A 227,427-nucleotide genomic window follows, 5' to 3' on the forward strand; every position below is an offset into this window, starting at 1 on the left:
TAGGGTTGCAGAGTTGTTTACTTATAACATAATTTTAGTATATGATTAAAATCTTACATGTACTACATATACATATTCATATTCAAGTGAATTTATATTTAATTATATATTAATATTGTATTACACAGATATATATATATATAATGAGACTAATTAAAAATGTAACAAATGAGAATTAGAACCAGTAGTATTTGTAGCATTTGTGATGACTAGTGGCATCCTCTGTCTTCAAATCATTATTAGTTGATTAACCATAATAACTATTTTTCCCCCAACTTATACTGCAATGATATATATTTGTTGAGCACATTTGCCCTAACAAGTAGCACTTAACGTTTCCTGTGAATTATCTAATTCAAGACACAGGGCTTTGAATTAATTATTTATCCAATTCCAAACAATATACACTAAGTCATCACTCGAAAGCCAAAAGTGTGCTTGTCCACCTGTTGGTTATAATTATCTGTATGTGACACCCCTTTGAAAAATAAACAAACAGCACCAGAAAAAGATATCAGCCTTATGTGATAGAAGGGTATGCAAATGAGCTTAAAACTTGTTTTGTGTCTGTGTGTGTTGTGTTTGATTAGCTCTACTGAATCAGCAAGTTGGTGATAAACAAAGGCAAGAATTGTTTTAATTACTCTGTTAATTGATATGAAACAAAAAGGCACTAATTGGGTGTAATAAGACAATTAATTCTTAGCCACTGTAGACCTAATGATTTAGCAGACTTGCACTAGTTTTGATAATTGATTGTTCTCATGGTGATTTACATATGAAAAAGGAGAAGAAGATATATATGGGGACCCTTTTAGCTTAAAGGATTAAAATTCCCTTTCTCGTATTCTAGAATACAAGACATAATTCTTTTTTTTCTAGAAAAACAAAACTATGATAAATGAAATGCTTAGACGCTACATCTCCTCCTTAGTTTAATAAGCAATTGCCTTAAGAGGATTTATCTGCTGAACTGCTCAAACCCCACTCTGCTCCGCGATGCCATGTTACCTGTGACATGAGTTTCTTGCTGTGTTCCTCCGTTTTCAGAGGTTCAGGAAAACATGCTTAGAGATGTTTTAAATCATCTGCAAGTCTGTTTATTATTCCTGCTTACCGTTTCTGGCATTTTTTTTTCCTAAAGCATTTATTAACCAGTGAATGAGCCCTAAATTGCTCATTTTTCATGGTATTTGTTCCAAAATGTAACCAAGACCAAATCAGCGTGGGGAAGTTGGGAGGAGCATCAGAATGTGTCCTGGAAGCAGAAAATGTTTATTTGCATCTTTGTTTCCAAGATGGATTTTATCCACAGAGCTGAATTATTTCTTTTCTTTGGTTGATACTGACTGTATCCAGATCTAACACAAGAAACTTTGATCTGTCCTGTTTTATATGTTGATTTACACCTTCTTATAATGTGTGATCCCTGTGATGGACTGGTGTCCCATCCAGGGTGTATCCCACCTTGTGCCTGTTCCTTGCCAGGATAGGCTCCAGCTACCCCACATGACCCTGTATTGCTAAAGTTTTAGTGTTAGAAAATGGATGGATGGAATAAATAAGTGATATGTTAGTGAATCATTTTACTTTTGTAACCCATTTGAAATTCTTACTTCACTTGATTTCTCACCTGTGTTTTGTTCATGTCACTGCTAGCTCTGTAATAGTTTAAATCTTTACACTCCACAGTGTGGAAATCATGCTACAGGTTCTTTACAGCTGTAGACACTGGAGGCAGAAGATTGACCACCATGCTAGTGGTAGCAAAAGGTCAATGTATTTTACACTGTGAAAGAGCATTTATTACTGACTGTTATAAAAGATAATAAAATATAGGCTTTACAGAAGCTATACTCTTCCTGTGCTGAGTGTTACACCACTCAGCATAATACTGAGTGGTGTAACACCACTCAGTATTATGCTGCATCCTTGCATCTATATACAAATGGAAAGGAACAGATATAAACACTTATTCAGATCCTCTGCTATTTTACCATTTAGCTGTCTGTTGTAGAAGTGGGTATCAAAGGTTAGACAAGTTAATCGCTTACACTACACAAAACACTCTGTAAGGGATTGAAAAATAATAATAAACTCCCACAGAAATTTGTGATTTCATTATGCTGGATGATTACGTTTCTGAAACATCCAGCTAAGTAGACAAATAAAGGTTTAGCGATTCCTCTGAGATATTGCAAAGACAAATAGATCCCAAAAATTACATGAGAAAAGTGGCTCGTTGATTGTTCAGGGTTTGAACTTTTTGTATACTCCTCATCCTATGCAATATTGTTTCACCAAAGTGATATAAAAAATTGCCAAAGAAAAACTTGAAAAAAGCAAGTCTTTTCCAATTTCATTAAAGATGAATTTTTGTGAAGTTTCATAGGTTCACAACGGATTCTCAGAGCTCTAAATCTTGTTGGAGGGGGAGGGGGAAATCCAGGAAAGAGAAGGCCAAGGGGGTTAGAAGAGAGATTTGGGGATTAGGACTGAGTTGAGAAGAGAGGAGGACTGCACACTCACACAGGGGGCTTATCGCACAGTCCAGAACTGGCCAACAGGTTCCTGGTGTTTGGCTCTCTGGATGTGGAGATGTTGAGAGATTAGAGAGAGACCAGGCAGTCTAAGCACATAGTGATGATCAAGCAGGAGAGAGAGAGAGACAGAGAGTGAGAGGAGGAAAGGAAGCTGTAACACAAAAGGGTAGCAGGAGGTGTTCCATTGCTAAATTAGTTTTTCCTTACAGAAATTACAGTAAATGTGGATTAGATTGTTTTGGCATGCATTCGATTGAAGAAGTACAAACAAGCAATTCCCAACTTTTTATTTTGAGAATGGAGCGTTATCGTTGCCTCTACTAGAATAGGCTTTACCATTGTAAGATGAATCCACATTGAAAGAAAAAAGAAATCTGTCGGTATCTTCCTCACTACAAACAGCTCAGAAAGAAGAAAGGAGCATTGGATAAACAAATTCACATTCCAGTGAACAAAAAACAAGTGTGAAGCTAGGGAACCACAGAATTGAACTGCCTTTATATAAAAAAGTAACATTCCTTTGCAAGGAACCCTAAGATATTTAAACATAAATATGATCACCCTTACAAGAAATTTGAGTTTGAATTTATTATTTATAGTTTGATCTCTGCAGTGGTGCAAGACATTAATTCAGTACTTTTCCTGCAGGCTCATCGATTGTATTTTCTTTTGAGTAACGTTTTTCTTTAAAAAGAAGGCCCATTTAAAATGGTTAAAACTGAAACTCCAGCGTAGCGTAAAATCCAGAGTGACAATGTGGTATCACAAATGGAGGTGCTGCTGACCAAACAGTACTCTGGCAGCATCTTAATGCCATCTTGTTTGTTCGTGTGAATCACATCAAAGCGTTTGTCAGTTTAATGCACTGGTTTGTCCCACTGGTATTAAAAAGGTATTTTTTAGGTAGGTAAAAAGGGGGCAAATATCTTAGTCTGTTGCAAAGACTAGTAAAAGAAAAATATTCAAAGGTATCCTTTGTTCAGTTTGACTTGATCACACAGTGAATAAAATGTCATATATTCAGTAGTTGGTTTACATTTCACCAAGTTGTAGCATAGGAGAAATAATTAACAAAAACATCACACTTAAAATATGACTACATCTGTTAAGTGATTCATTTATTTGTACCATTGTATAGGAGATAATGTGCAATGTAAAGGCAATGCACACATTACTGTGGAAAACAGAAATACCACTTTTTAAATTATAAATCTATTTCAATATTTGTATAATAATATATAACATCAATGTATAAAAAATAAATTTCCTCCCAGATTTTTGTCTTTCCCTTTTTTGTTAATTTGTGATTTATTTTTTAATTTCAGAAGCCTATCTGTTGTCTTTGACCTCCAGTTCCCTCCAGCCTGCTTTTCACTCCTTGGGTAATTTCATTCTGAAATTGCACCTTTTTTCTCAGCATTCTTCTTCGATTTCCTGTCTTCCAGACTCCCATCGCTCTGCGTCATGTCCTTCACCATGACCTTGATCTACCAGTTCTGCAGATCCATTCTGCCTCTGACCTTTCCTCTTCGCATAAAGGGTCATTTATAGAGGAAATCCATTGGAAAGGAAATGAAAAATGGAATCACCACTCTCCCAGCTGCTGCAACAGAAAGCTTCCAAACCTTTCCCCTTTCCCGTTTTCCAATATATGCAGACATTGAGCTCTCTGATAGTCAGCATTAACAAAGTATTTGGTTTCTGCGTTTTGGTTACAAACAAGCATCCCAGGGACTGTTGAAGCTAATGCCTAGCTTAAGCATTCCTTCTGTTTGTCTGGAGCTTCTGTTTGGAGCCTGGCCTTTTGTGTATTGCTTAAAAATGCATTTTAGAATCCTTGGCTTGTCTTTTCTTTGTTTATTAGAGGAAACAGCCAAAAATATTAGCAACAGATTTCATTTAAAGACATTAAAGTAAAGAGCACTCAGGAGGAATGGCCTTTGAAATGGACTTACGTGGAATAAATGGACAGCGTGCACACTGTCGTACCATTTATTTTTCATAATTCAAGGGTGCCTAGGAGTCTCGAAGTATAACAATGACATATTTGGAGAAAGATGCATGGAGCTATCTCTAAAACAGGAAGTACAATTTTACTTTGAAATGCAGAACTCCAGCAGTTAGATGATCTTATGCCCAAATTACTAACTGATAGAATTCATTAGAATTGCTGTCTTTCTAAACAAAGCTATCTCCTGAGACGGAGAATGAGATATATTGGTACTTAGACTACGTGAAATATTCACAGAGCACACAATGGATTTGGAGATATCAGTCTGTTCTCCTGGACTGCAGTTACAGTTGAAGTAGGTAATATTTTCTGAAATTCATTAAATGCATTTTATGTTTCTTTGTTTTGAAAATGTCTTCAACATAATAACATTAAAAAAGAAGACATTTAAATATTGGGAAGAAACTAATCACTTTAACTATTTTCTGCGCTCTGCATTAGGCTGTTTATTAATTTATAAATAGGATCAATTGAGTCATATATTTTATCTTAAAGAATTTGATTTAAATATACACCCCCCAAGACTCCAACTGCACTAAATCCAGAATTTCAAGCCTAGCACAAGTACATTGAATTCAAATTAAGCTTTTAAAAATCACCTCCTACTTCTTTTGCCACAGAGTGATCATAGAACAAGCCTTAAATAGAGGAGAGGCCATCAGAAAGAGAGAGGGGGGTGGCATTTTGACTAGCGTGCATAACGCAGTGTTTGCAGTTTGTGGTGCAAACTACAAAAGAGGGACACTTTCTCTTTTTTTCCTATTGCTGCCTTTTTTTCTGTTTGGTTGCATTAGAGCACCCAGAAGCACTCCAAATAATAACAACCGTAGTCATGAAAAATCATAGTAATAATCATAATCATAAAGGCAATAATAACGATAATGAAAAGGTGCATAATCACAGCAGTGCTTGGAGATGGCACATGAGAGGTGACATGTATCTGGCTGTCATGTACTGAATGCTTTTGCTTCAGTTTCCCTTATCTTCAGAGAACAATAAAAATAGGCATTGTTTTGGCTCCTGTTATAGCCAGTGCATTATCTAAAATGCCTGCAGCGCGCGTGTCATAAATAGAGGTTATCATAAGTTGCAGGCGCTGCTTTCCCCAGGGAGTAAAATGCCGCTTTTTTTATAACGAGATGCCTGAAGGCAAAGCAAGGCTAAGCCAACTGAATGGTCCCCAGAGGATAAGGTGACTGAATGGAGCTAGGACTATGATTTACTTTTCTGTTTCTGCTCTCTTTGATAGTTTCATACATAAAAAGGAACAATACGCTTTTTAGGTTTCGAAAGAGGACATGATTTGCTGACGTTTCTCTTGTGCGCAGCTGAGAGGTTTTTTTTCTTTATTTTTTATGATTTAAGGAAGCAGGAAAAAAAACAAGCATGGCTGCTATTTGTAGACGATGGGGTTGATAGAAGAAGCTAATAGATTTCCAAGTGAATGACCTCAAAGTTATCTATCATCCTCACTCCATATAACCGTGTGCTTAATTCATACAAAAGGTTATGGTATTTGCTTAAAAATTAATGTTGTGTCGTTACCTGCACTATAATTCTCTGTGTGCTGAGTATTCACTGTATGACTTTCACATATTTAATTTAAAAACCAAACAGTGAAATTGTGTGTTAGTGTGCCATACTGAGCACACGTATACATTTTTAATTATCTGTTTTTAATTTGTGCTTTCCTTACTCATCTAGTGCAGATTAATTCCATTCGGAATTTGCACACATTCCCAGCTGATAAATACAGTCAGGCAAAGGGAAAAAGAATTTAGGGAGTCAAGTCTTGAGATGGAAGCCACAAAAGGGTGTGTATGGACATTGCCCAGAATAACTGTAATCTCTGACACTTGTTCAAAGCCTGACAAATAAGAAATAACAACCCCCTTTGTCATCTACAAGTCCTGTTTTGTTAATGGGCACACGTCTGGATTTGGAAGTCCTTTCATTTCACCAGATTCCACAGTAAATCCAAGAAAAATGAACAAAAGCCTCAAACCCATTTAGAGGTGCCAGTTGTGGGCATTGCATATGCAAATTCCCCCTGTCTCAGTGGTTGCTGTGTAAACAGCGGAATCTGGCAGTAGCATGGGGGCCATGCGCAGAATAACATCATTTGTTTAAATCATTAAAACAAAAGCCAGAATAAACTGGCACATAATTTGTAAAATATGCTTATCGACTAGCCACTTGTGGTGTTTAGGAGAGGATCATTGACAGAATAATGATTACTGCATTACCTTTATGTGCAAACTAGTGTGCTATCTTTGGCTTTAAATGTTGTTGCAAGATTGAACAAATAGTACACATATGCATGTGTATACTGTGTACATATGCATGTATATACTTATCAATAAATAAAATATATATTTTGACCTTACACCTCCCAAGACATTAAAATTAAAAAATAAGTAAATTTGCATCCTGATACACAGATAGGTCTTTTACAGCATCGGGAAACAATTTTGTGGAAATTGAGCTTTTGCATTTTTTTCAGTTATTCTCCCAGTTGCAATTTATATTATTTAATTTATAATTTATATTAACAACAATAATACAATTACAGACATGTTTAAAACCAATTTTTAGACTAGACCATAAGACGCCATCTCTCAGATTGCATCCTAAAATTTCCAGAATTAAATGTAATAGTTGATACTTCCTTTAGAAGAAGAGAGAAGACTTGAGGTGTGCTTTGGCCTTCTGTAGAAATTATTGTTAGCCTGCATTTCTGTAAACATGTCTAAAATGGTATAGGTTTCATCCTCATTATACTTAAGATGTGGAAATCAAAAAACATCCCCCTTTTCCCATCTATAGATGAGTAAATCAGAGATAAGTCTGTGCGGTATGGCATACTCTCCTCACTCTTAGCGTCTGTTTACTCCTGTGTGTTACATGTACAAATAATTAAAAAAATCAAAGATATGAGCACATGTATACCATTACATTTGTTCTGGCTTTTTGTTTTTAGTGTTTGCTCCTTGATCTTTTCCCCTTTACTTGCAAAAAGATTGACATTATCATAGCCAACCCACCCCCCTCCCTATCCCCCACCAAATCTCTATGGTGCCTTTGCCGTCAAACTCTGATTGTGCCATTCATGGTGATGGCTCTGTAATTACAAGCAATCCTCCATTACCAAGTGGCCCTATTGCTGATCCCGGTTCCTCCTAATTATCCTCTATATCTGAGATAAATTGCAGTAGCATCATTTTTCCCCTTTTTATTGAAGGAGACTGTTTTTAATAAGTGGTGACACCCCCATGTGGGAACTGTAGTTTTTTGTGTGTTTGTTTCTGTTTCCTTTTAGAATTCTGTATTTTCCCCTTTAGCCACCTGACTGTTCAAAAGACAGAAACAAGAATGAGCAGGCAGAGGCACTGAAGCACCGACTGTAGGATCTTTTGTATTATTTATCTGTAATGCTCCCTCTTCCCATAATTTGTTCTGTGTGTTTGCTCGAGTTTATGAAAATGTTCAATCCAGCTGCACTTTAATGAAATCGCTGCAGCTAGTGTTAACCTGAGAATAGCACTTGCAATGTATTGCATAATATATAAGAACCCAGTTTAAGTGTGACACAAAATGCAGTCTGTGAGAATAGTATGAGAACTATCTAAGACCCCAATTGACTTGTGTGTAATTTACCAAAATACAGCTATTTTGATTTGTCCTATCCAGTACTGTCTACTGCAACTGGGCATTTTACACAAGCAGTGTTGTTGAAATATGCATGAAGCTCAGCAGAGTGACATTGATTCATACAGTACATCTACCAACTCCTAACGTTGGTTTTTGCTTGTATATTTCTGTATATTTAATCACTGTGACCTCAGTTCAGTTGAATAGTCTAATATTACCAATTGACAATTATTTATTAGCAATCTGAGTGTGAAATTCAAAATGAATATGCAGAACTTTTGCAAAACATCTCAATATAACTACAATGGTAGACAGCAGTAAAAACAATATATGCTGAAGACAAACGAAAGCTCATTCCCAGAGTTGAAAATGTAATGTAATTACAAATACCATAATATGGACTCCAGCACAGAAATCCAGTATTAATTTTTGCTCTTACAGAAAAGTTTGCCTAAAATTAAAGGGAAGGTAGTCTCCAACAGTTCATTTCATAAAATAATTTAGGTGTTTCCAACAAGGGCTCCAGAGTAAAATATTGTAGGAAACAGATATGTTTGTGGATGTACAGCTTTGATGTTCCCATTCATGCCTAGAATTCTCAGGTCTGATTTTAGCCGATTTGCAGCTGTTTCTGAATTTGCATCAATAGAACATCTGCCCCAGGCTTAGCTGTACAGGGATGGTAAATAAGAAATGAAACTCAGATTAGAAATGCAACTGTATAAAGAAACCACTGTCTCGCAATCCAAAAATGTTTGTTAGTGCAGTTAAATTTAGAATAGTATTTTAATGTCCCCAAGTAAAAAAATATATATAAAAAATTGAGACTTGAGAAATAATGAGCTAGAGAGATCATAATTAGTGTATTAGAAACAAATGGTCCAGTACATACTGCTAAGTGAATCTTAAGTGGGTGATAACACCACATTTTTTCCTGCTTTCTGTAGTGTCAAGCAAACAGTACAGGATTCCCCACAGATGGGGTCTTTTACAGGTTAATTCTTAAGCAATGTTTATTCCCATCAATAAATCACAACAGCATCAACTAAGCCATCAGGGTAAGGTACCTTCATCCAATGAACTGCAGAACTGTCCACTCTGAACCCTTACAATCAAGAAACTCTGCTGAGGTTTCTTTGGCCTAGGATGCTTCTCCACACTGACTCTCACATTTTTGATTCTTCTGTTCATGTGGTGCGTCAGCTCATGCATTTCTTTCAATCAACATGCTGACAGTGTCGTTGGGATTCCACAACATTATATGATGTTTGCACTGATATTTCTGTTTGAGAGGTACAGTCCTCTGAGCTTTGGAGTGCCCGTGGGAATTCCTTCGTTCCTTTAGTTCCTTTTGTGGCTGTTGCTATTGTTGTTCTCACCTACTGCGCTTCTTTCAAAAGGACTTTGTCTTCTCTAAAAAAAGAAAAAGAATCTATAAAAAATTCAGATGATTTGAAAGGCCCATTTATGCAGTGACATCATTTAAATGTTAGGTTTACAGTTTATTTGGATGTCTTTCACCAGCCAGAAATTGCCTGTTGTTCTATGAAAAAATAAATTGGTGCTTTTTAGGTTGATATCTTCTGTGATTTTGTGCACCTTTGAGTTGTTGTTATATGTGTCTGTGATGATATGGAGAGACAGCTATGTTGTGATTGCAAATTGTGAAGTGCTTTTAAGACTCTCAAATATGAGTTTTAAAATGTGTGAGAACCTTAATTGTGTACTGAATAGAAGCTTAAGGCAACAAACATTTTAATGGCACTGTTGTGTATAAAAATAAAACACTTACAAGTGAGATAGCATCTTTACAGTGTTTTTTATTTATTAAACTTTAATTTGAAGTTGAAGAAGTCTATTTTGCAACTAACCTAATATGTAGATGAGGCCTACTAGTAATTAGTATAATTAATTACTATGACACCCTCGGATGCATGAAGAATAAGCCCTCAAGGTTTTATAAAGATTAGAACTGCAGTTTGTTGTTAATGAAAATGCCTTTTTCCAAATAAATGAATCATCTTTTGCATATATGCCAATTTTCTAAAATGAACTAATTACACATATTCAAATGTTCCTCACTAAGTACAATACGTTACTTCCATGTTTGTTTAAATGCTAGTCCCTTCCTTTCAGTTTACGAGGCAATTTTATTATGCACTTAATTGAAATGGGAAAGTGACTTATTAGCAATAAATTTAAATAGCATTTCTGCACTGGAGTGGAATGGTGGAAAGTGAGCCAGTTATGAAGTCACAAGCATTTAAGCATTTATTAACACATTGTTTGAGGCGCTAGAGCTTCTCAGCTAACACATATACACATAGTCACAGAGAAGCACACAAAGTAACCAATGAGATAGCAGTAGCTTATGTTTTATTGGAGCTATGAATTCATTCTGAGCTAACTTAAGGAAAAGAAAGCTGAGGTGACACTGCTGTCAAATCTGAATTGCCAGTGTTGAGATGACCTGCATTTTTGTCAAAATAGGATCACAGACTTCATGAGTCAAGCTGAACATTTATTTTGAAAATACACATATAAAAAACTATAGAAAAACTAAAGATTTTCTCTGTTTCTTATAGATGTTCACACCTGAAGTATAGAATTTGGTGATGTTCAAATTAAAATAAAAATGTTTTGTCCATTATTTTAATATGATAATGTTTTATTGTTGTAGTAAATACATAATAATATATTATTTTTACAGAACTACATATATCAGGCAGACATTTCTTAACTCATTCTTTAGAGCATTATGCTGTATGTTTTGTAGCTTTTTCATTTTTTCTCAAAATTTTCTAGCCTAAAGCAATGAGTGCACACTACAGCAACCTTTCTGATCATTATTGCTGTGCTATAGTGCATTATCACAAAAGAATCTTCAGTGTGCTTCTTAATCCTTTCAGCTATGTATTTTTTGTGTGTAAAGTGAATGGTTCCATATTCAAATCCAAAGCTCTCCTTTAAAAGTCAGACAGGCTTAGATAATTAGCCAAATTTCTCACTTTGCTACATGGGGAAAGTAAATTCTTTCTTCGCATGAAATGCATCTTGATCTGTTAATGACACGGCCAATTCAATTGCTGTGATCTTGCCAAGACTGAACTTTCATTTAGCTGTCACCGCAAATTTTGTTGTTTATTATTAACCCAATAAAACCAATTGAGGTCATTTTTAAAGATCTAAATTTTAGATTAAAAAATCTGACCTTGACCTTGTCAGGTATTGAAAAGGACCTCCTTCAAATTCATAAGGCTTCTATTTGGTTAGAAAACTGTTCTCATGTACATTACTTTTTCCTGGTAAGAATATTTTTTTAATAGAGAGAAGGGCTGTCCTATCCTCATCCATGTGTGCAGGTTTCCAGTCCAACATAGCTATTAATGATCTAAAATAGCTCATAACTACCTTAGTTTGACCAATTTTACAGCTCCGCTCACCTCTTCAGGTCTGAAGCTTTAAAGAAACATAGAAAACCTACAGATTCTTCAGGACCAGAATTGGAATATATAGAGAATATTGCTTGTTTGTAACATTAAAAGATTTACTGGCTGAAATTACTCTTCTTACTTATTATATATATATACACACTTTAAAAACAATATGAAAGAGAAACACTTGACCTAGGAATTCTTTTGCTCGCTATTGTGTTTTAACAATGGGATTCATCAAAAGGAAAAACTGCTAAGCTAGGCAACACAAATTATCTTGAAGTAGCATGTTCACAAGCACCATCACATGTGCAACCTTTTTTTATCTAGCTCCCTCTTCGTCATTTACCTTCAACAGAATATGTTCTGCATAGTCATGGGTTCTGGGCATGGAGAAAATTGAAATTTAAAAACCTTTTGTTTCAAAATATTTTGAAAACCTTTTGTTGTGTTTGACTAGAGATCAGGACCTGTATTTGTAGCACTTGGTTTTAATTCAAGTTTAATTTAGAAAGACAGTTTGAAGCTGATTGTTCACATACACATTTTTTTTATTTTACCTAGACCTGAATGACAAACTCCCCTGAACAAATCAAAACAGGGCAGTAGTGGGTTCTCTGCAATTCTCCTTTGGTAAACAGAAAGTGTCATCCATTTGATTGACAGAGATGCTCTATTAAAAGGCCTGTCAGAACATCAATAGGAGCAGCACTGAAGTCAGCCTGTCATGCCGAGAGATGTGATGAACATCTAAGGAGTAATTTTTGATTTAATTCTTTCATTACAATGTGAAATCTGAGTTATGCAGGCTTTTTGCATCTGGCTGTTAATTTTCAATTAACTAATGAGGTTACTGCCACGGTAATTTGTTCATTGGTAAAGTACAACTTCCCCCTGGCTGGTTTCCTTCATTCTTACCATTTGTCCCCTTCGGTCTAGTTCAAGGCTCAAAGTCATTCAGGCTTGTTAAATCCATTAATTCTTTAATAGATAACCACTATTCTGACCACCTCACATTATCAGTCTCCATCCTCTTCCACCTTGGAGTTTGTACTTGTCAAGTCTTACCAGCACTGTCTTGTTAGAAGCTGAAAGAGGACTGCAGCCAGAGGAATCTGGATACGCTGGGAAACATAGTTTAAATCAGTCACTCATGGTTGCCAGTATTTTTTAGCTCTACCTTGTCAGGACATTCTACACTTTTTATTGTCTCTCACTGATACTCTGAAAACTCAGTTAAAATGTTTGTGACGAAGCAAAAAATGAAAAGACGAACATCATCTATAACAAGAAAATGCAATATTGGTCTGCAGTCGAAAAACACTTATTGCCTTGGGTTTCCACATTTACTAATAATAGAAAATGCATGCAAAAAGCTGGAATTCATTGATCAAACTATTATAATGATTTCAAAGTCACTCTATTAAAATTCTCATTTTCCCTACAAAATTGAAAAAATGAGTTGGCAGATTGTGTGGAATTAATTGTTCTTGACGTTTCTAAGCCTTCTGTTTGTCTTTCAGTGGGGATGCAGACCTACTAATGCACATGAGCATTTAATGAATACAAGACATTGCAGGGAATCTCAGCGCCATTCTGTCTTTGATTACAAACGTATCTCTACTAGACCAGCTTAAATGACATTCAAGGTTTTCTATCCTCTGATCAAGAAAGAACCGATACACAGGATCTGAGAGGTCTGGGAAGATGAGTTGGATCATCAGGCTACGCTAAGTAAAATAAGAAAATGAGCAAACTCCGTCACTTCTGCGTGCTGCTGTGTTGCAATGCAGAGAGGTGAAGTAATCCTTCTGAGTGCCGCATTCAGTCTTTGCTGGAAATGCAGCAGGGCTGGTGTGCGTGCCTCTACATGTTTTGCTGTTTTAGTGGGCCATATCGATTAATGTGCAACACTTCCCAGAGGTCAACAAGTGACTAAGACAGAGGAGGGGAATAATATCCTAGATGTGGCTGTAATACAACAAACCATCCAGTGATATTTCAGAAAGATAATCACTAAAAAGAAAATATTTTCTAACCTCTCACTAATATAATAGAATCTCAACAAGAATCGGGGTGTCATTCAGTTATAATTAGAGGGCTTTATTCTCCAAGCTTTTACAAAAAATAGTGCTACCAACATGTTTTTAAAAGAACAATGCTAACATAGAATTTATGCAGAATACAAAAAAAGAAGAGTAAAAACGACCTCCATAAACAGCTGTTTTTTGCTTGTCTTTGCTTGTAATAGCAATAGATCTGTTCAAAGTGAAAGGGGAGCAAAGTTTACTTAAACGTAAGTGACTTAAAACTAGTCAACACCTTATTAAAGCAGGCCATGAATTGACGGGGTTACCGGTTACCCTAAGAAATCTGTAGGCCTGCGTTTTGACATGAGATCGACAGGCCGAAGCGTAGTTCAGGATCCTATGCAGACGGTATAATCCGGAAGTAAGCGGGGAAGGACATCCGGGGAAGCTACAGCAGGATAGCACGGGTCGACAGACAGGGGGGCGTGACGACGGTGATCCGGTGCTCGGGGGGCGTGGCAAGGGCAAACAAGTCCAGACAGTCCAAAAGGGGGAATCTGGGGGGCAGTCCAAACTCCAAAACCGCGGGATCCATCCAAGACGAAACAATTACAGTTAAAATCCGGAACGGGAGCCGGAACAGAGACGGGCGCTCCGAGCCCCGGACTCAGACGGTCAGGACGCCATGATGAAGCCTATGCCATTGGGTCTCTCCTGGACCCACTGGTAGGCGGGCTTCCGGGCGTCCATCCCCCAATGCTGAGCCAGGAATAACGAGAACACCAGGCTTAAATAATGGGACACAAAACAGGTGGCAGGTGCACATAATTAAAATACGAAAGGGTCGTTGTGCCCTTAAGAGGAGGGATCCCGATCGTAACACAGGTGGGCAGCTGCGTCAGCATGCGTAGGCTGCAAAGGAACAAGTAATAGGTTTATTCTATGCTGAAAAAAAGAAGAAAGAAAACACAACGTTTCGGCCGTGGAGCCTCACACCTGAAGAAGGCTCCACGGCTGAAACATTGTGTTTTCTTTCTTCTTTTTTTCAGCATGGAATAAACCTATTACTTTTTCAGTTGTATAAATGTGTTGTGCTTCACGAGCCTAGATTGCACTTTGATCTGTATCTTGATATAAGACACTTTGTACTGCAGTGTTCTAGGAAGAAGGCTATGTGCCTTTTTCCTCTAAAAGAAAAACGCGGGTTTCACTAGGACATGAAAGGACATAAGAGAGTGTCCTTTTATCATATCTCTTAGCATCCTGAATGATGCCTTAATAGGCCCTTCCTGTGTTTTTCCTTAATTCAGGTGCATAGTCAAGTCTTCGTTGAACATGAAGCACAATAGAAATGCTGACTTGCATGTTAGGCAGTACAGTAATCCTGTAATCTATTTTGCTCTGTGTGACATCAGTGCAAGAGTGTGAATAGCAGTAGGGTTCACACACTAATACATACGAGAAGCCTCTCTAGTTATCACTATCAAACACACCACTGTGGATGCGTGCAAGCTTTGTTTAAAATTGTATGTTTAATGAAGCCAGTATACTGCAATGCATGACATCTCTTTGTGTTGGGAAAGGGATACAGGCTGAGCTGCAAAAAAATTATTTACTTTTTCTTCTTTAAATAATTATATATATTTTTACTAAGATAATTAACCCACATTTGAATGCCTAATTTCAGATAAAGTAAAAAGCTGTTTCCATTGGATTTGCCAATACATTTGAGAACATTCTGTGAATTAATGTGTTACATAGTAATTGGTTAATTATTAAATATTCAAGCAGCGTTTTTTCAGTCTAGATACTTTTTTTTCCCAGAAAGAATCATGCTAACTTTTATTATTCTACTTTATATGAAAAACAATACTTTGCTCTATTTGTATGAAGTAGTTACTGGTATGTGACACTAAGTATAGTAAAACAATGACTCGCCTATTTGCACACAAGCTCCTGACAGTTTCTGCTCACTGTGTATCTTAATGAGAAGTTTCTACAAGGGACACAGTTCAAGTACAGAATTGTATGAAACAACTTAATTGGTTTGTGAAAGGTTGCAGTACAGTGTCACTTACCTACTCCACTGAATACAAGAGATTTTACACATCCTGTCCTGTACACTTCCATCTGTTACAGCTTAAAAAATTAAGACATTATGTAGTTAATATCGTGTTTTTTATCCTTTTGTGCCAACATCTAGGATATGATTTGAAAATCTTTAATAAAATCTAATTTTAGATATGACGAAATAAAGCTTCATTATCCCTTCAAATTGTAGATCTATTAAAGCTTAGACTCTTCCTTTTTTAATTCTTGTTTTGCACTAAAATAATAGGCATCCAGAAAAAATGCAGACTTTAGAAAGCTCATACAAAAATTTTAATACATACTGTCACACAGGACTGAGGCCTTAGTAGTAGCTTTCCTGTATTTCACTTAAACTATCGTAGACCTCAAAGGAGATACCTCAAAATTATTCATTGTTTTAGACAATATCAGTCATATGATAAAGTAAGTCAGTACTGTAAAATAAAAATGTCTAAATGACGAATAGCTTAGTGAAAACCAAATCTGCAGCTGATATAAAAAAATACGTCTAGACAAGTTTGAACCTAGACTCTTAAGCTAGGCTGAATTGACCTTGTAATCAAAGAGAGCTAAAAAGCAATTAATAGAGCAATTATCATGGAGAAGTGAAGTTGAATGGTTGACTAAGTAAAGCAATATGTCATTGAATAGAGATTAATTTGCTGTAGGGGTATTTCAAGGTCTTTATTTGATTTATTCAGACATTTGAAAAAAATATTACAAAGCAAAGCCATAACAATATGCTTTTGATACAGGTATCTCCTCAGCACCTGAATTTTAGTATTATTTTACTACTCTCAAATAGCTTTAACCAAGCTCTTTACATTTCACAGAAATCACATCTTCCTGAACATATTAGACATATTATGTAGTCAACCATTAGCCTTTACTGAATAGTCCCAGTGTTTTATACTTCATTGTGTCAGACTTAAACAGTAACAGGTCTTTGACAGCAAATTGATGTTACATACCTAGGAGAAGCAATAAGCAGAAGGAAAGCAATAGCCCACAATGTCTCATATAGAAAAATACAGTCGTTATTCTATATCTTTTAGATATACAAGCATGCACTGCTCTGCCAATGTCTTTTATATTACATTTTATATTGTTCTGTTCTTTTCACCAATTGTTTTCCTCTTTATGGGGAACTACAACAAAACAGTTTACCATGAGATTTTGAAGATTATGATCAATGTGAATTACAGATTGAAATAATGTGAAATAATGAGCTTGGCTTCTTCTCCCCCAAGCTAAGCTGTATACAGTATCTAATAGTCAACTGACATGACAGTAGAAGCACTGTGACAGTAGAAGGCTTTGAGTGTATTGGTGTTCATAACATAGACGTATTGTAACTCCTGATTGTGCCTGACTTTTGCACAGCAGTGTATATCCAAACACATTTGAAAATTGTAAGAGAAAAAGTACAGGAGGGTTTCAATTGTGAAAGGTTGCAGTACAATGACATTTTCTTACTCAAGAATGTCTGTCTGTTGAATTACCATTTTTATACTTTTGTTAAATTAAAACCGACAGAAGTAAAATAAATAGTTCAAGACAACTATAAAAAAGTGTTTTGGTAGTTTTATCTTGTATTTGTGCTTCTTTTTGTAGCTATAGCCATTGATTGTTTTATACAGACAAAGCAATCTAAGGAGACACATGTACCACTGTATTTTCAGTTCAGCTAGTGGCATTCCGCTTCAGTGACAATCAGAACAATGTAATTGTATATATTTTGTTTTTCCATATTGTAGATCTACTGTGTGAATTTCACCCAAAAAAATCAATTTGTGTACATGGGCATCATGATATAATCATTAATTTCTGGTGTCCTGTGCATTGGTCATATCAGCACAGTGAGAGGTTATGGACTTCCCTCAGTCTTATCTATCACTGCTGTTTGCCAAGTGTTTTTTTAACAGTTCTGGTATTGTTCCTGCAGAGACATGCTGTAGCATGGCTGTAGGCTGTGCAGAAGTGCAAAGACCTTTAGTGCCTCCTTAACTTCAAACTGTCTGGCTCTGATGTGCTTTTGTTTTATCTCTGATTTGTGGCTTTCCTAAGCAGGAAGAATGATTCCTGAATTCTTATTTCTATGATTGATTTTCAAGAGGAACTGCAGTTCCAATTTCTTTTGTTACCAGTTATAAAATCTCGGTAGCAAAATTAATTAATCAGTGACAACAAGAAATTTAACAAATTTCTAATTCCGCACAAAATCGGGAGCTTTGTGAAAGTACTGTATGGTTACAAACACCTGGCCTCACCACGGGTGAGTTCACGCGAATTGCGACATGAAACGGCCCTTCCTGCTCACTAGTCACTGTAATTACTAATGTAATGCAATTTACGACCGAATAAGTACAGGTTGTGCAGCAGACATTTCAACACGGAAATGTTCCAGGATGATCTGCATGCAAAATTAAAAATTCTCAAAGTCAAGAGCAATATTTCTACTGGATTTAAAGAGATATATTCACTAGCCTGCTTGTTTACAAAGTAATATGGCAGCTTCACGTTACTGGAAGTTTGGTTGCCTTGTTCTAAATCTCCTAATATGGTGCTCCACATATTTGTAAATCTTATCTATTTTGTGATGTAAATTGGAAGTTTAACACATTACAGTGTCTGTTTTACTTTCATTGTGGTTTGAAATGCACTCGCTTTCTGACCCTGAAATAGCGTTGCAGTTCCCCTTTAAGAAAATGGCTGCCATTGAGCGAGTTGATTTGTGAAATATTACTTCATGTACTATATGAATTCATGTACAGATCTTTTTTTCTTTTAAGCTCGTTATTGGAGCTAATTTAGTATATATTCTTAAACTATCTGGTACGTTAGTTTGTTGGGACCGAAGGTAAATGGTGATGCAAAGAGAAAATATCAGTGCTGTTGAAGAATGTTTTAGTAGTATTTGTGATATCTGTGTAAAACATTTGGTTTATCCTTCTGGACAGAATGAAAGCATAACATGTATGTGTGCACATGAGGAAAGAATTGAAATGTGTCAAATAATTTATTTTCACGCAGGCATTGTGATGACTGTGTTATTTGCAAATGTAAGTTTGTGAGAATCGTGCAGTGCTTCTTTACCGCTTAGCTTTCAATAGATGCAGTTTCAAAAATGTGAACTTTGAAGTGTAGTCATCCACAGAGTAGGAGCTGCGATGGTGAATTTGCTCAAGATTCAGACTTCAACAGCCTATTTGCATTGAATAGGCTATTAAATTGAAGCAATAGTTTATTTGCTTGAGGCTACCAGATTTCCTGTGTAACCATTAATTTCTGCAAGAGGAATGTAGAACAGTCTGCAATAAATCATTATTAGGTCTTTGGTATAATGAGTACCTTCACAGTCAGCATGGTGACCTCCACTGAACAAACTCACCATCTCCTATGGTTACCTTGTTAGATCTACTATCAATATAAATAAAAATGTGCTTTAAATCTGTATTTAAAATGCATATACTGTAATATACCGAATGTAGATGAGGGCAAGTTGACTTAATTCTTATCTTTTTTGGCTGTCATAGAGAATCATGTGCCAGTGAAAAATGAGAGAGGAGGCCATTCAGCCCAGTCAGCCCCTTTGGTATTTAGTAGTAAATTGATCCATGGATGTCATCCAGCCATTTCTTAAAAGAAAGCAGTATATCTCCTTCAACAACATGGCTGGGTAGCTTGTCCCTTACTCTTATAACTCTTTGGGTAAAAATGTTTCCCCTGTTCTCGATTTTAAATGTATTTTTTCAGTTTCTGCTTGTGTCCTGTGTTTCGTGTTTCAGTGTTCATTTGGGAGAACTCTGCTGTGTTGACATTGTCAGTGTCCTCAAGGATTTTTAATACTTATTTCAGGTCCCCTCCTAGTCCTCTCTGTTCAAGGCCGAAAAGATTCAGTGTTCCATAAAAATCGCAAAAATAAGATTAGGAGTAAAATAGCACAAGCATTTCTTCGGTTTCACTGTTTCTCCAGCTTAGTGGAAAGCTAAGAGGTAAACACATCTTTCAGGACTAATTGGAAATGAAGTAATGAACTGCTGAGACGCTAACAACCAGAGTGTATAAAAGCAGCCAAGGGGACTAAATTAGACACTGCTGCAGTATTGCTGTGCAGATCTGAAATAAAGAAGTGCTGAGAGTTCAGACAGCAACAGGTCAACAGTTGGAGTTACACACACACACATTATACAATACAGAATTGTGCACTGGGTTACATTGATCTTTATTTTCCTCTAGAACCTACAAGTGGTCACAATCATTTTTTTTTATCCACAAAAAGTAATGTGTGCAATGGTCTTGCCAGGCGTTTATGACTGAAACTGTTTCTAAACATAACACTTTCTTTGTTCTTAAACAGTCACTAAACATGTCACATTCCTTTTCATACAGAATTGAACATCCTTCATAAAGTTAAGTGTTTCTTCCCCACATTTTATTTACCCTGTTAACAGTAATTTAGCAGGTCTTAAGAATACGACTTCCAGGCAGGGTTATGTAAGGCTAAAAGAGGATATGAAGCCCTCTTTGGTAATCTTAGGACTATTAAGAAGTAAGCCAATCTAATTTAATGAGCTTTTCTGCACAGATGGATGAGTTGAATTGTGTTGCCATTAAATAAAAAGTTAACCAAATAGAATTTTTGAAATAATATTATAATATAGTGTGTTAGTGTAACAGTGGAAGACAAAACCTAGACAACATTGTCTGTAACGGCAGTAGCTTGCCAACAGTGTGGCTTGGAACACTGCAGATATGTAATGCCTTCTTGTTCTTCCTGTGGAAATCAACTGGGAGCTTTGTTGAAATAAGTGTACTGTGCAAGAGCTCTTCCAAGGCCCTTTCACGAACCTACCCTGAGGAACTTTGTGGTATTTTTGGGAGAAGAAACAAGAACTTCAAGTCGTGTACTGGGCCTTCACTGCTGCCCTGTCACATTTGTTATGTATCAGTGTCTGCCTCGTGGAGCACTAAAATAAATCAGACTGGCTGTTGTCACTCGTTAATCAACCTACAAATATAACAAGTTCAGAAAACAATCTGTACTGCAGTAAGCAGCATTCTGTTAATGGCTTGTCATTGTCATTGCTGTTTATTCTGAACTTCAACATCAACACTAACGAGCTTTAATTTACATGATTCCATAATACTGTGTAAGTGTCCTAAAGAAGTATACAGACCAGAGGAATAAGCACGTTGAGGCTAATTTAAATTTGGACTGCATTTTTGCATTTCCCCATGACTTAACCATAATTCAGACTTAGCCACTACTTGCTTTCTCTTGTATCAGCCTTTACACATCATTCCACTCTGTGCTATACCAAGCTGTTCTCAAGCTATTTTGAGTTCTTTAATGCACTACTCTCCCTTCACTGGTATGCCACAGCCAACGTTTATAACTGGGGCCATGCGAAAGTGCGCCCCATAGGCAAAGGGGAAAGCTTCATGGCTGAGGGTATGGGACTGTATGTTTATGTCACCTTAACGATTGCATATTTGAATGAATTGATATTTACTTATACTATTAACAAATAGCTGTCACTCAAAAAGTACAAACCTAATTCTGAATTCTTTGTAGTTGGTGTGTAGTAGATAAATGGGGTTTGAAACACAACCATGTTAACTGTTTTCCAATAGGTTATTTTGAAGGGGGCATGTTCTGTGAAAGAACAGGTATCTTTTGCAGTTTTTCAACCATTACATTGAAAAAGTAAGGACTTAGGTTATATTCCACCTAGTCTTCTCCCTTCCGGGCAGTGGACAAAATGTGTCATGTTCAGAAATTCACCTCTGGCTGAAGTATGGCACCTGAGCTCCAAGCAACAGAACCAGGGTGCTTTCCAATGTGTTGTCAAGGTCACACTCAGTCAGCACAGTCCTAGCCTGCAGTTCTTACTTAGTCCCTGTTTCTCTGATGGCGTGGTGCGTGATCCAGCACAGAAATCCAATAAGAGACGTGAACCTGGAAACTGCGGATTTGACACTAACCCTTGTCAGATGAAGTTAGGGTTGTTGAGAGGTTGTGTGCAGGAAGCTGTGTTGATCCTATTATACTGTAGCACACTAAGCTTTGGGGACACTTACTTTGAAAAGATTGGAGTGCATCTATGTTGTGATACTGATTGCAGGTTAAATAATAAATACTTTTTTATTTTGGGTATATTGGGTATTGTTTAATAATGTTTATAGTGCATAGAAATCTATAAAATGTATGGTTGTGAAAACATTTTTTTGTTCGCCCTGTATTTGTGTATAGCTGTACACATGCCTTAGACATCTTAGAAACAGGACTTACAATATACAGGGCCCTACAGATTTATTCACAACCATGAAGTTAGTATTTTGTAAATATACTTTGTTGGCAGAAATAGAACTTTTTATATATTAACATTCCATGTTATTTACAGCATTTTATATGTCAAAGACGGGGCTGCTTACATTAGGGTGCGCTGGAGTGATAAGCTAGTTATAATATTAGCTTAGTGATTTTCAATAGGCTCTCTTAAATTGCTATCAACTTTTATGAAAGCAGCATTCAATTTTGCATGTCTGACAAGGTAACATACATGGTATCTAAAAATTGCAATCAATAAATAAATGAGTAAATATCCGTTCTAAAATAATTAGCTTCTCTTCAGGTGTTTTCCATTGTAATGCTTAAAAAAGAGGTGCAAAAGCAGATGTGACCTGAAAAATGTGTTAGAATAAGCATGTCTTTTAGCCAATGTATCAGTCGTCTACTCAGCAGGGGACTTTGCAGCCTGAGTCTGGACAGATCCCTCCACTTCCTCTGTGCTCGAGCAGATAGGAAATGGAAATCAAAGGTTTGCTCATAGAAGACCAGTCAAATCTACCACAAGGATATATTTGCACATCAGTTTGCACTAAAACAGGACCATGATTACAGTAAAGTTCCAAAATGTCTGGTAAAACAAAACTGCACAAAGGAAAGAATTGTTTTACATTAGTGCTTTCAAATCCAATCCATCTAACAAACAATTAAAAAGATGGATAGATAGATGTCAGATCTAGCAACATTTTTTAAAGTAGCTTTCCCTTTTATTGAACTTGCCTTAATCTATTAATAATGCAACATGCAAGAGAAAAAAAAAGTTTCATTTTTTCAGTTTGAAAGACAGTTCATCCAATTAAATCCAAGCTCACTGTATTCTTTCTTTTATTATTAATTAAATCATGTTTGAATGGGCTCATACTCTGCCTTTTGGTGTGCTAGTTATCAGTGTATTGCAGACACTGTCAGGTTTCACTTGGGTACACATTTAGTCAACAGTGAACAAACATATCATATTGAATTGGAAAAAGAAGCTCAATCATGTTAGTAGGGATCTTTAGGAAATCTTGAGAAGAGCTGGAATAAGAAGCAAAGATGGAAATGTAGAGTTTGAATGTGACAAAAGACAAAAAGAAAATGTCTTCTAGGTCTTCAAAGATGTAGTATGTAATTTAATGCTTTTTATGGCATTATTGGGAATCCTACATCTTTAATTTAAAAAAAGTAAAATGCTTTATAGTACTTTAACACCACTTTCAATACACTAGGGATTTTTCAGCATTGAGAAAGAAGTTGGCACATACTCTGAGAGTTAAGTGAGCTGTGATCCTTCAGTAGAATTGAAGCTTTTTTTTTTTACTGAAACACTGAATGTTTAGGCTTGTAAGCCTTTGTGCTTGAGGTACCCCAATGACTTTCAGAACCTGCATATTTTCTCCTGGATTCACAGATTAATCCCACAAGAAAGTAGATGCTCCCTTTTGTAAACACAGAGAAACTAAGCAATATATGTGAAAAGGATGGAGCTTGATGTGTGTCAAGAACCATTCAAATTTCGAAAAGCTTTTGCCCCCTTTAGATGTATGAACTTGCTTTAAATGTAGACGAGTAAGGGACCTGGGACTCTCTCATGGTGCCTCAGGAAGTGCAGAACATCAGGAAGGCAACTACAAACAATGACTGTGAGGTGTTGCTATAAAAACAATTGATGAAGTAGTTTGCAGAGCCTTTTAACTGCTTGTTTTTACCTTCCTCAGGCAAAAGCTGTGCATAACTAAGAACCTTATGTAGCATTTTCATTTTTGCAAACCTGAATTTTGCAAGGCAGTTTTTGTAAATTAATATTTACAAGCATTCTTCTTTAGGTTTGGGTTTTGTCTGCCTCTTCTTGTACCCTGTCAGACTTCACTCTATGAGATCTCTGTGAAAACTTTGCTGGAAAATCCTGTTTTTATTGAAAGACCATGACTGACAACTGTTCCAAAGGTGCCAAATTGTGTCTGAAAATGTTGCTTGAACTCATGCATTTTACAGAAATACACATGAAGCACTTGTGAGTTGTGAAATGGGATTAAGCAATGTTTCAAGTTCATAAATTCATTAATTTAAAGTAATTAATGTCCTGAGTGATTGTAGAAGCAATCATGACAGCTCTTCCAAATGAGAACCACTTGCTGATACCACTGAAACTATGACCAGTGAAAACATAGGATAAATACTATAAAATAAATTATGGAAGTCAGATTAAAATGAAATATTATTATACTTATAGTCAACAGTTTGCTTTCCCACACTTTTATAGAAGTGGACAAGAGTGATATTCTTTTTAAAATCACTGTCATTCATTTAAAAGAATTTCTTTTTGTGGGTGTGTTGTAAACAGATCTGAAGCATTGTCAGAAACAGTATTTCAGTACTTGATAAGGATTTCAGCTTGTATTAAACAGTGTCCTTAAATATATTTCAGCATTACATACAGTACATATGGATGTATGTGTGTAATACAGATAAAAAATAAAAAAATGTTTGATAATTTTCACTGCTTTTTTTTCCTTTTTGAATTTTAAATATACGCTCCCCTCAATTCTTGCCTTTTTAGCATCTCTTTGTTCTTGCAGGGATATGTGGAGAATATCATTTTTGCTTATAGGGTTGAGATTTGCATGTATTAGTAATAATTCAATTAAACATTGAGCTTTCAGATCAATAGTGAAACAGTCATATATAATTTAAGCAACTGTGGAGTAGATTTATCATAATTTTAATTTTCATATGTGTTTTTATTATCTCCAGTTATAAAGAAAAAATAGCTTCCAAAGACACTGCTTTTTGACAGCAGCAATAATAAGGGATATTATATTCAGCTGGGCACATAGGTGAAATGAAATAGTAAAAATCTTTCTCCAGATTCATTCACAGATACATTAAAAGGCAAATATTGTTTAATATCATTAGCATAAACAAATTAGGGCATTACACTCTCATTAACTAAAATGTTGCTCGTTATTACTCCAGCTAAATAAATTGCTTGATTACATTCCAATATTTTCCTTTGAAGCCATAAAGGAAAGTCTATTTTTAATTAAGCTCATTTGCATTTACAAATTAAGTCTAATTAATACAACTCATTTACAGGATTTCTTTTATGACAAGAACAGTGTAGCAAATGTTAAATCTTGAAACGGTGTGTACTATTCAAAAACTTATAATTCTCTTTGTGCAGGTCTTCCAGTGTACTCACAAATCATGATTAAGCTGCCAGTAAAGAGAACTTGAATTCCACTCACTGTAAAAAGTATTATGCTCTTATACTGTTACTATTACTATATTAGTGTTGGTCAACAGTTTGTTCATATAAAAATATGTGGTCTTTTTCTAAAAAGTTGATAAAAATTGACTAAGTTATCAATTCATTTATACACATTAGTTCATATTAATGATCCTGTTCTGGGTTCCCAAAGCTAGATGAGTTATGATTATATTTCCTTCCTGTTTCCATTTTATTATAGCAATACTATATTTAGATAAAAAAAAGATCTGTCATCACTCTGTCCCAGTATAAAATAAAATGACTGAATTTATTTATTCTGTAAAGAAAATTTCAGGATCTCTGTGTTTCTAAAGTCCAGCAGGTGAGTTACATGTTTCATTACATCAAATGTCAAAATAGAAGTATTAGAAATATCAAATTTGAAATTTTGATCCTATTAAGAAAAAGACATACCTTGATTACAACATACACTGGCTGCCCAATATACTGATGCCCACAAGCTTACAGAAAAGTCAGTGGTGGAAAGATATAACAAAGTGTTTGTCCAAGCTTCAATGTTATGCACTCAAGAGCTTGTTGTCTTTGGAAAACCATATGTACTGCTGCCTTGTCCATCAAATTTCAATAGAGTAAGGATATTGGATTGTCTGATGATGACTTGCACCATCAGGTCATAGTAACCTTGAGTGACCAGAGGCTTTTGTTAAGTATTAGAGGTTCACTAATCTTAATTTCAACAATTATTTATAATACTGTTATTAAACATCAAGTCCCTGCTAAATTTATTGTCTTTCCTGTTGTCCTAGAAAACAAAAAAAATATCATTGTGACTTCAGTCTTAATTTATGTCATTTGAATCTGATTTTTAGAAATGATTTGCATGCATTTTCTTTGCAGACCCAACAAAGAGGATCACAGAATTGTGCAGATTTGTATGGATCTACCATGGGTTACAAAAAAAAATAGGATGCTAGATGATGTACATTTCCCATCTCATTGTAAATCACCTCTTTTGCATATATTTTTCTCCAAACAAATCCAGGGAATGACGCTACTCACACATCACGATCCCATGGGAGAATGCATGCAGTCAGCTGGATAAGGCAAAAAAAATGCAAAGTGACAAGTCAAGGCTATTCCAGGACAATGGAGGATAGTGGCAGTGAGGGACTCTGGATAAAGGTGTGATTTCTTCAATACGAAAACAAGGCTTTTCGACTCTGAAGCTCTCCCTTTCCCTCTGCCTCTCTCTCGTCTGCAGCACAGAATTCTGTTGGCCACTTTGTTCCAGTCCGAGAAGCTCCAGTGAATCAGAGGGAGAAAGAAATGACTGTCTAGTAGTGTGAGGCGGAGGGAGAGGGAGAAAGAGAAAGGAGAGACAGACAGAGAAAGAAAGAGAGATAGAGAGGCAGCCCTGTGGAAGGTCTATTGGGATCACAATGACCACAAGGTAATCAGCAGATGCGCTTATTCTCATTATGCTGCTAATTAATTCCCAACTCATTACACTTCCACTGGCTAATTTGTACTCGCTGCTTGATTTGATTAAACTTGTCTCTATGCTAATGAATGTGTTTTCTCTTCATTTTACAGTTAGTCTGATGCATGCTGGGTGTACAGTTTGCGTGTGTGAGTGCATTGTTGGAGGGGTAAGTGTGTGTGCGTGTGCAATTGGTGTGTGTATATGTTTCTTGTTGTCCAAACACTAAAAGCATATTAGAGCTCTTTAAATGTCTTTATAAATGGACATTTTATTTCAGGATGTACAGTATGTGCATGTTTCCTTTTCTAAAAAGCAGCACACAGTTGCTTAAAGACCTCTTTGAATCTACTAAATGTAGCTGCAGGAGTATATATTATTACATCTAATGGAGGTTGTTTCTTGCACAGAAAGAAACCATCTACAATAGATTTCAGTTTTCTTAGCTTTTCTCGATATTAAATAGGTTATTTTGTGTTAGGCCTTGGAGAAAAAATAAAGCTAAATAAAAATAGTAATATTTGAAAAACGTTTTCTTAATACAGTGTTTTTTGTAGGGCTTGTAAACACATTTTATAAATAAATAAACATACTTATTCAATATTAGGTATAGAATTAAAAATATAAATTGTCTTGAACAATGTTTATTTGCTAGTTGTTTAGTTATCTACACATCGAATGTGTCAGAAAAATATGTTTTAAAGACAATATTGTTTTCCAAAGAATAGGTCCACATTACTAAATTTTTAGTTTTAAACCTTTAATATAATATATATTATATATATGTCTGACATATAACTAAAACTTACTGAATGATTATAAATAAAACTCATAAGGTTTCAGTGTTAAAGCAAATGTTAATACCAATGAAACACACTGTATATGCTGTATAAACATCCATTTTTCTCCATCTATTGATTCGTTTTATTAATAGCTTAATCTCATTAATTAATTATTAAGGCATTTTCTTGCACATAGTATGTTGTGGTCTGTGTTTAATGCAAAAGACAAAATTTAAGTTAATAAACTTGTATTTATACACCATCTGCTGATAGCAGCAACTTGGGGTTTTATTTTTTTGCATGAAAAAACTAAACTATGATAATAGAATAATCCAATATTTCTTGTCATAATTAAGTCCCATTTTGTTTCATGATAGAATGAAATGTTCTGATGCTTGAAGTGATTTTTGAAACCAGAAATATTTATTAGAAATGTAATAACAGTGTAATAAAGTAAATAACTTACAGAAAACCGTGACAATTGAGTAAAAATTATGTGTACATTCTAAATGGAACAAAAAGCTTTTCAAGCATAAAATCCTACAGCTATATCCAAGATTCATATATTAGCATACCAATAATTTTTTTTGCCATACCAGTAAAATCAGTCAATGGGAAGGAATCAGCAGTTCCTATTTTCACTGGAAACTGGACGTTCTCTGGGATTAAGGAGCCTTATTTGAATCGAGATCAGAAAAGACACACTTTGATGAAAATGGTGATTCCTTGATGTTCTTACATTTCCTGTGATGTAACATTTTTCAGTACACTCTGACACCTCTGTGAAATGAAAGGCGATGCTCTTGCTTAGTGTGATATACAATAAAATACACTAGCTGGAATTCACCCAAACTGGTCCCAACTACTGTCAACCAGACTACTAAACACATAAGAAGTGGAGATTTACAGATTTTGTCTTCACGACAGCCACCCTTATCTTCTACCCAAAGTGATATTGGTCCAGTTTTTCATCTTATCTAACTTTCTCAGCCTGCATTATTAAAGGGGATCAAATCTGTCTGATAGGAGCCTTAACCAGTGTTTGTTATTGCACTGTATATTCACACCTACAGTATGTCGATGCTGTATTCTGTGCTGTGCTTCACTTTTCTCAGATATTCAATTTAGAACTCCGTTTGTGACAAATAAAATTGATGGGGAAAAAATCCCTCAGCCTACCCCTCACACACACGCCCCACACACCACACAAAAAAATCACAAGCAAAACACTGATTTAAATAAACAATGCGAGAAAACTGTCTCTAATGGGTAGAGACAAAATCATAGGGCTGCCATTTTCGTTTTGATTTAGAGTTTGAAGAAAAGCATCTGTGGGCTTGTAACTGAATAACCATGCACTGTATAAATCAGACGCTACATTTGTGTTTTTTACTGAATTGGTGCGTCAACTCGGATGCTGTGTTTTGAAAGATATCCAAGTGATTATTCCACAGATAAAGGGAAAAACTGGGAACAGAAAGGTTATCCTAACAATGAAAATCACTGGGTGCTGTGAACTTTTTTATGTTCTGCTTTTTTGAAGGTTCTCTCTCCCCTTTGGTATTAAGTATGTCAAGTGTTTTCTAGACCACATTGATAGTTCCCAAATTCCATGATGTTTTATCTGGACATCTTTTAGAAGGTCTAATGAGTTAATTGTTAACATACCTCCTTTTTATTTTATTTGTAAACTTGTTGAGTAAGGTTTGTTTCTTTACTCTTTGATACCCAATACATTAACAACTGCTGAGTTCGTTTTTTTTAATTAGTGTTTTTACTCATTTTAAAAACACCGACACTTTCAGCAGAAGTAAGGGACTATTGTCAGTTTCCAGAGCTATTACGATTCTTTAATGCTGGTTGTTAATTGTATATTTGCTTAGTGTAGGATAAATTATATGAGGCAATTTAACAATTTTTGATGTAACGAAACATAAAATTTCCTAATACCTTAAGTTGGTACACGAGTTGAATAAACTTTGGATAATGCAAAGCAAAGTGGTAAGTTCGAGGTGTGCGTGGGGTGGGGGTGGGGTCAGTTGTTGGAAGGGTTGCACAAAATGCAGATTTTGGCTTTAAGCCTTCACTTAGGAAAGCATTTTTGCATTGCACTGGGGTCTTTCCTGGGTTACAACCTAATGAGAGCTGACAACATGAAGTCTCAGAAGGAGCTGAAAGTGGACAGTTTTGTGTTTTCTAGTGATTCAATTCACTATTTTAAACATAGTGCTCGGAAAGGTTTCTGATTTGAGCAAGATTATTTAGAAAGGGTTCAATTAAACATGGGCATCTTGTTTATGAATGCTCTAGAAGAATTGCATTCTGCTTGCCTTGAAAGAGAATTCAGTGTCACCTTCTAGAAAGCAAAACAGATGGTTTCAGTGATATTCATCACATAGATACAGGTCCCAGGCTCATCTGCAATTATTATAGAATGATGGAGAGGCAGAGAGAGGGCAGGGGGTTAGATGGAAAAGCATTCTGGTTACTCTTCACTTAATACTGAACAAAACCTGAGTAGCTGCGACATGACCACTCTTAAGGTTAGAACTAGGGCTAGCTTTGAATTACACATACAGTATGTAGCCATGCATTGCAAAGCAAAGGTGCATCAGAGAAAAAATTGTCAATTTAATAATGCTCCATCTCATATAATAAGAATACATTTGGCATAGTATATTAAAATATCCTGCATGAAACTATTATAAATATTGTTTGAAAGGACATTTTTTATTATCTACGTTTTGATTACACTTTGATTCGGAATATTTTCAATTGTGAGTACGTGATCCAGCCATTCGATTATTTTCAGTCATCTTTATGAACACAAGCTGAATTCATGAATTTAAAAATCTGTGTTGAAGTATAGAAAGCACTTCACCTCATACGGATGTAAGGGAAAAAGGAAAAAAAATGTTTATAATTAAAGTGGAAATACAGAAAGTGGAGTATCTATAAATTAATGTCTTCATTTAATGAATAAAATAGCCTCAGTCAGTCCACTTGTGTCCTTCATGATTTATAAATGTCCATGTGTGTGTAAATGCAGCATATATCTATGTATATTAAATTATGTAATTGCATCCATAGAGAAATGGGAAAATCTTTTTTACATAGTAGCAGCTATACGGAATAAATTTATTTTGGCTTCATTGACCTTTCTTTTCACTGCAGGTGAGAAAAGCCATAGATCACTGTCGAAATCGACAACCATCATCAATCCAGGGATTGGCAGTTAATTTAATTCCTTTCAGCAAAATAAGGAAGGGAGAAGACTGCGGAAATTACAAAAAATAAAGATAAACACCAGGACTAACAGTAATAATAAGGTATTCTCTTAATAATGTCAAGTAGCCATTATTTTGAGACCTATCTGATCCACAGATAAATAATTTAATGGATAAAGTGAACAATTACAATATACAGTAGTGCAATCTTGTGTAACTTTTGAACTGAGGTGAGTAGAATTATATAAATTTCCTTAAATTAAGTGTACGGCAGGGTTGACACACACCTTTATGTTTCATTTGATACGATACCAGAATCTGTCTTGGTCTGAAGGAATAACAAATTGTATTACTTGATTAATATATTCCCATAGTACAGCAATCTGCTTTCCTTCTCACGTTTTGTGTGGTAGGCATCATCTAAAAAGAGACAACAAAAAGTGTTGGAATAAACATTTTCTATAGGAATAAGAATACAAACCAAAACAAATTGCAATGAGTAAGTAGTAGTAACAGTGATTTAAGAAATCTTTTTTTTCTCCAAGATTTTTAGAAACTTTAATGCAAACCCTCCGATTTAAAATGGAGGTATTGTCACAAATGCTGTGTTTCCCCGCAATTTTTTTTCCCCCAGTGGTCTTGAGAGTGTGCTGTATAAAAAGAGGAGAAGCTGTGCTTCAGATCCCAGCTATCACAGCTATAAAAGCTTTGGGTGCAGATACTGAAGACAAGCAGGTAGATACAAATCACAAGGCTGATCATTGCCTGCCCTAAAAAAGAAGGAATTGTATTCAGGAATGGTTACATTACTGCCCAAATTGGCTCTGAAGATATCTAAAGAAGGCAGCAGCTAAAAATATAATATACTTATTTTTGTAAGATTATTAACATAGTTATTATTCATACATGTATATACATGTTATTTTTTAAACCAAAAATATAAAAGTCACGACAGGGACTGAGCATCTCCATTCAGAGAGACACAGAGAAAATGGCTGCAGCTCCTTTAAGAAGAATGGAGCTACAAATTGGGTCAGATTAAAAATATCTTCAACAATTATTTATACTCCATTTAAAATATGCACCAAACTGCAGCAACGCCCTGGGTTAGGAGCAGTGTCTTTGTTAGTCTACATGATGAAATGGCTTGCAATATGAGATTGTACCCTTGACTAACAATTTTAAAAGCATTTTCCAGCTTTGTCCATGTCATGTTTTTTTTTTTGGTTTATGTTGTGTTGTGTGGTCATCTCAACCACTGTAACCATGGAGAGGTGCCTATGCAGTCCCATCATGTTCACTTTTAAGTCATCAACCTTTAATTTTATCTAGAGATAACAATCACTGGGAAAATTATTTTAAGACAGCCCATGGATGCAGACATTTTCTGTTTTTTTTAACTTCAAGGTGACAATATATAATCCTTTAGGAATGATACAGTTTTAGGTGTTTTCTTAAAGCATTTAAAGAACAAGCAAAAGTGTTCTCACATTTTATTTCCAGCATGATTATTATATTAATGGGTATATTTTAAATTATATCATACTTCCCAGAAGCCTTAGAGCTATTCCAATCTGGTTTCCTGCAGAAGAGAAAAATACAAATACAAAAAGCAATTATTTTTCTTCAAAAAAGAAGTGTTTAATAGTAAATTCCTCCATAGGTTTCTGTGTTCATAAATCAACTTTTTTGTGGGTTAAAACCAACATCCCTTGGACTATGTTTAATATACTGTATTACCATAAATCTTAACTGCGGTAAATGCAGACATGAGTAATGTCCAAAATAGCACACAAGGTACACACCTGAGTGTGCAAGATTTCTAGTTTAAAATCTAGTCAAGTGAGAGAAAATGAATACAATGTGCAACAGTTTTTAGGTTGGTATTTTGTGTTACTCCGTCTGGATTTTTATGATGTTTACCATATTCTAAGAGGTTAAGTCATACCTTTGATACGTGCTCTTAAAACTGCAGTGTAGTACGTTTTTCTGGTTTGGTCAATTCTTAAGAGTCAGTCATCCTTAACATTGGTCGGGAAGAGAGTAAGCTTTGCATATAATAGAAATAAATTAATCTATTTAAATCTTGAAGTTATTTAAATCTTCAGCATCACTGTGCTGATAATTCAAATACATTTTAGTGAGATGAAGCATAAAATACAAAAAAAAAATAGATGTTTTCAGAACCTATGGATGCATTGGTCTTCTTGTTCCCAATAGGTTTAACTGTAAATCTTAATATTAATCAGAGTGTTCAGTATAAGATCAAAGATACTGTCTTTGTATCTTTCTGTAGTTAATTCTTTGATGTCACATTAATTCCCCAGAAATATATATACGAACCCGTGTGTGTCAGTCTATACTTAATTGTGATTCTTTTTCTTTTCAGAAAATGTTTTCATTTTTAACAATCAAATCCATTGCAAAGAATACATTTTCATTTTAAATTTCTCACAGCATGTCCATTGTAATGGGACTACTTTTAAAACTCAGTTTAAAAAGAAGCAGTAAACCATCATTGAATTTGTTGCTACTATATGTGCAGTGCTATTCAAATTGTTTACAGTATTAATTTAAATTTATGAATTTCTGAACAAGGAATTTTCCAGAGCTTTTTTTTAAAAGAAATTGTATATTCTTTCAAATTTAGAAAGCAGACCTTTACACTTTTAAGAATATTAATAAATGGAACCACAGCCAAAAAAATGTGTCTCCATTCAGCATGGAATAAACCTTTATCTGTTCCTTTGCTTTTTAAATAAAGCTTTTGATCAAATTAAAAGTAGCATTGTGTTGGTCAGGGTCATGTAGATACAGTTAAAAAAAACCTTACTGGTAATATTAATTTACTGTACATATGAGTTTTTGTTCTCATGTACAATAAACATGTTTATTGACTCATTTCTTTATAATTATTAAAGGAAGGATTTTTTTGTCCTACAATAAGTGGTGTTCTCACAGAAATATTAAATATTCTGTTTCTCTGCTGAACGTAGAGAACGATGCTTTCTTTGAACTTCAGTTTAATTCCAAGCACAGGTAAATGTAATTATTATTATTTGAAAAATAAAAAACTAAATTAAAAAAGTAATTAAAATACATGTCTTCATGTGTAAGAAGCAAATAATATTTGGTTTTCACTAACTTGTTGGGCTTCTGCAATTACCTTCTTTGTCTTAATATTCCTTGCTTTGCATTAACATACTTTTTGATGTTGAAAAACATCTATTTTTAATTTCTTTTTGCAGTATGTGCTTACTAAATGGGTAATATACATGACTGCATATTGTATTATAATACTAATACTAATACTACTAATGGAATGCTCTTATATGTAGCTGTATCATTGGTGTATACCATTTAATTTGAGAATGTTTACTTCAATGTGAAGCCATTTAAAAGGAATCTTTTACTATATTTTTGTCAGCAAAAATAATCAATTTTAATTTATTCAAATAAATTAGCATCAAACAATCTTCGGTTAAACACATTTAATATAAAATCAAAAAATTATATTAGATTTACAAGGTACCTCATTTCTTCGCCTCCTCATTTTTTTGCAAAGATTAGTGTAGATGTAACAAAACGTACTGTTTTACTGCATACATGGACATGTTGTATAGTATGTGTGTAGTGTGTGCATCATGAATTTTAACTTTGAAGAAATTGTTGTGAAATAACAGGGTAGGAGTGATACATTTAAGATATTTGTATTCCTTCCTCATCAAATTGTATAAGGTTTTCACAATTTAGACATTTCTTAGGTCTTAAAGATCAACCCAATAGAAACTAATTCTCTAGGAGATATCTATTATATAATTTCAATTAATGACTGATATGGCTGTACAATTCTTAAGAACTAAAGAAAAATTTGCAGAATGTTGTTTGATAACAGTTGAATCCTTAGAGTACCAACTGCTGTTTGGTTTGTAGGGGGTTACTCTTTCCCATTTCAATTCCCTGTTTTTAATCTGGGATGCACGACAACAAGAAGAGGGATAACTATTTGGTGTACTGCTGCTCTTTGATAGGCTTGGGGCTTTATACTGCCTCAGTTCTGGACAGCATGTGATCAATGCATCACAAAGAAGCTCAGGACAACAATTATCTCTCCAAATGAATTGTGCTGCAATCACGAGAGGCACTTCTTAAACATTATCCTTAGCTCGCTGTACATGTCAGCTGTGCTGTTGCTGACACTGGAGTGAACAGAGGAACTATCGATCTGTCATTGTCGCTGGCTTAATAGCAATTGCAGTCCTGCAGTGCAATTGCAAAACACTGGATGTGCGACCTGGTACCTACATTAAAAGACATAGTGATGACTATGTGTATTTTGGTTGTGGAGTGTGTTCTGGTGTCCGTGTGATATTAGTGTCGGTATTATTGAAGTGAAGAGAGAGCTGCATATAAATTAACCCAATGCTTAAAATTGCATGGCATAGTTTACTTTTAAGAGCATCCACAGTAACATAATTGGCCAGCACAGTGTTTTATCCCAGGCTTAGGTACAGAATTCTGTTCCTATAATGTAAAGGTAGAAAAAATCTGTACACTGAAAACCCCCCACTGTAAAACATTTGTACTGGGGGATCATGTTTGCAATATGTTTGTGAAGCGTCTAGTTCTGAGTCTGAATATTGTAATTAAAATGGATTTGTTTACATCTACATAACTAAAAAAATCACATTTCTCGGTCTAGTTGCAATTTGTGATATGATTAATGTGATTTCCAGATGTCTTAGAAAATGCTGCTGATAATTCATAGTGCAGCTGCTTCAGCCTTGGGCATTACTTTCCATTGCTGCCTCAATATTCCTTTTTAAGATCAATGAAGTACTGCTGTACATGATCAAGAATGGGAGGTACATCGCCAACATTTTATAGGTTCAAGTCATCTTAAAGGTTCCGTGTAGCACAGGACATACAGCTGCATCAGAAATTGCCAGAGGTTAGGATGTTGAGAGCAGCCATTATTTGCCATTTTTTTCACTTATCTAGAAAAGATAGGATACATACAGTACAGCAAAGCGCGTAATGCTGTCCTCTGATGTCTTTTGAAACAGGTTAGAAGGTGCAAGGAAAAAAGATATAGGCTGAACAAATCCCAAAAAAGCCACACAGATGCCACAGCAAATGCAAAGAAACAAAGAAAAAATGTTTTTTTACGTTTTACGGCACTAGAACAATTACTCCTCAAATCATTTTACATAACCTGCATGTTCTAATTAATTTAAAAGCATGTGAGGTTTGTGTTTTTTCAAAGGTGCATTATGTCTTTAATCAAAATAGAAAGATGGCTTAGGTTGAATGGAAGGCACTTTAATGCTAAAAACTTCTCTGAAAAGGATTTTCATTGATTTGCAAAATGGTAGTAATGCATCTGATATTTATTTTTGGTTCGCTTCTGAAGAAATGCATTTTTTTTCCTTTAAGTGAAAAAAATATAAAGTCAGCTACATTATGAAGCAGGCCCGTGAAAGTGATAGTGAAAGACTATCAGCCTAATTAAGATCAAGGTGTTGAATAAAGAGACATGAAACACATTTTCCTTCAACTGCAGCATATAATGCAAGTAATAGTATGTCTAAACATGAATCTAGTTTTCCATGTCAACCACAGCCTTATAAATCTACTTTGTGTAAATATATCTATATGTCCATCCATTGTTCCTTCCATTTATAGAAAATCTTCTGGTAAGGGTGTGGCAACCCAGTGCATACTCAGGGAGCATGGAGTGTAAAGGCAGGGTTGCACCTGGACAGAAAGCCAAAAACTGTTCATGATCAGGAAAAAATACACAGTGTGCCTTGAATAAAGGTAACTGCAAATATGTGATTCATTTTGTCTTGTTAGTGAAGAATGTGGAGCTGCCTTTCTCCATGTTCTTATCAAGACTAAACCAAAGTGAGATTTCGGCCTGCGGATTTTACTTCAAGGTCGCCTGCTGACTCACTGGTCAGTCGTGCTTTTAGAACCTCAGTATTCATGTTTTTGTTGAATGACTTCAGTATGGCAAGACTCGTCAGCCAAGCTAATAGTTCATACACTGATATCTCAAAGGAGAGATGGATACCATGGGTATAGAATGCAAGGAAATTATTGATTGACCTCCAACCTTAATACTTCAATGTACAGACACAAACAAATAAACAGTATGTGCGTACCTGATCTGGTGCCGTAAGCTTTCAGTTGAAAGATTTTTCATTTTTTAATTTCCTGGTTGCTGTTTAGGTTGCATCAAAATAAAATAAGATTGTTTAGTGTTTGTCACTTTATTTTTGGAATAGGTTAAAAAAACATGAATATGCTAGATTATTTTAAATGTCCACTCTAGGCACAGTATATTCTGGAATAGTTGCCAATGTAGCGGTAAGGCATGGATAGAGCCTCTGCAAATTGTTTCTAAGGATTGGGCTGTTCCAACATTTTTCAGGCTCCAAAAACCCAGGTCTGTCTCTCCTTTAAAACAGATGGAGATTATCTCAGTGGAGTGATTTAGATGCAGACAAACTGATCTCATTTAATCACGGCTTCTGTCACTCTGTCCGGTTCCTCTTTCATATCCCACATTTCATGCATTCATAGCTTCAGTACAGCAGGTAACATTATTAAGGTTGGGTGGCGAGAATAGGACCCGATCATCTATGACTGCATGCACGATATAACCTGAGATAGAGAAAGTGTTTGCCTTTTTTATGGAATGGCGAGAGAGGGTTTCTCCACTAAGGCTACGCTGGATTTTTCTCAAAGAAATAGCATGCAGTCACAGCCACCACATTCACTCCTACACACCGGAGTTTGCTCATTGCACATTCTTTAAAGTGTCTCCCATGAAAAGGCTGCATCCACACCAGACACATTTTTAATCTCTCGATGCAGAACAACAAGGGAGAATTAAATATATCAAACATGATAAAGTGACATGGTGCACAAAGTTGGTTAAGACTTTATTTTTTTTAAAGCTTTCAAATTATTATATGGAGAGTCATTTTATCAAAGAAAGCCCGACTTGAATAAATCTCACATGCTATCATATACAGAACATACTGTACAGAACCAATGGTACCGCTATTGAACAACAACACAGTTGGTATAATAACAACGTGAATATGTGTTTATTATATAGAAAGGCTTCTGAAAATGATAATAACATAATTTTCCTTAAAAAAAAATCTCTACAGCGCCAAGCAAGACACGCCAATGCAAAATGTTTGATTAAACACCATAATCAGACCATTCAGTGTGTATGATCAACATATGCACCATGTATGTGTATCAACCAATCCGTCTGAACCTAAACTTAGATTTCTGCTACAGGCTGTCTGATTGATGCCAATTAAATTCTATTCATATAAATGAATATGCAATTAAACCAGTGTGCGCCTTCCAAAGCGACTGTTGTAAAGCTTGAGGCATAAGACCCCTTGGAGTTTTGTGTGTATCAGACGGCTGATGTCCTGTGAGTCTGTGACAAAGCCAAACCATTTCTTGCTGCATTTTTGTCTGATTTTCATCTGTGTCCCTTCTCTAGGTGTGTGTCATTTGGTAGGATGTCGAGCAGGTGGTCATGGATTAGTCAACCATCGTACATTTACTGTATATCTGACATGCATTGACCTTTCATTGCTGTTGCATTAAAATACAACTACTTAGCTTTGAAGATGTCAAGATAGTAAAATTGTTGGAGTATTGTTTTATAGGCTTCATTTATTCTATAATGCGATGTTAAAATTCTTATCATGTAAATTAATCTGATGTAGTAATTAGTAAAACCACTGTAGTCTAGTTCATACTAGTCAAAGACAGAACTCTAAATTTTTCTATTCATTTCTCCAGATGTGAAAAGAAAAAATGTTGAAAATTGCTGAAATGTTGAATAACGCTTTACCTGATATTGTGCATTAGTACAGACATAAAATACTTCATGCATGTTCTCAGTGGCTGAAAGATTCTAGTACCACAAATCAGAGGTCTGATTAGGGGCTGCCCTCTGTAGGCCATTCCTAGGCATTGCAGCACTCTTTGCTGAGTGCCAGCTAGCTGTCACCTTTGCATAATGCTAGGCCTTTGGTTTCTATGGCAACAGTGAACTGCAGATTACGATTTTTGGAAGGAGCAGGCATGCAGCATGCCATTACAGGAACAGATATCTGTTTTATCTGGTAGGCAACATTATAAATTTGGTGGTTCCACTTTTTTCAAGAGGAAATTTCTGCAATCCCACTCAAAACCACAGAACTTAAATTCTGTGGTGGGAGAATCATGAATGCATTGCAAACCTAAGTCATTCTATTGAATTCCCACAGCTGCCTTAAGTCAAACATAGTCATGAGTCATTTACTGCTTGTTGTTTTTGAGGGGGTTGATTTCTCCAATGTACGTCAATAAATATATACTTGGGTTGTGAGTATATAACCATATATATTAACAAGAACTGCCTAACCTTTCTATACTCTTCAGGTTCTGGTGCTACATGGAGCATGTCATCAGGAGAACTGTGTTACCGTGTACAAATTAAATCAGTTGGTCAACAGCAGCTGCCCTTTGTTCAATTCCAGCCTCCCACCACTCCCATTCTTCATCATGCTGTGTGCTGTTCCGTTCAATCGTTCCTCTGTACTGCCTCTGCAACGAGTCATTTCATCCATATTGACTCACCCGTTTTGCATTCAATATTTGGAAATAGTTGCATTGTAAAAATAACGCTTATTTAAGGTCAGTGACATTTTGCAAAATGTAGAACACGAACCTTCTTTTCCAGGAGTGTATAGATTCTCCACTGAGCTCTATAGATGCAGCAGACAAACACATCTTACCACTGAGATGAATTAGCCCATTTTTATCACGAACAGCTGGGATGAAAACGTGTTAAAAAATATGACATATTTCTGCACAGGAATGAGTGCCTGTGTAATAGAAAGTTTATGAATTTGACTTAAGCCACCTTTAAACCGTACATTGGCCATCCTATTTCCCAGCAGCTTATACCTGTTTAACAGAGAGGTCAATGCCTGCCCATTCATTTCTCATATCCTTTCTTTTCTAAGATGGCTTCTGAAGATGGCCAGTAGCACGATAATGCTAGATGGCTTTGTGATTTAACAGCAACTGCAGCTATACTGAGATTGAAAAGACCAAACTCTATTCACTGGTTACCTGAGACACAAGCGAAGGACAGTTGCTCATACGTCTTTTTTCAAAGGGGCTATTTGGCCATTTACATTGTTTTTTTTGCCTAGCATATTCTTTATAGCTCAGACACTGTCATTCTGAGTCTGAGCTCTGTCAGCAAGTGTGATCATGACTCTCCCAGGCGTTTCAAGATCAGACACAATTTGGCGTGCCAGGGTTGGTCAGAATGGAGCAATAATGAGTGTACAGGTGGGAGCCAGACCACTCATCCTGTTACTTCTTCTGATGTCACCCTGAAGCCCGATCTCTTCAGATTGCCAAAATGGAGCAAGGTTCTAGGCCAGATCAGTGCTGGGACAGGTGACCTCTAAGGAACACTAGGCTGCTTCTGTAAGTGCTATTAGTGGACCATGAGATGATACTTCTCTCTCTGGATAAGAATTTCCAAAATTAACAGTGACCCAGAATGACGACTGGGGAACATCTGAGGCTTTGAGCCATTCAAAGCTCTGACATGAAGTCTATAGAATTGTCAGTACATTCACAGCTAAATGTTTACAAAAGAATTCATATATTGTATGAAGAGTGAAAGGATTTTGTTTAACTGCAGGTCTCCCAGGTGGGGGTTGTACTTCACTGATGGATGATGTTTTTTCCTATACTGTATGTGAAGTGCTCAGGATCCTTGAGACATAAAAGTAGTATATAATTACCATAAATACAATCAAACAATCAATTAGTTATGGAAGCTTTCCAGCGCTGTCACCTTTGGCCACACAGCTAAGAAAATACAGAAAATACTGATAATTTTTTGACATTTTCAGTGGAAGTTGTGCACCATCCTAATCCCCTGTGGCATTATAACAGTTATTATACATATAATTACTCTTATAGATTTATAACATGAAAATAATTGACAAAAATGCAGAATTCTTCTTTGCCTTTTGTTAATAATAAAATTGAAAATAGAATAAAATTAACTTTTTTCTTAAACAAATTAATCTTTTTTTCTTCCTGTAATAAACTGAAGAAATGCTCTAGGCTGAGTTTATCCTTCAAGGATATTTTGATATTTTTTCAAGGCCAAAAGTAAAAATGAATTCATTGACATGTGGGGATTCAAGCTTTTAAGCAATAGTTTCATTCAGCCCTCTTATGCAGTGCTTTATTTCTCAATTGTTTATTTTAATATTTATTTTAAGTAATTTGTCTGCAGTTCATCCACAGAGTCTTGGATAGTTGCTTTGAAAAAAAGCAAAATCATTCTCTTTTAAGCTGTGGTGCACCATTTGAAAATGAACTGCTCTTTGAAATCCAATTATTCTGTCATTCTGCCAAAATACTCAGCTCTTACAGTTATAAAAAATAATTCAGGAACAAGACATATTTTTTCACTCAGTTAAAACATTTTTAACCTTGGTAAGTAGCAGCACATTGGTATAAATATGAAAATTTTAAGTTTTGGCATTTTGTGTACATTTAGAATTTAGTTCAGCGGGAGTACTACTGTAAGTTATCTGGGGAACATTCAGTTGTGATAAAAAGGTATTATATAAACACAAGCATCTTTTTTAATTCTTTAGTGTTGTTGTGTGTAATCCATGCATTCTTAGTTTGTCGAAGCTGCTTCTGAATGTTTCCTCAATAACTGACTTTTTTTATAGATGCTTTTATTTTTAAGCTACCCAGTTGAGAATATTAATTGGCTTTCTTTTATTTCAATTTGTACTGTAAGTGCTTTCTATGTTCATCCTGTTCTGCCTCTCTGCAGACCATTTTAACTCACCACTTTATAAATATGAAATGAAGGTGCAGAGACAAGCTGTCTAGAAATACATGTGCAGATTTAATGCTTAACACTTACAGATGTTGCATTTTCTCCAGAAAAAAAAAGGAAACAAAACATCCCTTTATGAGCTTTTCAAACTGTTACTTGTGTGAATCTGGGTATAGCTCTGTTTTGTAACCTATTGTTTGTCGCTATCAGGATGCTTTTGTAGGACCCAGATGAATGACTTTCAAAAATGTGCCTTTGTCAGTTGTTACATGCTTCCACTATTTCTGTGAAGAACCCTTGCACTGTGTTCTCAGTCTAGAATCTCCTGGTACTTCATCTAGATTTTAGTCTGTCTGGGTCAGGGTGCTCCATGGTCTGAATGAGGGATTGCTGATGACTTTAGCAGTGCATTTTAGTTACTTGAATCTCTGATAGAGTCTCTGTCCCCTTTTTTTCTGAACTAAAGAGATGTGATTGTTCTTACTTTGCCTGTGTACATCAGGACTTTGTCTTAAATCTATTTTGTTCATTCCAGTTACGGAGTTTCTGAGCTTTTTTCTTGTAAGGCGATCAAAGCTTACATTACTGTTAATGAAACTGTACTAGAAGAGGAAGTTCTGCTGTCATACAGTTCATACAGATCATGGCTTTGTAGTAAGTGAACCAGGTTTATGAAAAATTCTAATTATGAATGAATTCCATTCTGATATTGAAATATAAGATTTTGTTGTTGTTTTGTGAGTTGCACTTTAAAACACATCTCAATATTTTATATCTAATTCTTGCCTAAATATGATTTTGTATTAATATGTTTTTATTTTGTGGAGACTTGTCTCTGGAATAATTTACTTTTCATTTTATATATAGAGAGAGCTCCATACGGTGGTGCCCTTTTGATAATATGGAGAACGTGCATTACAAATGCATTACAATTTTGGAATATTTTGTAAAATAAGCAAGTTAATCCAAATGGCAGAAACCTCTTTTTCAGTTCTACTCACCCTGGAGAGAAATGTGCTCTCTGTATTTCTGACTACCATGATTCTATAGAGTACATTCCAAATAAAAACAAAAGACAGTGGGATAATAGGTATTTTTAAGTCTCCTTAGTGTTGATGTAGCATACATATACGTACATGCTTGTGCTACCAAGGGAAAGATACTACCCCTGTGGCATTTTCATTTGATATATGGTTTGTCAATGATACAAAAAGTTTGAAAATGTAAATGAAGTTTCTAACCAAAGTTCGGGAGGGATGACAGCAGCCAAGTTCAAACAGCCTGAGCTGTCAGGAATTTCCTAATCACTCCTGATGCCATTTCCACATCTGAAACTTTATAAATACTGTACGGAATTTACATTTCTACCTCACATATGGCTACTGCACCCTACATCTCCAGCTTGGTCACCCCACACTCCACAGCAAGGTCCCAGCCTCCCCCTCCTGTAGCCAGGACACTGGCTCTTCAGAAACCTTTCAATACACTTCATTCTTGGGTGTTTGTATTCTTAGAAAATCATTTCAATGCTTAAGTAACATCCTGTAAATGGTCCTGATCTTACAGGCCTTCTTTTGGATATCTAAATCAGCATGCCAAGGGTGCTCTACTGATTTCTTTAAAGAGTGAAATCCAGGTAATTTAGCTAAAACTTTTTTTTTTCATTAAGAGAAACTGCAGGAAGTAAAGGAATGTAAGTTGAGGTTAACACCAAGAACTTTGTAGTTTAATACACACTTTCAATACACACGTTTAACTGAATCCACCTGCTCAGGAGCTAGAACAATGTGATCACTTCTGACACACATTTGTTAATAAACTATACATTGTAAAATGGTTCTGCAAGGTGTTAACCACTGAACAAGGTGATTTTGCTACATGCCATGGTTGTTTTTTTAAAGGAGCCAGCGGAGCCGTTCTTTCATTCTTCTTTTAAGATCAGCTTCTGGTTTCTTAACATTTTCAAACATCGCTGCCCACATTGTTCTGGAAGCTCCATTGGACTGAATAGGAAATGTGCTCTCCTTGCTCTCCCATCATCATTATAACATGAGGACTACAGAGCTCTGTGATAAAAAATAAAAGCCTAAACAAGCGCAGCAGAGAGGAATCTAAAGACAGAACTATTAGAGTCTGAAATGGAGTAGAATAGAGCCATAAAATTGTTGCCAAGGAAAGAAAACACTATAAAAGACGTTATAAAAAAGCAGACTCTAGAAGCAAACAAAGTCACTCCTGCATAGGATTGGATAGGCACTAGTCATTCGTTCAAACATGAAAAAAAACATGGGGCTGTTTTGAGTAAACAGGCCAATAAAAAGCTATTTAAGCGTGTACTTTCACATGTCAAACCGTCTGAGCTCAGAGAGGACATTTGGTTTATCATATCTCTGATTTTGAAATGTCTGTTTTTTTACGCCTCTGAAAAGAAATACACAAATGGCTGGCCTATGCAGTGACAGCAGAAAAAAAGTCAGCTAGTCATGTTGGATAGCTGATCAATATCAAGGTCACCAAATCTGCATATCTCCCTTGAGTGGTAATTATTCTATCTGGGTTTCAAAGTCATGGTTTAAATAGTCCCTGAGATAGAGGGAGAACTTTACATCTGCCATCAATCAATGCTTGATGCTCTTTGCTCTGCAACTAGGAGGTTTTTTTTTCTGAAGCAAAAAGAATGTTTATGCTTTGTTGATGTTTCTCACTCTGTATGTGATTCATTTCTGAAAAACTGCTTTTTTTCCTGCTGCCTGGCCCATGAACTCACAATGTCTCCATCTCCTGTATGTCTCATTCACTCCAATGAAAGTTGGTTCAAGGATCATGATTTTGAGAATATAAACAGCTTTTTTTTGTGGATCATTGTACAGTGTTGCTTAAAAAGTCAGTCTATCTTTTCTACAAAGCTGTTATGGCTGAAAACTCAAACTGGCAAAGGCTATTAACTTATAATTAAGTATATATTATATCATTTTAAACCGTTTCAAGGAAACCCCCTTCCAACACTGACATGTAGGTAAAAATTGGATTACCTTTAAGAAGGTTTGTAAACTTAAACATGTAAAATTAAGTTTACAAGGAATTTTCCAAATTTTTGACAGTATAATCACACCCTTAACATTTTGGCAAATCATAAAACTGAGTACAAACACAATGAATTGAGACAGAGATTAATACAATCATGTTTAAAGATTATGAAAATATTCACCATTTGAAAGTATTTTCAAAACAGACAGATGTTTGACAGATTCCAAACAAAATCTCTTAGGATCAGGGGCATATTTTGTTTATTTTCTTTAAAGAAAGAACCTGCTTGTAATCAGGATTTGACCATATTATAATATCATTTTTTGTGTTTAATGTAGTGTAAAAAGAAGAGCCTTGTTTTGATTGATAGGAGGCTGATCTAGTGATATTTCAATTGAGATGCACTTTTCTTGAAAGAGACTCATATCTTATAAAACCATAACTGTGTAGTAATACTTAAAAGTGGTTCAGCAATGCACTCAAACCCACACATTAAGTTAGATGTGACGCTTTTACACTTCTAGGTCCCTGGGATTTTTTTTTAAAAGGCAAAATTCTATTTCCACAGAACCTCAAGTTCTTAATTTCATGGCAAGTTATGAAAATCTTAACTGAAAAGCCTTCTTAGGGTAAGATGACAGGGATGCCATACCAAAAGTGTTTTATATTCCAGCTGATAACACAGGGGAGGAAAGCAATACGAACATAGCTGTGAAAATACCTGATGAAGCCAAATCTAATTTGGAACGGCTTTTCGTCCTCTTTTGGCACATTCATTGAGTGTAAAACTGAGGTTATTCTGTGCTTTGTTGGAAATGAAATTTAAAAAATATGTATTTCTTTGCCTTTAAATATACTAGAGACAAATACATTATTTAAAAGCTCTTTTTTTCTTTGTAGTTGGACATTTCGACACCACCACCAACCAAACTTTTACCGTTTATGACCTATTGATAAGGAAACCAGACAGACACTTGTCCGTTTGAGTCCTTATCAAGCGACATTCATCCATTTTCTTCCAGTTCATGGTCATGGCAGGGCCAAAGCCTGTCCTGGCAAGCAACGGGCACAAGGCAGGATACACCCTGGATGGGAGGCCAGACCATCACAGGGCACACAGACACAAACACAGACATGTGCACACTCAGGGCTTATTTTCCCAGAAGCCTGTTAACCTACCAGTATGTTTTTGGGAGGAAACCCGGGAACCCAGTGGAGACCCACGCAAACATGTGGAGAACATACAAACTCCATACAGATAGCACCCCTGGAATTGAACCCAGAGCCCCAGCCTCAAGCAAAAATCACTGCTAAAATTTGTCATTGTCAGCTTCTGAAGTAATTATTTCATTACTGTTATAGGCAGCTCTGGAACATGCAGCTACATGTCTATAACATTGCTGGTGTTACAGTGGCATAGTAAGTGTTTAGAACAAATACTGCAGAGAAAAAAATCATTTTCTCTATGTGTTCACTTAGGCCTTCTCCAGATTGCAGAAATGCAGGTTAGTGTGGAACTGTTGTTGGAACTTTTGACTTTCCAGAACGGGTTTCAAAAGCATATTGAGGGGTTAACAATAATAGTAGTAGTGGTAGTAGTAGTCAGGACATCAGTTTTATGTCTCAGTAGGAGGACAGCACCTTTTTTACAGTATAAAAAATCACTACACTGGGGCATTAGGACCCACACCGACCACAGGATGAGCACCCCCTACTGGTCCCACTAACACCTCTTCCAGATGCACCCTTAGCTTTCCCAGTCTCCTGGGCCAGGAACTGACCAGGTATCACACCTTCAGTTGGTTGCCCCTTGTCACTGTATTACTTTTGTGTAAAATACAAATTTGATGGTGATAACAGTTAAGGTGACAGTTAATTACTGGTAGTGCAAAATGTAGCCTTTTAGGTTTACTGATTTCTGAAGAGATATTGGACAATGGAGATGATGTTAATGATGAGGAACATCTGCCGATGAGTCAGTTTGATTAATTGGTTAAATGTGATGGATATGCTACTACAACACTACAAAACTAGCTGCTGGTCTCATTTGTTTGAAGATTCTGATCAATGTGAATTAAAAAATGCCATACTTCTTCTAAACAGGAGTGGAAGCTCTTTATAAATAGTTGATGCTTAGAACAAGTATATAGTAATTTCCTGATGGTGAGTAAAAGAACAGCAATGTACAGTATAAATTCAAAATTTTCAAGAACTTGGAACTTATGTTTCTTACTCATTTACTCTCCACCTTCTGCCCTATTTGCATACCTGACTCTAGGGACCCATTAGCTCTTGTCACCTTAGATGCTGCGCCACAGCATTTTATAAAAAGAACACTTTTGACTGCACTGCAGCACTGGCTTGGTGCAAAACACCCAGCCTGGATATGAGTTCCTTCCTTTAACTGCACACAGTACAGTTTTTTTTTCAAATCCAGTTCTTTTCAATATATTTGGTAATCTTTAAAAAAATACTTTGTATTTGTGAATCACTCTAAATGTACATTGTAGAGCTTCAGATGTCATAGTGAAGATAAGAGTTATAATAAGAGTTAAGTAGTGCAGGGTCTTTAAACATATGCTTCCTTTTTCGGTCTTGCCGAAGTGATGTTTAAAGACAAGACATGGGAATTTTATAAAGTCTGCATCTTCTGAGTGCTTGTTTATTTTTTAGTTAAGTTGACAGTACATTCACAAACAGAGGTGTGAGGTTAGATATTTTATGTACAGTAGACTAAACAAACCACATTCACTTCTTTTGTGATACTGAAAAACATTAACTTTTGTGTGATTGAGTTACTGAAATCAGTATTTTAAGACCAGCTGAACAGACACTGTGTATATCTGAGAACCCTTTGTAATGGTACATGGAGAATTGTAGTCACCCCACCTGCATTTTGCTTTTGTATGTTTGCTTATTCTAATGAAATCACACTGCTTTTTGCAGACAAATTTCAAATGATAAATGGAGGGTATGTATTTTCCTGACCTTGATTAAAATCACAGAGCTGAATTAATTTAAGAAAAGCAGCAGGAGGTTTAAGTCCTGCTAGATACTCAAGCCTTTTATCTCTAATCTTCTCTACTTTAAAAAAAACAATGCAACCAGCCAGGAAAAAAAAAGATAAGCAACCCTTTTCCATTTCTACACAGAACTTTGTCCTTTTAACAAGACAATCCCTGCCAGTATATAACTGATAATTTCAATTATTCTCTTTTTGCTTTTACTAAGACAAATTACCATTTTAATAAACTTCTAATAGGCCTTCATTTTACGCTTAACCAAGGGTTTCTGATCTATCTAAATTCATGGTTTTCTGGATAAAAGCAACCGGAATTGATTAATTTTGGTTGTTTCAATTTCTTTAGCAATGTCAGCCTTGATATCAGGTATGAAATGTAATAAGTAGACTACCCATTCTCATACATTTCAGCTAGCATGCAAATCACTTTCTGGTTACCTTTATAAATTCCACACTTTTGCTGTACATGAATTCTATCAAAACCCATTTTTGCATAACACTGCAATGTATTGCTCTCAACAATATTGGAGGCTATTAAATTATTGTTATAAATATACAATAGCTATAATCAACTGGTGCAAATTAATATTGCTAAAAGCTTTATTTTTTTCCAGACCACAAATGCAAGGCAAAGTTCTAGTCTTGCTGGGTTAAAGAACGTGTTTTAATATTATGGTGCAGGCTTAAAATAATTAGATGGTATCACAAATTAAATGAGTGGATTCACTTGTAAGGGATGGTAAAAAAAACAACTTTAAAATAAAATGTTTTCCTTTTGGGACAGCACATAAAATTAGCATATTATTTTACCATTAAAAATGTAAGTACTCTTATCATTCATTATCTATGTGGGCCATGCTATAGGCTTGTCATAAAGTCACCTCTGTTTCTGGACCAAAAAACAATTAGCTATAATAAACGTTTGCTATGTCAATTACAGAACTGGATGTTTTTTTATGTTTTACTTTTTTCTTCACGTTTGTATTGTCTGCTTCCAGCCATTAATAATACATCTTGATGTTCAGATATTACCTAGTAACATAGGTGATACTAGCTTGTGGCTATGAAATTGAGTGACCTTAGACACAGTGCATAGCTATCATTTTAAGAAGAGTAAATCAAATGTATGTCATCAGAAAAGCTGCGGATTTTAAGAGGCTTAATTGTTGTTATGAAAAGTATTTAGAATGAAATGAATCACGAAATACATTCAATAAAAAGGAGTTATTTTATGAAGGGAAACTGATAGAATATGTAAAAAAGAATACACTCTGTTTAGAAATGTGCCATAAAGTCACACTGCAAATTACTTTTCACTAAAGGCTTCATCTTGATGTATCCAATATGTATCCATAGAACATTCACTGTTTATTCCTACAGGTTAAAAGCATAGGAAATGTAACAGCTCCCCCATTAGATCTACAGTATATCCTCATTTTCCACATAAATCCTTATTCTGCAAGGAGAATTCTATTTCACTAAATTGGAAAACTGTTACAGGTACATTGGTTTTCAACAAACCAATTCCCTTGTCCACAAAAGAACAAGTAAAGATATTAGGCACCCTCACTGGAATGTGTCAATAATATTTCTCCACATAAATTCTGATCGCTTGTGTGACTTGGTTCAGTTTATTGAAAACTGAAAGATGGGAGGAGTTTTGAAAGTTCTGAACCTGGCTTTCAACGACAGGCTTGTAGATCTTAATTCATACTGTATATGTGAGTGAACTGCATTTAAATAAGAGATGTAATACATTTTACACATACTGTAAGTGGCTTTTGTTCAGATAAGCAAATAACCAAAGTTTCAATCCAAGTGTACAAACAAAGAATGTTTTTGGTGAAGGGAAAATTAATACCTGTTTTTTTTATCTGAGAAATTACCTGATGAACACAATATACTTTATAACACAGAAGCTCTGTATTGAACAATATTTTATCCTGAGCTAAATATTTAGCCTCTGTCCTCTTCAGTTCCCACCTCCTCCCCTACAAGAAAAGAGTAGGCATGTTAGGTGAAACAGACCCCAGATCTACATGTACTCCTGTATGTACATGTTCATATCTGTATCATAGATACATACCGTCTACGCCTAAATTGCACATACAAACTAGCCTACATTGAGGACAGGTTTTAGGGAGGAAGGAGAGTGTGTTCAGAAGAATAAGAAGATTCTGCAGTCCTGCAATCAAATAACCCTGCAATGTTGCATTGTTAGGTCCAGCAATTTCACATACAAATTTGTTATCGATCTGCTTTTCTGAGAGAAAGACAGTTGGGCTGGGAGGAGGGGGCTGTTGGAAAATTACAAGGTGTCTCAAAGCTGAGTTTAATTGAAAAAATAACAAAAAGAAGTTCATTTCCAAAATTTGGTCTAGCAAATTTTGATCATGTAAAGAAGAAACTGAGTGGAAATTGAGAGGCCATGTTTGAAAAGCACTGGAAGTGCCCAATGGAAATAACAAAAGACAATTTTTGTAAAAGCCTAGTACAGCCTACCACATATGAATTCATACAAACTGGATTTTATTAAAGAGCAATGTTCATTTATAGGTAAAAATCCTTGACATTTTGCCGAACAGCTCCGGAATGTTGTGTTCTGAATAATTTTCTAGAACTTTCTTTGTACATGCAGGAAAGCAAAGCGATTACTAATAACAATTTTTCAGAAATCTGCAGTTTTGCAGATTTTTTTGTTATTAAGTTTTAACTAAAAAATGCTGAATAGAGAGGTATATGATATGTATGTCTAAAACAAAACAGAGGATTCTTATGATAAAAGCCAAGCTACAGCTTCAGTGAATAGAATTTGATCCACGTTTGGATTTTCTTTCCCCTAACCTTGTCATGTGTTGATGATGCACAGCTAGAAAAGGGGAGAATTTTGGTTCATTCCCGGATCTTTGCCCTAGAAAGGATGTAGCAGAAAGCCTAGGAGAGACAAATGACCTTTTGGGTGGAGAAAACAAGGAAACCTTGAAGCTGTAAAGTGGCAGACTGATATAAATTAGGAGTGCTCTGTGTTGTGATCTCTGCCATTTCTATTTACTTGTTTGGTGCATATGTACACATCTCAGGGCAATAACATCAACTGCTCTGCTTGTTCACATATGGTAACTGGAGAGCTCTGGTGAACTACATTAACCTGGATAATAAATGTAGCTGCTGCAGGCTGCTCATTCACTTTTCTTCTGTTTCAGTCAACACATCTTCTGTTTAGTGTCCTTTTAAGCACTCTGCAACCGAAGCATGCAGCGTTGAAATTTTACGTTTACAAGCCATGGATCTTGAAGTAATGGGAGAATGAGTCTCTGCCTCGTTGCATAATAATACTCATTCCAAGTGCACATGCATTTTGGAAATGGCAAACCAGAGAAGAGTGGGGGGATGCATTAGAATTTGTGTCTTAATACCAGAATAAATTTCACCATTGCAGGTTAGTACAAAGCGTGTAAATGTAAAATGGGATAAAGTTTAGAAAGCAAAAACTTTCCAAGTGGAAATAGGATAATTATATTGCAGCCTGATCCTAGGTGTGTTTAGAGGATATGCAGGGAAATAGGCTAAGAGCATTCTTTGAAACAATCAAGGAAGGACCACAGGAGCTTGGTTTCTGTAAGAGTGTACCAATGTACAGGCCTCTGATATAGTGAATTTTAAATTTTGGGGGTTACATATTCTATTGGTTTGCATCTTTCTCAATTCTAGGCATAAATACACACTCTCGTCTCATTATTCCCATACCTCAGTTTCTTTAATCTATTTATTAAAATAAAATCAATCCACACTAAACAAGATTTTTTACGCAACAGCCGTAAAAAGTTTATAAATGTAAATATTAAGTCAGGGTTATTTTGCGAATGTGCCGTTTCATCCAGTACGTTTCCTTTCGCGTTCGTAAAGACGGAATGCACGAAAGCATTATGGTTCTTTGTTGAGCAACGCTGCCACCTTCTGAGAAATGTTTAGAATTAAAAATGTAATATCACTCGTCAAACTAATGAATGAACCAAACTAATGAAAAATAGGGGACGAGAAAAGCGGAATTTAATGTCTTCACTCAAAAATACTGAGCTATACTCAGAAGGAGTAGAATGGAGCAAAATGTTTTTTTTTTATTTGCCCTGTAAATGCATTGATCAGTCATGTAAAGAATGCTTAATTATTTATGCTCTTTATTGCAATAGTTATCCTATAAGTACAGCATTTTCACCACAGTCCTCCAACGATGTACATCATGCATAAAGTGGAGTTTAGGTGTGATTTTAGTCCGTTTAAAAACAGTACTGTTTGTATTTCGTGTCATTGATGTCACATGTGCTGATGCTGCTGTTGTTGGTATCCTCACTACACGTCATGTATTTATTACTATCATTAATTAAAAAAGTCTATACTTACTAAATGAGGGAAATAAAAGGAAAGAATGTCAAACCTAAACAGATTACATCTTTATTGTAGTTAGGTAATGCGGGATTCATGCATTGTAATCTAATTATTAATTAGAATAATCTCTCCGTACTAGTGATCCTCTTTAGTGATCCTCTTTCTTGTTCCTGTAGGTTTGATACAGAACACACACTCCTCAATGACTGAAGGCCTGAAGTCAATATTTAAAAGTCAGTGATGGTCAATACTTGATTCAATAAAGCCAGTAAAAACTCAGGTAGAACGAAAATCAGAAACTGCAGTAACTCTCCAGGTTCAGAAGTCAGGTTCCAGCACAGACTTTTGCGGTGCTGGCATATTGAGAGGTACGTCCTTTAAAAAAACGTAGTGCAAGTCTGTCAGTGACCGCAAGATGTCGGGACTCCTCTATCTAATATGGGTGGCTATTCTGGTAAATGGATGAAGAGCTAACCTTCTTTCACTTCTCCTTATTCTACACTTTTAATTAATGCCTAGAGTCTGGTCCTGGAGACTCACGGGGTTTGTTGTTCCACTTTTTGGTTGAACTCTGGCTCATATCTTGATCCAGTCATTCATGTTCACGTTTTCCAGTTCTCTAATAAGTCATGTCATGTCATTTGCCGAACCGCTTTATACCATGCGGTGTAAACAACGAGCGCAAGGCAGGGTGCACCCTAGACGGGGCCGCCAGTCCATCGCGGGGCCAGTGCAAGCCAATCATACATGGGGACAATTTGGATGCCACTGTAAAGGCCGAGGGGGGAAATTTGGCCCGGACACCCGGATAACTCCCTTCTCTTTTCGAGAAATGTCCGGGGATCTTTAATAACCACTGAGAGTCAGGACCTCGGTTTAACGTCTCATCCGAAAGATGGTCTAATAATAAGTAATAGAATAAAGTAGTAAATAATTATTGAAGGCAGATTATAAAATCGCTAGTCCGTAAATTTAAACTAATGCTTGGTTTATACAATCCTTGTTCTATATTATGATATTATTTGTTACTACCTGTGACCACTGGATACTGAAGTTTTATTTCAGTCACTACTTCAAAAGGGACATAAACTGAAACTACTCTATTAAAAGCGTAGTTCAAGACGCTTCCAGGAAAGTTAACACATATATTGTACCAGCTAGGCTACCAGTTGGTTAACACATGGAATGTACCAGCTAATTCAGCTCAGACAGCTAGTCCCCCTTGGGCGCAAGAGACAGTAAACACGGTCCTGCCCTATCCATGTGCGGGACGCCAGTTCCTCACAAGGACACGAAGAGAGGCCATTTAGCAAAGACAATCAAACCCAGCGGGATTTTCTGTGATGGTGGTGGTGGTGGTGGGGGGGGGGGGAATCGGAGAGGACATGCAAGAGCCTCGTAGACAGGCGAACAAGTCCATGAACTACGAGTCAGAGCGTCTACGCCATGCCACTAGGTCACCCGACAGCAAAGCGTAAAGGTGTTTAATGTCAGTATGAGGAAGGCAAAAAAAAATAATAGTGAGTTTGATTAAAAGAGCAGATTTGACCTTTGAAACGTTATTCCGGTATTTCGAATTAAAATTAATTAAACACTATTCAGTTCTTTCATTAACGTGAAATCAGTCTACGCAGCTCTAACATGATAAATGATGTAGGTCCAGTTTTCTCATAGAAGATGAACTGATGTTTGCATTTTTCGCACATTTAAATAGGCTGTTAAAAGAAAGAAATTGAGCCCTTGGGCTTATTAACTTGTGTGTGTATAAATCTGTGAGCGCACAATAATTTATATTATTGGTACTTTTCACACAACTCATGTGCACCATAATTATTGACCACGACATTAATGCGGATTCAAAGCACTTGTGTTAACACTACTAATGTGGCAAAAAAGCCTTGGGCTCCATATCTCTAAGGCTTCGCCTCGGCTCCTTTCCAGGGAATATGATTAATTCTACACAGCGTGGATTCCTGCTGCACATACTTTGTAAGACACGCTGCTGGGCTTCTTTATCCAACAGGATGCAATTCTTTACAACGTAGACTACATCCATTTATTAACATAGAGACAAAATCTGAAGTGTCTACACTATTGTTTTCCAATATAAACTTCATTCTATTCATTCAAGTGTAAATAATTAATCGGAGTGTAACTGATTGATCCCTACGTGTACTGTATTGAGCAATTATAATAGTTTTAAACTAACAGCTATATGTTAACTTTTGTATTTTTACAAAACTTTTGCATTAATCATACATATTCATACGATGTTCCCTACAAAAATGTAAAACATTGAGTTAGAATCCTATTAATGTTACTTACACAATATTTCAGACTTGTTTTGTAGTCTAAAATATTTTAGATACTGTTTATTGTGGGTCCTTTTTATATGTATTTTCCTGTACTGCTGTTGCTGGTAAATTGAATGATAAGAAGATAAGGAGAAAACGAGAAGCAAAAGGTACCTAAGAGAAGTTTAGTATGAAATAGTTCTACTGATCTTTATTCCTTATTCTGTCACTGGGTGGCGTCGTCCGATAGGTACTGTAGACAAAACGCTCCAAAATCTCACCACTTTGGTTTTAAATAGACTGTGTTCCTCTTATCTGATTGCTGTATTAGGCGTTAAAATAACTGGTTTCCTATCTTTTCCTTACATTCTATCTGATCTTAGAATTTTCATCTCTCAAAAAAGTCAAGTATATCCATTTCAATTAATTGTGCCTAACAATCCTTCAAAAACAAAACCTGTAAAAATAATAAAGAGTTATAATGTAATGGTTTATATTTACATATTATTTCATTTTGGAGGATAATAGAAATTGCATATTAGCAGAGAAAAACATTTTGCTCATCTGAAAAATATGCAGTACTTTATAAAAGTATTCATTTCTGTGTTTTAAGTACCGCAATACAATTTATTTTTCAAAAAGCTTATTTCGCAAACACGATGTTTTCTGTGTTTGAATTTGTATACGAGTAGTGGATAAAGTAAACGTCGTAGAATAGCTCAAATCAAAAACGAGGATTCATCTTCCAATGTAGTATTTAAACTGTAGTGTCTCAGCTCCAGCAGTACTAGCGTGTTATAAGTATAATCTTACCATTTTTACTCGCTTGGACGGCAATTATCACCACTATTGGTGAAATTAGAAGCATACTGGCTCAAGAAGTGGTTTGTTCCCCCCCTGAATTTAAAAGGCTTTAATCCTATTAATTAAAACGCCTCCCTGATTGGATGGATAGTTAATCCCAGTGGGCTATACTTTCGTACTAACGTGCAAGTACGACGGAAGATGAGTCACAACCTGCCCAGGGCTAGGGCAAGACGCACTGTGAACATCCGTCAAGAGGAAACACGTTTAGTTTCTCTGAAGCGCCCTGGATAGTTTTTAAAGCCATTGTACATAAGAGGGTTTAACAGGGGGGGAAAAAAAGAAAGAAGGCGATTTGATTTCGCACCCCCGACTGAGAAAACAAAATCAAGAAAGAAGGCAAACCTGCGGAGAGGAGAGGAAAAAAAAGTTTTAATTCACCGGATTTCCATTAAAAAATGAACGTTGGAGAAGAAAATATTTTCCATGGGTCAGATAAAAGAATGAATGACTTGAAGTCAATCGGCAATGATACGCTAATTGATCTCACCCAGCGCTACGGTCAAGCCGCTTTTAGCTTCGGCGCTGGCCATGGTGCTGGAAGTCCCGGGCGCTATCCTATGTCAGGCGCTTCGGACTTCCTCTCAGGTCAGACAGCGAAGTCTACCGAGAGCGGCGGGGAGCAGACGAGCGACGACGACGACGGTTTCGACCACCTGGACCCCAGGAAACGAAGCTCCGCGTTTGACGAGGATAAACATTCGAGTTCGCTCACCAAAAAGCCAAAGGAGCAGAGATCGCTTCGGCTCAGCATAAACGCGAGAGAGAGAAGGCGGATGCATGACCTGAACGACGCCTTGGATGGTCTTAGGGCCGTGATTCCTTATGCCCACAGTCCATCAGTAAGGAAACTCTCCAAAATCGCTACTTTATTGCTGGCGAAGAACTACATCCTCATGCAAGCGCAGGCATTGGAGGAAATGAGAAGATTGGTGGCTTATTTGAATCAGGGACAGACGCTAACTTCTCCCATTCCAGCAGCTCTGGCCCCGTTCGGACAAGCAGCCGTATACCCCTTTTCAGGTACAGCTCTGGCCACCTGTGCCGAGAAATGCACTTCTTACGCTGGAACACCTTCAAGTCTCTTCAAACACTGCAACGACAAACCTTGATGTCATTTGTCTTTATACACACGCTCATGTAAAGACATCCGTCTGTTAGTCTTTCTAATTATTTGTATTATTCTGTCGGGGATGGGGGGAAAGGACTTTATTCTAATACGTAATCCTAAACTCTCTTTAAACAACTGTTGCAATGTTTCAACCTGATTTACAAAACGAGATTCAAAATATCTTTACTTAGCAAAGTCTAGGCTAATTTGGGGAACGAGCATCCAGAACGCGTCGAATCTTGCATCTGTGCTTACCGTTTGAAAATAATTTTGCTGTGATGCTTTCTGCGTTTTCATTTCCTTTTAAAGTATTAAGCGCGCTATTTGCTTATGTCTAAATCAAAATGAAATGACAAAGCGTCTTGTTGTTTTATTTTTTATATATATATTTTCGACAAAAAAGTAAGAAAACTTTGAGTGGGTTCCATTAGAACTTATAGTTTCTCACACAAACTGAGACATGTTAAGTAAACGACTTGTGAACTATGCAACATCCTTACATGGTATCGAACTAGTGTGAAGCATAATATATTGTAAGTACTGTCCAGCTATCAATACTCGAGGTGTGTCATTCGGTAGTACCGATTCTAATGAAATATCTCCTGAAAACAGTAAATACTATGTAAAACAATCAAATATATTATGTAATATATTAAAGCTGTATGGAACATGTTTGACTTTGTTATTGCACAATTCACTTGATTGTACTGTACATCTGTGCGAAACTTCTTAATGAAAGATATGGAATATAAGGTCTTGGTTTTAAAAATGACTTGTGTTTCAACACGGAGTTTCCTATACTGTTTATATGTCTTTATAATTAAAAACCAAATGTATGCCTGAAGCTGAGTTGTCTGAATTTCTCGGATACTGCAAAGTTGATGTTTTCATGTATACGAGTTGTGTCTATCTAAAACCACGCTATTTAGGTAAATTATTCGTCTTATGTCATCACGTAATTGTAGGATACAACGGGTCTGAATATTTGAAGACCAAGGCATCATAAAACAATACTGTCTTCAGTGTATTAAAGAAAAATGCTCATTATGATATGATTAACTATGGTAACTGCAACTTTCAAACTCTTTGCACTATACTTTTTTCCAAAGTAATTTTTAATGGTAAGTGCATGAATATTGAACGGAATCGTGTTATTGTTACAGAGGAAATAATATATACAGTAATAATTACTTCCGTTTTCTGTTTTATCCTGGATGAAAGAACTGCTCCTATAGGTAGTTGCCAAAGTTGCTTCACAAAAGAGTGAAGTACCGACAATATTGCGAAAGGTTGCGCCATCGTGGTGTTTAACAATCATGCTAATAACTAATGATGGGCAATAATGAAGTATTCTTTCCCCGGTGTCTACAACTACCTTCTCATCCAAGATTTTGCTAAAGCTAAGAGTGCAGAAACAGCCCCGGGGAACAACTGTCCTGTCTCCTGTTATTAAACCAATTCCAACGCCTGTCTCCACTTTTATGCTAATTTGAAAAACACTACTACTGGCTCCCAAATAGTCCTAATAGTTTCTGTCTGTAGAGTTCTGTTAAGAGGAATAACTAAAGTTTTAATTTCTTTCACTTCCGACTGGAGTAACTGGGAGATGGTTTTCTTTAAAAACCGCTTTGTTTTGCAGAAAGAAATCACTTACTTTAAGACTCCAAGAAAACAAAATTGGGTACTGTACATTAATCATGCAAAGACAAACGGAAGCATATAGCACTGAAAGAAAATAGTTAAATTCTGGCTAATACAGATCTTCCTTTTGGTAACTCGTCCATTTCCATAATAATAGTATGTGAAATGATATCTTCCTTAAGTGGTGTTAAAGCTTTTCAGATGCTATAGAAAAAGCTTAAGAAAAATAAATTGAGATTAGTCAGTGCGTATTTGTAAATCGTTTTGCTTTGAGTTCAGTGGTGCACTTAGTCAAGGGCAAAGGTGTAATAACTGAGTAGTAAAAGCCGCATCTAGTAAATAGCCAGTATCATACAGTACATTTGCGCTCGCCGTAGCAAATCATTAAATCACAAAAGAAAAACGATTCAACAATAATAAAAAATGTAAAACTTCAATTTTATTCTGGCGGGTTAAAGCAAAGCACTAAGTATAAATGGGCTTTAATCTTGGGTTTCTGTAGCATATATAATCACGTATCACCTCTACAGACCATACAGTACGAACTACTTTTACTCAGTCCGTTGCCTCGATATCAATGCAAAAGATTTAAACAGCTCACCTAAATTAGATAAGATTTAGGAGAATTCGATTTTTTTTCTGATTGGCTGAATCAATTCTGCCCACAATAGGCAAAGGTCATGCAGGAGTGGCTTAAACTTCTGTGGCTTCTTGGGAAATCCAGAACGCCCCAAGAATAATATTGAGGTGTGGGAGTTCCATGACAGGTAAAAAGAACCGTTTCCAGTTACTTCATTTGTACAGCAGGTCTTCAAGGAAGGATGCTTTTGAAAACGGCTCATGTTTGCGCGGCGAAGGCACGCCGTTTGCTTTGGGCTAACAATACAAACGTTCTTTTGCTATTTAGTATTTTATAGGTTCCAGCAACACACAAACACACACAGTTTTAAAAGAACGCAGACTCGAGTTCTTTTAAATCCAGGCGGTGCAGGTTCATGTGTATGCTATTGCACGCTTGGTAAAAAAAGAAAAGTATAGTAAAATCGATAAACGTTTTTATCATGCTTTATTTTCAAATGTGCGTTTCCCTTTCGGAGTGCAAGACTGAGAATTATTGCTTCCCCATTTTAAAATTTACCTTTGCCAGCTGCATGTTGTGAATCACGATGCTAAAACTATATTAGAATTAGGTTTCTCTGTTATTTGGTTTCTCGTGTTTCCCAAAATTTGTAGTTTTACCCTATCTTAAGTCTAAGGTGGTTCGTCCCCCTAGGAAGCAAAGCAAATATCAATAGTCTTTACTAAACAGCCATTTAGTATTTACTGAAACATAAGGTTCTGTCTATGTTTTGTCAGTAAAGCTATTTTAGAATGTAAAAACAATTAAAATGACAGGAATTATTATTATACTATAGTTTGCGTGAGACATAAGCCAATAATTACGATAGTTATTTACTATGTTGAGTCTTTATTGCTTAAAAAAGTAAAATCATTTCAAGATACACTGTTAGATATAGATATGCAACTAGAATAGCATTTCATGTGCACTGTTTACTAAAGCAAAGGTAAGCTTCTCTATTTTTAAATCAGCATGTATGTTCTGCTTAAATCTGGCTTTTAAACAGAACACACTTACATTGCTGTTACAGTGGTATGAACAGTTGGCTGTTCACATACTCATTGGTAACATCTTTGTACTGGTGTAAACCTGTTTGAGATTTACAGTAAACCGTCCTTTTTTTAAGCTATACAAAGATTGCCCTCTGTATTGTGACATCTATAATTTGCAAAGATGTTGATGTCAGTAAATTCTATTCTTATGGGCTACCATGTCAGTTAGAATGGTTGCTTTGGTGTCAACCAAGGCCCATTCAAACCCATTTTACTGTGTTGATAATATTCAAAAGAGACCCTGAATGTCTACATAGGCCAATATATAAGTCTGTTGTGCCAGTCTGACTTAGTCTTTCAATGATTTATACAGTTATTATATACTTTTATTTTCAGGCCACTTCAGTGCTGTCATAATAAAATCCATTTCTTGAATGGTCTTTCAAACATTTGGCAGGTATCAGTCACTGAGACGTCAGAGAGATCTCGGTGATTGGAGCTAGCTTGATGCATTATGTACATGGTCACATTTGACAATAAAATGACCAGATATTTACTTTGACATATTGTTAGAGATTTTTTTCTTGTGTTTTCTAGGTTTGTTCTGATGGTAAATACATAATGGAATTCAGAAAAAAAAGACAGTCTTGTAGGAAAAATGAATTTTATGATCTACAGGTAAGTTTAGAAGTTTAGAAAGCTGTAGGCAAGCCATATCATCTCTCTCAGCTTTTGAAAGTCAGCCCCCAGATTGCTTTCTGTAAGAAGTGTCAATAGATAAATGTTTACTCATATCGACATAAATTAATGACTAATATTATGGATCAATTTCTTGAGTATTGCATAAGCTTTGGCGTGTCTGTTTTCTTAAGTACATAATAAAAAATAGGAAATAAAGTGAAAATAAGAATTAATTACAGTTCAAATGCACATAGCAGTTTAATCTAATCATCTGGTTGTGAGTAGGACATTACAATTTATTAAGACCATGATACAGTCTTCAGACTATAAACTAGTACATTTCCTCCATGAATATATGTTACAGCTCATTTATGATGCAGAATTTTTAAGCCTCTGGAAAGAACAGAAATGTTACGTATGTTTTTAAATGTGTTTTATAAAAAACACATTGTTAGTTGCATGTGTTGCAGGAGTGAAGACAAACAGGGTTGTGCAGCAATGTCAGCTTTAAGGAGCCAGTATTTATGTACCAGTCTTTTGAATAAGTACATGTACTGTAGGTAGTACCGTTCTGCAGTGAAGGCAGGGAAATGCTTAGCTTTCCTCTCCTCCTGCAGTCACAGAGCCCCCCAGTGTGGTCGTCATGACATCATGAATGCTCATTCCTCCGAGCCCCGTTTTGTCGAAAGGAATGAAGGCGTAGTCAGTTGGCGCTGAAAAGCATTGTGATTCAGTCCGACGTCCAGCAAGTCAGTCTAGATCCGTTGGGACTACATTCGTTATTTTAATAAGTCGGGGGCAGATCTGCTACATGGCCGCAAACCCTAAGATGTTTCAGTGAGGCAAAGTGTCTCTGCCGATTGCCACAAGGCACCTGACATGATAGATTTTAATCGATGCCGTTATGTGGACGATGCCAGCAAACAACACAAGGGTTTAATTTTAATAAATGATGCCTTGATGTAACTTGATATGTCAGAGGTTTAAGAAATTCTCCCAGTATCCGAAAGCCGCCATTGGAAGAAGGAGCATTAGGAAGCAAGCGCGGTCAGCTGCAAAAAAGGTCACATTCGATTGGGCGACAGCAGCACGGGGAGCTCCACAGCCTCCAGTTGATGTGGTATCAGAGGTGACAAACAAGGCAGGCATAACCCAGACTAACAGTAATCTCTGTAATGGTCCCCAAAAAAACTGACTGGTGGGGAACCTTACAGGATGCAGAGAAAAAGAGGTGCGCTTCCACACTTCCACAATACCAGCTGAAGAAAGGCTCAGCGCATTTCCAGTGCAGAACGTGTTTGTTAATTAGTGACAAAACCAATGGCCTGGCCATCAATAATCGACGAAAGCAATGAACCTTGGCAGAAAGAAAGATCAAGCTTCACTTGGAGCTTGACTCATGTCTGTTGGGGACAAACGCGTTTTTAAATGTGAATGAGTACAGCAAATGAGGATGCCCTCCCTTCACTGGTTTATAAGGCATAGGTTAGCGACTGGGTTGTGTCCCTTAACAGAAGATGTACCACTCGTCGAGAAGCAGCACGCTTTGGTCTGTTAAAGGACTCATGCTGGAGGCCCTGTTAGAAATGCCTTTTATCAACTCAAACTACATGAATCCGTGGGGTGTGACTGCTCATTGGAGGGGAAACATTCCACATTGCTGTACTCAAACGTCTGTAATGGTAGAAAAAAGATACATTTACTTGTTATGGTATGTAAGAGCACCTTTAATGAGCACACTTAAATAAAACCTTTTTATGCAAGCCAAACACTTACAGTATGTTGTCTTATTATTTACATCATCTTGCATTTTTCTGATGCAGAGAATGGAAACAAAACAGCCCTTCGTTCATTTGCAGTACAGACATTTCTGTTGCAGGACTTTTCTTGCAGAAGGCAGATTTAAGCTCAGTGTGAAGATGGAGTGACATAAAAATATATATATTAACAACCATTGACACTCCCCCTTAAAATTTCATTTGATTTTCCCACAGTTGGTCATAGAATTTACTTGGGGTATAAACGAACTCGGCTGCAATAACAACTCATAACTCAGAGTGTCAGCTGTACTTAACCTACTTTATGCCCAGTGATTCAATGAAAGATGGGGTGACTTGTCACATCTCCAAGAATTAAGCCTTCCATGCAAAAACGCCCATTCTGTCACAGTGAAACACTCCGTCATACTGGGGAAAGGCAATCATTTAACAACCATCTAAGTATGATATACAAATCTGTGGCATGGATAGCAGAAATCATTTAAGAAATTTTAACTCTTAGTCTAGTTTTGAAATTTTGGAACTTTCCTCTAGAGATCTGTGCTAAGCATGTGTAAAAAATTAGACTCTTAATTTTTTAAAATGTCTCATTGAAAAAAAAAATCTCATTAAGTGTTGGTTAATAATCGAAGCATGATGTTTTCAGATCAATAACAAAAGCTAACAAATACGATGTAATGATAAAATATGTGTTCAAAAGGAAGACAGGATTCTATTGTGTATGTTCAAATGTTTTTATTGTACAGGTATGTCCTTTTCTACATTTATCTACATTTATCTGTGAACTGTAACAGCTTAGTTATAAAAGGTTCAATATATGTGCTTGCAGAATGGATTTAAAGTTATAAGACAGAGAATCTTCATTTAAGCTAAATTCAAGTACTTTTAATGTATTACTCTTCTGGTCTCTCTCCCTAATGACTAAGTAAAATGAAAAAAGTGCAAACGGAATTCATTTCAGAACTCCTATGCCTTGGCCATGGATATACCAAAAACAGACGTTAACATCTTAGAAGTCTTTTGCATCTTTTTCCAAATATTATATTTATTACAGATAAGCAGTAAGCTTGCATGTTTCCTTTCCCATGGTACAGATGCCTTCAAACGAGCTACTCAACCTATTTTTACTTTTAGTAATTTTTACTAGTGCTATCCTGTCGATTTTACAGCCCTTATAGTGTCTGGTGACACAGTGGAAGGTTCCTTAGGTTTAATTATTCCACTGCTACTGTACCATTTCTGATCTCGGCACAACTATTATGCAATTTACTGTGTTTTCATTCAACCTTTCGCACAAGGGCATCATTTGTACTGTGCATGGGTTGGTGATGAGCGCAGGGGCCTTTCTCCTGTAAGGCAGGGCCAGAGATGCTGATAGAAAGCAAATGAAAGGGAAGATTAATAGCATTTATCACAGAGGATAGACTTGCAGTTTCCTAATTAAAATTGTTAGAACATGGAAGCGGCCAAGGATCAGTGGCTTTTAATGAGGACCTTGTAGGCTGATTTGGGTCTAATTTTCTGCTTAATAAGGCTGGTTTAAAAAGTAATTTTGGAGGGATGTGACTCTTTTAAACCTGCTCATTATCAATAATAGTGCTTCACTTAAGTACTTCAGGAAACGTTGTGTTTAATTAATATAGCACTGGCACGTGGATTAGCTGACAGACTGGAAAAAAATTGATGAGGAACTTTCAAGGACACTGATATCATTAAGCAGCTTCATTACAGCCTAAATAAGTCTTTAACTGTGTCATTTAAAGCCAATGTGGCTTTCAGGCAGTATATTACATTTTACAGTAAAAGAGAGGAGTGTTCAGCAAGAAGTTTGAATATAGAGCTAACCATTGTATAACTTTGCAATTGATGAAGCTTCTGAAGATCTGTTCAGAAAAAAGTATTTTTTATCACAGATATGTATGTTACAAATTTATTTTAGATTTGGACATAAAAAATTGAATTTGAATTTTAATGATAGAACTTGTGTGACTCCTACAAGTTGAGAGTTTTCTAATGCAGAAAACCTAGCCTGGCTCGTAAAGGACACGAGGGAGAATGCAAGGCACACACACACACAAACATGCTCCCACTCACACCAGGTGTTGATGTTCCCAGAAGCCAATTGACCTACTAGGACATCTTTGGACTATGGGAGGAAACCAGAACACCTGGAGGGGGAGAATATGGGGAGAAACTCCATCCAGATAGTACCTCAGGTCTGGATTTGAACCCAGGGTCCCAGTGCTGCAAGGCAGCAATGCTTTCCACTGCATCACTTGAACTTGAACTTGAACTTTATTGCCATATGTAACCGGTACATGTACTGGTACAATGGAATTCTTACTTACAGAAAGTCTCTCCATCGTTAAAAAACACAAAGTGCAGACAGTGCATCAAGACAATAAACAGTACAAACAAACAGTAGACAAGTAAACAAATAAAACAGTTTGAGTGTAAACAATAACTAGGTATTAACATATAAATAAACATTAAAACAGTCACACAACGAGAGAGCTTTCTGTAAACCATCGCCATCTTGCCGGCGCCATCACCAGGGCATCTTCAAACGAAACATTTGATATTAAATTGCCGACATACGGTGAGACTGTTAGAGCTACTTAGATTTACAGGGACTTTACATTAAACAGCCTTGTGTGTTGTTACACATTTTTTAAATATACTTCTGTTGAGGTTTCCTTTAATAATACTTTTTCTTTAAGGAGATATGATACAAATGCTACATTTCCTCTGTACTTTGAAAGGTCAAGAATAAGCTGTTGTGATGTGGTACAACATGTGAAAATGGGAACGAGAGACTCTTGAAGTTATACAACTCTAGATTCAGGGATTGACCAGAGCAACAATTTTTTATAAACCTCTGTGTACATCCTTAATATTGTTTTATATCCATCTACAGCTAGATGTTAAAGACAAGCAAAGCTACTCTATCCCATTGTTATAATCTTCTTATCGGGAATTGTGTTCAATATCTGTTGCAGCGGAAAGTGGATGTAGTATAGTTTTATGTTGTCTTTTGGATTTAGTGATTTTTATTCTTTTTACAATTTAAAAAATTGACTTCAAGACTTTAAAAATGAAAACCTATATATCAATATTTGTAGTAGTCATTTTTACAACCTCAAATGTTGATATGTTGAATAGGTTGTGATTATTTTAAGGAGCGATTAATTTGCTCTTTTTGTGATGGTAAATTGTCATAAAAAGAAAGCTGTAAATATGTACATTAACTAATATATTAATCTAATTAAAGTGGTATCCCTCATAATAGAAGCCTAAATGTAATACAAATGAAAGTATTATTAACACCACTATTTCAAATCTAGAGAATATCTATAATTTGCATTAATTTAATTAACCAAAAATATTATTTAAATACAACATTAAATACATGCAACAGAAATAAAGCATACAAACATTTTTTTTTTGCCTTAAAAAAACAACACCCATGACAAACATTTCTATTACCATCTGCCTGCTTTGTGTAGGGTGTTTTTTTTGGTTCCTGTTTTGCTTATCTACCAGTTGATTTGAGGGCAAATTGAGTACCAGTGTAGTGCAAGAGGAATGAAGATAAATGTTTGCTAATCCATAAAGTAGAGTCACTTATAAGAGATTTAATAAAGCATTTAGAGGAAGACAGAATTTTCCCACGTCTCACTACCCAAGACAGTGGATTGGGCTTCATTTTAATCATGACAATGGAAATCACTTACATGATTTTTAACAGTATTATTGACTAATACAACTCTTAGGGACCCATGTATCAGGTAATATCAGGGACTTAGAGGATTTGAAGGAATAAAGTGCTTTATTCCTGGTTTGAGAGATAATTCTCCTGAAATATTATAATATGGAAAATGGATTTGTTGCGAAAGAGCACATCTTTAACAGCAGCGTGCTATGGCGAGAGCTGTAGGGTTGGGAAACAAACATGTAAGCATTATTTGATTGATCGCAATGTTTTTATTTTCTGTGGTGGAAAAACAAATAGAAAGACTGGGGGCTCTGGAGTACTGGAGTACTTTAGTAATAACTTGAGCTGGATCAGCTTTAATCAAGTAAGTTGTTATTGTAACAATTCAGTAACTTGAAAATCTTCAAACCTTGTGGTAAACAGTGTCAAGCCTCCAAATGCATGAGGCCCATAGCGAAAGAAAATTAATGATTTGTCCATTTTTTGTCTTCAGAAAACAACAACTCAAACGTAGTGTGTTTCTAGTGCCCTTTGGCAAGGCAACTGCTAACAGGTTAATCTCTCTTGTTGAGCCCCTTTGTGTTTGTTCTTATTTTCATATTTTGTTGTGGCAAAGATGCAAATAAGGCCAAAACTGTACATAGAAAGACTCCTCTGAAACTCCTTGTCAAAATATCAAGGGCAAATATTTGTATCCATAAAGAATCTGCTTTTATTAAACAAGATCATGTGTTCTTTTTCTTTTAACTGTGGAATCACCTTTTGTTGAACTACAAATTTCATTTGTTGTCCAGTACACATTTGTTGACTTTTTAACGTCTCTTTTTCTCTGTCTATAAAGCGTATCCCCTCATACCAGTGATGGTGGTTAAATGTCTCTTTTTCTCAGTCTTTTTCTCTTTGTCTCTAAAGTGTATGCACCCACACCTACCAGTAAGAACCAGTCAGCTTTTGACAGACTGCAGGCTCCATACTGCATACAGGTGAATAAGTATCAATTGGAGCGGTGAAACATTTCTCAGTAAAGACACTGCAAGCCTTCAGGTGCCAAACAAACTGTACTAGTCACTGTTTCACCAAAAGCCAAGATCTCCCAAGGCAACTAATGCCACCCTGTCCTGGCTATGCTCTATTAATTACACAGGTAGTGACATGACCCAGGCTTAAACCAGCAATACAGCTAAACCTGCCATTTGAATCTATACCATTATTGGGTATTATCATGTATCAAGAACCCGGCAATGTATTATATAGATTTAATATGTAAAGTTTCATTTTTGGACCAACCTGAGGGGACTGCTTCTCTGCTTAGTCAAATACGGTCAGGTGTTGGGAGCACGAGTTGGGGAAAAAACTATAACCATCAGTATATATCTGAGTTTGTTTGAAGTGCTCATAAAATTGTATTATTGTTATCATCTTCTCAGACAGAGTAGTGTAACAGTAATGTAACACTGGTTGCATTAACCCGTGATTAAAGTTGAGAGGCACATGTCCATTTTATTAACTCTACTCCATTCACAGCGACCTGCTAGTGCTTTATTTTGCAAGCTGTGTGACTACCTAATGTCTATTTCTAAGATTTTTTTGTGGAGTACACGCTCTTTTCCTTTCTTGACAAAAGAGTACAGTATATGGCACAATACAGCCAGTAGGTGCACTTGAGAACCTTACTCCTAGATGAAACCAATGCTGGTAGTGAATATGAGAAAATAATGTTTGGGACTATCAGACACATAATCTCTGAGATCCAGAGATTAATAATCTGTCTTTTTGTTTTTTTATTTGTCTGATCAATATCATCAATTATCACTAGAGCCAGGAGCTGTCAGCTGTGGATTTATAACTGTGACTAGAAACGTTGCCCTTGAATTTTTCTGGTACTGTATATTTGATTGGATGAATTCAGCCCCCGCCAACCAATAGCCACAGGTGCACTGTTTACACAGAGCTTGAAAACAATGCGTGATCCCTGTGGGAGACATTTGTTTCATTTCAGTGTTCATTGGGAATACTGGATACTTTTGGCTACAGCTCAATTTTCATTTTAATCATCACAATGGGATTCTTTAATCCTGCAGAGCAAGACTGTTGATTGTTATGATTTAGTTCTTTTGTTTTGCATATATGTAATATGACTAAGAGGATTTGAAGAAATAAATTGAGTGGTTTAATCATGTTTTGAGAGGTAAACTAATAGCAATGTTTCTGACATATAAAATGGATTTGTACTCCTGTAGTTCAGTACGTGCGTAGTGCAGTGTAATTCTCTGAGCTGTGTTGCAGTAGCTGAAGAACGTTCACTTACAGAAACCATAAAATTGATTAATTACATTTTGGTGACCACATTTAAACAAAAGATTTGAATTGAGTTAGATCATACTGTCTGTAAGTGGAGAAACTGCATGAAATGTCAAGAAATAAATCCATCCCCATTTATCTATGAAGCATATCTATGAACTCATTTTGTCAGTTTATTTTTTGTGATCAAAAGTACTTTTTGGTGTAATTCATGGCACCCAAAACGTTACATTTAAAAGCCAAAACCCTAACCCATTTGCATTAGTTATTTTTGATATCTGTGCTTTTTTAATAATCTAAGATTATGGAATAAACTTGTCATATTTAGTCTATTGCTATTGTACTTCATCCCTGTCTTTCCTGTTATGTGGAATGTCGGAAAAGATAGGGTTATCTTTTTTGCACAAAATGTCCAAGGATATTTGATCCATTTTTTAATTTGAGTTATACTTTTCATTTGGATGAAAAAATTATCAGTTTTCATTCTGCACAATGGACAGATTTGCAAAGCCTTCACCAGATTAAACTTTGCAGGTAAAAAAAAATGTGCTAATTTCTTTTGATCATCTTCCAAGCACTTTACGTAAATGAGATTGGTGCAGTGATGTACTATATTCAGAGCATAACTGAGAAATGTTTGTAATATTTAACTACACAGTCAAGTCATTTATATAACTAGGAGGTGGTGTTGTTAAGGATGTAGGATAGAAAGGGTCAGCTGTAAATGAGTGCCAAACTGTTCAAGGGGAACATCTGGAAATATGAGGGTGTTATAAAGAGGTCCAGAATAAATGACAGTGAATGGATGTAATTTGAAATTACTGTATATGCCTCTGTACATTTTTGCTAATTAACCTAGTTCTTTTCTCATTTACGTCCAAAGCAGTAACTGTTGTGTCTTATATGATGAAATATATTCTCAGGGAACTCCTGTATTCTTCTTCAGGTTACCCCTCTGAATAAGCAAAGTTAATTTTTTGTTCATGTTTTAATACTGTATTAATAAAGTATTAATGTGTCCACTAGTGATTAAAACCAAGCAGATAGATGGCTTAGTAAAACACCAAGAGCCTTAGCATGTTTTAACTTTATCTACTCATAAGGGTGTACAGTATTTTATTTCTTTTAAAAAGAAAGAGCATGGAAATATATAATATAAAAAAAACATCTGAAACCGGATTTTGTATCTGCGGTTGAAGAAGGAAAATGATTTTAAAACTTATCATAGTTGATGAAGCATTGTCCTCAAATTTGCTCACAAGAAAGATTCATTTTCTAAGACAAAAAATGAGATGAAACCTTTTTCTTCAGCCTCTTCATCCTCTGTTGAATAATGCACTCATCAATTAATGGATGTTTCCTCCCTACACACACTTTCACAATTGAACTTACAGCAGGTTATCTCACACTATTCTATATACTAGCCTCAGCAGGAAATTGGATAGAAAATATGGCCTAAATAAAAAGACCCTCAGCAAAGCATAGAGCACATTATGTGCAGTAACTCTGTTGAGGCTTTTGAAAGGGAACTGCAGTTAATCTGCCTTTGTGATGAGTGTAAGAGCCCTTGGAGTGCTTATCTGGAAGCTATTACAGTGATCATACATCAGAGATTGTCATTACCAATATTAGGATATGGAGCAGGGATTTTAGAGGATATGAGTAACAAGACAAACCGGATTTCTGTTGAGGAGCTAGTGCCTTTCTTATAGCATGGAAATAAGGGTACTATTCATACTAGTTGTTTTTAATTATACAGTTTTAATCCTTGTCTTGCTTACTGGGCATCCCTTCTATTTGTCCTGTGTGAAGAAGACTATACTGCATTCCCATCATTAATGGCCAATGAAGTATTTTATGAGACTGATTTCAGCTGTTGTTTTTTTGTCAAGGAAAAATGCATTAAAAGACTATATTAATATTCCATTAGTGTGTTTGATAATACAGTATTTGTATTTTGACAAATGAGGCATCCATTTCATTCTAATTGTTCAGTAGTTCAGTCAGTTTGTAATTGTAACTAAACAAGGTGATGGATATAAAGGGATATCTTGCTTACTTAATACTTTAATGTTTGTCTTTAACTTGCATTGGCGAGGAAATGACAGCTCTGGATGATGGTCAAAACTGTCACTACCCTCCTCACTTAGGAGGAATGAACCAGGGAGGCAGCTACAAGGGTGCAGTTGAGGTGGAGGGAGGGCAGCTTAAAAAGAGATGTATAGACCTGTGGGCAACCTGGGAGAATTTATACAGAGGAGAGTGGAGGTGAAAGATTAGAATTTGACCCCCTTCCAACTTAACATCATTAAAAACAATAAAAATTTGGTCTGTTTCACTCTTCCATCTTTATTTATTAAGCTGACTGCTTACCGTGAAGTGTTTAAAACTTACAGCTACTTCTGTTTGGTTGTGATGCATTTGTACATTACACATTTCATTTTTCTGAAGCATTTGAGTGAATACTTGGCTAACCCAGCAATGGCATGCTCAGTGCAGTCTGCTTTGAATAGCCTGGATTCATTGCCATTTACACAAATGAAATCTCTGCTCAGTGTTCTGCCCTGCATTTTAAACTTGGCATGATTACAAGTATAGCTATTCTGCTGCTGGCAGACACTCGGCTTTCTGTGCTCATAGTGCTATGAGAGACTTAAGCCTTTCCCCAGGTGTAGAGCTGGAGTGGGTTGGGAAGCCAGATGCTTTGCTTATTCTCAGAGCCCTACTGACAAACCTTGTGTCACATACTGAGAACAGAAAGATCAACCAAGCCATGTGTTGAAATTCACCCATTTTATTTTCAGATTGCACTTGGGACTGAAAGACATATACAGTAAATAACTCTATCTGTATTTTTTACATTAAGAATAGAAAACAAGGTCCTCCAATGTGCCTACCTGAGAAAGCAAAAGATAAGGAAAGATTCCTTTGGCTTTTCATCAGGAACATTTCTTTTGGTACTCATTTGAAAACTTCACATTAACAAATGTGATTTCCTGGTAAGAAGCAAAACGCTTTCACATCTAAAAAAGGGAGCTTAAGGGCTTTTCTAACTCATGTGGTTGTACATGACAAACATAATAAATAATAAAACCAGAACAATAAATATGTTCTGTACAGGAGGCCATGTTCTTGCTCCTTTGTTGAGTTTCTTGAGCCAAAGTCTTTTAATTCCTTGGTACAGCACCTGGGTTTCTCTTTAACTGATGTTTGTGCTGTAATTTATTCAGTTCTTTTCGTATGTTTTCTTAGTATGCAGCCTGAATTTCAGGACAGACAACACACTTTCTGTATAACTGTTTTGTTCATGTTCCCAGTTTCACAACTGTACGGTTAAATAGGCAACAATATCAAAGGTGTTTTTAAGACACAATATATACAGTGAATTATTTACAAATTAGTCTCAAAATAATGCTGTAATGGAGAACTAAAACTATGAAGACAGGAATGAAGAATAAAGGAAATTCATTTGGATATAACCGTTATTAGGTTTAGCTAAAATAAACATTGAAACTAGTCAATAAATTCCCCTTATGATCCCTTATCGTTCTAAATCTACTATAATAGATTAATAATAACTATAATAACAAATAATAACTATATTTTTAAACTTCTAGAAAAGGATTTTTTTCTGCACAAAATGCTTGGCATCTCTTTTACTGAAAACACCTTTCATTATGTTTTCAGGAGTTTCATTGCAGAATTGCGCTTGTTTTTCAGTAATTATTACCATTTAGCAGTAATTATATACCATGTCTGTGATGTTATAATTAGAGGGCTTATCAAAGTCATAATGCCAAACTGTTTTGTTTAGTCTGATGGTAGAAGCTGAGTTTCTCAGTGGGTTTCATCTACAGCATGGCCTGCTGTGCATTTTACACAACTAGAACCCTGACAATCCAGGTTGAGTTAGCTATGGGACTTCACTTCTCTGTTCACACTTTCCACTTTGCGTAGATCTGTGATTTATTTTTTATTGAATGCCTTTTCTTTTTTTGACAAGCTTTGAGTTGACGAAAACAATCCCTTCAGGTAGTGTTTGAACCATAACAGTTTATAGAATGATAGGCCTAGATACTTGAAGGTTTTGAAAGGAAACAACCGTTTTAAACAAAAAAAGCCAAAAGTATTTTTGCTCTTTTGTATGTTTTGATTGTCCTCTGAGAGGTTTCATTCACTCACTCATTCTTTTTAAAACATTTTTACCTGCAAAGCATGATCCATTGTAACAAAGTACAACACTGAAAGTAAAACATGGTCTGATAATTATTCTATTGGACATCTCATCATACCAACTGGCCACCATGACTGCTATACAGTCCCAAGATCGGAGCCAGTCTCTTCTGAATTCACTTATTTTAGATCAGAATCATTATTTACATTACTCTAATCCGGGCTTTAAACTAAGGAGACCCAGTTGAAGATTTAATTCAACGTTGTGATCTATTTTAATGTCCCCCTTTTGCATCTCAGACAGAATGTAATGGACAGAAGGATTTGAACATTAATCTTAAAGAAGGATTCCATTAAAAAGTAAAGATGTTTTTATTAACGCATTGTATATTCCTATTTTTTGGACAGTCACAATGCTCCCTTATATGCAAAATGGAATTCCAGTGAGAAACTGCAGATACAGTGTGACTGTGCTTCATAGGCTTAGAAGCACCCTAGCACTCTCACTCAACGTATATTTTACAAAGACCATGTATCTGTATCTGAGAAAATTTTGTATAATATTTAATTTGTGTGCTATTATGACTATCAGGTCAGAGTTTGAGATTAACACCAATAACTATAATGAGAACAGATGTTTAGATCTCTTTGATGTAGACTTAATATGTTAAGTCAATAGCTCATCCAACCAAGCTTAATCATCAGATGTTTGCTGGTCCCAATTCATTGAGAGATTGTTTTAGATTAAGCAGAGGGCACTCTGTACAAGTATGATCCATATTAAATCTCAGTAAAATGAAAATTGCAAAGATTTAGTGGGGATCACAGTGATGGAGAATTTAATCACAACCCGGCTGTGTTGGACGTCCCAGTGTCGTCATTTTGATAGTTCAGATGCCATACTTGGGATTATGAATAATGCGGCATTTATTAACAGAGCCTTCTCCTCAGATTCACATTTTATGCTTTGGTTAATAAATTCCTTGAATATACTGTAAAGTAATCCACAAATATATTTTAATTTTGCATTAAAAATGGGACAGTGGAAGGTGCTTAAAAATGAAAATAAAGAGCTTTTTTTTTAAAAAAGGGAGAGAATTAAGAGTAAAATCATGTTTCTGTGTTTACTACAGCCATAATCGCCTAATGCTTTAAATACTGACACTATAAATATATAAAGGGATACAATGACGGGATCTTTTGTTAATGATATTAGGCAGTAAAGAATACTCTGGTGTTCCTTACCTCAAACAAACAGCAGCACAAAACTGTGCCATTTCAAAATTGCCATTCAAAACACAGAGAAATAGACATTTTACTTTTTTGTTTTGCCCTTCAAAGAACATGATGCATGGTGACTTAAAAATGCTAATTCATTCCTTTTATTTATTATTTAAACTCTATCTCACAGTGAGCAGATACAGACACAGTGAGCAGTTATGGCGTATTCTATAATTGTGGAATTATGTGTCTTGTATAGCGATAAAGAAGGAATACTTTAATGTGTTTTGAATGGCATTTCCGCAGTTGGTCTCTGCAATGGGCACTCGAGCCTGTTGAGTCATTTTTCACTGGAAGACATACATTTGTCTGAGTTGTTTTAAACTAATGACCTGTCTTGTGCTAACATCTATCAAGCTTTATTTTCTCTGACCTGTGTCTCTGAGTGACATCTGTGGTTTAATAGTGAATTTCTTTTTCATAAAAGGTATAATAACATTTTACTGTGAACCTCAGCTATGTTGTGTTGAAAATCCTGTGCAGTATGTCCACATTGACAGTGAAGTAATTCCTGAGTCTCTCACCTGGTCTCTCGGCTTGGCTCTGTCCCCAAGCTGTGAAAGTGCTGGGAGACCTGACAGTAATTGGAGGAAAACATGTAAATAAGCGAAACAGGACAGATGGCAACCGTATTCATTTTCCTGCCTGTATTAAACGTTTGTTAACTGGTACAGATGCCTCACAGACATGTTTAAACTTCCATCTTCGTTTGAAATGTGTTCTTCATTATGATTCCGTTGTATGTCATTTTTCTTGGGTCGCGTTCTGTAATCAAAATCCAAACTAAAACCTGTTACGCAGTAAATCAGGTTTAATCTCCCGCTTCAAGAAAAGATGAACATTAATCCACATCTGTCCAAACAAATGTTTACCACTCATATTTTATGCTAGATCCCATTACTTCAGAACAATCTTTGGTAATCAGCCCCATAGGTCCTGTGTTCTTAGGGTTCAGTTTGGAGCTTGAGATGGATTATAAGAAAGTTCATGAGAGTGGTGATATCAAAGTGCCTTCTTTCAATACAGTTGGGTGATTAAAGAAAGATTATTAAACTTCTGCAATAATAGAATGACATTATAGCTCTGGACTTAAATCCACCTGCATCAACTTACCACTCAAAAAAGTACCTCTCACATTGTGCACTTCTGTGACATTTTTAAAAAATTAACTCATCAGCAGTTTGAATTGAATTGAATTGCAATAAAGATGGTCTTTTTCTACTGCCACCCACCTTCCTCTGCTCTGGTGATTTCAATTTTTTCCTCTCTCTCGTATCATCATGGTTGGCTTGTGCCATTTTTCTGCCTCATTAAAGGTCATTGGCAGACAGTGTTGTGAGATGGATACATTCTTTGATTGTGCACACTTCCATCTCAGTCAAGGAGTAAACCATTTTCTTTGCGCTACTGATATTGGTAAAATATGCTTGAACACTTTTGGAGGCGTTTGCATATCCAGAACATTACAGCAGCAGAATGGCATGTTCTCTGAAACTCTTAAAACCTCCTAAATCAAGACCATTGTGTGGAATCTGCTGATACGATATAACAAAGAGGACCCCAAAAAAATCTCAAGTGGTTGTAATAGACACTTAAACTAATGAGATTTTGTGATGTATTACAAAAGTTAATGTCTGAGTCCAACCTTTGGAAATTAATCCACTGGCTGAAGTCTTTATTTACTCCCTGCCCTGAACTTATGTCAATCCGTGTGCACCTCTGTACTTAATTCATGTGAAAGACTGGTGTTCATCTACAGGGGATGAAAAATCATTCTGAGGACAAACGTATAATGAGAAAGGTATATCCTCCCATCACTTTCACTATCACTTTTTCACTTCCTGATACAGGTTTCTCTATTAAACTGCAGACACACTCATTGGTTTGAGGCCAAGGAAGAAGTTACTCAGAGGTAATCCCCTGGATGCATTGTCACAAGGAAGTTAACGATATTTTCAGTTAGTTTGGTTGTTGTGCAGGAGAAAGAAAGTGTTGTCAGCTGGTGTCCTTGATCAGACACCTTCTTGCATGAAGCAAAATAAACTGGCAAATAATCAGAATGTAAATGCATTGCACTGCATTCAAAAAGTCTCCAACATTGTTAGGCTTCACATCGTAAGTGGAATGTGCTCTTAAGATAAAATAGATAAGGCACAGGATGGTTATCTTTCTGGCTTCAAATAATTAGCAGTTTTTTGTTTTAGGCAAAGAAATGTGTACTTACTGTATCAAAAATGGATCAGTGTGTTTCAGGACATGTAAGGATTATCTCCTCTGAGCTGTTATCAAAACCAATCAGTCAAATTACAGTAGCAACCAAACTGAACAATTTTATTTCAAAAGGTTTCTTAAGATTGTATACTTCTTTAGACGATTCTCTCTTGTGGTTACTATTGTTTTTGGTGTGTTGGTTTGTAGGTTAAGCTTTCACATCACAATCATCACCCTCATTATCAGATTGACCAACAAGCTTCCAGTAGACATGAGAACAAGAAAATGGACAAATGAGGCTGGAATTGAGATTAATTAACTATAACGAGAATGTAGACTGGTTATTCCTTGTTGGATTCCTGGAAATCAACTACAACATTGTGGCTGGACCACTTGTACCAAACACCAGACACCCTTTGTGTAAATAATCCCAGTGTAAATAGCTCATCTTCCCAGGTTTGGGATCCTGTTTACATAGCTATAAAATCTGGATCTGATTCATATATGCATTTAAATTAGCTCTGATAATATGTAGAACTCAAAGTGACACATTGTGTATTTTGTTTTCATGGTGAAGGGACTGTCTCTTTCAGACTTATGTGTTTTTCCTTAGCTTTATTCAAGTTGAGATCTTCATGTGTATGGCTTTTAATTTGTCCTCTGCCCATGCTTAAGGTCTAGCCATACTTACCCAGCAGAAGTACTGCTCAGATTCAGTGTTGATGCTCTGCCCCTGCAGTCTTCCTTCACTTCTATAACATTTTTTCAACTGCAGCCCGAAGAAGCAGAGATGCACTTTCAGCCAGAGGCTACATTTTGACCAATATGCCCATGTCTCTACATGGCAACATCTCATGAAGTTACTTGTTTATCTGCTAGGACAGAAGCACATTAATTATCCAGATGGCCATTTAGACAAAAACGTATTTGTTCAGTTTGGTGTCGGAAATAAAAAAAACTGAACGAAATCATATTTCAGGTTTGGAAGCACTACTGGTAATTGTTGCACTAACTCTCATAATTGATATTGGCACCTACTATAAAAACAAAAAAATCTCCTTTAAATACCTATCAGTAGCTGTCAGCAGTTTCAGCCTATTTACACTCAGTTGGGTAGCTTTCCTACCTATGGAACCTATTGAGTTCAAAAACAATTATTTCTTCCTCAATCATGCAAAGTCAGAATTGAGTGATGGAATATTTACAACCCACCCTTGGAAAAATATGTATTTATGAGACTTCCAATAGTGCAAACTTTTACTTCCCTCTCAATTATAACACCTTCAAAACCTAAGGCGTATGACCTCAAGGATTGGAGCCGGGTAGAAAATAAATATTTTGTAGGTAATTAAGGAAGCATTGTTGATGTAGGCACAAACAGACTAACAATAGCAGCACTATGAAGCGTCTCTCATGGCTTCACAGGAATATATCGTATTCCCACCTACAGAGGCGGCTGCCACCTGTCACGAATGGCACAGTTCTGTTCATTACGCAATCGGCCCATCAGTTCTGCAGAATGTGTCCCGAATTAATGCCAATTTCAGATGGTTTCACTTAATTAATGCTGTATACCAGAGCCTGATTTGAAAACACTCAAGCTTATAATATTTGAGTGATGGAACTAATATTATCTATAGTAACTTGGGCTTAATCAGATACATTAATCTGCTGAATAACGTTTAAGGATGAAGTTTAAGTAGGGAAGTATTTGCTACAGCTTGAGGGGATTGATTTAATTACTGTGTTCTGTGTACCGTATTTTTGGGATCTCTAGAAAAAGCCAACCATTTGGCACTTTACTAATACATACCATTACACTGATTGTTTTTTTTACCTTCACATTTTTTGTGTTCCGCCCCCCCCCCCCCCTCTGAATTTGTAATGCCTTTTTAAATAAGAGCCCACTGTTGAAGACTAATCCAGATTAAATGGATGTTAATGTATTTGAGTTACACTGTTGAAACATTTCAGTCGGTGACCTTTGAAGATGTCAGAACAGCGCCAACAGAACAGGTTTAACACAAAGTGAATAGATTAAAACACCATGTTCTACATGTTCACATAGTACAAGTTTGTCAATTTCATTTGCGTTAAAGCAGACAGTGAATTTCTCTGTTGCATCTTCTTACACTCGCCATGGTGGTTTGAAAGGTTTAGAGTCCTTTATAATGGAAACACCTGAGCACGTTGCTATTGCAGCTACCTTTAAACAATTCTTACTCCTCTCAAATAATCCAGAATATACAAAACATTTTTCTTGCTAAATCAGATCAAGATGAAAATGCAACAACACTGTTTTGTGCTTTTATTAGATGCTTGATGTTTCAGAGTGGAAAACCACAGGAATTTATGAATGGGTCCAAAATTGCATGAGTGTATGTACATATGTACATATAAATGTATAGAAAATCCAAGCATTAGGACCTCTACACAGCAGTCAACGCAAAGAATTATTTCATTAAAAGTATTTCACTATATAGATGGTAAAGGTTTTCATTTTTTTACAGCTCTAGCCGTACAAACAAGTTCTGAAGATAATGAATTACTTTCTGCTTGGAAGTATAATGTGAAGAAACAGATTGACCATAGTCTCCATTCCAAAAACACCCCCATCCAGGCAACACTTCCATCAGATTCAACTGGGCTGTTTTGCACTTACTCCCTCGTTTTTCACTGCATTAAATGAGGGAACAAGGCGGACTTTATGCCAAGTTGAAAATCTATAATGTTAAACATCTGCTGTTATGACCATGTATCAGTCTTCTAAGAATGTCTTTAACTTCACTTGCTGTAACTGTAAAGTTTCATAACCTAATATGCAGGGAATACACATTGCGACAAAGTCATGGCATCTTTCTCAGTGTTGTAATTTTGATGACGCTTTTGCAAATTGTCTACTTTTTACTTTAAAGTGTGGCTTTGCTATAATAAAAGTCCCTCACTATTATTTTTTTTCTCTATTGTTGTTTTTGCTTCATTGTCCTGCAGCTTTTTGATGAATAGACCATGTTCACATGACCGAAAAGGAAAGAAATAGTTCACAAAATTTAAATGATCAAGTATTCCGGATATAGTATGCGATTTGCAGTTCTTGGGGGGAATAGAACTGTTCTTGCAGTCTTTGATAAACTCTGTGTGGCTAAAATGTCAACTGCCAACCTTTTTTTTTCAGTCTGAAGTGACCTAACCTTGCAGCTTTTAAACTATGCACATTGACACTCTATCCCACTGAGTTGCCATATTTATTTAGTCATCAAACATTCCAACTCTTTTGGTGGGTTTTCAGTACAGCACTCTGAGGTGTGTCTGTGTGATACTGCTCTTTCGACTTGGATTAGAATATGCCATTCTTTCTTTGTTGCTACAGTTCAGGTCACTTAAACATTTTGTTCAAAATTAAACATTTTTCTACAGATCGCAATGAGAATTGGTTTTATGGGGTAACCTGTCGTATGACATGGGCTTATCCTCAAAGTAATACCCTAAGAAAAAGGGAACTTTCATTCACAAGGCAACATGATTGGAAAAATAGAGCCGTGTTAAGAGTTTTGGATACATCCTCCACATTTGATTAGCATTAAAAGTGGCGTTGCTAGAATGTGTTTCTGAGAAAGGAGAAGAAAACAAAGCCCTCGATTTTCTAAGAAAGGAGAAAAACAAACACAATACGTTGTATAAAGTAAGACTTTTTATTTTAGGGTCCCCTGGAGATAAAGTCTGGTTTGCATGTTTTTTATTAAAATTCTTTTACTGAGATTTTTGTTTTGTTTAAAAGCTAATACAATCAAATATGTTCAGAAATCATTGCTCATTAGCACAAATCCAAGCACACTGCCAACCTTGGGGGAGAGAGAGTGCTGTTAAATGCAGGCAAGGTCACTTTGCATTACGGCACTCTTGTCTGAGCTACTTACTTTACCAAGTCATTTTTTTTTTGCTGTAAATTTTTATGTCTGGAGCTTCAAGGCTTCAGATGAGTACACAGATATATTAGTCTAATTATCCAATTTTACTGTGTCTTTAGATGTAATAAATGGCCTGAGTTATAGCATTAATACTATAAAAGGAGTTTAAAAAGAATGAATTAATAGGTTACTGTAAAATGCAATGAGTGTGGAAGCATTAATTTCCTCTGCAGCTTGAAAATTGCTTACAAAAAGTTTTGCATACTAGCGCTCTTAGGTATTCCAAAATAAGTTTGCATTGAGCTACAGTTTGTTGCATCATACACTTTTCTACTGCTACAGTATATGCACAACAGTGTATAAGTCTGTAAGTCAGTGAAACATAAAGACTGGGAATCCTTTAAGTTTAATGTTTTCTTAATGTATACACAGTCATATGCAGTAAATTAATGCAGGTGGAAGGAGAGAACAGAATTTTTTGGACAGAAAATGAGATCCAGCCATTGGGACCAGAATAATCTCAGTCACTATCTACATCTCACCGTAGGAAAAAAAACACCTGAGCCACCTAGGCCTCATTTCCTTTCATAGAAACTATTAAAAGTAGTTAGAATCCACATGACAGCTTGTGTATCATTGTCTTTTGTCCCAGTTTTCCTATTAAACATGTCTCAAGCCCTAGATAATCAAGAAACAGCTGACAGATTTTCTGAAAGTGTCTAACCTTATTCCTCAAAGTCTGCTGTACACCCGGCTCCCATCTGGAATTATTACTGGACTATAGGCTTAAGAAGAGAGAAATCCTCAGTAATAGACCATGTTCCTTTATGCATTATATATATACATCTTTTTTTGTCTAGTGAAGATCAGTGTTGCAAATCATTTAATCTCTGGAAAGTGTTTTGTATAATTCATTCCAAGTATATGACTGAAAACCAGAAAGCATCCTGAGAGTTTATCATGCAGCCACATGCCCTATGTGTTTTTTCCTTTTATCCTTGACACTAAATGTTGCACTAAGTGCAGAAATGCAATTGCTAATGTATTAAAAAAGACCTGTTGTACATGTTGTTTTCCATGAGTGTCACTTGTAATGTACCTTTATTTCATGTGGATAACTGCCATCCTTGAATTGAATTGATTTACTTTTCCCCCTTTAACTTGGCCTTAGCTTTCAAAATGTCATACAGAAACTGGAAATTGGAGTACTTAAGCTATTTGGAGGTTTACATAAATGTCAATCTACATTTTTAAGCAAAAAGTACTTTGTTAGCATCAATAGAGGTTGTAGAACAAGACACAGAGAACAGCCTCATCTATTTCTTCTTATACTGAGTGATGAAGCTTTGTGTGATAGATCAGTGTATATTTTAATTGTAATATTCTTTGAATTGGAAAATATTAATGCCTACAAGTTATTGGTATGCACTGATTTGAGATCCAAGCGATCTATCTTCTTTCAGGTTATTTGCTGTAACACAGCATTATGAATTCCTGGTGATCGATGTCAGTACTTAAAGAATGGCCATGATAATGCTGATCAGTACATCAATCTCAACTGACTGTTGAGATTAATTTTTCAGGTTCTACAGTAGCACCTGTGTATGAATGCTTTTCTTCCCTGTAAATCAAAGAAGATTGTGAAGTGTTCTAAAAATGATACTACTGCTCCATAGTAAAAACAAGATAAGATGTGTTTCCTTCTTGCCATCGATCTTTGTGTGGGATTGTCATTATCTTTTATTACTGGGTTTAGGATTACAGAGCACATTAATGCTTAACACCGCAAACAGTATAACCTGAACAAGAGAAAGTCAAGCGGTTTGAGTCCGTACCAGTTACTGTAACTCTTACCCAGATTTCTATAAATAAAAATATACCTTGTTTTTAATACAATATTTAGATTTTCCATTTGAGAAAATCTGGCCTCCTAAACTGTTGTTTATCATAGAATTGGAACACTTTTGGGACCTGTTCAATTCAAAAGTGGTGGCAGCTCTCTATTTCTTTTCCGTTTTTCAAGTGATGGAGATGTGAAATATTTAAACACACTTTGTTGTTTGGGGACAATGCTAGGTAACAGATGGGCACACTCTGCAAGGCTGAATGTATGCAAATCTCCATACAAAAGGGCCCAGGATGTTTTCAATATAACAAGACTGCCTCAGGCCCGTTTTTAATCCCCCCTTTACCAACAGCCAGTGCTTTTTATCAAGTCAAATGCCTTAAGCATAATGTCAACTTGGACATCTGGCCGCATGTTTAAAAAATTTCTATTTAGTTGAAATATTTAGAGATGAAATCAGGACTCAGACTGGGAATATCTGATCAATCAACTGAATGATTCGGGATTTTCTAGGACAGGCGCGAGCAACTTTCCTAGTCTCCATGCTGTCAAAAGACCTGCTGTTTTCCAGACGCAGTGTAGTTTCAGTATACTTCTTTTTTTGTTGTTGTTTACGTGTTGTCCAGGTAGGTTTTCTCATGTAAAATAGATGATTTCCCATGTAACGCTGATGGATTTCAGTTTGGCAGATGCAGAGGGATCCCGTTTGAAACCTGGAAATTCATGAAAGCGAGTTTAAAACATTGTGAAGAAAAGGGGCACGGTAGGCATTCCGATTCAAGAAGCTCAGGCTTCTTTGCTCTCAGTTTTCCTTATCCCAGGAGGTCATGATATCACTGTAAATATCCTTTCTTGACATGCATTATATTATACGACTTGAAATTGAAATGATTCCATCAGTACTGGACGATCTTTACTCAGAGGTGTCATGCCTATTGAATCTTTTCGGTAAGGGAGTTTGATATTAACTGCATATTTTTTATAAAAAGGTACATATTAACTGCGAAGGCTTTTCATAAAATGTACTGGGTACATTACATACGGTTCCAAGCCTAGTATATGAAACAGTGCAGTGGAAGGGTTAATTACTGGTCTTTCCATTTTCTTTTGGAAATATACCAGCAGTTTCTTGAGGATCCTCCATTACCACCAAAGTTTTTTTTTTCTTTTATTCTTCCTTTGCTTACTGAGCTTTTGATTTGTTCAAAGCAACAGTTGCATTGGTGCCTGCTTGTCATGTGACACTGCTTTTCAAGAGCCCAGTGCTTTATGGGTAAGTGTGCCCACATAATATTCTCCGAGCCAGCATTCCAGTAGCTTTTATTTGTTTTTTTATTTAATATTTTATTGTTTTTAGTACAGACAGCCAAGATACTAAGGGAGACAATTAATCAATTAATGTGATTCTAATTTATTGTAAATAATTGTTAACAGATATTGTAGTTGCAGGCTACATTACAGTACTTAGATTTGATATAACAAGGTGAACACGTGTAAATTTAAAGCATGCAATACCTTTGGGTGGGTCAGGTGTCATATTATACCTTTAATATACCTACTGTATATTATACCTTTGTACATTTGAGTAACGTTTTATCAGAAAATGATGTTCCATTCCACAGTTCATTAAATTCAGAGTACTATTAAATAGAAAGTAGTCTTTTTCTACAGCATCAACTGTATTGTATTCTTCCACAATGAAAATACTTGTAGTTCACTTTCTTAGTATATTCTTTTGGGCCATAAGTGAGTAATAGAAAATTCAGTATACTAATTTGGAGACCAGAAAAAGTCACAGGCTGTTAAACACCAGGAAACATAAATTTATGCAGACAAGGAAATAGGTAATTAGAAGTAGTAGCTGACATTTGTGAATGAACAAAATTTAAACTGGATCAGTCTTCATCTTGGGAAGAATTCTAAAGTCACTAAACTAACCAGCAGGGAACTGAATAGCACATTAGTCTCCTAATGCGTTAGTTATACCGTACTTCTCTAAAGGATATCAAAGAAGACTACCTCTATCCTTCGTTACACGGTACAGACTGTTTCATCTAAGGAAATAATGGGGTGCCTTTTGTAAAACTGCCAGAGCTGTACCTCTTCAGACATTGGTATGATGATTATCTGAGACGTGTTAGTGTTGATTTTTTTAGCCCATCATTCGGGAGGTAAAGAAACTAGCCGAATTTAGGGAAAGTCTTTATTGAGAGCATTGAATTTTCTCCAGTTCTGCCTGAAATAAACCCTTGTAGGTGTAGTGGTGGTGTGCCAGCCCCCTTTTAATATTCCCAACATGAACACATCCATAATGGAATGGTCCTTGATGACACGATCTGCAGATTCCAAATTAATTTGAATGTAGACCCTTTCACTGCCAAGTAGGGGCTGTTAAGCACCAAACTGTGTGTTGTTCATGGGGGAATATTCAGCAGTTTTCTAATTGATTTTCCAGGGTACTCTTTTTAAAATGAAAGTCACAATTTAATGAAAGTCAACAATTTATTACTGTGTCGATCTGTGAGATTTAAGAAAAAATCAGATTGGTTTAATTTACTGTAGCTCCCGATAGCTGTATCGTCTGAAGTGCATTTTGAGATAGGACTGCTTCTTGGCATGCTAGTACTGAGCCCACAAAGAATGAGTACGATCCATGTCTTGTGAAAACAGCTTCGTCTTCCAAAAGAGTTTTTTTTTGGCAGACTTCATCTTTTGAATTTTGTTCGCTTTTTTTTGTCTGTTTCATGCTTAGCGCAGAAGACAAAAGGAAGATAAATCAAGTATACTGAAGACTACCCTTCTCGTGATCTCTGTTAAATACTTTGCAAAATTAAAAAATGTCTATGTGTGTGTGGAAAACCATATTGTATACTTTGTTGTGTGTCTGAGAGCTCTTTGTAGAGAAATTTAGAACAATCTAAAGACAAACTGCGCACTGAGAGATGTGTGCAGTGAGAAATTAGATCAGAATGATTTCTGAATCTGCTGCAGTTGGAAGTACTGTAGCTGTATTTGTGTTCATTTTTTAAAGGCCTGACAATAAGTACACAGGCAATTTTTGCCTATTAATTTGAAGTGAATTAATTCATTACAGCTGTTAGTCACTTGTTCGCGAGTTCTAATACATTGTTCAGCAAGGTTGTGGATGATTCAGAGAGCTCTGTGATTATTATTGATCAGACATTTTTTTAGTTATTTTGTATAAAGTGATTTGCCTCAGAAAATTGTCATTTGGTAGTGTTTTGTACTTATTATGTTTCTAAATAACTGATGTAAATATTTTGCCTAAAATATTTTTAAAACTCTGAACTTGAATTCAAAACATATACGTGGCATATTGAAAGGGGGAATGGGTCACATCCAAAATCGGAAGGAGATGATAATAATCTGAATCAGTGACTAAGATTTTGGTGAAATAATAAAGCAAGGCAATTATGCTGCAGCTTGGAGTCTGTAATCAAAGCAGGAACTGGGTTTAGGCTGTTTAAATAAAAAAAGACTGGTCATTATGCCCATCGCCATGACACCTCCCCCCCCTGCAGAATGTTGTTTGGAGGAGACACCAACTTTCAGCGTGAGTTTCCAAGTCGTGTGCCACCTCTCATGCTCTCAGCTTGCAGGCGGCAACGGGTGCTGACCCAGCCTGAGGCCAGCCGCGGTGTGCGCGAAGGCCGGAGAGGGATGGGGAAGGTAACAGCGGCAGACGTACCTGTGACAGCTTCCCACAGTGCAGCTGCTGACTTGCTGGAGGGGGCTGGTGCTGTTGACACTTGTAGGCACCGGCGCCGTCTCGGTCACCTGTACCCTCCTCCCAGCTATGAACCGACAACCGCCACCAGAGCAGCCCCACGCGGTTTTCAAAAAATCCCTGTACCGATAACGCATGCCACCCCCCCCCCCCCTTCCTTCATGCCAACTAGAATCAAAAAACAGATCTAAACAACTTGTTTACTGAAATAATCCCAACTTTCCACTGATGCAGACTGTACAAGAAGGATACCGCAGAACTGGCCCACAGGCTATAATGGTAAGACGTATTTCTCTTGTTGCTATGAGGAAATGATATGTTCCAACTTGTTTTGGATATAAAAAAAAATGATCATGACTGCAGTTGGGTGCCATGGGCTTCAGTACCGATCAGCCAGATTGTTTGGCGCGGTTCTGGTCATCAGCTGCCGTGGGAGAAAGGCTGGTCTGGGATGACATAAAAGAAGAAGAAATATGGTGGCTTTTTGTTTTTAATGCCAAACCCTGGGAGGCAAAATAACTGGATAGTCCAAGTATAAAAAAACAGCCATATGGAAAACAAACTAACACTTGACTGCTTGTTCTTCTTGTTGCAGGTTGATTAAAATATATTTGATTTTAATGACAAAGTGCACTTATGCAGTACAGTATACCGATGACACCTACCAGTGGATATTATGAGCAAAATAGTAGCAAGTCTAAAATGAAAATTTACAGTATCTGTAGTGTTCTTTTAATTGGACCACCACTGACTGCTTACCAATGTAATTTGCTTCCATTTGTCCTGCTGAAAAAAATTTGGTAAGATTGTCCAAGTGAGCTGGTTCGACTGAAGAAATAGCCTAAGGCTCAGGGGAAACAGGGAGCTTTTGATGGAAATGGCACAAAAAATTTATAGGAACATATATTTAATGAGGCATCTCTTGTTATTTTCAACCATGCTTCCATGCTTTTTTTTGTCTTGAAATCAAAATAGCAATGTTGATGTGCATTTTTTTTTTTACCTGGGCATTTTTATTTTTCATTACTGCTAAATGATAACACTAACAGTTTTGATGTAATGGCAATCAGTGAATAAAATACAAAGTTCATTCTATAGATTAGAGTTGTTGGCAAGAGAAAATGATATGTTTTAGATGCTAGCTCTTTTACTGAAGTTCCCTTTTTCTTATTAAGTCTCATAATGACTTCCAACCACGCTTAAACTATCTGAGTTCATGCCCAGCCTGTGTCGCGATCAACTTCTGCTAAATACTAATTAATTAATACTTAGTTTGGGTGCCCTTTTTATTGAATCCCTTTGGTATAAACATTAATTATGGTTCTTTCTTTTATACAGCCATCATTATTCTGTTGCATTCCCCTAAGGACAGAGAGCTAGCCAGGACCCTGTTCGAAAAATTACTTGGAAGCTCATGCGCAAGACCTTGGATCCACACAAGTGATATTTATCTGTGCAGATCAAAAAACATTTACCTTTAGATGTTCCCTGTTATGAATATTCAATTTACTTATTGAAATCTAATTTAGTTTTCCTTATCTCTGGGGCCTTTTAATCATCGCATATTGCCTGAGGCTTGCATTGATTGACAGCCAAACTTTTGTAGGGGAGGAAAAAGAGAAAAGGTTTTTACTAATGGAGATGCTAAGCTCTCATTTAAAATGGGCAATGGTAGGAGAAGCATACTGCATCCTTTCACTTCTTTGTCTGCAAAATGTTTGTATATGAAGTCAAAGTTGTGTACAAAGGGTGAAAGACATTTTTCAGGGTAGTAAAATCTTTTTTACTATAAATTAACTGGTGTTTAAAATCTACAATAATAACATCTTTAAACATCAGTTTTTGTCTTTATGTTAAAAGTGCATACAGTACAGTATATGTGAACTGTACTGTGAGGCATGTGGATTTGAAAGTTGCTTAACCAGGTGCTCACAGATGTTAAATAAAGGTAGACTGTTTTGGTTGGCAATTGTTTTCAATAATTTAATTTTTCTTTGAGTTGCTCCTGATGGAAAGAACTTTTGCACATTGACAACAAAAAGGAAAGACCAGAGATTCATTAAGCCTAAATAATTGGAAGACGTTTTCTTTTTACCAAGGCATCTGGGTCTTTAAAGTTCACTGGGACATATTGTAACGAATTGTGCAATTAAAAGTGTTCAGTCATTTAAAAAAAAACACAAGGGACTGAGACCAGAATAAAATAATTGCTTTATGGTTAAAGCATTGTTTCGTGAGGCTCTTTTTGAAATGTTCAGCCATGATCAAAACCCCGGCATATGACCATTCATTGCCATGGGAAACATACAGTATTGTTTTACCAGATTGAACTTCTTTAACATTTGTTCAAATCTGTCTCTCCCCAAGCCCATTGTGAATTGTTGGACAATTTATTAAAACAAAAGTGTAGAGCAGATATAGCCTCTCTAAAACTTGTACTGAATTAGAATTGTTGTACAGGAATACAAAGATGTCCTGCAAGTGTCAAGCTCATGTTTAATAAATGTGCCCTAATTTCTTATGTAGATAACTGGTAATGATCCATGGCATGGTTTTCTCTACAAGGTGTCTTGGCCTTAAACGCAACTGTTCATGAAATCTTGGAAATGTTATGAAAAATGTAATGTAATGGTACGGACTTCATACCTACATAATGGTTCATATGTACATAATGGTACGGATTTGTGTTCATACCTCTAACAAGAGGAATCCCTGAATATTACTGTAAAGGAGAGGGTTATGCATGTGCTTCTTGTGTTCACCTAGTTTCTCTCTCTGTTAAATCAAATTCTTTGCAGTTGCCGATAATAAGTCCAGGTGACCATTAGACAATTTGTCCTCTTTCAGTACCTGAAAATCAAGATTAGGATAGCTAACCTTTGAACAACATTTTTATCCTAATGTTCTATCTTACCATCCATTCTTAATCACATTGATTAAAAAGGTCTTAGTTATTTGTGGAGTTTACATTCTGCCCCTTTACTGGTTGTTTTGCTTTGGAATTAAACTGATGCTCTAAAACAGCAACATTAAAAACATTGTGTGTATTATTATTGTCTACCGTGGCCATTTCTAATGCCATCAGCTGTATTTTTAAGGGCTTATAAAACCCTTAGCTCAGAAGAAAACTGAACTTCATTCAGACTGAATATCACGGTAGACAAAATGTGAAGGAACCGTCAGAGATTAGTGTAATTCCGAAGCCAGGGATTTCTCATCTGGCTCTGTCGCTGTGGTTTAATTTATGCCCAGGTGTAGCCCGATCCCCAAAGGACACTATTAAAACTCAGCCCTGTTTTGCCTGGGCCATAGCACTAATATTAACAGTGGCCATATGTTGAGCATGAGGGAAACAGCTGATGGCGTTTAATTGGTGAAAATCAACATATCACTATCTGCTGGGCTAGTGAAGGCTTAAGTCATCCCAGAAAAAAAAATTGACCACAAGAACACAAGAGTAAGTGAAAAGGGATTTCAGGCCTCCAATCTGACAGAGTCTGAACTCGGACTGTAAGCATATTTATGGCTCATGGGGATTGATGGATTTTAAAACCTGGAGCTGCAGCTGTGGAGATGGAGCCAAATGGAAAGGGAAGTCAGAGGACAGCCTGTTTCAAATGAGCAGCCAGGCTAATGCTACAAGTGTGGTCATTTTCAGTGTCCATGTGTGAAACGAGAGTAAATGGCATATGTTTTATACATGGCCTGTATTTGCGCTTGTTTGCCTTCTGTGGCCCATCCATTGGCTTGGGTTGGCCAGCTTCGAAGGGGCTCAAGTCATAGAAAGAAAACTTTTGCGCACATAAATGTCATCCTACAAAAAGATTCTCATGAAGCCAAAATCTTACAGTATCTTTATAGGCTGCTGCACTGTACAGGACATTCAAAATGTGCCGTTTCTCCTAATGGAGGGCCTGGCTCTGCTGGCTGAGCAATACGGCACAGTTTGAATATTAATAGTGCACCGCTTCTATGTGCCAAAGTGGCAACGTGGATTCAGAAGTGGTTATAAATAGTACAAAGTTAGGAACTTTCAAATGAACTGTGGAGACTATAACACATCACAACAGGTGTCAGAACGTCAAGGGGGTGATGAGAATAAGCATTTTCTATTTTACAGGCAGTGAAAATGTAATTAAAAATCAAAGATGCACATTTAAATTAAAAAGAAAAATAGCCTTTTCAGTCATTACTTTTTCAGAATGAGACCACTTCATTTTCTCATGGAAAAGAAAGACTTCCATCTCTCAACGAAGCTGTAGGTTAAGGAATCATACCCTCTCATGATATTTGACACTGATGTTACACAGTGAATTGCACTGAGCTGGTCAGTAGAAATCAGATCTCTTATTTGCCAATCTTTTCTTTTTTTGCACAAATATTTCAATATTTCAATTTTGAATTCTGCTTTTATCCAGAGAATCAAACCTGAGCAACATATTTTTACAATTGTGAATTATCTGACATTAATTAAAATTCAGATCATTGTCACAATGGCCCTGTCACACAAGAAGGACATTCACTGAGACGCCAACACTATGACATTGTCATTAACTTGATGTTAATTACTAATTAATGGGGCTATTTCATTTACATGTATCTCTTCCTCTTTGACAGGGCTCCTTACTGAGAGACCCTGCTGAACTAATAACATGGGAGAGCTGCTGATAATTTACAGCAGGAGTTAATTAATAGTCCATTTTTTATGCATTTTAATGTTTTTGATCTCAGCAAAACTACATATACTGATGATCTAAGGACCCATAAAGTTTTCCATACAATTGGCTAAGATTTGAGAAAGCCAACATAGACCATTATCGATGAGGGAGCAGAAAAACAATTTGGGGAGATCTAACACCTGTTTGAATAAATATTACAGTATTTATTTAGGTTTATTGCTTTCTGCTTTATTTTCAATTACAGCTTTACTCTTAAAATATTTTGGGTACTTGTGATGCAAAATTGATTTTTCATTTTTTTTTTAAAGGTGAATTGTAAAATCTTTTTTAAAAAACTAATTTGTGAGGAAATAATACTTTCCTCACAAATGAGTGAGGACTAAAAATAATGATTAGTTATTGTATTTTACAGAATGTTTTTGCACTTTACAGTATGTTTAACACTGCCGTATGTTTAAAAAATGGACATGCAGATCAAGATTTAACTATTATAGAATCATTTAAGTACCTGAATAACGACCACTTTCCTTTTCTTGAAAGTAGATTTTTTTTGCATAAACAAAGTTATAGCAGTAAACATGAAATAAAATAAAATGCTGGAAAACAATTAAACAAAACACTCCTGTCTTTGGCACAGGCGTGTGAATGTTGTTCTGTGCATATGTTGCGTTTGGCTTCATTAGGCATGGCTCCGTATTAGTTTTGGCAGGTAAAAATACTGTACATCACAAAACAAGCTGCTGCCTGGTATAAAACACAGGGAAAATGGTGAAACTTTTCATGTACAGTTTCACGTTATACTCTCACCTGCACGTTTGGGCCTAAAAACCCCAAACTGCTGGTACAGCTGCTTAAACCTTACTGGAATAGACAAGAACCATTTAAATGATAGAAGATAAAATACTTCTTTTAAACTGCCAGGCTCTCTTTGTATTGCAATTATTTTTTCCATCTTCCCAAAACGTTCAAATGTCAGTAAAGATTTAGGGCACTTACAGTTTTCCTTCACTTCTGAGCACACTGACATTCCTACTTTATTCGATCACTTCCCCTATGTACATACTGTACACCAACCATTAAACTCTCTATGAATATGAATGTAATATATTATGCAATAAAGAATAGTGCTTTACATCTTGCAGCATAATATGGCTCTCTCTGCAACGTCAAAATGTTTATTTGCAATACAAATACACGGGGCACATATCTTGCTGTTCTATGGAGCATTTAATTGCATAGATCCTCTCACAAAATGATGGAATAACAGTAATGCATGTAGAAGGCTCTGCAGAACCTCACCAAATTACGCATTTTAACTTAACCCGGATAGAAGTGAAATGTGTCAACAGAAATTCGAGTTTTGTTTTCCGTCAATCATGAGTCTGAAAAAATTAAGCGATTTGACTTGTGATTTTTGACTGTAGGAACTACTTTCCAAAACAATTACCTCCCTGCACTCATCACGGACACACATTGGACATAGCAGCTGACACCGACGCTCCTTTAGGCTGTTTTAAAACACATTAATTCCTTTCACATTTTAGCTTTTCTGTTGCTCAGTGTTGCACCTTCTGTTTTATAAATTTGTGTGATTAACCTTTTACTTCCCCTGTTGTCAAACGGAGAAAAAAACCAAAGGGACCAAAGGAAATATTTTTGGCTTCTGTTTTTTTCAGCAGACAGAATTTTAGGAAAGACTGCTTTTGTAAATGCAAATCGAGCACCAGTTACGAATTATCTTCCTCAAGCAGTTGTGCTGTATGTTGTTGTGTTTAGAAATCACGCATTTGGGCTTTATTTCTTTTTGTGCTGTTGAAGCTTTTTTGAAAGGGCAGCACTTTAAAGTACCTGTTTCTGTCATGCGGAGCTTTAATGTGAGTGAATATTTCTGTTGTATAATTTGACTGAATTGTTTTTGCATATCCAAACGCCTTAGAACCCATTGTTGGCTGAGCTTTGTGAAACACTTTTTAGTAAGTTTGAAAAAGTCATACTTTACTATTGCTCGTCTATTATTTGAATATTTTAATCTGGGTTAAAAATTATTTTATCCTAGGTTTCAGAACATCTGCATTCCCCTTTTTAACATCTGGTAAGGAAGTTGGTCTGAACCCAGTAACAGCATCGTGTGTCATGTGGACTATTAGGTTTTCTGTTTGTATTTTCATTCGTCCGATTCTTTAGGCAAAATGCTTATTTTTCCTTCTTTCATTCAGCTTGCTTTGTTAACCTGGGTTTCAATTGCTGAAGGCTGTTTTTTCTGAAATACTCAGAGTTAACCAAACCTCCTTTCTTGCCTCTGCTGGGAGCCCATCCAGGGGATTGTAAACTCAATTTGTGTGTTATTACATTTGTAATAATAGATTGAACTATTATGCAGAAAGTAATTATCAAACATTACATACAGGTATCATTTCATAACACTATATTGGAATTCCAAATATCCATTCCTTAATGAAAGAGATTATAATCATGACCCCTGTTTGCTAGCATTGTTATTCCTAACTACTCGTTTAAGCACATTTTGTTTTTTTACTGGAGTTGATTTCCAAGGATTAGTGGATATGAATAGCAGTGTGTGTACTTTCAGAATTAATTCTGCAGCCGTATTTTCTAAACTTTGATCTGGTAGTTAAGTACAGATTTACAATACGGATGAAAAAGTAACTCAAATATGAATAATTTCATAAAGAAGTTGGAAAATCACCATGGCTTCAATGACACTCACTTCTGGCCAGAGTCTGCAGAGAATCTACTTTGGACAAACTGGAGAACACTTGAATTTACAGTCATTATCACTGTGAAATAAAAGATGTCTGTTTCTAAGTAGGTTCAAGCCTGCCATCTTCCTTAAATATATCTCTACATTTTCACACATGTTCATGAAGAAATTAATGCTACTAGACACATACACATATCAGTCACATTGAGGGTTTATTAAATAGACATAATATACAGTATTTGCACATTACCTATCAAATTATCTAAAGACATCCTAAGCATGTAGGAGCATTTATTGCTTAAACAAGCAATATTTATTTTGTAAAAGCTGTCAAAAAGTTGTTTTTGCAATTATTTTTTGCTAAGCATCATTTCTGGAACTCAGCTCTTCCTGGGATGTTAAAAAAATGACATTTCTCAAAGCAGGGCATAAATTTTTCAGCAGCTTTAATACACATTGTTAAATATTTCAATGCGACTGAATGACTGTTGATTTAGGAAAGCATTGATCAGTGCTTTCCAATAAAGGTAATTTTTGATCTTTCTCCTCAGTGCCATAGCAGTGGGCATTGCCATCTGTCGCTATGGCAACCTATGTGGGTCTCTAGAGAAGACTGGCTGGCGCCTGACCGTTAACATACTGGAGTGCCAGATTCCCAATACAGCACACAGCAACATGCCATATGGTCCATCCACATACATTGTGAAGCTTTTATTCACAATAAATGTTTGGGGCTGCACAAGGCTGATATTCACACTCTCCCATTCCTTCGGCCTTGTTTCGTGCTACACCTTTGTTACCAGGGCTGCTCACAGTATCGTTTAGACAGTCCCAGGGAGTCATGTAGCTACTACATTTCATATTTATCTCCTAGAACAGCTTCACAGCTTGAAGAAATACTGTGGCATCCTTTTTTTAGACATTTCAAAAGATCGCAAATGTTAATTGTTAAATCCCAGGTTGGAAGGGTTCTGTTAAATCGCACGGTTGTACGCTGCAGCGAAATGTGCTTTATCTCATTTTTATTCCATTTTTTTTTCCCCCAATTGAATGTCCGTTCTGATCATCTCTTACTTTCTAAAAAGTGCAAGCTGCAGAGCTTATGCGCTCCCAGACACACAAAGAGCGAAGTGTGTAGAAGCACTACTAAAAAAAGGAGTGCAGTGTTGAAAAGATTGTCCAGATTACACAAAAAGAACCAGAAACAAGTGTTTTTTTATAAGGAAAATTAATTCAGAGTGACAAGGATACAAAAAGGGTGCAGAAGGAATGGGGGAGGAGTGAGTCACGAATCATAAACAGATTGAGAAACACAAATCAAAGACAAAAGGCAGAATTCAAATGCCACCTAACAGTTGGGCCAGAGTATCCAAAATGACACTTCAGGCCTTTTTTATGCTCCTGTTCTTTTTTATTTCCAAACTGAAGTTGGAAGTATTTTGTGGAAATTCAACTTTAATCTTATGTCTTATCTTCTTAGTTCCACATACAGTAGTGGTAAGAAAATATGGCTAACATTTACCCATGAACAACAAAAACTGTGCAAGGAAAGAATGAGGTGCATTCATGATTCATCATACCTTGCTCTATGATCACCACCTGTGACGGGTTGTCACAGTGCACGAGGTCATGCCAAAGATTCTAAGAGGTTGTAGCTTTTCTTTCAATCCTTTAAAAAAACCTACAAAGGTGCTGTGCAATCTTGGAAACTATTTTCAGGCTCGTCTGCCAGCAACCTGACACACCTGACAACACTGTATCTTATATTAAGAATTTATATTAAAAAAATGGTACATCTACCCCCATTGCAACATTTGAATATAATAATTTATTTCTGAATCATTTTCATTTGAATGTATATTGAAAATTAACCTGTATAAATGCTTGCTGTTAAGGTGTGTTAGAAATTGGGACTTATAAGCAACAATATAAGTAGAAGCTTTAAAATTACTTTCAAAATATAAAACTTATTGTAATACTACATGTAGATATAATTTTTACTAATATAGATAACTCTTTGTTTTGCTTTGGCTTGGTTGACTTTCACTCATTTCAAGATATATTGCAATATGATGACCCCTACTGTCATATAAAGGAGTAGCAACAAGCCAAATGGGTTTCTATGATCGGCTAGTTATATCGGTGAATTTTCCACCTGCACCCAAAGAATGACAAGTTTTTAAGGTCTAGCGTGTACATTGTGAACCTTTTTGAACTAAGAGTAAACCTGTACCAAGTATCCTAAAGCTGATTATCTAGAACTTAAAACTATGTATAAATGTAATATCAAATTCACCTACTAAAAATATTTCATTACATGACAGTAGTAAATACCTGAATATTTATGCTTGTGTTATTGAGATAGGAGTTAGTATGTTTTTTTGTGCAGTCAAAAAGGGACATTGTTACATTTAACAAAATATATATTTTATTTAGAGTTCAACAAAATTTGCTTACAAATAGAAATGATTTGCAACCAAAAATAATGGTACTTAAACATTTTATAAATGTTTAGAAATACATATTTACAATTTTAAAATAACAGCAACTTTATGTTCTCCTCCCCAAAATCTTAACACCCAAGTTATGCAGAGATTTTACCATGTGACTCATCGTTTTAGAAGACTAAGTAAATGTTAATTCCCTGTTGTTGAGTCCTCTTCAGGTGTCACTTTACAGCATGGAATTAACCTCAACTTGCTTCCAAACACTGATATAGTTCCCTACTCAAAGCATTTTAGAAGACTGCTATGTAACGGGCTTATAGTGAACTAAAGAGATTTGCACAGATTTTTTTTTACTAAATTGCATCTCAGACGATACTGGAGATTCCTGCCATCAGACAAAATCTCTTGTTGTTAAGGAAATCAAAATGTCTCTAGGTAAACCAGTGTTGGTATAATAGAATTAGACAATTTATATAGTACTATATAAACTCTGAAGGCGAGCTACAGTTGAAGTCCTGCTTCCAGAAGACAGACATTGTACAAAGCAAGCTTTATCTAGTCATTAAAAAAAGTTCAAATGAAATGTAAGGAATTTTATTACTATAATTATTCACTGTAATTTATTCATTTCATTGTAGTTAACATGCAATCTACAGTCAGCTAAATTTTTAAGCAGATATTCAGAAACAGTGACAAATTAAATTATAGTCTACATGTAGGTTTTTTGCCTGTGTTTTTCAGATTCCGTGAAGAATACTGAAACATATGTTTTATTATGTATATTGACCCATAAGGCTTTGAAAATAATAGTTTAGCCAGAATAAAAAATTATAAACACATTTCTAAGAGCTGTCTGCGCTGTAAAGAGAAAATTACAGAAAGATATAAAATACAACAGATTATAACCTAAAAATGACACAGGATAAATTCAGGTTTTTCCTCTAAAGTGAGGACTACGGTCTTACCTCTGTGTTGACAAATGAATAATTTGTCACAGAAACTAACACATAACAATGGCTCAGAAATGAGAACATAAGAAAGACTGCAATAAGAAAAGGCCATTTGACCCATTTGGTTGTTAGTAGGTAGCTGATCTAAGGGTCTCCTCAAGCTCTATCTTGAAATAAGCAATTGAATGGACTTCAACAGTGTGGCTAAATAGCAAAATACATCCACCTGTGTATTCTTAGTCTAAATGTCAACATCAATGATTTTCTGCAACTTACTCAGTTTTTTAAATATTTTAGAATAATAAATGGCTTAAAGAAACAATCCTAATAAATATCCATAGCATTCTATGGCTTCCTTGAACTATTGTCATCTTATAACCTAACATTGATTGAACATTATGTTTAGTTTTAAAACAAGGTATGACAACATATATATTCTATTACAGCATTTTACAATTTAATACTGCCATGAAAAAAATAATTCAATATCAAATAATATAATAGGATAAATATTATTTTAATATAAATATACTTCTACAAAACGTAAGTATTTTTCTATACATGGCGTGATTTTAAAAACAACATGCAATTGAGAAAAACACTCCTTTCTAGTGTCTATATATACGGAAAACCTTTTCGATTCTTGTGCATTGCTATGCAGCCATTGTGTACCATTACATAGTCCTTCTAGACAGATATAAACGCTCATTCACTTTTTTCAACCTGATCCAGCGTGCCTGACTCAAATTCTCTACACTATGGATCAGAGCCTGGAGCAGTGTTCTAATTTGTCTTGTCACGGTCCACCTGCTTTTATTTCCCATAAAAGCAACTGAACAAGGATGTCAGACTAACAGTGTAGCTGGAAGAATAAGCATGTTGGAAAATATCCCTTGTAGTTAGAAAATGTGAGACTATGGGTGTGCAGTTCATTGGCTTCTTGATCCTAGACAATGCAAATAGAACTGATGCTAGACTATGACAAATACTGTACTTCCTCTAGGCTGCAGTCGATAATGTGGGTGAATGGAAACTTAATGCCCTAGCTACTTCATGTTGCAACATTCCAGCCATTGGCATGCCTGAAGCAGGTTCCCCATTTCTTTCATTGAGCTGTGGCACTATACTGTATAGTGTGCTTAAAACTGGCAAACCCTTATCCACACATCGATTTTACACGGGCAAAATGTCCAGGAACACGTTTTTACCCAGTGTGTTTCATCACTCAGGATGTGACAAGTAGTTCACAAAGGACATGTGCACTTTGTCTCATTGAATATCATCACCTTATAATGTCTTAGACAGTTAGATAAATTGGGTAGTGTTGCACCTTTCATTAGGGGTTACAAGATTTGTACAGGCATGAAGGTTCTGTAGTTAGTGTGGATACTTATTTCTGTTTAATCCACTCCCCTTTACTAAGTAGAGTGAAGTTTTTTCCTATAATAAAAACACTGTCTGTCTTATGACACCTGAGACAATTTGGAAATTTCTATTCTGCACACACTGTCAACTCTGTCATCATAAGGACGTAGCAGAACCCAGGCTGAATGATATGGTTTTTTTGGCTATTTATGCAATATCAAAGTTTTGTTTTCTAATTGAAAACAACAAAAATGAATAACCCCAACTGTAGCTGGCTTAGGTTTTGATCAGCTTTTGTGACAGAACAAGGCAATTTAAAGAACAACACTTTCTCATACTCCTATTGTGGTCCTCTTACTATATCACATAAACCTTTTCCCATTTCCCAATTCATTGGTGTGAGAGCCATTACAGAGGACAAATACACATAAGCAGGAAAGCATGTACTGTATACCTATCTGTCTAGGATACTAGTTGAAAAGCTTTACTGCTTTGCTAACTTTGAAGTTATGCCTTACCCCATCTTCACAGTGATGATAAGGTTGCTCCCTGCATTAATAATCTAACAAATTCTTAATTTAAGATGATGACCTTACATTTAATGGAATGTTCATCTATTTGGTGCAAAATAAATAGGTACATGTTCTCAGATATATCAAGTAATTTCTTTGGTCTTCCTCACTTGGATTCATTGCACATGAGTTAAAAATCCTGATCTAAAAAAAAATATATTTTCAGACCACATCCATTTTAGAGCAAAATATTGCTGACAAGGATTGAAGCTTGACAAGGACAGACGCTGACAAAACCTAAAGCTGTTCCAACGCGCTTTTCCTCATGAAAGAATGACCAGTCTTGAACAAGACCTGTATTAGAAGCAGCTAAATCCGGTAAACATTTACCTGTGCGTATATATTAAATTGATTGAAAGTAGAAATTAATTTTATTTGTGATCCATTTAGACATTTTTACTTATGCTTACAAAGCTAAAGGTATTCATTTACTGGGTAGGTTCCTTCTGCAGGAGGTGTTTTACTAGGAAGATAAAGGGTGTTCTTTATGTTCCCCTTTATTATTTGACAGTCTTTAGGCCCAAGACTTTGTTAGCTCTGTCCCACACACCACCATTGCATTGATAGTACATCTATAAGCTGTAAACTTTATAAACAGTATTGGCAATCTCTTTCAGGTACAAGGTCCATTCCTGAAACATGTGTATGGTAGAGATTGTTCAGTAACAAAAAAGGAAACTGTTTTCAGTCTTGTGATGCTTTAAAGACTGGCTACAGATTTGAAATATCTCAATAAAACTGAGCTTCTAAACTAGACCATTGAAAATGAACAACTAAGGCCAAAAACTCCCAGACGTCTATTGTATTTGCAATGTCATGGAGAGGTGCACTTGGCTCCAAACTTATTCATACCCCTGATACAACTGTCTTGCAGTTTTTATGGTTCATTGATTTGTGCACTTGCATTGTTTTTTACTGAAGCCAGCTTTCAGTTGCAGCATATCAAGTGGAAGACTAAATTTGGAGCCAACTGTGTCTCCATCTCGTGCTTCCCTCAGATGTGGATACTGTGGTATTTTGACTTGCTGGTCTCTATGTCCACTCGCCTGGCCTCAGCAAACATCAGGAACATTCCCAGCCCCAGCAGATTCACCACTGAGATCAGGGCGAAAACAGAGGCCCAGGAGTTGGTGGTTTCAATGAGGTATCCGGCGAAATACACCATAATCACGCCTACAGGGAAGCAAGACAAAAAATGAACAGCACGGTAACGATTGCTATCTGACCTCAGAGCAGTGCTTCTCACGTCTGGTCCTGGAATACACAGGCCTCCTCTGGTCTTTGTTCCAGCTTTTCAAAGGTCAAGTTACTGAACCCTTAATTTAATCAACTGCTTGACTTTAAAAAGTTCTCTGCATTCAAGTCTTGGTTTGAGAACCAAGTACGTGTGTAAATTCTAGGAAACAAAGCAAGCACATGCTGTATATCTCAACATTGTTTCCCAAACTCTCTCTCCTGCAGGTTCTGAAACAAGACCTGACTGATTATAAATAAAAGTGGTGAATATAAATGTGGGAATGACACAGGTCTACTCCAGAACCAGGATTGTGAAAAGCCTAGCTCAAAACCAGACATGACTGGTTGTATTTGGTTTTGAGCTGTTACCTTTTTTTTTCACCATCCCCATATCTTTGACATCAAAAAATAATTTGTTACCCATTTATAACAGTGCAATTTCTTCCACATGCACTTTGTGCATCTTTGGTAAATACAGCAGTTTTTGCTGCTAGCTATCTCTGTGTCCAGGAGTCCAGACCACAAATATCAAATCTGAACTTCACTTCCCAACATATGGCATATTAAAAACAGGTGTAGCGACACCAGTATAAAGTATCAAATAAAGTATTCTATATTCATTCTTGTAGTGCAACAAAGAAAGAGGTTTTAGTTCTTCTGTATCTTTCTATTTATACTGAGATAAACCTTCTTCTGCTATAGTTCTTCACTGTAACTCTTAGGTGCTGCTCTACAATTACCTCGCAGGATTAATTCAACACACAGATGGTCAGATTTCTTGGCATGTTCAACTTTTGTTAACAGTTAAGCTAAATGTTCAAGAAGTCTGTTTGGTCATGCTGTAAAACAAGTTGTGTTTTGGATAATCACTGTGATAACAAAATCCACACAACCCCTAAAATGCAGTAAAAGCTTTGCAATTACGTTGTGTAATACACTATGTTTAAGCAGACAAATTAAAATTCTGAATTGTATGTATTGTCACATTAACGTTAAGGCTAAACATCACTGCATCATGGTGTTCAACAGATGTCAATATAAAGATAGGTCTTTCAGTTTTTTCTTACCTGTAAAGGCTCCACATGTATTCATTACACCTATGATGAAACATAGCAAAATATTAACATCATAATATTAAAATAAACTATTTTTTTCCAGCAGTTACACATTCATGTGCTTCATCCCCAAGTTTATACAATATATAATTATATACTGAAGTTGTGATATATTGACTTTGTATCAATCGCACAAAGGTGATCATGGTTGAATGAATTTCTGTGCATTGTTGTGCTTGTTAAAGCCTTATGTCTTCAAAGTCTTATTTTCTTTATAGAAACAATCTAAGCAACGCTCTAAATCAGGACCAGCAATTTGAACAATGCAGTGAGGTGAAAAAAGTGCAGGACTTACCAAACAAGGATCCAGCACAAGAGGGCGCCAAATCCTGCACATTTACAGAGACCCCACTGTGGTAGGAAATAACATATTCTTTATTTATCATGAGTGATTGATGGCAGGTATGAATTATATTAAAATTTGATTTCTGCTGGCTTGTGCTAAGGAAGAGCTATAACAGAACATATCAGGAGTTTAAACTGGAACTATTACATGTTTCTTCATGAGACAGTTTACATGTTTCCTATAAACATTCTGTAGCTTTAAATAAAGTATTTCCCCAGCTCCTAAATGTTTTTTACTCTGCTAAAAAAATGAGGTGCACATATAAAAAGCAAAGCCATTGCATTGCAGAGATAAGGCTACTGTACATACCTGTGGCTGAATGTGGTGAGTCCCATTGTAGCAGATACAAAGGCAATGGCCATAGGAAAGGTGGTTGTGCCACACAAGAGCAGGGTGAATACACTTGAAACTCCCATTGAAAAGAACTAGGAAGCAGAATAAAAATACAAACTGTGACCATGCTGCAGTATGCTAGTACACAGGGACTGTTCTATTGTAACGAGTGGAACAATACACTGCATCATATCAGTAAATATTTTAGAGTCATATTGCTTCCAAAATCATATACCATGTAATGACACGCAATACAAACATTAGCAAATTTGAAAAAAAAAACATTTTTTAAAGTGCTACTTGTGTCTTCAGGTCAAACAACAACAAACAAAACATTGAAACAACTGAGTATCTTTGCAACTTTGCAGACTAAGTGATTGACCGATACTCAGCAGGAAGAGCTATAACCTTCTCATCTTTCTGACACGCATTTTCTTAAAGCTCAGTACTTGATACTTCAGAACCTTGATGACTATAATGGTAGCTTTTCCCAGATGTGTTTATGAAGGGTAAAAAAGACAGAGTGTGGGCAATCAAATTGTGATCTTTGGTATATTAAACAATTGTCTACTAAGTTGTTATTTAGCTACAAGGCATGTAAAACTCCCATATGAATGTTGATTCAGCAGAGAAACAAAGCACACCTACCTGCATTAATTTCCTTACTTGGGCAGTATCAAACCCTACAACAGAAATGCAAGTTAGTATGAAGCGGAAAATACTTGAAGCATTCAAAGGCTGGGATTTCCTCTGCATGAACCTGTAATCTGGGAAGTAAACACTACTGCATTTTGAAAGTAAGTACTTCAAAACCAAATGAAGGCAGCGGTATTCATCTGAAAATGACCAGAAAACAGGCTCTCCTAGTGTAGCAATTGCTTGATGTGAGGAAATTCAGGCTGCACCTCAGAAGGCATCAACTCAGCAGTGTCCCAGTGGACCAAACGAAAGCTGTAGTGTTTTATGTCACGTGTCAGTGAAACGCACACCTTGGAAGTAAAAAAGAGACCATTTACCTTGCTTTATGAGGTGATCAGAAAGACAGCCACTGAATAGGGAAGATGGGATGGCAACAAACCAGGGGATAACATTAAAAATCCAGCCCTGTTGACAAGAACAAATCAAACCTGAAGTTTTCCAAAGATTTCAGGGTCAAGACTATTTGCATATTAATAGTAAATAATTATGATTATTTAACATAATAATATTTTTATCAAATTTCACACCCAGGTGCAGGATATTTATGTACAGTTTTAATTGAATAAAATCCTTTTAATTCTCTACCTTATTCACAAACCAGATTTTATGTCAACTTGTATTATATTCATGTTATGGAATTATTTTAACATTATTTAAATGTTATGTTCCTCAGCACCATTGCAATCAACATCAGGAGGGAGATCAAAAGCACAGTTAATTCATTTTTCAAAGCATAATAACATGGCCTGGAGACCTCTAGTGGTCGTCTGGATATTATGGAGCAATGGATGACATAGGACATACAGTAACATTCTTAAATTCAGATGTACTTTTATTGTGTGGAGATCCTGAAATCCTTTGCTGTCCTGTAAAACCAGTCCATTTCTGTTCTGCATTCTATATGCCACCACTGTTTCAACTGTCTAGAATTGCAATGTTTCAACATGCAGAAATAAAGCATTTCTTCAGCAGTAGAGAAGCAGGTAAAGTCCAGACCAGAGCCACAGCAACCTCCTGGTTTCTGTGCTGATAAGCGGACATAAAGTGACTGCCCTCACTGGGACATCGGGATTCGCATGGATACACATGGATTCCCCCCCCCCTTATTCCCCACTCATACAGCTGGGTGGACAGGAGCAACTGGGGTGAAGTACCCAGCAGTGTCTGCAGTGGGGCCTCGAACCCACGACCTGCCAGTTAAGAATGCAAACATTTACCCAGTACTCTATGCCACCTCCATTTCAACAGTAATAAAGGCAAAACCTAATTTCCTACTCACTGTTCATGTTATTATATGTACTTCTAAGGAAACAAACTGTGCCATTAGCAACAAAAAAGTGTTTTATTCACATACTGAGAAGTATTAAAATGAGTATTGGAACCAACTGGGCCAAAACCACCTTGAACTTCACATGAATTTGTCCTATTCATCTTAACTTCAGCATGGTTCTCTATAAGAGATGACCATCTTTCATCAAGTCAAATTGTTCTGAGAGAATTACCTTAGAGTCTGGAAAGGTGTCTTTGAAGAACGTTGGTAGCCATGACAGCAGTGTGAAAAAGGTGCTTGCTGTACAGAGATGAGTAATGATCACTGCCCTGGGAACACAAACAAAGAGGCTTTCATTAGAAGTCAGACAAAGCCTTTCAACCTCATCTCTACCTATAGACCTTGTAGGAATAATCTGCACCCGAAACACTTATTGTATGGCTGCAACCTGAACCCACCACACCGTAAATGTAAGTAAAGGACTGCTAAGTAACAGTCATTTTACTTCCTGAGGGAAAAAGTGAGTTTTATCTCTGGTTACAGAGCACAATAATTTCACTGTCACTGACCTCTATGCAAAACTTAGAAGCAACTGTCATGTTGCCTCTGAAATGTTTTAATAGCCCTCATCTTTAGCCTTATTTTAAGGCTTTAGTAACATTTAGAACTAATAAATGAAGGAATAACAAATACTTAAGACTTATGAAAAAATATTTAAAAGCAAATTTCTAAATTATTTACTAAATTATTAATTATTACACCAAATTTCAAATAATTCTAATCTGCCCATAAATTACTCTCACTCTAAACATACACATATCTGACTGCAAACAAAGTTAACTTCTTTTTCATCGAGGAGATGAAAAGACACAAAGTGGTAAACCATAAGTTTTGTGGCCAGAACAAAATTAAATATAACAACAACAAAAAAACATTTTTCAAAGACAAAGGCGGTCACGTTTTCCTCCCTCAAATGACATACCACACTGAGGGCTGTCTGAACAATCGAAGCCAATGCCTCTTTGACATTTTGGACTGTGCGACTCCATTCCCGAAGGACTCCAGTAAGATGACAGGACCTGCAGATATGCACGGACACAATTCTTTTAAGGCTTTGGCATCATCCATAATTGAAGAATTAAAAAAAACAAAGATATACAGTATAGGATCAAGTGTGAATGAGCAGTAGAGCAATGCTGCTTCTATATAAAGTCCCTTTGAGGTTTTTAACATGGCTTTACCTTCTCCTTTTAAGAGGTATTTCCACATGCAGTAGGCCCAGAGAACAGCGGACAGACCAGATACATAAAAAACACTTTCCCAGCCATACAGGTCCAGTATAAGTGATCCTGCACCTCCAATCACTAAGGTCCTGCAAGGAAGAGCATTCATCCTATTAAGGTCTAAAAGAAATTTAGAACAACAATCAAAATATTTTCTACCATCTTCTGCACTTTGGAAAAAGAAGATCTCAGCAGGTTTTAGAATTGCTGCCTTAAGAGTTCTGCCTTGTCTGCACCGCTGAGACTTCATTTGATTAAATACTGGAGAATGTCACAATGCTTAATTCATTGATACGTAAAGTAGGCTCAGATCGCAGACTCACACATATGACCCAGCCCACTGCTTTGTTTCTGGGATTCACCAAACAGTGGCACACCATCTGTCAAACATCGCTGGGATAGACTGGACATTAGTTAACCAGGGTATCATGGTTATTGGGCACACAACGTGTATGACATGTTTGGTGAGCTGGGAGAGTATCAGGAAACGTAGCGCATGAGTTGAGTCTTACACAACCAGCTATTCCCAACTGATAGGAAAATCAAATAACTGAGAGTTCGAAGGTTTTGTAAAAATAAGGTGAGGTAATAATGGGCTCTTTAGTTGCTCAACCAGCAGAAGAGTTTGATCAAAGACTCAAGTGAGCCATTTAGCCTGGACTAGACTTACAACATTTGATAATTCAAAAATCAGCACACTTCATTGACAGGGGGAGGAGGAGGGGGATGCTGGTGGTATTTGTACCAGTATCTATTAAATCATGTACCTGTTCACAGCAAAGACTGTTGGGAAAAACAGTAAGGGGAAAAAAAACAACAAAGTATGCTAACCCCAGCCTGGACATCACTTCACAGGAAAGGATGAGCAATACCGGGTTTGGAAAGCAAAAGCCAAGACAATTAACAATTTTAAACTGAAATTCCATAAATGAAAGCAACACAATTAATGATTACAAATATAAAAGATAAAATAAAATGTTTACAGAATAGCAAAGTGGTATGGGGATATCACAATAGTCAGAGCAGAAAAGAAACATCTTTCTGACTAATGAGGACGTGCATTCTGAAGCACTTACCCTAAGTAAGAACCACTGCCCACTGTGCTCATTAGGAAGCCTCTCTCACTCTCCGTCACCTTCTGAGAGCAAAGGCTCGCCAGAGATGGGTAATGAACTCCTAGGAACAATGTTACAAAAGAGACAGATCCCACTGAGCATTGTATACAGAGCAAAAACAACTTGATGCAAGTCATCTTGATCTTTATCAGTATATGAATATACAGGATGTTGCAAAAGCTTAACATAGCAACTACAAGACACTGGAGAGCCGGAGAAAGTGATTTAACGATAAAGAGAACAGAACTACAATAATGGGCTTGAGATGGCCTGTGTAAAACACAAAGGCTTTTTTAATTGTGAGTAAAACTATACTGTAGCCCTGACTGACATGGAAAAGAAACTAACCATGCATACATCTATCTTCTAACTGCCTCTTCCAATTCAGGGTCGTGGGGTAGCTGGGCGCAAGGCAGGGTACACCCTGGTTGGAATGTCATTGCTGGGCACATGAACATGCACACACTCACAGCACGGCCAGTTTTCCCAGAGGCCAATTAATCTTCCAGTAAGTGTCCGGACAGTGGGAGGAATCCGGAGCACCTGGAGGAAACCTATGCAAACGTGAGGAGAACGTACAAACTCCACGCAGATAGCACCCCAGGTCTGGGATTGAACCCCAGTGCTGTGACGCAGCAATGATAACCACTGCACCCCCGTGCAGCCCCAGAGACTCATCATACTAATCCACCCAAACCGCCTGTCATCTAGTTGATATTGCACTCTTTCTGTTCCAGCCTCCAAAGTCATCCCCACCCAACTGCACTGTGCGGCTCCCCACCTTGCAGCAGACCCATGAGGAACCTGGAGAGGGTCATGGACACAATGGGCCGGGAGCAGAGGTGAGCCAGGACAGGAGTGAAGGCCGTCATTGACCCCCAGGCTGCGGCGGACAACAGGAGGACCTTCTCCCCTCCGACCCTGCGAGAGATGCCAGGACAGGTAAGTGCCGAGACCTCATCCCAGGATTATTTAAAGATCCTGAAAGTACAGCCCCCCTCGTCTGCATCCTCACATTTCCAATGTGAAATTAAGCTTAAAAAGCAACAGATGTCCAAGGGGTTTGAGAAAGCACATTTTTCAAAATTCTCAAATGATTTAAAGAATACACTCGGAGTGATACATTACATACCCCAGAGAGAACATACAGTACAACACATTCCGGCACTGGAGGATCCAGTTTAGGTCCTGAGCAGGTCACTGAACCTGCAAGCTTTCAATGCAGTTCAGCCCACTAATTACGAAGTTAACTGGACCACTTCAACAATTTTCCCCAATTCTGAAAATCTTGCTGGTTTAAAGAGAAACCAGCTGGCCTACATCCTCTGCAGGACAGGAAAGGCATGGTCTAGCAGAAGTAAATGGCACGTAGAAACTAAAGAAAACCTTAAAACGCTTTTACCATGATGTGTTGATGGGGATGTCTTTCCTTGTGCTTTAGCACTTTAAATACCAGTGCAACAGGCACTAGACGCTGCACCTGCCTCTTTCGCAAACAACAGGGTAATTAGGGAGTAGACTGCTGAGCATATGGAAAATCCTTATGAAGATAAGGGGTGGGCGGTATACCCAGTTTTAAAGTCTGCTGCATTTTAGCTCCAATTATATAATTCTGAAAATATTCATCTTGTTGATATTTAGAAATCTGATAGGTTCAGAATTATTGATCTTCGATGGTCATTGTGGCCAATAAAAAAACACGGGAGTCCTTTTCCCTTTTTTCAGTGAAAACAAACGTTAATGCTGGAATAATTTTTAAACTTATTTTTGTCATTTTATTTTGTTTTAAGAAGTATTACATATTTACGTTTTTAAGAATTTTATTTGAAGTATTACATATTTACTTATTTAATTTATGTTCATAAGTTTATTGTATTGTTTCAGTTCTGCAAAATAAAAATGTTCTTAAAATGTTCCACGTCTACTTCAGTTCAATGTGAAATTTCAAAAATACTAAAGGAACAACACAGTAGCTAACCAACCGTTAATAATAACCTAATAATTAACCCCAAGCAATAAAAACTTACTATCCAAGTCTTGTAATCCTTTTAAAGCATGTTCTATTGAAATTATGAGAAACAATTCTATACCGTGATGTATATCGTTACCGTCCAAAGTAAAATTATACCGTGGTATAAATTTTAGGCCATATCGCCCAGCCTTAATGGATATGAATAAGAAATACATTTAAAAAGGCAGTACACTGAAAAACAGGGTATAACAGAGCACAAGAATAGTAAAGCTTTTTGCAGTCCATGACACCTTACCTATCACTTACGTAGCCGCCAATGACCTGTGTAAAACAGTAACCCCAAAAAAAGCTGCCCAGAACGATGCCAGACTCCTTTTTGCTCCACTTGAATTGCTCTGCCAAGGAGACAGCGCAGATGGGCATTGCCACTCTGGCGCAGTACAGCAGGCATGTTCCCAGCAGAAGTACTACGGTCCACACTCGAGCTAACGGCCTGCAAGATTCGGAAAAGAAAGATCATGAGAGCAAAGAGAGGAAAGTTATATTCTCCAGATCTGCTTCAGAAGCCTGAGCACTGTTCTTGGCAGTGCCCTGTTTGCTACCGGTCTGCACAAATGCACACAATGTCACATCGATGGAATGGTCTGGGTTTTTTTTTTTCCTGCTTTCCAAACCGAAACTTATATCTCATCATGAAAATGTATCTATTTTATCAGCTTTTTCTTTGCACTGGGAAGTTTGGCCCCCCCATCAGTTCAATTATTCTATAGGGGCCAACACGAGAGCACAAGAACAATATTAGTCAGAATATGAGAGATGAGAATCCGAGCACTACTGCATTTTTAAATTATTTTGCAGCTGCTTCAAAGAGATGAAAATGATGTACAGGCCTAGGTGCAGATGGGTAAACCGACATGCTGTATGCTAAAATATAGACCAAATGCTTTAATTAAGAGGAATCAAGAAATTCCTTCATCATCAGTCTTTACTTTTTGCTTGGTATCATACATGTAATGTTGAGATAGGACAACAGCTGCAGAGCAGACATTAAATTAAACTCACACAAGTCTAATTTACAAACCTGAAAAAGAACCAAGCTGCTTGTGAATGATGTTAGTACAATGTCAGCTGCCTCAGATAATTCACTGGGCTGTTTGGATTCTAGATTGATGCTCCTTTTGTTTAACAAATCAATTGGCTGCGATCCAAAAGGATGTGTAATTTTTCTGTGTATTTTACAACAGGTGGCATACATGTACCCAGTGAGCAGATAGAAACTATTTACATTTATTTGCATCTATGATTCAAGCTCTGAGTAAATTTTACTGCTTTGAAACTGTTAACTTGCTTCTTAATTTCTCTTCAAATAACTTCGGTGTAATAAGTCATATCACATTCACCATAAAATAGTTTGCGTTACATGGAACCCAGGTTTTTAATAATATTTTTATTGTTTCATTTTAGAAAGAAAAAAAAAACAAATCCAAACTTCCTGTCACCTCTACCTTAAACCTACCTTAATAGATTGGGAAGTACTGTTTTTGGCGGGTAGTTTGTTTGTTGCATGCATACGGTAGATCTTCTTGAAATCAAATGACTGTTTTCCTGTCACACAGCAACATTACCAGCTATATTGAATTTGTCAATATATCAGCAGAAAGCTGTTTATTCCTAGTACATTTTGCAGCAACCTGGAACCTACCTAGGGTGCAAGACAGGCCTATAACCTGGACCTACAGTACCTACAACAGATGTCCATCACAGAGTACACACACACACAAGCACACAGGAACAGTTTCAAGACACCATTTAACCGAGACAGCATGTCTTTGTACATGCAAAGACAAGGAGAAAAAACCCATGTGAACATAAGCAGAACATGTCCACATCTCCACAAAGAAGGCACTCAAGCCTGGAAGCAAAGAGTTGTGAGGCAACTGGACTAACCGCCACACCTCCACACCCTTCTTGTTGAAATCATAGCTATGCAATTGTCAAAGTGAACCGGTTACAAGAGGAATTCTAAACTCCTTGGGCATCTTGTCCAACCTGTGCTATTACCTTCATCACTACTGCTACCCGCCCTTTAAACGATGTTGTACATGTTCAGAATGAGCGCTAGTGATGCTCAAGCACAAATATACAACAGGGACAAATGCCACATATGTTTATTATTTTAAACTTTAAAAGAATGTACGCATACCAAATAAGTCGGCAATCGGTGTTAGTTTTGTGAAAAATAAAAAAGGTATTTCTAAATATTAATATATGATCCAAATAGCCCTTACTGCACATTCTACGTACAGTAATATGAACAATTTAATCCATGAAATGATAATAACTGACACATCACTAGAACATTAAAACTTGAAGTACTTTTAAATTGTTTGCGCTTTGTGGCAGTATGGCTCAAGTTTACGACAGCGATACTGTAACTAATGACAGCCATTCAGGTAAATTACAAATCGCCCCTACAAGTTCCGTTTTCACTGTCAGCTAGTTTCCAACCGAGTATAAACTGTTAGTACATTTAACGTGCCCACTTATTAAAGATACTGTAACTGTTCCAAGTTGGTAAACATAATCACAACAAATATTTAAATCGTACCTTACTTAATACACAGCATACAGAAATCAATGAGGATAAAGTTGTAGAAAAGTTACTCACCTGGGCCAATAGATGGGATTACTCTCGGTCCTCTTTTTTTGAATTCCAGTTCCCCCAAAGACAGTCTGAGCATTTGCTTTGAGGTTAGACAGGTCCGAAATAGCGTTCTTGCCATGTTTTTGCACAACTGCCATTCAACGAGCGATATTTTTTTTTTCAGCGACTAAACCTACAGCCTGAAATCACCAGAAACGAAAAACAGGACTAACTTGATCCGGGCGATGGCTCATGTCTTTTGTGAAATAAACATTCCCAGACAAGCGACGAAACCTGAATTAACGGGCACGCAAAAGAGCGAAGGCGTGCTGTGTGAAATGTGTTAATGTTGTTGCCCGTCTTGCGTTTTCTTTCAGGGAGTGTTAATAATCCACGTGTCAGTTTCTCCAGCCACGCACCTCTTCCTGCCAGCAGATTCAATCAGGAAGTAAAAGCAGTCAGGCTCTCTCGAAACGCCGAGGTGTTCTTCCGAAAGCGCCGCACTGTGCCGCTTTCTCGCCCTGTATCACAGGAATCCCGTAGCTCAGGCTGAAACGTCCTTCACCATAATGACTGTGCAATGAGAAAGTGTCGTTCGCAATTCACGGTTTCGGGGGAAAAAAAGAGCTCCGTAAGTGAAATCTTAGTCTTATGTCTAAACTAAAAGAAACCAAATCGGCCTGCCTATACGCTTTCACGGATGGATTAATTTCTCGTTGTTATGATTTGTATTATTACAGATTGTCTACTGCGAGTATTGCAATATCAGATAAATCATTACATATAGAGGAGATGTCCCCCGTTTTCTTTTAATTCCAAGGAAAATTCTTATGAAGAGGTCTAAATGTGAGAACTGCAGACCGCAAAGTCCGTCTGTCATAACTCGGCTCCTTTTGATATCCAGGTGAAACACGCATCAGGCATATAGAACAGATGTTTTCTGTGTGATTTATTCGTGTTTGTTCGAACAATTTACAAAATAGGTGAGCACGGTTCATCTACATGTAAATTCGAAAATTACTAATTAGTAAAACGTCACTGGGAACGGTTGGCAGTACTTTTCCCTCCATGCAAATCCCAACAACTCTTGTGCAGTGATTTTAAAAATAGGTGTTCGCCTCCATGTCTATGGTGTAAAATAATGGACGAATGATTTTTGATATCGTATTCTTTTAAGTTAATGTAAGATTAAATCATCATGTACTAATCTCATATAGCAAGCACGTTTTTTTAAACAAATTTTATGGTGACGACAGCAGGGCTTCCTTCTCTTCCAGAATTCCTCATCCCTGGAGAGCATCTGTCTTGATTGTCTTGGACGTTACTGTTTCTGAATAGTAAGGAACGCAGTAAGCTATTGATGAAATTAACAACTATTCTGTTTAAATAAACAAACTCTAAACAACCTGCTTTATTGATCATATTGTCTAAAAATATGATCACATCTGAAATTTAAAAAAGTGTTACAACTACATGTGCTAAATGAGTAAACATTTATTAAGCAGTTGGGTGCGATGGTAAATAAAACTGCTCAATTTACTGTGGGAACAGAACTGTTTTGACATGAGGACAGATACATATCACCCTGCATCTCACAGCTGGCAGCCCACTGAAGCTCAGCAGGTGTGAGCCTGGTCAGTACCTGGGAAAAACTAAGGTTGCTGCTGGAAGAGGTGTTAGTGGGGCCAGCAGGGGGCACTCATCCTGCAGTCTGTGTGGGTCCTAATGCCCCAGTATAGTGACAGGAACACTATACTGTAAACAGGTGCCGTCCTTCGGATGAGACGTAAAACCGAGGTCCTGACTCTCTGTGGTCATTAAAAATCCCAGGGCGTTTCTCGAAAAGAGTAGGGGTGTAACCCCGGCATCCTGGCCAAATTACCCATTGGCCCTTACCAATCATGGCCTCCTAATAATCCCTATCTATGAATTGGCTTCATTACTCTGCTCTCCTTCCCACTGATAGCTGATGTGTGGTGAGAGTTCTGGTGCACTATGGCTGCTGTCGCATCATCCAGGTGGGGGCTGCAGATTGGTGGTGGTGGAGGGGAGTCCCCATTACCTGTAAAGCGCTTTGAGTGGAGTGTCCAGAAAAGTGTTATATAAGTGTAAGCAATTATTATTATTATTACTGTAACTGTTAAAAGTAGTCCTTTTATTGTTTTGTCTGATTTACTATGTTTAGTGACTGTTTTAAAATAAATACATTTTTTAATTTTCTTAAGATTATCTGTGGTGCAGATAATCCCTGGTAGGACACTTTGAAGGAAGAAGAAATCAGGTTTTCTGACAGTCATGCTTGGTAAGAATGTAGCATGCAGTACATTGCTAACTTGTTCATCACATGTGATAGGTAGCTGTTCCAAAAGCTTCACTAAACTTAATTTTCCAGTTCAAATTTTCCAGTTGCCAACAAAGCATTAGTTTTTCTCTGATTTGGCCTGCTTAGATTTATGCTTACACTGCTGTAGACATACACAGAAACACACTTTCAGACCTAATGCAAACCTTACCACTTTAAGGATGATGTGGCCATGATCTTCCAGTAGAAAACTATGGAGCTTATGTGCATTTTCTGTTTCAGATGTTCTGTGTATGAAATGATAAAATGTTTCACAGCATTTGTGATATAAAATGCATCATATTGGTGTGTCTGTGCAAACATTGCATTTGAGTACCTGCAGACCATATGGTTCTGTCAATTGTAATAGCACTGCATACATGTAAAGATTAGAAATTGTGGCTGCACATGTTGCTGGCAGCAACATCACAATATGAAGTCTCTAGCTCATTTAGCGCCTGTCCAGCCTTTGTCACTACATTCTAGCACAACTGACAAACAGGAAGCATCTATGATTAAGAAGATCAATGATCAACACAGACACAGCCAAGAATGTTTCAGCCCAACAACAGGATTGTCAGATTATACCGGGTAGGCACCACGTTTTGCATTGTATCCACACTGTATGGCTGCTAAGAACCGAACATCATGGAAAGACCTATAAACCCGATTTTAGTTATGAGAAAGATCAACTGTTCTTATTAGAACCTTGTTTATATGAAATATAAGTCAAGAACCTAACTGTACTGTCTTGATTACACTGAATATAGGATTACAGTTCCCAAGCCCAGGTACTTTTATATGGATACACCCCTTGTTCCACAAAGTTTGTAAAGGTTAGGGATTTTTCACCTAAACACACACTTGATGGGTTTCAGCAATATAATGTAAATGTTTTCAGTTTACTATTAATGAATCAGTTTTGTTTTTTTTTCTTTTAATACTGTTGAAAAATAGTATAGTCATCTTTTATAGTTAGGTAATAGTGGCTACATGTAATAAGTGTGGCATTTTTCTACTATCCAATTACAACTGAACATGAGGTATCTTAAAACATATTAGTAGAATGTTAACGATAGGTTGTCAAAAAGTGAGATTAAATTCACCACTCTTGGTTCACTTGTTTCAAAAGAATCATTTATTTAACATTTTTAAACCCCATTGCAAAAACCTTTGTTACTTAGTGGGATGATTATATTCTCTGTAATCACAATCTGTTTCTATACAATAAAATCTATGATGAAATGAACAGTGATTTCCTGCAATATAGAAAGTATTACAATGCATTGACAACTTATGAACATTTATTGGGCATAAGTTTCCCTAGTACCCTTTTATAACAAATATTACAAAAAGAGACAACCGTGCATGCTTATGTTCAGCAAAAAGCAAACAAGTAATACAAATTATTTTGAGTTAAATGAATGGCAATATTTGTATGCCTTACCTTTAGTAGTTCACAGCTCATTAAGATTGCTTATTTTAATAAACTATTAACAGTTCTGACTAAAGTCGACAGATTACTGCCATTCATGTATTACATGAGATGTGATCTTACCAGGCAGAGCATTTCAATTTTAAAAGATTCATCCAATCCCTTATTTAGGGGCCTAATTTAGGCTTAAAATACATGTATACTGTATGTACACACCCTCATCTCCATACTCCATAATTTGATAAAGTATATTGGCTTTTAAACCACGTAGTTAAAAAAGCAATGTTCAACAAAACAAAAGAGTGGTTTATAAAGGATAACATCTTTCCTTATTAACTTTAATGTGCAGTAAAAGTTTCAACTGTTGAATTTCAGTGTCTGAAAATGTAGTTTTTGGCCTAGTATCTGGTATATCACTTTAAAATTCAACAATCTAGTGTGCACAATCAATTTATTAAGTTCGGTCATAAGCAAAAATAATAATATATGGTCCAGTCACAGACTGATTATAAATAAGAGGAAAAGCATAGGTGTCCTTTTAGTCCCTATAGTTCACACACACCAGTCTGCAGTTTACTTGGGATCTTCAATTGTTCCCTTGCTGAGGTCAGTCATTTTCGGGTATTTCACTTTCTTCTGGTCTAGTTCATTTTGAGCCCATAGTAGCAACTTCAGCAGTTTTGCAAGTTTTGGTGTTGACTCTCGGTTTTCATAATCTAACACAGCCTGATTTACTTCGCTCCATACCTCCAAAGAAAAAAAACACAAAAACATGTCAAGTTTAAAAATTACAAGAACTCTGTTACTTACCCCACTGAAATCCAGCTGAGAACCTTTATGTAGAGTAAGGGGTACATCCCAATTCCCCCCTCAACATTATACATTTAAGTACACAGATTACAAAAACAGTAACCAACACTCAACATTATAACAGAGTAGTGGAAAAAGCCCCAATTCAAACTCACACTTCTGCATTTGCTTATGTTTATTACAATGCAACCGTGAACTCACAGCTCAGAAGGCAAGGCGGGGTAGGTAAATGTAGATGTGTCCTCTTACCTTCTGGCGCTGCATCATGTTAAGCAAGTCCCCGAAAGGCGAGTCCTCAGGGTTGTCGAAGGCGAGCAATGCCAGAGTGCGCTCCATCTCCGTCAGACACTCCCGGCTCTCCTCGCCCTGCTCTGCCAGCTGCGTCTGAGCAAACTCCAGCGCTGCCTCCGTCTCCCGCTGGCGGATCAGCTCGATCAGGTGCTGTTGCTGGGAATTCACAGGAGGTCAATGCTAAATGTTACATTCAATTCCAAGTTACCCCCCGGTGATTACTGTATAGCCGATTAATCCACTTTTGAACAGCCAGAATTTGTGGATTTTCAGAAGACTTTATTCGGTATGTTATCATCAATCACCAAAATGCCTCGACTAAAAAAAAAAAATGTACAGTAGTAGTGTTGTAATCAATTTATATTAAAATTTAACATGAATCCTGTACTCACAAGCATCTTGTTAAAAACTTCCCAAGAAGAATGTAAAATTGCTTTTTCAAATTACACAATTTACAAATTACACAACATACACAACATATGTTAAAGTTTTAAATACAGTTTTTTGACAACTTTTAAATTGTTAAAAAGGATCTGAGTATCACACCATACTGCTCCAACAAGATTCACTTTTTAATGAACAAATGTCAAGCACTGCAATAAATCATTTCGGTTCGACCCATTTTGAAGATCATCTTTTGAAAACCTCACTCCTAATAGGCAGTTGTTGGGCAGTTTTACCTGCAGATGAAAGTAGAGATAGCGATTTGTGTCTAAAAGTTCTGGGTGAAGGCTGTTAATGAGTGCAATAGCTTCTTGAATTTGCCCTTTGAGAATCATCTCCCGAATCTTTATCCGCTCGTCCAAGGAGTCCAAATCTATGCTTGGCTCAATTCCAGATTCCATTCTGAACTTCTCTGCTGCTTCCTTAAACCCTTCTACAAAATGGGAAAAAAAAACATGATTTAGATTTCCGCAGCATGAAGAACCTACCTGAAAGTTTCAGCATACTAGGCAAGAAAAGTCAACATGCACAATCTATACAGTACACAAATGACTAACCTGGTAAGGAATTAGACATCTTTATCAAAATATTTCCATTTGGACATTGCAGTTTTGCTTTTCTTTTACATACAACAATAAAAGTAAAGTGTCTTGTTAAGTAACCTAACATTTACCCTGAATGTCCAAAACAAGGAGAAAATAAGACTGCATAAAGATAAACATGACATTTAGCAAGGCACAGATATGATAACTTCATGGTAGAGTAACATGTATCCAAATGACTTACTGTATATACATATTTGTTTTCTAAACATTGGTTAATAATTCTCAACAAACTGGAAAATTTACCTGTAACTAAATAATTCATGATTAGTCGATTCATGTCCGCTCTCTGAATGTGTACATTATTGAGTTTGTCCATCCACTCATCTTTAGTTATATCCTCTGGCTTTTCTGCATAACTCATCATGAATACTCTGAAAAACTGAAAATAAAGTTGTATTATTAAAAAAATGAAACACTTTGTGTATATAACAATATGCAACGCAATACAATTGTGCACAAAAATCTATATTTAGGATTGAGAACATGCAAAATATGAAGTTTGCAAACATCCCCCCCCCCCCCCAACAAACACGATTGATAATCACAGTAGCGTCAACTGGAAATAAATTGATGCAAGTCCACATTGTTGAACACAAACGTTGATGCCCCTTTAAACGCGCTCACACTCAAAACTGCTTTATTTGCGACCCTTTTGATAGTAGTATTGCCGAGTTGAGACGGTAAAAGCAAACTTTTCAGGGATTCGGTAAAACTGTACACCACCAGTCAAGGAAGGACAGCCGACGAGTAGGACTGTTAGGGTTGGTAAATAGGAAAGCTGCAATCATGAAACGTACCATCAAAATATCCGAAAAAAAGCTCGTCTTGGAGAAGGAAAAAAACTGCCCAGCTTAGGACCGGGAGTTTACGCGACATAAACATAATGCGACATCTCTCTTGATTGGAAAGCAAATTCTCTCCTCGCAACAACAACGGGACAATCAAAAATGCCAAGCACTCAAAACATTGAGGCCTTAGACAAGAGGAAAAACATTGGAGCCTTCAGCATCACACAAAACAACGCCGCAGAGCGTCTGACTTCAACCGAGCTCGAAACACCTGGGCAGGAGCGACAGACAAACGCGGAATGTACGCCTGTTCTCGGTGCACACATCTGCCCCCGGCTCCTTTTTCCCGAACAGTAAAACAGGGTAATTAAATTGATACCTGTAATATGCTGCTCTTCCTCCGCAGCTGTGAGAGCAGGGCCACAGGGAAAACACGCGAGATCTGGTCTCCTCCCCCTCCCCCTCGAACGAGACTTCACTGAGGCCCTCGTGCGATTCGTCAGCGGCAGCAACACATCGTGACGTCATGTTTATTTATTAATTTGTCGGGCCGTTGTGCATTTTCAGTTCTTTTTGTAACGTAGTGGTTATAGATTTTAAAAGTTTTCGTCATATCGGTTGACGTGCATATTCAAAATGTTGAGGGTAAACGTATAAAGAAAAAAAAACGTTTTTTAGCCTGTTCAGAAAACGAACAAAAATTGTTTCCAACTGGGTAGTTTTGAACTAGTTTCTATCCGTATTTATACCCCAGAGAGATGAAGGTATACTCTCCGGGTTACACCGATTATTGAAGTGCATAGTATTGCCTACTACACAATTTAAAACAATATCAGCAATTATTTTTAGTTTCAGTTTTGTATTTCAACATTTCATGATATTTAGCGACCACAAACGTGTTGTTATGATGAATATTAAGTTTAAGGAGGCTGCAGTCTTAAAGATTTTAAATACGTATTGCACTGCTCTCTGATACATAAAACTCCGCGTTCGTGTGCAACGTGTGCGCGCTTTTGACCGCCTTCAGTCCTTACACCGCCCACTTTCACATCCTCGGCAACGCGCACGCTAATGCGTGAACGGGCACGGAGAGAGCTGCTGCAGCCGCCTGTGTGTGCATTTTGGAGATGCGATCGTAATAAATAGCATTGGCTTAAGGTAGATATTGAATACACTGATACAGCCCGCCGAGACCGAGAAAACAAAGGTAAGAAAAGGCGCCGGTTGTCTAATGCAATGCCATTGAGCCCTATTCATTTATTATGTTGGTCTATTCACTGTCCTTGGATTAATGCTGACTGTGGGTTTGCCTAGTAGTAGTATAGTAACCAATATGGATGCTGCCGCTGTTTTTGATGCAGCACTGAGATTAGCAGTTTTAAATCCGGCCTGTCAACCGATGCAGGAGAATCCGAGTAATCCGTCTGACAGGTTTTCAGTTTTACTCTGTCTTTTCCTTTTTTTCCACAGTACAATAGCACACTTTTAGTTGTTCTGTTACTGATCTTAATTATGTTGGGAATCTAGAAACCTCCATTGTGCCGATGTTACAATAAATCAGTGAGTCATTCACTATTCACCATTCACTTTAACGTGAATAATGTTGATGCTTGAATGCTTCAGTGACTGTCAGAATGTGTCAATTTCAAAGATCATTAATCTGTGATTCCGGTGTGTTTCTGATTGTATTAAAAGCAGTGTATTTTTATTGCTGAAATGCCAGACGTGGGCAATGGCAATATTCGACTTAATCCTAGGCCATATATTCCATTTATCACTGTAAATTAATGTATATTGTACATTTAAGTGAGTTTAAAGCTGAAGAATACAGTTCTTATACATTTAATTTCATAAATGTATATTAAATTAAACCCAAATGGGTCTCAGTCTATCTAACCAGCTGTCTCAGGGGAGAATCATCGGTGCTTGTGTAATTTTAGTTAACTGTGAGTTAGAGTGGTCATTCCCTGATCTGATGTCAGCTTTTTATATCCGGCCTTCCAGTAATTCCTTTTCCCATCAAGAGAACACAATTTTATTTACCAAAGACTCATTTATCACCCATAGTGAAATGATATGATTTATGAGGCTTTATGCGTGTTTTTGGTAACGGCAGGACTCTGCCAGGTTGAACTCGGAGCATTTGCATAAAATTATAGTTCTGTAGTCACTTCAAATAAAGAATTGTAAAAATTACATTGATTCCATGTGCTGTAATTAAGGAAGTTTAGCAGGGAGCCATTTTTTTAAAGCAAGGCTAACCTCTATCTTGAGTACTCATTGGCTGCTGAATTATGAGATGGAGACCATGCCGGGTGGGGGGGAATCGTACTCAATTCAGACATTCAAATAAGTGTAAATACTTTTTAAAAATGGTTTAAATGGCTTGTCCATTTATAATGGTAAAACTAAAGGCATCGTTAATTTCATTCATGGATATGTATCATTCCTTTATAATGGAAGAGTGCATGATGCAAGCATTAGGTGATGTGGAGTAGCTCTGTTTTACTCTCCAGCTGTGTCTGTTTGATTTAGCCTGTATCTTGTTTCTGTCTGTCAGACGCCACGTGGGAAGAGTGGAATCACCAAAGTAAACGATCACTCCTTCACTGGTTTGCTGTGGCCACTGCCGGCCTGCTACGCTTGAAATTAAAGGGGAGGGAAGGTCTTGTACGGTTAGGAGAATGGCGATTGTGGCACTTGCCTTTCCTCTTTTAGACACACTGTGTAAAGCGAGAGGCGATGACCACAGTATACTTAAACTGCAGAATCTTTGCAAGGCCTATGAGTGTGTCATAGGTTTACACAAAATACAGGGTGGTGCATAAAGTTAGATTCTTCTAAAAATATAAACAGCACAGGAAAACATAAAACAAGAAGTGCTTTATAAAACAAATATTACATAATGACAATTGGTGAGAAATCCCCGTCAGTTTTTAAATAATTTACCATATTAAATACTCTTTTATCAACTGTGTATACCTGGCCAGTGGTTATTAAGTATAAACTGATTTTCTCCATCTCATTGTTATAATTCTTTGAGTCAGTGAATCCATTAGTTAGGGTTTTAAGTAAGAACAGTGGGGTATTCACAGCAGAAAATGCAATCAAAAGTAAAATGGCTCCCTAGCCTTTAATCTTTGCAGTGTTGAATGCTTTACGGTTTTAATGTAATTATTTATCAATTGTGTGAAATTACTCAAATCTCAAACATATTTTCCTATTTCTTGGGCAATGTGAAGCAGCAGTGAAAATAAGTAATTTATTGGAATATATATAATAATATATTATTTCAACTATTATATTTTATATATTATATTATTTCAGTATCGTAAAAAGCAGAAATTAAACATTTGCAGAATGAATAGGTCTTTAAATGAGCTTTAGGGAATAGGGTAGTCCTTTTTAATGAAGCTTCCTATAAGCACCTTTCCTCTAGTGAGCCAATAATGTTTTGCCACCCTGAACTAAAACAACACCACTATTGCTGGTGTCAGAATGAGTCACTGCAGGTCTCAAGATTTGTATGAGAAGGGTGGGCTGAAGATATGACTTCAGTTACAATCAAAGACTGCTTCAGATATTAATTGTGCTGTTATTGTGTGGGCTCATGCACTGCTGAAAAGCACTTCAGAATCCTTAGTATCTTCATAAATGGAAGATACGTGAATGTTAGAGCCATTTATTCAGTGATAAGATGGTATGCCTTTGTTTTTTAACTAAGCACCATCTTCAGATGCATTCCACAAAGTCATTTAATTACACCATTTTAATAGCCATTTTATTTTATTTGAAAATCAGCAACTCATGGGACACTAAATGAATCTCTAGGAGAAGAACAATATCAGATGACTAAAATGGGTACAGATCTTACAAAGGAGAAATTAAATAAATCTAACTCCAAACTCAAATTACTTAAGCCTTATTCCATTTCCTTTCCCTTCCATGTTAGTTTCTAAAATAAACATTTCAGTTTTGAAAGATGGTATAGGGCGTAAGTTGTGATCTCCATCTCTTACTTGGTGCTGAAAAAAATGTTGTGTATGTGGGATTTCTGATTGGTCATCAGTACATTTTCAGTGGATTTCATTTAACCAAAGACGTGTTCTTTGACTGACATGTATTGATGAATAAGTGACAAGTAATAGGTTTATTCCATGCTGAAAAGAGAAGAAAGAAAACGCAGCGTTTAGGCCGTGGAGCTTTCTTCAGGTGAGTTGCCTACGCAGCTACCCACCTGAACTACTTCATAAATAAGTAGCAAGTATGTAGTTCTGTACCATTGAAATAGGTCTCTCAAATTTCCATGCACATTTTCTTATTACCTTCAAATATAATTTAGTGTATGTTTCCTTGTCCCAAGCCCTGATAATTAAATACTACCTTCTGGCACTTTTGCCTGCCCCATGTGGAGTACTGAGAATGAAACCAAGGTGGAAGTTCACAGTATCACGTGATCGGTCACATGATCACATGATCGATCACATGATCATTCATATGATAGAGGTATGAAGTAGTTTCACTTTGTGCTGGGACTAACTTTTATTTACTTTATTTCGTAAAGGAGACAAAAATGTTTCATTCATTTTATTTCAATTTCCCTACTCTGCTTGCATTTTCTTGTTTAACTTGCTGTCAGTAAATTGTACACGACAGCCTATTTTTTGTTGTTCTGGAGAAGAATGAGGAATTGAATCATGTCAAACTGCAATTGAAGTTCGAATGACAGAATATAAATAGGTTTTATAATTGAAGTTTTCTATGTTTTTTTTTTCCTTTTACACTGAAGAAGTTGAGTGGTACAAATTATACCTTTGATTTTTGTTCTGCCTAATCTTTACAGAACTCCAGTCATTTTATTACAGTATAGAGTTTAATTACAGGTATATACCTACCTTTAATCATCTTAGGTTGTTTAGCTTCTGGTTGATAGATTGCAGATTCAGTGATATTTTCCTTTTTTTGTTGCGGATGCAGTTTGCAGTGCATCCCACAGCAAATGCACTTTCGGAAAAGCAGAATTGATGGTTGCCTCCATTAGCTAATTAATTAAAGTGATTTGGATGCTATTAAATCCTTTATAGTCCTTTTGGTGTCTGTGATCAATGAATGTACCCAAAGCTTGATTCTGGGGTGACAAAAGTGGGGCTTTGTGGTACTAGAAAATAATATTCAGAACTCTCTCTTTGGGGGAGTTAGGACAGTTATCTGACTCAGGGTATAACATGCTTTTTTGTTGTGACTATGGCATCAGTAGTAACATGATGGTTGTTAGACTGATGCCAAGCTGGTTTTGGGTTAAGACTTTTTATGTGACTAGCAGAATGATCCTTAGAGAAAGGGAGTACTATAAAGTTGTACTAATTCCAGCTGAATTAGAGATTTCCTTATGAGTGAGTTTCCAATCTACCCTGAGTGCACATTCAGGTAAGGTAACAGACCTTTCCAGTTGCCTTAATGCAATAAGCAGATTTTGTTAAAGTGTGTACGTCAGTATTAAGGCATCAGCACTAGAAGAAATGTAACTTTGGGGAAAAAAATGAAAATCCAGTATGTGTTCAATCATGTTTTATTTTTTTTTGGAAGAAAATGAATCCATTAAGTTATTATTCTTGCACTTCTCCACATGCTTGCACATTTTTTCTCTTTACGTTCCCCCCCTCTAAAAAATCTCTCTGGCATATTTCGAGTGTTCAGCTGTCGTCTGAGGATCTCTACAGACAGGTGACCAAATCTCTGCTTAGCCTGGGATTTTCTTTCTCCTTTGGAAACCGTAGGGGAAAAAGTGAAATCTGAAGAGCACTGCGTGCTTTTAAGTTCTTGGCTCAGCTAAAGCATTTCTTTTTCCATGGAGTTTTGGTTTATTAAGTAAGCTTGTGCAATGCACATAGTACTGACTAACTACTTAATCAAGAGAGTTTTGCTCCTAAGTAGAATGTGTTACTAATTTGTGGAACATTTTCTTAGTGACTGTGCTAAGAAAAGCTTGAAGTAAAATAGACATGGAAGACAAAGGGAAGTTTATCAGTTATGCGGTGGAGTTTTCTGTCTTGTTGAACTACTAGTCATGCAGGAAGCTGTTGCTGGGAATTGCACCATACAGGACCATTGTGCAAGGTGTAAACAAGAAATGCAGTTTTCTGTCAGGAAATGAATAACAAAAATAAGGATCAAATAAAAATGGAGCTTGAAGTGGAAATATTCCAAAATTAGGTGGTTCTGCATGTGCACGCTCTTCCTTTTCTGCTAAACATATTGTGCTCAATTTAGCCTGCAATGCTAATGCTAGCTAGCAGTGCAATGCTAGCCTGCAAGTTAGCCTGCAAAGACAGTTCAAATTATCTAACTCCACCTAGAGCTAAAAAACACTGAAAGAGAATTTAAAAGAAACAGATGTTAGGTATTAAATGTTTTTTTGTGACTGAAAAGCATTAGTGCACCTGTATGGAGAGTGAAAGCAGCTGTATGTACAGTACCCGTAGGGCATAATGAAGTTATCATATTACAGTGTATTGATTGTAATTGAGGGCAACCTACAGTTTAAACTACAGGGTTAATAGGTTTTAGTGGAAACACTTTCATTCAAGGCCAACATGTTGAAGTCTGTAATCCTGTTTTTATAGTAAGCATTTACTCATTCCATAATGCTAATTTTATGACTGCTTGTGATAGGAGAATAGATAATTCATACAAGAAAATACTTTAGCTAATGTTATAGATTAAGTATAACTGGTGTAGTTTTCAGTTTACACATGAATAAGGCCTGGATTTTTAGAGCTGTTGCATTTATTGGTATGTTTCTTTAATATTGTAAATCCCTGATCAGTTCGGACTAATTGGGACTGACATTTTTGTATGAAAATGTGCAGAATTAGGAGCCTCATATAATGTTATTATTAAAATGCAATGTTAAATTATACTGCAGGTGTATGTTCTTTATGCTGTGATCACCATGATGGTGCAGTGTGGGGTAAAAGACAAATTATATGAATGGTAATCACAAATGCAAGAAACAAAATCACTATATTTTAATAAGGTGACCCACGGACAATCTTATATTTTTGGAGCTGTTTCCATATTTGCAAAGTGTAAAGCAGATAGGTCTAATTAATATTGTGATCTCCCTGCCGTTGTGATTTGTGATATAAGCCTAATTTACTCATTCACAAATAACTAATTTCAATGTGCAACGTTGCCAAATATCAGGATTAAGCTTCAGCAGTGCTTGATTTTATCTTGGTACAGTATGGCTTTACAGAAAAACAAGCAAAAATATGAAATTGATTTAATAACATCGAATTAATTGATTGTTATCAAAGTCTTAATTAGTAAATGAACATGCTAAAAAATCTATACCAGTGTACAATACATATTGTAATCTTGCAAAGAATAGTTTCAGTTTTAAGTCATTGAATCAGATTTGAATGTAAGAGGGAAGCTCTTTGCAGAAGCTTAAATTCTTTCCACATGTATTGATGCACAGTTTTAATTGTCAATAGTGATTAAGTCAAATGAGAGATCAACAGACTCAAACATTGCCTTAGCCCTGTAATACACTGTATTCATGTGCCAGTGTGGTTTATTAATATCCATCTCTTAAAACATTACATTACATTGGTCTTTGTATTTGTAAAGATTAGGTGACTGTTTCACTTGTTGATTCTCTTGCTGTTAAAGTGCTAGATTAATCACTGTAACTGTGCAGTTAACATTTTGCCATCAATAAAGGAAACTCAAGAACCTGCAGTTCATTGGGTGGTATAATTTTTCAAAATTTTAAGGTGCCTGCTTTTTCAAGAGGTATTTAAAAGTGAGGATTCACAGAGGATACATGATATACAGGTGTAGCTTAAATTACGCGATGTTTGAAAAAATATGGATCTGTCTATTTAAATCATCTTCCTTTCCTCAGATTCTGTTTACTATTGTGTACTATGTAAAGGATGAGTGTTATACTATGATTGCACGTTATTAAAGACACCTTAAAATTTGCACTGTGCATGTGAAAATCTGAAAAATATAGTTTGACATAGATTGCAGTGAGGCACAGTTGTTTCCTCTAAATAATTTAAATTCAAGCCATTTATATTGTCACTTGAGAAAAAAAATTAAAAGTCTACATCAGATGCCTCTTTAATATTGTTTTAATAAAAAAACAGTGTCTGTACTGCATTGTTTATTCAAAAGCAAAGCAAACTGTTTATGGACTGTTGTATAAACTCCAAAATCCTGCAAGCTATATAGCCTACAAAAGTGTTCTGTATAATACAAAGACAAAATTATCAAAAAGGTTTTCATACTTGCAGTTTTAAAAGTATCCTAAATGAAACATGCTTTTGGTCCCTTTTTAGTGACCAAAAAGCATAAGACTCAATATTAAACTTCTCAGCTCATTCCACTACTGACTCTTGAGCTTTCAATGCAAACTGGCATCAGAAGAAATCAGAACATTTTAGGGCAGGAGCACTAATCAATGCATTGATTCATTGGTGCACCACTAAGTACTTGCCTACAGGGTTAATGAGCAACAACCTTAAATAACATACTTGTGAAAAAAGGGAAGACAAGCGCAATGACTCTTTGTGTCATCATCTTTGCGTCATCATCTTTGTGTCATGCAATCATTCTTTGTGTTCAGTCCTGTTTTCGAAACTTCAGATCATAAGATTGTGACTGTGGTGGAGCTGTTCTTCACCCGCAAGGAAGCTGGGAGGGAGGGGAATGAGGGGTGAATGACAGTGTGTGTGCAAATGGCAAACACTGAGTTAACCACCAGTAACTGCAGTGTCTCAAGGCATATTCCAGCATTCCCCAAACGGTTAGATCGTCTCTTCTTCACAGCACCTCCAACTGGAGCATTTATCCACTTTTAACAGAAGCTGTGATTAAATACAAGCTATCCCTTTTTTGGGAGAAGTTACTTGATCTCATGGTAGCTACAGAGACTGCAAGACCTGTCACAGCATAACAGTCAAATCTAATTAATGAGGCAACACTTGCAAATTTGCTAAATAAAGGGTCACTAGTCTCTGTAAGAGACACTTTCTGCTTAGGCTGGCTCATACGTCTAATGGTTCACAATGCTGCCGTTTCAACTCTAGTTTGGAAGAATCTCTCATGTGTTTTAAGCAAAATAGATGTAAGTTTTGTTTCGTTTGTAGTCTCGATGACCACAAATTAAGGTTGGTAGTAGTTATTATGAGGTATATAGATGTGTATGTACTGTATGTTTGGTATTTAGATGTGGAATTACAGAATTAGCCTGTGCACAGAATGCATGCAGTAATTCATCCTACTTGTGAATACAGTGTAGATGCATGGCTTGGCCTGGTCAGTAATGGAATAGGAGACATTCCTAATTTCCAAAACCAGTGACTGAATACATTGTTATGTAGGAGATGTCATCCACTGGATGAGATGTTAAACCAAGGTTTTGACAACTTGGTCTTTAACATTCCTGTGACATTTTGCAAAAGTGTAAAAATGAAAGAGCAGCTTTAAACTCGGGCAAATGAACAGGAAGTCTGGAAAAGAAATAAAAGGTAATCAGGTCTTTGTTATTATGTGGCTATTTTTTAATGTCGTGGACAGAGTGTTTCATTTCAGCAGCTGTAATGGATCATACTGTGAGGCATGATAGCCTGGTTAATATGTGAGATCATATCTGTAATACTCATTACTTTATTGACAACAGACTTTGCAAACACAGAAGTTTAATCTATTTAACAGCACAGTCAGGGTGTATCTTCTGTGCAAATAAGAATGGAGAAAAAAGGGCACCTCTCAGAACGTATTGCCAGGGTAACTGCTTTCTACTTATCCTCCTGTAATTACTCACTTGTATCATTCCCTGGTAACACCAGATGGCAAGATACCTTGTGCTCTCAAGAAAGTGACAGGCGATAAATGCATTATAGTGCTACTAAATATGGAAGGAGAATGTAATCATTTTATTCCAGAGATTATTTGTTCTTCCTAAAGTAGAATGTTCTGTAATACATACATAATTCATTTCAGAAAGAGGAAAAGGGTGCTTCAGACATCCTGGTCCATGTTAATCTATGGAACCAGGCAGAACACACTGTGACCAGCAGGTAGAATTATCTAGCGCAGTCTGAGCATCATGAGGAAACAGAATCTTGCAGTCATGGTGGGATTGTTGTGATATTTCTGCAGTAACGTGGCTGTATGCTGCAAGGCATCAGTTCAGTGTCGTCCACTGCAATAACAGTCCTAAATCAGGTCATAAAAGGGACCTACTGTAGGGAAATGAGGATTAGACATGAACTGGTATGATTTTAGTAGACTGTTGTTTCACAGTTTAAGCAGCACAATTAAAAATGGATTCACATAGTTAAAATTACTTAAATTTTTCATTACTGTTTTATAATGCTATTGATATTAATAATTAATACTGAAGGCTGGTGTTTCTCTGTTGATCACATATATTAAATTGAACTTACACTCTTGAAACTCTTTTTCTCTTGAATAGACATTCTGAAGTCATCAATCACTTTTCATTTGAGAATTTGTAAATGATCCTTATTTAAAAGTTGCATCTAAAAACAAAAACATAGTGGGGGGAAAAAGCTGCATAAAATGTCATGTAAGTGGATTTCCAGTTACTCATGCACTGTAGGTGGTCCAAGCTGTCTTTTGTACTTGCCAGTTGCTGTTGTCTTTAATTTTTTTGTTTTCACCAGCTGCAGCAGACCTACAGGATTTCACACTGAACTCCATAGCATCTAGAGGAGGAGGTTTTGCACGAAAAAAAAAAAAAACATTTAAAGAGCAGAGAAGGCCATTTAATTTGGAGTAGAAGGAAGTGAAAAAGAGTGGTAAAGGGGTGTGGAGTGCAGTCTGCTGCCAAGAGATTACGTCAAAGAGAGATCAGTCGCTTTAATGAAGAAGCCCAGCAGCTTGGGAGTGTTTGTCCAGTTAAGAAGGGCACATATGGATAATAGAAAAGCAGGCTGTGTCTCTTTGTTGTGGAATGGTCAATCAGCTGATCAGAGCACCTTATTGTAATTATAAAGTACTGATTAATGGTACTGCAATGGCATTTGGATTTGCATGTGTTGAAAACAAGCAAGTAGCATTATTAAAAAGAATTAACGTAATAAAAAGCTCATGGAAGGCTGCCATGTGGAAGACATTTGTATTTAAGACTGTATGACCCTAGATGTTAACATACAACACTTATTAGATTAAAGGAAACCTGATTCGACCTGGAGCTAGCTTAATACTGTCTCCATCTGAGGAACAATGCAACCAGATTCAGGATTTATAAACAGAACACTTTTTAGTTCTGTTGTACTCAAACTGTTGACAGATTGAAATACCAAGTGTGAGGCAGGAATTACTGAAAATTAAAATCCTTTTGATTAAACCTTTGCCTCTTGTATACATAATGCTGTTTTTCTCAGTTTTGCTTCATAAATCTTAAAATGCACTTTTGAATGTCTCACAGTATTGTTGAAAATGAGGGTGGTTTGCTGATCCTTAGTGCTAGGTCCGGATCCGTAGTGCCAGAATTGGCCACCTAATTAAAATAATATAGTTCAGAATTAGTGATCTATGAAACCGGTGGTTTAAGCCATAATTAATAGTTACCTTCAAAGAACCTTTAAATAAGAGTATTCCTAGCCTTGTGCAGTGATTCCGTGAAATATAGGGACCTTTTAAAAGAAATTAAACCAATAACCCTGAGGTTTGATGGTACTTAAAGGTGCTTCATTGAGCTCTGATGTCACAGGCAATTGCCATGGCTATGTCAAAGCAATTACAGAGAAAAGTCAATGAATGTGAAACTAAGGTCAGTTCAATTCCCCCATGTAACCCTACTTGTCCAGACTGATCAATTGTGTGCATCAGAGACATTGGTCTTACTTTGGTGACTGATGTTTTTAGGTTGTATAGCAGAGGTAACCAACCCTGGTCCTGGAGAGCCACAGTCTAGAAGGTTTTAGAAGTGACCATTAAATCACCAGTTTCTAAAGGCATGAAGTATTTTTGTGATCAGTTAATCAGGAGGTTATTTGTTAAAGTACTTTAGAGTTTGGTTTGGGACCAAAATCTCAAATGTCTTTGTTCCCATTTTTTGCAAATAAGTAAACTGTAAATTGATTGGGGGTCTCCAGGATCAGGATAGCAGACCACTGTAGCACTGAGCTGGCTGACACATTCTGGTTCTGTTTCATCATAAGCAGTACTCATACATTATAGTTGTACTGAAATGCAATGTCATGTTTTTGCAGGGATTCTTTTCATAGCTCCACGGGAGTCGTATTTGGCAGCAACATTAGCAACCATTTTTGTACTTTAACCTGCTGATTTTTTTAATAGATGTTCTTATTTTCAGTGAGTCCTGAAGCAGTATGATGTTGTAGGGTACATACCATACAGTAATTGCACATACGATTGCATATCAGTCCTGCAATATTTGCGTAATTCGCATTATCTTCTTTTTTTGTTTCTTGGATGCCTGTACAAGAACATTTGTAGATCCATCCCCAGCTGCCCTCCCATGCATGATTTTGATGCATTCGGAGCAGGGAGACCCAGAGCGGAGCTGGTGGACAGCAATCGTAATTCCTTTGCTCTGACTTCTAATGACTCCTGTGCACGGCACCTTTCCGTTGTACACAACTGTGCAAATTCTCAGTACTTATTTCAAGAAAGGAATGGGGTTTTGTGCTGCCCCAAAAAGCATATTTTAATGCCTTACATAAATACAATGGCCTGGCTCTAAATGGCTGAGATTTCAAGAGCCCTCCATCATGTGTGTAAGTACAGGTCTCATTTCAGTTATCGTGCTGGAGATCTGGGTAAGTGAAAAGAGATTGCTGTTAGAGATTAAGCTTGTCCATATGGTGCAGAGGGAAAGCCGCTGCATTGCAGGGCTGTTGTAGTCAGGGAAGCTCGAGGAGTAATCAGGCTTAATAACCCACCAGAGCTGCTGAGATCTGGCAGCAATAAAAGGACCTTGAAAGAGCAGCACTGGCTGTTTCTGTAAAGGAAATTCAGTTCAGTTTATTTGTCATATGCATAAGTGCAATGAAATACATATTTGCATGTATTCTTCAACACGAACATATTAAGGAAACACCAAACACAAACACAGAACAGCAGCAGCAACAGCGAAATTAAATAACATTTCAACATTTTAGCACTAGATATACTGCTATCAATCCACGAGAACTTCCTACCAAACAGTACTATTTCCATCACATATTAGGTTATGTGTAGTATATTTCCCATTCTATAGACAAAAATGTTTGTTTTTTTAAATAAGAATGAGCCTTGGTAGATTTTAAAGGAAAGTAAAGGTTTATTCCATGCTTAAAAAAGAAGGAAAGAAACACAACATTTTGGCTATGGAGACTTCTTCAGGTGTGAGATTTCATGCTAAAGACTTTATACTTAGATTTTATACTAAAGTAACTTAAGTATAAACTTCTTATTTTTGTGACTTCTTATTTTTTATCATTTATTTTTCTGTGAATGTGGGTCAAACAGGCCCGTGTATTTCGTATTTGAAGGTTGTGACATTTACTCAATGTTATCTCATATGTGTTAAAAACGCAACAAATGAGTATTGGAGCCAGTAGCATTTGTTGTGTTTTTAATACCTGTCAGTTTTTAAGTAGTTTGCTTCATTTAAGTCAGCCTTTCTAATTGTTCAGTGCATATTTTTGATATTTTTTTGCATATTGATCAAATGGATGGTTGCAGGTTTTCATCACTATGTATCTGTGATTCTATTGAGCTGATGGAAACTTTGTTATAATTCTGGCATTGTCAGGCATGATTTGACTTGAATCAGATTTTGTGATTGAAATTGCTTATGATATTGCAAAATTTGTACTGCTAAAACTACTTTCTATTACAAACACAAAAGCTCTGAATATCGAAGAGAAGGAAGATGATTTCCTTTTCCCCCAATTATTTGAAGATTGCAGCATGTCACTGCAGTTACGCAGAGCTAGCAGGACACTGAAGCCCGGTTGCTTTAGCTGCTTTAAAACTCATGGCTGCACATGTCTGCAGTTCAGAAATAACTCGTCACAGATCCTGCTCTGTGTAGTCAGGCTAATCTGTTAATGTTTCTTGACAAGCTGTCAGATTATACATCAGGATAGTGTTTCTGCACACTTCCAATAATGCAGCAAAGGGAAAAGAGGCTGTTAGGTTTCTTGTGATAATTGAGCTGTTGATAAATTTGGCCATTTGATTCAGTGCCACATTGATTGCATAGGTATAGTGACTTTAGATGCCTTGGACACCCAGTGCAGTAATTTTAATATTTTGTATCAGTGATGGAATAGGGAGTAGCATTGTGTGTTATGGATTGCTGTACTTAATTTCTTAAACACAGGAATAAACTGATTTCAATTTTTTTCATTTTTAAATGTTCTGTTGGCTGTTGAAGTTTATTAGATTTGCAGTTATTTTCAGTAATTTTAGAACTACACACATTCAGGACTGTGAGCTAAAATGAAGCCAGTTGGGCTTATAGAGAAGGATAGAACACTCATTATAGGAGTCTTTGATATGTAGTGATTCTCATCTATCAATGTTCAACATGTGTAGCTCATACATACAAGAGCTTTTTAGTAAAAGAATAAGGGAGCTAATTCTTAATTGACAAGTTGAGGAGAGACTGCATACAATTATTTGTGGTAGAAAAAGTATGCTTTAACTAGGGTGTTTCTGAAACCAAAATCTTGAGTGTAGAAAAAAGTCTGAAGGAGCAAGCAGATCAATTATATGCTTCAATTAGCACTGGTGATTAAGGACCCGGTTTGAATGAAAACTAGCAGACACAGCAGTCTCTCAGGAGATGAGAACCACTATTATATATAATACAGCTGAGGGAGGTTTGTAAAACCTTTTACTTTGTAAAAAAAATGTTTGAGCACCATTTTGTAGTCTTTTGTGGCCATTATCTAAAATTGATCTTTTCCAGATATATCTATGGCATGTATGTAATGTATATACAGTGCTTCACAAAAGTATGCACTCACTTTCCCAAATTGTCCCATTTTGTTTAATTCCAAATGAAGTATCACTTTTTTTTAAAGAAATATTTTTGAAACTTGAATACCCACACAGAATATTCCGCCCTGTTCTGTTTAACTGGTGAGATTTATAGATTTCAGAGCATACATTTGGCTATGTGAACAGTCTGCTTTTATGGTGTAGCACAACTCCAAATACGGTTAGTCATTCTAAATACAGTTCATCTTTCTGTTTTCCATCTTTCAGTATTGTGTTTGTGTGCTGTGTAATTATTCACCACCCATCAGTGGTGATCTGTCATTCAAACGAAACACGTGCTACTAGCTTGATATTATACAGCAATCTGCGTGTGTGAATTCACTTGGCTGTCGTGTACTGCCAATTATGAAAGCCTTTGAAATGTCTGATTTTTTTCAGAAATCCTGTAAAGGGGGAAAATGTGTGATACTGAGCTTTATGCGTTTTCATGTTTTTCATTTGGTCCCAGTCAATTTATTGATTTTTGTGTTTGCTAGGTATTCACAAAAGCAATATTTTAAGGATAATTAATTGCATTTGCCAGACGTCATGACTCGGGCTGTGTTTTGTTTTTCTCTGTCTAAGGCCTTAATTTCAGCTGCTCCCTTACAGCCTAGTGATGTGGTAACTTGTTGTCTCCAGGTTGCCCTGAAGTAAAAGATGGCAGAGCAGCAGAGGCAGCGATCCCTGTCCACATCTGGGGAGACTCTCTATCACGTCCTTGGCATCGACAAAAACGCCACACCAGATGACATCAAGAAATCTTACAGGTAAACTGCTTTTCCCCTTTAAACCTGGCTTAGGTATGCATTTCTTATGCTGTGCCCAGTTCACTTTTACACAAGCTATTGAATTTTGTTAAAAAATTCTCTGAGGGCAGGAGGCTGTGAATATTTTCTATTACATTTGTCGATTCTAGACAAATGTACTTTTTCTGTAAAACCAATAAATAGCTTTTGGTTACTTATTGCGGTATAGTAATTGCTTTCAGTTACTTCAACACCTTGTTTTCTATTATAGTGTAATATGAAGCAGTTTAATTGCCCTAATTCTTAAGATACAGCAGAATTAATAAACTAATAGAAGAATAATTCATTTCCTGGCATTGAGTATTGCAGTTCCTTTTTTGTGGTTTTAGCCTATAATGCACTGGAGGCATTTCAGTGCTTTTACAGAGTCTAAGTGCTAGGCATATTTCTAACAACTTGTCTAAGCAGAATCTCTCCAGCTCCTTCTGCTTGCCCAGCATTCACTTGTAAAGAGCTTAGTGCAGGTTGCATCAAATACATACAGGTCAGGTGACTTTAAGATTATACGTTATTGTTAGTATAACCATCCAGAATGTTAATCTTGTTCTACCCAAGGGATTTAATTTTGTGTTTACAATAAAATGGTAATTTCCTATCAAATTAAAAGGAGGGAGAAATTCTTGTGCAAAAACAAGCGCCTTAAGCACATTTCCTCAAATGTCAACAAGTGTTTACTTTTGCTTCTTTAGTCTGTCTTTCTGCTTGTTCTTTTTATGAAAATGTGTTTGATCGGTTTTAAAGTGTTGAAAACATGAGAGTAACCTCAGACAAAGTGACCTCAGTACATACTGCTTAAGAGATATATTGTAGACCATTTAATTTTCTCAGTGTAGCATAAAAAATAGCATTAATTATTTTATTTTGCTCAGTGTAAATGGCAGTTTATAGATGCATGTTACAACATTTTAATATAATGCAGTTTTAATGCACAACTAAATTTCTTGTGATGCAGGGTAGATTAAGACTACAGGACAACTAGTGCATCAGGAGCTCAGTCTGCTGCCTCAAAAAATCTGTGGCGATTGGGAAAAGGAGAAAAGAATAACCATAATATGAAGCATATGCAGTAAAAGAGCACAAATATTTCTTGCTGCACAGCCGTGCTTTTTGTTTTCTTTTTTTAATATTGAATTTGTACCGAAGTCCACAAGAGGGAGACACTGGACTGGCTTGGTAACTGTCCGCCTTGTGTGCCTTTACCTAGAAACAGCAAAAGCTGGAAGTCGCATTTTGTTTGTCATTTCATGGCAGTATTAACTCATAAAAATTTGTTGGTTTTTTTGTTCAGACTAAGGAAGCTTACTAAGTAAAGCACCATTATTTGTGTTAAAAAATTGCAGCTATGTCAATACTAATATTGAAACAAATTAATAGTTTCAAAATACTTCCAGCAGTTGTGTTACTAGCCATCTAAACTTCCGGTTATTGCACACACACGAGATCTGTACATGAAAGGTGTAGGGTTTATTTAAAAACATACATGTACCAAAGGTTTCAACAGTTACTTGGATCCCCGGAGCAAAACTCTTGATTTCCTCTTTCGCTTATTTCTGTCTTTTACCCACACTTGCACTTAGATTTGACTTTTATGTAATTTTGTGTAGTGGCGGTGAAATAAAAGGGATATGATTTCACACAGGAAACTTGCACTGAAGTATCACCCCGACAAGAATCCAGACAACCCAGAAGCTGCGGAAAAGTTCAAAGAGATCAACAACGCCCATGCGATCCTGAACGACCCCACAAAGCGCAACATCTACGACAAGTACGGCTCTCTGGGGCTGTACGTGGCAGAGCAGTTTGGGGAGGAGAATGTCAATACGTACTTCGTGCTGTCCAGCTGGTGGGCAAAGGTAAGACAAGCCAGGGCCATGCTATTGTCAGCACTCATGCGGTAAATTAAATTGTTCAGTTTAATTGAAGGAGTGGCAGCCAATGTTCACATGTGCATCTGTGCTCATTCATTAGACTGCAGATCTGGGGTTTTGTTTAAAGATTACAGTTGGGACCAGTTTCACCTATTTGCAGCATTTTCTAAAGAATCAGTCATCTCCGGAGAATGCAGAATTTTAAAATCATAATATATTATGAGTGGAATTTGGTCAGGAACAGAACGCTGCTCACCTATAAGGCTCTACATGGCTTGGCGCCATAGTACCATTCTGACCTTGTATCTTCATATTTCCCCACTTCTCAGCCTTCGTTTGTCTCCCCTCAACTCTTTCAAATCCAGGCACAAAACCTTCTTTAGAAAGGCTTTTATTTAATTGATGTCTTTTTTCTATTACATTATAAACCCTTCTGTTTATCTGTGATAACTTTATCTCCAGTGTTTGTTGCTGTTTTCATTTTGAACTTTTCTGTAAATGTGTTATATAAAATTATTATTATTATTATTATTATTATTATAAGTGTGTGGACGATTATTATTATAAGTTAATGTACTGTCACGCTGCAGTAGCCCCTTACAGCGCACCTCGTGCTCTCGCCCTGCAGGCCCTGTTCGTGTTCTGTGGCCTGATAACAGGCTGCTACTTCTGCTGCTGCCTGTGCTGCTGCTGTAACTGCTGCTGTGGGAAGTGTAAACCCAAACCTCCCGAGGGCGAGGAGCACGAGTTCTACGTCTCCCCAGAAGACCTGGAAGCACAGCTACAGTCTGACGAGAGAGGTGAGGTGAAGACCAGGCAGGCTCTGAGCCGCTGACTCCTGCGCCGTGGTCGGTCTTTAAAAAGGAACAAGAGCTTTCCCACAAATGAGAGAGAGATTTTAGAGCATCAGGGCTGGCTGTTTTACTGGCTCTAATTTACTGTATGCTGGCTCTAATAATTTTTGTGGGTAAAGTCCATCTAGTTTTCTATTCAGCTTCTGTTTATTTTCAGAAAACATCCTTTATATAGCTTTCTTTCTTGCCAAATAAAATAGATTGTAGTAGTGGCCAGGACCATTGTGATATTACATCTCTTCACTTCATTTATATCGTCTCTTCTGTTGAGTTATATTTCCCAAAGCAAAGTCTTGTTTGAATATTATCTGTCTGAAATCTGGATTCAGCTTTTCCCATATATGTAGTCATACTTCAGACTGGTTGTAATTTTCATATTTTTCTATTACTAAACTCTAACATAACACAATGATTTTTCATTGTTTCATCTGTTGCTAATATAGTTGTGTTGCTGATTGTACTCTGTTCTGCTTTTTTGTTGGTGTTCTGACTAGTTTGGCCTTTTTGAATTGTGAATCTTTGAAATAATATATGTTTATATATCAGATGAGATTTCCATTTTTGATCTGAAAAAATCCTCTTGCTAATCGGAGGTCCTCGATTTCTTTCTCTCCTCTTTCAAAAGAATCACATGATAGGAATGAATATCATATTGGAATGTAATTTGTGAGAGTGTGATTGAACTGAAATATGTGTATGTGTTTTGCTGTTGACTGTCACTGATGGTGTTGTATTCATCCTAATGTTCAGATCAGTTCTAATACGTTTGGTATTAGAATGAGTATGGTTTCTCATAGCTCAGGCAGTAATCCTGTGTTTCTGTATTAATTAAGGGTTTTCCCATGTGACTTGTCAAAGAACTGAAAAGTTTATTTTCCAGAAGAGTAGTCTCTGATGTCTATGACTCAGTCATTAGGGAAGAGAAGATGGACCAACTTTCACCTTCTTACATCTGTTTGTCCATGACGGAATATTAGATAAATATTTAACTCTATTCACATGACTGACTGTTATTTCAATACAAGCACTCCCCTTTGGCTACATATTTTTTTCTAACTCCAGTAAATTGTGGTCTTTCAAGTGTGGCTTAATTGGAAAGAAATTCGAAGGTTGCCCCAAATGTATCTTCAGATTTTGCAAAGAAGAGACCCTAGAATGCAGCGTAGAATTAAGACCTGATATATAGCTATTTAACTTCACTGTGTTAAATATGTGTTAACTGTGACAAAGTTATGCATTTGTCATTGTAAAACTTGAAATTAATACCTTAAAATAAAAGGAAAAATGTTGGTATTGGAAGATGATAACTTTATTTTTCCACAGCCTGTTTTTATTGCATAAACCAACTTGTGCGTGATTTACTTTGTATGCCATATTCCCATTGATAAGTCGAGCCTAATAATGCTGTAGTTTTTCATTCTAACACAACACAGGGGTGTTTCTGCAGACTGCTCCTTACCTGAAACCTTGCCTGTGGCTTTTCACTTTCTGCAGATGAGGACGGAGATGTTGTCTTGTCAAGATAACATAGCACGAGAAGTTGTGTAGAAGACAGACGCACTTCACCTTGCCTAACATGTCCCATTTGTTTCTCTCACAGAGGGAGAGGCCCCAATTGTGATGCAGCCATCCTCAGCCACAGAAACCACTCAGCTGACAGCCGACAGCCACCCTAGCTACCACACCGACACAGGATTCAACTAGATCTCCCTGCCAGGGCCTGTAAATTCAGAGTTTTAACGAGGAAACAAGGGGTCAGTTCAACACTGGAAAAGAGAACGTCAAGGGAGAGATGGGGAGAATGAACTTTCACAGACATGTTCTGCCATGGCAGCAACAGACATCAGAATTCATTACAAATTATTTTTTTGCCTCCGATCTCCACTACTCACAATCCTATCCACCTCATGTGAAGTTCTGTAGCATGCACTATTTAATGCAGTTTAGGTAGGTTTTTCATTTTATGTGTCGTCCTAAGACGTGTATGTATCTATAAATGTGGTTTATTTGCACCACTGTCGATTCACAATTTCATTCAACAGTGCTTTGGAAAATGAAAGTTCTGCATGTCGGCTATTATGCTTTGACATGTCCAAAAAGTAAGTTGAGTAAGTTTTCCATGCATAAAATGTGTCCTTAAATTTTGGAATCAAGAAAGCACAAGGCAGTTTGTGTGTTTCTTCTTGTTAGAAGATGCTGATGATGGTTTGTTCTCTGAAACCATGGGGTTAGCACTCTGCATGTGCTGTGCTTCAAATTTGATTATATTTTGAATGAGATGAGCACCAAGAGTAGAGTACAATCAGTAAGTTAATGTTTTCATCAGCACAGTACAATCCAACTTTTCCTTCCTCAATATGAAATAATGCATGTTTGACAGTTAATGAGTTTGTTTTCTTGCGGTTTTGTCTATGTGGGAAGCATTTCCTGAGATTCTTTTTCAAGTAACATTCCTTAGAACAATCAATATCAATGCCATACAGTTTGTGTCTCGAATGCCTTGTGTTGTCTCTGCAGCAGTGATGGAACCACTGCTAAAGCATTATTTACCCATGGTTAGCTTTTATTAATTTAATGTAATGTTAGCTTTAATTTTAGACTGTAAAGCCAAGAATTAAGACCCATTTAAGTTTTTTTAGAACTAGTTAAATTGCCTGTTGTTCAAGTCTGTACAATTAACAATGTACTGCAGTTGTATAGCAGTGCACATTTCAGCATTTTTGCAAGTACTCAACATATGCAGTATTTGTTTTTGAGAAAAAGTGCTGGCCTATAAATCATTTGAAAGTAGAGTATTTTTTTGCTTTTTGGTTGTAATTGAAATTATGCTGCATATTTTTAAAAGGTGGACATACCTAAGAGAATATGGCACAGTGGACCTAAATTCATCAATGTAAGTTGTTAAGGAACTAAAAGTAAATCCTTTTAAATGCCCTCTTAAATGTTCTAGCACAAATGTACACTTTTAAAAAAAATTGTTATAAATCAAGTTACAGATAAAAAATGTAATTGACATCATTCAATAATGTTGACAAAATTGAAATAAAGAGGAATGTTAGCCTGATTACACAGGTATTTAACCTGGTTTTGTTAGTAAAACATTAATTTGATATTTGTTACAACCATGTAATACCGTGCACAACACCTTTATAAATCAGAAGTAAATGTACTGTATAATGTACATTTTGATGTGAAAATAAGAACACAAAAATAAGCTGACTCAGATGCTGAAAGGGGGCACACCAATCCAATGGGGATATGGAAAAATGTTAATTACCCCAGTAACTCAGTAGTATTTTTTTACAGAACAACCATGTAGCATGTAGCATGTATGAGAAAAACATCAAGTTTTTCTCATACAGTACATCATTTTTCAGACACACGTTGGTTCCATTTGTGAACTGCAACACTTCTTGCCCAACTTCTAACTGGACTCTAATCCACTCATCAGCAATCTTTTTTTCATCTCTGCTCTGTTTCAGATTTTTTACTTTTTGTCCATTCTGACCTCCGCACAGTATTGTGGGGCTGTGCACAGTTAGACTCACTTATCTAACTGGTTTGTAAATATTCCGTTGTGCGAATAATTTGGCCCGTTGTTCACATCACCAACAGCTTGTCCCAAGTAGGGAATTCTGTTCAATTTCAAAATGGTACCAAAGGGGACACAACTCTGAACTGAGTAGCTTTTAGCTTGGGACACGTCCTTTCTGAAACTCTTTAAGAGTTGTTCGTCCTCCTTAAAAAGCAACTGTGAATAAGTGGAGTGAATACCTATTCGCTAGTTATTCACATCCATCGAAATGCGTGCCAGTCTATAGTTTATATTATGCTTTCCAATGAAAATAATTAACATTTGAACTATTGTGTGTGTGTGTGTGTGTGTGTGTGTGTGTGTGTGTGTGTGTGTGTCATCAGGAAGAATTTGTCTCCCCTTACCTTTTTATGAGTATTTTGGTGGTGAGTGTTTGTGTAGTGAGTGAGCGATTGCTCCAATGTGATATTTCTACTGCTATTTCCACATAGCCACAGCTGTTCTTGCTGTTCTCAAAGATAATGTAAAAAATTCGTGGAGCTTACATTAGAGTTTTGTTTTTATTTTATTTTTTGTTTTCAGGTGGGAAGAGAGAAAGTTGTCTCCATGGCATTTCATAGCATTTCTGTTGTCGAACCAACTTCTCGTAATAAGGTAAAGGGACCAATTAAAAATAGAGAAACATCAATTCTTTCACCACTTTGGATATTAGGTACATTTTTCTTCCTCGTTGTTCAAAAAGGAGAAGACAATACTATATTAAGAATTAATTTGAAGTCCTCGGGCTGTCAAAACCTGTATGGATTGAAGTGAGACAAAATGTTAAATGCTTTGAATCAGTTAAGTTTCCTCAGCTCTGTGTTTGTGTACCGTACTTGATATTTTTTTTCTGTTCTTTTTCGTATCGAGGCCAGTAGCAGTAGTGATATATTTACCAGCAGTCATGTTGTGCTATGCAAACCCTTCTTTTCATATGTAAAACATCAGAATATGGATCAATTCCAATTAAATCATATTGGGTTATATTAAAAAAATGTGAAGGAAAAGTTTAAAGAGGATCTGTTGCAGTGTTGAACCAGTACTTGAAAAGCTTTAATACAATGCAAGGGCAGCTACTTTGTGTTGTAAAGGGTACATTATGTTCAGGAATTAGCACGGATTAACACTAATAAACAAGATTTAAATCTGGGAATCAAAGAGTAACATCATTCCTGTTTAGCTGACACTCATTAGTAAGGGGTATGATCATATTTTATATTAAACCAGTTTTCTTTGATATGTATAATGGCTTTCCTTGCATCTGTGTTACATAAATATTCTGTGGCTGAGCAAATAATAAATTCAGGTTTCCCCAATCTCCTATGTCCACATTACTCTTTGAATTAAATATCTTTCTGTAATTATTTTACTGCCTATCCATTTAACCTTCTTTTTGTGATTTTTAGTGCAGATCATAAATGGTTAATTTTTTTTTTCCTACAAAAATTTAGTTTTTTTTAAGTAAGCTTAATGTCTTTAATAAGCAGGAAAGTAAATGGTTTTGAAATGGAAGCATCACTTCAGATATTTGGAGTTTCTTCTACTGTGAGAAATCTGATCATGACCACATGATGCAAATCGTTTTCCATATCCTTTATATTGACTTAATCATTTGGTCCCAATTACCTATAGAGTACTGGTGCCTTTCTACAGAAGTAATAGGCTATGTCCCGAAGGGTTCCATTTAAGACCTGATGCAGAACATCACGAAAAGCTGTAAGGTACAGAAGACTATAGTGACGCCTGAGCCTGTTTATGGCTTACCCTAAAACAAGACAACATATAAAATTTGAAATAGTTTTAATTAATAATGTTATTGTGGTTTGCTGGAGATTGGGCTCCCTGCATAAATACTTAAATCTAAATAAAATAGTCCTAAATTAAAACTAATAGTAAACATGGAAATGAATGAGGGTTTAAGTTTTTTAAGAATAAGGAAAGAATATTTCCTTGTGCACAAGACAGTTACGGGAGATTTTCTAAAGGGTAACATTAGCAGTGAGATACACTTTCTACAACCAAGGGCCTTAAAGGGCAAAGTTAGAGGATGAATTAAAATAAAAGGGAGAAAAGTCTGGTATTTTAATTATCACATCTGTATAACATTTGGGCTGTTTTTTTTATTTACTTTTGAAAATCATCTGAGATTTGAGTGTCATATGTGACATTTTGTCTACAGCCATCCTCTGCTGTAGTATTTTTGTTGTGGTTTAACATGGTATGAAGCAGTCTTGACTTATATATATATATGAAGATGTTTGTTTTGTAGAAATGTCAAAATACTGTAGGTACAGTATGTGGTTTTGCATTGCTTTTGTATTTCTTTTTTTATATGTGTTGTATGACCTTTTATGAACTGCTTAAGAGGCAGTACTGGTACAAAGGGAGAAGGAACATTCATTTTAAGGTAGCATAGGTGTGTCTATCTATATTTTGTATTTAAACACTGGTAGCAATGAACCTGAAGATTATCTGCTGAGGAACAGTGCCACCACAACAGCAAAGGTTTTCTTCTGCTTACCCCTTTCTGCCACTAGACATTACTGGATTACTCTCCAGACTTTTTTTCCATGGGGGATCTTGTATGTTTTGGGTTTTTAAAAAAAAAATTTTAAAGCGGCAGCCATTTGTATTCAGGAAATTCCTCACAGTCTAATCCTCCAATCCTGCTGGAAGTGTTCTGTTGAAACACTATCAGCTGTTGTGCTGTGCGTATGAGATCACTGCTCCACTCCTGGAATATGAACTCTACTGATTCCTTGCAGCCCGTTGCCCTGTGTAGTGATGTGAGCCATGTCCACTCTTGTTTCCAATCGAAACCTCTTTCACAACTGCTGTTCCATGGAAAGTCATTGGACACACCTGTTACACAACCTGCAGTGCACTGATTTTGTACGTTGTGTTATAAAATGAAGTTCCTGCTCTTAGTTTCCAATATATTGCAACAGATTGCAAAAGCTTTCCATGTTTTGAGCAGTCTTTTATTTTAGATCATGAAAATGCACTGAAAAAATATTCCCATGAACAGTATCCGTTTAGTTTTTTTTAAATCCTAAATATAGCACTGTCAGACTTATTAGAAACTGTGGAATCACCATGGAACCAATTGAACAACTAGCTGTTTAACATATTAAAAATGGAAGAATTGTTTCCTTGTTCTTTAATGGTGAAAGTTTTCCTTTTATTACAAATAGCTGTTGCTGATGTTTTTCTTATTTTTTAAAAATAGAAACATATGCTTTCTTTTTAATTAGATGAAAAGGTGTACTATGAATTCCATTTCTGGGAACCTTCAAATATAGAAGGCCACCTTGTGACTTTCTGTAGGAGACTCCCTTTACTTTGGTCCTTTGAGCCTGGTTAACTACTGTCTATTCATTCTAGTCCCCAAATTCAAATTCTTTAGCTTGTAATTTTATCAGTACAATATATAATGTGACTTCCAGGGGTCTGGAGTGTGACCTCTGCAAAGATTCTCACCAGGTTGACAAGCTGAAGGACCTCCATCTCCTTCACGCTCAGAGTTTCTGATCCTTCTCTGCACATTTCCTAAAGTTGCTAAATTGGTAGCAGCATAGATGGTTTGGACTGCTTTTGGTCACCAAAAGTGGAAAAACATCACAAAACAGCATTAAGGCTTTGTCTTAATCTTGCGTTGCTCTTACATTTTATTGCCTTTTATAGCTTATGTTGAAAGAGAACCGTTTTCAAACTTAAAAAAACTACAAAGAGAAAAATATTTCAACATTATTTTCACTTAACTGAAAAAATAAAAGTATACATATGAAGTAACAAGTAAAGGTTTGTTCCATTCTGAAAAGACAAGAAAAGCAACGATTCGGCCATGGAACCTCGTTGTGTTTACTTGTTCCTTTGCAGCCTACATATGCTGACGTAGCTACCTACTTGAACTACATATGAAGAATGCACTGAATGAATAGGAATTCTGAATTCAGTTTCAGTCACGTTATGCAAGTTTTACATTATGTTCCATATAGTAGTAGTCTGTACCTTTGTCTTAGTATTTTATCACTCCATGTGCCAGATATCAAGGTACATCTGTTTGTCAAAAGCTAACTTTTTGCAGCTTGACCTGCGTCAGCTGTATGATATGTGTTTGGTTGTAGATGAGTGAAATGCCTTTGTGTTGAATTGTTATCCATGGGCAAAAGTAAAAGTCAATTGGCATTTAAAATGCCATGCAGCATAAGCTTCCCTACCTTGGGCTATAGCTATAGCAAAACATGCACTACCTTATTTTTACTGTTTATTTTTCTCAAGGATGCTGTTTTCATACTAGCTGTTCTGTTATTGCTGCCATGTTAAATTGTTTCCAGTACAAGTGAAGAAAAAGGCGATAAAGCAACATTTTTTTACTTTTGTGTAACCTGCCACTTTGTGTCAACCTGTATGCCAATAACATGTTTTAATGGTTTAATATGAGTTTCTAGTAACTCCCCCTGCTTTTATTGGTGGTGTGGTATCTGTGGTCATTTACTTAGGAATCCTATCCCGAAACCTCATGACATGCTATGGCTTCTTTCTTGAAATGTTGGAAAATGCAAACTGTATGAGTGAATGCATTGTGTATTGGAACTGTATTGGATTACTGAAAAAAGAAATGTTATTTTAGAATCTTTAAAAAATAAAATAGTGGAATAATAGTGATATGGTAATATGATGCATTTTTTCTGTTATGTTTTTAATAAAGGACCATAGTTTAAATCGTATATAGATGTGGCCATTAAAAATGTGTAACACATGACTTAATGGTTAAGGTCTCTTGTACATACACTAAAATAATTATATTAATACAGTTTTATGTTTTAGCATGGTTATTTATGTACTGTATGTCCGAAAGAAAATATGGGCAATTTATCTGATTTGCTGTTGTAAAATAAATGTTTCTGATGCTTAAATGTTGTCTTCTGTGCATCTTTTAGAGAACCTACTTTCCTTTGCTTTTCAGAAGTATTGTACCAACAGCTATTACCCATTCCTGCTGAGTTCCCTTTAGATATTCTATGTATAACTGTAGACCTTGTTTGAAAGAAATTACACCCTCCTCTCAGACATTTTTTTTGAACTGGGAAAATAAACTTTTTTTAACAACCGTATGGAAAACATATCAGTTTTCCACCCAGAATAAAACAGTGTCGCATGTGTTGTGGCTTAACTGTTTTGAAAAGTTTAATTCTCAAAGGATCAAAAGTCTGGCACTGCCATTCCCCCTAAAGGCATGAAGGATAGCTTGCTGGGTAACATGAGAAAGAGCACAGCCTCCTACTGTAAATTCTAGTTGCTTCTTATATGGACAGAGAGACAGCCCCCATGATCTGTAATGTAACACTTGCGCTTTAAAAGTTAATCCTGACAGATGGTTTAGTCATGTTAATTGAATCCTGTTCTTCTGAAAATCATCCTGCTGAAGTTCCAACACAGAGCAGTTTCCCATTTTCTCCCCTCCGTGAGCTGCTGTGATGTCTCTTCCCATGGAATATAGCTCCTTTCACAGGGACCAGACCATGGACAGCCTGGAGCGACAGCTCATTTGCCCCATATGTCTCGAGGTTTTCACAAAGCCTGTCGTCATACTGCCCTGCCAGCATAACCTGTGCCGAAAGTGCGCCAACGACATCTTCCAGGTAAGGAGCCGTGAGACTCGCGTCTAGCCAAAATCTGGAGCAAATCTCCATTTCTGTTATTGTCTTAAAATGGACGTTCTTGAGGATATCTTGGGTTACAAAAAATAAAGAGAAGCTTTTTGAAGTGTTCCTTTTTCCTTTGGAAAAGGTAAACTAAAGAACGAATCTTTGCTTTAAAATGTTCTTGGACAGCACAGATCTCACTGACTGCACTGCCCTTTACTGCAGCTATTTAACTGGCTAGATTCCAGGAGTCGACAGACAGACCATTTTGGTTTCAGTTGTCTTACACAGATTTGACCCTCTTCTTGGCCTTATCAAACAAAAATGTTTAGGGTATAGCATCTGGAGAGGATTACTAACTAGTTTTTTGAAGCGGAAATATACTGAGATTGTAGCAAAGCCTTCAAAATGTCACATTTATGTCAGTTCAAGGCTAATGCAATCAATTTTGATATCAAGTAACTGTTTTGGTGACTTACGTCAGAAAGAAACTTTCTGTGCAGCTTCTAAATGGGAAACGTGAAATATCTTAGGTTCAGCCTTTTGGGTAAATCGCACTCTAATACTGTAACTCCCTTGTTTTTATTAACTTGATCCAAGACATTGGTGCCGGTTTTATCAGAATCCTCAAGGGCACTGACAAACTCAACCCAGCAGATTTCTTAAGAATGAACAGTGAAATACAAACCAAAGAACACAAGTAGAGAACTACATGGAATTGCATTTAAAACCAAACGCAGGAAGCACTTTTATATACAGTGGGTGGTTGGAGTATGGGCCGTGCCTGCCATGTTGTCGAACCCTGGCTTCTTTTAAGAAACAGCTGGATGAGATCCTTGAATCAGTCAGCTGCCGACTACCAAATAGGCTAGATGGACAGGCTAACCTACTTTCTTTTATAACTTCTATGACTATTGTGTTCTTTTAATACAAAACTCACATTAAAATAAGGAGGGCCATGTTCAACCATGCTCATGAATGACGTATTCAGATCACTGTAAATGAAGCTGTCAGGCAGACACAAGCCCCTCTGCCTTAAGGGAAATGGTCTCAAAGCAACTTGAAACTAACCTACAATCCTGGAAAAAACGATGTCATGTTAACATTTGAATTTGGGGGATTAGGGATGCGGGGTGCCTGCATTTCAGTCTCCAATATGGATGATGGCGAGTGTAGAGCAAGAAAAGTGTAATTAAATTAACCAAATCTGTGCGATCGTCCAGAAGTGGAGCACTCTTGAATCATATTCTGAGGGAAATAAAATAGTGTTGTGCACACTGGTAAATAACAGAATTGTAATAATCCCAGGTCCCCTCGGGGTCTGGGTAATATTGCAGCGGTGGTTGTTATTGTAGGGACGCCAAGACAGCTGACTTCTCTTACCACACTGACTATTTCAGGCATTCTTTTCCCTCTGAGAGGAGAAACACCTGTGATCGAGCTTCTCCTGTAACCGGCCACAGGGCTGTCCGCTCACTTGTTTACAACATCATTTACCCAGATTTAAAAATGCCAGTTGGATCGGTCATTCTAGCTTTAAATTCCCTTCGAGTCACCACTTGCTGCAGGGCAAATTATGCAATGTGTTGACAACAGTGAGGAGTTAAAATGCAAAAGCTTAGATTTTAATTCCTACTTTTCCCACAGGATGTCACAGACTCCTGTATTTCTAAAGTAATTTGCATTCAAAGCTCCTAGTGGTAACATTTATTTTATAAACCCGACTCGGGATGCTCAACAGTTAATACATGGATGTGAAAAAAAAATATTTTCTTCACAAGTTACCCAAGTCTGTCGAGCATGAATGGCGCATTCATTACTGTAAACAATAAAAAAAAACTTTTTAAGTAATACGAATTGATATGGCATTATGATATTTATCTAAAATATTTTATTAGTAATTGAATTCTAAAATAATAATAAGGGAATTACAGGACACTGTACTTCTTGTAAATATCATCCTTTGGTAGGAACTGAACTGGATTACATGTAAAAGGATAGCCATCTCTGTTTCAGGCGCGGGGCACGACAGTGGGTGCTGGGGGCAGGTTTAGATGCCCCTCCTGTCGTCATGAGGTGGTTCTGGATAGACACGGGGTCTACGGCCTGCAGCGGAACCTGCTGGTGGAAAACATCATCGACATCTACAAGCAGGAGTCCTCCAGGTATGGCTCCTGGCATTCAGGCTGACTCGGGTTTCACAACACGGGCTTCCTGGGATAAGAGCACTGCCACACGAGAGACGAGATCGTCCTTTTGTAGCTCTGTGATGCTTTGTAATGATCAGCTGTTAAGCCAGTGCACAGTCTCCATCTCTGTCACTTGTAGATGGTATGATGGACACCTTTTCCACATTCTGTCACTGTAAGCACTGATCATATAATTTCTGGCTCCTGGTATTTGGAACTTTGAGCTATATCATAGTAACCGCTGTTTGAACATTGGATTTTGAATTATTTCATAGTTGCCGTTTAGATCTACTTTTAACCCTGCAAGGTTAAGCTGCCCTCAGACTCTATAGCAGTGTTGTGTAATAAAGGGGGTTTCACTGGGATTGATCAGAGCTGTTATTTTTAGGTCATGAGCACAGAATCATCAGATGTTGTAGTCCACTGTTTTCTTTGCTTTGTTTGTTTGCTTTGTTTTAAAATGCAATTCTAAAGAAAAAAAATTCCATCTGTGTCTCATTGATTTTTTTCTCTGTGCCGCAGAAGAAACGCCAGCCTAGTGTAACATTACAAAATACCAAGAAGTTTGGTTTTGTGCCAGGTTTGAAACAAGTTGCTCTTAAAACAAAATAGGCCTCCATAGGAGTTTTATTATCACAGTATTTTTTTGTGTATTAATTAACCTGTATATACATTAATATTTGTTTTCTCTTCTACCACAAAATGTGGTCTAGCTCCAGACCCCTGCCCAAGGCCACAGGTCACCCTACCTGTGTGGAGCACGAAGAAGAAAAAGTCAACATCTACTGCATGTCCTGCCAGGTGCCCACCTGCTCTCTGTGTAAGGTGTTCGGCTCCCACAAAGACTGCCAGGTCGCTCCCCTGCCCGATGTCTACAAACACCAGAAGGTGCGACAACAAGGGGCAGGAACTTTTACCATAACACAGGGCCAAATTGTGAAGGTAGTGGGGTAGCTAACTGTACAAATCAGGTTGAAGAATATATAAAACACAAAACCTCAGGATCACTGAGTTGCATGTTTTTGATTTGGTCATTTGAAGTGTTATTTTTTAATTAACCCCGCAAATGTGTTTTTGTAGACTAACATATACTGTATGTTATATAGACTGATTTTAATAAATAGCAGAAACAGTTTGCAGAGTGGAGGGTGTAGCTGAAGTTTTGTATGTGTGTGGGGGGGCATGTTCTCTCCGCACTTCCAGTTTTTAATGATATTCGTGAGCACAACACGTCTCCAAGGCTGCCAATGACTGTCATCAATCTTTCTTTTCCCCAGTCCGAGCTCAGTGATGGCATTGGATGTCTGGTCGCAGCCAATGACCGTGTGCAGGCATTCATTAGTGAGCTGGAAGACACCTGCAAGAACCTGGAGGTGTGTTGAATCCATCATCCGAAACCATCAGCTAGCTTGACTCATAGCCTTACAGAACTCATGGACCAAGCAGATGGATGAAAATGGATTCTCATAAAACCAACATGTTTAACACAATAGTTCATATTGCAAGAACATCACTCCCTTGCAGAAGCAGCACCATTGCCCCTACTGATTTTAATAAGACGATCCAGAAAAATGTGGTTATTCGTGACAACAGTCTTAATAGCTCTACCGAAGGACGTAAACGTACTGTACACACACAAGCAAAACTCCCGAAACCCCACAAGCTCACTCCTTGTGCACGTGTGTGAACACAGGACAACTGCAAAAGCCAGAAGCAGACGCTGTGCGAGAAGTTTGATCGCATGTACGCCATCCTGGAGGAGCGCAAGAAGATCATGCTGCAGAGGATCACCTACGAGCAGGAGGAGAAGACCAGCCACACCCGCTCCCTGATCAGGAAGTATGGCGAGCACATAGATGCCAACTCCAAGCTGGTGGAGACCGCGCTGCAGTCCATGGAGGAACCCCAGATGGCCGCCTTTCTGCAGGTAAACCTGTGGTCCTCCAGGGCTGATATTAGGGACAGTGGGACATCAGCTGCTTGACACTGAAAGGATTTTAGGAGAGAAGCAGACCAAACTACCGAACTTCTGATTTTTTTTACTGTCTTTTCTTACTTTATTCATCTAAATACTTCATGCCAAACCATCACGGCTGTTTATGATCTGTACAGATTGAGAATTAATTATTCATTGTCCTCTGGTATTTGGATCTTGTCTACAGACTTTGAAACTTTCAGATGCTGCGTTTATAATTTTCAGACAACATGCTGATGAATACTGAAATCATGTTAATCAGGAGATCTGTTGTTCCACAAGTAAAATAACCAAAGCACAAATCTTAAATGAATCTACCAGAGGATAAATACAGATAGAATGAAGTGGGAAATCTGTCTGTGAGTTTTCGGAGATCATACTTCTTGCACATTGTAGTGTGTCTGTTCATTGTGTCTGTTCTTTTCCAGAGTGCAAGAAATCTGATTGAAAAGTAAGTACCAAGTACCCATTTTATTTTCTTGTCAAAGTACTGTATATCTTGTACAATCCTCTCCTTTTACTGTGAACATCATATAACCCTTGTAAACCAATTTCCTTCAGAATCACAGAAGCGACAAATGGCTCAACAGTGGAGACTCTGGACCCCGGCTATGAGAACATGGATCACTATAAGGTGGATTTCAATGCAGAGGAGAGGGTACTCTACCAGCTGGATTTTGTAAAAGGTAAATAAGAACACACGGATGCTTAACCAATGTGCAGATCTCTGAAGATTACACATAGTTCATGTAGTATTAGAGCATGTTGTCAGGGCACACTCACATTGACTGGGCAGTCAGGAATGAACAGTATATGCTCTGACTGAGCAGGTACAATTCTAATACTAAGCCATGATGGACCCAACCTTCTGAGCTATTTCCAGCTGCTTGTTTGAGGAGCAGAGCTGAGAAATAATTTTTTGACTAGCTCTTCAGAAAAAAGAGAGCTTGTTACTGGGCAATGAGAAAGGATTTTTAGCATGTTTAGAAGACTTAGAAAAGTACACGTTGTTTTTTCATCTGGCCTGCCTTGGCATTCCCCTGCCACCGTTGATGGAGTCGTGTTTGTAGCTGAAGAGGAGCTGGAGGGGGTGGGTGAAGAGGAGCAGGAGCAGTGTGCTGGCGATGATGCAGAGGACTTGGGACAGAAGAACGCCGACCAGGGGGACACGGAGGACACCAAGGGACAGGCCGAAGACGTCAGAGACTCGATGAAGGCGGACGTTTGTGACGCTGAGGGGGGCAGCACACAGCAGGTACAGCCCACTCATCGCAATACAGAACTTGAGAATATTTCTCACTTACCACTTGTCTTATTTCTGCAATAATATAGCTGTTACACCTGCAGCAAAGCATAGTTTGAGTAAAACTACATGCTGTCCTTGCTCGTTTATTGTTTCTTTTATTAAAAGTGCTTTCTCTGTTGTTTTCTGTATTTGAAATACCTGAAAACGGATCATAGTTCAAAGATGCACTGTTGTCTTGAGAGTGTATATGCAAGTTTGATTGTGTGAATTGAGTACAAGGCAGGACGCAGGTCTGTGCCAATCTTATTAATGTCTCTCTTTCACAAGGATGACCCAGAACTATCACACGAAGAGCATGATGCAAATGACTTGGAGATACAGGGTCTCCTGGCAGAGGCCAGTGAGGATACCAAGCTCTATCCTGACTGGTATAAATCCAATGCCTGGCAGGTAGTTAGCCCCACCTTGGGCCTGTCCAGTGAACCCCTGGACAACTCAAACACAAGCTCTCAGCCAAGGGGGGACCCCAAGCAGCTGTGGATGGCCAGCAGTTTCATTCCAGTAGGTGCAGATGACACAACTGGGCCTGTGCAGAAAGAAGGGCTGGAAAGCACTCAGGACTTTGTGGCCCTGGGTGCTGAGATGTCTGGGGCTAGTGAAACACCTGCAATTCAGCCCAGCACAGCTACCACAGCTACACAGGTCAGTCCAGACAGGCCAGGAACACCCAGGCCAAGTCTAAACACCCACATCCTCCATTCTCACCCAGCCAGTCACGCCCTGCATCATGGCCTTCAGACATGTCCATTGAGTCAGTAGAGAAGGACCTCGACAGAAGTCATGAGCATCTTATGTTACAGAAAAATATGCGAAACTAAATCAACCAGACGTGATATTTGATCTTTTGATCTTTTGATCATTTGATCATGTGGCCAGATCAGCAAGAGTGGTGACAGCTGTTGCAGTTCACCAACCCCCTCTGTAAAGGAAATTAAATAGAGATGGACTGTGCATGTTAAAGACAAAACTCTCAAAAGATTACAGAGAAATAAAAGAATGAAGAAATTATTCTTAGATGTATTACAATGTGTACAATTTGTCTTCCTCAGTGAAATATGTTGTGCTCATGTAAAGGATGCTAAGACATTGCCTGATGGTCCTTCTCTGCAGGTGATCTGTGCCTGTTTCATATAGTCTTCATTTCAGTCTGCTTGTCATTCCTCACTAGGCTTTTGTCCTGTTCCTTTCCATTCTGGCCATGGTGATCATCCTGCAACGTGTCTGGAATCACATTGAATGTGCGGCTTGCTCTTAACAAAGCAGGAAGGAGCTTTACTGCACCAAGGTATCAGGCCTAACCCCTTTGAGTGCTTATGTGGTACAGTTTACATGGTTCTTTCAAGATGGGATGACAAGTCTTGCTGTTTGATTCTGCAGTCATTTTCATGAAAATCACTCCCATATTACCTATACCATACAGTATGTGTGTATCATCAAGCAATGCCTTTGCCTTAGTATAATATAATAGTTCCATATAGGGAAACTGCTGTGGAAGAGGTGTGTTGGTGATGATTACATTAGTGTAGTTGTTCTTCTCTGTTTAGACATCTGTATGTTGGAGGTTTTCTGACCTGGGCAGAAACAAACTCAGGTAGCATTGACACAGCTCGCATGCCTTGAAAGGCTTTCCTCGACTATGTGCTTTGGCACTGCATATCATGTCAATGGCAGCTTTCGGTTCTACTCTTGTTGTTAGAAAAAAGTCACATTTGTGTGACAGGAATGTGTAGATGAGCTAAGCCAAGTCTGACGTTTGCACAGGAAGACTCTTACAGCCATTAGAATTCAGCGGCAGCTCTTCAGAAAGAGGAGCGTGCTGGACGCGATTGTGAGAAGATGCTATGATCTCCATATGGGCTGACGCAGAAGTGAGGGACAGTCAGATAGGGAGTCAGGGCAGTGTTCACGCCTTTCCTTTTGAATGTCTCTTCCCTCCCTCCTTTTCTAGGGTCTTGTCCCTGCAGTGGGTGCCCAGGATGGCAGAGTTACAGAGCAGAGCAATGAGCCACCCTCTGAGCCCAGTCCTATTGCCACCTTGTGGCTCGGCATGTAGAAGGAAAAGGCAGGCCAGGTGCAAGGTGGGTGCCAGTTCATCACCATAGAGGCCCAAGATCCATCTGCCAGCCGCAGTCTTATCACAGCCCCACTGAACTAGCAGGCAAGAGGGCTGTCACAGCTCATTGTTCTCTGGCACAGTGAGTCAGACAGCAGTGGGCCTGGCCAGTTGCAGAGGTGGTGCATCAAAGTTAGTTTGTCTTAGTTTAGGTTACACAGACTAGATTAAATAAGATGAAGAAAACTGAAATTGAGCAGAATGGGTCCTTATTTTATATTTATGGTAGATGTGTGTTTGGGAGTTCCAGGGAATGGACGAAACGTCAGATGACTTATGTTTTTGAGATCAGAGATTTTGCTGCTGTTACAGTGACAGGAATAAGTTTGGCATGTGGCTTGTGAAGATTCATAACTCAGGATGTTGTGCACAAGCTGTAAATATATTTGTAGTCTCAGTTTAATCAGCAGAATTGTGGATTCTGGGAAAGAGAGATTTTGCTGAGAGACTTAGAGAACCATCACCAAGTTTTGTGTTTTGAATGATGAGGGTGTTATAGTGGATGACAGCTTTTTGTAACTGATAGACTGTTTCTACTTATATAGTGGATTCCAAGTGACAGAGATAATGTTAAGACAAGAACGAGCAATATTAATATGCAGAGACAGACAACAGCTATGCAGTGCTATTATCTCATCTGGACTCTAGCAATTGTCAAAACTTTTCAAAGTCTCAGATAATGTTAACATGCTCATTGCATGAAAGACTCGCTTTGCATTGCATTGTAGCTGTGTGAACCATTGCAGCCTACGCCACCATTGTTTGATACTACTACGAGTTTCCCAAAACCTTTTTTTATTATTTCTCCAGAATGACCATGAAAGGCCGGCCCAAATTCCTAACAGCGAGGATCAGACAAGTCAAAGCACAGCACCTATCAATGAGCCTGTACGACACCTCTTTTCCTTTTCCTGGTTAAACGCACTTTCAAAAAAGAACAAATAAAGTATTAAAGGGACTCTTTGTTTTTGCTCTCTGGGCAGAGAACAATTGAAAATGTACTGATGAAAGAAAAACCAAGGAGAGAGATGTGGCTGTAGCTGAGTTGATGTGGGTTTATTGAGGAAAAACGTGAAGTTGTAAAATGGTACTATCAACACAGAAGAGAATCAAGCACATTTTGGTTGACTTATGTGACTTGTGAATGAAAGAAAAAAAGCAGAATGTGGAATATTGTGTAGGATGAAGTTGTTTTGTTGATTTCATGTCTTAAAATTAATATGTACTTTTGATTATTTGTATCTTGATAGCATTAAACATTCTTTTTTTAGCGCTAGCGTTATATATATATATATCAGTGGTCTTTTAAACTCATTAATTAAATGTTTTACTATCTGAGCTCCAGCTTAATTAATGCCTGCTTGAGCTCTAGTTTATTTTAGCTACAAAGCTGTTACCAGCACATTCATGTTTATTTCTGCTGCAATCATGTCTGAAGGTGTTCCATTGAATTAGATTAAAATAGAAATTGTTATAGAATTTTGCAGTAAGACAAAACCTGAGGTTTTAGCAAATTTGCAACTGACAGGAAAATAAATAAAGAAAAAATAGACTTTTTGTGTCATAGTGTTTTAGATTTCATTATGTAAGTTTCATTTTGATTTTGTATTTATTTGTTAGTAAATACACAGATGTGGATAGTGTGCAATTATCATATCTACATGTTGGTCCAAAAGGAGATAACAACTAAGAACAGTCATGTAAGACAAATTTGTAGCTTTGACATTTTATTTTCTTTCTTAATCTTAGTGCCTAGATTTGAAACTGATACTAATATAGCTTGCTCAACGTTTTCACAAAACATTCAGTTTTAACAATCTGTTTTTGCCATAAACACTCTGTATCAAAATATTTGATTTGAACTTGTGATTTCAAAAACTGGAATCATAACAGCAAATATTAATCCCAAAGAAGTATAATATAATAATATTCATACAATTCACAGTTGCATTTTTAATGTCTACATTTTTAAAATCATATATTAAATACTGCACTTCAAGATTTCTTTTTACATTCAGCAGGGAGAATAGAGCTGGTATATTAAACAAGTATCTTGTTATATGACCCAATTAAAATCTGACTTTTGTAAGTTATGAATAGCAATTATTCCAACCATTATTTTCCTATGGCTTGCATTAGTTTTTTGTTACTCATAGCTTTCTGGGCCATCTTTTCAGCTTTAGCCATTTCTAGGAACTCTCGGAGCAGATGGAAAGTTAGATCGAGGGAGTTGGGTTTGCCTTTGGCGTCAAGCCTCTTCGACCGCACTTCGTCCTGCTCGTCCCTGATCTCCTCTGAGCTCGTCTTTGGGCCCCCCGCGGCGCACATGCGAGATAGCCCCCTCTTCGTCAGGAGGGCGTCCTCTTCCAGTGCCAGCTCATCGTCTGCATCGGGGATCAGGTCTTCGTTTTCGGTCGGCAGCTCTGGACGCAGTGGCTTCGCCCAGAGCTCGTAGCCTGTGCTGGGGACTCTTTGGCTCTGCTGCTTGGGGACATCTGCGGGGTGGCATTCGCTCGACGATGGCAGGATTAAGACTAGCAAAGAGGAAACCAGGAGAAGCAACTTGCTCATGGCTCTTCCCGACCTGGAGTGGAAGGAGCTCAGTTGAGGGAGGTTGAAGGAACATTTCTACTCTAGATATTCAGTTGAGCTTGTGTGGGTGGCAAGAAACTAATTTCAAATGATCCCAAAACCACAAGAATGGTTTAAGTTCAGTCCTGATCAGAAACAGTTTTTTTGTGATTTTAACCACCCCAAGATATTTGCCCCTTTGAAACATCATCTAGTGCTGTTAACTAAGCAAATCTAAAAAGGAAATGATACTTACTGCTTCTGTCTGTTGAAAATTCACCTCCTTTACCCACTGAAGAGCCAAACTATAGTGTTCTTGTTCAGTGCTGCAGAAAGGGGAAAGACAGACCTGCTTTTATAGCCCACAGCAGACACGCAGTATTCCATTGGGCCCAGTAGGGCGGTAGTTTGTGTGTTGGAGCAGAAACGTATCTGTTGTTATTTTTTCAACTGCGTTCCAATTTGAACAAAGAAGTGACCTGAGACTGGGGATCAGCAAATAACGTTGATGTTTCTGACGTAGAGGAAATGAAATTTGTGAATCAGTGAGCTGTGAAAGTCTTCATTAAAATATATCAAGTCACCCAGCGTCTGTCCTTAAGCAAAGTAGAATATGCTGGTTCTGACTTGCAAGAAATAGTTACATTTAATATTAAATAGTTGCATCATCATTAGTGTTGTTATTAACAGAAACAGTTAGTTAGCATGTTAGTAAAAGCAACCGTATTTCAATGGAAATCAATTGCGGAGTTGTGCTCAACTCAGTGTGACAGAATAATAGCACATCAGTGTCGATTAGCTCTTTGTACAGTATCAAACAAAAATTCATTCATTATTTGGAAAATAATCACTGTACTAAATTACTCTTTAGTACAGCATAATTTAATGTTTTCCATAATTAGCTATCTTTCAAGGTAATATTTACATTTTTATTTACAATAGTGACATCTCTTCGTAAAGCGTCTCACAGTAACACTCAAATTTGCGTGCAACTTGAATATGACCATTAGATGCAAACTACAATTCTGAAGTGTAAAAAAGTTGATTAAAAAGTACTGAACCTATCTGGGTGTAGGACAATATAAAGGACTACATGCTGCAGTTGTAATATAAGTATAATTTGTTTTCTCTATGGGTAGAATATTATGGCCTCAGTAGGGATGCAGGATCTTCAAAATCTTTGGACAACAGGTGCCTTCTGTCAGGATGTGCAAAAGCGTATCATACATACTGTACGGATGCATGTGGGTCTATGATATGTTGTAGAAATATGTGGCTGTAGGAGTATGGTTTGCCTTTTTTCTGGCTGTGTGGGTGGGGCTGCTCAGGATAAAATTCTTTAGTGCATGTGGGTGCAAGGATATTGCAGTCTTAGGCCACCACTGCGCTGGAAACTCATGAAATACTGCTGCATATTTGAATATGAAGATCTCAGAACTTATAATCAGAAAGATTCCAAATATTTTAAGAGCTATCAGGCAACATGCACCCAATCTGCTAATATGGTCATGTCCTACAGTACAAAAGACTTGCTTGGAAGTGTACCGCTATGCTTCTACATTGAATTTTTTCATACTCTTACTTTCATATTTTACATTTACTGTATCTTAGGTAAATAATTTTAGCCACTGAATGCAAGGCATCTCTATATTATTTGGCCATGTTATAGTAACCACGTAGCCCTCCCAGTCCTTGGGACATTAAGGTACAAGACAGGTTATTAAGTTACTTTGAAGTTAAAGAAATTAGCATTTCAAATATGACAGCATTCCTAAGACAAACAGTGGTGCTTTATTCGTGTTCACCACAAATGAGCAAAGGCACCAGGCTGTTACAGCCTCTGGTCAGACACAGTAATTGGCTACAGTGTGTTACTGATTTGCTCAGAAAAGCACTTTTTTATGTGATAATGACGATTATGTGATTTTTTTTTTGATTAATTGCTAAAACATAAATGGTATTTTTTGTGATGGTGAAAAACACTCACCATAACCAAAAATATCTTATTGTTAAATCTTATTATAAATACTTAAGAAGACTTATTTATAAAGTTTTAGCATGTGCAAGTATGTTTATATTAAGCATATTGTGATTATTAATTAATAAAGTAGGTTGTGTATTACCTTGTAATTTTTCTTTAGATCAGATTAGGAGGTGGCAGGGACAGTTGTGTTTTTGAATGCCTAGACCAATTAAGACTTGATCATTCTGTTAGTGAAGGGGTAATGCTTAGTGAAGGGTAAATTTAGAAGGCTCTCCTGTCTCACGGTGAATTATTGATATACAGTATGGTCATCTTGCTAGAGTGCAACAAAGTAGTCTACTATATGTTGGTAAATGCTTGTTAAAAAAATCACATCCACTGCTTTCCCTTGAAACAGAGATTGTGAAACTTTAAGCAACAATATTTCCGGAGAACGTCTTGGGCTCGGGCCCTGGTCCCTGATCAGCGCGATGTGCAGGCCTGTCTCCCAGCGGAGCTCTAATTACAGCATCGCCCGCGTCCCAGAGGTCTGCGCTGGGGCTCGTCAGGCTTGTTTGCCTCCCGCGCACAGAGACATCGTTTGTCAGGGTTTCACAGTTTTTCTCCGACAAGGGACTTGTCAAAGATGTCAGAGTTGTCAATATGCCCTAAAAGATGAACAAACATCGGGGAAATAAACTGGCGTTCCCCAGACACGAGGTGTTACAAAGTCAGTTTATTTAAAGTCTTTGTTTCACAGCCCACGTTTACAACATGTTATATTTTTTAGACAGCAGAACATTACAGAAGGCAGGGTCTTCTACAAATGTATCACTGGTTGAGGTGGTTTCTCTATTTCAAACTGCTTCAGCTGCACTACCTGTCCTTGTCTTAAAGTCAATATTGCTGCTGCTTTTGTTTGCATCCTCAACGCTTTATTCGTATTACCGTAGATTTCTCTTAGAGTGGCAGCTCAAGCTTTGGAAAATCTTGCCAATTTGATGCACATACCCTTCTTCCATCGTCTTTGCTTATTCGTCAGTCTCACGCAGGCAAAAAATACTGTTTCAGGCAGAAAGCATGTAAACGATTATAGAAAATCGGGTTATCTGTGCTCCGCTCTAAAAAGGCACATTCTGGTTTTCTGGAGGAACTGGGTCTTGCGCTGTCTTGTTTAATTGAGAAAGCGTTTCATGGGCTGACGAACCTGAGATTGAGCATTGAGTTTACCATTCTCAGGTTAGACAGTCCTGGAAACACCTCTCTGAACGACAGCTGCACAGCCTCCCCCGGTGTAGAGCACTCATCCCTCACGCTGCTTGCGAACAGCATTCTTCTTTTTTTATACGCCAGTGCGCCTTGATGGCTTTCTGATCGAAAGGGCGACAAAACAGGGCCTCCTTCCAGTTCGCTCACAAGTAGAGTAACCCAGGAAGCTGTAACACAAAACACATCCAGTAATGTACCAGTAGCGGACAGCGAGTATCGAACTGGTGTGAAATAATGTGATCCCTGACCTTAGCCGCTACTGGATCTATAGCTGACACTAAAATAGCTCAAACTGTCAATTACAAAAAACACACGTCTTATATTCATTAAAAAGTTGCTGTATACAGCAACACAATTCGAACAAGTGGCAGAGAGAAAGATACCCCCTCAGTATTGCTTGCATGGTGCTGGTACCGTTTCGGTAAAAGGCCTCAAGGTTTCCATTGGTGATTACACTTCCGAAAACCACTCATTATCTAGGAAAGGTTTTTTAAATTGCAATCCATTTTTCAGTGTCTCATTTACCTCAAGCGAATTTGTCTGAAGGTCATTTGAGCATTAAGGAAAAGAGCTGTACATTTTAGTAGGCTTTGTACTTTCAACTCTGACACAAATAAGTGAGTATAATAATGACTGATTACGACAGAAAAAGCAATAAAAAACAAGTGTCTCAAAAACCTATCAGACCAAATCCCTGTAATTCCAGGTCCACTATATAAAAATTCTTATGGTCAGTTCTCAAATCTAATTACAAGTCCCATAATCTGTAATTTCAGAATGTATTAGTAATAGTCTACTCAGTCTCCTTTCTTCTAAAAATAAATATTCCTACACTGTTTTTTTTCCTCTTACTGCTATCACTCAGAGAAAAGCTATATGAAATTACTTTGTTTTTGACTTAAATGGACTGAGATAAATACGAGTTCTTGCTGCTACGTTAACGCAATATTTAATGTAAGGCAGTCCAAATTAAATGTTTAAGACTAACAACTTTAAATTAAAACAAACAGGAATGGAAAGCACTGAGACTGTTTTCATCACACGTACCTTTCTATATTTATCAGGACAGTGTTTCAAAAATTAATCCTAGTGGTCTCACAATGTTGTAACATATTAGACTGAATTAATTATGTCAAAGGGTCCCATGTGTGTCAAAGGGTCTTACCATTTTTAGGATACTAATACAACACACCGAAAATATGTTGACTGAAATAGCCGGGGTGTTACATACAGTATATGTAGTATATAATGAAATTTGTGGTGTTTTCAGATAAAACTAAACTATGTCTTTCATTTTATTTGCTATTATGTTGCATCTCTTGCTTATAACTCCATTAAAAAAGCATATCCAAAAGCAAAAGCCATGCTTATCTTAAACCAGTAATACCATGCAAACTGTAAGACTAAAGAAAAACAAACCAGGGTATACATTTGATACAAAACTATTGAATGTTAAAACCAGATTAAGTATTCTCTGTTGAATAAGAGTTGTAGCTTCTCAGTTAATGTATTTTTGCTCTTCCTGCAAGAGCGGGTGAAATGGCTTGTTTAAACAGACAAACCGCTGCTGCCAATTACATTAAGAAAAATTCAGACTCCTTAACGTTCATCTTGAGTGCGACAGCAAAGGTACTGTAGATCCCCTAAATGAAATCAGATAAGATAATACAATTCTACACCATTAAGCATAGAAAGTCAAACTGAAGTGTTAAATGTTCATAAAAGAAATATTTTTTAAAGATTTAGCAAAGACAAAATATGAGTATTGAAGTATTGGGTTGTATCAATACAAGTATTCAAAATCCTCAAAGGCACTGACAAAGGCAGCCAGATAGATTTCTTCCACATGAACAGTACAACACGAACCAGAGGACACAAGTGGAAACTACATTCGAGGCCATTTCAAACCCAGAACCAGAGACACTTCTTTATCCAAAGGTTTACAGGAGAATGGAATAAGGTGACCGGAACGATAGAAGAAGAAGCCGATACCCTGATTTTGTACAAAACGGAGCTCCATGAGCTCCTTGGATCATTTAACCACTAAACGCCGAACGTGCTAGATAAGCTGTACGGCTTCCTCTCTCGTTTGGAGGCATTCCTATGATCTTACGAAATTTAACCCAGAGCCAAGTTGAACCCCAAGAAAATACAGAGCTGTTTCAACAGCTCTTTCACAAATTAATTTTATTTTAAGCTTGTCTAACTTATCTGCTGATACAATGACAACAGATACATGCTGTACTTCCTTTGAGCACCTGACACAGGATACAGCTCCCATTTCTCTCACTTACACAATAATGTCAGAAGAGGCCTATATATGGGCAGAGATCATGCAGCACCTGGGTGGGAGGGGGGAGCATCTAAGACTAGGGTCTTTCTAACCTAGTCTTTCCTGAAATGGACTGTCAAGAGAGTCTTTCTCTTTACTGGCTTTCAGCCATGAGACCACTCTGTGCGTTATTCAAAAGAGTTAGAAGGCTTGGTAATCAAAATGGTCCATGTTTGCCATAAAACACATAACTTCTTACACATCTTTGATGAAATAATTATCTTCTCCTGTTAATCATATCACTCAAGCTGTGGAATACAAACATAATCACAAAGTGTTTGCACGAATGTTTAAAACCAAAACAATCTACTTTTTTTCTGCACAAAATCAAGCTCCATCAGCAACTAGGGCTTTTATAGATTATAATCTTACAGCATGCTTTTCTACTTTGGTTCTGAAGTATCAACACATCAACTTTGTATTTCCTATTACAATAAAAATGTATGCAGTATATATATTTTTTAATATACTGAGTTTAAAGCTGCATTACATACTGTTAAATACTTAATCCTGCGTAATCCTGTCAGCTTCAATTATGTTATAATGTTTGTACCACTTCTTTTTTAGAAAATGGACACTTGAAATTAGTGTGAATTCTTACTCATAGAATTATATTAATTTAGGACACTGGCTTAAATTCAAAAGGGGAATAAAAATATTACACAAAATAATGTTTGCCTCACTTCTACATCACTACTAAATTTCGCGCCATTATCTTCACAATGGGCCTCAAATTGTATCAATGTATGATGCAGATAAACTAGTAAAAACTGGGCAAAATGTGAATAATGGTGCTGTCTGTATGAGAGAGATGTAGTAATTATTTCCATTCTGTTCTCATTCCATTTGAAAAAATGCTAACTGCACAGAAAAAAAAACAATCGCAGTAGCCATTTTTGGTATTTTTTGCTGAATGAAATATAATGAGGCCAAATATTAACATGTAGGACAGAAATACAGAAATGCTCTTATCAAGTACAATTGTCACTCATATACCACATTTTACAGCAACATTGCAATGGTATATTACATTATAAAACAAACTACATTTCAGAAGTTCCAAAATTAAAAAAAACATAGTTAAAAAAGTTTAAAAAGTCGCAAAATTATGACAGGAAACCAGTTCAGTCTATCTTAATCTAATCACCATTTAGATATTAATTTTGATTTATATGTATTTTTTTCAGTTTAAAATTTGCTTAGACCTGGTGGGGAAAGTCAGTCACAAGTACACAACTATAGCTGGTGTGTTGTAATCACAATGTATTTGAAGAATAATCACAAAATTAGATTATCATTACATAATATACAGTATATATAGAGAGAAATAGATTTATACTGTTTATCGGTTAGGCAGACATTAGAGTTATCAGACAGCCATTCAATGCAGAATGTGGATTATTTCTAGTGTTTTCAGTCATAAATGCTTATCTTTTAACTTTCTTTTTCACAACTGCAATACAGCAATACATCATATCCAATGAAGACCTTGGTACTAATATACAGTAACTCTTTTTAGTTCAGTTTGGAGATCAAAGACCTCTGAGTTAGACAGTTCCAGCTTTAAAAGCTGTTGAGACATGAACCTAAAGCATCACACATACAGTACAGAACACACAAGATTGCATTCAGGTCTCTTCAGTTTGCCGTTGAGGCTGAGTTTGCCTTACCCATTTGAAATCTTCCTTTCTCTAAACCCGGCAGCATTGCCAAAGGTCAAAATGTCTTTTTCCCATTGCCTGCTGCTCCAGCACTGAACCTGTGAAGCACGAGAGCAGCCTGACTTGAGACCCCTGCTTTTATCATCCTCAGTGTCCCATGCTGCTCTGCACTGGCGACTAGCGTTCTGCCACATACTACACTTGCTTCCTGTTTGTCAATTGTGATGACTTGTGGTAAACTTTCCATTGCATCTCAGACTTGGACATCCACAAGTCTCTCCTTTTGACATCTGATTATTTTCAGTGAGAAGAAGAACGGTGCTGTACGCAAACGGACACTTTATTCAAAAAGTGCTTAAAAAAAACAGTAAACCTTGACAGACTTTCTGGTCAACGTTTACAAAAAAAAGGCCAAGAAAGTTTCAAAATTACCACAGAATCAATATTCCAAAATAAAATGTTTCAGGTCTAATGTGAGCCCTTAAAAAGCTGCAGTTTACTCTAAACAGTTCACATCGCCAACAAATAATATAAAAAAGACATGAATGTTCCAGTATAAAATGTCTTATGCCTAATATGAGTTATTAAAAACTGTTTATTGTTTATTATTGGGAAGAGATAATTATAATAGCCTTTAATAATAAAGCCTAACAGGTTAGGTTACAACTGAAACACTTGCAATGGTGTGCAAATACAGAGATATTAAAGCATGGAAAACTGTTGTAATTGCTCAGCTATATTTAACATTTTAAGCATTAAAAATCACATTTTGTTAATTACTGTGCCTATGAAGTTTAATCATAAACATTTATTTCAATTTATAATGAACTTTGAAACAGCTTATGCTTACTTGAGTTTTAGCTCAACCAATACACAGAACAGAGACCTGTTAAAGGTCTTGATAGCCAGCTACAGGTAAAACTTTGCTCCAAACTTCAGACACACACACTTAGCAATATAAAAAATGCAGAGTCCAGCTCGCATTGAACAACCAGCTCAAAATTAGTTTTAATTAGACCTAGTAATTAACATTCACTCGCTTGGATTGCTTTTTCTCTCTGCACACTTTCATATTGATACCAGCATTAAGAACACAGTTAACTTGTACAACCGAATTGTGTTACCTGTTTCATCCTGATTGAGCTTGAGGGATTCAGGATTCAGAGCTCATTCCTGGAGGTCATGTCGACAGAACGGGATGAACGTACCCATCACAGCTCACCTCATCTGTCAGTTATGAGGACTTTTAGTTAAGTGTGTTAATAATGGAAAATGATAAATGTTATCGAGGTTAGTTTCCATGTGAAGAACAGAACCACAATATCCTTCCTGTGTGCTATAATGTGAATGAAATTTGACATTTTTATAAATAGGAGTGGTAGCATAATCAAGATCTAAGAGAGAAAGGCCACTTTATTGATCAATTTTAGTTAAACAACAAGTGCCTTTGGGAATATCTGGTGTGTTTAAAATACAGAAGAGTACAATAGGATTCTGACAGAGGGCATAGTAATTCATTTTCGTGCATTGCTAGAAGTGTCTAAAATAGCTTCTTTATAGTATCATGTGTTGTATGGGTTTGAACATAAAGTACATTGCTAATTTAAACGTTTGAGGTCAGAGGCTGACCAGAGGAGCTACAAAGGTAAAGGGAGTCTTAATATGGTCAATGCACTACAGGAAACAAAGCACAGATCTTCAAATCAACAGGCAGGCAGCCTGTGACCTGTTATTTTTACAATTCTCTTCTTTTTTACAGAGCTTGATGTTGTAAAATCTCTAGCTGCTATATACTTACGCAAATCCATCAAGAAGTGTGAAGTTCAGTGCTTGTACATCCAAGACTTTATTGTTTGTACATTTCAATACAAACAATACAATAGTTACAATAGTTAAATTGGCATGTGTGCATTGCTTGTTCACTTCATTACACAGTCAGTGGATTAGAAGGAAAAGAACCTGATTTATACTGTTATGGACAGTTTGCTTGTATGCTGTTCTCGCTGCCGAATCTGATGTAAACATGACAGTATTCTGTGCTTCCTCTGAACACTTTTCTACAGTGTGGGTGTGAGCATAAGGTACTGGCTGTGTGAGCTTTAAAAAGCTGTTGTAAAATACAACTAAAAATTCCAATCAGTAACTGAAGAACCTTGTGGCAAGCAAGCAATATAAGAACAAGGCCTTTAAGCACACTTAGAAGGCCTTCTTTCAAAAGTCATATTATCTCAATTCAACTGCATTAAGTGACTATTATTAAACTCATGAAGGGACATAGCACATTTGAAACATTTCAGATCACAGTTCCCCTGTCTCAACTTCAGACTCCTTTTCTTATGAGCTCTGAACTTCTGGAAACCTTTTCAGTAGTATATGGAGAGCAGAACCAAGAGAGAAAAAAATAACATGCACAATTATTCTTAATGGAGGCGTGATGTTAATTTGGCCCAAAATTCCAAAAACTCCAGTTGTTTTTACCATTGTCTTTTTTGCAGGGCATCTACAAATGCACTATTCTGTATACTTTTAAAATGGAAAAATGGAAAACGTTTAAAAAGGAAACCAGTTTCATTTTAAGGACAGCATTAAGAGCTTTCCTTCTGGACCATCATTAATGCATGCAGTGGAGCTTAAATTTTGTTTCTTGTTTGTGCATTAATATTTCACAGATGAAAGAAATACCCTTGTCTCCTGCACCCCACAAAACATTCACGCTAGTGACCTTGATGGTTTTTTTTTGGATGAGCTTGACTTAATGATTCTCAACTGTAACAGTGTCACGTCTATATCACAGGAAATACGAAGTCTGGTATTGTTCAAAATGAAACTTGCTAGTGGAAAATATTTTTTAAAGAAATAAGAAGGATTAAAATATCACAATTCATTACAGACCATATTATCTTTATTTTGGGTTTTAGCATCTTGCATCATTTGACACAGTACTGGGCTATGACCTACTTATGGAGCTGTTCTAAAAGTGCAATATATGTGGAAAAAGCAAGAAACGATTCATTGCCTGTTTCTACTGAAAAAACAATTCTGAAAAGCACTCACAGCTATTAATATAGACATTATAACAAATAAAACTTATGCCACTTTATACTTTATGTTCTTTACCTGACTTACAGTATGCTCATTCAATAGAGGTGAGTTTAAGCTCAGCACTATGGTATTGTCACTGAAATGGAGCCATGATGGTCTTAACCTCATCCAAACAATGCGAAAACAGACATTTCAGTGATGATAATCACAGTTCAGATAAAAATTACAACAGAAATTTTAAAGAAAAAACAGTTCAGGTGACACAAAAAAGCCAGTTCAAAGCCATATCATATTTCCTTGAAAAAAAATGTTTTTAAATGTATTTTACTTTTCCCTTGTGCATTAAGAAACTTTAAACCTCTGCATGGGGAAAATCGTTATTGGGCCATGTGATAAGTTTTATTAAAATAAAAAAAAACATTTGTGGGTTTTGTAAATATATTTTTAAATAATCCACAATTTAGCAAATTAGCATTATGCGGTATTATTTCACTTCAATTTAAAATTTCATGCAAAATGTAGCTCAAAAACAAACAGCTAAATTATAATTGAAGTTCTACAGAGATGACAATATTTATATGTTCAAAAAACTGTTTTTTTAAGAACTTGCTGGCAACTAAAAAAAACTGTGCTTCTGTACTTTTTCTGCAATGACAAATAAAAGAGCAGCATTTAGAATTGTTTTGAAGAAAACAATAAAACTCCACACTCAGTGCACAATTAGACTAACCTGATAGTTATAGCAATTCCAATGGAAAAAATTTAGTGCTTTTACAGTAGGTCCTTCTATCTGGTGGGTTTATCAGATTTAGGTTTTATAGTATTTCAGACTAAAACAGTTTTAAATATATTTTAAAAAATCAAACCTATGAGAAAACAGGAGAAAAGCCTTAGACATATCAAATTAGGGCAAAGAAATTCAATACTTGACTCACAGAACTTCACAACAGATATCACCAAACACTTGTATAAATATAATTTACTACTACTAAGTACATAAATAGGAGTTGTTCAATACATTTTGAGTTAGAGTTACAGTAATCCCATTTTATATTGCTTGTTACACTTTTTTCATTCAACCATAAAGATTCGTGATCTAAATTAAATTCAGATTTATATGTTCTGCCTGCCACATCATTAAATTAATAATGAATGTATTCAAGGATTCTGGTTATGCCTGGAGTTTTTATCACATTCAACCCATCAAACTAGCTGAAAACCCGATGTCAGTAAACTTATAAAATAACAATGAAAATATATCATCATGCAATATGTTTCAAAAGAACTCCTCTACATCTTTAAGTGTTGGAAAAAAAAATCCTACACTTTGTTCAATGTATATTTGTAAATTAGCACACAACAGTGAGTTGCACATAACTTTGCAAACTGTTCTAAATCACAGCATATATTGTGTGAAGTACAAATCTCACACACATTTACTGTACGATCAAGGTAAGCAATGTTGTTCAAACTGAATCGCCAGCGTAGGTCACAGTTATCACATGTACTAAGTGTATGCTAAAGATTTCAAATATATTTCTCTCATTTAAAAGTTACAATGCCCAGCAATGAATACCTAACTTTAAACAGTTCTTCCAGTATGCTGAAATGGAACACAGCAAAAAGGACCATTAAAAAAAGAAATACAGATTCGTGAATACAGTCCTCTCAAACATCTATGATTCTTCGCAAAAACCTTTGTTCTACTAATAAAATAATCACTGCACTGCTTCATAATATATAATAATATACAGTTTTAAAAATGTTAACCCGGTTTGTACAGCTCATTTGAACAAATTATTGTATTAAAAACACTTTGTATTTGTATTAATACAAAGTATACAATGAACAAGGAGTGCTGAACATATCGAGGTAGAAAACGTCAGTCCCTACGGTGTCAAGTTGAAACAAAACAAATAAAAGTGTAAACACTATTGCGGTAATTAAAATGAGAAAATCGGATACAGGTCATTACCCTGAAGAGTGCAGATGTTGTAAAACTATTCAATAGACAGTGCTTTCAGTACGGAGCTTCTCACTTCGCTTGTTCATTTGATTGCCAATTTATATTCAGGTGTTTATTGTGCACGGCTATGGTAACACATACAGGCAAGCAGGCTTCACCTTCATTGACATACATAACCTTAATCTGATGTTCTCTAGTTCTATTTATGCCACAAAGAGAAAGGAAAAAACAAGGGAAGATAAATATATATATACTGTATATCGACTTGACTGCCACTGTGTATTTAAGGCTTTCTGCAAAACTATGTCCTGCAACTGATTCTCTCTGCAGCTTCTGCAAGATAGTGGTTTGGTCAGTATTGTTTTAGCCAAGGAGGGGAAAAAATGGTTAAAAACTGTGCCGCCCACACAGTTTTCCGATGCAGTGGTCCTGGCAACACTTTGTGTTCGATGCGAAAAGAAATGTACACCTTACGGTAGCATTTAAGAAATATTATTGAGGGTGAAGAAAATTTCTTCACCGTCATTCATATAAATAAAATAATTTGTGTTGTTGAATACAACTCAAAATATCTTTTACGTCCTGTTTATCATCATAAAGGTACTGTATGTAGGGGAAGGTTCTGAGCAACCTTTTACTTCTTCTGCAGGTAACGTTCCATTTCTATATCTTGTTCCTCACTAGGTTTGAACTTTAAACAGCTATACAAAGGGTGATATTGTTCTTAAAAAACAAAAAAATTACGTATCCAGCCAGTGATGTTTTTTCAATAAAAATATAGTCATATATAATAATTCTTCATATTTATGAAGAGTTATAACGTTCTTTTCTAAATCCAAAATAAAATATAAAAATCTGTTAAATATACATATTTATAGTCTTTACTCTGTCATTTTACAGCTTTTCAAAGCGTTGCATGGATCATTAAAAACACCCGTGAGCCTCTTAATTTCAAAGGAGAGCTCTGGTCCCACACCTTGCTATAAGCGTCAGAGCAAGTTGCCTGCGTGAAGCTGCCTCAATCTGCAAACAGTTGAATTTTGGAGCTGGAAAGCCTGCTATCAGTAACTTGGTTCATCCAGATCATCGTCGCTCCAATCAGGAGGGGCATCTGTTCCAAAATACCGGTCACCGAAGTTACCTGAAGAACAGGCAAGATGTGAATTTAAACATGGATGTAGATAAAAAGAACAATAACGGCAACAAACGCCTGATGGCCTGTAACACAAAAGGTTGTAAATGAAAGGAGGCTATTAGGCCAATCTAGCTTGTCTGGTTGCTAATAACTGATTAATTCCAGACTTCCACAACCCTTCAATTACAGAAATGCCTCTGCTTCTCAGTTTTAAATGCACTGCCCTGGTGTCCACTGTGATCTTCACTGTTGCCTTCAATGATGTGGAAACCACATGATATTAAGACTTTCTAGGAATTTTCATATACAATACTTACCTATCCCTGGGATGATGTGAAAGAGGTCATTGACTTTCTTGTCAACAGCGGTGGTGATGATCTTGACCTGGGGGAAGGCGTAGGCCACTGAATGAACTCCCATCTCAGCCATCAGCAGGGACACCAGGAAGATCTTATCCTCCTGAACATCATGGTCCTGCACATACAAGACAACAGCACAGCCAACCTGAGAGAGACTGAAGTTCGTCTGTGAGAAGATTTTGACCACTTGCTTGACCAACTGCTTAGACAGCAATTCCTCCTCATTCCTTATTTTTCCCTTGATATATACTCACCAGCAAGACTCGTACTGCCATCATAGCAGCTGCTCCTGTAGAAACTGTGCAGTCCATCAGAATCACATGGTCCTCACTGATATCCTTTGGAAGCCTAAGGTAGTGCAACTGAGAAAATAGTGAGATTTAGGAACTGAGTGATCTGAAGAACTACACCTGCTTGTGTCTCTTAGCACCAATAAGAAAATACATCAGAATTTTCTGAAACTTAAAATAATTTCTATAATATGTTCTTAGTGTCTTACCAAGAGTTTCATGTATTTGATATTTTTATTGCTACAAATATAAATCTTTGTCTAAAATTTATAAAGTTATAGTCAATAGCATAAACAATATTTTGTCTAAGGGAATAATTTTAATAGTTAATGACATATAACATGCAGATTTGTGTATATGTGTATTTTTTTAAATAAACCTCCCATTGTCCTGAAGGTTATTCTCAATTCAATTTTGGCTACATTTTGAAAGGCACACCTCTGGTTCTCCTGTGTCCTGGTTGGTCTGAATGAGGATCTTCCCAATTCGCACATCTTTACACACAGCTCTGAGGGCGGGCTCCATTGTCTCCCCCGCACGAAGGATCGAGACCCCTGTGATCTAGACACAATGCCCCGGCTTTACAGTCAGCAGCCCACAAACTGTCATGCATGCAATACTGAACACTGACGATAGCATTAGCGCCTTTTTATCTTGCTCCTAAATGAATTTTAATTTCAAGGTACCCATTTAGCTGGTTCTTAAAAAAAACGCCAATAAGATTCAAACACTGCTTGGTGACTTTATTAAATATCTACTATTCTGTAAATGGTAGAAATGCAAATATCTAAAGGTATTACCACCAGACATCTTTAAATAAGGATTCATTTGCATTTTGACATGGTTTATAGATTAGTGAAGACAATATTTTGAAATGTCTTTAAAAACAGCATTTTTTCATGAGCAATGTTAAGAAAAATCCTTAGAATTATACATGTAACAAAACTGTTCTTTCCAAACTGAGCAGACAGTGTGCATGAGATCGCAATATGGTTAGAGGGTTAATATGATCTCTTTGGGTGTTTTCTCACATCCAGAGCTGTCTGTTTGATTGCACAAGGTAGAAGAATGAGTCCAGTGAAACACTGAGGGGAAAGCGGGGTTCTGTACTCACTCTTATGCCATGAAAAGTTCTTCCGTCATAATCCTGCCCTTGGGGCGTCTGAACTGTGCAAGCCTACAGTACATGGGGTTATGAAAATTATACTCTGAATTTAAACCAAAACAGAAACCTCACTTTTCCAAAACAAGTTTTGACCTTACCACTGATATTAAATCTGTAATTTTATTTTATTTTGTAATTATTTTACTCTTTTCATTTGGTGCTTCTGTATTAGAAACTATTTTTGAAATATCACACAGTGAAGCCAGGTCATCTAAAGATCATGGAATCTGCTATACAGTAATGTATAAATGTATAACTAGGTGCTTGGAAACACAGGAGGTGGGCTTGAATTAAAAAAAGCAATACCCACCTGAAATGGCAGGAAGGAGAGAGCGTGCTCAATGAGCAGCCTCATCAGCCTCTTTGAGTAAAAGATGAACTCATCTCGACTGGTCTCCTTATTTCTAAGAAAAAACACACTTAGAGATGAGCTTGTGGTGATTCAGGGGAAACTACAGTAAAGTTCTACAGTACAAATGCTATAGCCAAGGTGATGGTTAAAATAAAGATAGTTATTGCCAGTTCTTTTAAAAAACATTTAGTAATATTTTTTAAAAAGAAATATATAATCATGACAACTTTTTTATTATGACCTCCTTATTATAGCAAGGCCATGCAGTACGATGGTTTTCTCAATGCTACAGTAAATGTGTAGCATGATATGTCTAAATATTAAAAAGCAATCTATAATTTTCAGTGAGCAAAAAACATTCATTTTCTAGAGCTACATTTGCAGATACTGTTTTTTTTTTTGGTTTGGTCCAAAACAAGAAGCTATGCATGCCCTCATTTCGGAAGTAGGCCAGATCTCATGCTGCTGTCCACTTGCGGAGAATGACAGTAAAAGAACATTCTGTAAGGCACCCAGCAATCACTTCTGGGAAAGGCAATTGTTAGTCAATCACTTTGTGCATTCATAAATAATGCAAAAGATGTTAGTCTTTCTAAGTGTAATACGGTGATCATTTTTATTAAATTTGTCATGAATGTTTCTAAAGCAAAGCACTAAGGGATGCCTTCTCTTATGAACATAATTTACGTTGGTACAGTATACAGTACATATAGGCTTTACACATGGCTGTGGGCCTGGAGATAAAAGACCTTGCAGTTATTTTCAGTCTACACTATTATATGTAAAAGGTCACAGATTGTTTTGCGATAGGTTTCTTTTGAAGCAATCGCTGTCACTGAGACTTCCAGCCCAGAGATTTTCCACTGTCTGCCCTGGGAAAGTGCAGCAGGGCAGAGATAGGTGTAGAGGCGTGAGGGTGAGCACCACAGCTTGGTGGTCTCACCTGATGATGGTGTGCATGCCTTTGACCTGCGGAGTGCTCTCCAGAACGCTGAGGGTCTCTGGCAGAGGCTGAGACTGGTGTGCCGAAGCCAGCGCTGCCCTGGAACACCACAGTACAATCCGGGCTCAGTCAAGTCACCAAACACTCTTACTAACACATAACCATAGCAGGCTCAGAAAATCAAACCAATGAACACTGCATGAAATACAATTAGCAAAACTCATCTGAAATTACAGAATGCATGTGCTAGCAGACTAAAATACAAATAAATATATATATATATAAAATTAAAGGATATAAATATAAAATTAAACAAAAATAGTTATGTACTAAAAAAAGTTATGGAAATGCATTTTTGCGTCTTCACCCAGTAAGTGAAAGAAGCTAAAATAAAAAAAATTCTTAAGTTCAAAAAGAAAATAGATTTACACTCCCAGGAATAAAATGCAGAAATAACAACAGCAAGAATAAAACTGTTAGTTGAAAAACTGAGGTCACAAGACACTGCAAGAAGCGTTATTTCAGAGTTCTAATCACACAATATACAAAGTGCACATACTGTAAAAGTGTGACTGATGTGGAAATGCACTATTCATTCTAATGACTATTATAAATTAAAAATATAATTGCAATGCTATAATTGTAGTGCCACATATTAACCCAAATAGTTGTAACATTTACTCATTTACATACAGTACAAGCTGTGTGTGTATCAGCACAAATAAACACATAAAATAGACAAGCTACTGAGAAGATAACAATTTCTCTTACTACAGAAAAATGAAATGACAATATTATAAATCTTATTTAAGTGGAAGAGAACTGGTGTGCGTGTTGGGGGTGGCACATTGTTTAGCACCAATGTGAAAAAAGTGAGCTTCATTAAGCTCACTTTGCTCATTATTAATGTGCAAAAACTCACTGATTATTGTGAAGGAATATCGACTGATTTGCTCAAAGCGGGGAAGACAGAAGGACAATCATGGATGTATGACAAACAGTAAAGCAGCAGTTACAATGAAGGGGCAAAATTACACTGGCTTTTTTCCCCAACACAAAATGCAAGGTCCTTCCAAAGAGTAAAAACAAGTCAAAATTTCTGTTATTTAAAATGCAAAATAAGTCAAACAATACTGAATTCAGGTGTGCACAGCTCTAATCCTTTCAAAACTTTGTACGATCTTTTCAATATCTATCACACCAGAGACATTGTTTATTTGGATTCCTAATGCTGCTGTGCTGAAATTTTAAAAAAAAAAGTTTTGTGATGTAAGACCACTATAGATCAATGTTATGAAAGTTGCTGTAAAAGTTTTGTGTGCTGGATTTTCTGCTCTCATGTGAATTGGGCCCACGACTGGGACTTGAAGGAATGGAGCTGTGCAATCTGAGTTGTAATATTCTACCCTGAGCCACATTCTCACACACAGCAGAGACTTTTCATCTCTCAAGGTTTGACAAGACACTGAAAACTCAAATACAAATTCTTCTCACATATCCCAGCGCAGTTTCCTCTTTGGATAAGGGTGGTTTTATTCAGAGCAGAAGGGTGGAAGGAATCACAGAATAACCACAAGAAAAAAAAACAAAAAAAACATACAAACAAAACATCAAATGTACGAGTATTAAAGTTATCAGGTTATCAAAGTGTGTGACAACACATACACTGTGCACCCTTGGTAGAACACTTTCACAGAAAAACAGAACACTGCTATATTTTATTATTTAAAGAAACACAATTTAGATAAAGTCATGCGTGTCTTCCAATTTATAACATTTTTAAACAATTTAATCTGCAATTATGCATTTAGCTCCTTACACATTCTTTTTCTAAAAAAGTTTGTTTCCACTCTGATTGAAATATTCAGCTGTAAAGCCTTTCTTTTCAAGAGTGCTTAGCATGTATTCAAATTGTCACTCACTGTTAATGTAATGTTTAGCTGAAGCTTTAGGCTTTGATACTTCCTGTGTCTAAAGCAAGTAGTGGGTTTCCTTTCTGAACTCTATTGCGGCCAACCAGCTAATGGAAAATTGAACAGTGCCCCCGTCTATCGTGAAAACACATCTTACACGCTGGAAACTTTATAGCTAGTAAGACACAAAATTCAACAACTGCTACACAGAAGGAGAAGACTGAGGGGTCAAGCCAGCGTCAAAGAACAGAAGGTAATATTTTTAGACACAGAAAGCTAGAGGAAAAGATTATTTTTTTCTCAGAAATAATCTAAGACATTCTTAATCATTCAAACTCCTGCACTTAGTTCACAGTTTTTATTAATGCAGCAGTTAATCTTTGTCAGGTGATTCCCAGCTGACAAATTGACCACCTAGCAATGCCAATTCTAAATTTATTTTTCACTAGTTTTTATGAAAAGATTACAAATACACATTACATAAGAATGGATAAGTATAGTATGTAGGTTATTGCATAGAAAAATGCCAGATATTTAATGTAAAACATCCTATCGTCCTATCTACAGTATTGCTGTACAGGAGTAAAATGTTAATATGGCTTAAGTTCTAAAATAAATGTCCAAATTCAAACTTTTAGGTTTGACTCCAGAGACAGAGAGTCTGTACATGCTGTGTCATTTAAGTGCAGCAGTTTATTCAGATAAGAACATGCCTTGATCTTGAATAAATGAAACAGTGTGTTACTCTACCTGACGCTGAGCTCACGCTGTGCAGGTTACAGTGAGAATGCAGTCCATGTAATGCAATGCCAATATCATAATCACAAAGGAAAAAGATTAGAAAATGAACTTCTTTTCCTATTTATTAGTAATAACAAACACCGTGCAATTACTGATTAGAGCATGTTTTCATTTTGCTAAGAGCCAACATAATAATTAATCTTATTAAAAGACAGGTTCTTTGACAGACGTCACATTTGAAATTTCACTCCAGACAATGAGAAAAAGGAAAAATCTTGACCACCAAATACATAAAAAATCATACGGTGGTCTCTGTCAACATTACTCAAAAGCAATCTGTACTTTAAAACGATGACTTCCACTAGGTGGTGCCAAACAAAGCTTGCTTAGCCGTCAGGGCTGTGAAGATTAAAGATCTCTCCAAGCCCATTGTTTCTCATCTCACCTCTGACGGCCACGACCACTCTAATCTCTCCGTCTGTGTTCTCAAAGACGGTTTTCCGAACTCATACATCAGAAAGACCACCGAAACCAAAATTATCCTGCAGCTAGGATCACACATTCTCCCTTCTCTAAACGACAGACTACTGTTCTTTTAAATTTTCTCCATTCATTGGAAGTTTCATTTCACACCTCTCTGCACCCATTCTGACTTCACACCTCTTGATTGGCCTCTCTTTCTGTCCCCTGCTCCCGCCTCTCACTCCTCCTCCCTCCCAGCCTTTGTTCTCCCGCTACTTTACCTTTGCCTACTGCCCTGTCTCTCTCACACCTGAAGAAGGCTCCACGGACGAAACATTGTGTTCTCTTTCTTCTTTTTTTCAGCATGGAATAAACCTATTACTTGTTCCTTTGCAGCCTACGCATGCTGACGCAGCTCCCCACCTGAACTACTAGCCTTAGATATTGTTTAGTCAAGTGCATCAATTGAGATAAAAACCTGTAAATGTTTAATTAGAATGGTATTTGATAATGTTGACACATAGCAAAATGTTTCTTTTGCAATACCAAGAGCAGGGGTGACCAAACAGTTTTCAGTGAAAATAAATGAACTACAGTAGGTCTAAATTGTCAGACAGTATAGCGTTTGAAAAAGACAGTCTAATCTGTTGTATTGTTCTTTGTTTGTTTTTAAGGACGATATTTGTATTTGCTTTCACATAATCAATATGCTTATTTTCCAAAAATGAAAACAGCCTTGGACCCCCCTGATTGCATCACAAAGTGTTAAATGGCCCAAAACAGTACACAATTTGAACAACAGCAGAAACCAATAAAAGAAACCAGTATCCCTTTTATAAGTCTAAACAACTGGATAGTTTCCATTACTACTATTAGTACTGACATTTCTAAATCTATCATTTTAATTTTATATTCCTTAACACAGTGTATACTCTTTAAGTAGTAATGTATTATGTCACACTAGTTTGAAATTAAAAATGACTGAATCATCAAATAACTAATAGGAATTCATATATGGAGTGTTTCTAATAGGAGAGTTGAACAACTGAAACTATTCTTCAATTAAATTATAACATGGGAATCTATATTTCAAACTGATTAGGGTAAATAATTTATGAACATTTTAAAAATTACACATTTAAGGGGTATAACTGTAACATCTATGCAATATTTTGATATTACACAGGATACTGCATTTATTAGTTTCAGACAATGCATTAATAGAAAGGGGCACTCTTTCTTCACAACATCAGCCATCATCCACGTGTCAGATTTATCCCAGTTACAGACCACAAGCTCTTACGGTTCGATTATAACTGAGTAAGTAACAACCCTTCATTCTCCACATGTGGAAAACAAGCTACAGTTTGCCAAATGTCATGTTATTTGATTAAAATAGGCTCTTGCAAGTTACAACACACATAATAGACAACATGAAGCAAATATTTTAGGTGACTGGAAATACATTGATACCAACACATGAAAACTCTGAAATGAATTAAACATAGCTGTGCCTTTCTAAAAATGGTTTTAAAAGGAAATAATACTGATGCCAGCAGAGCTAGATTTTCACTTGTTCTTGGAAAGAGTTCATTTTAAAGAAATGCCTATTAAAGAAATGAGGCATACCTGAACTATTTAAACTCTACAAATAAGATTTCATTGTCAGTCATAAAACAACTGACTTTTTGCACAGAAACTTCCGGAATACAGCACAGCTGTTTCTGTAATAATGAAATTAATTTTATAGTGTGCCTTTCATATTACAAATATCCCCCAAAGGCCTGTACAGAAAATACTACTGTGCAATGTAATAAAATATAAAGCACTGCTTGGCATACCAAAAGGAGCAATATTTTATATGTCTTTCCATATAAATCAGAGCTATGGAATCTGTATGGTATTTCCTGGCACCTTTTTAGGCATTAAAGCACACACACTTACCTCCTCAAGCTGACTGTGAACGTGCTGAACTATGAGATCAATAGCTACCATGTTCCCTCCACCTGGAAGAGTTACAGTAAATTTGAATTTTTAAACAAAAAGACAAAAATAAAAACAACACAACTTCCTCCACACATTTGCATTTGAACACAGTAGGTTTGTCACTCAGGTAAACACAAAAAATGACTAAAAAATAATATGATCAATTAGAAAATGACTCAAGTCCAGCAAACAAAATGAAATATTTTTGCATCATCTCAAGCTCAAAATCAAAGCGCATTACACTGCAGTTAATACAAACATGGAATGTGTTTCTTTATTTAGAAAAGGCCTTTTCTGAACCATTCGTTTCTGAATTGTCCCGATTTTAAACCAACAACAATCCAAAGAATTTGAGCGTGCTTTATTGATGAGGAAATGGAAGACCTACATGTGAAAAACAGATCCTTTTAAAAAGTTGGCGAAAAGAACAACTTTGAAATGTGAATCAGTTTGTACCCCTTGGGACGACTATATCAGCCAGACGCATAGTGGGTTCAATGTACTGCTCAAAGGCAGGCTTCACAAACTTGTTGTACTGTTTGATGACGCCCTCAATGTCGCGCCCACGCTCAGTTATGTCTCTGCGTAGGCGACGCACCAGACGGATATCAGAATCTGTATCAACAAAGATCTTCATGTCTAAAAGCTGAAACAAACAGAAAATAGTGTAAGGTTGCATGTTGCCAATTGGTACTTCGCATCCGGTTTGAAGCGTGATGGAAAAACGTTACAACGCTCTAGAAGAATGGACAAACCCTATCCTTCGCACTTACATAACTCTTTACAAGATGAACAAAAGCTGCCAAACAAAAACTGATGACTGAGAAAATGCCCCAATATAATATCACGAGATAATTACACACTAATAGAATCACTTTCTACTCATACTTGTTAGTTAAAAAGTTCAAATATTGTTAATAGAACCACTCAAAAAGAGGCAGAGGGGAAATATTTAAGGAAACTGGAGAACATGAGACACAAAATAATGAATACTTACCTTTAACAGTTCTTTGTCTGCAAAAGACATAATGCCCTCAAAAATAATAACACTGGCTCCATAAACAGTTTTCTGGAAAAAAAAAACTCTGTGAGTGTTTTAATGTCACAGATAATGAATCTACATCTCCAGCTAATAGGCCATTATATTATATATTTAATATTATATTATATTACATTAAATCTTAATATTTTGCAAATAAGCAATTATTTAGACAACAGCTTAGAAGAATATGGATTCTGACAGAAATCAGAGCTTCACATCAGAATATACAGAAATGTACTCTCTTAAAAATCCTTAACAAGATTAGCCTTAAGTGCTCAAATGTGCTGGTGTGCAATTACCTAGTCTTTTCTAAGAATGAGATACTGCCGAATGGAAATCTGCCTTTTGGTTCAGGTGTAGCCCTTTCTAGTACGGGTGATTGAAAGATTTGTTTCTAGTTCAATTAAAAGACATAGCTTTGGTTTATATACTCCCCCAAAGCATGAGCCTTTAAATACCAAGGGCTTCAGGTTGTAGGTTTAGTTCCAGGTCAGAGGTTAACTGGGTTTGCTCATGTCCTTACCCATTCCTTCTGCCTGCCGTGTGTGGTGAAGTCGTATACAGGGATCTTCACACTCCTGCCCTGTTTCAGTTTCCGCAGCGTGTACACCAGCAAGGAGAAGTCAAAAGCATCCGGGTGGTCGAAATTGTAGTCGTTACTGGCAGCCAGCTGCTGCTCTTCTGGAGAGAGAACCTGAGGGGAATACGCGCACAAGTCACTGCCCTGTGAATGGAATACGCCTCTTCCAGCAGTCCAGGCTGGTCCCATTAAGCAGGTGTGCCAGAATTTAGATCAGCCCTCCTTAGAAACGGGTAGGCCTCAGATTACACTGTTTTCATGACTTTTGTCAACACTGAACAGGTGCCTGTTATAGTATATGCCTCAAAAAGAAAGGAACGGCCATCATAGTGCTATACAGACCTGCTGTGTGTCATGCTGAAAACAGAAATCAAGGAATAAATGTCAGACATTACCATCATTTTTATGACATGAAAAAAAACAATGTAAAGATAGATAAGACAGAGGAGAAGGTGAAGACGTTGCTTTACAATACTCCTACTACATCCGGTTTTGCAATTTTATTTTAAGGTTAAAGTCCTCATCCATTCAGCGTATAAACACGTCTTTGTTCACATTTCTTCGTTTTGCTAACCAGGCTGAAGATGAGGAACTCGTAGGCTGCAAGACCAAAAGAGCTGCAGGAAACTCTAATCATTGCTTAGATTCAGCTATGCCAGAGTTAAACACCTTCACTTTATTTTTTATTTAACACAAAAAACACCAAGCAGTAAAAAAACTGTTTTTAAATGACCTGACTTTACTCAGTTAACAAAAGCAAGTGGTGGATCAAAATAAAAATAATTAGTTTTTACAACCAGATATTTGTTTCTGAGACTTATATCTAACTAAGGCTTTCTCCTTTATAAATTAGAAGAACATCAGAAGGAAACAATACAATATGTGATAAAAAGGTTTTTAGAATACTCTTATAACAGGTTATTTAAGCACAACTTTTTATGTTAAACTTGATCTGCATGGACCAGCTTTTACATACTGTAACTCACTGACAACTGACATTGAAATAGTTTAGTTTTTAATCTTCAAGTTTTAAAGACCATCAGCCTTCACCAAGTATTCCAAATGTTTGACTGATAGTGAAACTTTCTTTTCACAAATAAACTATACACACTATATCTATTTATACTTTTCATACCTTTAACCTTCCTATGAAGTTCTTGTCATTATGTATTTCCCACAAAAGGGAGTAAAATGAGAGGCATCCATTTCTTTACTCAAACAATAACTGAAAACATTACAAATGAAAAAAATCTGATATATAATCATAGTGCAATATCAGTACCAGTGCACCAGATGGGGCCAGTGAGATACTGGCTAATTTGAGATACAGAAAGTGTCTGAAAGGGGGAGGTGTTATTGTGAACTAGGATCGCTTTCATGACTTACTCACACAGCACCCTGGTCCCTGGCTTTACTGAGAAGGATTACACAACCTGAAAGCATTTGTTTAAAGGGGTGTCATGCTATTAGTACAAAGGATTTAGTAGTCATTCACAGTAGCTTTTACAAGTTAATACACCTACACCTAGGGCTTCCCGGCAAAAAATTGATTTTACCATACTAATTACTTTGACATGGTCAAGAAAGAAATTTAAATGATTTTCTGTGTGCAGAAGGGGGATGAGAAGTGTTTCTCTCTCGATAATCCGAAATCTGGATCTGGATTGCCACTTGTTCCCTTACAGAGCATTCCTATTCAATCCCATTAAAATGCTCTCTCTGCTTTCAAGCTTTGCATCACAGAGACTATAGATGAACATCAACATACCAGATTAAGTGTCTTTCTATTAAGCATTGTCCTGACTGGCCTGGAGATCTGAAAACAGGTTGAATACAAACAACATTTTTTTCGAGGCCACTCACAACTCACAAATCCCTAAATCCTTTGAGTTCTGATGGTACAGCAGTGATCACGTGTGCTATTTAATAAATGGAGTCCCTCCTGGATCTTTCAACAAACAGCAGTAGGCAAAAAACATCATATCCGTGGGTCTCACAATCTCAGCCCAGATAAGGCTGTTAATAGTGTAGAATGAGATCAGAGAGCGCTGACTGCAGACTTTTCTCAGTCCAGTGCTGTCGGTACGGTACATGTGCTTCAACCCTCACCTTATAAAAGGAATCCATAGAAAGAAGGACAACCCAGGGCACATCCAAAGCTTCGATGATCTTCCTGGCCACTGTTGTCTTCCCAGAGGCACTGCCACCACACAGTCCTGTGCACATTCGGGAAATGTTTGAGAACAGAACATCTTTCCAAGAAAGCAAATCATAAAATAAATTATAAAATAAACTGTATTTGTAAAAATACTAAACCCTGGGAAAACATCAAGAGGCTGTGATGGCATATTCCCAATAACCACACTCACAACAGCTGCCTGAAAAATGTGAAACAGATCATTTGAATAGGAAATGAGAAAGCCTTTGGAAGAAGGCTCTTTGTAAATCAGTCAAGAGTACATCAGGTGAACCAATATTGTTCCTGGGAGGGGATGTTTATTTTTGGGGTTTGTTATCAGCTTATTAAGGGCTAATGACAAACATTTTTTAAATACATCTTGGAAAATAAAAGGGTCAACGCTGAATGCCAGATAACACTGTATGTCCTTTTCATTTTGTAATGGTTCATATACTATGATGTTGACCTTTCTGCCAGAGTTGTACGAATGGGAACATTCATACTGAAGAGGAAGTCATAACAGAACTATCTGTTGTGGAGCAGGTGACACTTACCAATTACAAAAGCTTCTTTTGACTGTGTACCATGTTCGTTATACCAAGGTGGCCTCCCTGCGGTATAAATAGTCCTTTTGCTTGTTCTGAGTAAAGGTGGCTCAGACTTGCACTGGCTTGTAGTTCTCTTCCGCGGAGAAAGAGTTGTGTTCACAGGAGGGAGTAGCCTGTCTAGAGAATCTTCACTGCCGCCGCTGGAATGAAGAAAATAAATCAGAAAAAGACATTTTTCTGTCAAGTTCTTTTCCATAGCTGAAGTAGTAGTGGTAAAACTCAGATTTATTTTAGAGTATTAGCATTATATCGCATCTGTTGCTCTTTTCATGTTTTATTTTACAACTATTACATTTCGACTATGAGGTCTTCTTCAGATGAAAAAAATCAGTGATCAGACAAATCTTCTGTCATGGGTTGAAGTCAAAATAACAAAACTCAAAATACCCAAATCAGACACAAAGTTGGTTGCATTTCCATATAATAATCATTGTCGATTTGTGTAAAATTTCACCCCAATCCAAGGAAAATAAATTACAGTATGTATTACTCATTTATCAGTCACAACAACACAAAATTAACATAAAATGCATCAAACACTATAGTACAGCAAACCAGTTTATTTTATATTTTCCAATACACCTCAGTGTGAATATAAAATATAATTACATAGTAATACATAAGGAGCAATTAACCTTTCAATTGTAAAAAGAATTTTCTTCTATGAAGATACTAAGTGGACAATACCTAGAAAAGTATTTTACTAAAGTAACATTTAGCCACTATCATATTAGTCACCACACAATGTGGTACTGCGTTAATCACGATAATTACTAATGCACAGTACATTATAAAGCACAAAGAAATATTATGTGTTAAGTATAAAGCTGCTTCTGTGTGAAATGCCTCAAATACCAAATAATATCAAAACAAAGGGCTAAAAAGTGAACAAGTAAAAGCAGTCAATTTGTTGTTTCTGTAATGATTTCAGAAGGGTCAAAACTAGCTTTCCTATGGAAATCTTCCCCTGCCTGTATCAATCTGCATAAGAGTTGCATTCATGTGTTGAAAGTCTTAGTCTGAGCAAATTCTCTTGCTACTAGGAAAATGAGACACCTGGTGACTGTAAACAAGAAAACACTTTTTCCACCTACAGCAATAACCACATACTTATCCAAGGGAAATGGTTTTTGTCTCGGTAAAGTTAGAAGAAAAAATAGTAGGACTTGCTTACAACTTTGTAAGAAGAATTTGAAAATAATATAATTAATATGGTAGACCCTAATTTGTTTTGAGATTAGATCTACAGTATAATAATTAGTGAAGTTACACCAGTGCAGTCAGATTACGTTCTGTAATTCTGTAAGAGAAAAAGTTAACCTTTGAAAATCCCATTTTTCATTCACCTAATTTGCTATATATGAATACTGCTATTCAAAAAAAGTGGCAGCATTTTCAGCTTTGCTTGCATTTCAGGCAGAAACCTCGTTAAAGAGCAGCCAACAATCAAACATGTATAGTTGCACTACTGTACATAACTATAACTGTCAAAACAGAAACAGTATTACTTAAAAGCTTTAGGTGGTCTCTATCACAAAATCAGAACTCCATTGACTATATTTTGATTTCTAAATCTTTCAAGAGTTTTTTAACCCAAAACTTTGGCTCTGATTTACAATTGTATGTTTTAATATTGAATCCATGATCCACTCTGAGGTAACTGCATTCTGATTTTTTTCTCATAAGTAGCTTTATAAACTGGGAAATGGAGCAACAGCTTCAAATGTAAAACAGGGAGATTGTTTTTCCAAGTTCCATTCTTACATCTCTCCCAGCTGGACATTCCTGTTTTTACTGGTCACTAACCCGGACAGTCTTCAAAAGCAACCTCTTTCACTGTCATCTGCCAGGGTTATTTATACTGACGTTCCCTTCTACAAATCAAGGCTTCCCTCTAATTAAAAAAAACACAGTCGGCAGATATATTGTAGATGATCTTTTAAAAAAAACATCTCACTATAGATACTAAACAAAATTGTCTAATACTGTATAATACAGTAAATAATGAGCAACCAAACACGAAGGAAGTAAAAAAAAATAAGCTTACCTGCCATCGGACCTGAGAGCCCAACAGCCAGATATTCTGGCACCGGAGCACGATGGGAGAGTATTCATATTTAACACGACAAACAGAATTATTGTCACTTGATATAAGTGCTTTATAGTCACTGCAAATTGGCATACAATAAGAATGTGACACTCAGTCTTAGTCACGTTTTCTGCCCTAGGGCAAGGTACTGGAGTGACATAGTGGGGGGAAAGCAAAACTATACGTTTAACATTTGTTTGGCTTTCTCTTCACTTCTTTCACTGCTGTGGGGCTGGATAAGAACATTAGAAATGAAACTGCAATGGCTTTTCGATCTCAACTCTACCAACAAACATAAGAGGATAACTTATCCTACAGATTATGTTCGTTACATGTTATAAATAGCAGCAGGTTCGTAAGAGACCTGCCCCCCCCCCCTTCACCCCATCCCACTCCACCATTCATCCACCCTCCCCTCTCTTCAACAGGCCTGTTTTGGAGCAGGCCTGTCATCTGTCTCTGACATTTATATCGCAATTTTTCGCCAGAGGGGGCAAGTGTTCCTGCAAGGACAATTCAAGAGTGGGGGTGCTGTTCTTCTTCTCTCCTGTTTCTCCTCTGTCTCCGCTACAACAGAAAGTGAAAAGGCACCAGCAACGCAGATGTTTTATCCCAGTCTCGGACTTTGCAATGTGTCCTGTGTGCCTGACGAGGAGATGGCATAAGAAAGCCTGCTGCCTCTTCAAATTCACGCCCGGCTTTTTTTGCTCCGTTCTTGGGTGATATGCATAAACAAATTGATGAAACCCAACCCCTCCCCAGCTGACTGCTATTTTCCCCAAGGCCAGTGTGCAACAGCACTGCTCCTATACCTTGTCAAGCTCCTGTTTTCCAGCTCCTGCTTTTAAAAGACACTTAATAAGCAACAGGTGACTTGCAGGCTGAACTGTGTGTGGTGAACAGCCCTTTCGGCACCAAGAGGATATTTTCATACTGGCAGTTTCTCTTAGTCACTAAACAAACCCGTTGGACCTGATAATTACACAAGGAGTTGTGCCTCCAGTTCCATTTCTCCATCCAAACAAATATGACAAGCACCTCCTATTTTCCTTATTGTCCGACCTCTACACACAGCAGGTAGTTTTCAGGGCTTTTAGTAACAGACAACATGCTAGGTTCCCTATTGTACTGATGGAGTTAAGATGGAGTCTCTTTCAATCTTTCAATCTCAACTGCATCTATATAGGTAGTGTCAGTGACTTTCTTATTCTTTAAAAATGTCATATCAACCAGTGCATCCTGATATATCTCCAAGACCCAGATAAATGTAACCTTTAATGTTCAACTTATTAGTTGATCTTAAAATAAAGTTTTTCTTAAAAAAATGAATAAAACTGTGTACATACAGTACATTAAAACTCTGTCCTGAGGCCCTTCCTCAAAGTGAGGTTTGTTTTTGTATTGTACAATAATAATCTCTAAAATAGATACAACAGTTGTGTAATTTTAGTTTTTTGCTTTATGTATTATATAGTTTATTAATCTGTTAAGGTCAGATTTCTCCTAAAGCCCAAAGAAGCCCATGAAGTATATAAATTCTAGTTCGCAACTCCCTCTTGTGGTTCCCATAGAAATAAGGAAACATGCTTGGATTAGGTTGCACTTGTGGTAGTTTGTCATAGGCTGTCAGGTCATGCTGTATATTTAACAATTTATATCTGGACAACAATCTGACTGTTTCACTCTCGCTAAAATACAAATGCATCCAAACTGTGATTAAAAAAGGACAATAGAGCTTTTTCCCTTTATATTTTATACAGCACTTAGTTGGTTTTGTCCTAATTTATTATAAGTAATTTACTCTCATTGTCTGAAGTCTGGGCTTTCCCCTAATCCAGTCAGTATGCATTTATTCATCTTTACCATGAACTGACTCATGCACTCTAATAAAACTTCTCAGTTCGCTTCATTTTATTGTGCTATAAATATTTTATAGCTTAACCATTATAAGGGTTTATAACTTTTATAATAAATTTACCGAGTTTCCTTCAGACATGACACAAGATTTACAATTACTACCATTGCTGATGATACTAATTGGAATAATACGTAACCAAACGACACTACACGGAACAAAAAAAAAAGGCAAATACATTTAGTAGTTCCCTAAACTCTTTTAATGTCGAGTTTTCTTTAGATAAAACCACGCTTCCACAGAAATAGAAAATAATTTAGGATAGTTGTTGTGAACAAAAAAAAAACAACAAGTATTGATTTATGAAGCTTAATTTAGAACGCCTCTCATTGAAACGTTGTTAACAGGTTGTTCCTTAAATTGAATAATATATTCTGGCGTGCTAGATCGACCAGCGTTTTTGCAACCTATTAATGATGCCGTGGTTAAGTAAATGTGCCATTTTGAACACGAATATGAAAAAAATAATTACCTCATTTCTAAAACTGTCAGAGAATGTTCTAGTTGTAAACTGTGAATACCCTACGTTTCAAGGTCCAAGGGGAAGGTGAGGTTTAGGTTAACATTCAAATATTAAGATCGGTTTAATCTATTCATCTATTAATCCATTCATTTAGTCCGTAAAAGACAGTATATCGCGCTATAAAATGACTTCCTGTGTTCGAAAGCGACACCATGTGTTTCAGGGTCTCTGTGCTTCGTGGTAACCATGATGACAAACCGCGTCAGGTCATTGAAATCGGCGTTGCTTCTGCGTTAAACATGCAAAGGCTAATCAAATCCACATGCCTCTTAGAGCACACGTTCAGACGAAACAGAAAACGCGCAAACCACCCACTTTACCTGTCCGACAGCGAGGAGCCCTTGTTCACGCTTTCCATATCTGAGACCCCTGCCTTTCTGTACGCGGTAGACATTGTTATTCTTCTTTTGACAATCAGCTGTAGTGGGAAGCTGCTCAGTTTGCACGCTGGAAAATGTAGTTCGGCTAACTAGTTGCACCATATCGTATGCGTTACCAACAGCAGGAATGGTCTACAAGTCCCACAATTCACATGGGCCTATTATTCCGGTCTATTTTTTTTTTGGTTTGGTGAAGATTAGTTCATATAAGGGTAGGTTTTTAAAACTAGAAACTACCCTTCCGGTTTTTTTTTTCATCCTGCCAACTGAAGAAATAGAACTATGAACTTGGAAGCACCATTACGTCAGCAGTTAGTTGCATACCGCTTCTAAACCTTGGATTTCAAAGTGCCGAGTACTTAGACAGTAAGAATCTAACTTAGTTTATCAGTGCATGCGAATTATTATAAATACATTCAGAATTTCACACAGCGAATGCTATGATCTCGATAATTTTGTTTGTTTGCTTCACATGTGCTACAGTATATAGGTAAAATGCAAAGATATAGATAAAAATCAAAGATTTATTCAACAACAGTTTTATTAATTAGATGAAGAGTAATGCACAATTAATACAACAATTTGTAAAATTTAACAGTTCTGATTAAGCAATAGTGCAGTACACCCCTTTTAATAGGCTTCAGATAAGAATAACTGCAACAGAGAAACAAAATAAGCTTTAACAATTCCTTAGTTTATTACTGTAAACCTGCTACTCTCTGGATAGATAAAAGGAAAATAGTTCCTTCACAGTTTCTAAAAAAGATATACTGGAGATGTTTTGCTTTCCTCTTCTCTAACTTCTCAGTCCCAAATGCTCTCCAAATCTGCTTGGAAAAAGCAGCCTACAAGAATTCCGAGTTCCACTTCGTGAGAATTTCAACTCTTCAGGTAAAACTACAGTGAATAAGCTGTAAATGTAGCAATGAGAGCACGCCATAGTTTCCCACTGACCCTAAAATCTAGTCACAATGTCCTGGTCAATGGGGATTTGAACATCTCTGTAAAAAATATCTAATGGGGATAGTGCACTTTTGAGATACAATGAAAGGACAAAACCAGAATATCCTTTCCTACGAAAGTTTAAGTCTTCTAAAAAGAAGTGTACATTTAAGTTGTAGAAAAACGTTACAACACAAAAACAAATGAAGTCAAGGAGTAATAAAACCAGCATCATTGTATGTGTAGTGCTAGTTATTAAGATGAATTAAGCCAGAACATTCTTGAAAGCTGATTTTAATGTTTATTACTCTAGTTGCAAACTCTTTTAATGCATCTTGAGGTCTAATAGTACGTTCTGTACTGCATTCAAAGATGGTGCATATGTGTGTCAGGTAGTCTAGGAAGACAGGTCACAGATGCTAAGATTAAATATTTTGTTAGCACAGTGATAATGATCACATTGAAATATTTAAGACCATAAGCAAAATCCTAGAAAAGGGGAAAACATTTCTAGATACCCATATACAGTTGTATTACATTGATTTTAACTGGCTATAAAAAGTACTTTTAAGCCACGTGCACACACTTTATAAGTGGAGCTTAAATGCCTATCTTGTAAACAAACGCTACAAGTATGTTACTGTATGTATAGGACTTTTAAAGTCGCAGAAAAGGATGCATTTCAACAGAAAGTAAAAACAGGGAACATTTTTAAAAATCCCTAAAATTGCACAAGTGAAGATACCCCCCTGAGCCATTGGAAATCAAGTCTGTACAATGCATCACTAAGCACGCTGTAAACAGTATCTCACCATCAGTTCCTGATAGCCACATTTCAGCACTGGACCCCCCTTAACAAACCACAGCAAATTGAATAACTAAAACACATACAGTACAGGTAAGTACAGAATGTTGAGAGATTAAAGTAGAAATTGAAATACCTCTGAAGCCCAATGTGTTATCATGAATGAAATCAATAACAGGATTTTAATCTAGGATAATAAAGCATGGCAGTAGGGTATTAGGTAGCATCTGCCTGGTTTACAAGTGGATTAGGTATTTCATACCCTTCTCCAAAAAATTGCATTTAATGCTTTGGTGTCCAAGGCTGAATTGCTGGCCAAATGAGTAAATGTTTTCAATTTATGATGAACCATTCCTTACACTTTTTTTCCATCCTGTTGAAAACCTCCCACAGTGAAAAGGTGGTCTTCATACCACTGTGTTTAGATCAGGTATTGTATGCAATAGACTTCAGTAATTGAACACATTCATTTTACAATCAGAAATGATCATGGATGGTCTGCTCATTCATACTCCTCCATTTCACTGAGCAGGAGACACTGAAGCTGTCTATCAAATAAAGCCATGCTGAGTCTAAGGAAGCACATATCTGTGATGATATGCGTCTGGCTATTTGATAATTATGAGACATTTAATTAATTACTGCATACAGCATGCCTGTAATTTCAAAAATGACAATAGTGACTGATTTTGATTGATTGATTCTGGCCCTATCAAAGTGCTATACAACTATTAAGGTTTAAACTAGGTAGAAAAGTTGTGAGGACACCTATAATAATCAATTTGAGGTCCTTAAAAGTGGACCTTATTCAGTAACATCTTAAATACTTTAAATGCTAAATATGTGATATTTCTAAATGAGAATGTAAAAAAACGTGAGACCATGATTCTGGAATGTGATGGGGAAGGAAATTAATGTAACACATGGTATCTTCATTATTTTGGTTTTATTCCTATTTTAAAATCAAATGGACAAGTGATACTTTAAAAACACAGAAGGATGATATGTGTCATAGCAATGGATTTTTAAAAAACTTATTTCATTTTTTAACTTCAATTTTTTTTCCTAAAAATATACAAGGTACAAGTTTCATTATATTAGAAACTGTTTTTTTTCAGGATTTTGTCTTATACTATGGTAGTTTCAAATCTGTTATAACATATAACTCTTATAAGTTATAAACTGGGAACTTACGGGCTAAAATATCTGTGCTAGACATCTTAGTCCTGTAATATTCTATAAACCAGGTGTATACACCCACTTCTGAGATTCTGGATAACAATTTACCCTTGAAGTGCAAGATAAAAAGGATATTTAAAGTGCAAGGCAACAAAGTTGTATAACCAGCAGTAAACTGTATCCTTCATCACAGGACAGGACATTTATTTCAGAGTGAAATTTTAGAAAGTCTTTCTCATTAGTAGTTAAAGGGGTATTCCTTTGTTTCTAAACTGATGTTATGTTAAGACAGATCCCAAATTTTCCCTGGAAAAAAAAATAGCAGGACAGCAGAACAACATTCTGTATACGACATAATGTATAACAAAAAGTTTCTGCTACACAAATGGTAAATATACTTTTGATTGTGCTGCAGATTCTTGTATTTTAACAATAAATTAATCATATATTTGCACATGGCCCCTTTGACGTATCAGATGAAACAACTATTGTAAACTTTTAAAATTAAGCATTTGGGGGAACAATATATTTTTAAGAGTATATATATTCTTTTAACTTAAATGCTTTAACCCTTCCAACAAAATCATCCTTCCATCATGTATAATAAAATCTCCTATTATTTCAATATAGTTATAGAACCTATTCAAGAATTCCAGGTAGAATGAGGGGAACAGTTCTATTTATTACCTGCTTGAAACGCTTCTGTATTCTTTAAGAGAGCAGGAGTTACTGTGCAATTATAAACTTCGGCACAAGCTGGAAAAAACATTAATATTCTGTTTTATTATCAGATTTAATTAAATCTTCTTTCATTTGATCATATTTCCCAAGTACCCTGTTCTTGCTACAAAATGACACAAACAGCACAGCTAGTGAATCAGACTGGTTAGCAAGGAGGAAAACTAGCCTTGATTTTGTAATATAATTTTGCTCAAAGAAGGAGTTGGCTATTTCCTTAAACAAATGAGGAGAAAATATTGCACTGCAGCGAACGGTTGTGAAAGGCATCCTGCCACCATCAGAGAAATAAGAATCTGTTACTCTTATTGTTCAGCTGCCACTATAAGACAAAAAATAACACACAGTAAAGACATTTTGACTTTTTGTTTGCTTTTAAAGTTCTTCCTTTAAGAATATGATGGACAAAATCTGGCTTTAAAGTACCTAAAAATACAAGAGCAGTAAATTAACTGACCATGCTAATTAAATAGCTTATACTATAGATCTTTTTAAAGCACAACATAAACCTACGTACATGTTGAGATAACACTACTCAAAATTGATTGAAATAGTAGTTTGTTTAAAAAAGAATATTTATATAAAAGGGTTTTCACCTTGCTTACAGGTGTAAATCTCCCTTTTGTTAATAGCCTAAGAATTAAAATGAGGTCTGAATACAGAATGAAAAAGTACTATATACCAGTATATACCAGCACACACATATACTGTATATATTTATATATAAGGTTAAAAAAACACATGGTAAATTAATATTAAATAGCGAAACAAAGTAGTTTATTTTTTATCTTTACTGTCTGGTTTCTAAAGTATTCCTTCATATCTAGAGTGAAATGCAACTGCTTGCGATTTTCTTGAAATCATCTTCCGTGCACAGTTCACTCAGGTGGCATCTTTCTGGGTTTCCCTCTTTTCTTTACAGGTGTCTTTGTTTCCCTGTGTGGGCCTGGGATGCTTCTGTTTGCAGAAGAAGTGCTCTCTGGGGAGTCTGCATTGCTAGTCTTTGACTGAGACCTCTCTGAGTCCTTCTGTGACATTTCAGGCAATCTCTCCTTGGGCTTTCGCCCTCTCCTCTTTCCAGTTGTGCTGTTCTTTAAGTCTTTCTTTAAACCATTATGTTGGTCTTTCCTCTTGCTGTTTGGCGTTACCTGGTTGGCCGCCCGGAACCAGTTCTGCATTGAGAAAAGAAGTAAAAAAACACTCAGAAAAAAATTAAGATAAAATATAAAAATGGCTGATTATTACCTGAGTGAACCTGAACAAACCTTAACAAATAGTAAACTCTGCTCTTTAAGATTTACAGTTTTTCACAAAACCATAATGGAGATGTTTCACAGCATTTTAGATCCAGTTCTTGAACCAGCTATGGGATTACATCACAAAGTTCACGTTATTACCTGATTGAGACTTTTTATTAAGCAGTTTATTATCTAAATCCTTAAATACTCTCTGTCCATAGTTTCCTATGACACCATGGTGTCAAGGAAGTTAAGGCAAATTTAGATCTGTCTGTTATACATTGAGCCTACCTGAGAATGAGTTTTAATGATGTGGTATTTTACTCCACTTTCCGAGCTGAACTCTTTCTGGCACAGCAAGCATCGATACTTTCCAACAGCACCACCTCCCTGAAGAACACAAATAGACTGTTTCTCCTATGGTACAAGCATAAGTACAAAAAGCTGACAAATCTGCCTTCCCTTTAACTGGTGTGTTACAGGGAAAGAATACATCTCTGTACACGTTTACATGAGTATGTCTAAATAAATATATCAATTACAATCACAATCACAACAAGCACATAAAATACTCATAATAACGTGAGATTACATTATTATTTCCATGTACTGTTCAAGGTAATCCATTAAGTTAAATTACTTAAATGACTTAAGAGTCAATCTATGCCTTTGTCATCATAGTTTGTTTAAATATGTTTCAAATACTATAAAAGTGTTGAGAGTTAATGGTAAACTGAAAGACAAATGATGACAATTGTATATTTTTACATTTATCTTTGAAAAGTACATACCTTATTACAGTTTGCTAAGTGGGCTTTAAGTCCTGAAACGCTTGAGTAGATAGCTTCACAGCCCTGCACACATATTATAAAGTAACAACAGTTACAGTCCTTGAACCATAAAAAACACCCTTTTAGTTTCTGTAAATATTAAGGAAGCAGTTTATCCCAGTGTTTCAAATGGTGGAATTTCCATGTGTGTTTCTGTACATGAGAAGTAGTAATGTGCATATATTCCTGAAAAAGCAGTTCTAGAAAACCAGGTTTGTAAAAAAGAGTAATAACATCAATTCCAAGGTCAATTACAAGCAATTCATTATTCATGATAATGACATCAAATACACAAGGATATTCACTTGTAATTTCACATGGAAAGGTACATTTCTCATTAAAAAGCAAACATGAATGATCTTGTTCTATGACAGCCTCTGGATTATGTACTGTATGTAAGGCCTCAGATGTAAAATGTCCTTCATCTCCATCTGTTTAAGTACATATTTGTTCCATAAAGGTCACAGAAGTACCTAGCGGATGCATCATTCACTCATAATGATACATGCAGCCCTACCAATTACACTTCAATGGCAATTTGGGTACATGTAATAAAACAATTTTTAAACGACCAGGCATCACAAATCACATCTGTCTTACACGGGCTTAACCCTTCCCTTTGAAGAGCATTGCTCACACAAGTTGTCACACGTTGCACCGAGAATAATCAAATTTTCTGATGAGCATGTTGTTTGTTCATGGAAACCTGACAAACTTGATTTGGCTTGAGCTAAATGCCTCAAGAAAAATTCTAACACATGGAAACAACCCCCTAGTCTCATCAGTGAAGAGCTACTGTACATTACATTCAAGAAGCAGAAGTATGGAACCTAATTCCTTTTTCTCCCTTTTTCCCCAAACAGTACTAAAAATGTTCAATATGTGCATTAAATGCATTAACAGGAAAATTTGCCTAAAGAAAATATCACCAGCCCAGAAGCACACTCTACACAGCCACAACTCTATGCATCCATTATCTCTATGTGAACTGAGCCATGTACCCAACAGCTGTGAGGCAGCAATGGTAAAATATTTTACAGCCCCCAGTGATGTGTTTCCAGCTGTGTACCTTGGTTACACTGGGCTATTAAAGAGTATGCAGTGGCAAGAAGACTATTTTGGGGGTGGTTAATTAACAAAGGAACTATTATTACAAGCAAAAACAACACTTGAGAGAGAAACAGAAAACAATCAGCCTTTTGTACAAACAGAACAAAAGGAAACAATGGTAGTGAACACTAACCAAATCTCTCATGATTTCTAAACTACACAAGCCTTGCAGATATGTTATGACTTACATTGCTGGGGCAGCAAATGAATCCTTTCTCTTTGACTTCATTCTTCCAGCTTTCAAGCATCTTGGGGTTAAACTTTGGAAGCCCTGGGCGAGTATAGTTGAGCTGAAACAAGAAAAGTGATTTATCCACTTATACTAACAGTTACTGTACCTTGTGCAAGTTTGGTTTGTAACAAAACACTGAATATGACAGAAAGGTTCAAATACAAATAACCAACAACAGAGAGAACGGCTTTAAACATCATTAGTAAATAAAACTGAGAGACTTTCAACAAAGCAGTTGCCGCCAACAAAATCGACAACACTAAACTGTATTATGTGAAAGCCAAATTACACACTTAATGATAATGACTGATTTGGAATTTGGTACCAGGTTTATGCTGTGGATGTGGTTAACAAGAGTTCCCCATTTTAGATTAATATGCCTCAAATAATATTCTAACACCTCTTCCAGCTGCACCCTTAGCTCCAGGAGATCCAGGAGATCTCCCAGCCAAGTACTGGCCAGGCTCACACCTGCTGAGCTTCAATGGGCTGCCAGTTGTAAGCTGCAGGGTGATATAGCTGCTCTACTTTATGACAGTAGCAAATCGACTATAAGCAAATATCAACTGCGCATAGAAAAATGCATTTCAGTTTGTCATGAGTAATGACTCTGAGCAAGCAAATCTATATATAAGACCTTATAAACTTATAACTGCTCTATAAACATTATAACAATTAATGTACAGTACTTATATTTGTTTTGATTCATATCACCTATCCCGGTCTGTAAATGTTGTGGTACTTCAGTGGACAAGCTTGCTATAAGAACCAGATATCACCTTAAGACATCAAAGAAACCTGTTGTACAATCTGAACACTATCTCTTTACATGTAGTAAAAAGTATAAAAGATCTGGTAAGAAGGAAGATAATGCCTGGTGTGGAGAACAATGTAGAAGCAGCCCTGCCCCTCTGTAAATATTTTGGTGGTAGTGTGGCTTCAATCTAAACTCCTGTACTAATAGGCTAAAATCCTCAAATAAAGGTGCAAGTCTGGCACAGATATAATAAGATTGCCTAGAGGTACAGATAGGCCCTGAAAACCCTCTGTGTGTGTATGCACGAGAGTGGTCTTGGTGGGACCAGCTGAACAACAGTGTCCACGATCACAAGCACGGCTCTTACTCTTTTGCTGTCGGGGACCAGGTCGTCCTTCATGCGGCGTTTACTCCAGTCCTTGGCCAGCTCGTCCTCGGCTATCTCCTGCAGGTGGAAGACGGCCACCTGGGCGGACCGACGCCGGACCCTCCCGCTGGGGGTCCGCTCAAAGTCCTCGACCGGTTCTTCCGCCACCTGGTGCTCCTCTGGCTCGGGCTCCTTTGGGCTCTACAAGACGCACGCGGCACGGATCTGGTGACGCACTGCTCTGCACTCTCATTCTCACTGCGCCCGGTCAGCACTGCACACAGTGTAGCACGTGTATCGACGGAGAGCGGGCCACTCACAGCCACACAGAGAATTCAGGAACAAGCACAGCTCTGTTCCCTGTCCTGGCAACTGTAATGCATACGGTTGTGTTATGTAGGAATGTAAGAAAGGTTATAAATGAGAGGAACCATTCACCCCTATCTGGTCAGTCTGGGAGTTATCAGCTTATTGATCCAAGGATCTCATCCAGCCATTTCCTGAAGAAAGCCAAAGTATCGGCTTCAACCACATGGATGGGTAGTTTATTCCAAACAAAATACCCATCCATGGGTAAAGAAGCGCCTTTTGTTCTTGGTTTTAAATGCACTTCCACATAGTTTCCACTTGTATCCACTGTGTCAGCTGTGTTGTCTTGTCAGTGCCATTGAGCATCAATTCCCTTATATCTGTGTCTGTTCAAGACTAAAGAGATTCAGTTCTTTCAACCTGAACAGGTTTCAACACCTATGTGTGTCCCAAAATGCTCAAATATCGTTTCTGTGACTCTAGCTTGTCTTTGCATGCAGACACAGCACTCAACACACAATCATATACACGACAAACACCAGGATACAGCACGCAAAGGTCTTTCACAGATCGATTCTTGCAGCACAAATGCACTCAGAGAAGTTGTACTCTGAGCAAGATTTTAACCCAGCATGCTGTCAAGATCCAGACTCTGCAGACACCACCTCATGCATCTGATGCATTTAAATGAAAAGTTGTTATGCTTCTTACTGTCAAGTCTCTCGCAGTTGTGTGCTCGCATCGAATGTGATAGTCATGGCCAGCTTTGGACTTGTATGTTTTCCCACAATGTTCGCACTTAAAGATAGGCTTCTCTGTGTCAGACAGCTCCTTCCCACAGCGCCTCTGATGATACTGGTAGCCCATGAGACTTGAGAAAGTGGCTGTGCAGCCCTAGGGGAAGACAGTTAAGAGCAGGTTGCAGAAAAACACCTTGAAGAGACTTGTGTGTACAGGCACATAACAAAGCAGGCAAAAACATACTTCCCTGATCTTGCAGAAATCACCATGTTAAAACTGCATAATGTGCTCTCAAATTAAGCAAGGACTTTCCAGATCATACAAATTAATATATTTCATGAGTGCTATGTTGGGAAGCAGCAATAAAAGCACTGCCTTGTCTGATCAGTCTCCTTGTTAAAGTAACAAAGGAGGCAGAGTGTTTTCTAGGCAGCCCTCAGCCTCACTTGTTGTTGTTGCTATTGCCTCTTGTTTTTAATCTGGTCTCACTAGCAAAGGACAACGGCAAGTTGCTTTCTTCTTGTTCATTTCTTAATTTGGCTGCCAGTTAAACCGCAGGCATGCTTTGGCGTGTACCTCATTGTGACACTTCAGCTTCCCCATTTGCTTGAGCACTCGGCGCAGCCTCTCTCTCTCTTCCTGCCCGTCCTGAAAGTGACCTTCGTTCACGACCGGCTTCGGAAACAAGGCAACATCACAGTTTTCACCACAGGGGTAAAAGACATGCGTGCGGAAGAAGAGAGTTTCTTTTTTTTAACGCACATGCACAAAACACCACTGATAGGTAAGACACATCTGATTTAAGATTTTCCTCAACAGTTACAAAAACTGTTGTCAATTGTGTTGCTTGTGATATTTTATTCACATGTTGCCTCTACAATAATTACAAGTAGATTTGATCTTTACCCCTTGATTCACAGATGTCCTCAAAGAAAACCTACATAATGGAGTCTTTTAGACATGGGTTTTGAAATATGAAACACTGGATGAGGTTGGTTTATTTAGAAATACACAATTACTGTATAGAACTTACTTGTGGAAAAGGTTCTTAACCAAGATCTAAGTAACAAAAAACAAACATTTCAACAGACTATTTAAGGAAATAACTATTTGCCTTTAGAAATATCTAAAAAGCTAAATATCAAGCACACTATTGTTTTTGACAAACCTGTCTTTACCGGTTATATAAGAGGCACACTACACACATTTACTGTATACCATACTAATCTCTTTTTGAAACCTGTAACCAAATAAAAAAGACCTTCAAAATGCCATTTTACATTCTTGAATCAATGTAATGATTTTATCATCAAAAAGGCAGGCGTGCTAATAACAGACAAATCAAGTATGGAAGAATAAGATGTTAAAAGAATGCTGACAATGCTCAAGAAAGTAAAGATTAAGAAATGTCTACAGCTTATCTGATTTGAAACCTGATAAGGTGAAGGATCAGGAGTCAATACAAACGAAGACAAGAAACAGATGTAAAGACTGGACCTTGGGTTTATATTTCCATGGAAAACACCATATGTTTCAGTATTTCCCATGGAACAGTCTCTTTTTTTCCTTCAGGAAAACAACAGAAGGCAAGAGAGCTCCTTCCAGCGGTAATGAAAACAAGACTGAACGCATCTCACAGAAAAACTCTGCTGCTTACCCTGCGGTATACCACAGCACATGTTTAAACCACAGCCTCTATTGTGCATGGGATTTGGAACCACTAGATCACAATAGCTTTGAATCAATAGTAAATGACTGCTCTGGCTGAAAACCCTTGAACAAGATATACCTCTGGGACTGGCACTGGTACAGCTCCATCATCAAAGAGCCACAGATGTTATTTGCCTATCTCTGCAGCAGCAGTGATGATGCGTCACATTATTTCTGCTTCTCAGATCAACATCTGCCCCAGGCAACAGCACTCATTGGGAATACAAGCCGGTCTCCAGACAACTTTCGAAACTTGTTTTTCTGTTGTAATACCTCAGCCCTTCGGCTAGCTTTTCATTCCTCCCTGCCTGTCAAACAATTCCATGTCTGCTGCTTGAAAGTTTGAGCAAAAAAAAAAAGGAAAGTGAACTTTGACTGTTTATTCCAATATATTTTATTATGCATCTGTAGTGGAGGCTGTGCATAATTTATCATGGACTCAACTTATTAGTTTTAGTCTGTTCTTGTTTTTGTGAGGATGTGAACTTAACCCTCACCAGCTGAGGCAAATTCATCATGGATTAAGAAGACAAAGATACATCTTTTTTTCTCATAAACAGAGGTGCCTCAAAATGTCAAAACATTAATACTGCAAATAGTCAGTAAAATTCTAAATTTCCAATCTCTTTTCCTCAACTTTACTACTGTCAAGCTACCAAAACAAGAATCGTCAAACACTTCTTTGCACAAAGAATGGTGGGTGTCTGGCACAACCCACCTAGCCATGTTGTAGAAGCTGTTTCCACTGGGATTTTCAGAAAATTGCTGGATAAAATTCCTTGGATCCATTATCTTTTAATAACCAAGAAAAAAAAGGCTGGCTGAATGGCTTCCTTTTGCTTGTAACTTATGCTGTTAATATTTTCTCATCCCATGTGGTATCTCAGCAAGCTAAATGTGGCCCCCGATCTGCAGATTTCCCACCAGCGACTTCCACAAAATGCGTGTGCAGGTTTACAAGCTCACCTTGTGACTGTGCTCCGCCATGGTATGGTAATTCAAGCCCGCTTTGGACTTAAACTGCTTCTGACAGTGCTGACACTTCAAGGCATCCTGAAGCTGAGAACAAAAAGTTTAGATCGATCACTGCCAGTGGAGACTGAATTTCAATCAGTGCTGCACGGGATTGCTAAAGTCTTAAAACTAATCTGCTTTCTAATTAAATTATATGGTGACATCCTTTTAAAAATATAAAGGACAAACTTGTCCAATTTTGAACGTACATTAAAGGTTGGGGATAAAGTCAGCTTGTGGCTTTCTGCATTAAAGAGCAAAGCAGCATCATTATATACAGTACTATATCACCCAAATACAAAAGCACTGAACACAGCGAGACTAATGAGTCCCTTGCCGCAGTGTGTAACCAGGTGAGACTGGAACTAAATGTGTGCTTCTGAAGTAAACAAAAGCAGATCCCAAGAAGAATTGGAAGAACAAAGCTCCCCTCGTAGTAATATCCATTCATCCTGGGGAGGGTCACAGAAGCCTGAAGTCTGTACTGGATGCTGAGGGTACAAGCCTGGACTACACCCTGTGAGGTACACTAGTCCACTGCAGGGGACACACACACAAGAACAACTTACAGACACCAGTTCATTTAGCTCCCTTGTCTTCTGGAGGTGGGAGGAAAGCAGAGCATCTGGAGAAACCCCAACTGAGCCCAGGGAGAGCATGCAAACTCCACACAATCTTGGCCAGAGCTGAACCCAGGACCCAAGAGCAGTGGCACTAACAACCCTGTCTCACCTTCGTAATACACTTTACCAATTACATGAAAACGGAGAAAAAAACTAACTTTCTGGAAAATTCCACAAAAGATGTAAGAGCTAGCGCCTAAGTACCTATGGCTGCATACCTTCTGGCAGATTTCCATGTGTTTCTTGAGGCCGAGGACTGTTTTCCTTGAGACCAGAGAACAGGTGGGGCAGACGATCTCACCTCTCTCTGAAATAGCATGCTGCCACTGTGCTTCCGGGCTCCCTGCGGAGGAGAAGGAAGACAAACAGAGGCATTATCATGGCAACAGAGAGTGGGCGTGGGGGGAGGAGGGGGGGCTGGGGGGTGGTGTTTGTCTACCTGACACTGCAGTAGAACACGACTGATCCGCTCAGCTTGGGTCAATACGATGTTTTACTCAAACACTGGTACAGATAAATTTGTTCCCACCACAGACCCATTAAGAAACAGCTTGATTGAATTCTCTCATTATTATGCATGATGGATTGAATGGTCCTTAAGCTCTAATAACCTTATTGTGTTCTTTATCTGTAACAGTTTTAAATATTTATTCTCCTGGCTAAGAGTGCCAAGTTTATAGATTATAGCTGATGAAAAGGCAACCTTTCTTTTTAATTAATTTCTGTGGAATAAATCAGTTTATATTTTACTTGATTAGTTTAGAAAGTCTTCAAAACAAATGTCGTCGTTGGCCTAGCTTGTGTTTCACAAGCTTTGCCTTCAGGACCAGGCATGGACAGTCACAGGAATCTGCTTGTGTATGATAAGAAAATATTTTTACCTGCAGAAAAAGTGCTTGATTCTTTTCTCAGAGTGGAGGCCTGCAGTTTCCTTATCGCTTCTTCATGAAAAATGTTTCCATCTGATTTCCTGGCTCTGGAAGCCTTCATTTTGTCTTCCGATTTATTCAATCCTTTAAGAAACATTGGTTCAGAAATAGCAGGTGAAAACAAAGGAACGTGCAAATGCTGTGGTTCAGGCCTGGATTTGTTTTTCACTATCACTTTCATGTTATTTTAAATTAAAAGAATATATATTTTAATTAAAATAAAAAAATATGTTATGGTCAGAGTGTAAATTTTGTCAAATAAAAAAAATCATTTAAACAGTAATACCTGACAAAGGGAGAACTCCCCTGTTACATATTAGGCCAAGGCGTAATTATTTGTCTTGGGCTGAAGGTGGTTTCTTAATGAAAGACAAACTTGATGTTAGTTGTTGCAGAAAAATAAAAAAGTCCATTAACTGTGTGCAAAATGTTGAGCTAATACTGAGCTGAGCTAAGAGTCTAATAAATGTGGGTTACGTTTTTAATGACAAAACTAGTAGATCTAATAACGATGATTTCAGCTGATGCATGTAAAGGATATACTGTATGTATCGTTTTTTTTTACAGTACCAACACTTGTGTATTACATAGAAGACTGGTGGTTCTAAGACTCTATTTCCAGAAGATGTTAAACTATAAATTTCTAAAAAAAAGAAAGTATTACAATGCAGTAGCAAGAAAATAAATGTTTCCATTATTGTCAAGAGTCAATTACGTATGGTCCAAAAAAGCATGCTTAGGTCAGACTCTGTCTGGACATCACTGCCTCACACCTGGGCGATGTCATTAGTTAACAGTGATCAGGAACACCAGAGGTGACAGGGCCTGAACCTACCAGGGTGTGTTCAACTTGTAGGGGAGCAATGACCTTTGACCCTTGACCTGATACCTGCCAATTTCCATGTTGACAGTAAGAGCCACGACATGCCTCCAGCAGATTCCCACTGGCACTTGTAGCATGAAAAAACATTGAAGTGTTCTAACAAGTTATGCTTCAGAGGCGCACATATGGATGATTATCATTTCCCCAGTGCTGATACGTGGGTCACAGAAGTGAGATGAGTCAATTAGCAACCCACAGTTCCAAATTAGTGAGGGTAAAACAGAAGAAAAAAAAAGAAATGTTGAAGCTATTTAAGGGTTGTACAAAATTTAACAAAAAGCTTGCAATTTTTTTCCCAGTCTGCAGATGCTGTTATTTGCAACAACCCCCTGAGAAATTACGACTATTATCTCCTGTGGTAAAACAGTGGAAAGCAAATCGAAGTGTAGAAATATAACATGCAGCACACTCAAGCATGATAAATCCAAAGTGAGTGTGGTGAAGAACTACGAAGCATGGCAAATCACGCCAAGGTCTTGAGAAACACTGGTTGCAGGCAAATGTAAGGAACTACAAAAAAGTGGGAGTTCTGTTACTGAGAAGACAAAGAGAACTTTTATAGTTAGGTAATGTGTTATATTATTTAATTTTATTATTAATTTTATTGAATAATATATTATTAATTTTATTTTGTAACAGAAAAAAGTAAATGCCTGGAAAATCCCATTGATTAAACAGATGCACTAGGTCGTATTAGGACTGGAAGCTGGAAAGTACCTTTCATTCCAAACGTTCCTGAAATGGAGGGTTGCTCCCCTGTGAACTTCTTTGGAGTTTTCTGTTTCCTTCCTGGCTCAAGTGAAGATTAAAACAATCAGGTCAATCGCTTTCTAAAAACTATATAAAAAGACAACAGGTGCCTGTGGTTTCTGGGTCTCATTCACAAAAGGTGCAGACTGAGGCTCTCTGTGAGTGGGCATCTGGAAAGGTTTCTGAAAGAAAGTGCCCTTAGAAAGTTAACTGGGTTGTTTGTGATCTTTTATTCATACTGAGGATTTAAAATGGGTTACAATGTCATCTCTCCTTTAGTTACTTAATGCAAATATGTTTGTTACAAATTTGAGGACATAGTACATGAGAAATCTCACTGCTTTTTTACAGATGTTAACTTATGGGTTCAATATCTTAACTAATAAAACCAATGTGATATGTAATTAAAATTAGTATCCCAGGTTAATTCTTACTTTTTTTTCCAAGATACAGTAACAAAAACATGCATAAATTTACGACGTAGACACAACATACAGTATTTAAGTATGGGCTGCATTTTAACCTTTTGATTAGAAAACAACTCCTGTTTTAATTTAAACACTGTCGCAAGATCACTTATCTAACTTCTACAGTTTTTACATGCTAAAAATGTAATATTCCTCAAGTAACAAATATGTTCCTAATATAAATCTGTCAGTCTTTTAATCCAAAATACATGCATGAACAATAAGTGCAAGCAAAGCCTTTCAATGCCCAAGTCTAATAGTACAGTGGTGCTGCTAGGAAGCTCAATTGTAGTATACAGTACATCCAAAAATCCTCTGTGATAGTAAGTTCTTTCCTAAGTGTTTGTGGGATGAACAACCCACATGAAATACTACACTCATTAAAACAAAGGAGAAAACTCTTTTTGTAGTTGATCTTACCAGGTAATGGAGACCAGAGTTTGCAAACAAAGTGTGTGTTGAACTACAGGATAAACTACGGTCTCCCCAGACTGTACATGGCAAAACCAAACTACTCTCGTTGGAGCTCCCTAGTGCTGCCACAGCCCCGCCAGGCCCTGCTAGTCTACGAGGTGCAGTAATCTTACTGTGCCTTGTTCGCTCAGGGTCCTCCTCGGGAAACAGTGAAGGCAAGCTGCCTGCCTCACTCTCACTGCCTCCGGGGGTCTTCGGCGATGCCTCAGAGGAAGTGGCCTGTGAGTGTTTCTTGTCAGCCTTCTGGACCACGCAATCCCCATTCTGAGAAAGCTGACCCACCTCCTGCGTCTTCTTCATTTTACACATACCTGGGGCTGCATCTGCATTGTCTGCAGCTCTGGAGGGAAATAAATACCCAAACAAGTAAGTAAATGAATATGACTTACAAAAAAGGCCTAAAGAGGTATGGTATTACTGTAACAAGTGTTAGGATTTAATTTGCTCCTGAACAAGAACTTAGTAAATCGGTTTAAACTGCAATCAGATACAAGGCAACATTAATTTCTTAAATAAACTGCATCCTCTTTTGTAGTTCTTTCACACATAATTAAGGTAACATTTGGTTTCACACTATTTCGACGTGTTCAGAGACATAAACCTGTCTGGTCTGAAGATGATCTTGGCCAATTATTTTGCTTTTCATACCAATTAATTTTATTAATTAATTAATTTTGGAATTACCAATTGTTAATCAGCTCAGCTCACCTCTGTGACTCTTGTACGAGCACAGCAGGAATGAGGACAGTGCAATCTTTACTCCAAAGCATGTACTTCTTAACACTGATGTCCATTTTACAGCAAGTGAAACCCACAGCCCCTTGCAGGAGACTGAGCTTCAGATGTGAGAGTAATGTGGCTCTCCCTGACAGCACAGGCAAGTCGCAGGGGTCACTGCTGCACAGTAAGACAAGGTGACCTGGGTGACCTGTGATCTCCAAACCAAGGCAGCACTCAGCCAATTTTGCAATGCTTCTTGGGGAAACACAGTGACAACAGGGCACTGTTAAAGGCCAGGGCCTTTTTATAGGTCGTGAGAACTCTCTTTCCCTAAACCAACATTTGTATTTCCTTGTTCTTTTAAATTTAATCTGCAACAGCTGTGCTGCTTTAAAATGAGGGCATACACTGAAAGACGAGCACCTTTTCTTAGCATTCCCCTTGACTGGCGTTTTCTGCACTTTGTTATCAACTTTCGGCTCCTGCGAGGCCTTGTCAGCATGGTTCCAGGCTTTGTGCTTCTCCAGGCGGATTTTGGATGCAAAAACAGCTTCACAATAAGGACACCGATGGCTCAGTTTCTCTGCTATCGTAGCCTGAGAAAAAGGTAAACATGTAAAAAAGGAGGGTATGATAAAACAGTGGCATTAATGTTGTGAACGAGAGGAAAACAGGCTTACTCAGTGCCTAACGATTCAATGAAATCACCCAGCCTGTTTCGGAATGATCCAGAATCTCCGTTTGGGCTTGCTTGTTCTTTGCCTCCACAGCTCTGAGAAAACAAAGTCTACTCTGAAGACTTGAACTGTGTTTAGCCTGAAGTGCAGGCCAGGACTCTCTGTTAATCTTAATCAAATCTCCAATAAGCCTTTTTTTTTGCTACAGGGTAAAAAGGTTGAATCTGTTAACTATCTGACATGGCCATTTTGTCTAAGGAAAGCCTGATAGCTGCTATATTGACTTCACCCAGTGCTACAGTAGTATGTTTCTTTGTTGCTATATACAATCGTCTGAATTGCTTCATGCTATTTTTTAGTGTTGCAATAATGTGCCAGTGAGCCTTTAGCAGCCAAAATAGGTTTGCGAAATTGCAGATCAGTCTCGCTGAAAACAATTTTTATGATATTAAACATACCTGTAATAATATAGATTTTAAATTCAGAGGCGCACAGAAGAAAATCTGCATGGGTCATGAAGTGAGAGTTCTGCTTTCTCTTTCTTTGGGACTTCAGAGACACATGCACTACAGTATGTCTAAATCAAAAGGGTCAACCTCTTCAGACTTGAAGCCACATTCATTCCCTTCTCGTCCTGTTCACACAAAGCGTGTTCTAATCTGGAACACTACAGTAACTCTGCCAGAATTCTTTTTGACCTTGTCAGGGCACTACCATATTGCCCTAAGCAATTCATATGGCACATCAGCTCATGTGAAAGCGGAGGGTTTAATCAATCTAGTTTTCAATTATAGTGAGGTCACAAGGCTTAAGAGACTTTTGCCTTAAGACTGACCCTAAGTCCAGAGGACTTCTGCACATGCATATTAATGCTGCATCAAAAATACCAGCCTGCCTACAGGAGTTTTAAGTTGCATTCATTACACATGGTCTTCTGAAGGACTAAGCACTATTTCCCATATTTCTAGATAAAGTGCAGCAAAGGAACAATGAACTATGGGTTGGATTACCTAATAATGTAAAATATAGAAGTTCAAGTGGTAGTAAAATATATACATAACATATATGTATGTATTACACAATATAATATATATATACACTTCCCATGTGACTCAATTCTCAAAGCTAAACCATTTACTAAATGATTTTGATCACTGTTTTTTTCTTGCTTCACTCAGCTGAGCACTGATGATTTAACTAGGCTTGCCTTAAACTTAAATATGTGAGATCCACAACACTGAAAATCCACTCTTACCCCCTGACAGCGCTGGTAATGGTACTTTAGTCCATAAATACTTGGGAATTCTAGCCAGCACCCAGAGCTGGGGCATTTTACTCTGGAGTGATTCTTAAACTCTTCCTTCCACGAAGCCATCACAGCAGCCTGCAGAGCAGAAGTGAGAGATTAGAAATAGCTAGTCTCTCAAAACAAATTCAGTATTTTCCTTATGAATATAGTTGCTGATTAAACTTTACTTTAATTCCAGTCACATTACTTTTCTTTGGTTTGCTGGTGTTTTAGTTTTTCTAAAAAAATGCTAAATATAAGATCTCAGTATCTCTGATACAGCAATTCCTTATCACTTTACAAAACTCAGAATAGTTTGGAAAAGTAATGATAAAGAGATTTGAGTAAATTCACATTATTATGTACAGTACCTTCTGTGTCAATAGTACATAAACGTTATTTTAGATATGTTACATAAAAACCCCTATAACAAATAATGTCCTCTGTGACACAACCCAAGAATAACTGTAATTTTGCACCAATTTCACTTTCAGGCCAGGTTAATTTGCACCGAAAACTATAAGAAAAATTAAACCACTCAATCTATTTTCACTTTTGTGGAGCAGGACATAGCATGATTAGCAAATCTAACATACCTGATACACAATACCAGTATTTCCCTTCTTTCAGCATTCCCTACATTACAAAATACCGGAATTGTTTACTTGAAGTGAAATTCAAGATTGACATTCGTTAAAACTATTTACAGAAGGTTAACTATGCTTGATAATTTACCAAGCTTTCTTTAATCTCAAGGTTACTTTTTAGTCATCTTTCGCATAAAACATCTATTGCTTTTATGTCCAACTTAACTGGGGAACAAACCTCCACTGTACCACAAACGTAAAATTTGCAAGGTGAAAATTTCATGAAAATGAATTTCCACCATAATGCTCGACTTCACAGAAACCTACAAAATGGAGGATTGTGAGAGTCCGGAAGTAGAGGTACTGTACCTACCCTGCCATGTTTCTGAAGCCAATATCCCTGTTACCTTATAGTAATGGCTGGACGAGATCCTTGGATCAATTAGCTAGTAATTCCCACATTTCAAAACGCGGCATCTTTTCATTTGTATCCTCTCCTAAATTAAGATTCAGAGTTTATCGTGAAGATGCATTTACCAAACATACAAGATGAAAATGAATGCTGAGTGCAGTCCTTTAGAACACGATGTGGGGAAAAGGAGTGTCAAGCAGGTGTTAGTGCAGAAGCCTTAGTTTTAGGCCTCAGTATGGTCTTTTACTGTAGGTTGCTTACAGGTATGCTTCTCAGCTCCTGGTTCTCAGCTCTGGGGCGTCCTTTTTTCTTGCCTTCCACCTTCTCGTTTGCAGATGTACCTTCGAAGACGGGAGAACAATTCTTGTCATTTGAATTTTTATACAAAGAAAAAATGAATCAAATACGCCTGGCAACACCACTTTTGGAGATCTGGAGGGAAGCAGTGTGGGTCTGATGATTGTATTGGGTGTGGGCTAGGGATGAGGAGGCTACTGGGGAGGAGGAAGGGGGAATTTTTACAAGGTACTTGGTAATTTTAATCCTGTTCTGATGGTCTAATCAAAATACAAAACTTGATCTAAAAAAGGAATTCTAATAAAGGTCACAATCAGGAGCACTTCTACATTAAGACTCGCACTTATAGATAGCAATATATCCAGGGCTGGTAAAACCTGACCTTCTCTAGACGCAAAAATTTGTTCTCAACTGACCTATCTGGTTAAATAAAAATATTGATACTTTCTACTCAACCTAGTACTGTACAGGAAACACAGAGACACAGTACCTTTTCTGTTAAGACTTTTTTATTAATCAACCTTTGCAATCAAACAAACTTATCAGTCAAGCAAACCATGAAGGATGGCTATAATTTAACAAGCCTCAGGATCTCCGTGCCCAAACCCCAGCCTTCATATTCCTTTACTATATTAACTCCCATTTCTGGTTTCTAAATCACTTGATCCACTCAGAGTGTATGTTTTTGAATAACAGGACAGGAATTGGACTGTCAGAGCAGGTGGGTAAAGAGTCCAGGTTTGAAGTAATAAAACTTTGTGTTCCTTTCGGTTCTCTCTTTGACTGTTTTATCCTGCTCTAATGAACAGAACTGGGTTTTAGTCTGAGTGCGTTGTTGCTTCATGTCATAATTCACTTTGAAGACTTCTTTCAAGTATCACACAGCATGCTGCCTAACAAGGATAAGCACGCTAATTAACACAATCACCCTTTGCCACAATTAGATCTCAAATAAATCACTCTGGCTCCTGGGCTGTAATCCTACATTTAAATTTTGTCTTGCAGATTGCATCGGAATTAATTAAGTTCATTTCATGCTTGGTATAATCCTGACCCAAGATTTTGTCAGAAATTGGTTATTTTCAAACACTAAATTAAATGTGATATATACTGGTCTTTGGACACACTGAAAATAATGGTCATTAGTCTCATTGGACCCCACTTCAAATGCATGAACAATAATTTCTAAAATAATAAGCAGCACTAAGCACTTACTAACCCACTCTTGCACTGCCACTCTTGCCTTTAAAAAAAGACTATAATACCAAAACAATATAATATTCTATCATTTGTCTTAGTGCCAAATTAATCCAATCATTAGGTACTTTTCAGGGTAATAACCACAAGAAATAACACTGTCCAGAATTGTCACAGATACTCACTGCCTGATGTATGAACATCAACCTGCTGCATGACTGCATCAAGTCTGCAGTAGACACAGCTACAGTAAATGGTATAAAGATTATTTCTTTCTGTTCAAACCTTTAATCTATGTTTAGTCACTAAATCTGTGTTATCTGCATGGTAAAGCCATTCCTTTAATTACTACAGTAAATTAGAGAAGAGCTGCATAAATGTAATTTCTGATGTTATTATTTCACATTTGATTTTAAAATAACTAGAAACATATAATCTCACACAATCGCACAATAAAAATTCCTACACCTCAAAGCAGGATTTAACATAAGTTCAAGTGGTTTTGTTGCTGTTTTGCATTAATCAAAGGATGCATGCTATCCTTTAACTAGTGTAAAAGAGTTCAACATCTGGCCAGAATTTTCCAGTCGTGCTGTTTGGTGAATTTATGATGCGTGCTTCATTCCACACTTTAAAGTTATTAAAATATTCTTAACATGAAAATGGAAAGTGGATTTATCAAACTTATCAGCGTTTTGCTTTAAATTTCAGGTTTAAAATAACATACATTTAGAGTTTATAAAAATGTTCTAAACCAAGTAATTAATCGACTCAATTCTGTTTGCCTGTTGCTATAGAAATGAGACCTGCTGTAGTAATCTATGTGCTCCCAGCCCCCAAATCATCATTAATTCGTGTCCATTTAGATAGGTGGGTGGGTCACACAGCAGTTTTCACACTACAGCTGCGGTATATTGTTCATTTTCAAACATCAAGGCCAAGTCAGAACGAGAAACTGAGCTCCTTCAAGCACTGCCAAAAGCAAAATAATCTCAAATAACCAAGTCATTTTTAAGAGAACCCGGAATAGTTTAATTTTAGGAGAATATTAGTTACAATGCATCATTAAAACTTAGCTTTTTTATAGAAATGCCCTTTAAACGTTATTGTAATTCTGCTGCTGATGTCTTACTCGGGTTGTTCTCTCACATCCTATGAGCATGGCTTTCTTGGAAACACACATACCTAAACATGAATATCTGCAACTAACAATGCTTCAACAAGTTTTAAATCTAACCAGATATGCTTGCCTATGCTATAACTCGAAATCACACATAAATACAGACTATAACACAGTTACTGTATTCTACTTTATTCTACTGTAAAGCTTTGTAAATGACACACACAGTACGGAGAGGCTGGGGACAATGTAGGTGATACAGGGTATTTACAGTATACTGTAGCATTCACATTGGGCAAATTGATACATCAGTAGTTCAATAAAAAACATTAAACCTTTTGACAAGTTAGAAATGAGGAATTTCTCAAGAAATTAATATTTAATTAATTGGCAGTTTCAATTACACTGGGCTGTTGATCTCCCTAGAGTACTGTATATTCACATACAGTATTCTATACTGTAGGTGCATCTCACATTACATCTAGTGTTCGGGCATTTCTCTGACAACAATGGCAGAAAAACCCAATAGCAATTTAATATTTAATATTTCATAGGTGGGTATTAATAGGTAATACGTGGGTATAGAAGTTTAATAGGTGAGCATTTATTTGAACCATTGTCAAGCTACACCATGTTAGCGATGTCAGGCACCAAAAGTGACTCATCTCTGATGAGATCAGCAAGGGTTACTCACTCTATAAAAATAAGTTCAGAAAATGTTAAAAGTGTAGACTTCCTAGCCACTATAGCCTGTTTTTGATTGAATGGCTTAGACACATAAAAACATAACTTTGTTATTTATTGTTTGTGAACTAGAAATCTCCACACTCTGCAGACTTTCACTATTGTGATCCAATGGGAAGGTGATGCTTAAAGGGTTGCAAAATGACTGCCTACTTTTTCATTTGAGCCAGAAAAAGCGAACAAAAAAATTGGGAAAAAAAATCAAAGCACAGCGAGACACATTTGTTATGTATGCAGAGCATTTAGAAAGCCTTGTTATTTTTGGATGCAGACATCCTTTAATATGCAAGTATCGTAAATTGATTTCTCAGGAAACACACGCAATCTTCCCAGCTACACAGCTTTCTAGCCAAAGAACCAGACACAGTTGTTTAAAGTCTACCAGATTGACAGATAAAACCTTAAAATAATGTAAAAAAATCTCAGAACTGCCTAAAACAATTTCTCACATTAAAAAAAGAATTAGGATTTAAACTTAGGACTAAGTGGGTACCTAAAACAAAAAATAGACAATGTATGAGTTGTCAGTGTGTTACTGGCAAAAGTTATAAAGTGTGACTGCATAGCAACACCTACTAAGATTAAGATGTGAGGCTTGACCTGTATTAAATAACCAAAATCCCTACAAACTGTACAACGTGCAACTCAGATGACCTTATTTACAGGAAGATAATTGTTACACATAGGAATCTGCAATAGTGTGACCTCATGAGTGTTTCAACCAGTAAAGATAAATGTTCAGTACCTCGATTGAACCTTATAGCCCAGACATCACTGCTTCGAGAATGTTATGTCATTAGCCAACTACTGTAACTGGGATTCTCCAAAAAACAGCACACAATTAGTCGACTGCCCATGGTTTGACCTTGATTTGGCCAAGACACCCTCAACCTGACCACTACAGGGACCTCTGGCACTTACCAGGCACCTATCACCTTGAAGATTTGTCAGTGAAAGATGCATCACTCCTCCATTAAATACCTACATGCTCACTGAGAAATATGGAGGATGGTGACTTTTTCAGAGGGAAAAAGTTTGATACTGTACTCCTCGTTGTTCCAGTTCAGGTACACTCATGCTAATCGGCTCAGCACATTGACAACCGGTGTTTCCAAATTGAGGGGAAGTGTGTGTGTACTGTATAGAGAGTGTAAAACAAAAAATAATAGGTGAATTAAAACATTATATGCCAATTAATCAATAAAACATTTAAGACATTCCATTTTCCTGCTATTCATATTTTTCTGGCATAGGCCTGATTTTTGATTGATATGGTTTTAAAAGTTTGGCCAGGAATGAAAAATTCACATCCATGTAAGCATTCCTGAGCTTGTTTCTTATGCAAAGAAGGGGTGGGGATGCTCAAAACGTACTGTAAAAGATTCCAACATAACTGAGGCTTCATTCATTTAAAAAACACTGAGATAAATAACACTGCAAGGAGACCCAGAGGTTGCATAGCAATGGGATAATATTCTTACCTCTGTGAGGGCTTTGATAGATGTTGGGTTTTTAATGAAGAACAGCTGACCAAAAAAATGGAATCCACAAATAAAAATGCAATGAACAGCAACTGACTTCACCTCTGAAATTCCCAATTAATACTTGCAAAAGGGGAGCCCATCTGACTTAGAAACTAGTCTCGTTTCTGTGTTTAGAAGGTACTGCAGGGCTGTGTCACGGTGTAACAACCCAAACTGAGGGCACAGCAAGATTTCTCATACAAATGCTTTGTGAATGGCTTATTATAAAGATGGAGAGTTAAGCCGAAAGGCAGGATATAACAAAGGCATGGAAGGAAGAGAAAGTCATTTCTCAGATGATGTGCATGTCTGAGATGAAATTATCCTGAGCCAGCATGCACTTTCGCAGTTCGGTGCCCTCTTTAGAAAGCTGACATAACCGCCAGCAATTAAACAGATGAATGACCATACAACCTTCAAAGGTTACTAAACTACTCTTAAGTTTACACATAATGCAGCAGGTCTTGTCAACCAATAAGCATTTTACATTAGCTGTCAATACAAAAACATTGCTCTTTGCTTCTTACCCACATTAAATAAATAGGATAAAAACACAATTCAAAGCTGTATGCCAGCGCAGTGATCAGGAGATTTTAATTCATGAAACCCAATACAAACATAAGTATAAAATATTTTGTGTTGAAATAAAATCCACAGGTACTTTAGGGAAGCCAAGAATTCCAATAAATCTGGTGTTCTGTGGGCTAAGAGGAGATCTCTGTGAGCTGGACAAGGTGCTGTGCTCTCCAAGTTCTCTTGGAGAAGAACGTTTTCTGCCCTGTATGTAAAGACTCTGCTTCACTAGTACATTGGTGCAGCTACTGTACCTTCAGTGCAGGCTAATGGAAACAATTATGACTCCCATGAACTACTACAGCAAGAAAGAATGGAATCAAGAAAAAAAAGCATTAGCATCTTAAGCACTGACATATTTTTCTTCTGGTATCTCTTACTGTAATTATATTGTGTAAATGTGTGTACAAAAAGCAAACTTTTGGGTCATTATGACCATGCAGTAGAGCAACTAGGAAATCAATACTAGAGGGAGACAAGTAAACTTTCCCTCACCCCTCACAGCCAGCTGCTGTTACTTAACACACAATGTCAGAATGTGTGCTTTACAATTGCCAGAATACTGCGTTTTCTCACCAGTTCAGGAAATAACACTCTGTGGTATCATAATCACGGACATATGGGGTAATCATTCAAATTGCTGTTTAATTGTATTTACTTTCATTTTTCATGTAAGTCTACAGTCAAACCATTATGCGCTCAGTGAATCCAGTAAGCTATATGGTATTATAATCAGAGTGGAGGTCCATATATTCATTTGTTATATTGTGATGGTTAATGTACCTATGGGAATTTCAACCTAAAACAATGACAAACACTCTCATTACCAGAACCACCTGTCTGGTATCCAGGCCCGTTACCTAGTAACGTTCCTATTGCCGTACAAGTGTAATTAGAATCCGAGTCCTAAATTTACAAATATATAATTAAGTATAATTATTCTTATACATATGCTCAAACGCTAAATACCCAAGGCATTCAAGACTGGTCATCATTTTTAATCCCCTTTGTCAAACAAACACTTATTTCCCTACACAGATGCTGTTTTTTGAAGGAGTTCCTCTAGCTTCAATCTTACAGACATTTGAAACATTTTGATATGTCTGTTGATTTAAAATGTCCTCTGTGAGACTATTTTTACAGCTGGAACTGATGATTTATTCCTTTTCTGCTTTGTACAATAAGTATGAATGTATACTGATTAAAATGTATGTGTTGAATAAAGGCAGTGAAGAAAAATGTGAAACCTTTCACTTCAAATTTAGTGGCTAACACTGTCTGTCCTAACAGGCCAAAGACACTCAACGTACCCAGAACTGTGACTAGGAAAGAATGTCAATGGAAATTTCGAAGAATGCTCTTCAGAGACTGAGTAATCTGAATCCTGAAAATTGATTCTAACGTGGTGTAAAACAGAGGAGGTGTAACAGCAGAACACAGCACCAAGAGCCTTAAACAGTCCCTCATTATTCCACTTTTATTCTTTCTTCAAAATGCCTCTCAAAGCAGGCATCTCATTAAAACTCCCATGGTAAAATTACCATGGGATACAAGAAATCCCTTTAATTATTCTTTTGACTGGATTCCAAAATATATGATAAATTTTCTCAAGTCGTTTTCTCTGTCTTTGATGTCTCATAAGACAGAAGTTGATAACACATTTTACCCAGGAAGAGAGAGAAGCCAGGCTTTCCAAAAAACAGCCCCTCCCAGTCATGTCAGTAATGCTCACATGATCTGTGCAATCTGATAACACACACTAAAAATATGGGAATTATAAATATGATTATGTGTACAGGGTAATTAAATGCAATTCAAATAATCTTACCAAAGGTAACATAAACAAGAGATCTTTTAAAATCCAAATTTCAATCCAAAAATCTCAGGAATCTTTTGAGAGGGCTCACATATAAAACACTTCAACCAGACTTGGCTATTTTTTTAATTATGAGAATTAGGGCATTTCACTGATGAGGCAATTATACAGTAGGTGCTAATATGTTTCATCCATCACTGTGTATTTTTTTTTACAACAAGGTCATTTATAAAAATAAGGCTTTACTTTTATAGCAAAACAACAAAAACAAATTAATATCCTCCTTTTGGAAAGCACTTAATTCACCAGCATGAATATCTCTGAATGTCATTTTTGGGAAAAAAATATTAAAACAAAATCTGTTTGGGCTACCCATATATGAAGCTTCATTAATAAAAGAGACGTGAGAAAATCTACACAAACTGGTCTTCGGACCAAGAAGACACTAACAACCAAATAAACAAGACAGGCTGAATGACCTCTTCTTGCTTTAAACTGTACTTTTAAGTTCTTAAGAAAGCTTGAAAGTGAGGTTATTATTCTTCAAAGGCAAAGGGAATATTTCAATATTTTTTACAATGCTTTACAATTTCCTCTACCACACTTTTTTTTATTTTTGGGGTTTAAAGGCATTGCAGTTACGACTTTATACATTTGGACTGTATATCCCTTGTCTGTGTGCAATGAAAAGTCTGTCAGACATTATTACTGCTTGTCATGTAGCTGGTTCCTGGTTCCTGTTTAAAAGTTTTCTATTTGACCGGAATACCAATAGTGTAGCACAAAGCTTCCAGTAGCAACAAAAGAGAATAGGATCAATGACCACTCACCAAGTTTAGTGTCTTCTCTGCCCACCTTCTTTGCTGTCGCTGTCAGGCCTGCCTGTTTGCTGAGCCTTCTCTGGATTCCACCAGAGGGCACATGGCCCAGCCGTCCCCTGCTGGAGTCTGCCATGCCTCGAATACAGGCAGACTGCAGCTGGAACACCAAATCAAAGATTACCTGTCAATCACATGTCTACCCCAGTAACCCGTCCACAAAACACCTGTCGGGAAGCTGCCACCTTTAATACGGCTTCTACATGAAACCTAGTCAATTATTCGTGTTGAAATAATTTTTTGCCTATGTTCAGCTTTCCAGTAACACTGTATTAATACGTAACAGAGGAACATTTTTTCGATATAGGCAATAATCCTCAGACACCCCATGTCTATTTAAAAATAGCTGCTGCTTTTATGATGTGAAAAAAATGTATAATAAAGATAGCTAGTAGAGCACATTATTCAAATAAAAAGGTATGGTTCTCATTCAGAACATTGTTTTACCAGCTTTAACTATTAAAGAGATATGAATAATTAATCTCCAGGGACAAGGGATAGCTGCTGATGCAAACTGAAGTTTTATGGTCAAAAAGTACTAACTAGAGATGAAAGACACAACTACTGAGTCAGATTAGCATGCGAAATGAACAAGCAACCCCCAGATTCTCTAACACACATAAAGGTGCAGCCTTTGACCTTTTAATACAGTACTGCATGAGATCTCCCTGTCATAAGGACGGCAGCAGACAGGAGATACAGTGAAGCAGTGTTTTCACGTTACACAAGGGACCTCTACATCAGTGAATCGGTGTGCAATTATCCCAGAGGCATTTGCAGTTACCATATCCTGTCTGTACTTCCTGATACTGAAGCAGCCCTGCCTTCAGTCTGACACTCTGGTCCAGACACTAGTGCCAAATGTTAACTGGGAAAGAATGTTTCTCTTTCTATGCAGACCGAGACAGAAGATAAGGGGAATCTTCTGAAACAATGAAAATGAAAACTACAACTATCTGCTTATATATTGATGACCTAAGAGCATAATAAATACAGGATTACAAGCTCCCTGCCTATATGAGATTAAGATATTTGGGGGCTGTGAACCTCTTAGCAATCTCTGGGACTAGTCATAAAACTTAGGAAGAAATGTAATTTTTCCAGTGTTCAATACTCAAGTTTATGTAACAATAATCCTATATACTCTAAGACATGCAATGACAACCACAAAAAACACAGCAATTAAGTTGTGTGAAAACTAAGGCATCTGGGATTTTAATGAAAACTCCTATTCTATATAAGAAATATACATGTAAGAAATCAATGACAAAAACGTAAACTTTCTACCTCTTGAGGAATACAGTTTCAGTCCCCCCCCCCCCCTCTTTAGCACCGAACCTGCCTTGGTTGAACTACTGTACGTTCATTCTTGTTCTCAGCACGACTGAAACCGGACTGTGGAGATTCATATTTACAGCAAAATCCCCCTCCCAAAACACACCAGCGCACTCACTTCGCATCAGGTAGGCCACACCTACCTGGTGTGTTGGGAGTCACCCGACACCAACACTAGTGGCCGGGTGGACCGGGTCACCCACGTGGGGTCAGGCGGTGCACTTTGCCAGTCGCCCCGGTTGTTACATGGCAATCACACCTGCTGTCCCGGGAGGTGATCCCAGAAGACTGTCGTCACGGCCAGTAGCCACTCTCGCAACACCCGCTGTGGTTCCCAGGGAGGAAAGAAAAATGCAAATTAAAACACAACCTGAACGTTTTTTTCCCCCCCTCAATCCAGCCACTTTCCGCTTTGGTTCATTAATATGCAAAACACGGGGTACTTCGTTTACCTCAGGCGTCTGTGGAAAAAGAACGGTACGGAAAATTTTGGCGAAATGGCTCAGTCCCATAAAGGAAATAAAAAATACAAGAAGCTTTTATAGGCACTGAAGCAAAATGGCGACTTTATAATACGAAGGAGGAGTAAAAAAAAAATCCTTGCGCTGCAAAGAGAGAGAAAAATATGTTTAGTGCAGTAATTTTCGGCAGCTACATGGCAGTTCGCTAGAGTAAAAGAAAATCAAACGAAGAAAAATATAAAGAAAGGTGCAAACGCGCTAGTTTTAGCTGCGGTCTGCTGCTCCTTACCTCTGATTATTTTATTTTTGTAATACAGATATAATCTCCGGGGCCGTGTACAGTATTACAGTAATGTGTTGGGTCATGCGCGTATCCACTCTACCTTTGACAGTTGTAACTACAGTCGAGAAGGCAACTTGCAAACTCTCGCGTTATTATTTTTTATCATGCAAATTAAATTCAGTTTTCAGTAAAATAAAATCAATGCAAAACTGACCGGCTGGTGCGTTTCCACCGACGTGCTGCAGTTCAGTCTTCAGCAGAGAAGGGTTAGGCAGTCTGTATGTATGCAGCCTGGCTGTCTGTCGCCGAATATCGTTAATAAACGTTTTGATTTGAGTTTTTTTCCCTCTCTCTCCAATCTAATGCTTATTTTTGAACGCATTACACATTGTATTGTATTGAGCCGCCCCACCCTCTTACGTCTACTTTTGTTCTAATCTAACTTTAAATACGGGAATTGGATCTTTTATAAAATAGACAACCATTTTAATTCGACTTTATCTAATGATCCTGCGCTCCGAGTCAAAGTAGTGGCACACAGATTGTATGCGAGACAAACCCTTTTTAATTTCCTTTAAATGATCATTTTGGGGCTGTTAGTGGATTTTTTTTCTCTCCAGGCCAAATTTAGCACGGGGGGGGGGGCAAGTTATTTCCTAAAACGGAATGACACAGCCCCACCCCACCCAAAAAAAGGGGAAAAAGATGATCCTTCAGATCTGAACACCTGCGTTTATGTCAGGACTTTCAGTAGATGCAGGAAAAGACTACAGTTCTAGCTGTAGTAGGAATACACGTTTAACAGAAGTCAAACAAAATTCTGTTTTAAAAATCTTTTTTGAGCAGGGTACAACGTGAAGCAGCAAGAAAAATCCATCTATCTTTTAACACATAAGAGAAACTGAACGTAACTTCAAAACATATATTTACAGCAATGGGAGTATTTTCAGGAAAATGTACTGTTCCGCTATACAGAGGTATACCTTAAACCTTTTATACATTCAAAAAGAAACATAAGCAACATGTCTGAAATCTTTTGTCATTATTAAATGTTTTATCTAGTCTTTTCCCAAGTAATATACTTCAGTTTGAAAATACTGAAATATCAAAGTCCATTAATATTACCGGATAACCCCTCTCTCCAACTGCATACCGAATTTCAGGAACATCAAAAAGCTATTAATAGATGCAGAACATTCCTAATTTTAGGCTTCTATTGTATGATAGATATGAATTAGTTATTAGCTTTGGTCACTCTTATTTCTGTATCTTATTTCGAGGTTTTCTTTCCCCAGAGATTTTTTCCCCAGTGAGTTTTTTTTTAGTTTTCATATGCTTTGCTGTATAATTAATTCTATTGCTTCTTAAAAGTCTACGATCTGTATAAAATCTTAAGTATGGAAAAATGCAGAAGTGAGTGTAGGCCTCCTTATTAAATCTTCACACTTCACAGTTGCATACACTTCTTTAAATCTTATTAAATATACAGTACGAGACGCCACCAGAGGGTAGTAGACACCCACTAGACAACCGGAGCGGAGTATCTACGGTACTGTTTCCACAGAGATACCATGTTTAAAAAACTCACAATCCACCCCCTTTGCTCTCATTTGGAGACATTCCCATTCCAGTCTCCCCCGCGGATACTTACCGATGCCGTTACTAATTGATTCAATATTTTTTTCCTTCAGCACTAATGGACAGGGAGCTTTATGTAATGGAAGAAGTACTTAGCCTCACAGTAAATAGCAAGAAAAAGTAAGGTGCCGTCTGGTTATCTCAGTGTTAGTCACGTGCAGTCCCCCCACCACTGGCACGGTATAGCGGTTATATCAATTTCTTCCCATTACTTGCAGTCAATAACCTCTGAACTCCTCAACCATTTGCATCATATTCACACAGCTAATCCTATTGATCCAAAAAGAGTCGTTAATACCCTTTCATAATTGCGTAAGGATAATGCCATCTCATATACTCTCGTCTCCTGTATTGCTATTTCCTTTTGCTTTGCTGTCCTGTCCTGTGTACCTGATGTTGTGGTCCCTAAAAATGTAACGATAGTCTCTTCTATTCTGACATAATTTATATGGCTGAGCAGCTCATGCAGTCAAATGTTTATTTCATAAAGCCTCTACTGTAGCTGTTTGATTACTTTCCAGAAGTCTTTCAGGGGAAAAGCTGAAGGAAAATGGAGTACCATAGAGGGCAGGGGGAATATTTTTGTAGTACGCTTTCTGTTTTTATTTAATTTCGTAATCTCCAGATAAATAGAAGCGGATTCATAAGAAAAATGCTAAGCAGTGTTATGGAAAGTAACATTTAGGAAATATTGCAGCGTAGTTATAGGTCACTTATCTAAGTTGGGTGGAATTACTTTCAAGAAGTAACATTTTAATTTACATGTACAGTAGTAGCAACTACACATACACAATGCAGATCAATGTAACTGATTGTTCTTTAAAAAGTTCTCAAAACCGTTATTAATTAAAAAAAAACTTTTACACAGGTATCTTGCATCTGTAACTGCCTGCTTATTAAAAATAACTGTTCCTAGCAATGACATAGGCAACCTAGATTTAATAAAAGTCTCTTATCAGGGCTCTTTATTAGTTTGTTAGTTAATATATGAGAATACGTTTCGAAGCCTGATACCTGTGACAGTGTAATGATTTACTCATAACTTCTGTAAGATCTTGTTGCAGTTAATCATTGTCCAGGTTTGTGGTATATTATAGAAAAAAGTAAAAATGAGTGACCATTCAGGCACTGAATGAAGCTAGATTTATAGCCAAACAAGACTCCCACAATTGTGTAGAGATTCATTAAAAGGGGGCATAGGTACCAGGTTTCTCTGACTAATGAGCATTAACAACTTCCAATTTTAGAAGAGTCTGTTGTGATAGAATCCAAATTGCATGGTTTTATGGACGCATTTTAAGATTTGTGTTTCTGACATTTCCAGCATTTGAAAGGACTATTCCAACAAGGTATTATGGGGTATATTTGCAAATGACACTTGCATCGGAGAAAAAAGAAGCTATCCTGAAAGGTGTGTTTTGCTGCATCTGAAACAGAAACCATAGAGAACAGATCATTAATCTCTTGTAATATTGTGTGCCTGCACCCGCCTACCTCCTTCAGCAATTATACGCTCTCTATCAAACGAAATGACACACATGCCAATGATGAGTGAAATTTGTTACATAAATTCCAGTTATTTGCTGTGTGGCTGTCACAGTCGATTATGCATTTATTTTCTTATTCCAAAAAGCATCAAACAAATCCTAGTTCAGCCTATGCTAAGGAGCCAAAGTGTATTTTAATGGAGGCCATTTTACAAGTTGGTGAACACCCTTTAGAAGTTTTAAAATGATCATGACATTATTTTGTTTATATTGTTGCTCTTAGTGCTATTGTTTGGCATGCCTGTTAGGGGTGTCTTAGTGATAGATTTTCAGTTGGGTTAAATTGGGTCAAATTATTAACATGCTTCCTTCTGCTTATTCTAGGCTTCTGAGTTGTGAAATCTTCATGTTATTTGTTTCTTCTTGTTTCTTTGAGTAACACCCTTTGTCTAACCTTATAGGGGCTAAACTATGATTCTCTATAAATGACTTTTACTTTTATCTTTTGCCTAAACAAATGCACAAATAAAAACAAAAATGGACAGCATTTCACTATCATGAAATGATCATTTCATGTCTGAAATTATCCTTGAAATTAATTTTGTATTGTACGGGGGCTCAGTGCCACAGTGGTTACCATTGCTGTCTCACAGCGCGGAGGCCCTGGGTTCAATTCTGGACCTACTGTATCTGTGTGGAGTCTGTTTGTGCTCCCCGTGTTCGCTGTGTTTCCTCTCGCTGCTCTGGTTTCCTCCCACAGTCCAAAGCCATACTGGTAGGTTAACTGGTTTCTGGGAGTACTGCCCCCTGGCCCTTGTGTGAGTGTGAGTGTGTCTGCCCTGTGATGCACTAATAATAATAATTGCTTACACTTATATAGCGCTTTTCTGGACACTCCACTCAAAGCACTTTACAGGTAATGGGGATCCCCTCCACCACCAATGTGCAGCATCCACCTGGATGATGCGACGGCAGCCATAGTGCGCCAGAACGCTCACCACACATCAGCTATCAGTGGGGAGGAGAGCAGAGTAATGTAGCAAATTCATAGATGGGGATTATTAGGAGGCCAATGGGAAATTTGGCCAGGACGCTGGGGTTACACCCCTACTCTTTTTGAGAAACGCCCTGGAATTTTTAATGACCACAGAGAGTCAGGACCTTGGTTTTACGTCTGTTTACAGTATAGTGTCCCCATCACTATACTGGGGCATTAGGACCCACATGGACCACAGGGTGTGGACCCCCTGCTGGCCCCACTAACATCTCTTCCAGCAGCAACCTTAGTTTTTCCCAGGAGGTCTCCGATCCAGGTACTGACCAGACTCACACCCGCTTAGCTTCAGTGGGTTGCCAGTTGTGAGCTGCAGGGTGATATGGCTGCTGGCTGAGTCCCATCCAGAGAGTATCTGGCCTTGAGCCCATTGCTTGGTTGGACTCTGCCTCCCCCATGACCCTGAATTGGATAAGAGGGTTGATGGAAACTGATGGAAAGATGTCAGTGGGTATATTGTTCTTCTGCAGGGGGAGTAGAAAAGAGGTTAGGAAGCAAAGAGAAGGCATCTGTAGCTGGCCAGCAGAGGGGAGGGGGTGGAGGCAGGAATTCGGAGGTAACAGCCAGCAGCAGATGATGAAGATGGCCAACAGAAATCAGAACTGCTGTGTCACTGGCCACGTTTCAATGTCTGCTCAAAATCTGTTTGCACAGAACCTATCACTTCTCTGCTTTCAACATCATTCAATTGCTCTTACACTGTATTGCAATGTGTTTTTTTTTTAATCTCGGATATGGAATACATACGAATGTTAATACTGCTGCACTGTGTCCATAATATCTGTGTACTGTAGTAGTTCTTATCATTTAATTTTGTTAGTGTGGCACTTACATGTCTTTTCCAGCTTGTTGTAACCTTATTTTTATTGTATGAATTTAATCTTTTTTAATTTACTTTAACCTTATTCTACCTCCAGAATTGCTGTTTACACAAATACCAATGTACTGTAAATCTTTCATATGTCGCCCTGGAAAAGGGTATCTGCCTAACAAATAAGTAATAATAAAGATGAGAACAAGGGACTTAAGCAGAATCCTAAAAGTGACAAACAGGCTGTTTAAAAAGAAGGAAAAAGAATATACACCCAGAATTGTCAGTGAAGGCTAAGATGGTAGATCTGTGTTATAAAGGTGGAATTTAGGAATGTATAGAATAAAAACAACTCTGTTTGCTTACAGCACACATGGCATATATTTACCATAGTGGATTGTATTACAGTTCATTTTTTATTAAGGTAAAGAAAAATACTAAATCATCACATTCTTGTAGACTCTGACAAGAACACATCAGTTACCTGATGGTTTCAGTACTTTGACTTCATATGAATAATCATTTTCATATTCTGCCATGAATCAAGAAGACAGTCGCTGGCGTCACTCCTTCATCCTTCAGAAATTGCACAAAGGGAGCGAGTGTGTCTCAAGACCAGCAGCAGCAGTCAGCCACACTGTCACAGCTTCTTACACAGAAATTAGAGAGTCATTCAGGACACGTTGGGTTCAGTGATTAAACCCAAAACTAGAATTAAATTGTAATGCATGTAAATTGAGAATGTTGAGATCCTAATGTGCATGACTGAGTATGAAATTCCGAACAAGTGCTTCGAATGGTGCAAATAAATGGTTTTGCAGCAGAGAAATAATGAACTCTTCTGTAGTGCAAAACTCATTTAGCAGCAAGGCTCAGAAGAAATAAGAAACACAGGTAATGAAGATGGGCCAGTGCTTTGATTACTGCTGTTCAGCCTAGCATAGAGGAGTGTCAGCTTCAGGCACTATCTAGCACTTCCCTGCTACAATATGACACTACATAATGCATATTGTCAGTATAATCATCCATTGTAAATCCAGAACTGACTGGAGTCCTCTGGAAAGTCTTTGAAAAATCTGTATACATTTATATATATTTTATCCATGGAAACTTACAGTACCCCCAGAAATGAAGTCAGCCCCATGATTCGATAGCGGATGACATGACTCCCATCCAATGGTAGCGGGGGAAGAAAATTCAGGTCCATAGTGGAGCGCCAAGATCCTGTTAGTCGCAGTGCAATGAGTAAATCAGATCTATTTCTGGCGCTGGAAAAGACCAAAGCTGAAGTCATCATTTAAAAAGAGTTTTGTCTGAAATAGCAATCAACAAAAAATCTACCTCTGAAACTCAGCTTCCCTCCAGACACTCCCAAAACCTTTGTCTACAGTGCCTCATGGACAATTTTCATATGATAACAACTACAAGCTGTCACGTATACTCTGTGAAAATCATGAAAATGAATCATTTCAGGACTTTTAGAAGCTGAATTTTGTCCCAGAAGATGTCTTCAGAAATTTAATTTGTAATATTAAAATCACACCTCCATGTTATCACGGCTGATAAAGTTTTTGTAGATATATTCCAGAAGAAAACAGCAGAGGACCTCAATCCCTACAGACTATCCTTTGTGTGTATGGATTACCTCGCCCTCCAGGGGATGCTGTTGATACTCAGTGAAGTATGGAGACATAAATTAGACAGAAGAGCAAGGGAAATTGCTAAAGTCCTAAAACAATCATTATAAATGCTAGAATGGGGATCTCTTTATTCTTCCAAACCAGAAAGAAGAACAGAAAATAATCTCTAAAGCGTTTATGATTATTGATCACAGGAGAATGGTTAACACATCTCGCAAAATGTATGCAATTAGACAAAAATAACATCCTAAATACAGTACCACAAACCAGGGGCGTAGCCAGAAATTGATTTTTGGGTGGGCCTGTGCAAAAGTGGGTGGCCCGGGCCCCGTCCTGCCAGCATAGGGGCACCCCTCCAATTTATAATGCAATCCTCGAGCGGTATAATCTAAAAAACATAATTTGCGTAACTTTACATATATATACTGTCTCTCTCACACACACAGGTTAAGCAACAATTGCCTAGGCTGCCGGACGCTACTGTGCCACGGCGGACACGCACAAAAAAACTATCAGAGCCTACCTCTGTTGTAATTAAATTTGTCACGAATATCACACACCCTAATCTCACTGTCTCCTTCATAAATAAACACGCGCACCAAGGGACGTGTAAGGATTAGACCCGCCAGTCGAGCCACGTGTTCAAAAAGACTTGAATCTGCAACTTTACGAGCAACAAGACCACTGTTGCACTTTTTATGGAAAGCACATTCGTTAACGTGAAAAAGAACCAGGGTGTTTTTTAAACGGCTCTACGTACAAGGTTGTCGCGGGTAGTAAATAACACATCCGAGAAGCAACACTGGAAAGTCCATCGTCTCACAGCTGCGGACCGCTGCAATATTGGAAACATATTTTTTTTATTTTCACATAACAGAAGTGAACATATATCATATCTGAATTTTTTAATAAACTGTCATTATCCGTGTGTTTGTATTTACAGGGGTCTTATGCGCAAACACGAAGCGGTGAGCTCACAGTATCTTTGCGTTTCCGGCCAGTGCTTGGTGTAGAATACAGCGTGAGGACACACCAGCCCTCTGAAGACAGAGGTGTGGGTGCCTGTGTTAGATCCTCAGGTGAAGTCGAGTCTTCTGCAGTCTGCAATGTAATGACCCAGACATGTTTGCTTGTCCTGCTCCATGAAGTTGCCCACCCGCCCGTCGAACAGCACAAACGACGAAACTCACCGCAATCGTTAGTGCTGCGTTTGTGCCGCTTTCGTTTCCGAGATATAGCGCCTTGTTTTACGGGACTTTTACGTGACTATCAACACGGACGTTTACAGGTACCAACAACCTCGGTACTGATTGTGATTAAAACAATGGGGGCAATTTGTTTTCCGCGTCTGTCTGGTCGGGTGGGGTGGATGTTTCAATATATTTCAATATAGTGCCTTCTTTTCCTGGCTGTGGCGTCACTCTGTGACGTACAAAACAGCAAATTCACGACCACCAGATCTTTCAGTTGTGATCTTTTGATCAGTTCACCCCAGACTTTGCAGCCTTTACACGAATAAACAGTCTTACATTTAGGGAGGAGTTACTATGTTAGTTCATTGGTTAGGTGTTTTCTTTTAATTGTTAACCATGTTCTTGAAAATGTATTGCTTGTGTACTCCTTTCATTGGTGAAGAGACACCGGTTTCCAAATTACCGCAGGTACAACAAGATCGATATAATTTAACAGTAAAAAATAAAATTGAAAGCACGAGCATGATAATGTAATGATCATAGACTTTTCATTTCTATTCATTTTTGAAGTACAAAGCAGAAGGTGTTTCCCCTACCTTAAATATACGATTAAAATGGTTAAAATACCATGTATTCATTACAGAAAGCAGCGGAGACAGTTAAATTGCATTAAAAAAATTAATTTATTTCGAAGAGTACGGGACATTCTGAATCAATAAAGACGTTAAAAAATAAGCCGATGTAGTTATTTTACAAAGAAGTAAAGCACTTTAAAACTAGATTCTCATTGACAGTAAACAAGCCGATTCTGCAGGCGCTGCTGGCTTGAACAGCTCTCAGCCCTGTGATTGGCTAAACCCCCGAACAGTTCAGGCCGCGATTGGGTGAAGAGTGAGAATCGACACTCTGATTGGGTAAAGCGCCACAGCGGAAGTTCTGTGTGTATCGTGTGTGCTGTATGAGCACGCTGGATATACAGTAACACATCCATTGATTTCCAATCGCACTGTGGTAAAAACCGAATAGCAGACAAAGAATGTCATGGCATCCACAGCGCGTTCACGACTTCAATAGCATGTCACGATAGGAGTGCGCGCATCACGATCACATCGCGATACCCATTGCGACTGGGGCATCACTGTCATGGCGCCACTGCCGCGACATTGAGTCCATATATCGCGATATGACATACCCTGGCAAATTCCCACCCCCCCCGTGTCCCGACATGGAGTCCACATATCGCGATATGACAAAACTGTCACGCCCATGTCGCGACATGAAGCCCTTATATCGTGATATGACATACCCCGGCAAAAATGCCCCGCCCCCATGTCGTGACATGAAGCCCGCATATCGCGATATGACAAAAAAAAGTCACGCCCATATCGCGATATGATATACCCCGGCAAAAATGCCCCGCCCCCATGTCGCGACATGAAGCCCGCATATCGCGATATGACAAAAAATGTCACGCCCATATCGCGATATGATATACCCCGGCAAAAATGCCCCGCCCCCATGTCGTGACATGAAGCCCGCATATCGCGATATGACATACCCTGACAGGATATGCTGACCTCATGTCGCAACACAAAGTCCATATATCGTGACGCGTCCTATCTGGGTATATCATGTCCTGATATGAGACCTTTTTTGCGACAGCAGTGCCAGGGTGGCATGGAAGCAAGGCGCTAGTGGTGATATACACTGCCGCGATATACATGCGATATACACGGGGTCCTTATCATGACATGCTGGGGAGGTCTTGTCGCGATAGGATCCTATAGTTACGCATTTGGCAACAGCGTGTCATGGTAGGGAAAGAAAAGGAAAACGTGCCTTAGAAAATAAAAACCATAGATAATACAATCACGGTGATTTTACATACATTACAACCACAGGTTTATGTCATAGATGGTTAACTTGTTGGCTTGCATCATGTCTTAGTATTATTCCTTGCATGGTCTCGTGATCACCGGAAAAACAAAGCGCTATATCTCCGGAACAAAAGCAACACAAACGCTACTTTCAACGGCTCAAACCGGCACAAACGTAGCACTAACGAATGAGGTGTGTTTCATCGTTTGTGCTGTCTTTAATGGGGACAGCTTGACGGAGCTTTTACCTTGCCTTTAAATATTCAGCGGATTTGAGCATAACATACCAGAAGAACGTGCACGCACGTATGGGTTTCCGAGGTTGGAGTAAATGCATCGCCCCAAGGGTAATATCGAGTGAGGCGCCATGAGAATAAAAACTGCGAAGGTATTACAATATTGTAACGCTTACGGCCGAAGTTCTGAAGATCATGTTTGACCCTTCATGATGCTTTTAAACTAGTATGAAACCCACGAAAATAGTATTCTGTTTTCGATGCCAAAAGACACCTAATTTGGAAATTCGTGACTTCCCACAAGACTTAACACTGAATTGTTATAATCGCATTACAGTGCTAACCAATTCATCGTACCTTTAATTGCAAGAATGGTCTGCTAATAAAAGCGTCAAATACATACTTTGGATGTATTTTAGCTCTGTAAACGTCGTTCACTTAAAATATTGCAGGGCATTTAGAGGTGATCTGAAAAGCTATCTGTAAAATGCACACTCGCATCTATCCGCCAATATTATCTTAATGTTATTTATGCATTCCAAAACTTGTAATTTGTTAACAGGAGAAATTGTAGAACCTCTTCGTGCTAAACTCCTACAGGTAGAGCGTGTATCGAGCTGCTACAAGCAAACGCGTGCACTGCCCCTTGCGGTCCAGAAACACTTGTATTCGGGAGGCAAGGTTTTACTCCTTAAAACCCAAGATGCCTGTAGCATCTCATGTGTCTTATTTGTTTCTGGAGGGGTCTGGTCATCTACAGGCGGCTTTTTGAAAAACGTAGATATATGCATTTGTTTTTCCATGTTGGCTAATGAACCAAAAGCCTAACGCTAGATATCTCTAAGAGTGTCTGATGACAACGATAGCCAATTAGGCTATCAAACACGTAATATTAAAAAGCAAATCATGTAACGCAAACAAGGGGAAAAAAATCTTAAATGACTTAGGACTGATTGGGTAGGCCTAGGATCAATCAGGGTGGTCTACGCCCCTGCCACAAACCATATATATAAATATACAAAAGACTAAATCTTATTAAATTGTTACTCTTTGAAAAGACACAAATTGTACATAACACAAAAACAAGAAAAATACTTGAACAATCAACCATTGTTGTGTATATATAGTATTGATAAAAAGACATTGATAAACATTTTATTTCCACTTTTCCTATATGTATAATACTAAATAGAGCCACTTTTCCTATATGTATAATACTAAATCCTAATGAGGTAATTCAAAGAGTGTATTCAATCCCTGGGTAGTGACTGCTTAAGGCATTAAATTTTGCATTCATAATTAAAAGTCTGCAGGTTTGCTGTGACAGTGCAGACTTCCTGAGCATATGTTCCAGCTCAGTGGGGGAGTGCCGCAGCAGGGGATCCTGGCTAGAAGCTGTCCTTAGGGTCTCTGCCACTCTCCTGGGGTCCTCACTCTCCTTGTGTGATGTCTTGTTTAGTGGGTGCACACTGAGCACCTCGTGTGGAGAATGAATATGCTGTCAGCTAGCGCATCTTACAGCATATTCATATGAACAAATGCTGTTGAAATACTCCTTTGGCTGAACTCTACAGCCTTCAGGCATTAGGAGAATTCTTTCTCCTGGTACTAATATTAAAACAAAGTTATAAATCTTTGCAGAGGATCTGCTGATTTTCTAGAGCTTTGAATTATTGTTATTGCTGCTTACATATAATGTTATAAAGAACTGTTCCACCTATCAGGGTCATATGTCTGGATTCATGTAGACTGTAACCTGTCACACTCGTTGAGACTGGGCTCGATGAACTGACTTGACACTGATAAACAGGACTGAAAGACAATGCCTCAGGAAAGCTAGGTGGTCCTTAAAATACC

The 227,427-nt window shown here is 37.1% G+C and overlaps 8 protein-coding genes across 16 annotated transcripts; 3 read left to right on the plus strand and 5 right to left on the minus strand.

The window, feature by feature from the left end:
• The first annotated feature begins 55,304 nt into the window (after positions 1-55,304).
• On the plus strand, positions 55,305-57,272 carry LOC148817939 (class E basic helix-loop-helix protein 23-like). Its single transcript, XM_088937181.1, has one exon. The coding sequence runs from the start codon at positions 55,716-55,718 to the stop codon at positions 56,427-56,429; it is 714 nt and encodes a 237-aa protein (XP_088793307.1). The 5' UTR covers positions 55,305-55,715; the 3' UTR covers positions 56,430-57,272.
• A 37,860-nt stretch (positions 57,273-95,132) lies between these two features.
• On the minus strand, positions 95,133-110,466 carry LOC148817940 (voltage-gated purine nucleotide uniporter SLC17A9-like). Its single transcript, XM_088937097.1, has 13 exons — positions 110,095-110,466; positions 107,722-107,919; positions 106,236-106,375; positions 105,416-105,515; positions 104,298-104,428; positions 104,039-104,135; positions 103,289-103,385; positions 102,104-102,191; positions 101,736-101,770; positions 101,064-101,179; positions 100,704-100,759; positions 100,361-100,390; positions 95,133-99,230 (listed from the first exon to the last, which is right to left on the minus strand). Exons 1-13 carry the CDS (start codon positions 110,226-110,228, stop codon positions 99,052-99,054), a joined length of 1,401 nt encoding a protein of 466 aa, XP_088793223.1. The 5' UTR covers positions 110,229-110,466; the 3' UTR covers positions 95,133-99,051.
• Positions 110,467-113,529: 3,063 nt separating this feature from the next.
• Positions 113,530-117,241, minus strand: LOC148817941 (glucose-induced degradation protein 8-B homolog). 2 transcript variants are annotated; one of them, XM_088937598.1, is made up of 5 exons: positions 117,164-117,241; positions 116,240-116,375; positions 115,628-115,824; positions 114,906-115,103; positions 113,530-114,593 (listed from the first exon to the last, which is right to left on the minus strand). In XM_088937598.1, the coding sequence occupies exons 2-5, from the start codon at positions 116,358-116,360 to the stop codon at positions 114,420-114,422; spliced, it is 690 nt and encodes a 229-aa protein (XP_088793724.1). In that variant the 5' UTR covers positions 116,361-116,375; positions 117,164-117,241; the 3' UTR covers positions 113,530-114,419. The 2 variants fall into 2 exon arrangements, with proteins under 2 accessions (XP_088793724.1, XP_088793726.1); XM_088937600.1 differs by having other exon boundaries at positions 116,794-117,175.
• A 618-nt stretch (positions 117,242-117,859) lies between these two features.
• Positions 117,860-143,847, plus strand: dnajc5aa (DnaJ heat shock protein family (Hsp40) member C5aa). The gene is made up of 5 exons (XM_088937182.1): positions 117,860-117,991; positions 132,466-132,593; positions 134,272-134,485; positions 135,129-135,300; positions 136,955-143,847. Exons 2-5 carry the CDS (start codon positions 132,484-132,486, stop codon positions 137,056-137,058), a joined length of 600 nt encoding a protein of 199 aa, XP_088793308.1. The 5' UTR covers positions 117,860-117,991; positions 132,466-132,483; the 3' UTR covers positions 137,059-143,847.
• A 468-nt stretch (positions 143,848-144,315) lies between these two features.
• Positions 144,316-153,694, plus strand: LOC148817943 (tripartite motif-containing protein 54-like). Of its 5 annotated transcripts, none has more exons than XM_088937766.1 (11): positions 144,316-144,573; positions 146,578-146,741; positions 147,479-147,653; positions 148,043-148,138; positions 148,459-148,692; positions 149,169-149,191; positions 149,302-149,426; positions 149,811-149,995; positions 150,314-150,688; positions 151,215-151,331; positions 152,970-153,106. In XM_088937766.1, exons 1-10 carry the CDS (start codon positions 144,409-144,411, stop codon positions 151,299-151,301), a joined length of 1,629 nt encoding a protein of 542 aa, XP_088793892.1. In that variant the 5' UTR covers positions 144,316-144,408; the 3' UTR covers positions 151,302-151,331; positions 152,970-153,106. The 5 variants fall into 5 exon arrangements, with proteins under 5 accessions (XP_088793892.1, XP_088793889.1, XP_088793890.1 ...); XM_088937763.1 differs by lacking the exon at positions 151,215-151,331 and adding an exon at positions 151,995-152,124; XM_088937764.1 differs by lacking the exon at positions 151,215-151,331 and adding an exon at positions 151,995-152,124 and having other exon boundaries at positions 146,593-146,741.
• A 173-nt stretch (positions 153,695-153,867) lies between these two features.
• On the minus strand, positions 153,868-162,023 carry LOC148817944 (corticotropin-releasing hormone-like). The gene is made up of 3 exons (XM_088937768.1): positions 161,965-162,023; positions 154,987-155,056; positions 153,868-154,743 (listed from the first exon to the last, which is right to left on the minus strand). The coding sequence occupies exon 3, from the start codon at positions 154,728-154,730 to the stop codon at positions 154,275-154,277; it is 456 nt and encodes a 151-aa protein (XP_088793894.1). The 5' UTR covers positions 154,731-154,743; positions 154,987-155,056; positions 161,965-162,023; the 3' UTR covers positions 153,868-154,274.
• Positions 162,024-164,841: 2,818 nt separating this feature from the next.
• LOC148817945 (uridine-cytidine kinase-like 1) lies at positions 164,842-185,644 on the minus strand. Of its 4 annotated transcripts, none has more exons than XM_088937572.1 (15): positions 185,566-185,644; positions 180,665-180,858; positions 180,041-180,147; positions 177,875-178,045; positions 177,307-177,378; positions 176,766-176,955; positions 176,268-176,329; positions 172,702-172,721; positions 171,208-171,306; positions 170,223-170,316; positions 169,862-169,924; positions 169,186-169,308; positions 168,712-168,819; positions 168,416-168,572; positions 164,842-168,104 (listed from the first exon to the last, which is right to left on the minus strand). In XM_088937572.1, exons 1-15 carry the CDS (start codon positions 185,637-185,639, stop codon positions 168,025-168,027), a joined length of 1,614 nt encoding a protein of 537 aa, XP_088793698.1. In that variant the 5' UTR covers positions 185,640-185,644; the 3' UTR covers positions 164,842-168,024. The 4 variants fall into 4 exon arrangements, with proteins under 4 accessions (XP_088793698.1, XP_088793699.1, XP_088793700.1 ...); XM_088937573.1 differs by lacking the exon at positions 172,702-172,721 and adding an exon at positions 173,871-173,887; XM_088937574.1 differs by lacking the exon at positions 185,566-185,644 and adding an exon at positions 182,766-184,123.
• Positions 185,645-189,651: 4,007 nt separating this feature from the next.
• On the minus strand, positions 189,652-215,721 carry znf512b (zinc finger protein 512B). The gene is made up of 19 exons (XM_088937184.1): positions 215,641-215,721; positions 215,343-215,495; positions 215,034-215,215; positions 213,508-213,655; positions 205,669-205,748; positions 204,376-204,504; positions 202,867-203,039; positions 201,837-202,063; positions 200,750-200,821; positions 199,102-199,233; positions 198,439-198,563; positions 197,550-197,642; positions 195,450-195,548; positions 194,844-195,026; positions 193,824-194,024; positions 192,656-192,757; positions 191,319-191,381; positions 190,819-190,917; positions 189,652-190,461 (listed from the first exon to the last, which is right to left on the minus strand). The coding sequence occupies exons 4-19, from the start codon at positions 213,629-213,631 to the stop codon at positions 190,168-190,170; spliced, it is 2,196 nt and encodes a 731-aa protein (XP_088793310.1). The 5' UTR covers positions 213,632-213,655; positions 215,034-215,215; positions 215,343-215,495; positions 215,641-215,721; the 3' UTR covers positions 189,652-190,167.
• Between the last annotated feature and the right edge of the window lie 11,706 nt (positions 215,722-227,427).

Source organism: Atractosteus spatula, chromosome 19, assembly GCF_055471065.1.
Source record: "Atractosteus spatula isolate fAtrSpa1 chromosome 19, fAtrSpa1.hap1, whole genome shotgun sequence".
Classification (NCBI taxonomy): domain Eukaryota; kingdom Metazoa; phylum Chordata; class Actinopteri; order Semionotiformes; family Lepisosteidae; genus Atractosteus; species Atractosteus spatula.

What these genes read in the sequence shown, in the direction of transcription:
- LOC148817939 (XM_088937181.1), top strand. Translation starts at nt 55,716, where the DNA reads ATGAACGTTGGAGAAGAAAATATTTTCCATGGGTCAGATAAAAGAATG.
- LOC148817940 (XM_088937097.1), bottom strand. Translation starts at nt 110,228, where the DNA reads ATGGCAGTTGTGCAAAAACATGGCAAGAACGCTATTTCGGACCTGTCT. An exon ending in AATCCCATCTATTGGCCCAG is followed by an intron (nt 107,920 to 110,094) that starts GTGAGTAACTTT and finishes CGAATCTTGCAG; the next exon opens with GCCGTTAGCTCGAGTGTGGA. An exon ending in CTCACCACATTCAGCCACAG is followed by an intron (nt 100,760 to 101,063) that starts GTATGTACAGTA and finishes TTCCTACCACAG; the next exon opens with TGGGGTCTCTGTAAATGTGC.
- LOC148817941 (XM_088937600.1), bottom strand. An exon ending in CATGAATTATTTAGTTACAG is followed by an intron (nt 115,825 to 116,239) that starts GTAAATTTTCCA and finishes CCCATTTTGTAG; the next exon opens with AAGGGTTTAAGGAAGCAGCA. An exon ending in ATCTCTACTTTCATCTGCAG is followed by an intron (nt 115,104 to 115,627) that starts GTAAAACTGCCC and finishes GTGAATTCCCAG; the next exon opens with CAACAGCACCTGATCGAGCT.
- dnajc5aa (XM_088937182.1), top strand. Translation starts at nt 132,484, where the DNA reads ATGGCAGAGCAGCAGAGGCAGCGATCCCTGTCCACATCTGGGGAGACT. An exon ending in GACATCAAGAAATCTTACAG is followed by an intron (nt 132,594 to 134,271) that starts GTAAACTGCTTT and finishes GATTTCACACAG; the next exon opens with GAAACTTGCACTGAAGTATC. An exon ending in GCTACAGTCTGACGAGAGAG is followed by an intron (nt 135,301 to 136,954) that starts GTGAGGTGAAGA and finishes TTTCTCTCACAG; the next exon opens with AGGGAGAGGCCCCAATTGTG.
- LOC148817943 (XM_088937767.1), top strand. Translation starts at nt 144,409, where the DNA reads ATGTCTCTTCCCATGGAATATAGCTCCTTTCACAGGGACCAGACCATG. An exon ending in TACAAGCAGGAGTCCTCCAG is followed by an intron (nt 146,742 to 147,478) that starts GTATGGCTCCTG and finishes AATGTGGTCTAG; the next exon opens with CTCCAGACCCCTGCCCAAGG. An exon ending in GCAAGAAATCTGATTGAAAA is followed by an intron (nt 149,192 to 149,301) that starts GTAAGTACCAAG and finishes AATTTCCTTCAG; the next exon opens with AATCACAGAAGCGACAAATG.
- LOC148817944 (XM_088937768.1), bottom strand. Translation starts at nt 154,730, where the DNA reads ATGAGCAAGTTGCTTCTCCTGGTTTCCTCTTTGCTAGTCTTAATCCTG.
- LOC148817945 (XM_088937572.1), bottom strand. Translation starts at nt 185,639, where the DNA reads ATGTCTACCGCGTACAGAAAGGCAGGGGTCTCAGATATGGAAAGCGTG. An exon ending in GGCTCCTCGCTGTCGGACAG is followed by an intron (nt 180,859 to 185,565) that starts GTAAAGTGGGTG and finishes TCTTCATTCCAG; the next exon opens with CGGCGGCAGTGAAGATTCTC. An exon ending in AAAAGAAGCTTTTGTAATTG is followed by an intron (nt 180,148 to 180,664) that starts GTAAGTGTCACC and finishes GAATGTGCACAG; the next exon opens with GACTGTGTGGTGGCAGTGCC.
- znf512b (XM_088937184.1), bottom strand. Translation starts at nt 213,631, where the DNA reads ATGGCAGACTCCAGCAGGGGACGGCTGGGCCATGTGCCCTCTGGTGGA. An exon ending in ATCAAGCACTTTTTCTGCAG is followed by an intron (nt 198,564 to 199,101) that starts GTAAAAATATTT and finishes TCTCCTCCGCAG; the next exon opens with GGAGCCCGGAAGCACAGTGG. An exon ending in TGGCGGAGCACAGTCACAAG is followed by an intron (nt 195,549 to 197,549) that starts GTGAGCTTGTAA and finishes TTGTTTCCGAAG; the next exon opens with CCGGTCGTGAACGAAGGTCA.